This window comes from Erithacus rubecula (genome assembly GCF_903797595.1).
Source record: "Erithacus rubecula genome assembly, chromosome: 22".
Lineage (NCBI taxonomy): Eukaryota > Metazoa > Chordata > Aves > Passeriformes > Muscicapidae > Erithacus > Erithacus rubecula.
Window position 1 is genome coordinate 7,283,008 of NC_136674.1, and position 267,129 is coordinate 7,550,136.

Below are 267,129 nucleotides of genomic sequence, written 5' to 3' on the forward strand. Positions count from 1 at the left end.
TTTACCAGAATGGTATCTGGGTAAATTCTTTGTGGTGTTATTAAAAAGCCATATATCCCTGGGGACTACTGCACAAAGACAAAGCTCCCAGATAATGGGCTGGAGAGCAAATGCTCATCAATGTGAGGTCAGATAGCCCTGGATATAATATCTCATAGATGTTCCTCATCAAAATATGCCTGAATCAACAAGGGATGATAGGATTTCAAATATGATTCTTCCAAGTGTTAATGATATGATAAAGAGGTTGCTGAAGAACATGCTAGCTGAGGTGATCATAGATTGATTCTATTTAAATTAACTGTAAGGATAAACAAAAGTAGGTTTGCGATTCAGATTTTCTGTTTCAAAGGAAGAACTGATTAGGGAAACCAATATGAATATGGATAAAGGTTTAGAATTTCTTTGTCAGCTGTTGTACAATTATACCAGGACCTTACCCAAGCATAGGGCTTTTCATTCCAGAATTTTGAAAGAACTGGAATACAGCAGCAAAAAAGGGTTTGAACAGACTTGTCCTCTGAGAATAGAACCATAGATGTGAAGGAGACATACCAGGCAGCATGGAAAGGAGATGAGGGTAGAGAGTAATGTTCCTAACAATACATGTGATATTATTTAATATTTTTATTGGTTTACTTTCATGGAGAATTTAAAAATGTAATGGAATTGAAATTGATACAATCCAGCAAGACAAAACATGTGACTATGAGTCCACAGATCAAGAGAGATTTCTGCTGGACATGGCATGAAAGTGTAATCAGATGGGGAGAAGAATGGGAGAGCCAAAGTCTGGATCTGACCTGCCAGCTGGAAAAATGCAATTGCAGTCCTGGTAATCAGGGGAGGATGAGGGGTTATTAATGCATTGTACAAAGCAGGAATGAAGTTGTAACCAGCTTTGCAGGTACTTAGCTCTGAAACAAGTGCAGAAAAAGGTTATTAATGTCCCAGTAGCCCTAGAAACCCCCTTGATGAGAGAAGGAAAGAGTCTACCATCTATAAATACACAACAGGAATGAATAACAGGAAGGGAAACATATTTAAACAAAAAAATAGCTTTAGTCAAAGAGCAAAAGGGTATGACTGGGCCAGGCATGAACTTGGTCTTGACACAAGATAAATACCTATAACCCTCAGAACAGGGAGACTTTAAAAGTCTCCAAACAGGTGCTGTGGAGAAAAGAAACATATTCTAGGAAATGGAGATCTGGAAAGCCTTTCCAGCCCCATGTTTAATGGAAAGGATAATGCAGAGACAGCTGAAAGAGTTGACATTAAAAGCACCAGGTGCCATCAGCAGATAATATTTTTGTTCTAGGTGGCAGGAAACTGAACTAATTTTTTTAGAAGTGGCATTAAGGTGGAGTCTGGTTATCTCCACCAATGTTTGCCAAAGGCCATTGACCTCTGGGTTTTGGGACAACAGGGTGAGTTTCAGGCCAATACACATTTTCTGCAATGCTTTCAGACCTGCCTGAACCAATGCTGAACATATGTATTCTTAAAGAATATGTGCCTACATCATCATCCCCTTGGAGTCAAGAATAGGTTTCCTGATGCTACAACCTGGCTCTAATTAGTTAAAAGAACTGCTGATGGCAGTTTGTGCAGTTTATGAGTGGTAGGAAAACATGAGCTACAGTTGTATTGAACCAGATCCTCCACTGCAAGACATGGACCTTGCTTGCAAAGGTTTTATTTTGAATGTTTTTTACAACTATACTGAGGAATGTGTGGAATTTGTAAAATAAGCCATAGGATACATCTGTGTGAATATTGCTGCTTGAGTCACTTTAGGAAATGATGCAGGTTGGAAACTTTACAATATTCTTCCTGCTGAAGTGGGTGATTCCCAACATACAGCCCAGCCCTCTTTCCAGTGAAGTTGTCAGCCCAGCAGTGAACTGCAGTGGGCAAGATCTGCTCTGTCAGAACTCTGCATTACCTTAACTGTGTCTGGGATCTGGTGCTTTGAAGGGAAGGAGGGCTCTTGCAGGTTTTCAGGCAGATGTCCCTGAACAGCAGTGACAGTTCCCAGTGCTACACGTGCAGTTATGATTTACCTTGATCCTTTTACCTGGCCTGCATGGCTGTGTGACTGGTCTTGCTGCAGGTTACATCCCAGCATGAGGTTTGAGCTGCTCCAGCAGCTCAAATGAGCAGTAGCTTACACTGATATACATCTTAGAAGAATTAGCTGCTAAAAAGAGCTAGTTGGAAACAGCAACCCTGAGAAGTTTGTTCTATTCTTGAGAATTAAGCACTTAAGCAATGCCCTCTAGCTTTGCTCTGACTTTGCAATTCTCTGTAATTTAGCAAAGTTTACAAACCTCACCCTCTTGCCTTATGTCAATTGTGGTTCATTAGGCTTTGCAGCAATGAGCATAGAAATAGACCAGTGATAAGAAGAGTTGGCATTTCTGCTCTTCAGCAGCACCACTTGCCACTGCAGTTAAAACCATTTTTTCCATCTTTGCACTTGCTCAGAAAGAAAAAAGCATTTGAACAAACAGAAACACTTGCCCTAAGATTTATTTTATACATATATGTGTGTATGGACATATATATCCATATGCATATATATATTTGAATTTGACTTTAAAAACAGATTATTGGAGCAGATGAGACCATTTCTGCCTATTTAATCTAAAAACCTCTATGTTTTAGCTATAGACTTCTGTAAATTTTGTTCCTGTTTGAACTACATAGGTTTCCAGAAAAATATCTAATTTTGACTTGAATAATTTTTGGTAGAATCGCTACAATTGCTGGTGAATTGCTCCAGCTAATTATCCTCATTACTAATAAACATGTGCCTTGTTTGCTGTTTGTATCCAGCTGGTCAGGGCCTTTTTACAGTTTTGTCACATAGATAACTGTTGAAATTCAGAATGTAAAAATTTCTCAAAACATAGGGTTTGCCTGGAAAAATAACATGGGATTTGAAATGAGGTCTTGAGAAAAGCTTCCAAGTTTAGGTGTTAGAAGTAAGAATGTAGATTTTAAGCTTAAAGTAGAGATATGTTAAGTAGAAAAAAGTTTAACTGTAAAGTTTAAGATACAAAAAGAATAAAGTAGGTATAGAGGTGACTGGATAGCTTTAGAATAAATCTACGTGTTAGCACAGGATTGGCTGAGAAAGATTACACTGTAATTAAATGAAAAATCTTTGTATTGGATTAGAAACATAAATATCTTTACTGGTAGTATTTTATTGGTTGATAAACCCTTTAAAGACATTGTAACCATAAGTCTTGTGACTTCTGAGCCATGCTGTGAACATCTGCAAGACGAACTTACCCTTTCTGCCTGCGTAGAAGATAAGAAAGATAAACTGCACTTTGTAAAAGAACTCAGAAGTCCCACCTCTCTGCTTCTGGGAAAGGGAAAGAATCCCCACAAGAAGATGTAACATGGGAGCAATAAACTCCCAGATAACTGTAACAATGGAATCAATCTCCCACTTTACACACACAAAACTGTGCAAATCAGCCATTGGCCTAAAAATTCAAACCCATGTGTGCTTCTTGAATCTGTTGTTATCAAACATCATTTCCAGCCCCTTCATCTGCCTTGCAGCTGTTTCCTGAGTGCTCTTCTGTTTATCAACAGCCTTCCTGAGTGGCAGTCAACAAAGCTGCACTTGCTGTGTCTGGGCTGGATGTGACACTGCAATTGAACAGTGACAGCACTCGCTGCCTGTTCAGTGCGGAGAGCCCCTTCCCTACAGCTCTGTGCTGGGAACTCCCCAACTTTGGGCTTCTTGTTGTCAGCCTAGTCACCTTTCCAAAGGAACTGCTTTCCAAAGCAGGATCCTTTGGCTGCAAGACTCAGATATATGTTGTTAAACACTAAAACATTCCAACCTGATGTGGGCCAAGCAGTCCACATCATTCCAGCAGTGAGCTCTGCTCCCTTCATTTACTAAAAGCTACATCATTAGGATGTGGTTGTTGATTGTGTCCTCCCTTGTTGCTAACTATGTATTAAAGAAAACAGAGCTGAAATTCCTGAGGAACTCCTTCAGAATTATATTTAGTAAAATATCCCCACTTCTATTGTGTGACTTGTTGTATAGCCAGGTTTAATTCATTTAATGTGTCATGGTCTCAGCTGCCACAGTTCCCTGATCAGCATGTCACAAAATATCAAGTGAAGTGTGCAAGAGTCCAGCCCAGTGACACGGATACTTTTCAGCAGGCAAGGAAATTTTTGATCTCTTTAAAATAAAAATCAAATTCATTTGGCAAGTTGTACCTTCTGATAAACTCTTGTTTGTTGGTATTAATGATATGATTCCCCTGTTCTTCTATTAATCAAGTCAACCATTATGCTATTTCACTCAGGACTGATGTCTGGCTGGCAGGCCAGCATTTCTGTCTAAAATGCAGGCACAACATGAGCATCCTTCCAGGCTCCTGGAAGTTCTCTCTGTGAACAGTTTTCAGCAAGTCTCGTGTCAGCAGATCAGAGCACCCTCACCCAGCTGTTTTTACAACCTGTGAAGTTCTGTCTAGGCCTCTGTAGCCTCAGCCTGCAGCCTGGTGTACTGCTGACAGCTCTACCCCATGAGCTAATGAGGAGGCAGTGTGCTGTCAGCACTGCTCTTGTGTAAAAACAGACTGGAAAACACAAATGTTGCTTACAGAATATCTGTGTCCTTTTGCTTTGTTATCAACTTGTTTTTATTTTTATATTACAAGTTATCAAAATGTGTCCTTTCTATGGAAATAGTATGTTCTTTGTAGCTTCTTTCTCAGTAGGTGGCTTTTTAGACTGTTACCATTCTCTAACCTTCTCTTGACTAACTGGGCTCATGCTTGTTTCAGCTTTGAGAAGCAGTCCCTGTTAGAACACCAAGCACTCAGTGGCTATATTCTGTTTGCATACAAGAAAGGTGACCCAAGTAAAAGCACAGCTACACTAATTACAACATTTAGGTATGTGGTCAGTTCCCACTGGTATCAAAAATGAAGCCTAATTTAGAGCTTCTCTTATGAGGATATAGGATTATTTGCACTAAGAAATAATAATAATAATGTCTAGAGTTCAGGTAACTTTGTAATTGGCAGCACACATCCCTTTACTTATCACGTATCTAATGATTTTTCTGTCTCTTATCTCTCCATTCTATAAGATTTAAGTTCAAGTGCAGCTACCCCTTACCCTATACTACTTTGGCTAGGCAGTAGATTGAGAACTTCATTCTTTCTCTTTCCTTTTAAGGCATGAATAATCTGAGAATAATTTGGATGTTCTTTCTCAAACTGCTCTTAAATTCCCTGGTCCTGACTACATTCAAACCGTGATCCCTTCAAAGCAGCTCACTAGTACCTGCAACCACTGCTACCTTGAGTAGAAACCTAGCTCAGCTTTCTAAATTTGGAGTAGCACTTTGGCTTTGAAGAAGGACTGCCTTTCTTTTCCTTTCATTTTTTATTTTAATGCTCATGGTATAGAATTTGCTGTGATACACAAAGAGCTCTTTGACAGATGTTCTTGGTGTCTTTACAAGCTGGGCAGGGCAACCCACCAGTGAAGTAAGCCCTGTGTGTTCTGTTCTGTTTGATCAAGTTAATCAGTCACCAGTGTGGACTTCAGAGTTTGAGTAAGTGTTGAAGCACTAGGAACAGCTGCTGGTTCCTTCCATCCTATCTACCTGATTGTCAAATCCTGTCCCACAGAATTGTAGGCAGCCATTCAGTCTCAGGATGGAATTGCTGGTAGTCTAGAAGGCTGCATTCCCAATATCCTATTGTAAACCAAATGTAAATGCTGAAAAGGCATGAAAATTACTAAGTGTGAAATGAAATAATCCACTCTTCAGAAAGCCCAGATGGACCCTTTGGGTGATAAGGTTATAGATGTATTTAATTCAACTGAAAATGCTTCAGACTGGTTAAAGCCTATAAATTCAGGTGACCCTGATGATGTACTACCATAAAGCACATTATGTTATGAGACTGGGCTTGCAATTTTTGTGACATTGTCTGGGGCAATGAATGCTCAGTCCTAATTAGAGCTGCTAGTATTAATTCAGAATTTTCAAAGTTGCTTGAGGAAATTTGGTCTTGAAATGAGTTAAGTCAACTTGATTGAGTAAACTACACAGTTAGAGCTGTACAGTTCCAGCCTGTTCCATTCTGTGTCACTGCATCTTTTACCTGTCCTCATGTGGGCAAAGCAAAGCAGTAGAACCATTTCTGTTAATGTTTTTGTAAGAATCCCCTTCTCCTGGCTTGAGCCCTTTTGTAAGATTCCAGGAAGCTGTTTATGAATTGGTAACTGCTGGGTTTGTCCTTATTGTTTTAGGATTCCTCTGCTACCACATGGATCTGGCAGTCTTTTCCTAAAATGCTGGGGTAGAGCAAGAATGCTATTTCTGTAGCTATCCATTCCACACTGGGTTCCTAAATGCTAGTTAATCAGACCTCAAGTATTTGGCTGTTCTGAGAAGTGGGACTAAAGGCAAAGATGCATCTTATCATCTGCAGAATCCAACTCCTCCAGTGGGCAGAGGCAGAAGTTCAGAGTCTACATCCTTCATTCAAATGGAAGAAAACTTGCCAAAAATGTGGCATACTAGTAATTGTAGTCCCTGCTGGGACTTGAGATGACACCACAAACTCCATTTATTTGGAGCATAAAGATTCCTCTGAGTATAATGAAGGCCAGGACTTCTAGAGATGGATCATGGCCTTCAACAAACCTGAACATCAAAGGCCACTTGTCAAGAAATCATAAAGGACAGTGGCAGTGTTCACCTTCTGTACCCACTGCCTCCGGGAGTGGAGAGAACAGGGTTGTTTGGAATGCTTGGGTTTTTCTTGGTGTAGGGCTTTTTTGGTTTTTTTCCCTTTAATTTGGTTTTGGTTAGCATGAGCTATTCTATGAAAAGCAGCCTGGAACACTACACAAATGTTGCAACTGAAAAATTCACAAACAAGTATTTCAGCATTTATGTAGAATTGTAGTGGAGGGTGAGAGCAGCTGCTTCTATTGTTGCAAAAGCTAAATGTTTTCATGGAAACACAGCTTCTTCTGCATCCAATTTATCTTTTCAAGCACAGCAGTGTGAGGATCAGAACTGGGCCTGGGGATACCAGCTTCTGTTCATAGATTTTTCTTTCAATTCACTGTCTTTGCCTCCACCATGTTTCTGTTGAATTCAAGGAATTAAAATACTGCTACACTTTCAATATTAAGTCTAATTTGACTTCTGAGAGATTTTATAACTTCTTTGTATATTGGGGCACTGTTTGTATCTTCTTTGCTTAATGAAAATGTTCTGGAGGTGCCATGGTCAGTGTCCAGAGCTCTCCTCAGTGAGACACGTCACATGTGAATGTGGAGGGAAATGGATGATGACCAGAAGGTTGTTCACATCAGTGAGCACTGAATGCATTAAACAGCAAGATCCAGAGGTAGTTTAGAGTAGAGAGCCTGTCTGGGAGAGTGACTGCTGGAAAACATGGAGATATGTACTAATGTATATCCCCTTCCCTGCTTTGGGAGAGCTGTTTGATCCTTGTCATGGCTCCCTGGTACAGAATCTCTCATAAGAAATCTCTGAGCTGGATGAGCTTGTAAATGCTACTGTGTAGTATCAAGTGTCAGTAACAAAGATTAATTCAGCTGAGAAATTAGTGAAGAAAAAGAAGTCATGAGATAACCATGATCACAATGGGACTGTAGGTGTGTAATTGCAGGTTGTGATTCTCGTTCTGCAGAACTGCAATCTGTTTAAAGCCCAAGAATGCACAGTGCTAGAGATAGTTATGCCATTGTCCTGTGTTTTGCCCTCACAGCCTTGATGACCTCATGATATGACTTTTCATGGAATTTGGTCAGTTTAAGGCTTGTATCTGTATAACCCAAAATCTGGGGTTTGTGATCCTGTAGTGTGGTATTCTGTGTAGCTCTGTTTTTCTTAAGTGAGAAGCTGTGTCTGTCTCTGTGTGTCGATGTTTGAGTCTTTATTTTGAATCAGATAAAGCAAAACACAGGAAAGGCACAATAATAGCATTGAGTCATAATTATTTACAGTTGAACATATTAGACTCTCATATGCAGTTACTGCTCCTGATAATGGCAGTGGCTACACTGGTGTACATTTTAGCAAAGCATTACTTCAGGGAGACTCCAGCTCTTTGACAGTTCTGGTTTAGAGATTATTGTGACTTTCTGAAGATAGAAAATATTTTTCCCCCCAAGATTTTTATTATCTGAAGAAGAAAACTGGACTTGAAACAAGTTCGGCTAATTTCCAATATTTCCAAAAGGGCAATGTGATGTTGTCTTGATGGTCCAGTTCCTCAGTCTGTAGTAACTGTTTAAACTACATAAGGTCCAGCCTGCTTATCAACAGAGATCACATCTGGGTTTTGCCTTCCAGAGGTGGTCTCCAAGTCCCCATTCTTCTCTGCAAACAGCCATGTTCCCTTGGGAGAGAAGGTGAGAGTCTGGTCATAAGCTTCCTGCAACAGCCCCTGGATCAGCTACTGGACTATGTCACTGAAGTTAATATTGCTGCACTGGCAAACGGGGTTTATGTCCTCAAAGATAAGTTCTGTTGTCCAACAAGCACTTCTGCTCATACTGACCCTCTCTAGAACTCTGGAGATGAGGAAAAATCAATAAGTGCTGACTAGGATAAACTAAAATAAACATTTTCAAGCTTTTAGGATACTAACAAAATACTGAAAGGAAGAAAATAATCCCTGAAAGTACACACTCTGTTGATGGTCCTGAGAGAGAGCAGGCTACTAACAAGAGAGTTTGTTCTTTCCTCAGCTGGAAATGCCATATGCCTGCACATTCCCTCAGCACAGGACTAGTGCCTGGTTTGTTTTGGTCTCACCCACACAGCATTGTGTTTGTGGTCACTGGGACCAGGCAGTGATGGGGTATGGGCTGAGGGGCTTTCAGAGACCAGGAAGGCTGCTAATTCTCTCAGCCCCACTAATAACTGGTACCTAGATTCTGCAGGAACTGGCCAGGGCTCATTCTGGAGCAGAGATGATGTGCATCATGTGGAAGAAGCAGGAAGATGAGCTAGCTGAGTTCAGCCTTGCTTTTCAATGTATCCACATAGCTCTGGGTAGTGATTGCAGTCTGAAGGAGATTCCTAGCTTTTAGACAAAACACAGTATCCCCAGTACCTAGGAGGATGCTGGCCATCCTTATCACCTGGGCTATGTGGGCACTCCTGTTTTGCAATCACCATTTCAAGACTAGGTTGTTGTTGTGTGCTTTCCTAGGGGCTGGCCTCAGATCAATCCAATGACCAGGGCAGGTGCAGAAAATGCATGCTTGGTAAGCAGAGTAAGAACTGCTATCTTCAGGGCTAGGACTTGAACCCACCTAGCCTGACCTCCTGTATCATCAAATTACAGCCCATTCTCTCTGCAGGGAGTGCAACAGCTCATGTTGAATTCAAGAGTGCACTTTCTAGAAAGGTAATCAAGCCTGGATCAGAGGACATAAAGGAGAAGGAGAATACACTCCTTCTTTAGTATTTTATTCCAGAGGATAATCACTCCGTAACAAATGTGAAGCAGATGATTCATTAGAATTTTTCTAACTCCAGCTCTCAGCATTGTTCTGGTTCTTGCTATGCCTTCCCCCTTGATTAGAGCTTTTAAAACTGGCATTTTTCTCCCCATGTTAGAACTTGCAGAGTGTAATCAACCTGCCTCTCAACACCCTGGAACAGTCAAGCCCAGCAATGTCTCTGAGCTGAGCTAGAGCCTATGCTGTTCCTCTTAAAAGCAGTTCAGTTATATGATTCATCCTGCCAGTAAAGATCATTCTATTACACTTTTTCCAGTTCCCTGTGCTTTCCCTTCACATAAATCTCGTGATATGGATGCACTGGCATCTATCTTCTGTGTTTGCCTGTGAGTTTTCCATGTACAGTTGAAGGTGTCAGGGTTAGCTGCAAGACCCTATGTATCCACATAATTCACTGCCCAACTTTGTGCTGCATCTGTGGTTGTCTCTGAGCTGAAACTTCTCTCTGCATCAGAAATAAAGGATGCTCTTGCATGCTCCTTCAGCTTGGTGCTGCATTGCTCCATGTTCAATGGCTATCTGAAGTCTGCCTGAACTTTGGAACATCTATGTTGTGCTTTAATAGTAAACTGGTATTTGGGATTAATTTTTCTTTTCTTGGAGATTTGCTGGATTGAGCAGATATGGAGAAGTCACTCCCTAGTCTTCTTAGGCAGTTATTCCAATGTGCATTAAACCATCACGCCTCCAGTGTTAGCTGTGTTTGTATGATTGATACTGGTTAAATGGAAAGAAAAAATGAAATTAAACACCCATTCCTTAAGAAAACTCTGCTTTCTTAGCTTTTTTCAGGAGAACCATCTGACTCAAAATACTAAAGTCTTTAATTTTACCCTACCTTTTACTCTCATTGACATCTTCTGAACATTGTTTTCTGTGTGCAGAGCCTGGGGTAGACCAAGCAGTGAAAAAACAGGCTGTGAGAGTTTAATAGCAGAGAGTAGAATAGACTGTGCAGCAGCCCATTTGTATCTGAGGGCTCCTGGACACTTTGGCTGCTCTCTGTGGAGCTCCTTGAACCTGCAGTGCAGCTGTGTTTTGTGCCTGATATGTCTGATAGGTCAAAAAACCCATGAGATTTGCCTCCACTGATGGGCAAGCCAAATGGTCATTGTGAAGGCATTTCACTTTTCTCCCACTTTTTCTTATTTTCTTCCTTTTCTTTTTTCTTTCCTTTTCTTCTTTTCAGTTCTGCCATTTTCTGTTGGTTTTATTTGGTGTCTTGGTTTGATTTGGGTTTGCCAATTTTAATATATTCAATTTATTTTAGAGATAGGATTTAGGAGCAAAGACAAGGCAGACCTAAAACTTAAAAAGGTATATAGAAGAAGTTTATTAATAACACAGAAAAAATAAGAAATTCAGAATAAGATTCCCAGATCATTCCCTCCTTCCCCCCACCTTCCATATTTCTTAATAACAACATACAGAGAACACTTCAGTTTTCCACTAAAATAATCATTTCAGCTCACTCTAGAGAGAAAAGTTCCTTTTTTGGTTTAGGCATAGGGGTGTCTTCACTTTCACAATTTGCATCCGCCTGGGGAGAAATTTGCAAATTGTGGAACTTCCTCTCATTTTCACAGTCCTACCAGAGCTGTGTTATGGGTTATGCTACACACATGGGGTATTACTTTTAAGAGCAAGCTGTTCAAAGACAAAAATTATCTTCATCTCTTTTTCCATCAAATGTCTCTGTCCATCTTCCTAGTCTTCAGATCTCAAGAAAAGAGAGCCCCATTTCCTCAGGTCAAAAGATCTATTTTTTTCTTAAGCACTTCAACCCACCCTCCCAAGTAGTTTTCCATAATTTAAAGGAAATTTTAGTGTAGTTCAGTCCCCCCACAGCCTAAAAAAAAGGCTTTTCAGCTAACTTATCCATGGCATCTCTTCAATCTCTTCCATCTGGATACTTAGCTCCTACTTCACTGACTGCAGTATACTCCCTGCTTTATTCTTCTCATTCAGAGGAGCTCAGGAGATCTGCAGTCTTATCCGAACATTAGAAAGGTTCAAGTTGCTCCCAGAAGGTGAAGGGAGCCGGGCCATGCCATCCTGGAAACTGTGCCAGGGCTTTTGGGCTGCACCGCCTGTGTGGAAGAGGCTGGATGAAACTGCAAAGTCCAGGAGGGGGCTCGGCTGGAGCAGAGCCCAGCTGCACTTCCCCCAGCTGAGTGGGCAGCTGGGGGCTTCTCCTCCCCTGGCTGCTTCTAAGATGGCAGCAGGGCCCTGTCTGAGCTGTGGCCACGCTGGAGGAAACCAGGATGTTAGCAAAGGTTTCCCTTTCCCCTGGCCATCAGGGCCCCGGCTGAAAGCAGGGGAGGCCTCGCTGGCTCCCTCACCCCTGTCCCACCAGGCTGCATGGGGAGGGCCAGGCCAGCCGTCACCTGCTTCCTTGACAGAAGTAAAAAGAGGCAGATTAACTTTACCAGTGTAATTTATGAAAGCAAAATAACGTTAATTGGTTACCTGGGCTATCAACCACCACATCAGCCCTCCGATTTGTCCCTGTAGCACAGAGAGGAAGCTCCCACAGAGGAAACAGCCCTCCTGTGTTTCTGTGCCCCGTGCTCCTCCTCTCAGGCGACCCCCCCCCCCACCATGCACGCCAGCACATTTGGTTTAGTTTTTTGTTCGGTTGGTTTGTTGTTTTTTTTTCCTTTTGGGCTATATAACATGTGAGCACTGTCACTTAACCAAATTAAGTATACCACTAGTATTCTGAAAATACTGGGAACATGAACAAGGACTTTTGTCAATATAACTGTTCCCATAAAGTCACATCTGAGCTGCAGATGCTGCTATGGAGCAAAAAAATATCCCCTAGACTTCAAAAAGTCAACCTGAACATTATCATTAAACCTTTTATGCGGTTTCTGTTACTGAAATGAGCTCTGGAACACCTGTGCAGACCCATTCCCAATGTTAAAATGTCACCTCTCACTATGTGGGAGTGCCACCTATCACCGGAAAGGGTGTTTGCTCCTTTCCTCAGCAGTGTTGCACAAGCAGCTGAATTGCAGCTGACTCACCTAAAAGTGCCCTTTTCTCTGGTAGCATCCTGAGGGTTACGTTGGTGGTATCTCACCAGGTTTCTGGCATAGTCTGAATCCGGTGTCATTGGTGGGCAGGGTGTGACACAGCCAGGTATGCTGAGCACAAACACACGTGCTGTGCTGCAAGCAGCTCTGCCTTCCTCAGAGAAAGGCAGTGAGGGTTTGTTTAATAGCTGAGAGACAAAGGCTTTAATCACAACACATTTTCTTAGGTAAGATCAACAAACTGAGAGAAATCTGAAATTGTAACATGCTGTTCTTGGACATGTATTGGCTCTCCAGCAGTCTTTTTATTTCTCTGGTTTTAGTTACCTTTTGTAGTTTTATGACAGGTATGACAGGCTGGAACCACTCTGGTTGTGAACACTTTTATCTCTTTGAAGATTCTCCTTTTGAAATGAAATGTTTCTTGGCCGTTCTTAGCTCAAAGGTGGAACTTTATAGGGAGAGGGATGGAACTGTTTGCAGTGGGGGGAACTCCAGAGCAATTTTACTTCCTTTGAAGATGTGTGTTGTTCCTGAAGCAACTTCTGTGCAGTAGGAAAATCATCTGGGGCCAAGCAGGAAGTTGTGAGGTCGGTGGCACATCCCAGCGAGCCCTCGCCCTGCATCCCACTGTCCCTTCCCGTGTGCCTGGAGACAGCTCTGGGCACTCAGTACAGGCAAAGAGAACTTTTCTATGGATTTATTCTTAAAACCCACATCTGAGGGTGGGCCTGCACAGCCCACATGGCATTCATTGTTGGGTAGAAGCTGGTATTGCTGGAGCCATTGGTTTTGTTTGGTGGGTTTTTTTCCAGCTACCTCCACACTTCCACCCACCTGTGTGTTTGAAATTCATTTAGCAGTGCTGAAGAGTAACAAAGGTAGATAAAGGAAATGCATTACATGACCCATTCTGCTGGTGATGCTGGGTAGGTAAGACCTGGCCTCTCCCAGGCTGAGGGCTCGGCTGAGGTGAGCTGAGGGGAATCCTTCTCATGACGGGGCTGAAATGAGGGGGAACCTTCTCATGGCGGGACTGAGGTGAGCTGAAGGGGAACCTTCTCATGGCTGGGCTGAGCTAAGGGGGAACCTTCTCATGGCTGAGCTGAGCTGAGCTGAGCTGAGGGGGAACCTTCTCGTGGCTGGGATGAGGTGAGCCGAGGGGGAACTTTCTCACGGAGGGGCTGAGGTGAGGGGGAAATCCCTCATAGCCGGGCTGAGGTGAGCTGAGGGGGAATCTCCTCACAGCCGGGCTGAGGGGACCACCCGAGGGCCAAGCTGAGGCGGGCTGAGGGAAAAACTCCTGATACCCGGGCTGGGCTGGGTTGCGGGGGGATCCTCTCAGGGCCGAGCTGAGCTTTCTGAGGAATCGCCTATCATGGCCGGGCTGAGGTGGGCTGAGGGATTCCGTCAGGGCACCTGGGGGGTGCTGAAGGGACACCCTCAGGACAACACTGAAAACAGATGAGGTACCGATCTGAAGCGGCTGATGGGATCTCGGGGCCGGTCTGAGGAGGGGTGAGGAGGCGCCTTGAGGCAGGCTGAGGGGACACCCCCACGGGCTGATCCGCGGACGGCGGGAGGGCCGGTGTAGAGCACGGCTGAGGGGACACCCGTAAGGGCCGGTCCGAGGGCGGCGGAGGGGCCGCCCCGCTGAGCCGCCCCGGGCCGGGCTCACGGACCCCTCGGGGCCGGCGGGGCGGGGCGGGGCGCGCACGGCCGGCGGGGCGGGGCGGGGCGCGGGCAGGGGCGGAGCCTCCCCCGGGCCCCGCCCCGGCGGCCCCGCCTCGCCCGGCTGTCAGAGCGGTCCGGGGCAGGCTCGGGGGGACCGCAGGATGCGGCGCTGAGCGCGCTCCGCTCGCTTTCTCCGTCCGTCCCTCTGTCCGTCCGTCCGTCCGTCCACCCGCCTGTCTCCCCGCCCGGGCTCCCGCACGCCGAGATTCCCTCCCGCAGCCCATGATGTGCCTGGAAAGCGACGGCTCCTCCGGCAGCAGCCCGGGCTGCGGCGGGCGGCTCCGAGCTGGCGACGAGGAGGAGGAGGAGGACGGCGAGCGGGGCTGCTGCGGGCGGGGTGCCGAGGGCGAGGTGCAGACCCTGTCGGGCAGGATGAACCCCCCGGCGGCCGGCAAGCACCCCGACCGCCCCGCCGCCCTCCGCAAGGCGCCGACCCTCGGCCGGGCCCGGGTAGCGGCCGCCGGCATCCTCAGTGTGGGCAACGTGCTCAACTACCTGGACCGGTACACGGTGGCAGGTGAGCGCACCCCGCGGCTGTGAGGCATCCCCCGCTGCCGGGCTCAGCCCTTCCCGGGCACGGTGCACCGCCGCCGTCCCCAGGGCTGTCCCGGGCTGGGTCAGTGGGGCTCGCCCGCCGTGCCGGGGCTGGAGAGCAGGGATGGCGTGAGGGATGCGGCGCGGCCGGTGCCCATTGTGCGGCCGCTCCGGTATTGTTCTCTAGTTTGTCTGAATTTTGTCGAAAATAAGAGGAGCGCCCTTTGTTTGTCTGGATGGCGGAATGGGTGCTCGGTGGGTTCGGGAGGGAGCGGTGGCCGCAGCGCGGTCGGAGCGGAGCGGAGGGCGCCCGGCGAGGTTCGGGGTGATGGCAGACCGATGGCGATATCGATCCCGCACAGGGGAAACGCTGCGGGCGACAGGTGCAGCTGCGGCCCGAGAGACACAGAGCTGCCGAGCGGGGGGAGACAGGCATCGAGCGCGGTCTGTCCTTGGGTGAAAATCGCAGCGAAGCAAATCCCCTTTGCTTTGTTTCTGCGGAGAGCGTCCAGCCTGGAACGCCCGGCTGCCCTTCAGCCCTGTGCCAAGGAGGGTCCCTTCCCTGCAGAACTCCCGAGCAGGCGACAGCAGAGCTGGCAGGAGCGGGCGCAGGAGGAGCAGCTAGGCAGCTGCAGTGCACTTTGCAAAGCTCGGTTTGCTTGAGGTAAACACTTAAAATCGTGCACTCACTGGTGGATGTGTGACCAGCCGTATTGTGTGAACCACTATGTTCCTCAGTACTTACTACTACCGTGAAGCTCAGCTCCAAAGCAAATGTCTGTTTGGATGTTTACTGTGCCATCCCTAGAGAGAACTCCTTGTTTATTCTTGTCAGGCAATAACAGCAGGGAAGAAGATCATCACTGAACTTTTTCTAATTAGAAATGAAGTAGGCTTGTTGGTAATCAACTGTCTCATGTCATTAGAATATAATACATATTCTCTGTTTGGCAATACTGATAATTTTATCTTCAGAGCTTACAAAGGGGTTTGTGCATGTATAAATTTTTCTCTATGCATATATATGTTTTAATCACTAGGACTCAATGTGGTGTTAAGCAAATCTGATATTTGTTTATATTATATTAAAATAATATATGTTTGTAGGGCAGTGATAGAGAGCAAGGGACATAAATCTAAGTCAGTGTTGTCAGAATAAGTTGGCCAGGCTGTATTTATTTTGTCTGGAGTATGAAGATGGGGAGGATTAAAAGGAAAATTTAGTTGGCACCACTGTGGTTTCTTTACTTTTCTTTTTAGATGTGGCTTGTTCCTTCAGGAAATATGAAGGCCAGTATTGGGAGATATTGAGTACTCGACTGGTAGTTAGTCTGTTACAGAAGGAAGCTTGAAGATACAAGTTAAGCTGTTATTATTGAAGTAAATTGTAGTGTGCTCCCTTGCCCTCAAATAGGGACCTCTCTAAGTAAAGTTTTACTACAAAGCATCTTTAATGTATGGAAAGCTGCCTTTTTAGGAAGCTATTCCCCGTCATGCATTCTTAAAAAAAAATAAATAAAATAAAAAAAAGAAGTCACATCTAATTCACCTATTTGCTCTAGCACTTCCACTGAGACCTTTGCCATTTGATTTTTCTGCCTGCCAGAACTGAAAGCATCTTCTTTTCTGGAAAGGCTGGAAGGTGCCTGACCAAGCAGAAGACAAAAATGCCTGCCATATTGTAATGTGGCATTGCCAAAGCCAGTGCTGTGACTGCTGGCATTTCCAGGACAAGCTCTGACATTACTTTGCTCAATAACTGCCCTGTGGAACTTATCTATTAACATTCAGCTTGATATCAAAGGTTTAAGATCTCAGACATCAGACTTGCCTTTGGGGACAGAATCAAACTTTGCATGGGCTTTTTGTCTTCTGTCAATTGGTATTTACTTTTCAAACTGGTGTTATATAAAGTGCTAATCTAAAACATGAAATAATTTAAATCCAGTGTAATGGAAGAGTTGTGGTAATAAAAATTATATGTTTTGAGCTCAAAACTGACTTGATTATAAAGTCTTCTCTAAAAGTAATCTTTACTTTTGTATTTTGAGTCTTAGTGCATACCACATGCTTATGTGATGTGCACTTGCAGATGAATCAAGCTAGCACTTTGAATATTCAGCTCATGTCTCAAGACAGGTAATAATTAGTAAATACAACTCTCCAGACCTTCAAAGTGCATTTCAAATACGAATTGTTGCAACAACATAATAAGGGATTTTAACACTAGCCACGTTTATGGCAGGGGAAGTAGCATCAGAAATTATGATTTACCTAAGGCCAATGGACTGTTGTGAGAACTGGAATTAATTTCTGGTTCCAGCTCTATTTGAAACGAGTGTTAGAAGAGCAGCAGTACCAATGAAAACTGGCTCCTGAGGATTTGTCTCTAGGGTGATCCCTGCTGTGGATTCTCTGATGTCAAATAATAGTTGACCTTTGTCATTAGCCTTTCTCTTCTTGTCTTATGAGAGTCTTGCATCTACCCAACCCATTTTTTTAAAATGAAAGTGTTGGAAGCTTTGGGATTTCTTCCTGCTGTCAAATTTAGTCAAAGGCAGGTCAGTGGCCTCAAAAGCAATTAGCAGGCAGCAGACAGACAGACATAAGCAAACAGAGTGTCCAGCTGTATGGGCACAATACTCCAAGTACATCTTCTGTCCTACTTGAGAGCTTGGTTGCAATCATTTTGATCTTCCAAAAAGTGTAAGAAAAACCCAAAATATATATAAAACAAGTATATACAAGTATGCATTTTTTTTACTGGGGAGAAAAAATCATATAGAGTTATTTCCAGCTGTAATTTCCTGAGTATCTTCCACTATTTTCTAACATATCCTCACAGAAGCTGTAAGTTTGTATCCAGTCAATGCAAGAATATCTTATGTAATAGAAAGAACTAGGCTGACCTGTCCTATGGCACATCTTGCCCATAAAAGTAAAAGCTTTTACATTGCTACAAAGCAAACAGCAAATGTGTTTCTTCTTGGTGTTTACACTCTGGACACATAAACATTATGTATAATAACTTGGTTTTGGGTAATCTCTTTTTCAAGTGCACAAGGAAGTAGCTGCCTGTTTTCCTGGTTTTGGTTTAATGATTTCCCAGTATGGACTAAATGAGTTTATGATAGGATATGCCTTTTTGGTATCTGGGACAGAGCTTGAGTGCAGTTTCCAAGATACAGGGCATACACAGCTTCACATCTGACACAAAATTTGCAGCTTTTTGGGAATACATGGTGAAAATGAGCCTCCATGGAGGACTGGCCTGTTTCTTAAGGTTTAAGAACAACTTTCTTCCAATACTTAAAGAGTCTGCACACCAGTGGTGGGTATTTCAATAAGGTCCTTATGTTTACAAAGAGATGGAAATATCCAGTGTGTGTGGAGTTTGTTGGAATATACTGATATTTGGGAGAAGCTGTCCCAGACAAAAAGTGTGAATGCCTCTACTATGGCTCTTGTAAAGAAAAGATTGGAAACTCAATCAGTACTGAGCATTACCAGCTTGAAGGGAAATGATCCTCTGCAATTTTCTTAATGGGTTTTTGATCATGCTGAAAACAGTTGCCTGTGGAAAAAGCATTCTTTCAAAAGCTGTGATATTTCACTGCTATTAGGATAGCAAACAAGTAAGGGAAAAACAAAAGTAATGAAACCATTGTAGATTTCCTGTGAAACTGCAGAATTTCAGCCATCCCATGATGCTGGGATATATCTTCTTCCTTAATGTAGTTTTGGGAAAAGTCACCTTGCCTTCAGAAGCTTGGAATGTGGTTTCACAATTATACCATGGGTGACCTTCTACTGTGTTGCTGTTGACGATGAAAATAGTCTTGCTTCATTAGGGTGTCACCTCCACCTTCTAATTCAGATGCTACTTCCTGGCATTTCTCTAGTGCTTTAATTTAAAGGTAACGATTTAATTAAGCTGCAGAACTACCCAGCAAAGTAAATGAGCCTCAGTATCCCACTAGAGAAGGGGAAACCAAGTTGCAGTGTTGGAGATTTGCCTGTGGTAATGGAGTTAGTGGCAGAGCCTTGGCTGGTATCAGCTCATCCTTGAGGTTCTCTGTCCATCACACAGCATGTCACAGACTTGGGTCTGTCCTTTAAATGTCTGCAACTTGCTAATAACTGCATTTGTGTTAATTAGCCTCTCATTAGAACACATAGTTGCAAATCAAATGCCATTCTTTGAAGATACATACATGCAAATGATCACTGAAAGTTGAAAGTCAAGTCTACAACTACGTAACACAGACTCCAGCTGAAGGGTTAGGAAAGGTTCAGCACTAACTCTCAAGTGCAAAGACATTCAAGAGGTTGTGAGCCAAAACTGCTTCTTTTTACTTGTGAGCTCACATTTCTGATAGTAACATAGTGCCCCATTGAGTGTTTCTTAGTGAATGGAGTCAGAGAATTCACATGGAATGGGATAAAAAGGACCCCTTCTCCCCTTCTAACAAGGCTATGCTCAGTGCTTATAGCTTCAGGGAGGGAAGTATTGAGAGGCAGTGCAAGCACCCAGGACACAGCTCTGGAAGGACTGTAATGCTGGGAAATATTAGAAAATAACACTGACAGAGTGCACTTGAGCCAGCACTGCAGCCAGCTCACACATGTGAGAGTTTGTGAAAGGATGACAGTGTTTTACTTTACAGCAGGGATCTGACTCAAAATTCAACAAGTTCTGCTTTGGGAGCAGAAGTTAGACTTGAACGTCCTACACTTCAAAAACAGGAGACAGAAAATGCTCTGCAGCACAATGACAGGGACTGTGCCATAGCATCTTGTTCTCTGGTGTTCTGTCTTCCCTGTGTGATGGGCTTTATTGCAAAGGCTGCTGCTTCCTGTTTGCTGATTCTTATGCAAGTTGGCAGGATTTGTTCCAGAGTATTTTACATTTCAAGTGAAGTCTTATTATGTTTAATCATAGTTTTTTTTTTCTTCCTTGTGCTGTAGATTTGCCAGATACTAACTATCTTTGTTATTATGTACAGATTTTCCTGTTTTACTCTGAGATCCTCTTTCATGCATGTTGATTAATTTTATCCCCAAAGCATCCAAGTCATCACAGCCAGAGAATGTGGCCTTTATTACATGGAGTTAATATACTCATAAATATTGAGTGTGTTCTAAAGAATAATGTAATGATCTTATTAGTTCCCTTATCTCTGTGACTGTCAATACCAGAAGCTTTATGATAAAGCTTCTCAGGTCAAAAGTGTGGGAAATCTGTAATCATTCCTTCAGACTTTTCAAATACCATACCAAGCTGCAATAAGGCTAAATTCTATCACACAACTTGTATAATAAATGGGAATAACTGAGAACATTTACTCTTCTTTTTTTTTTTTTCTGGCACGCTGTGCATGAAAAGCAAATAAGCTGCTGATGACGTGGCATGGTGGGTTATAAATTTTAACAGATATTGTTAAAAACTGGTGACTTTTCCTGTAATACAAAATCCCATAGCTCTTGCTTGGTATTTCAATTGCTGAGGAACTTGTGCTTGAGAGGTGTTATAATGTATCACCTATGTCAAATAAGGTTGTAAAGGCCTTGAGGTTCCTTATCAGCAGGAAAAGCTCCTGGTACTTCTTCAGGAGATTCCATGGGAAACCATGATTTTATTTGACAGATAAAAAGTAGGAACTCCAGAGATCAGAACTCTTCTGAGTTGCTTGTTTGCATCATCACTGCTTGATGTATATTATAGACCAGGACATTGTTGTGTATCCTCTATGAAATAAGGTGGTGCACCCAAAGTACTTAAAATCCCCATCTATCTCCATATCTCCAAGATACATCAGAGCTGTAGCTAAGGATGGACAGTCAGAGGGACACAGGAGACAGCACTGCTCAGTGGGAGGGACCCAGGAAGATGAGCAGATGTGGCTTTTTGGTGGGCAGTATAGCCAAGGGGGGAGGAGGGATTTGAGGGAAGAAAAGGGCAGCTTTCAACAAGAGTTTACAAACAGCATCCTCCAAACACGATGAGCATCACAAGAAAAAGATGAAGATGTCTGTTGGAAATGGATAAAGGAGGATGATGCCCTTCTGGCTGAGGGAGTTTTGTGGAAATTAGCACTATGGATGTAGGGTGATGAGTGTTCTAGAAAAAATAATGTGTGTGCAAAATGAGTTCTACAAGGAGCCTGTGAGGTGCCTAAGGGGCCACGGAAGTTAATGGGAGCTGAGCAAAATGGGCTTGGGCTCAGAGCCCAGAGAGGTGTAAGTGAGGTGAACAGCACCTCGTGGTTTCCAGAGAAGTCTGAGTACAGATCTTGGCATGGAGCTCTCCTGTAAATTGCATTTTTGGTGAACTGGTCAGAAATTCTTCGTCTGAAAATCAAGAGGCAAATCTGAGATAAGTAGGGGCAAAAATAGAGAAACCCCCAAACAACCCAAACCAAACAACAATCCCCCAGTCATTACTACTGATTTTTTAACTCCTAGATGCCCCCTTTGACTTTGGTGCTGTAAACTTCTCATCCTGCAATTCATTGACTGGACCTGACTAATGCCCTACCTAGAACTGCTGAACTGCTGAGCACAGCAGGCATCTCATGCATGATTTTTCTTTTCTTGAGACATCTGTTTTCATTGTTATTTTGTGTGTGCTTTTGTCTGATGTAACCCAGCTATTTCTGTAGGGTTGCAGGGAAAGGAAGTGAAAGGGATGGAGCATAAATATCCGTGCTCCTGGTTTTACAACACCACAAAACATCAGGAGGATGGGATTGTCAGGGATCCTGGCTGACTGAAGGGATGTAGAACCCTTCCTGCTTGTGCTCATGACTTTGGACCTGTCAGGAGTGGCTGAAGTTTCTTCTGGAAGGCTCTTGAAGGAGCTGTTCAGGATGCTCTGCTGGCTCTTTCCACTCTTCATGGTGCTGTGTGTTCCATGGAAACCTCTGCATAAACCATGGCTGGAACCACCACATTATCTCTCAGTATTCTAAAATGACAGAGTAAGGAACAGGATTCTTCTGTCAGGCTGAACCTTCTGGACAGCAATGGAGCATGTGGTGAGAGCAACGTAGCTGCTCCCTCCTCTTCTGCACTTCAGGTTTTGAGGGGATAACAATCAATCCTCCTGCTCCAGAACTGGTCTCCTGCCACAACTGAAATCACAGAGCAATTTTAGCTTTAGAGAAGGGGGAGAAATACAGAAGAAAAACTAGGCTTTATGCCTTGCCTGTCCTAAGTTCAGGCTTGAGCAATATGAAATACCAGGATTACGTTGTTGGTGAGCAATATTATTTCTGTAGAGATTTCTTGTTTCTTTGTTTTGAGGTTTTTTTGAAATACATTTCTTATGCTTCTGCTGGTGGCCAGCAACTGCAGTAGCTGAACAGAAGAGCAGGGGGAAAAGATCAGTGTTTATCTGGAGAATAGCTGCAGTAACAGCTTGGAGCTTGGCTGGCAGAGTGAGAGAACCCCATGCTGGAATGAAAATCCTTTCAGCCTTGGCATGTGATGATTTTTTTTTTTGTTTAATGTCTTTATTTTAAGGCTGCATTGAATCAAAACTGCAGTAATCCATCTTACTCCTTGTTCAGGCTTCTGCCAATAATTATGTAAATAACAGATTACAGTTAATTATTTGTTTCATACCTTCCTATTTTCTCTATTTGTATTAGTAACATGTCATTATTGTCTTAGAATACAGCTCTGTGTTCTTGTCAACATGGAAAACAACAAAAATGGGTGAACTGACAGTGGCAGCAGGACTCGTGTCTGTGTGAAGTCTGCAGGGCCTGAATTAAACCTGCCTGAAGGTTGACTCTGATTCCCATGGCTGTCCTGGGATTTGCTGATCTGTGCTCTCTGCATATTCTCATTTCAGAGAAGTGATCCTTCAGGAGGGTTTGCCAACAGAGCAGTAGGGATCAGAAAGGGGAGGGGAGTGGGGGTCTTGCCCTGTTGTTGATTTGCAATTTCACTTCTCTCTGCCTGTCACGTTTGCATTTCATGATTTGTGCCAGTGTGGTGGTGATGACCTTGGAAGTTTTGCTTTTAATCCTGGCTTAGGCAGCTGCTTTAGTACAGCTTTCCTACCAGGTGGGCACTTCATAAATCACTGTGTGCTCTTGCTCTCTTCCTCTTCAGTGGGACTTTTCATTTGAAAATGGGAGACTATGACAGGATTTCTTTTCTAATAATTTTGCATAAGATGCTGTATTCTCATTTTCACCTTGCCTTCAGTGTTGGGTGTTTTTTTCCAACAGACTGGTGCTTGTAAACTTTGCCCCAACCAGACCCACTGGGGCTTGGCTGTCCCAAGCTGTAGGATGTAGATAATTTGATGTGACATCAGCTGACCAAGTGCCACTGCTGTCCAGGCTTTAGTCCCTGAGCAGGTTGGTGGATGAAATGTTGCTTATGGGATGCTGAATCAGAGCTGCTTAAGCACTTTGGGCCAGGCACTAATTTTGTCCAGTTTCAGGCGTGTTCTCAGTGCTAAATAATAATTAATACAGAATTGCAACACCATTAATAAATACCAACTGTGCAAACTATGCAATAAGGAGAAATTATTTCTATTGCACCAGTGTGGCTCATAAAGAGGGGTCATTGCCTGTGTTGGTGTGCTGAGCCATTAGAACTCAAATTCTGCTGCAGTTATACCAGTGTTAAAACATTTCTAATAGTCTTGTTATTTCCGTCCAGCAGCCAGAAATGCTGACTAACTTTCAGGATAACAATCTTTTATATATTCAGGAAACAAAATACCCAAGGGCCACTGGTGACTGACAGCTACAGTACTCTGATTAAAACTGACAGTTCCTGATCAGCTCCATCTTGGATGTGTTAGTTCCTTTTCTCATGGGGAAGAGAAGACAGAGGACAAAAATTATTTAATGTAATAGTATTACGATATTTAACTTTTTTTTTTCTTTGCAATTTTTTAGTAATTTGTAACTCAGAAATACCAAACAAAGTACCTGAGTAATAGTGCTTGGAAGGGCAAACATTAATCTCTCCACGATGACATTCCTATAACAAGGTACAGAAAATGCCAAGTGTTGGCTTCTAGTCATTGATTTTTGACTATAAGGACAATGTGCTGAGGTTCCTGAGCTTCTGATGATCAGTTAGTATGTAGTGTTTGCCTGTTTTATTCCTAACTGATATTAAGAAAAGGAAGATTTTTGTTTTCTCTAAATGAGAGGAATCATGGTGCTTTTGCTCATCTGCACTTACATACAGACTGCACAAGCAATTATTCAATCCCTAATGAAAAACCTTGAGTCACTGGCCAGAACATGAGGTTGTTGGGAGCCACTGGGCCAGCCACTGGTGCCCCACACAGTGAGTGTATCTCCTGCTCTTCTCCTTGCCCTCCTCTCCAACAGCATTTTCTTAGTCATTGAACAAATACCCAGCTTTATTTCCTTTACCTCTCTGGTTATTTCATCTCCTTTTTACATGTATAAAGATGCTGGATGCCCAGAGCAGTTAGCAACCCCTCCCCAGCATGTGCTGCTGTGTGCTTTTCTGCTCTGAGCTCTACCTTGAACTGTACAGAAGCACTGCAAAAGCAATCAAATTAATGAGTTCTCTTGCCTACTTTATTAGAGCAGGGTCCTGGTGGGTCTGCTAAAGTTTAGGGTCACTTGCTATTTCCTTCATGAGGTGCATATTTTTACATAGTCAAAATTTTCACCTCTTACATGCTGGCAATTGCAGCTGGGCATAAATGAATGCTGCTGAGTTACTTTGTAAGCTGGGACCAGTTTTGGAAGGTTGTTCACTGTTTTATATGTGCTTTAACACCCATGAATGCAGACCTGCCATGATTTAAGTTTTGGGTAGTGCTCTTAAGCTGCTGGAGTTGGGGGCATCAGAAAAGTGACACTCCTAGAAGATAAAACACTTGTTCAAGTCAAGTGAAAATGATGCTTGTTCTTAAAGGTGTATTCAGATGCATGTGGTATTAAGGCACATTTTTATCAGCTATTGAAGGTGAAGTGGGAGTACTTTAGTTACTGCAAAGCTACCAAAATTTTCAAGTTTTTGAACTGTGAATCAAGAGAGTTGCAACAGTTTCTGGAGAAGAGAGAGGTAAATCACTTTTGGTCTGCATTTCATTGTGCTTTTTAAACTTCTGTCTGGAAGTAGCCAAAATTAGTAATGCTTCTGTAGTCATATTGTGTTCAAAAATATGTAATGGTTTAAATGTCAAACTGCACCTTATTGCAAGCTTACATTTGCCTCTCAAGTGTGCATTTAAATCACTTGCATTGCTGAAAGCCACTTAACAAGAATAAATTGGAAGTGGAGCTGATGTTTGAATAAAACCAGAAGTTATGTGAGTGGCTGGAGAAAGGTCTCTGTAAGCACATGCAATAAAATCTGAATCAGGATTTAACATTTTTTCTTTAAATATTTAGTCAAGCTCTATTATACCACCCCATCTCATTTTCTAAGTGAATGGAAAATACATTCATCACCATTTAGAAATTACTGGGCTTTGTATCCTGATGATGTTTGGCTTTATTCACTCAGACCTGTGCAATTGAAGCACAAACCACTTCAGTCCTGAGTGGGAGAGATTTCCTGGGCCATTGCTACCTGCAGAAGAGCTTTGTGTGTACAGCATGAGCCCAGCAGTGGGAGAGCTGGGATTGTCCAGAGATGTTCTGCCTGTGGTCTCTGTCCAGAGGCTGCCAGAAAACAACAGGCAGGCTCAGCCATGGTGTGGACAGCACCAGTTAGTAGATTTGTATCACTGATCTGATAATTAAGATGTTTGTAAATTCTATTAATCACCCATTTGGCTGGCAAGATCTCTATTTTTCAATGCTTCAGTTCTCTTTGTAGATTAAAACAAATGCATAAAAGTTTATGCTTTAATGAAGGAAGCTGCTAAGAAGAAAATTTATTATTAATAATAATTTGTTTTTATTTTATTTTATTTCTCCACTGTTTTCAGGTGTTTCTTTTATTTTGCAGGAACAAAGTTTTGGTGGTTTTTTTTTGATCAATGCCTTTGACATAACATTGAAGATCCCTGTTTGCAGCTTCCATTCAAACATGTGGACTCTAGTTGCCTCTGCTAGTATTGAGTCATCAAGACAGGAGAACTAAAATACAGATCTTACAGTCATGCAGGAAGTTTCTATTTTAAAAAAAAGGTTTATAAGTATGGTGTTTCTAAAATATATTGGCTCCTTTGTAATTACACACTTTAGATATTAATACATATAATTATGAAAGTATAATTAGACTCTGGTAGGTAATGTCATAACAATTTTAAGGTAGATTTTAAAATATCTTGTATCTAAAATATCCCAACAAGAACAATTTTTCTTCTTTAGTGATATTCTTGGGCTTAGTCTGGAGGACCTGATCCTAAATTCTGGGTTTTTTTGCTTTGGGTTTTTTTTCCTTTTAGCCCAGAATTCAGTAGAGACTGAATTGTTTTGTATTTTAAAGGAACAGACCCAGGGTTCTTCTGTAAGATTTCAGAGCTAGAGGGAAGCAAGAGCACACTTTGGATAATTTTAGGTTAGGATTATTTTACAAAAGAGCCTCTTGGCAGTTCTTAAAAAGCCAGCTAGTGAAAGACTTCGTTGGTGGAAGGCTGGAAGAATGGAGCACATGCAAGTGTTAGGGGCCAAGTGTCACAGTGAGTGAGGGATGCTCACACAGCAACTCCAGACCCTCCTGCTCTGTGACCTGTGTCTTTGAACAGATTCATTTCCCTTTAAATCCAGAATAGCATCTTTCCAGTGCAAATTGCTGTGCAGCATGTGGTTTGCTGAGGGGAAAGCAAGGCATTTTTTGTCTCCCAGAGGCTCGTGCCGTGTCAGCTGCCTGATGCCCCTGTAATTTCACAGGGATCCTGCTCAGAGCCCTGTGTGAGACACAGCTGCAGCACCCAGGACCTTCCCCATGGTGCCCAGAGGGTGCTGGCTCCTGCCTCTGCTTCCCTCCCTCCCCCAGCTCTCACTTTGGGGAATCAAATTAAGCAGCAGCAGCAGCAGCCACAGCAGAGAAGAGCAGCTCTGTTTGAAGCTGTCCCTCTAGAATGTGCACACAGATTTCATTGCCTGCACCTGCCATGCCTGGCTGCTGCTGTGACCTCCTGTGCCAGCAGCCTGTGCTGATGAGCATTCCCTGTTCCTTCCATCCCAATTAATAGTTTTAAGGACACTTAATTCCTTGCCAGCCTTCTAAAGCTTGTCTTTGTCCATAAACACTGCATTATCTTTGTAAGGGTCCAGTAGAAGAGTGCTTTCAGATCATATAAAGAAAGCTAGAGCAGGCAGTGTTAGGAGGTTTGTGTTAAACATAAAGGGCAGTGATAACTCTGAGGATGCTGTGTCATTTGAGCTGGAGCAGTCACTCATGCAACACTGCAGATTTCTCTTTGAAACCCTCTGTAGGTCGGTAAAGCCTTTCTTGCTGTTTCAATTGAGCTCCTTGGGCATTGTGCCTTCCCAGGAGAACAAGACTGCTGCCCTGTCCCTGTGCAGGACCCTGTGCCAGCCACAGCAGCTGCTGTCTGGCAGGGTGGAGATGCAGCAGCACATGAGTGTGGAGCAGCAGCAGGCTGTGAGACTTGCCAGGCTGCACAAGTCCTTCCTCTGTGCTCCTCACTGCCTGATGAACTCTGTGGAGTCAAACCAGTCCAAAACCACTGCCTCCATTACTACCTACAGGGTATTTCCTTATGGCACAAAGCCATCTCATTGAAATATTTTATGTTTCAGAGTACTGACTTGTTTCAGTCCAGAATGCTTCTGTTCCATAGAGATGTGTATCCACTCCCTTTCTACCACTGAAGACTAGTGAGGCAGGATGAGCACAGGGGATGTTTGTAAGAGCCCTGCTTAGGCTGAGCACTAAATGGTGATGTTTGGCTCCCTTTAGAGTTCATTGCTGCAGCTCCCCCCCTAAGGATAACTTTTCATGTGATGGATAATTTTCATTTGTGCAGCACATCCCATCAGTGAGTGTTACAGGTACCAGTACCCATAGGAGGTACTGGTACCCACCCATAGGAGGGTGACTCTCTGCTGGAATTGGGGAACAGGAGTGGAACTGAACAGGGTGCAGCCTGCCTCTGCTGTTGCATTGTTAAAAACATGATAATCTTTTTTAGCTGCTCAGTCTCTCCCATTGGTAATTGCTAAATGTAGTTGCTTATGTACAAGCAAGCTCAAACAATGGAAAATATATGAAATATGAACCCTTTCTTTGTGCTGGGGTGGGAACATTTATCTTGCTGCTGTGAGGAATGTTCACCTCACATTTCCGAACATTGTGTTCAGCAGATGAGCTGTTTCCTCCTTCTCCTTCAGGTTTTGGTCTCTCCATTGGGGACAGGGCTGAGGCCATGCTTAGATGGGCTGTTAGAGTAATTATCCAAGTGAACAGCCATGGCTTTAAAGATGCTGGTGTGTGATTTTATTGTTATTGAGTGGAATGGGTGGAAATTGGCTTGGTTCTTGTTTTGTTTTTCTATAGTTCAGTCTATTGACATGTAGATGAGTGAGAGTCACATTGGGAAGGAGCTGCCTTTTGACTCTGCTAGTGTCCCCAGTTGGGAGAAGACTGAAGAATGCAAAGGAACCTAAAAAAAAAAAAAAATAATTAAAAATTCCAGCCAGCCTCCAGTCAAGCAGCATGTTTGCAAAGATGATGGAAATTTTCATGTGGCTACTGAATTTTATCTTTGCTGGGTGACTCTGTCCCTGTTAAATGACTGAGAGAAACCTTGTACAGGCATGGGCATAATTTTACACATGCTAAGATGAAGAGAGTAAATGATGGAGAAACATTGTTCTTAAACAGCCTCAGCCCAATTTCATGGAAACTCTAACAACAAAATAAATACAAACTCTCTTTTTATTTTTTTTAAAAAAAGCTCTTAAAATAGAGATGAGGTTAAAAGGAGACTGTGTCTAATTTTGTTAGCGTTGTGGTCCTAATTTGTTGCTTCTGGTGACTTGAATTCCTCACAAATTGCTGGTTTGTCTGCAGATCTGTAATTCCCACATGCTGTAATTTTGCCTTTGGAAATGTTGGCCATGGGCAGCTCTCTCTTTCTGAGCTGGAATTTTGAACACTTTAAACTCTTCAGCATGGTTTCTCTGTGTTTGGTGGAAGTGGAGGCTCCTGCCTTGCAGGGAGGATGAGCAGCTCTGGGTTTGCTGGGACAAAGGCCCTGGGAAGGCAGTGAAGATGAGCAGGGGGCAGGAGGTGCCTGCTGTGACTGTGGAGGCAGCAGCTGGGTTGTGTGTTAGCTGCAAATTTGTACCCTTTGGAAAGCAGTGCAACCATCCAGCAGAAGGGTGTGCTGGAGAAACAGGCTGTCCTCTTCTGCAATACTTCAATATGTCAGATCAAGATATTGTGGGAACAGTTCTGAGGCATTTGTTATGGAAAATCCAAGAATTTTCCAAATAATGTGCCCTGCTCTTTAATTCCTGTCAGCTGCTAGAAGGATCAGCTATTGCTCTGAGCCTTTGGCTGGTTTGAAATCATTAGCTACATGATTTGAGGTTCAGCTAGCACCCATTCTCTATTTTATGCCATATGTTTAACTGTTATGTCATAAACTGAAAGAATGAAATGAATCATTTTTTATCAAATCTCAGAACTTGAAATGCTGAGATGAAAGGAGAGATGGATATGAGTTACACTTTGATCTGGTTTTCATCATTTCAGTTGGGTTTCATCTTGGTTTTGTTGTTTTTTTTTTTTTTGTTGCGGTTTTTTTAGGAGTCCAAAGAAATTTAACCTTACTCTTTGTAGTTTGATTTTTGCATCAGTTTTATCCTCTTGATATCTCCTGTTGTAATGACTATAACCTTAGTATGGATCTCTGGAGTAAGAGGGGATGACAAGTAAATGCAATTAACCAACTAGTTAGAACATCAGGGGTTTATGAGGTAACTGAAACTGTGGATAGAGCTCAGTCTCAAAGTACAAAGACACTTTCAGCTCTTGGTATTTTTACTTTTCTGCTCAGCTCTACAATTTACTGAAGTCTTGATGCTTACTAAAGCAATCATGGTTGTGTCTCGAATCTGAAATGCCTGGGGAAGGTTTTGTTTTACAGTAATTGTGTCCTGTGTCCATCCACACTCAGGAGCTGCAGTTGAGGGCACGGTGCTGGTTGTGTCAGGGGCTGGAGCTCTGCTTGGCACACAGATCACCTGTGCCATGGCTGTAGGCATGGATTCCTTCACTGGCTTTTCCTTACCTCAGTGATAAGGCTGACCATCTTTATCTACTCCTCCACAAACTAATGGGGTTTTATGTTGATTAATGTGAAGCAGAATATGGGCCTGCAGTGTTCTCTTGTTCCAGGGATAGAGAGAAGGCAAAACCACATGCTGCAATTTCATGAAAGAAGAGTGTGTAATTTAAGCAAAATGCTTTAGTTCATAGGCTGCAAGCATCTATTTTTCAAATGTGCTGTGAAATGTTGGTAGTGGGTTTCTATAAAGACATTTCATTGTGAATGAGGAATGTTTATTTTGGATCAAAAAGTTTCAAAAAGGAAAGGATATGCATATCTTGATCAAAGTTGAGTAATGCCAAGTTTGTAAAGAAAATAGTTGGGGTGTCTTCACATTAGTGTGACTACAGGACAGTTGCAGAATGTTTATATTGTGCAGCTGAGATCTAGATTTTACTACTTTATTTTCTTGTGTTACAATAAATAGACGAAGGGAGCTCAAGCTTGGCTTTGGGCACTGCCATGAAGAGTTGCTGTTTGAATTACCATAGAGCCCACAGGTCAGATCCTATTGCAGAAATCTCTGCTCTCCAGCTGCTGCATGCTGCAGTGGTGCTGGCAGCAGGACAGCAAGGATGAAAAGGGCAGAGGGAGGCTCAGTCAGCTCAGGCAGGCACACATGGAATACACAGGTGACTCTTCTTCCAGGGAGACTATTCTTCACACCTGCCCTATGCCCTGGGTAACTAAGCACAGCCTCTCTAGCACAGCAAGGCTCTCTGGCACATAAAAACTCCTCCCAAATAATCAGCATTCACAGTGGCCCTGTAAGTTAGCTGTTTTTCATATATACTGTAGTGTTGGTGATGATGCCCATGTCTGCCTTGTGCCTGGAAACTGGGAACAGCAACCAGGAGGAGTGAATCCTGAAATGACTTCTCAGAGAAATGGAGGTATCTGTCATCTACCTGCTCCAGTTGTTTCCAGGCTAGAAAAGCACTGCTGCTCACCTCCTGTTATTTGGCAGGGCCTTCCAGTGCTCCTGCAAATGAATAGGCACTTAATTTGTGAATGAGCTGACTTGCATGCCTAATTTCCTTTCACACCTCTTGTTTGCAGCTGATGGAAGTGTGCATTAAAACAGGAAGCTTTCCCTGCTTATTCTGAGAATGTGTGTGTGTATGTGAAAGGGAGAAAGAGGGCAAAGGCTGTAAATAAAAATATGTCAATGGAGGGCTTTTAAATACCTGTACTGTGACAGAAATTGATCTGTTTCAGAACATATCAGTTGCTATAAAGGCCTTGAAGAGGAAACTGATACAACTCAGAGCACTTTAGGAGGCTGTGGAACCAGCCTGTACCTAGCTGGAGCAATGGAGGTGAGGATTAGGACATGCTTCAGCTGGAATAATGTGTTTGGTCATTTCTGAAGGTTTTCTGGACTGCAATATAAGGCAAACCAGTAATTGTTTTCTTCAGGGAGGGGAAAGTAATGCAATAACATCCATCCTCCTTTCTCTTCCCTTTCCCTTCCAGGTGATTTTGCTCCCTCTCTGCTCTGGGCATGGCCACACAAGTAGTTGCTTTGGCAGGTGACTTGGGGAGCAGCAATAAGAGGATCAGGGCAGGGCAGGTTTCTGGGAATAAGCAGCTGATAAGCAAAGTACTGGGACATTGTGCTGATTGGATAAGAAAGATTAGGCAATTAAATTTTTGTGGGGGCAAAACCCCAGACAACATCCTTAAGGCATGGTAGGATTTTGTTAACAAAGCAAAGGCAGAGGATTTTATTTACTTGTAGCTCTTTGGATGCAATTAGTTTTGCAGCAGTTTTATTATTAAAAACAGCCTTGAGTTGATCAGCATAGAATCACAGATTCCTTTAGGTTGGGAAAAATCTCCAAGATTGAGTCCAACCATTCCCCCAGCACTGCCAAGGCCACCACTGCCCCATGTCCCCAAGTGCTACATCCTCACATCTGTTAAACCCCTCCAGGGATGGTGACTCCAGCACCATCCTGTGCCAGGGCTGGACAGCACTTCCAGTGAAGGCATTTCTTGATATCCAACCTAAACCTCTGGATACCTGTCAGAGGGACAGAAATTATGCATTGTTTTCTTGCATTCTCCTTTCATTTGCGTCTCTATTAATCTGTGGCCTTGTTTTATGTCTGAGCAAGATTTTTGTGGCAGGAATCATCATTTTTATGTTTGCAAAAAAAGAAAAGATATGGTGCTGATGTCTGATGGAAATTTACACCTACAGATAATAATTGCCACAACTGTGGCCACTGTAATGAGTAGACCTTTCAATTTTGCTATAAAACTTAGAGATAAGTAGCTTTTGGATGTGACAGAGTTGTATTCTGGATTTGGAGCCTGTTTTTTTCCTGTTTGGGGGATTTTTTGTACAACCATGTGGGTTTGTAGAGCTCAGTCTTAAGCATTCACTAACAGCTGTTTTAAAGAGAATGCCAAATCTCACAGGAGATGGCATTTCTTAAATCCTACTTCTCTAAAAACTGGGGCTGGTTCTGTAAGTGTTTCCTTGGAAAGCCATGGCATGAGGCAGAGCGTGTGCTGCTGTCAGATGGAAACTAAAGCACAACAAATGTTTGCTGGTGACTCAGGAAAGATTTGCCTTAGGTGGAACTAATGTGAAGCTTCTGCTTTCCTTACTCAAGTAGGGAGGTTTCTCAGTGAATTCTAGAACTGTTCAGATTGGAAAAGACCTTTAAGATCAAGTCTAACAGTATTCCCAGCACTGCCAAGGTCACCATGTCCCCAAGTCCCATGTCTGCACATTACTCCATCTACCTTTATTAACCTCCTCCCTCCAGTTCTACTCTCAAACTCATCTTACATGAGTTGGCTCATTTTCCTAACATTTGCTGTAAAAATAAGTACTTAAAAATTATGTAAGCATTAAGTTTACCAGAAAATATGTAGCAGGGAATCAAGAAATCCTTTGCATATGTTTAAATAGTGCTTGCAGTTTGACTGCCGTTAGGCTTAGACTATTTTGTTGATGCTGTTGCTCCACCACAGCAGAAATCTCATTCCAGCTGTGTATGTGAAGGGTGTAAATATCAGAACTAGCAATTTTCTTCAAGCATTTTCTTTGCATTTGAATGGAGCACAGAAAAAAAAAAAAAAAAAAGCATCCGATCTGACAAGCAAACCTGATGATAGCTCCAGGAAAGCAGTTTTTTGTTTTTGTTTTCAAAGCAATTTCTGTAGTTTTTCTCCACTTCTCTATTGCACCATTTAGCTGAATGGTGATATATTCTGCCTCCAGCACACAGCAGGAACCTTATGTCTATAGATGTTTTATGCAGTCTTTTCTTTTTGCAGTATCCTAGGGTGGTGTGCTTGAAGTGAATAATTTTTCCTTCCCTCTCGCCAAAAATGGCATTAATAACAATATAAAAAGGTGGAGATTATACAAAAAGGAAGGTAAGAGTAGGATGGAGTGTGGCTGCATTTGATAAATGACTTTGTCATTTCTAACACTTAAATTTTTAATATCTAATGTCTGTTGTCCCTCAATATCTACAGTCCTCCCCTGGGCCCTTAGCATATCAGAAGAGAGGGAAGAGCAGTTTGTGATCCCATGTGAAGAGATAAATTTATGGTGTTCTCTGAAATTATAGGCCATTTAAAAGGCATTAATTACAAGAGATTTCTCAGTCTCTGCCATGGAGGATATCAAGCTCTATTTTCCTACCTGTAGCAGACACTGATAAGGACAGAGCTAAGTCAAGAAAGAAACTGAAAGTTCTGAGTTGGAACAGATTGTGAGTGTGTTTTTAAATAATGGCCATATAAAAGTCAAACTGTTGGTCATGTTTCTGAACACAGAAGTAAAACCTGCTCTATTTGGTTTCAGTTTCAGTGTGCAAGGAGCAGCTCTGATTCCTCAGTGTCAGTTCCATCACAAAGTGGGAGCAAAATGAGCAGGAGACAAAACAAGAATGAAATCCATTGCATGGGAGTTTGAGTTGACATGAAAGTCAGGTTTCTTCATTTTGGGAGGAGCAGCCCAGATTCCTAGTAGCAGAGAAAGAAAAAAAAAAAGTTAAACTAATTTAGGGTATAATTTTTCTGAATGTATAATATATATCCCACAGTCCTAGTAAATATAGGATTTTAGGATTTTTGATTATACATACATGTAAAAATTTTTCTTGGTTAAAACAGTGTCTGGAAGAAAGATGAACTCTTTCCCAACCTAACTTCTGTACTGAATAAATGGGTGACTGTGATCCTTCTGGCTACCAGCAGTTATATATATTAGGGGGCTGATAATTTTCCATGTGTTTGGTACATCTTGGATTTCATGCAACAAGTGCAGCACTGTGATAAGTATTTAAAAGCAGTAGATGCATGCTGGCACTTCTCCAACCATTTTTGTTCTCTGTCCAACTTTTCCAGATCAACCAGCTATATGACAGGTCCTCAAAACTGCATCAATTTCTTTGAGGATCAGCAGGTGCCCTCCAAGCATGCCATGGGTATTTCAAGTGAGGTGTTAATAAGACTCATTTCCTAGGCAGATTGCTGTTCCATGTTTATATATGAATTAGCACAAATTATTTTCCCCTTGGTAACTTATAGTTTTCTATACATTTTTTTTGATCCTTATTAAATTTAAGCCTGTGGTTGAGGATTGCAGGAGTCTGAAGAAGTATGAACAAGACTTTCAAGGTGATCCACTTGGGAGTTTGTGTTCCTTATTACCATTGCTGTAACAAATGAACAGGTGCCTCGTAGAATGAGAAGTAGCACAAAGAGCAGTTTTTCATTTTTCTACGATTGCATGGCAGATAAAGAAAGCCTATTGGTTTGTTTCCTTTCCCAAACCACTTGCATTTGGTCCTTCCTCACTTCCACTTTCTCTGCCCTGCCAAACCAGGTGGAGCACAGGGAATGTGCAGCTTCTCAGTCATGCACAAAGCACTTCCAGGCTTGCCAGAGAGGAAGAAATTGGATGACATAGATGGAATTCTCTTTTGTTTGATTTCCTTCCTCTCATTGCTGCTGTCATGAACATGTGAAAATTACCTCTAGCAAAACACTTAAGCTGAGATATAATCTGCCAAGGGAATTTGGGCATACAGTATCTGCTTAAAATAACAATAAATTAGACTGTTGGATGCCTTACTCTCAGTGCAGCTTTGAAAGTCTCTGGCTTTAAGTATAATTACAAATAAGATTTAAACAATGTCATTATTTATACAAACTCGCTATGAGTCATGAATTACATCTTTCTAAATTAATAGAAAGATTAATTTTCTCTTGTTTTCATTTCCATCATCCCCAGTACCTTGCAGGGGAGAGCTTACAGAGCAAGCTGCTGCTGGGGCCCTGGCTGAGCAAACCATGGCAGTGCGGAGGCTGCTGAGGAATGCTGCACTCCCTTGGTAGAGTGCATCCTTCCTGGGGGCACCTGGCTGCCTGTTCAGACCTGCACACCTATCTGCTGGCTCTGCCTTGGACTGACTTGAAAGCACCCTCACTAGCTTGGCTTTGGCCTGTTTGAAAACAGCTTTTTGTGCTGGGGCAGCTCACCTGTCTATCTTGTCAGGTCCCCGTGGATTTTCCTGCCGCCCATATGTGCTGCAACATGTTCAGTGGGACCTGTAGCTGCACCATGTGTGTTCTGCTCTCCTCTCCAGAGCACACTCCTCACTCACCACAGAGGCACAGATGTGAGCAGTGCTCAGCAGGTGCTCTACAGCCCAGCAAACTTGGAGCCAGCTGTGATTCCAGTCTGTGGGACATGCCACATACTTAGGCAAGATCTTAAGCCTGCTCTGCACCTCCAACATGCATGCCCCACAGCAGAATGCTTGGCACAGAGCTTCTTATATCCAACAATCACTTTATCTGATGGTATCAATCTCAGTGCTCAGAGTTTGCAATACTTCCTGAATCCTCATTTACTGTAACTTTACTGACCACACAAGCATTTTGTAATAGTGTGCATTGCCTTGAATACCAAACAGTACTGAGGCTGGTTTTCCCTTTCAGAATGGCACTGTTTTTATTTCCTCCCCCTAGAGGGGGAATTCTAATGGGCATATCACTCAGGTGCTTTATTTTCTGCTTAATGTCTAACTCAAGAATAAATGAACAAAAGGATTGATGTCTTTCCTGAATGAAGTGCCTTTGATACCAGTGACTAAGTGCAGGACCTGTGTGTGGATTACTGACTGTCCAGATTTAGGACTGAGTTACCTTTTACTTTTGAAATGGATTTTTTCTTTTTCTTCTCTCAGTGAGAAAGGACACCAACATGCTTCTTCATCAAAGCTCTGCCTTTTGTGTTCCATTTGGTGGCTAAGCATATTCCTCCTGACCCCATCTCTTCAGCTGTTTAGGTATTCCTGCAAAAGAAGGGTGTGGGTAGGCAGGGAAAAATTCTGTTTGCTTTATTTCAGTGTTAGTCCCTTGTGTGCAGCACCTCTGACTGATCTTGATTATCTCTGAAGATTTAACAGCTTTCTACTTCTTACATAACATCCTGAGATAAGGAATGGGCGTTAGGGACTACCCCAAAAACAACTGCCACCAAAGTTCTGTGGTGTTTCATCTTACTAAATGACTGACAGTGTTGATTAACAGAAGAGAGAGTTGTCAGGGACAAGGGATAATGCACACATTTCCAAGTTTACAGATGCAGTGGGATAATACTGCTTCTGTATGGAGAGGAGGAGCTGCTATGGCTGACTCTGGACCTGTAAAGCAGATGGCTGTTCTGAAACAGAAAAGTCACTGTGGGAGAGAATGTGGAACAGAAAATAAAAGAACTTCATCAATTCCAATAAATGGAGACATGAATTGCAATGGAAGCCGTTTCTTTTAAACAGAGAGTATTTTTTAAGTTGGTCTTTCTCTGGATTGCTCATTATTCTCCTCACCCCTAAGTGTTTTAATCCATTGGCCATCTTGACCACACTTGAAGGAACACAATACTGCTGGAGGTTTCATGGACATTTGGAGCCAGGGAAAGGAGGGAATCCCTGTAACATGAGCTAAATGTTTGAGATGTGAGAGAAACTACAAAGGCAAAAGATTTTGAATATCCACCACCTCTGAAAAAGCTTGGAGGTTGCTGTCTCAAACATAAAGCCACAGAAAACCAGGGATCATTAGCTCCACTTTTAGGAAATAACCATTTGCTATAAACTTGCTGTGAACTGGCTTGTGGGATCTTGCCAAGGCTTTCTTTGAAAAAGATGTGGGCTTCTCTGAGCCCTGTGCTGTGGTTAACTCCTGATCTAGTGATTAGCTGTCCTGACTCCAAGGTGCACCTGTCATTAAGGAATTAATGCACATTTCATGAGCAGAAGCTGAACAAATTAGAGCCTTTTGCTGTTTATAGTTAAGGGGTGAAACTCCTTTAGCTGTATTGCAGTGTCTCCTGAAACAAGTGGAGGCTGTCCTTTATTTCTTCTACTGCATTGTTAATTATCACAAATTAAGGTGTAGGTGACTTGCTGACAGCAATTTTCAATAATCTGTCTCTTGAGAAATGAAGGGTTCAATACCACCCTATTTTTTTTTAAAGCATGAAAACTTTCTATGCAAGGTGAAAGCAAGGAGTTTGTGTGTCCTGGAAAAAACGTGCAATTATGAATTAATTTTTTCCAAGGTTCCTGTACTCATCTATTTTTTAAGCAATTCATTACTGAATACCCCAAGGGATATTTAATGAAATTTGGTATCACAATGAAGTTAGAGTTGGAACGGTATTTGTCACTGGGTGATGGTGAATTTAAGTTTGCCATTCATTGAGGGGCTGCAGCATGTCCAGAGAAGAACAACGGAGCTGGGGAAGGGTCTGGAGAGTGAATCATGTGAGGAATGGCTGAGAGAGCTGGGAAAGGGGCTCAGCCTGGAGAAAAGGAGGCTCGGGGGGACCTTACTCTGCACAGCTCCCTGACAGGAGGGGCAGCCAGGGGAAGGTGGGGCTCTTCTCCCAGGGAACAGAAACAGGGTAAGAGGAAACAGCTTCAAATTGCACCAGGGGAGACTCAGGCTGGACATCAGGAGGAAATTCCCCATGGAAAGGGTGCTCAGGTGTTGGAAGGAGCTGCCCAGGGAGACTCAGGCTGGACATGAGGAGAAAATTCCCCATGGAAAGGGTGCTCAGGTGTTGGAAGGAGCTGCCCAGGGAAACTCAGGCTGGACATGAGGAGAAAATTCCCCATGGAAAGGGTGCTCAGGTGTTGGAAGGAGCTGCCCAGGGAGGTGATGGAGTCCCCATCCCTGAAGGTGTCCAAGCTGGCACTCAGTGCTCTGGGCTGGGTGACAAGGTGGGAATCAGGCACAGGTTGGATTCCATGTTCTGGGACACCTTTTCCATCCTCAGTGAGTCTGGGGTCTCTGGGATGCCCTCAGCATGCTGCAGGAGGAACAAGGTTTGATCTGTGGCAGAGGAGGAAGGCAGCTCCAGGGCACAGCAGCCCAGGCTGAGGCTTGGGGAAATGTTTGGGTCTCCTTCTGGGCTGTGCTGCTCTGATTATCCCTGTGCCTTTCCCTGTGCCCCTTTCCCCATGCTGAACCAGGCAAAGATACTATCCTAAATGAGAAATACTTGGCACTTCCTGAGACAAAATCACTGTAGAAAAGATGTTTCCATTTGCACAAATTTTTGTTAAATACCCAAGTGCTTGCTAGTATAATTTTGATGTAATGTTTCCCACTATGACTATGCTCACTATGGTGTGTTTAGCCACAGGAAATGTTTCCTTTTCTTCAATCCTGGTCTTTCCTTCAGAGGGGCAGTAAACTTTTGATTCCTTGTTTTGTTTCACAACAGTAAAAACATAGGCAGGGCTGTCATATCACAGACAATGGTTACTGTGAAATCAGACCTTCAATCAAAAAAAGCCTTTATGTCTGCAGTATCAGAAGCTCAGCAGCCTTTATCACCCACCCACCATCTACAAACAAAATGTGAACTTGGAAAGTGGTTTAAATGGGTCTGCTTTACCAACAGAGAAATAAAACCTGGCCTAAATCAGACAGACTCTTCACTAATAACAACAACATCAATGTTCCTGTCTGGTTTTTATTTGGGATGTACATCTTATAATTAATCTTCCTTCTCCTAATTTCCCTTTCATCTGGGGCTCTTCCAAGCACTTCATGAGAACATAATAACCAAGCCCAACTGTATCTGTGACACACATGATTATTGTTATTATCTTCATTAGGCTAATGCAGACTCTGAAATTCTGCATGATCAAGTAACATAGCCAAGGTTAAATAGTGATGTAGTGTCAGGATTGAGAACAGAGCAGCCCTGTCTCCTAATTCGGGTCTGAATTCAGGTTTTGCTCTGTCATCTAGGAGTGTGCATCACTGTCCTGTTGCCACTGCACTTCTCATGAAGGTCCTGTGGCACTGCAGCATGGCAAAATCAAAAACCCTGCTGTGAAGGGTGTTTTAGCTCCAGAAACTGCTGCAACTTGCACTGAATAAAGCACTCTAAAAAAAAAAACCAAACAAAAAAACCAAAAAAAAACAGGACAAGCCCTTTTTGTGCTTTGAGGATTTCCTGGTCTCACTGTAGCAACATGCCCACACCTCTGACTCCTTGCAGTTCTGGAGAAGCTCTTACTGTCATGCTTAATTTAGTGTCCCCTATTCTCATCTGAGTACACACTCTCATGCAGGTATAAGGTTTCATCCAGATTTTTGCTAAATCAGCTGAGGACCTATTGCAGAACATAGTAAATTCTTTACTAGATCATTTTAAGAAGACTGATGCATTTCAGTATCTCCTGTGATAACTCCAAAGCTGGTTTCTTTTCTCTAATAGTGCTGTGGGTAAGCTGTGGGTTCCTTAAAAAGCTTTTGTGCCCTACACAGATCTTTGAATACCTGTGTGCTCTTACTAATTACCTGTACAAAGCCACATGCTTTGTCAGTGAGATGAATTTAAAGACACCTTGCTTAGAATAACTAATGGACAGTTGGCACCTTACTCAGTAGTGACCTGGCACAGTTTGACCAGGACCCAGAATGAAATAAAAACACTCAGTGTGTTTCTGTGGGAGATAAATGCATGTGAGGAGTGTCACATTGCTTTGTGCTCAGGGAAAGGTGTTTTAATCTGTGGGAGATGTTGGAGGGGCAGTGACAGGAGGACATTTCCACTTATACATAAATTAAAAATGCCATGGTTAGAGCTCTGAGTGGCTGCTGTAAATGCTTGTGGCAGAAAGCTCAGGGTGGTTCCAGGAGCCAACATGGGCAGTGTGTAGGACTGTAACCCCATTCAGCCTCATCTGTGGGATAAACATCTCCCTCAGAGCATGTGAGGATAAAACAGGACCTTCAGATTTATTTACATCATGCAGGTAGTAGGATTCTTGCAGATCAGTGCACTTGTAAAGGGTGAGTTCCTCAAATAAGTACCAGGATGGAGAGAAGGAATAGGAAGAAGGGAATGTGTGTTGGATATGAGAAGCTGCTGTAGGGATCACAGTGCCCTCCAGATCAGGGTGGTGAGGGGACCCCAAGAGTCCTAATGGTGGTGCTCTGGAGAGAGCAGGGAAAAGAGGTGGGTGAAAGGAAGCATTGTGTAATGGTGGCCTTGGAGCAGCTTTATCCTCTCTTCTTATCCTCCCTCTTGTGAACACAGGCTGAGAGAGTTGGGCTTGTTCAGCCTGGAGAAGGCTCAGAGGAGACCTTAGAGCCCCTTCCTGTGCCTAAAGGGGCTCCAGGAGAGCTAAAGAGAGACTTTGGAAAGGGCCTGGAGTGGCAGAGGATGGGGTTAGATGGGATATTGGGAAGGAATTCCTGGCTGTGAGGGTGGGGAGACTCTGGCACAGGGTGCCCAGAGCAGCTGTGGCTGCCCCATCCAGGCAGTGTCCCAGGCCAGGCTGGACAGGGCTTGGAGCCCCCTGGGATAGTGGAAGGTGTCCCTGCCCATGGCAGGGGCTGGAACAAGGTGAGCTTTAACATCCATTCAACCTGAACCATTCCATGATTCTTTATGCAGGATGACTGATTCATGAACCTACCTGCATGTTCAGCAGCAGTCTCAGGGGTGTTTAAAGCATCTGTCTAAGAGTAAAGGCTATTCTGGGATTACTAAAGTTAGGGTAAGTATTTTTAGCTGAGTCCAAAAGCTTCTTCATCTGGAGTTTTAAACAAGGTTTTGGTAGCTACTTGAAATAGTGGGGCTTTGGATTCTTTTACAGATTTTCTGTTGTCTTAAAAGTGAATGGCAGCACCAAGTTTGTATGACAGTTTTATCCAGGTTTTAGTCTGTGGAGGAGATGCTATAGACAACTCCAGCTTTTCCTGCTTGTGCACTTAAAGCCTCATGAGCCTGTCCAGATCTAGGTCACAGAGGGAGATTTGTGTAGTGGACTTTAACATTGCACAGCCACTTGTGAAAATCAGTGTACAGGAGCACTGAAGATGTGTTCTTACACCCCTGTACTGTTATGAAGCTGATGGCAAGAGCTCTTTGTTAGCCCAGGACCATGACAGTGGATGTTTTGTTCTTTGGTTGAGAAATCTGAGTCGTGCACTGCAGAAACCTGCCTGGAATTTGCCTGACATTCCCTGATGGGGAATGCAGGCAGGGGAATGCTGCTCTGCTCCTGCCTGCAATTGCTCTGCACAAGGTGCCCCTGCATCTGCACCTCCCTTGCATTTGGTAAAATATTCTTTGTGGGAAAAAAGAATAGGAAACTCCTTACAATTACATATAATATACCAGTGTGCCCTGGACAGCTTGTGATGTTCCAAAATAGCTCTGAGGCATTGCCAGGCAGAAGCAAAATGCAAATGAGAGATGAGATGCAGTCACTTGGAAGTATGTCCAATCTGAGTGCATGTTTCTACAGATTTGATAGAAATCTTTTTAACTGGAGAAATTAGCTGTCATCTGGTGTAAATCATCAGTCACTAATTACCCCCCAGTTGTTCATTCAGTCTCTTGTGTCACAGAAATGTGCATGGCTGTAGGAGAAAAGGAAGTGGGTAAAAAACCCCTCACTTGCTAGAGTGAGAAACTAGAAAACATTAACTGGAAAACATTTCACCTTCACAACCTTGAAATTTGCTGCTTTTTTTTTTTTTTTTTTTTTTTTTTTTTTTGTCTCTCTGATTGTTTTTTTACTTTAACAGTTGAAATTTTATTTTATTATTGTGAGATAATATCAAAGATCTCCAGAGACACAGCTGCTTGTACATGAAAATGCATATAAAAGCCCAGGCATTTTGGTAGGGTCTGTGTTCCCAACCTGCCTGAAAACCTCAAATCCAACAGGTGGTGTGTCAGAAGTGTAACAGAGCAGGTTCTCATGGTCTGTCTGAGTGAGGTGACAGCAAAGTGCTTGTGCTTGCATGGACTTGGGTTTGGAACTGTTACCCTCATGCCATGCACACAATTAGTTCTCAGTTTAGTGCTGTTAAAATATTTGCATGTGCTTTGACTGAGTCCAAGTGATTAATACTCACCTTAATAAAGTAGCATCAAGCATTCAGTAGAATAGGATAATATGCTTCAAATGTATTTGGTTAAAATATACACTTTTATTAAAGTAAAGGCAGCAAGCTGATTCTGAGAATAAGAGCCCAGTCATTCTGTATTATCTCTAGAACTCAAAAATGCCTCTTTCCTTTCTTGATTCTATCTAGTCAGAAAACCATGAGGTTAGAACTGTGAGGTCCACAACCACATCCACACAAAGCCAGCAAAAATCTCCAAAATCTCTCCCAAAAGAGATTTTGTAGATACTTATTTTAATTTCCTTGCAATTTGTGGCTCATGCCAGTTCCCTGACTCACCGTCACCCCGGTATGGTGATAAGCCAAGTTTTCCAATAAGGAAAACAAGGGAGCAGTGAGTCACTGACTGAATTCATATGCACTTGATTTGCTCTATCATTATCCATACTGCTTTTATTTATTTTAATTAGTTCATATACAAAGTCTCTGAGATATTTCACTGCATGAATTAGCTCAACTTGTTAGTCTTGTCTAAGGATTAGAAAGGCAGAAGACAAGTAGAGCTTTTGGTGGCAGGCCCAATTTTTTTTCTGCTACAGAGTCCAGAAGGAGAATGTGAATTGGGGGAGTATCTGAATTTTCTGAGATTTGAATAATTGAAATAATAACATTATTTTTGAGTCTCTCCTCTTTGATGTGAAAATCTGGTGAGGCTGCTGCTTAGATCTAAAATGTCCCAAGAGTAGTTTTTTCCTCTGGTAAAGATTGTGTTTCACTCTGTGTTTGCATGAGATAAAAAACCCCAGAAATTTGGTTTAAACTGAGTCCTGAGCTAGAGATGCTGGGTGTGAGAGAAAGCTCTGGCCAGCACTGTCTGAAAGCTGTTAATGATTCCTATCCTTTCAGGTGACTAATACAAACCTCAGATGCTCCTTCAGTTTCTGTTGGTTTTGCAGATTTGTAAGAGCTTCTGATTTTTCCCATTCCACATAAAGGAACTATTCCAAGTGTCAATGAATAAGTTTGGTTTTAAGTTCAGGTCTAGGTGCCAATTCATTTTAGTCTGTCCTTTGAGCCAAATCCTGTCACTTATCTCTAATTGAAGTCTTCCCTTGGCTTGCAGGAGCTGCCAGGCTGATTAAGATAGGCTAAGCAGGAGTCTGCAAGTGAGATGAGGCAGGGCTGAAATTAGGGATCTCCTTGTAGGGAGCTGTGTCCCAGGTGGAGAGGAGGGTGAAGTGACACTGAGCTTCTTCTCAGATTTGGCCCATGTCATTTTTAAGTCTTATTGCTGAGAGCTGTTGTTGCAAGGGGTCATAAATGGAAAATCATCCATGTTTTGGAATTTATTTCAGCTCTTGGTTTCGTGCTGGCCAAATATCCCCTGCTCCCTATTTGACAGGGACATCCTTCCCAGCCATAGTCCTGGGAACAGACCTACACTGTAATTAAGGAGATGAAGGATTTGATTAGGGTGTGGGTTTACCAATGAGGCACCCAGCATTTGGCAGCCATGGTTGCACTCAAACTCCTATTTGTTTTGTTTTGGTTTGTTTTTTTAATCCCAGCAGGACTGGCTGTCCTGTGCTGCCTTCCCTAGACACCCTGACCTTGTGTTAATGATGCCTTGTGCTAATCAATTCTACACCTGATGAACTTTTTTTATCTCCTCCCAGTCTTGCAGGCAATTCTGTGCTCAGACTTTGCATACCACATTACAGTGGAGTTTGAGCTGTGTGAGAGAAACCAGCATTTATTACTGCCACAGTAAGAAGTTGCTTTTTTAATATACTACTTCTCCATGTTCTTGATTAATCACATTCCTTTTTTTTTTTTTTTTTCCTGATGCTTAATTACTTGTTACATGCTATGCAAGAAAGCCAGTAGTAGCCTTTGGGAATGAATGAATAAATGAATAGCTCAGATACTTCCCTGCTGATACTATAATAGTGACAAAAACATTGAATGGAAAAAGTGGGTGTGGCAGGTGGTGTGAGTCTCTGAGGATAACATTGGTTTTGGTTCAGAATAAGGCATGTCACCTCAGACAGGCATTTGATTTCATTTCCCAAGCAGTAGTGTGTGCTTTGCAGAGCTCACAGCACCTTCCACTGCAAATGCTGCTTGGAGTGAACAATTCCTCTGCTGTGTCCTGGCAGTCCAACACCATCCTCTGAGACAAGGCTCCTCCTCATCACCTTCTGCAGGAGCGGGAGGCTCTCAGTGCCTGTGAAGGCTTTGAACTCTCACACTTCTCTGGGGTTTTGCCAGGAAATGGCTGGAGCTTTGTCAGGGGAGGTTTACACTGGATATCAAGAGAACCTTCTTCCCCCAGAGGGTGCTGGGCACTGCCCAGGCTCCCCAGGGAATGGTCAAGACTGCCCAGTATTGGGCAATACTCTCAGGCACAGGGTGGGATTGTTGGGGTGTCTCTGCAGGGCCAGGAGCTGGACTCAATGGTCCCTCTGGGTTCCTTGCAGCTCAGGATATTCTCTGATTCTGTTCTGTGATTTTTAAGCACCTGTTTCATGTCCTGTGAATGACATCAGGACCCTGGCTCACTCTGAGCAGCTCAAGCTGCTGGGATTGTCTCTTCCCAACACTCCATTACTCAGGGAAACCCTTCCTAAGCCTGCTGTGGGTGTTGGCAGTTGCTTTTCAGTGCTTTCTAGGTCACGAGTTTCATGCATTCCAGTGTGAGCAGATCTTAGGAAACCCTTGTTTTGATTTGTCTAATTGCTGGGTTTGTTTTGTTTGTTTCTTTTTAATCCTTCAGCATTATTTCGAAACCAAAGACTGTTTTGCCGGTGTGTATTGTCATGTCATGCAACAGTAGAAACTAGTTTTGCAGAAAGAAATTCAGTGTTTATGTCCTAAGGAAGCTCCTGTCAATGTTTTCAAGCCAGATGTCACCAGGCATTTATCAGTACTTGAAGAGCAGGCAGGGAATGCTTTCATGGCAATCCAAAGAAGGTAGTACTGCATTTATATTCTAGACTTGCTAGTTCTGGCAGCAGTGGGAATTTATCTTGAGGTACAAATATCAGTAGGGCTACCACGGTGGTTTTCTGCAGCTGAATATTGAAATAGGGCTCGAATTGTGATGCTGGTGTTTAATAGCTGGTGGGTGGCTGAGCTGAAGCAGCTTGTTTGAAGCTCAGGGATCAGTGTGTGAACTGCTGCTACATCTTGGGGTTGCAGTGAAGATATAATCACAGAGACTTCAGAATAAACTTCTCTCCACCTAATCTTTTCACATGTCTCTGAAGAGACAGGTGTGTTGCACCACTCCTCTGCCTCCTTGATGCTTTATTTGAAGGAGGTTGAATATGGCTGCAGGCATGAGGAAGAGCCTGATGGGAGGAAGGTGGTTTGTGTCTTTAATGGATAGAAGGCCAGGCTTGGCTATCCCTTCTTAGCTACCTCCTCCTGAGGAAGCTGCTCCTGGAAGAACCAGGGACCACAGCCTGGGAAAAAGTGCCTTTATAAGGAAGAGGTAGCAAGAGGTAACTGAACAAACAGTACTGTCAGTACAGAGCCTGTGCTGGCTCTCAGGGAGCTGAGAGTGTCAATCTGGGGTCCCTAAAGAGAGGTCCAGACCTGCAGTGGGGCAGGAGGGAGGGTGCTGGGGCACACATCCTGTGTGCTGTGGAAAACCATCATTTTTCCCCATTAAAAAATGCCTTTTAAAATGAACATGCTTTCTTAAGTAAGTAGTTATGTTGGCCAGTGGTGTTGCAGCACACACACAGTATGTAAAGAATGTGAGCTGCAAACCTGTGCCTTTACTTTTGTGGCTCTGCACTCTGTGCACAGGCCAACTCTGCATTTTGCACCTGCTTTGGAAGCAGTTTGAAAGCAAATAATGATGTTTTGTTTTGGTAACTGGAAAATGGGGCTGTCCCAGGGAAGCTCTAATGTCTCTTTGCTTTGATATTGTCATTTCACTGTGGTTTAGCTTATGGACTGTTTCTTATTGTGGCAGTGTTTACAGGCAGCAGTATTTGATGAAGAATCCTCCAGCTTTTGTTTTGTTGTAACTCAGATTAGGGACACAAAACCTTTCTAGGTAAGCAGCTTGCCTCATACCTCATCTCTACCACTTACCTCCCTGTATGAAGTGTGAACCACATGCTTCCAGGAAAATTTGGCTTTCCCAAAGGATTTCCCCTAAAACAGAGATAACCTGGATAACATTAAATGTGGATTTGCATTCCAAAAGCCTCAGAATCAGGTCTTTTACAATCACTGTTTGTGAAATGATCATTAAAAATATCAGCAGTGCCCTAGAAACCCTCTGACCTGTGAGTGGATGAGGTCAGGCATGGCCCTCTCTATCTGCAGCACTCCATGACCTTTTGTGCTCCAAATTGCTCCTAAAATTCTTCATGCCCAATGCCCACAAAACTGCCTTGTGATAACTGCCTTGCTGTCTGTCAGGTGCTTGGACTTTACACCTGGTAAAAGTCCCCTCAGATGGCTGCAGTAGCAGTCTTTGCTCTTCTGTCTGGCTTCCCCAGTAACCCAGTTTCCTGGGTGTCCCTGTGCCCATCTTGATAAGCACTCCTGGCTGGCTGCTGCCTGTGTTTCATCTCATTGAGTTCCAAATCTACATCAGCATTAACAGCATCTGGTTCTGCACTGAGATTCTTTGGGAGATTGGCAGCATGTTTTCTGTGTGTTTGCTCCATCCTGAAAATACAGAATGTGCTTAAGAAATTATATGTGGGAGCACACAAGGTGCCATGTAATCATACAGACATCCCAAATGGCCAGCAGCCCTCCAGAGAGCTGCTCAGGAAGGCTGGTGCCTGCTGGCTGCTCTTGGCTATTTTGAGATCCTCCTGGGTCAGAGCTATGAACTTTCATGCAAGAAAGACCTTGCCAGCCACGTGTGGTGGCTTCACCTCTTGGATTGCATCAGGTGCTGTGAGACACAGCACTGCAAGCAACATGGTCATTGTCTGGAGCCTGGCTCCAGCTCTCTCCCTTCCCAGCATCTACAAGCAGAAGGGAAAGTCAAAAGCTCTATCATTTTCCTGTATTTTCCCCTGGTCTATCATTGCTTAATTGTATCCCTAAATCTTATTAAATTCTGGGGTGAGTCACTGCCACAGGGAGGTGAAAACAGAGCTGAGTGAATTTAAGAGAGGAGAAGTGTCTTCCCAGTGGCTGAGCAGGAAAACTCCCACAGCAGAGAACTACTATCACTTCATAGCTGTGTTGCATCATCTGCTGTTGCCTCTAATTTAATGCTCTAAACCCAAATCAAAACACCTGTAGTCCAAAGAGAATATAAAATAACTTGGAGTAGGAAATCCATGCCAATTAGACATGCAGATGTCTCTTAATCATCTGAGACCTTCTTCCCAGGTCACACAGGGCTTATAATTGTGGTTCTACATTGTCCTGTTGGATTGACTCTCCACAGAACCTACTTTCCTCTCCACCACCAGGATGAAATTGTAGGATTAATCCAAGTGTCTGCACGTCTGTGTCTGAAATGTATTTCATTTGTGGCTATAGGAGTTCAAGCTTGTAAAACTCATTATGGTCTGTAGGACTGTGAAACCACTGTCACTGGACAAATTACTTGTCACACACTGGAAACTCTCCTCTGCTTTTCTGTGTAGGCACTATTATATTCCCCTCTGCTTTCTGTTCTAGTTTCTGATGCAAATCCATAAAAGACTGTTTTCCATCAGATCCCAGGCTTCTGCTTCTCATAACTTTTAGAAGTTTAATGTGCCTCTTTGGCATTCTGTCATGGCTGGGAATATGTTGCTGATGGCTGGAGAGCCACCTTTCAGGGTGCTGGATGGAGCTCTTGACATCTCTATGTATTCCCTCAACATCTGTGTGTATTCCCTCATGGAATATATTCCATCTAGTCCAACCCCCTGCTCAGCTGCAAGCAATGAGAAGGATATTTCACTTCTGTGCAGCACGACTGAGTGATGATAGGAGAGCATGAGAAAATACTGTAATCTGTATTTCCTCCCTTCTTCCACATAGTTCTCGAGGGTTTTGATGAGTTTATTGTCCCTAAAATTGGGATTATAGTGCCCAGGAGTTGTTTTGACCTGTTGAGCTTTGCTTGAGGTGGGCAGTTTGGGATCCAGCAGTACTAGAGCACAAAGAGCTCAGAGCTGGTTAAGCTCAGTGAGGTTTCTGAGTTGGGTTGAATGAGAAACAATTTTGTGGAAGGGTGGAATACCAAGGGGAGCAGGTAAATCAGCTACACCACAGAGGGGTTTGCTAGGCAAATGCAAATTTATTTTTGTTCATCAGTTGCTGCCTGGACAATGGTATCTCAATTGCTGATGGAGCAAACCAGGGAAGCACGGTCAAAAAATCCCAGAGCACTTTGTAAATGGAGTTAAATCTGCCATCCAAGAGAAAGCAAAGAAATTCCTCTTGAAATTGTAGTAAACAACAATGTTCCAAAGGAAATAGAAGGCCAGGGGAATACTGTGTCAGGATGGATGTAATCAGGCACTTAATACTTCAGAAAATTCTAGAATCACAGAATAATTGAGATCAAAAGTGACCTCTGGAGATATCTAATCCAAGCCCCTTGCTGAAATCAGTCATCTAGAGAAGGTTGCACAGGACTGTGTCCTGTTGGGTTTTGAATATCTCCAGGGATGGGGAACCCACAACCTCTCTGAACATCCAAGCTTGACCTTCCTCAGAGTAAAAATTAATTTTCTCATGTTTAAATGGAATTTCCCAGATTTCAGTTGTTGCCCTTTGCCTCTTTAACTGGGCAGCAGTGTGAAGAGCCTGGCTCTGCATCTACCCTCTTTTATCAGTAATGACAGACATGATCACACCCTTCCCCACCCCAGCCTTCCTGTTTGAGGCTGAACAGTCTGATGAGAGAGTGGGGAAGGGGAGTTATTGCAGGAGGCTGAACTAATGTTTCTGGGCAGATATTGGGGCCTAAAGCCCACCTAAATGCTGTCCTGAATAAAGGGTGATGTACAAGTAGTACAGAATAGCTCAAATGAGCTTTCTTGCTTTTTTCCCCCCTTTTCTCCATCTCCTTCTTTCCCTTTAGTATCTTTAATTTATGACTGTTCCCTTGGCATCGTCCCACATGTCTTCTGGGAATAGTTATCTCTGGGTCTTTTATCTCTCTGTGTTTGTCACTTAGTGTGATCTTGGCAGTCCAAGAGCTAGGACATTTATGGTGAGTGATTCAGGTTGGTGCTCAGGTGATTTCTGTAACCTGAAAAATGACTTTGGATAAAGCCTTGGATCAGAATTTGAGCTGGAGGTGAACTTCTCTGGATGTTCAGTGTAGTTAGAGAATGGTTTTCTTGTTTTTGAAAAAGGAACTTGCATAGGTTTGGGGAAGACAGTGTCTAAATAAGGAAGTCCCAGATTTAAAGAGTGCACCAGCCTCTGTTCCAGACCCAGGAAGTCAGGTGCTGGTTATTTAGACCACTGACAAATATTCAGGCCTGTGGATCTGCATCTGAGACCACTGGACCATGTAAAGCTTGGCAAACCTGTGTCCCCCCAAGTGAGTTATTACAGCTCTGCTGTGGGTTTTCCTATTGGTCTGTTGGTTACAAAAACATGCCTGTCCCATATATCTAATGTTGCATGTGTCAAAATGTTTGGTACCAAAAATGTTAAATCTAGTTGAATGAGTAAATACTTTAAAACCTGTTAATTTTTCTTGTATCAATTAATATATTGAGGTTCAAGTAAGACAGAAGATTATGTTTGGTTCTGCTTGTAGTTGCTTTAAATCTGAGTGTCTGGTCACTTACCCACCTTTACTAAGGTACATTAAATATATTTGTTATATTTGCTTTGAAAGTAAAAACTCCCCAGAACTAGTTAAATATGAAACCTTTCATCATTGCTATCAATCTGTCATATCTCCTCCCAGCAGAGATTTGTTAAAACTTGTCTTGGATTCAATCTGTCTTGTCAAACCATTTGAAGCACCTTAGGTGCAGAATCAGTTTCCCTGTATTTCTGGGAAATAATTGAAGTAAGAGGTTTGGATTATGAAAAAAAAAAAAAAAAAACCAAACAAAAAAAGAACAAATCACACACACAAAAAGAAAAGCCTGATCTTATTCAAGCAGAAAGGAAAGACCAGTTTCCATTCATCAGGATTTCATTCCCAGGCTCATTGCTTGATGTTGCATCTCTGCTTTCATTGTAGTAGCTCAAAATTACTGAGTGTGCATGTACAGGGAAAAAAATGCAACCTTTAGAAGTAATGTGTTTAAAGTGGAATTTGAAGCTTTGCTGATGCATCACAAAAGGTTTGAGTTGAATGCTTTTCAAAGGCTGAGGGCACTGAGCAGGTTCTCTGTTTTCCTTGTAGGTGTGTTACTGGACATCCAGCAGCACTTTGGAGTTAAAGACAGCGGGGCTGGCTTGTTACAGACAGGTAAGAAAAGTTTCTTCTCTCACTGGGCTTTGTAACATTCCACTTGTCCCATGGGTGCCTACAGATTTCTTCATTATGATGCATGGGAATACTGGTTGTGAAATCTCCTCTTAAAAAGGTGAATAAATCCACTCCTACTGGAAAGCTAAATGAACATGAGGGATTCTTTGCCCTTGATTTGTGTTGAGCAGGAGATTGGATGTCAGAATGACTTGAGGGTAGAATGGACCAAAAGCAAATGAACCTAATAATTTTATTTACAAGACCTAAATTCAAGCAGGAGATGGTTATTTCCCCTAGATTAGAAAACTCATGATAAACCAACAGCAGGATCCTGTTCTCTTCTTTAGGTTGGTAATAAGTGTGATGTATTTTGCCCTTCAAGTGCTTGAAGAATCTGCTGAGTGGACAGTCCCTGGGAGCATTGTGTGGCATGAAAATGTAAAACTCACTGGGGCAAGAACCTGAGGATGAAAGCTGTAGGCAAAGCTAACAACCATTGCACCCATGAGAACTCATGGATTTACAACAGCCCTAGAATTTTGGTGCTGTTAGCTTCCAACATCTCGTTGTGCAAGGAAGGATTATTGCAATTCTGATGTCCTTTTAATGGAGCAGGAATTTTCCTGTCTCAGATATCTTTAGGCAGAGCTGAACAACCCCAGGAGAACCCCAGCTTCTCTGGCTCTAGTCCTGGGGTGGCTTAGAGGAGAGTTTGTATCACTGGGCTGCAGAGGATGACATTGAGCAGCAGTCTCATGTACACACCAGAGATGTTTGGTCCTCATGGAGAGTTGAAAGGAGTAGCAGTATTTTAAAGAAATGCACTATTTAAAGAAAACAGTCTGGTTTGAAAACCTCCTACAGAACTATTAATTAGAGTCACAAATTTGTGGTGCTCTGGCTGTCTTGTCACTGTCATCTGTCTGAGGGAGCCACACTGGGACAATTGCATGTCTGAAAAAGTGAGAATTTAGGTTTTGCAATAGTGTGCCAGCAAGACACGTTTTCCCACAGTATCACAGTGGATGTCAAACACCTGACAGGAGCTTGTCTGTGAAATTGTGGCCAACACTGAATTGTATAAAATCATTCATTCTTTATGGTCACACTAAAGGTAAGACTATTCTGGAGTTCTGTCTATTGATCTTTGATTTCAAACTATGTGAACCACTGCAATATCCCCTCCTTTTTTATTCCCTGTGCCCATGGCACAGCAGGATCCTCATCTGTAGTTGCAGCTTCTTGGTAATGTTGTAATACAAACAATTAATAACAATTTGTATTAAATCTTTTAAAAATGCTGTCCTTGTGGGACAGCATAGCTCAGCTCAGCTGATGTGAGCAGCATGTGTCCAGAACAGAAGGTTTCAGCTCTAGAAGTGCCACTGATTATAAGTAGCATCAATCAGTTATGCCCAAAATGGCACTGGTTGTCTGTGAGATCCTTTCCTACAGCAATTATTTGTATTTATTTATTGTACTCAGAGGAACAGGTCCTCAATGTATCATTAGACATAAAGTGCTTTTAAGAAAATATTCTGGTGGAAAAGGACACTTGCCAAAGCATGTATTTAATCTTCATTCCCCTTCCATCCATTCAGTGGATGAAATGCTTCAGAAGATTATTCAAGGACAGCAAGTAAAAGCTAACTTTAACAGGATATTCATTTGTTAATTGCAAGATATGTTATTTATTTCTCTGGCAAGCACACAGGGCATTTCTGAAAACAGCATCACTGAGATACTGCAGAACTGCTCTTGAGTGTGTCAAATTTTCTAACAGGTAATTCTTGCTTTAAGAAAAGCAGTGTTTTCTCTTGGGTTTCTCTGCTGATCTGAAAACTGAGGGCTTGAGTTTGTTCCTGAAATATAGATAATAATATACTAATCACAGTGAAAAGAGTGCTCAGAAAATAAAACACCATCTCATGTAAATAAGGATGGAGGCACATAACTGAAAGCTTATTAAATCTATTACTCCAGCTTACCAAGTTTCTGTGCTGGCAGGTGGCCCATGGCCCAAATATCCTTAATGCTGGTTAAATATGAGATGATGCTCTAAACCACCACAAACATTGCTTCTAATCTTTTGTCTTTTCTCTAAATCTGACTTCTCAATGTTAAAATTAGGGGAAATGGTGCAGAGTGTAAAAGCACTTGCCCAGGGTTACAGAAGCCTGGAGCAAAGCTGGGGCCAGCCAGCTGTCTCCCACTCTTCTGCCTTAACCCTGAACAGTTCCTTTGCCAGCACAGACACAAAAATTGTGTGCTTTCCATGAGGTGATCCTGCTAACTCATCAAGTGATGTGAGACAAAGGACTGTTCATCCTGATTATATCCTCTGAATAAAGAGTGGATTAGTCCTCAGGTTGTTAATCCTACATCTAAATCAGTCCTAAATTAATTTACAGCATTAATGAGAGGGAGTGAAATTTAGTATTTGCTGGCAGTTCATATAATTCATCAAAAAGGCAATAAAATAAAATTTAAAAAAAAAAAAAAAACATTTTAAAAGCCTTGTAACTGAGAAACAAGGTTGCACAAATTTTTAGGGGGAAATTATTCTGAAAATCCAAATAGGAAGTGGGGAAGAGAAATTCACCAAGGATAATGTTTGACCCTGTCTTCATCCCACTCCCCATTCTTTGCAGGCACAGCTGCTCTGGTATCTCTGTCCCTCTCATCCCTGGCCAGCCAATCCATACTCTCAGCTTCTGATGCTGTCTGCAAAGCAAAGGTTACTGGTTCCTTAGGAACTGCAGACACAAATAGAATTTTTGTCTTCTTTCATATTAATCCTGACATGCAAGCTGCTCTTTAACCAAGAGACAATGTGAACTGGTTAGAGGGAGACTGTAACTCCCTGTACAGAAAAATCCCAGGACAATCCAGGCTCACCCATAATGGAGAGAAGCAGAGCATGGTGGTCTCTGCAGCAGGACCTGTGACAGCAGAGGACACGGTGACAGATGGAGCACAACTGCTGCTTGCTCAGTAGCATTCTAGAGTAACACACATAAAACTGATTTGAGCTTCACTTACCTCCAGATGATGCTGTAATTGTGCTGATCTTCCTTGTTAAGGCACTGCATATGCAGTTGTGTAAATATTGGTTTAGTTGGCCCTCCCATAGTCTGCATCCATGTGTTCTTGTGCTTTTCAGTTTTTGCTGGCTGCTTTTCCCAGCCAGAGAAAGGATAAACCTGGCTCAGCTCAGAGGGTGGTGAGCATCTCTGTGCCTACTTGAGCTGTACAGCTGTAGTCAGTCAATGCTTTTATAAACCAAACCATACAAAAATCTTAATTATGTGTGCAGTTAGGTAGGAGCAGCTACAGAACTACAGGCCACTAGGAACACAAAGACTAAGAAGGTACAATTCTAAGAAGGATTTGTAAAACTCTTCAAAAGAGTGTTATCCTTCCGTAGACTATACCATGGGAGTAATGCCCCACTGCTGTACTGTGGTTTTAAATGGATTATTTTCCTTTCTCTCTACATTTTTTGTGCTTTGTTGCTCTGTCTGCTCTCTGCAGCCTTGAATTTATTTTGCTTTTGTTTCTCTGTAGCACACAAGAGCTGTAATAATAGCAGTGACTGGCTCATGATACAGTTTGTTGTTCAAAGATTTCAGGATATTTTATATCAGGAGGGCTTATAAGGCTGGATGGGGAAACCAAGAAAGCCAGATGGGAAAAATTACCTGCCCAAAATGACACAACAGGTGTGAGGCAGAGCCAGGATGAGAACTACAGTCCAGTTCCTGAACACACAGCATTAGTCTTATGAATTAATTAATTACTGAGGTTAATGCTTAGACCCAGAGGTTTGGTCCTTGAATCCTCCAACCCAGACAGCTCCAGCTCAGGGAGTTCTGCAGGTGGAAACTGAGAGGTATCAGATGGAGGTTAATGCAAGGAGTCCAAGGAAATGCAGAGGGGCAAAGTGTCTGTCTTCAGGGAGAGCACAGAGATGTCATTAGAGGACAACCCAGGCAAAAGTGTAGTGTAAGGTCACAAGCCAGGAAATGTGAGGAGGTGAGAGAGGTGCAAGGACTCATTAGAGGTGAATAATCACAGATAACTGGGGCTCTGAAGGAACTTGTCTTTCCTCATGTGCAGAGAGATGGGCATTCCCCCAGATGCCTTTCAGCCCCTGGTTTCCCAGAAAGCCAAGCCATGCCAGGTACTTTTTCACAAATCTTGTGAGCTCACTTTTCCTGTAAGGGTCAATTCCAACTACAATCTCTGTTCATTTGAAAAGGGGAACTTTTATCTACCTGTGTTGCCCTACCTCTTGAGCTGACATGGTGTATAACCTTGCACTAGGTTGCAACCTTGCAAATACTCAGCTCTGCTGGGCTGTGGTTGTTCCCACCAAGCTATAAAAATGTGCACTGGGAAGGGGTCTCCATGTAGTGGATGCAGCACAGGGGTGGGATAAATCAGACTTGATGAATTCAGTTCCCTTTGACTCCTTCTTGTCAGTGGCTTGTGGTGGCAGCTGTACCTCTCTAACATTTTTATTTATTCCATGCAGAGACCACATTCTCCAGGTGCTACCCTGAATATGTGTATATTACATGAGCTGCAGGTGCTGCTTGTTTCTTTTCTACCATCTGCTTCTCCCCAAATGGACATTGCCTTTCTCCTCAGCTGTGCTCTGCAGAACTGAGCTGCATCTTCACATTTTGCTTCCTACTGCACCTGCTTAACTGTTATTCTTGCTAGAACAGAGAAAATCATAATCTAAACACTTTGTGTTTTCTATTTCAAGTCCATGAGCTTTCCTTTTGGGTGAATGGCTTTCTGCACCTGAGCACTTCCCAAGGAGGTGGTTCCTCAGGTGTCCAAGCCAGGAGGTGAGACAGAATGCATATAGAATGCTTGCAAATGGTTTGATCCACCATGTCCCACTGCCTTCTCTGCTTCCAACAACACTAAGCATTCTTAAATTCAGCTTACTTGTCTGGCAGTCTGATGCTTAAAATGGCAGGACAAGGTGGATCTCTCTTTCTGCCAGGAGATCCTCTAAGTCCTTTCAACAATGAGCAAAACCTTTCTCCCCATTTGTCCCTCTATACCTGACTTTGTGTTCTTTTCTCTGACATTTTTACACCTTCTGTAGGATGCTGCTGATGTAGGGATTAAGCAAGGTCAGCTTAAGCAGTGAAGAAGAGAAAGCAGGGCTCTCAATATGCCTTGATTAATGTTGTGACAAGGGTTGGTCTTATTTTGCTGGAATGAGTTGACAGAGTCCAGGGCTTGATTATTTCCCACCTAGTCCTTTACAAGTTCAGACAGTCCTTTTTTCCTGTATGCTAAATGCTGTCTGATATCCTGAGAAGTCATGGCAGTCTGAGGGTCTGATTCATGAAAGCAGTTAAACCTATTTGGAAATGCCTCTGCAATCAAGAATGAAAGTATTGTCTTGAATCAGTGAGCAGGTCAGAGGAAAACATGTTTGTGACCTGGCCCAGTCCCCATGCACCAAGGACTGAGCTATAAAAATGTCATTTACATCCTGTGTTCTCACTGGACAGCCCTGGATTGCAGAGTAAATATTCTTTGGAGGGGATAAAATGGTCGAGATAGGAAGGGAAGGTGTCCTTGCTTCCTGCTTCCGCTGGTGTTGTATTTTGTCTTTCTGTTGTTTGTGTCAGCAAGTGAGTGCAGGCTGCTAGAACAGGGAAACTCTGCAGACTGCCTTATCTTCCTTAATATCTTCACTTTATGATACTGCATGGCCAGTAGCACAAGGTTACAATTCATTTCCCCATCCTGTCTTTCTGCTTTGCACAAGGAAAGTCTGTCCTCACTATTGGCCTTTCAGGTACTTGGGCTGGCTGTTGTGAAGGGAGCTTGCACTTGTGCTGCTTGTGGCACATCTGTTCTATCAGTAGAAATTGGCCTATTTTCCCTCAGGCTGCAGTTCAGGCACCTCTTGCCAAGGTTGTCTTCACTTCTGTAATTTATTATAATAACGAGGGGAAAGATTTCCCACAAATTTTAGAGAAGTAGTTATTATTCCATCCAAAGTCCCCATATCTTTTAACACAGCCTGTCCATCCCCCACATATGTTCTTCAGACCTCAGAATTGGATTCAAGCACTGTAGAGTGGAAGACAGGATTTTTGTTGCTATTGTGTAATACTTGCAAACAACATTTTCCTCTTAGTACCAGCAGTGCAGTCTCATGTAACTGGTTTCTGCACTGTTTTGTGCATAAATAGTTCAGAAGGGCTGGTCTGGCTCCCTTGACATTTTTCATTACCATTGTAGCTGTAGTTGTGAAAGAGAGAGATGAACATTTACATTATCAGTTATTATATATTTAATGGCTACCAGTTGCTGGAAGAGAAGTGTGGTCTTATATTCAAAACCTTATAAGTAGGTTACTTTTCTCCTCCGCTTCTTCAGTGGCATTAAAAGCTTTGGTAGTAAGTGGAAAACCTGCTAATCTTTAATTCTTGCTTTCACTGTGCCTATAAGTTTAATTTTGAAGTGTGGTGGCCAGGAGAGTAGTTGTGTGTGGTCTCAGTATGGTGTCAGATGCTGTTGGTACATCTTGGGCCCCATGTAAAGGTGTTAGATCAGAAGGGGAAGGGGTTATTTTACCTTGACCTTAAGTGAAGTTGGATCTTCTATGAACACTTCTATCTTAAATAAAGAGGATCTTCTATGAACTGAGGGTGAGAAAATAGACCTAGTTTTTATAGTACATTTTATATATTTATAGTACATTTTATATATTTAACATGCTTCATCCCAGGGGAGCCTCCAGTGCTCTCTCTGAAAAGATTTATTTTAAGGTTGTTTTGGTTTTGTCCTGTCTCCCACACCTGGAGAACTCAGGGTTTTTTTAGAGCACAGACCTGCAGCTCTGCAGGGTGTAGTGAGAATGTGACCAGCAGGGTGAGATCAGGTGATAAAGGGGTCAGGCTGTGTCCCCTGGGAGATGATGAGGTGATGCAGTGCTGTTGGAAGCATTGCTGTGGGAGGTGGTGTGGATTTGAGAGAGAGATCACTGGGATAACCCAAACAGTCTGGATAGAGTGTGAAGGACTGGAGCACTGAAGGGGCTGTTTGGGAATGAAGAGCACTGAGGCTGGATGCTGTAACACAGCAGGCACCCAGGAGACTCTGGAAGTGCAGGGGTGTGTTTGCAGCAGTGGCAATGTTGGGGTCCTGGACCAGTCCATGCAATTGTTTTCTTCTCTAATGTCCTATCTGGAGTTGCAGGTGACTTTTCTCCAAACCAGTGCTTCTTAAACATTTTGGGCTCTGTACCAGAACGCTCTGCATCCTTACAGTCAAGTTTGTATAGTGATTTATCACCTCTATAAAAGCAGCATTGCTACATGTCTGGCTGGGAAGAACATGCTGTTGTGTTGTGGCCACATTTTGGGAGCTGTAGCCATGGCAGAAGCAAGAGCAGGTCAGCAGGGCTGCACTGATTCCCACATACAGACCCACATGAGGAGGAATGACTCATCCACAGACACTTGTACCTGGCTTTGCAAATGAATTCCAGGGCATCATTTAGGTAAAAAGTGAACATTCTTCATGCTATTGGGTAGTGTCAGCAGCCTGCAGAACTGGATTCCAATTAACACAAGTAAGCCTGGCTTGCATGAATGGTGTATTGTTGTATCAGTCTCCCAATGCTCTCCCCTTGCCCCCATGCACATATTTGGGGATGTTTCCTGTATGCTGATGTAAGATTATAGAGCAAAGACCCATTTTCTGCTTAAATTATGTGGGGAACCCAGTTTTGGAGAGAAAATATTACTCATCATAATCCATTACTTTCCCTATTTCACTGTACATTTACAGTTATGTAAATGTATATAAACATTTTTTGCTAAAACTCTCTCCAGTTGTTTTCAAGGTAGTCAAATGACTGTGGAAGGCTCAGGTTTTTAAATCACAGGTGAAAAACCAACAGTTCTTTGATAGGATGACTAAGAGGAGGGGTTCACACACATTCTTGTGGTCATTGCTGCTGCAAACAGGGAACTGCTTTGGTTTCAGGGAAAGTTCAGTTCTGACATCTTTTATTCCCTCAGTCAGTTATACATTAGGTTATTAATAATTAAACATTTGAACAATTTTAACCATTTGCTCATTCCAAACTTTTTATCCACTAATGAATGCAGAAGACTTACTTCACATATTCTCCTACTGCATCATTCTCCTTGTTCTTTGTAGGTGAGCTGAACTGGGGATGAGGCACTTCTAACTTATTTCCTTGAGGGACAGTGGTGTTGAAGTGAGAACATTAACAGTTTCCTGCCAAAAGTTGCCCTAAAGAACTAAGGAGTTAGAATAGCTTTCTTATTTGGAGCTGCACAAACTTTAAATGGATGTTTACAATAAATTACTACTGGGGTAGACTTGGAAGTGAATGAGGGAGGCAGTACAGGTAAAACAGCTGGAGCTTTGATTTCTCTATTGTAAATTCTATGAGTTCATTGAATCACAGGGAATTCTGAGCTGGCAGGGACCCAAAGGATCATGAAGTCCAACTCCTGGCCCTGCCCAGGACACCCCAACCATCAGTGGTGGCCAAGGTGCTCCCACCTCTGTGTCATTTGCCTGTTCCCTTCATTGTCTGGATCATCAGTTTGTGGAGGCAGGATGATCCCGTCAGCCTGTTAAAACCAACCTTGCTAAGAGTTACACAGTGACATTTTCAGCAGAGGATCTGTCTGTCTGGGGTTGGATTGGATTTGTTTTGTTTTCCTTGGAGGATGTGTGAAATACTCTCTGCATTCTTTGGTTTTAATTCTGCCTTATTCACAGTTACTGCATTTTTCCTTGGCTCTGCCTCACCCTGGGATGTAAGTGGTCCTGATCATCTCAGCAATTGTCAGCACTGTGTTTGTGTCTTTAGCATCCTGTGGTTTTGTCCAGCCTACCTGGCAGCCTAAGTAACAATAAAATTGTCTTAGTGCCCTTGGCCACACCTCTTGAGCACTAGAAATCATTGACAAAATCTGACAAAGAAAGGGACTGTTTCATGAGAGCCTTTGTGATAGAACGAGTCACATTAAGAAAGAAGGGTGAGTTAAAGAATAACTTTACCACCAATTAAAAAAACAGAGAAAAAGGAAAAGAAAAAGAAAAAGACTTTACTGAATTCCATTAAATTTGTGCATATGGGATTTTTTGAAAAGCAGCCTTCCATCTTACAGGTGTAGGTTAGGGTATATAAATGCTAAACTTACTAATTGTGCCCACAAATCCAAGTGAAGTGGCACTAATTCCATCATAAAAATTGCTCCCAGGGTAAATTAAAAGCTCAAAATTAGTGATTGAGCTAAGAATCTTTTAAAGGCCTGATACTAAAAATAGGTATTAGTTCATAAGGGCTGATGTAAACAGTTCTTCAGGTGAGATCTGTGCAATATTCCACTAGATAAATCCCTCTCCTTTATCTTCTTGAAAGTAAAATTACAGAACAGGAGCATGCAAGTGTCTCAGAATTTTTGCTGCTTTATTTTTAAATGGGCATTTCCCACCATCCCAGTGCTGCCCAGGATGTCCCTGGGCAGGGGCTCACAGGAGCAGCACTGAGGTGCCCCTGCTGTTCCAGCTCTGGGAGCTGAGACTGCCTCAGCTCTGTGGCTGAGTCCTGGAAAGAGGGGCTGCATTTCTTAGAAAATTCTCATATTCTTATAAAAGTACAGATGGATTCATTCCTGCTTTACCCACCCAGAGCCTTCAGTTACTTCCACCTTTTGGCTGATGGAGCAGTCATGCTGCCTGACAACTGCTTTGAAATCCATGGATGTGATGCTGGGGAAAATTATTAGTGAGTGTGACAAAGATGTCATATTGAGGGGGAAGGTGGAAAAACAAAGAGAGAATATTAAAAGAAAATATCTCTAGGAAAAAAAAAAGTGTGAAGAGAACAAACATTTTACTGAAATGCAAATTGTTCAAAGTTGTCTTTTTTCTCATAGAGGAGGTTTTATGGCAGGAGAGGTATAATATAGGATATTATACAATGGATATTGAATTTTCACTAAAAGCTCCCCAGTGAGATATTCCTACCAGCTGCTAATGTTACACCTCCCAGACACTTGGACAGTTTATGACACACTGAGCAGAGAAAACATTTGCATTGTATATAAAAGATGTGTTAATTTTCCTTCTTTGTACTTACTGAACTTATTCTTTCTGGATTTATAATCTAGAAACTGGTTTCTTGTCTAGTCACTAGGCAAATAAACTTCTGGCAGCAGCGTGCCAAGCCCAAGGTTCAGTTCCAGCTGAATAGGACCCTGATAGCAGAGCTCAGCTGGCACCTCAGGCCATTTCTGGTCTCCTGGGAGGGGAGTGGAACAGGCACTGAGCACAAACCAACACCAGATGGGCCACTGGTCACTCATCAAGCTACCTTCTACATTTTTAGACCTAATTGAAATGGGCTTCTTTAATACCTTGACAGTCCCTGGATTTACCAATATTGCCTTTCCTTTTTTCCATTAATGTAATTGATGATGCATGAAGGAATTGCATTTGCAAACCTTGCAAATTGCAGTATTTGTTTCAGGATGTTCTTTTTTTTCCAGTGGAACTTGTTCTCCCAAAAAGATGCTGGTCCAAAGAAATCTAAACTGAGGGATTATTTAAAACAGGGTCCAGTCACACTCCATGGATATTGAAAGTGTGATTAACCCTGGAGTCTTCTACAGATGTCATGTTCATTTATCCATAGGAGCAAGCTCAGTTACAAAGTTGCTCCTGGAACTGCAGCTCAGCTTGGCATTAAAGTATTTTCCAAGGCAGGAATGACACATGGGTGATAATCTTTGAAATAACAACTGTAAAACAGAGATTCTGTAAGACACACACAGATTCATTCTCCAGTGTAGCTGTAATCCCTTTCCAGACTGTGGCAAGTTAAACACTGGGATATGCCTGTATTTCAACAATTTCCTTAAACTAATTTGTCCCTCTTTGAAGGCCCCCCAGCCACTGTGCAACACTTGTTCTTTGTCTAAATGGCCATTTAGAACAGCAAGGGGTAGGAGCTTCTCTAAATACTGCAAGCAACATTGAACTGGCAAATAATTCTGTCAAACAGCACTTACAATGGTGAGAGGCTCCTCTACATCCTGTGGTGTCTCTTCACTGTGGGACTGACAGAGAAATTGAGAATTGCTTCAGGATGAAGGCTGCTCATCACTGTAGGTGTTTATTTGTGGCCTGCTGGTTGTTCAGCTCCTGTCCTAGTCCTCAATAAACAGTTCCAAATCACAGTTGATTATGTTTCTTTCCATTTACTTCATGATGCAAAAGCCTTTTGAAATGTTACTGGCATCTGGAAAAACAGATGGGTCAGCCCATGGCTCTGTCCCCTGGCAGGGAGTTATTCAAGTGCTGATGGGCATTGTGTGCCATTGGATGGGAATTAGAACATATTTATGGTCCCTGAGCTGTTCTCAGACCACTGGTGCTTGAATGATGGTGAGACTCTCTAAAGCTTGCTGGACATACAGAGCTGTGGGAGATGAGGCTATTCTGGATGTCCTAAGGTCATCTTCAAAATGCTTCTGGCTCATTTGCAGGTCTTGTTACTGGGGTTTGCTGGTTGTCTGGGAAGCCTGTTGAATTTTAAAATAAATATATGTCTTTATTTATATATCTCTATCTAGGTAGATAAATCAGTAGCTAGTTTTTTACATCTATCTCTGTGATGTGGTTTAGGTGCCAGACTCTCAGAGGAGAATAGGCTGAGTTACCTGGTGTGCTGTAACACAGGAGAAAGCAGCTTTACAGCTGCTGAGGCCTGAAGTCTTGTTTTCTGCCAAAGGTAGATCTTGCTGTCTGCTGGCTCAGACTCCTCCCTGACCCTCACAGTGCTGTTAATCAGACTAGGAAGTGGTTCAGCATTTTATTCCCTGTCTCTTGCAGCTGGTGGTGATTGTGTCCGAGCATTGTGTCCGTGGCTGTGTGGGTTTAATGATGGGTAATAAATGAGAATCAGCTCAGGGTTCAGGGTGAGTGAGAGCAAATGGTTCCTTCCTTGCCTGCTAGAGGAGTTGTGATTCATAATGAAACCAGACAGAGAGTGCATTTACACACAAAACCACACTTTGGGCCAGCATGTCTGGCCCAGACCAGCTAGCCCCAGCCCCTGCTGCACTCACATCATCTCACATGCACCCTCCACTTCCTTCTCACAGGAGAAGCTTCAAAAATTATCAGTGTTCATTTGCTTGTCCTCAAAAATAAAAGGTGGTAATGTAAAATCACTTAACATAATGAATGTACTGAAAGGGATGTGGGGTGGTGTTTTTCTGATTTTTTTCCCCTCACAATGCAGAAACAATCAGTAGGGGTCAGTTTGCTGGAAAGCATTCCAAAAACTTATCAGGGAAGAGTGGAAATCTTGTGGAAATGAATGTCACGAGGAATATTGTTAAAACCTGAGCTTAAAAGATCAGATCTTTAATTGGATACCACATTGTAATTGTTGGGAGGGCTGAAGCAGCCTCTGAGTAATTCAGCTGCTGTGGAGGAATTCTGTGTACTTTCCTCAGAAAGAGCTGATTGCTGTCCCTGTCACAGACAGGATGCAGGACTACATGGTTTTCTGATCTGTTGTCATTGTTCTTGTGTTCTTGTGAAGTGGTCTCCTGAGGTTACATGAAAGATATTTTACTGGGGGACTTATTTATTCACTGGCAACGCCTCAGGCAGAAAGATGGACATGGCTGTTAGGGAGAAACTGTGAGATTCCACTGAGAGTTTTTTTTTGTTTTTTTTTTTTTCTATTTCTGTGTTGGTGATGAGAATTGAAACACAGTCAGCACTACAGAAATCTCCCCTGTAAAGTTAGTGGGGTTTTGGGCAAGTGTCTGATGGGTGGTAGCTTATATAGAGAGCTGTCATTGCACAAGACACTGCATTTTACAACTCTAAAAAAAGTAGGTAATTGAGCAGGAGAAAATACTGAAATTCCCTCTGTGACCAGCAAACGGCTCTTTAGAAGTAAGGATTGGCTGGGCAGTGTTATGAAATGTGTGTATTTCCTCTGCAAATAAAGGTGAAGCTATCAATAGCACTTAGGGCCCTGGGAGGAGAGAAATCTTTGAGGAAAATAAGACAATTCTGAGTTGTTGGATTAGCACCAAACCAAAGCAATTACCCACAATGGCTTTTATATCCATATCTTCTGTGAATTTTAGCATATTCCCATTCCACAGTGATTTCTATTCCTAAAAAAGTGAATTAGCATAAGGCTGCAGATGGCAGGATTTTGAGAGCAGTACCCCTTGCCGGCACTGCCTGCATCTTAGAGCAAATGAATAAAAATCAGATATTTTAGATGTCCTCCTGAAGTTTTCATGATGAGAAATAATATATTTTCATCCCTTAGAATTCAGTTTAATTTGACAAACATTTGCCTTCCTCCAGATATCTAGAGGCAGGCAGTGTGAGGGCAGGGTGGTCAGTGCATTTAGAAATTCAGAAAGATGCAAACTGGCCCCTGTGAAGGAAGTCAGCTGTAATGCAGAGATGAATCTGAATTTTTTCCCTTCAGATTGATAATTTCATTATTAAGTTATTGAGTTGTATTGATTTTAAAAGATGACATTTTGCTGATCTGCTAAAAGCACTCTTGAAGATGTATGGCTTGAGTTGGAACAGTTTTGCAAAAAATGGTGTGGAAGGAGTTTGCTACCAAACTCTGACACCCTTTTATCTGCACATGCACAAACACACACTGTGAATGTGATTCCTTGTCTTTCCCTGTCTGGACATCAGTGCCTTGGTGATAACACCCAAACAAGATCTGGGGTGCCCTGGAAGTCTCTCATGCACCCCAGAGTGTTTCCTGCCCATTTGCCTGTGCTTACCTGCTTTCCTGAGCAATTTCTGGAGTGCATAATCAGCAGAAATGTCTTCAGTTTTACCTCTAAGTAGGACAACTTTGGTGGGTGCCAATGATAGACATTAAAACTGAGAGCAAAGTCTCATTTCATCCCTGTGTCCTGCCGGATGTGATGCTGTCTCGAGGCTGTTGGTGTTGACAGCCAATTCCATCATAAAAATGAGATTGTGGCCATTTTCCCTTCCCAAGAGGGAGCGTGTGTTTTGCCAAGCCCTCTATAGATGGTACAACAGCCCCCTAAAGAACTGTAAAAAAGAATTAAAAAGCAATCAATGAGTCCCACTGCCAGCCTGGGGAGAATGTCAGCGAAGAGCTGTGTCCCCACTCCCAAAGCAGAGCTGTGTGGATTTCAAGGCTTGGCTGGAGCTTTTCCTCACTCCTCTCAGCATTCACTTGGCTCCCAGCAGTAGCTCCAAAATCCCCCTGGGCTTCTGGGAAGGCAATGGCTGAGGGTTTCTTTTTGGCAAAACCAGCATCCCTGCTCCAGCCTCCCCCAAATCCCTCACTCTGGGATGGACCAGTGTGTGATCCTGTGTCCCAGCTGCCGGTGCCATGTCTGGGAAGTGAAAGTTTGGCTATTGCAGAGTTTCTAACTCTTTGTGAATGCAACCAGCAGATATTGAGAGCTGTGTATAAAGGTCAGCAAGGCATTCCCACTGCAGAATAGTAATTTATTTAGGATTTTAATTTCAAAAACAAACCCAAACAAACCTTAAGTGTGAAAGCTCTGGGATGAGAATATATCAGATGATCTCCCTCAGTAAATTGTGACAAATACATGAGGAGTTCTTCATTCTGCCCTAAAGAGAAGGGGAAGCACTTCCTATTGCTTTGTTTTTCTTGTCTTTTTTCTTAGGAAACTGCTGTTGTTGATAAATAACATGTAGCAAGGAATTTATTAGTAATACCCAGTGTAAGTGTCTTATCTCTATCCTGTTCTCTGTTGCTGCAGGAAATAGATTTGGAGATTGAGACAGAATAATTCCTATTGCATCCTAGTTAATTATGTGAAATTAAAATGTTATTTGAGGAAGGATGCAGGATTAGTAGTGCTGTTGTAAAGAAGGATGGCAAAGCTCATTTTAGGATGAAAACAGTCATCTCTCTATATCTCAAATTAAGAACCAGGAACATTATTTCTCTTTATATCAGATACAAATGAAGCATCATTGTATTATGAGTGTAACAGATTTAAAGTATTTTATTGCTAGTTAAATCTAATTCATGGTACTCAATGCAGATTTCAAGGATCAAGAGATTTAGATTATCCTGCATTATCAGCTTTAGGCTGTCATTTCTTGGTGTGTTTAAGTGTCTGCTATGCTTGAAGAAGCTTTGAGGACAAAGTTGCACATCCCCGTCCCTGCCCCAAGGGACTCGGTGTAGTTCTAGGCAGCTCATGCTGCCTCTCTTGGATCAGGGAACTTGCCAGAAAAGACACAAGATTAGTTTTCAGCCCTCAGCAGGTTCCAGATTTTGCTCTCCAGATGGTCACACAAGCTTTGTCCTGGCACAAGGGACAGTCTGACCTGTTCCTTGAGGAGATCTCACCTTTGCTTCCGAAGGCTGCTGCAGATGTGGCTCTGTGTGTGCCTGGACTCATAACTGCAGTGGGAAAAGAAAAAGCTCTTCAAGGAGAGGAAGAGAACAGAACAAAATAAAGCTCTTTTGGGGTTTGTGGGTATTTAAATGTTTTTTAAAGGCACCCTTCTCTGGCTGTGAGCCCTGGGTATAGGTGTTTCATCCTCCTGGCAAATAGGAGCAGCCTCTCCCCAGCTGGAGGGTTATTTGTGGCTGCAGCTCTCAGAGGTATGGCAAGTGGGCAGAACATCCTGGAAAACTGCATGGAAAGGGAAAAGCAAAATGCTGTTTGTTCAAATTCAGACTTTCATGAGTGCCAGGAGTGATTGCTGCCTGTGTCTGTAACAGCAGCCAAGCCTGGTTTAGGTGCATTTCAGTCGTGTCACTCACAGTGCTGCAGTGCTGCACAGCTATTGACCAGTCTCTGCACCTCTGGGATCTCATGGCTAATTCAGGATTGACCAGAAGGGATACAAATCCATCCTAATTGGCTAACTAAGTTAATGAACTTTCCCTGCAACTGATTGCACAACAGGAGACCGACCCTGTCACGCACTGTGAGAGCAGCACAGCCAGGCAGGGCTGACACGTCCTGCTGCACTGGGGAGCCAGAAAGTTCTCAAACTCTTAGAGCTGGGTCAGTCAAATGGAGGAGAAACTGCAAGAGAACGAAGCTCTGACTGAGAACTGCATTTTAGAAATAATTTAGGAGCAGGTCAGGGATGTGTTAGTAAGTTATTACCTGATCAAGCTGGTGGAAATGATGCAGATGCAGTTTTGTATTCTTTTTTTTTTTTTTTTTTTTTTTCTTTTTTTTTTTTTTTTTAATACTGCGGGAATAGTTGTAATTTCCAGACCCCATGTCTTTTCAGTGTATTAGCCAGTCCTTGTTTGTGATCACATATATAGGGAAGAAACAGAAGAAGAACAGGATAAGATTATGGTGGTAGCTCCTGGTATACCAAATCTGGCTGGCTGAGAACATCCTGAACAAGAGGAGCTACCTTTAGCAGCCTTTCAATTAGTACTCCTACAGGGTTTTTTGTCCAATCCTGTTTTGTACAAACATAAACCCTTAGCTCCTGGGGCATCCTGTGATAAAATTCCAGTGTTTAGTTAAGTTCTGTGAATGAAAGGTCTGCTTTGATTTGCACTTTTCAGCTGCCAGTCTTATTTGATGCTACCTAGCTGGTCAGTCTTCCAAGACAGGAGGTGATTCAGTTTTCCCCTTTTTATTGCTACTCATGGTGTTAGATCTCCTCCATATCCCACAATGGTTATTCCTTTTCCAGATATTTAATGTTTTACTGTAAAAGGACTTGTTTTGTCCTTTTGGCAATTATTTTTTGATGCCTGCTGTGCCTTTCCCACTAATAACCTTTAATATTACAGGCATGCAGTAAACTTACTAGTACAGAAGTGTTTTTATTGGCAAAGAGGTTCGGATCACTGCTGCCATTAGAAGTCATAAACAGTTCTATCTCAACAAAATTCTCAGCTGTCATGCCCACTGAATCAAAGAGTCCTTCCATCAGCTTTGGTCAGGAGCCTAAATGAAACCACACTGAAAGCATTTTGCAGGAAAACAACTCAAAGTGGAAGTGGCTGTAAAGCAGAATTTGCCTTGGCTTATTTAATCCATCACTTCTGAACAGTAAGAAATGCAAAAGCAGAGTTTAAACACTGTCAGAAAAGTGAGTTTTCTGGGCTCTGCTAACAAGTGCCAGCAATCTAATGCTGTCTTAGGCAATAATCTGCATGGCTTTGTATGGCACTGCCATGGAAACCCAGCTGTGCCATAGCCTCCTCTTCCCTCTTTGTGGAATGAACCAGATTGTGGAGCTGACCCTGATGTGAATATTATTTTTTTAATTGATGAGGAGAGGTGGTGCCTGCTCCTTCTCAAGTGCTCTCACAGCCACAGGAGACATTCTGCCATTATTTCATTGGAAAAGCTGCTCCTCAGGGCTGGATGGCTGCTGCTCTCCCAGAGCCACTCACTGAAGGATCAGGCAAGCACCAGCCCAGGCACAAGGAAAGTCATGGCCTGGGAGCTGGACACTGGAACTGTTCCTTAGGGGTGCTGTGTTGTCTTACAGAGCACATCTTTAGGAACATGGCAAGGGTTTTATTGATGTTCAGGTTGCCCAAATCCCTTTAAAGCAGTGCTAATGTGATCACTGTAAATCCCACAATGAAAAGCAGAAGTAGGGGGCTTCCTCTTTTCTATTTAAATGATGCTTTCTGTTCAAAATATAGTCTTGTAGCAAGTTAGCTCCTGCTCCAAGTAAATTTGCTGCACATCTAGAGACATAAAAGAGTAGAGTAGAATTCTGGCTTTTGCACTGTACACTTAGGTAGAAATTACAAGTATAGCAGGATGGAATTCAACCTCAGATGTATAAAAGGATTGTGAATTGATAACTGTGAGTAACTATCTCCTTATGACTTCAGCAATAAGGAAGATATGAGTGCCTGAATCCTTAAATGCAGCTTCAGTGGACATAATATAGGAAATTAATAAAAAAACAGTTTAAAAATTGAGCACTGGGTTACTGGATATTCTTATTTCATTTTCTGTTTCCAAGGAGTGGATTTCCCAGCAATTCCCACTGAAGCAATTATTGTTATTAGCTAAGGTGAACAAAGCAAGCTTCAGGATATCCTTTGCTGGGAATCTAGGCACTAACCCTTGGAAGAACCTGGTTTCTGCAGTGAGGAAAAGGGAAGGAGTTATCAGTACTGAACTCTTCCTAGCACTGCATCTTGTGTATTATTGTGTGAGTTGTGGACTTGCCAGGCAAGCTGTGTTCAGGCCATGTCTGGCTTCATAAGGGGTGATTTTGTACCAGGTTCTGACCCTGTCTCAGCAAATGGAGCTGAGTGGTGCTGTACAACAGCCTCCCTCTCTGTGTAAATGTGTGTGCCAGCTGTGTGTGCACACATACTCATCCCAAACATGTTGTTTACATTTTGTATCAGTTTGTGCTAAGGCATAAACCTCATGGTGCAATGTGCTCCCTATGGAGAAGACAAGATTGGAGCTTGAATACTGATTAGTGGTGTCTGCAGTGAGGGAAACAATCTGGAGTGTCCTGTGAAACAGAAACACACACTGGAAAACACAGACTGTGTCAGTAGTTAGGGCCACACCTTTAAAACACTTATGCTCCTCTCTTTCCAACTTCTGACCCATTCCCACCTTGTCACCAGCCCAGAGTACTGAGTGCCACATCCAGTTGATCCTTGAACATCTCCAGGGATAGGGACTCCTCCACCTCCCTGAGAAGCCCCTTCCAATGCCTGACCACCCTTTCAGTGAAGAAATTCCTCCTGAAGTCCAGCCTGAGTGTTCCCTGGCACAGCTTGGTGCTGTTTATTCATGTCCTGTCCCTGTTCCCTGGGAGCAGAGTCCAACCACCACTGGCTGCCCCTTCTGTCAGGGAGTTGAGGAGAACCAGAAGATCCCCATTGAACCTCCTTTTCTCCAGGCTGAACTCTTCCCAGCTCCCTCAGCTGCTTCTTACCATGCCTGTGCTCCAGACCCTTCCCCAGCTCTGCTGCCCTTCTCTGGACATGCTCCAGCCCCTCAATGTTGTTCTTGCAGTGAGGTCCCAGAACTGGCTGCAGCACTCGAGGTGTGGCCTCACCCATGCCCAGGACAGGAGGACAATGTCCCTGCTGGCCACACTTTTCCTGACAGGATGCCATTGGCTTCTTGGCTACCTGAGCACACCTGGGCTCGTGTTCAGTCTCTGTTGACCAGCACACCCAGATCCTTTCCCACTGGGCAGCTTTGTAGCCACTCTGTCTCCAGCCTGTGGCACTGCCTTGGGCTGTGACTGAAGTGCAAGGCTTTTCACTTTTCCTTACTGAACCTCAGCTTGCTGAGGACACAAGCACAAGGACACAATGAGGCATTTTTAAATTCTCCATTTTGTCCTGTGGTCTATTCTGGGGAAATGTTGCAGACCACATCCAACCCAAACCATTGTATACCTTGCTCCAATTTATATGGTGCATGCTCAAGCAATTTTTTTTCCAATGCTCCTGTGTTCAACATTGTCAGTGTGTGACAGCTTTGCATGACATATGGAACTGATGGTGTTTCAAAGCTCCTTACACTTGTCAGAAGTTTCTTGTCTGCATGAGTCTGGAGCCCAGTGATCCTGTGTCTGCACCCAGCACAGTGCAGTAACACAATCCATCTGTTGGCTGTTGAATTAGCAATGAAGTGCAACAAAGCCCATGTGCAGAGAGATGGAACAGAACACCTATAGCAGAGATTGTGACAGGGATGGTTTTCAGGGTGATATTCTTTAAAATCAATTGTATTAATTCATCCTCCTTCAAAGGATTAATGTCTTAAATCACATTGCTGAGTTTCCTTGGACTGCCCCACCACTGGGTATCAATTTTACCTTGGTCATGTCATACAATCAGTAAGGTTGAAGACCTCTAAGATCATCAAATCTATCCATTAATCCAGAACTGCCAACTCCACCACTAATCCACACCCCTCAGTGCCACAACTTGACAGTTTTTGAACACTTCCAGGGATGGTGATTCCACTGCTGCCCTGGGCAACTTGTGCCAATGCTTGACCATCACCACACTGTGCCTGAACTGTGGCACAGTTCAGTTCAATGGTTAAGTAGCATGAAAGGATCTTTGTTCTTTCTTGGCTTGAATGGTACTGTAAGAAAAAAAATCAAATTATGGTTGTAGACCTTCAGAAATCCCTCCAGTATAGAGATGATCCTACAAACGGGACACTGCTGAAGCTGGAAGACCTATGTGGGTTCCAGATATCTGTAGTTCATCATGGGCAGGTCACTGTCACTCTCCTGTGTCTTAATTTCCTTAGGCCTAAAGTAGAAATTAATGTTTCACTTTCTTTCTAAATTGTCCCATGCCTCACTGTGATTAAATGTGCTGTGTTGTATCTGCTGAGAAGTATTATTATAGCATAAAACTATAGAGAAACTTAAAATTCCAAGAGGGAAGTATTGCAAAAACTTGTCTTTGGAACAGAGAAGCTGGTTGGAGAGTCTTTATTCACCATTTCAGGTGGATGGTAACTGGTGAGAAACACGTGCACTCATGACTGAAAGTCCCTGGGGTAGAAGTGGCCCGACCCAATCCCAGGGTTGTACCTGTACACACCCATAAAGTATCCCATCCCAGGGCAAGCTGCCTGTTTAGGTGTTCTCATTGTTTGGAAATTTGTTGTTGGGAAGATGTTATCAACATCTCAGCACACAGTTCTCAGCAGTTTCTCAGTGGATTCCAGTCCCTTGAGGCAGAGGCTGTCTGGGTTTGCCTTCCACAGAGCCAAGCTCACTGTCAGCACTCAATTAGATGTGCACACATGATTTGTGCTGACTCAAAGCTCAAAGATACCCACTAGGGTTGTTTTTTGTTTTTTTTTTTTTTTGTTGAGTATCTTTGTGTAGAGAAAGCTATTTTCACCTGACCCTGAACTTTTCTAACATTTTTTCCTGATAGGAAAAAAATAAGCCTTGTGTGCTCTAAGTCAAAACCAAAAGAAGAGACCTTTTTTCAGAGGTGCCTGTGATCCACTCAACCTTGCAGGAACTGAGCAGCAGCAGCCTCTGTGTGTGCCTCTGTCACTGCCTCTTCCTTCTTGATTCCTCTCTGTGGATGACCTGGGGCAGGAAAAGCCCCTCTCTGAGGTTATCTCTGGGATGATAAGCCCACTAAACAAAAATCCACTAAAGAAAAGAGCAAGTGAGATGGAGGCAAGTTTCTTTGGAATCACAGAGTGGAGAGCTGTCAGGTCAGAGCCTTTCCAGGGAACAGCTGCAGAGTCAAGCTGCTAAATTTTTGTTTGGAGAGAAAGATGAGAAAAATAAGAGTGATGGCATCTAGTTCCAGGAGGCAGGAACTTTTTGTGACTGTTAAAGTCTACAGTTCCTTTCTCTTATCTCCTTTGCTTCCACTGTTGGGGGATTTACTTTTCCCCTGGGTACACAGGCAGCTCTTGAGAGGGGAGAGTGTGGTCTGAAAGCAGCTCTCTGGCCATAATCCTGAAAGAGGGCAGAAGCTGCAGGACTGCAGCAGCAATAGAGGTTGGGAGGGTGATTTCCTTGTCTGGTGGGTGTTTGGGTGGGACGTGTAAGATTTTTTTATGCTGCACATTGTTGTAATTCCAGCCATGCACAGGAAAAGCTGGGCAGTGCTGGCTGAGAAAGTGCTTGTGCACCTGTACAGGGTGGGACAGGCATCCAGAGGCAGAAATAGACACCAAGCCAGCCAGTTTGGGCAATTACACTCTTCCTGCCTTCTCACCACAGTCGGCATTTCAGTGGCTAAGCCACAAAGGGAGGAATAAAGACAAATGGCTTCTCCTTTTGAAAATACCTGTACTTAAAAGAACCTCCCTCCTTGAAGGTATTCACTGTGTGTCTTTTTATTCATCCTTTGCTCACATAATTTACTCCTGCAGAAATGTATCTCAGCTCCACCCTGTGCTGGGACTGAGCCACCTTTGCTGGCACTGCTGGAGGTCATTTACCAGGAGAAATGAGCTGTACACATCTATAATGGGACTGCCAGAGCTATACCTGCCCACAGCTGCTCCCAGTGCCCTCACTGCCTCCACAGTAACTCCTCTTAAATCCCAGTGGGTTTCTAACTCTGCCCTGACTTGCACTCTACATCTCTTCAAGAGCTGGTAATATTCTGAGATGTCTGGAAGTGACAATGGGAAGAGGAGCTGTTGATTGGGAAGAGAAAGTGCAATGCCAGCCTCTGTCCCACTGCTGCCCTAATAGAAAAGATTTGTGGCTGTGGTTGAGCTGAAGCAGCAGCTGCTGTGGTGTCACTTCAATTTTATTAATTTGGGAGTAGGTGAGTGCAAGGAACAGAAAATGCTGTGGAAGAAGGGAGAGAAGCCAGAGAGGAAGAGTCTGGCACAATTTACTGGTGTGCAACCCTGTGCCTTATGCTCAGTCCTCTTGCCTGCAAATCAAACATGTTTCTGCTGCCCCTCTCTCCAGCTGAACACGCTGCAGTTTTGTGTCTTCTGCATGAGATCTCTCCTTCGTGGTTGTCACAGAACCTCAGCTCCTGTTCTAGAGTAACTCAGGTTTCCATCCCACCTGGGAATGTGCCCTGATTTTGTTCACCTCTGTTCTGCCAGCCCAGGCTGGGGTTCAGGAGTCTTGGCTGTCACTGGCAGGAGTAATTGCAAAAATTGATTCATGGGAAATGTCTCTAACAGGCAAATCCTTTTGACAGACCACACAGCCATCATACTCTGCATTTATTTGAGTCAATCAATGCTCTGATGCATATTTGGGTCATAAATGCTCTGATATAAATTGCATTTATTCTTGTGACAGCTGTGTTCCATTACCTGTTATTTATTTGGCTCTGTTGTCCTTTCCTTTTACACCTTGTGGAGCTGTCAACTCAGCTGCTTACCCCTGGCAAAGCTCACAGCTCAGACTCTTCCAAAAATAAATCCTCCAAAGGGATTTCAGCAGCAGAAGGATGCATGTTATTGGAAAGTCATTGGACAATCTCTTTTTTTTGGTTTGTTTTATTTGAAAGAGGAGCTTTGTGCATTTTGCCCAAATTCCAGAATTAGACTTTTCCTTTATGATCCAGAGGTCATTGAAGCTAATAATCCCACTGATTAGTGTGAGTTTTGGATCACACCCTGCATGTCTCAAAGCTTGACATTTTATTAACCATGTTATTTGATATTTGAAATGGTAGGATGCTAACTTGGATATTTCTAATTTTCCCTTGGAAGCTTTTTCAGTTTTGTGTCTTTTTACGTCATAAAAATGGCAGAATATGGGATTCTGAGATGAATGAATTGCAGTGTCCTTCCAAGAAAAAGATCAAATTGCAGTGGTCACACTGGTCTGGACAAGTCACAGTCATTTTTCTGCTTCTCATTCCCAATGAACAGCCACATATCCTTGGTGCCAGGTTGTTGCACCAGCTCTGCAAGGTGCCAAGCCCTTGGTGTTAATTCAGGAAAGCACTTAATCATGGAATTGATGACTCTAAAGTGCCTAATATAAGCATGTGCTTAAGTGCCTTGTTGGAGTGGGGCCAGTGCAGATGTGCCCTTGCTGAGCAGAGATTTGTGAGCCACTTCTGGTCTAGTTTATCTGTAAAATAGAAATGAAAACACTGCTCATGGTTTTATTTGTAGGTTTTGTTTGCACAAGGATTTTGGGATAGATGCAGGGACTGAGTTCTGTCAGTAGGGTTTATGTGTGAGCTAAACAGCAAAACTGTTCATAGCATTACTATTGAAGTATGTGAGATATGTTGCATGTACTGCATTTCAGGCCTTAACATTTTTCTATTATCTCAATTTATTTTAGTCTAAATGTAAAAAGAGTAATCCAGTAATTTAGTTCAAATATGACAGTGCAAAATACATACACAATCACATGGGTCACAAAACAAAGATGCAAATGAATATGTGTTATTTATAAAGCAGCTTTGACATCCTAATATACTAAAAAAAAAAAAAAAAAAGATATTTAGTCATAGTTCAGCATTCTGCACATTTTTGAACTGTCACATATCATCATCCATGAAAAATTCATTATTTGGGTCTTAAACATTTTAATTTTATGTGCACACTGTACCCAAAAGGGAGTGTCATACAACACACCAATACAATCCATGTCATTGCCTTTATGCAGTTCTCTAATGGGGACAGACAAGAATCAGGTATAAATCAGCTTAAAACATTGCAATTTTTGCCAAAATCCAAATTAATCAGGAGCATGGTGTGAATGCCCCATTTCAGGTATTCTCAGGACATTCACAGGCCAGATTGTTTTGAGATGGGCAGAGGAGTGAACTCTGAATTGAGGTGGTTTTGCAGAAGTTGCTCTGTCAAGAGCCTCATTCCCACAAGACAGAAGATCTTGGGGGTTTTGGAGGGTACAAAGGGTGAGCTTGAAATCTTTCAGTTGAGGACAATCCTGGCCTGCTTGGACTTTGTAGGTTAAAACTCTTTGTTCTAGTGAAGCTGTTGCTCAGTGATGGGTTTAAATACAAATTTAATGATGGTGAAAGGATCTAGTGAGGAAACAGGGCTGGTGTCAGTAGGATGATAGTGGTGTTTACTGATTTTCCTCATTGTTTCATAATTTCTATAAAACATGAAGGATGAAAGAACCTGAGTCTCTGTGTACCATTTCTCTCAGGTCTCTGCTGCAAGAGCCAACAAGGAGCCCTGGGCTTGTTTTCTGTTTGTTTGAAACTCCTTCCAAGCTCCACTCCAACTTCTCAGTAACATTTAAGCAGAAGCTGTTAATTCATTCAGTCCTGGTTTTGCCCATCTCCAGATCTGAGCTCAGCTGACTGTGAGGGTCTGGTGCTTTCAAGTATTATGAGTTCAGTGGTCTGAAGTTTCTCTGGGAATGAAAAATCTGTTTGATTAAGGAGACACTGACTCCAGAAAGCCTATTGGCCTGCACAACTCTGCAGGGCTGCACTGCAGAATGTCTAATTATTTTGGGACTGTTCTCTAGAGGATTTGGCTTGCAGAAAATTTGGTCTGATGTTTCTTAAAGGTTTCTTTCCTTTTTGTCTTTTGCAGTTTTTATCTGTAGTTTCATGGTTGCGGCGCCGATCTTTGGTTATCTCGGTGACCGGTTCAACAGAAAGATCATCCTCAGCTGTGGCATTTTCTTCTGGTCAGCTGTCACTTTTTCAAGCTCCTTCATCACTGAGCAGGTAAGATCTTTGCACAGACACTTTGCAAGGTGTCCTGAAAAGATGGACTGTGTATTCCTAAATAACTCTCCGTGCCAGTGTGCTCAAGGGGAGCATATTCCTCTCGTGTGCATTTAACATTTAGCATCTTGTATTATCTGACCTCTGTGGAACTGGGTTTGCTTAACTGTGAAAGCTGTCACCCTTTGATGGTGCATATTCATAAAAAGTAACAGATGAAACATATCTAAGCAAGAGTTTTTGTTGACATAAGGGCTTTGTTTTGAGGGAGATCCTAAAGAAGCTTTAAAAGGCTTTAGAAAAGCCTTGGGAAAATGAATCCATGGCTACACAGTGGTTCTCTTGTCTTCTGATATGTAACTGAAACCATTGGATTTTGTTGAGAAGTCTGCTTGTGGTATGTGGAATAACAAAAAGCATCTAGCAGTGGTTTTACAGATGCACTTTTCTGTCCACCAAGGCAGAGGAAGTGGATGATAACATGGAGATCAGACACAGTTTCAGCTCCTTTAACACTTGTTGATGGATTTGTCTGGGGGAACTGGTGATGGAGCTGTCAGGCTCACTTAATTTTGTCAAGCTCTGCATCCCTGTCCTGCTCCCAGGACAGCTGCAGTGCCCCATTCTAAGGACTCCTCACTGCATTAATTTTCTGTCAGAGGCATTTGGAGGAAACAATGATCTGGCAGTTTCTGCAGGGAAATATCCTCTTGTTTAAATCACATTACAGCAGAGATTTAATTGCTGCAGGGGACAACATTACTGTAGAGAGAAATTCCAGCTCCTGGCATCATCAGACTGATTTCCCCAAGGGAGGCAGGGGCATTCCTCATCCTTTCTGTCCAGCTGCCTTCCAGAGATTGCAGCATTGTGCTCACACCTAAAGAATGACAACCAGGGACTAAACCTTTCCACCCTTCTCCATCCTGCCCACCCACATGCTCTTCAGTTTTTAAAAAAAGAGAGTTTCCACTTAAAGCAGGCAGTGGCACTCATGTCAGTCTGGCTTTCATCAGGATTGGTTGTTGCTGCATTTCTAAAGCAAAATGCATATGGCCAAATGTGGAAGCCTTTAATTCAGTAAATTGTTCTGGGTTACCCTTGGCCAGGAAGCACCTTTTCCAGAAAAAGAATGTCTCTCATCTAAAATAAAGAAGGATATTTTTTTTGTTGTTGTTGTTTTCTCTTTATTTTTTTTTCTTTCTAAAAGTTTCTCATAACATTCTGCAAAAGCAGCTTTGATCAGAGCCCAAAGAGAGAAGCATTTTGGAGAGAACCAATGACCTTCTTATAAACATTTCTTGTGTTACAAACATATATTTATGCTTAAGTTCTCACTGATCTCCCTGCAGGCAACTGGGTCCCACAGCTGGAAGCAGGGGAATACTGGAACTGGGCTGATGTTTTCAGAGTTGAATTTCAGTTTAAGGATTTGGGGCTTATTAGCTGAAGTAGTTCAGGAATTAACATGTATGGTTATTTGTACACAGGGCCCCAGAGTGACAGTAGCATGTGTTTGGAATCCAAAACTCAATGTTTTGGAAGTCATAAGAGAGACAAGATCAAAATAGCCAGATCTGTGTTATGCATCAGTAGTAACTCTGGACCCCAAAACCACCCTAATACTTAGAAAAACCCTCTGTCCTGATTTTCCTGCAATCCTCAACTCCACCAGAAGACTTAGTCATTAATCCAGAGTTCTCATGCCCACCTCCTGTTACTGGCTCCAGGAGATAATGGAAAATGTTGCAGCTGCTGTAAGGATGTTCTCTACCCAGTGGCTGCAGCTCCTAAGAATAATCCATCTTCCCATCTTCCCATGTTATCCCTCCCATGTTGGGGACCTGATCTCTATTTGGGAAGACATGCCAAACTGAAGAAGGTGAATTCCTGACATGCTAAAAGGGTCAGAGAAGAGCTGTCTTTGCCTTTTTTTTTTTTTTTTTTTTTCCTTTTTATTTTTCCTGATCTTTGTTGTCTAGTATTCATTTGAAGGTTAAAATGTTGCCTTTTCTCTCAACATTTTTTTTCCTTTTAAGACAGTACATGTATTTATTGGGAAGGTGGGCAGGGAGCTGAAATATCAAAAACTCTTTGCTGGCACAAATAAAAGCAGTAGAAGAACTACTGTGAGTAGAGAAGTTCTCACATCCAAGCTGACATGAGAACCCAGGGCTGAAAGGAGCAAATTGACACAGGCTGAGCCCATTAGAAATCTCCTTTATGTGGAAGCACCAAAAATCCTGAATTAGGTAAGAAACAGCAGCCATTCAGGAGGAATAGCAGACTGTCTTCAGGGATTGCCTTTCTTTAAATTTTGACAGTGTTTAGTGTCTCATGCATCCTGTCACTGTGTAATTAAATAGAATGCACAGCTGAAATTTGGAGTGCAGATGGAAAGAGACAGCTTAACAAAGGCCAAAAGCAGCTCCAGAGTGGTGAACTCTGAAGGCACCCATCTTGTAAAGCTCTTTGGTAATGTGTCAGTTCCTGGCTAAAATTTGAACATCTAAAGGAAGCCATGAAAAATGCTGTTGTTTGAATCAATGATTAGATTATTGTGCAAAGAAATTTACAGAAAGAGAAATGTTCATTCTTATCTGTCCTACTGGCTTCCCACAAGTGCATGTGCTGAGCAGGATGCCCTGTGCTCTGGGGCATCCCTGGGTCAGCTGAAATCAGCTGTGTCTCATTCCTTGTGTCCCCAGCCCTTCACTGGGGGTGAGGAGCAGGAAAAACCTTGACTCTGTACAAGCACTTGCTCAGCAGTAACAAAAACATCCCTGTGTTATCAACTCTGTTCTCAACACAAATCAAAAATGTGTTCCCATCCAGCTACTGGGAAGAAAATTAACTGTGTCCCAAAAGGATTGGAGTACAGTGAACAGTTTATCTAAGGTACTGTCTAAATGCTATTTTGTTCAGCTTGGGTTAAAAAAAGTGACTGAAATCAGCAGATAAATTAGGAGTTGGACACATGTGCCATGCAGACAGTTGCTAGAGAGCTCTGTCTTTTTAAAATATCATTAGTTATTTATTATCAAGTATCTCTGGGTTCCTAACATGGAATAATGACAGTCAAATAAATGAAGAATTAATCTCTTATCTGCTGGTGGCTACTAAATAGGTAGATTATAGGCTCTCACAATGAAAAAGAAAATCAAGCCAAAATCTGGGGGTGGTTCCAGTGCATATAGGTGGTGATAGAAAACAGCAATGCATGAATTCCACACGTAGCAAAACAGAAACAGGACAACTCATGCTTAAAAGTTTAGTTACTGTTCATGAGATCTTAAATTAATTTTGAAACAAATCATCGAAAGAAACCAAATAAATACTGTATCACAGAGTGATTTCATAAATACACCAGCTTCCATGGATAAAAATAGCTAATGATAAATTTAACTGAAGAAAATAATTAGAAGTAGTAAGACTGAGATAATATTGATAAGCTCACTTTTTAATGTGGTTTAATAATTTATGTTAGTACCGAATTTCTCTATAGAAAGATAAGACATGAGGCCTCCTCTGCTTTGGTACTTGCACATTTCTGCTCTGTAACACTGTTTAGCACTTCCTACAATAAAAGTTCTATTAAGAAATCATTAACAAACTTGTTCAATAATCTAAAATTAGGTAAAGTGGGTACATATTTAGACATATCTTTAGATTAACTCAATTTATAGAAGATTCAATAAATAATGTCTTTCTCTTAATTTTCATTTTCTAAGTACAAACACCTGCTTGGAGTTTTTCACCCTTTAAACCTGATTTTAAATCAGGTCTGCACCTACCAACACACCTTTTGGCACTTTCACTTGCAAAACCATTTCTTGTCTTGTTTTTGCTCTTTGCCAAGCATTTGGGGAAAACACTTGCTGGTTATTGGTTCATGAACTGTAATAAATTAACAAAAAAATCAATAGGCTTCTGTGTGGTGTGGAGTCATATCCCAAAGTAATGAACCAAGTGCCCAATCTTCATGGAGTTTCTTTACCCACATGTGTTTGCAACCACACAAAAGCTAAATACACGTTTGTCTTCCTCCATTTCAATATAAACTCTGATCTAATAAGTAACCAGTTTTTTTCTGGTTTATTTATTTATTTAGGTAGCATTTTCATGAGCACAATGCCTGATTGCATGTGGTGGCCTTGAGCTGCTTTACATTCCAAGATGTCCTTGGAAAGGGTCTGGAATCCCAATTGCCCCATTTCTCTCTTTCTCAATGTGAAGCAAGCTGGTTATCAGGAGTGACCATGGCACGTGCTGAGAGTTTGTTTCTGTTTTATCTGTTGGATATCCATGTTTATTAGTCATGGTGAATGTTCTCAGCTGAGGTGTTGGAGCACAGGTTGTCTTAGATGAACTCTGGGTTTGGTGCTGCAGTTCCTGCCCCTCTCAGCACAACCCCCTGGGACATCATCTCCCTTGTGGGCAGACACTGCTATATTAAAGCAAGAAGGAACTTGTAAATATCCATGTAAATATCTTGAATAAAGTATATTTCAGTGTAAAAGGTGTGCTGGCTTACAAATGAGCAAAGGCTCTGCTCCACCAGGCTGGGAGACCAAGAGTACCCAATAAAGAGCCAGAGCAGGCTGTGGTAATGTGGCATGGCTGGGAGACACCAGAGCTGCACATGCTGGAAAGCTGGGAAATGCAAAAGCAAAGAATTAACAAGGTAAACAAGGAATATGCTTTTGAATTCTCCAGTTCCTGGTAAATATTTCTGTTCATATTTTGATATAGCTAACATGATAAAACCTTTTTGCTCCCACTGTAATTTACCTCTGGATAGGTATTCTTCTTAGTGTTGTTTTCCTTTTATTTTGATTTATCTCTGGAAGAGGAAGCAAATCATGGTGTAGTTCCATGCAGTGCTTGCTCAAGTCCTGTCTTTCAGACTTGCCAAATGTATTTTTATTCCAAAGCTTGTCTTTAAAGGAGTTTCTAAAAGAGAAGCAATAAACTGTGTGCAGTATGGAACAAATGGTTAGTTGGGTTAATTTTGAAAAACATAAACATAATCCAACCACCCCCTACATATGATGATTCACTATAGGAAAATAATAAAAAAAAAAAAAGCCTTTAGTCTTAAGTGCTCCAGCAGAAGTTGTAATATAAAACATACAGCTCCTGTGCCTGTGGTTCCACTGTGCAAGGTAAATACACAGCTTGAAAAACATAAACAAACAAAACTAAAATCCCCAAGCCATTATTTTACATGTAAGAAGGAGACTGAGTGTTGTCTTTGAAGTCACCATGAATTACTGGAATGTTTATCTCCTACTGTTCCAGCCTATTATTTTTGAGCAGAACTCTCTCGTAGAAAACAGGCAAAAGGGATTCTCCCAGCAACTTTGGGCAGTCAGCTGCATGTGCATGCAGTCCCTGCCTCAGGCAGTTCCCTGGGCTGTCACAGACTGTCACAGAGCTGGTGCTGGAGATATCTGCAGAGCTCATGGCCAAAGCTCTTGGTTGGCTCTGCTGTGTTCTGCCAGCTTTGGTGTGGCACAGGAGATGAGCAAATACTGTTGGCATTTGGATTTCTGCACATTAGGCCTTTTCTAGACTGCTCAGGAAAAATATTACTGACTGTGGGCTCTTACCAGAAGGAGGTCAGGTGAGTGCTGGTGCTGTCTGTGTGGGTGGTGTCAGCTCCCAAATCACTCTGAGCTGCAGTTCTGGCCCTTTGTGCTGCCCTGGTGCCCCCTGCACCACAGGACACCTGCAGCCTGCTGCCCTGCCTCTGCTCTCTAAAGCCAGATGTGGCAATCTGTGCATCTCCTTCCAGCTGTCAGAGCTCCCTCCTCCCCACAGTGGGGCTGCTGTGCCAGAGCTCTGGGGTCAGGGGCTGCCAGGTGAAGGGTGGCTCAGAGTCCCAGTAAGAGAGGGCAGAGTGGAATTCTGTATGGACTGATTCTGCCCCACTGTCCCTCTTTGTATGTCTGAAAGGAGGTGATTTAAAGAGAGAGTTCCTACAGCCCCTTTTAGAATTTTAGAATTGTTAAGGCTGGAAAAGACTTCTGAGATCGAGTCCAGCCATTAACTCAGCATCACCACCATGTGGAAATGGAAAAGCCCCATTTGTTTGGCCATTTGCCAGTAAGAAGGCACTTGCTGTTCCTTCCAAATGCTGTTCCTAGTGCTCTTGTAAGTTTTACTATCTCACATCTTTTCATATTGATTATATGAGGTGTCCTGTAGGAAAAAATACACTATTGCTTATTCCTTTAATAATGGAACACTGACTGAGCTGGTCTTGAGGTATTCTGGGTATCTGTCAAGTCTGCTATCATCTTCAGCACAGCTGATTCCAGATACTATGTGGAAAACTGTTTTTCTGTAAGAAAATCTTCTTTTGCACAGACAAGTGCAATGATTTGAACTCTTGAATCTTGGGTCCTCACTGTTCCCTCAGATTTAATGAAGGACAGAAGCATTGGGAAAAGATTTATATAAATGAAATAGTTGTAGAGTGCAGAATTACTGTCAAGTGTTTGTCTCCTGGTCGTTTTATGTTCCTACCTTGTTCCTTTGTACCTGTCACTCTTCCAAGGGAAACTATAAATGAAAACCAGATAAAGGTGTTCTTAGAGCATCAGACCCAAAAAAAGCCAATCTATGAGAATAGGCAGCTTTTCAAAGGTGTTATCAGAAATTGAAGTGTATTTTCTGCTCAATGTTGGGTTTTTTCCATCCAGTATCTGTGTCCATGCATCTGTGAAGTATTTGGGAAGAGTTATAGAAAACACAGCTGGTGATGGCTGCCAGGAGACAGACACAGCACAGTTCCAAAGCTTACTTGGAAAGCTTGTTCCTGTGATGAGAGAAATGAACTTCAATAACTATCATAAGGAATATCTGTACCACACATTACATTTCCCATCTGCATGGTGTCTGGGACAGGAATGGGTTTGCTCTCCCTCCTGGGACCTGAGAGCCCTCAAGATGCACCCCCCACATCCCACCTTCCCCAGGTGGGGTCAGTCTGGCACCATGTCCTATTCAGACTTCTCAAATCACCCCAGCTGTGTGTCTATAAATGTGCCTCTTGCACCCTGCCACTTCCTTTTAGGCCATTAATTGGTCTGAAATCACACAGAATCTGAATCAGATGCTGTGGGTGCTGAGAGAGGAGATGTTTCCATTCCATCAGGACTCACCTGCATTGCCATGTGCTGCTGCAGGGGCTGTGATTCCAGTTCAGTGGGATGAGGTCAGTTACTTGCACTGAAATGTCAGACCTGCCCCTCCAAGCTCAGGCATTTTCTGGAGCAGGTGGGCAGAGGTTTGTGCTGGGGGAGCAGCCAGGCTCCAGCTCAGTGCTCATTGCACAGGGTCTCAGCAATTGCTGTAATTGCCTGTCCTGTTTCAGAGCACTGTTTGCTATCTGGGTTACTGGAAGATGTTGAAACTGTTATCACAGGGTCTGTGATTGTGGTTCTGATTCAGCTCCTTCTCTGGAAGTCTGTGGGAACCTTTTGTGTGTCTGTGGCAATTGAGTCAGACCTTACATCAACACACATTTGGTGCTATTTCATTGGATGTGGAAATGCTTAGAGACAGCAGCATGGTGCATGAAAGATTTTTGCAGCCCAAAGATTTTTATAGGTTTGTCCCATTTTTTTTCAGAAAGCTAAATTTGGTTGTAGGTTGAAGTTTAGGTCTGTAGGTTGAAGGGTAGGAAAGTTAATCTGCTGTGTAAGTTAATGGATGCTGTAGAAGCCTGTAACATTCCACCTGTCCTGCTTTTGTTGTGCCTGAGCAGGAAATCTCATCTGGGCCAGTGATTTGCTGAGGAGGCAGAGGGAAGAAGGCATGGTTGTTTTATTTCCAGGCTGTGTGTGTCTTGGAAACATTCCTTCTTCTTGTGTTGTCTGTTAAAATGTATATTCTGCTTGTCATGCTGCAGCAGAGGCCTAACCCCAGGGCATGCTGATGGAACACAAATAATGACTTATTTCTTAACTCTGTATAAGTGGAAGTCTCTATAATGCTTTAGCATTATGTTTTATAAATAATTATGACAGTATCTTAAGCTCAGCCTTGTTCAAAATATTGAAGGAATGGAATAAAGGAAAAATGCTCCTTAAATAGACTGGGGCTTAATCAGTTGGTGTGAAAAAAAACAAAGAAAAAAGAATAGTGCTGCATCTAAGTTTCCAAGCAAATGTTAAAATAGAAAGGAACTGTAAAATTTCCTCTCAGCCTAACAGGATCCTTGCAGTGGTGCTATGGCCTGAGGGACACAAGTCATTCCTGATGTGGGGTCCCTGGGCGAGTGCTGGGGGATGTCTGGCTTGGTCAAACGAGTTCAGAAGGCAAAGCAAGTCACTGCTGCAGTGCCTGGGTGGTCTTGTGATTTTGGGAATTAACTTCCCAACTAGCTGTGTATTGAGGGCACAGAGAGGATGCCAAGTTGGTGTGTAGGACATGTGTCTTCAAGGTCCACTGGGATGGCCAGATATGGGTCTGGAGAAATGTTCCCATTTTTGGAGGCTGTAAACTGATGTGTGTTCAGCCTGGATGGACGTGAGGCAGGTGTTCTTGAAGCCTGGGAGGAAGCACAGTGCTTTAGCAGAGTTTGGTTAATGATGCCTCACAAAGAAAACAATCCATTCATCCCAGGTTTAGGCTCATTAGGAGGCCTGGAAACAAATCTATTAGCAGAGTGGTTCTTGAAGGTTATGCATATTGTCCTGAAAAACAGGATGCAGGAGAGAGAGAATGTGTTATTCAGGCTCTGGCTTCTGTTCAGATGCAAAAGTATGGATTGGAGCTTTCTTTGGTTGGGCTCCTGGTTGCCTGCTGATCCAAATGCATCAGTCACTCCTTGGGAAGTGTAAGTGCTTCTGCAGCCTTTGGCCTCCTGGGTTGTGCATAAAGGCTGGGAAAAGGACCATTATGTTCTAAGTCATGTGCAAATAGTGAGAAGAAGGGAAATGTCTTACAGTACCAGGTGCTAAATTAGTCTTTTGAAGTGTTGACATTTCTTTTAAATGTATAAAGTTCCCAGGCTACACAAAACACTGCATTTGCAATTCAGATAAGCCAAATTAGAGTACTAATCTCAACCCTCCTTAATAGATTTTGAGCTGGAAATCCCTGGGAGTGGTGCTGATCATTGAGTCTGAAAACATGAGTGATGGAGCCTCATGAGAAGATAGTCACAAAACATCCAAATGTGTTTAGTGTGGTTTAATAGGTTGTCATTTTGTCAGATAGGCTGGATTTAAAAAATGAAATTTAGCTACAGCACGACAAAACCTTGTCAATTAATAACACTTCAGAAAGGAACATGACAACTGTTCAAGGAACATCATGAATAAGAAGCAGCTCCTAAGTAGAAGGAATTGGTAGATGCACCACTTTCTCTCTGGAAATCTGATGCTAAAAGTGAGACATCTCTCAGATATGGGCCAGACATTCTGCAAGATCAGCCTTCACACGGTTCTTGGAGATCTCTGGATCTTGATTGAGTCAGCAAGCCAGGGAAGCGTGAAAACACAAAGCAGCAACAAAAATCAGAGTTTGGAATGATTTAAATGGCTCTTCAGCAAAGTTGCCTGCAAGAGCTGACCTGTGGGTGTGCTTGACTTTTTAGCATATGCAAAGCAAAATATTCCAAGAATCAGCAAAACAACAGTATGGGAAAGTTGCAGGGACTGTAACCTTGAGAGATTCCTTTAAAATGTGTCCTTCATGCACTCTCAGAACTTGTCCTACACTTGGAAATGCATCTAGTGAGGGCTGAGAGTTCACACCTGGGTGTCTCAGTCAGTTGGTTGAAGCTTTTTTCAAAGGGTGTGCTGAGAAATCAGTTTCTTCAGTGGTTTCAGGGATAGGGACATGGGGTGGTGCTCTCCAAGAATCTCCAATCCAACCTGTCTGATGGATTGGACTCAATTTTTGCTTAAGAATTCGTCCAAACCAAAGAGTTTGAGCCAAGACAGCCCACCATGTTAAAGAGGCTGGACCTCACACAGTTCTGTAGACATCACTGGAGGTGGAGATGCTGTTAGTGCCAGGTATTAATGCCTGTAAATGTTTATTCTGAAAAATCTGGCATCTCTTCATTGCTTGGATTTAGGTTTTGCTCGTGGCTCATCTGTGGCTGGGACACAGCAGCCCATTATTACCTGTGAATATCCTTTGGTTCACTGAATGCCACCCCATATTCCAGCTGCATTTGGGAACCTGTGTGTGTCAAGAACCTTGCAGTGTTTCCACACTTGCAAAAATACACTGTATTTCTTCCAATCCCTATTTTAGTGATTATGGCTGTGTTTGCAGTCTCAGGAAGGAAGCTGTGATAATGCCTAATGCCAGAGATATTTGAGGCAAGTGCTGGTAAGTGTGTCCCACCTGACAGATCTGGAACAAAAAGCAACATTTGCTTCCGACCCAGAACTATCAGTGTTCTTAGGGGAACAGTTTTGGAAGATACATTCTGGTGTAATGGCTTTGTAACAGGGATAAATGACCACTATTTCAGCCATGTGAAGGGCCATGGACTCCTCTGGGCCTTACACCAGAGCCAAGGATGAAAAGAAGGGTTTTAACTCTGTCTTCTATCAGGCACTGGGAACATGGGGCTCTTTATGATTCCTGTGATTTATTTGAACATCAGCCTTTTTCTTTAAGGTCTGTTTTACAGCAGTGATGCATCTTCTGGATGGGGTTTGGTGAGTGAGCAGCCTGGTACCTTCCTCCCAATTGCATCCCAGAGCCCTGTCATTAGACCAATATTAATGACCAAGAAACTAAACTGAGGAGAATGTAAGTCCCACCATTTGCATGTCATAGTATTTTTTTACCATGAGCAGGTCAATCAAATGAAAAGCCCTTCAATTAGAAGCTGAAATGCTGCTTTGTCTTAGCTCAGTTTATTAGGACCTGGTGGTGCTGCTTCATCACCCAGTGTCTTGTAATTAAATTACCTAATGGGATGGAGAATGGGAATTGAGCTGGCCCTTTTGTGCTGCCCAAAAATTACTGAAAAGCAACAGAAGATTCTCTCAGGACTGCCACAGCTTTGGGGGGAGGAGAGTGATGGGAACCTGGATTTTAGACACTTCGATTTTCGTGTTGAAAGGGAATTTCACATTCAGCATTTGCAAATAGCTCAGATAACCTTGCCACGGATTTTTGACCCTGTGAAGCACAAAGCAGCTCTGTGGAAGAAGTGCTGTGGGAGTCTTGCTATTTCCAGGGTGGTTTGGGTTTGTTTTTATCTCCAGAGCACTTAATTAGGTGTTTCACTTTAGAGCCTCCCTGTAGGTATGCAGTTGTTAAACACTTTAGCTGCTGATTGAAGAGTGTGATGAGTGAAAAAGGAGTATCTTAGAGTCTTTATTGGTTTTTTTAATACACTAAATAATAATATAAATCTCATCAAATAAGGATGTTTTAATCAACCAGAATCTTAAGTGCATTCCCAAATAAAACTTCCCACATTCAATTAAGTGTGCTTGAACAGGCTACCTGGGAGAACTAAAGCCATTAACAAATACTAGAGACAATCAAAGGAAAGGTGAGTGGACTTTGCCTCATCTCCCTTGCTCATTTTTATATTTAAATATGTATTTTGGTCTCTTTCTGCTTGCTGTAGTCTCTTTTCTCCTTGTAGGGCTCTGAGTAGCAGCTGAATTTTCCCAAAAGGGAATTGTTCAAAGGTGAGGTGTTTAGAGCTGAGAATCAGTGAGACACTTACTGCATCCAAACGAGCTGAAGTTTGGAAGTGTTTGACAAAGTGTAAATGGATGCTGCAGAGGAATGAGACCTCCTTTAGAAGCTGTTGTATAAGTCCACCCTGAATGCAAAAGGATTCAGTATTGACCCTTGAGCAAGTGATTAATAAAGTGCACTAAGGTTTCAGTAACTCAGTAGCTGTTAAATCTTGGTGTGGTACAGCAGTATCATCTGTAACATGGTTATAACCTCCAGCCAGCATATGTAGAACAAGTACATGTGAATAAAAATAATGTGAATGTGTGAATAAAACCTGTGAACACTTGAAGGAAGAAGGCCTGGGGCATTTGCACTTCAATTTTAGTGACCTGCTTGTCAGAGTTGAAGGGAGGATCTTTGCGTAAGAGAAGCATCCTGTGCCAGACATAAATATTTAAACTATTATTCTTTCTATGCCAAGCAGGCTTAAGGGAAAAGGAGTGAAGAAAAACCTGGTTGGTGTGAATGAGGCAGAGACACAGCAAATGTGAGATGGTGTCTGCCATATGGATTAAACTGAATTTAAATACTCTACCTTTGCCAAAGTGACATCTTCACTCTAGAACTGCTTCAGTCCCATAGAGCCCATAGTGCTGCTTTGGTGTATATTGATATTGATAGAGGTGTAAAGATGGAGCCAGACTGTTCTCAAACCTCCCCTGTGAAAAGATGAGGCAAGGGGCACAAATTAAAATACTGGAAATTTCACTTAAACATAAGAAGACACTATTTTACTTTGAGGATGGTCAAACACTGTAACAGTTGTCCAGCATGGCTGGTTCCTCCATCTTTGGAGATACTCAAAATTCAATTGGAGATTATCCTGATCAGCCTGGTGTAGATGATCCTGCTGTAACCAGAGAACATGGACTAGACTATCTCCAAAACTCCTTCCAGTCTCAGGTATTCTCTTATTCTGTGAGTGCTTGCAAAGGCGAACAGTTTAAAAATGGTGATGGAAGACAGACTTAGCATCAAGAGTTCAGTGTGAAGGGGGGAAACTGTAGAACTTAAACAGAATCCAGTGGTGATAGAAGTTCTGGGAAATGTTGTGTGTAGTAGTGACTTACAAATAGTTGTGATGATAGAGAGGGGGAGTGAGAAGTAGATATGGGTGAGTGACAACACACACAATGAGGGAAGGAAAGTGGAATCCAAATCACTTGCCTGCAGTGGGACAAATGTCAGAAGCAGCAGCAGCTGCTGCAGTGCATCTGCCCTGGGCTGCCCTGCCTGCAGGACTCAGGGCTGATAAGGGGAGAACTCGTGGTGGAGGTGAGAAGGGTGGTTCACAATTATATTTATCTGACAGGTAACTCTAGCATGAACTTCTAAGTGCTCTTGCATCTCTACAGCCAACAGATAAACACTGATAACTCTCAGCATTGTCTCAGAGCTGATAACCCATCAGTCTGTCTCCAGCTAGTCTCCACCTGGACACGTGCCCTGCTGGTCCCTTTGTACATAACCCACTGCCTTTGGGTGTAGGAAATCCTGAAACCAGTGCTTAGCCAGCCTCTGAACAGGGGAGAAAAGGGCTCATCAACAAAACATCTCAGTGCACAGTTTTGCCCACATTCAGGTTTGTATTTTGGTCTCTTGGCTGGCAATTCCCATGAGGGATTAGGTAAAATTAGTTGTCAATAAAGATAAAAACATTCATCTTCCTTTGTTCCTGCTCAAAGATCTCCCAGATGGTAAGACATCAAATGGCCAGAATTTGGAATTAATATTCAGTTACTTAAAAATCTGGGCTGGACTTGACAGGAAGACACGTTCTTCAGAGTTGACATGGAAGAATTCATCAGTACTATGTAGCCCCTCTCTGGTTCTTTACAATATTTATTCTGCTTTTATTAGAGAAGAGTTAGAACCATTGATGTTAGAGAAAGTGAGGCATGTAACTTTGGGTTTCATATCTAGATTTGACATAGCATTCCCATCAAGTATTTGGGCCCAGGACTTGTATCCACCAGTGGAAGCCAGGTGCCTTGGTTATATATATGCAAAATTCATAAAGCTTTAGGGGTGCACAGTGCTGGAAGATGTATTTAGACTTGTCTGTTCTGCTGTGGCCTTTGTCATGCACCCAGGCACAGAATGGAATCTGAAACATCAACCTCAATGTTTAATGGCAGCTTGTCTCTCTGCTATGTCAGTGTCCTTGTTTGACTTAGAAACTTTCAGATTCTTCAAGGTGAGCCCTCATTCCTGGGAGGGCTGAGAGAATTGGAGCATTTAGTGTTTAAACAAATATGTAATGTCATTCCAGTGCTCAGCTCTTCAGTGGCTCTCAGCTAATGAGCTGGAATTGGAGCTGTGACTGTGCAGGAGTCAATGCTCTGAGTCACCACCCCGATACTCAGGGCAGGTTCCTGGTGAAGCTTACCTCATATTAATGGTGCATCCTTTGGCAAAAGGTGTAGTGTGACATCATTAACCATTTCAATCCTGCAAAGTGCTGGGAAAGCTTCCTGCAGCAGAGGAGGGAGTAGTGTTTGCCTGGCCAGAAAATGCAGCAGGGTGTGCTCAAGGAGGGCACATTGCTGCCTGTGAGTGCAGCTGTCAGAGGAAACCACGGTTGTGCAGCCCTGAATTGATATTTGAGCCTGTGGAGTTTACTTTGTTCAGCTGGCTCCTGCAGGATCTCGGATTTATCCAGCTGATCACTTGTGACTGCTGTTCTCCCCTGGCTGCCTAGTGCAAAGCTCAGCCAGCTGGAGAAATACAGTAGTGTAGTTCAGGGAAATTAGGTCAATCCCAATGTTTTCTCCTTAGTGTATTGTCATTTCACCACATTTTAGGCTCTGTGTGGCAATCCCAGCTGCTCATGGTAGGAATGACTTAATGCACATCTCATTTCAGAGGATGCAAACCCTGATTCTATATTCTTGATTTTTGCATAATGTTTATATAATACAAAAAAGGAAAATATGACAAAACTGAGCTCAAAGAGGAATTTAATGATAGTAAGTCCTCTTTTGCATCAGCTAAATGCATTATCCACAGGAGTTTAACTCAACACCCTCACACAGGGAAGGGTACAGGTGCAGGTGCTGTAGCAGTATAAAAGATCTTTCTTTTAGACCAGCAACAGCAGTTTTAAACATGGTTTGTATTGGTGCTGTGCACACACAGGAATTCATTACTCTGGATCTCCTCAGTCCATGTGTCCCTCATCTGAAAGCAGCATGTGTTCAGCTTCTTTTGAGACCCTTACAAGCTATTCCACATTCAAATGCAAATACTTAATAACTAAAGCTTAGGGATCATATGATTCTTTAGACAGTAAATCTGGTGGTTCAGAGTTGTACACATATTTGGCAGATAATAGGTTTACCACTGGCAGATAATCTTTTAAAGAACTGTGGCTTTACTCCTTTTGTTAACTAATTAAAAAAGGAGAAAAATTTCAAGCTGTAATTAGACCTCTTAAAACACATATTACTCCCTGAATGGTCTATACAAATAGGATAAATGTATAATTAGGTGGTTTCACCAAACATGATTAAAGCCAGTCATGTGTCCTATTCCATCAAACATTTATGTGTGCAGGAGATTGAGAGTAAAGTCAGTATGAAGGTGTGAACAGAAACCACATCATACATTTTATATGTGGGATCTGATGTTCTTAGAGGTCTTTCCTAACTTAAACAATTCATTGGTTCTGTATTATAAATACTTAACTCCAACCATGGAAGCTTCTTTTCAGATGTAAATTCTGAAAGGATTGTCACATCCATAGCTCCTAGTGTTTGGTGACACTGGTGACAGTAATGAGACCAGGTCCCTTGGACCCCATGATCTGTCACTCTTGTTCTCTATGGCTTCTGATAGTTTAAGAAATGTAGAAGTTGGTAGGTAGAGTTTTCTATTCCTTATTGGTGCATCCCCAAGGCATAAGGATTTGTACCCTTTCTGTAGCACTTTTAATTTGAGGAATTTGGTTGTCTTTGCTTTATGGCTAGAGGGTGTTTGTCCTTCTATATATTTATGGGATGGGAAGAGGAGAGCACATCCATTGACCCTTTGTACCTCCCATTCATAGGTGTCAGTGCTTCCTCCATGCATTAACTTCTGGTGATGTCATCTCTTGAAGGGAAATTCCCAGGGAGGCTGTGGCAGTTCTGGGTCTCTGCAGCCACCATTCTTTCCATATGCTGGTTTATTGTGTACTGGAATCTTCCCTGGCTTGTGTCCCACCAGCCACACAGGTTGGAGAAAGGGACTGGAAGCCCCTTTTGCATCTTGAATTGCCCCTGGAACTCGTAGAAGTCACTCTGTGTGGCTCAGGTGTCCCTTCCCAGTGGCACATCCTCATGGAGGTGCAGTCTCTGATATAACTGCTTTCCAAAATTGAAGATAAATTAATTGTTTGCCCTAATAGCATCTTGTTTCAAAAAAACTTCAGTTTCAAGCATTTCATTTTAGGAAAACACTATTGATAAGTGTTGAAGTTGCTGGGCTTAACCTGTGGGGAAGGAATTAGTTCAGGTCCTGAAAGCTGACTCGGATATTTTCAATTTTCCTGCCAGAAACCCACTTGCACAGATGAAGAAATTACAGCAGAGTTACCAAGTCATATAGAAAGGAATGAGCTTCTTCAATATATATCAATTTCTGCTTGGGGAACAGTGAAATTCAGTTAAAGTCTGAGCTGCCTGTTCTGCTTCTGAGCACTGACAGAATTGAGCTGGTGTCAGCCCTTTTTCTCTCATTAAACTCCTGAGAACCTTGAGGCAGGACACAAATGGAAAAGCAGTGGGGGGGAAAATCCAGTGCAGAGGAAATGGCAGAGGTGTCCTGCTACTGCTGTGGAGGAGAACAGAATTTTCCTCAGCATGTGGAACATCTGACTTTGCCATGTGTTTGTGCAGGTTGTCATGTCCACATACACTTGGAGAGGAAAAGGGATGTTCCTATGGGTATGTGTGTCTAAATATACACAAAAAGTTGTCTGTATATTGCATACAGAGTGGTTTCAGGACCAGTTTCTGTGTGGTTCATGGAATGCCTGTGGTCCAAATGAGCAGCAGCATAAGAATTTTAGAGTTGTGCTGTTATTTGTATTTTTTTTCTTCTTATATGAAAAACAAAAAGATGAGGCCTGTCATGGATGGGACCACTTTTTGCCTTGGGGAGCTCCCCAGCTGTGCCTCTTCAGAGACAACTAAAATACAGGTTTTGAGTGACTGATTAGAGATGGAAGATGGGATGTCCCAGCTCATTTTAACAAATTAATTTTATCCTATGACTTCCAACAGGGTGTATGCTAGCCAGAGATCCCAAAGAGCTGGTAAGAACAGGAATTAGCTTTTTAATCCTAGATATAGAGCTGCAAAACCAGGCACAGTATAGAACCAACTAGAAATAATTCCCAGAACTGTTTTAGATTTTTGTATGTTTAATCTAGTTGTCACAACTTAATGGCTGCATGATCCATAGTCTTGAATATCTGATCTCAGAAGGGCAATACTATTCAGGTCTTTATGTGGATTATGTTTTTTAAGACTGCTTTTATTCCCAGATGAACTCAAAATCTCCTTACTTAAGTTTGAATACCACTGCTTCAAAGAACATAGTTTAAATTTAAACAGATATTTGGAATGTGTCAGCATGGGATAAGCCAGGGAGGAGGATTTGAGGAGGAACTGAGAGAGAAGAGTGAATGTCTTACTTGTTGCAGATAATTTCATTGTATTGGGAATCTGATTCTGTGGTATTGATGAAACTGAGTCACTCTACCACAAAAATACTTGGTATTGTTTTCCTGCTTTGCACAAGGATTGTAAGAGGAACCTTCTAACAACATTGTTTGGAGGAAATTCCTGCCCAGTGCCTTCACTGGGAGTGATACCACTTGGTGAGCACAAAATTGTGTCATTTTTCTGAAGGTATTTCAAATTTGAGGACATCCAGTGCATTTACAAACTTGTCATTCTTCAGGTGTAAGTAACATTGTCCATGCTCATCCCAGGCAGGTGAGCACTTTGCCTGTCACCCTCTCTGTGATCCAGATCTAAACTTCCTCAGAAACCACAGGCAGCCTCCAGCTCCCTGCTTTCTAATTCTGCATGACTAAGCCTTTCAGCACGTTATGAATACTGTTGCTCATTCAAAATACATTGGTTACCTGTGCAGCAGTGACTGCCAGCATATTTCTGCAGTGGAGTGATTGAGCATTGGGAAATTGCCATCAATTAAATCACTTGAGTCACAGTGCTGCCCTTTCTGCTCACACCCACGTGTGTGAGTTATGTGCACGCAGCTTTTGGGAGATGTGTGAATGTGAGCAGCACTGCACACACCCTGCCAGCAAACAAGGAACTTGAATTCCTGCAGAAAAGGGATATTGCTCCAGAATTCACACCAAAATATGAGGAAGTGAAGAGTACACAAAAGTATTTGTTTTGTGGCTATTGGAATACTCAAAATACTCTTTTCAACCAGGGATTACAGTGAGGAAAACAATGCAAACACGTCAGTGGTAGATTTTTGTCTGCTGATGGATATATTTATTTATGACTGATGCACATGGCTTGGAGACTGCATGGCATTTTCCATGTTTGTGAATGAGACTTGTACTCTGGCTTGGCTTTGCTGTAGGGCTCAAAATCAGTCATTTCCCTTGACTTTTTCCTATCTGAAGAAGGAGAATTGGTAATTGCTCATTTTTCCCGAAGTGCTTTCATGGTTAAGGACATATCATAAGCATGGAATCACAGAGTGGTTTGGGTGGGGAAGGAACTTAAAATCCACCCAGTTCTACCCCCTGCCATGGGCAGGGACACCTTCCACTGTCCCAGGTTTCTCCAAGCCCCATCCAACCTGCCCTTGAACACTTCCAGAGATCCAGGGGCAGCCACAGCTGCTCTGAGAAACCTGTGCCAGGGAAGAATTTCTTCCTAATACATAATTTGAACCTCCCTTCCTTCAGTTTAAATCCCTGCTGTTTTTCTCACAAATGATCTATAGAATAATGACAGTAAATTGAGGATTTGTAGAGGTTACACTTGTAGAAATAGATTTTTCTGTGCTTACAACTTTCTGCATTGACTGCAATTATTTCTGCAATTATTTCTGGGTGTAGCTCAAGCTGATTAGATGGCTGAGAGTTTGCTTGTGCTCATCTATCAGGTATTCAGGCATCAAAGCATTGTGTCTTAGCAGCACCCAGAAAACTGCAGGGACAGTGAAAGAGCTTAGGTTGAAAATCAGGTCCTTGCAGTTCACAAAAGCATGGCTTGAAATGGGCCATTAGGAAAATTCTATTAGGTAAACAATTCCTTTTTGACTATTTTAGGTGGTTTTGTGCTGCATGTGAGGTATGTACTCATTTTGGGATTACCTTTGCCTAGAAAGGTGTTTCCCTAGGCAGCTGAATGCCTCTCCATGCCCCTGCCCTGTGTGGTCCCAAGCCATCCCCTGCAGGTCCTGCTTGCAGAGTACATGGATGTTCCTGGGCTTCCTAGGAAAGCTTGGGTCTCCTCTGAGAGTTTTGGGAACTGTCTGCTGCTGTTCAAGGCAAGAGGAGTGGGATGGGTGCTTTGCACCTTTAAAATATTCTGTTATTCCATAGCTTTTAATGAAGGAAGATTTAGTTTGGGGGATTGCAGGTTCAGCTCTCTCCTAGCTTTGAAGAGCCTTTAGGATTTCACAGTCAGAACCTGTCCTTGGCATGCTGGGGAGGATGAGTTGTGCTTGGCAGGAGTTGCTGTTTCTGGATCCCAGAGCAGGGTTTGTTACACTCACCCACCTCCCCAGACCTTCCCAGCTCAGCAAGAGTGAGCTGGGATCTGGGAACAAACTGGGTGTCTTCTGCCTCTTCTAGAATATATTCTTGAATGTCACTGAGTAAATGTTTTATTATTACTTTTCTTCCATGCCTATCAATCCTCACAAAAATATAGTCCCTTTCTTCTGGGCAAAAGACAAATGAAACAACTCTGAAATTCTAAAAATACATACAGGAGGATCATTTTCCAGTCACATGAATTTGTATCTCCCTGAGTGTTGTCCATCCTGAATGAAAAAAGCCAAGGGGGCACCTGCTAATGTTTCTATTTCTTTTGTCAGTATTTCTGGCTCCTTGTGCTCTCCCGGGGTCTGGTTGGCATTGGTGAAGCCAGTTATTCCACTATTGCCCCAACCATCATTGGAGACCTGTTCACCAAAAACACCAGGACCCTTATGCTGTCTGTGTTCTACTTTGCAATTCCTCTGGGCAGGTAAGTGACACAAAGGTTCTTCAGTCTGCTTTTGGCTTTTCTCTTGTATAAACTCACACAGATGTGAAATTGCTACTGATGATAGTTCTGGGATGGTTTGGACAGGAAAATATTGTGAGCAGTGACTAATTAGTTGCAGGAATTAGATTCTTTTTTTGGCCCTGTTACTGGTTCATGTGTGACTTTTGGGAACTAATGGGAAGTTTGTTGTTGGTTTATTTAGTTTTTTTTCCTACTTTTTTACAGCAGTGGGGTGGAAATGGAATCAAAATACTTTTGCTTTTTCTTTCAGTGGAGTTTCTTTATCAGCCCAACACAGTATCTGATTGTTGGGACTGGAGGGAATCTGTCATTATTTTTATTTTTATTTTTATTTTTTCAAATAATGGTTTGCCCTCTATTGTGAGATTGTCAGCAAGCTGGCTTTGCATAGTTTGCATACCAATTCCCAGAGCCAGACAACATCCTGGGCAAAAGGCATTATGGGCACATTTCCAGCAGGGAATACATGGACAGTATGTTCCAAACTCAGAGGAAAAGCTTCTGGTAGTGCATTTTACAAGCTGGAACACTTACCTGAGGCATAAAAATGCACAAACATCCTTTTGCTCTTGAGGAAAAAGAGAGAAACAGATCCTTAATGGGTGAAAAGAATATTTTGCCAAGAGGACCAAGGATTCCAAGTATTCACATAGAAAATTCAATGAACTAGAAAGAAATTACAAATATTCATCCTGTTGAGCCTAATTCTGGGACTTCATTATCTCAATATCCAGCAGCAGCATGGATTACAAGGCCATGGAGGATAGAGCAAGGGCTGGAAACTGAAAGAGGTTGTGATTGGATAACAAGAAGAATTCTTCCCTGTGAGGGTGGTGAGGCCCTGGCACAGATTCCCAGAGCAGCTGTGGCTGCTCCATCCCTGGAAGTGCCCAAGGCCAGGCTGGACAGGGCTGGGAGCACCCTGGGACAGTGGGAGGTGTCTCTGCCCACTGCAAGGGGTACAACTGGATGGATTTTGAGGTCTCTTACAACCCACACCAGTCTGTGATGATTCATGGTTTGATTTTGAGGCCTGGCTAGGTAAAATGTCCAGTTTTAGGGGGATTATAGCTGACAACCCCAAAGCTTAGCAGGCTCTTCCATAAAGTGGGGTAGGTCCAGGGAGGGGGGCTCACAGTTGCCCCATTGCAATCCTGGCAATTTATAGCCAAGGCAATCTCAGCAACAAATGCAGCAGTTTTGAAAAAGGGTGGCTATATTCACCTTTAGTCTCTTGTGACTTTTTGTCTTACATGTGACTGAAGGTCTCCCATGAAACTTCTTGCATGTTCTTCTTCCAAGCGAATAGAAAATAGTCTCTTCCTGCATAATTAGAACTAAGTACTATTTAGTGGCAAGAAAAAAAATCTTGGAATATGCTCTGTCCTTGAAGGGCAGACTGAAAGCTTGAACATAAAATTGTTTAATATTTATATTAGCACAAAGGCCTGATATAGAAATGAAATTGGGAAGTAAATGATTTTTAAGTCTTTCTTTCTTAAATTGAAAGGTCAGCTATAAACTTCCAAATCAGATCTGAACATTTTTAGATCAGCAGTGCTGGGCACAGTCACATATTAGCCACCATCTGCTTCAATCCCCATATTTCTTCCTGTAGGACAAGAGCTGAGGACACACAGTTGGCTGTGCCTCTCTTTGCCTTTGTCTAAGAACAGCTGTGACTGTGGCACACTTAAAGCCCTGACCAACTCTCCTCTTGGCCTTTCTTGCAGTGGCCTGGGATACATCACTGGGTCGAGTGTGAAGCAGGTTGCTGGAGACTGGCACTGGGCACTGCGGGTAAGTCCCTCCTAATGACACATCTTAATGAGGGCTGGCTGGCTGATTAGTGTTAGGAAGGGTTCCATCACACCTGTTATTATATCTGAGAGGTGAGGTGTGGGAAATTACATCTGTGGATTTTAAATGCACGGCAGATGCACTCTCTAAGCAAAGATATGTGGGCTTGGCTTGTGGGACTTGGTGTTTTCCCTGCTTGGGGCCAAGAATTTTCCAATCACTTTGTTATCAATCAATCAATCAATTCTGACTTCTTGATGGGGACAGGAAGACGAGGCATTGGCCTTAAATCAACTCCACAGTCTTTCAGTCTCCTGCTGTCAAGAAACTCTGAGAATGGCTTCCGGCTTTGAGGAAAAAACACTTTGTTCCAGTTTCCGCTTGTTTTTCTGCCCTGAGACAGTCAGCTTCCTTCTATTTTAACCTCTTGGGACCCTGATAAATGGGCTTGAAAAGATAATCCACTCCAATCACATACTCACAAACAGCTTGTGCACACAAAGATGTCTTGAAAGAGCTGAGAGGAAGTGGCCCAGCAGAACTGGTTTCTGACCTTTGGCACTGTGGGTGGCATGTGAGGTGCATTCCCTGGCTCTGGCACTTCATGGAGACCAGGAATCTCATGAAGCTCAGGCCAACACTGTTTGTAACAGTAGGTGATGAAATGCAGGGGCTCCCATCTGAAGCAAATATGCCCTCTGGGACACAGGCCATGCCCAGGGTAGGTAAGGCCAGGAACATCACCATGAACAGTTCATCTGTAGCTGGCAGAGTGGAGGGCAGCTTCCAGCTCTGCACCTGCAGTGGAAAGCAGAGAAGCCTAAAGCTTCCCACCAAGAGCATGCTGCCTTATTAGCAGAAATATTTAAGAGTAAAATGAATTTTTGAGCAGAGGCCAACACAAGGAGTGAAAACCCCAAAGCCCATCCTCTGGTCAGTGGGCTTTAACTGGAGCACTCTTGGAAAACCCAAATCTGTCTGTAAAACCCAAATGGTTAATCTGTGGAAACAGATAATCACTAGGACTTTTCAGATGGTGTATTCACAGTTATCCTGGGAAATCCAGGCTATCTGCAAGTCTGTACTCCTTACAGGTCATGATTTCCACTATAAATGACACATTGGTGCAGGATTCCCTGGCTGTACAAAATCTGGGGAATCTGATGAGCTGCACACATCTGTGGTGGTTGCTTTGGACACCATTGCTTTGTAGTCACACAGCACAGATAGAAAGCATCCAGACATCAGAGTAAAGCAGCCTCCATCCCTACGGCAATTATTGCACTCCTGCAAGGTGGGAGTGATTCCCCAAGATGATGCTTCCCTGTGTGGGAAGCATCTTCCAAATACAGAGAGGTCAGGAATAATCCACTTCAGGGGCTGAAAAAGACAGAAGGGCACGTGGACAAGTGGCAGCTTTGTCAGTAAAGTGAGTGTTTCACTGCACCATTACTGAGTGTTCTGGCTATTGTCCTGGTGGGTACTTAAGCTTTTATATAAAAATCAAAGAGGCTTGCAACAAGAGACTTCTACTTCTGGCTGTAGAAAAAACAGAATTTCCAATATGTTTTACCAGTGCTGTGTATTCTCTTCAGCTGTCAGAAGGATGCTTCATAAGGATTCAGTGTATTCCTGGATGAGCGATTTTCCTGACTTTTAACTTCTGAAATACTTTTGTCTTTCCTTCCCTAGAAGGATTGTGAGTTTGTCATCTTTGGACATAAAACACTGCTCAATGTGTAAAAGCTTTTCTCAGGTTAATACTGGAAGCTGTTTGTTTGGGGTTTTTTTAACATGAATTTATTTTTTTAACTAGCATGTCTAGATGAGATGACACTTCAGTGAAATCCATGTTCCTATTTTCCTGATGGAGCTATTTTCCATTCTGACAATAATGGAATTTCAGTGTCAAACAAGAATAGTTTTTATAGCTTGCAAAATGCTGTGGAATCTTTGTATTATTGCATAGTGCTTGAGAAATTATTGGATACTGGGAAACCAAGCCCTTGAATGTGTTGTTTTCCATTTTTCCAGCCTGAATTTTCAATGTTTCTTGATCTGTTGTACTGAGGTAACCTGAGGAAGATGCCTGAGAACAGGAATCCATTGTGGGTTAGCTGGAAGAGGGATGTATGTCAAGCAAAGGTTTTCAAAGCCAGCATGTTCCCTACATCCAGAAATCTTTCAGCTGGTCTAATTGCCTTTAAAAGGCTTCTGCACTCACCCAGAAACCAGCTGGTGTCTCAGCCCAGCTGGGAGTAGGTTTCCAGAGAGTTAAACATCACTGAAGAATCATGTTTAGATGAATCTTGGTACTTATTAACACAATGGGCTGCCTTTCTCAGAGTACTTTCAAGCTGCATGTTTCCAGGGTGAGATAAGAGAGTCCAGGGAATGACATGGAGGAAGGAAAGGAGCAGATGCCTCGATGTCACAGGTTCACTGGCTGTGAGGAGCAGTCACTGAAACCCAACAGATGGATTCTGCTTCTTCCTGACCAGGCAAAGCAAACCCTCCTGCCTCCTCTGCTAATCCCCTGCTCCTTTCTTGCAGGTATCTCCACTCCTAGGAATGATAACAGGGACACTCATCTTGATATTTGTGCCTGCTGCCAAAAGAGGAAATGCTGAACAACTTGGGGGGCAGCTGAAGGCTCGGACTTCATGGCTGAGAGACATGAAAGCATTGATTAGAAAGTAAGAGCACGAGTAAAAAACGTTTTGTCTCTAATTCTTAGTCAGAGCATCCAATGGCCTGGGTTTAGCATGGTGAGACTGGAAAGTGATGACATGCAGGGAGTTGCAGGAAGTTTAGTCTGTGGACCTGGGAAAGAAAATCCCAGTTACATGAGGCATCAACTGCTGTGACAATGCTGGATTCCAAGTTTTGCTCTAACCTTTCCTAGACTGACATCTAAGAAAAAGTCTGCTTTTTTTGGCTCACACTTCACACAAATCAGGGCTTTTGAAGTGTAGAAATTGCTGTGTTCCTGTATTAATTGTTGTGCCACTGTTGTTCAGACACTTAGATCCTTTTTCTTCTTTAAAAGAGCTATTCTGCTGAGGGAGAAAGGAGAGTTTTAGCAATTTAAGATTAAAAAACACACAGAAGCTTGCACTATGGCAAGTTTAAATATATGTGAACAACCACATGAGACTGAATCCAAGAGAACTGAATGTGCTTGGGTGCTTGTTTGTGTGCATAAAGGTTCACATGCTCACGAGTGCTTAAGCAGCTGCACTTCCAAAAAGCTGTCCTGTGAATGTACAAATACTTTCACTTGTGATTCCAGGGTTACCTTGTAATTCTGATGGGAAATTTGTGATGCCCTTCATTTTTAGAGCTTCTGGCTAGAATATCTCCCTGGTACTGTCCTCCAGTGCCAAAGGACTATGAAAGCAATGTTAGATAATTTATAATTATTTTTAAGTCACTGCTTTTGTTAGTTTATGTAAGTAGTAACCATATGGTGGCATGGATGGGGAGGGAGAAGTGAAACTGCTCATCCAAGTCCACAGGTGACATTTGGGGTGAAAGCCTGTAATTCACATATCATGTCTTAGTGACTAAGTACTGGCTGTCCTCTCAAACAGTCCCGTGGAACTGTCCTGTGAAGCATCCCTGATGGGTTCAGTATATTATTATCAGTGAGCACCACGTGTGAATATTCCATGCTTTTTATTCTCCTTTCCTTTGTACCTTGTGTCCCCTCTTCCCCTTGGCAAGTGTGTGGGAACACTGGGCTCTGTCCCTGCAGCTCTGGCTCCTGTTGAGGGTCCTGCTTTTCACTTTCCCCACTAATCCTCCTCTTGGCTTTGTCCCCCCAGCCGCAGTTATGTGTTCTCATCCTTGGCCACCTCAGCTGTCTCCTTTGCCACGGGGGCACTGGGGATGTGGATCCCTCTGTACCTTCACAGAGCACAGGTTGTGCAGAAGACAGCAGAGACCTGCAGCTCCCAGCCCTGTGGCACCAAAGATAGGTGAGAGCTGCTGTACAGGGGGGGAGAGGGGGTGAGGGCTTATTTACCAGAGGAAACAGGCAAGTCCCACAGGGACAAGGTACTAGAATGTCTGCAATTTCCTCTAGGGCCTTGCAACAATGATAGGAAATGCTGGGATTGTAAACTAGCCTTTAGTTCTCTTCTTCATTGCATGAAGTCAAACCAAGGGAGAAGCAATGACCTCAGCTCTGTCTTAGTTCCCAGGCTGTGATGCAGAGTAGAAAAGAGAAAAGAGACAAGAGAAATTCTCTAAGGAGGATGTTTGGAGAGTTGAGAATTTGGGTTCTTATGACCCATCTGTGATAGCAGCAGAATAAACTGGCAGTTTAGGAATCCCCAGTGGTGCCTGTAATTCAGATTGGAATGACTCCCCTAAAGCTGCAGGGACTAATCCTGTAGGTTTTTGTTTCTGTGTGAAGCAGGACTTCCCTGTTTTACTGTTCTGTAAACTGCTGTGTGTGCTGAGTTTTGCTGAAGAATGTCCCAGAGATCTGGGACACTTTGGGCTGGAGTGTTTGATGTTATACAGTGGTTTGGGTTTTCAGTCCTGGTTATGGAATATCACTTGCAACACATAAGCTGTGAAAAATAAATTTTCATTTTGTGATTTACAATGGTGGCACAAACCAGGAAATGCTATAAAAGTATTCCTCCAGGTAAATAAAAGATACTAGATAAACCTTTGGTCAGATCTTTTGCTTTGTAGCTCATGAGGGGAAATAATATTAGGAAAACCTTCTTGCCTAGCAGACATAATCACATCTCAATTAAAGCAGTTAGTGGTGTGGAGTCCCATCAGCCAGAGTGTCCAGCAAGCAATCTCAGGCTGTTCCACAAAAATGCAGTGAGTGAAACAGCAGCTCCAGCCTGACTGCCCATCTGCTGTTCACAAAGAAAAGTTCCCTCTCCCTGATGACACCTCACTTTTGAACTGTCCTCAAGCTTCTCTAATGTGGTTGCCCAAGACTCTGTAATCAAGTCCATATATCATATAGAGAATCCTCCTGGCCCTTTAAATTGAAATTAGCACATTTGAAATGTGTAACCTAACAGCAAAAAGATGCTTTGCAGTGGCCTGAAAGGAGTTATAAAGTCAAAGTATGTTGGAAATCATTGTTATTTAACAGTCTTGTTAGGTTTCCTTGCCCTAAAGCTTCCTGGTCCATGATTTCCCCTTACATGATCAATGTACAGCTTATTAATTAGTTTTATGTATACATAATTAGCTGTTCAGGGCACTTTGTAGGAATCCCAGTTCCACCCAGGGAAGCAGTGTGAGCCTTTTGCACCCCTTTGCCCATGAATCAAATCCTGTGTACAATGATAAATTTCATATGCTGTATTTTTTTTAACTGCAGGAGAAGAGGGCTAAAATCACGAGCATTTGTTTTATTTAAAATTTGCAAATAGTGCAAATTTCCATTAGTCAGTTTATACTAATAATGTGTCCAAAGATGCTCTGGGGGAAAGCTTAAAAAAAATTAATAAATAAATAAATTATATCATATTCTGTCTTTCTTTCTTTCTTTCCATGTTTTTAACAGTTTGATCTTTGGAGCCATCACCTGTTTCACTGGATTCCTGGGTGTGATCACAGGGGCAGGAGCCACCAAGTGGTGCCGCTCCAAGACGCAGCGCGCCGATCCCCTGGTGTGTGCTGTTGGGATGCTGGGCTCAGCCATCTTCATCTGCCTCATCTTCGTGGCTGCCAAGAGCAGCATCGTGGGAGCCTATGTGAGTGGAATCCTTTCCCTGTGCCAGCCCCTGCCAGCTCCTCATGGCACTGTGTGCACTGTCCCCTGCACAAAGCCTGGGATGTTTTCTTGCCTTTGCCCTTCTGAATGTCCTTTTTGCCTCTTGCCATTCTGGCACTAAGTGTGCCTGAAATCTCAGCTGTTTATCCCTGCTGCAATCAAAATTCAGAGCTCCATGGAAACCAACAGCCTTTGGGCTGTTCTATCTGCACCTCAAGCCACACCTTTATTGCTCCTGCCTAATGTTTTGGTACAGGAAAATGGAGTACTTCCCTTGCAGTGAGGGTATTGTAGCTACAGTGGTACCAGATGACAATTACAGTGTAATTTGTCTGTGGGCAAGATTTTGTCTCCCTTTCAATACTATTTATTGTCATAACTAGGTGGATTGCACCAGGCCAGTATTAATTACCCGGTAATTTCAATTTGTTATCTGTGTAACCATAGCCCAGGAACCTACAGCTGCACAAATGCAGATTAAAATATAGCCTCTCCCTGTGTGCTTCTAATTGAATTATATAAAAAGATATCAAATAGATAAATAGAATGGTTTGGGTTGGAAGGGACTTTTGAAGGTCATGTAATCCAATCCTCCTGCAGGAGCACCTTCCACTAGACTTTGCTGCTTGAATGTTTCCAGGAATGAGGCATCAACCATCTCCTGGCCACCCTGTACCAATGCTTTAGCATCTTTGTAAAAAAACTCCTTCCTTAGATCTCATCTAAACCAACCTTCTTTTAGTTAGACTGAAGGGAAAAGGAAAAGCTCAACTGTAATAATCCAGCCTCAGGCTAGAGTCTTGCTTTCAGTAGGGAGTAAAACTCCAGTCTCTGAACAAGTCTCTGGTTCCTTTTTAATGTCAGAATGAGAGAAGCCTGAGACCTGGGAGAAGTTTATGAAGGGCAAGTATGAGATGTTTGCAGTAGTGGGATCCCTTCTGAAAGCCCACCCTTCACTTCCACACAGCAGCACATGCTCACCCAGCAAGGAGAATTCATTTACAAGTGACCAGCCAACTGCTCTTCCTCATTTCTCTGTATTTTGAGCTCTGGCCTGGCCATGTTTATTTGCTGAGTCTCTCAGCAGCTGCCACAGTTATGGGGAAGCACAACCAGAAAGAATGGAAGCTCAAAATCATTAAGACAGAGCCAAGAACAACTCCTCTGGCTATTTAACATTCAGGTCTCTGGTTTGTGATCATGAACTAACATTTGAACTGGCAGAAAAATGATCACCTCAGACAACCTGTGAGAGGGTGTTACTGGTTAGTGAATCATTAACCTTCCTTTCATTGAGCTATCACACCCCTCACCTGCTCCTCCACCTCTGTACAGACAGAACTGTGATTTTCTCCTTTCTCAGACCTAGTGACGGACATGTTCATTTGTGGTGTTCAGTCTCTGTATAAAGAAACCTCTCCATTTCTAGGCTGGAAATACAAGAAAAATGTTTTCAAAAATTGTGCAGCAGGAGGTGGCTATTAGTCTCATTTTAATATCTTTTTCTGTTTTTTGTAAGACCCATATAACTATTCTGCATTGTTTAAGTTATAAATATAGATGGTATCATTTAAACAATCCTAGAAACAATTTATTTTATTATGGATGAGCAGTAAATCTAATAAAGAATCAATGACTTGCAAAGGAAGTTAGAGCTGCATATGGAGGGGGTATAAAGAATATGAGCCTGTTTGTGATGATCACTGCCTCTCCATAGCCCTAAATGCTGCTGGAAACCTGATGCTACAGAGAGAGGGCAGGTCTGGGTTCATGTAAAGCTGGTAACTGCACCACTTAGTGTCTTGTCTTCATTTTCTTCTGTCTTCACTTAGAGTCAGGATTAAAAACATGAAGGAGACGAATTTCTCTTGTTTGGGCTTGGTTGTTAATTAAATCTTATCTAAAGTACAGAGAGTTCTGCACCACTTCCAGTTACCAGCTAAAAAGCAGCAAAATGGAGCTGAATCCAGCTAGTTACAAGGATTTTTTAAAGATAAACAGTTCAATAAAGAGCTAACACCTGTATTATTTATACTTCCGACCCAAATAACCAAATTCCTGTGATCCTCAGTGCAGCACTGACTGTCCAACCAAAAAACTACTGCCTGAAACCATGAAGAAGAAGGAAGAAGAAAACAGAAAGGAGACACCCAAAATCCTCCATCTTGTCCCACACCTATTACTATATCCTAAAACCTTCAAATTCCAAACCCTTCAGCATGTGAAATCACACACTTCTATTTAACTACACACCTCTGATTTTAACTCCATCACTCAAATTTGGAAGCTTCTCAAGGTCTCAAGTCAAAAGCAGTATTCTCCTGGGGGTCAGTGTCAGAAAACACAGAAAGCTGAAAAAACCCAGGTTTCTGGGATCCAACAGGTCTGAGCTACCAGTGTCTCATAGCACAGGGTATTACTGTGGCAGTGCCATACTGAATTGGCTTTCCAAGGCAAGTTTCTGACACAAACTCATGTTTTTCCATGTCATTCAAAGAGCTGTTGCAATCTTGCAGACTTCCAGAGTGTTTAATTCCCTTGTATTTCAAGAACAGGAGTAGGAGAGCTGCATCTCCAGGTTGCATGGTGTAGCATTTTCTCATTGCTCTTTGTTTTAAATCTCATTGCTTCATAATGAAGGGGAGAGTGTTCTGTGGCTGTGCACAGAATGATGGGCTGGGTTACCTTCCTTATCTCAAAACCCATGGTAAAACCTCCTTCTGGAAACAACACAGCAAAATTTATGGGGTGATTTTCTTGTCTCTGATGTCTTCCTTGACAGCTTGTCCTGGCTCACATCCTTGAGTTCTGTGTCTGTGAAAGGCAAGGCAATGTCTGTCCCACAGCATGGTGGCATTTGCCAACCTTCTGTACTGTGACTGTCCTTAGGCTTCTGTCATGGATCACACCGTGCAAAAATTGACAGTGAATGTTTCTGGAACCGTCATTGGCTCAGAGTCTTAAAATTCTCACTTCCAAGCAATTAGGTGGGTCCCCAAGAGATGATGTTCTCTGTCACTGTGAGAGAGAGCTGTGGTCATCAGCTCACCATCTCCTTCCCTGCTTTAGTTAACACCTGAGAGCTTTAATGCTAAAATGAAGTGTTCAGCACTCCAGCAAGAACCTGAAGAGCCCTTGCTTTTTAATTTCTTGTTTTTACAGGTTTTATTTTTTTTTTTTAAAGACCTGCTCTTCCATTAACATGACCACCCTGCCCCTTACATGTCTGCTCTCTTCCTCCCCTGAACACATGGACTGTTTCTTTCCTGCTCAGTCCTGTCTTGCAAGTGATTTTGGTCCCTGGGGTCAGTTGCTATTCCCATTCTGCAGCAGCCACTCCCATCTGAGGCAGGTAGACAGATTACTTTTTTCCAGCCAGTCTTTTCATACTGATGCAGTAAATTATTGGCAGTGGTAAAGTGGCTGGCAAGGTGAAGTAAAACAACAATTCTGTATCATTTAGCTGCCCAGACACCTATAATTCTCTCTTTTACTATCTTGCTTGGCTGTATAGTCCAATCCCTTCTTACTCAGTTTTCCTTGCAGCATGTGGATTTATGTGTTGTAATCCAACTCCTTAAAACACCAATTTGCATATCTGTAAGTCCCACTTTTTCTGAAATACAAACTCGTTGAAACTTGGTTTTCAAACCTGTCTCTGGAAACCCATTACATGTGTGGCATCATCATCTCTCACTGCTCAGACATTTCAACTGCAGATTTTACACTTGTTTAAATCTTCAAGTGACTGGAGAGAGATGCTCTGCTTTGCCTTCCTTTGACACTGCTCCAAATTCCTCAATTTCAACATCTATTTGAATTCCTCAAAGACATTTTATGATCTTGCAGAAACATCAAATCCCAGAGTAAAACCTTGCCAGAGAGCTTTTACAGCATCTTAGTCTCAACCCCAGGGACTTTCTGTTGTCATGTTGGTGACCTGCCTATTTCTGAGGCATCAGTATTGCCCAGAAGTGAGCTGGAGTTAGAATTGCTCCAGATTCAGGAGTACATGAGGGTGTCCTACCCACCATTTCAGAGAGAAATACAAATAATGAAGATATTGACAGATACACCCTTTGCAAACAGTCATGGAAAGTGTTTGTAACCTGCTTGGAATTTGCTGTGAGAGCTGCTGCTGTGTCCACTCTGAAACCTACTTTATTTATCATTTTTGGGAGCCAGAACTGGCTAAACTGATCACTTAAACAGAAAAGCACAGATGAACAATCAGACACCAAATGGCCATGGTGAGATGTTACACAGCAAAGCTGGAGTCAGAAATATGTATATGCAGAGGTGAAATCTCAGTGTAAAATGAGGCTTCAGAGAGTGTGTGAGGAGTGACACCTGTGAGCATTTCAGGAGCAATTACCTGCTCTGGGGCTGCCCTATTTGCTGAGAGCTTCCCCAGAGTCTCCCTTCTGCAGAACTGCCACCTATCCTCACATGCCCTTTGCCGTGGGTGAACTCATTTCTAAAAGCCCCCAGCAGCAGCTGAAGGACAGACATTTTTTAATGTCAGTATCTTCTATCCTACTTTTTGATCTTCCTCTTGTTCCTCTTTTCCTTTTGCCAGTACCCACCTATTAATCTCATGTTTCATGGATTGGTTGAAATACACATTCATCAGCTCAGAGCTGGTGTGCTCTAAAATTTGTGGCATTTCAGTGATTTATTTGAAGGACTTATGCTGAATTCCTGCACAAGGCACAAGTTCTTGCTGCCTGTAGCAATTTAAATATGTGCAATTCATATCAGCTCAAGGCTGTTGCCTGTTTGCAGTGCTGGGAGCAGGCAGGGCAAGTTGGTGCTGCATTCAGAACTGTGATTCCATCATTCCCAAGCTCAGTTTTGTCCCTCCAGCCACAGAACCCCAGCAATAGCAGCTGCAAAGCTGCAGCAGGATTTCAGAGCAGGTCTGAGTGTGTATCCAGTACCCATGGAACACATGGCTTCAACTCCTGGCAGCACCTTGGTTTATTGGATGTGTTCTCTCCTTGGCAGTTGTCATTTCCAGTGAGAGCCAATCTCCAGGCAGACCAGTGGGCAATGGGAAAATGGAAATAGAGATTTCCTAACTGGCCAGCTGGGCTGTAGTGACTGGCTGTGACACCATCACAGAGGAAGCAGATCCAGCCACAGAAAAAGGGAAAAGGGAGGAAAAATATCTGGGAAACAATGACAATTTTAGAAACAAATAGAGGAAACTTCTGTAGATCAGTGCATAAGACTTTCTAAATGAAGCAAATTATTCTTGGCAGTGACAGGGTGGTCTGAGGGGTTTAGGCAACCTCAGCTGGTATCTGGGAAAGACAGTGGCAGTGGTCACATCACATCACAGCTCCACTCTTGCAGTTCTGTGGCTTTTAATGTCTCTTGCTGACCATCTCCACGGAGTTAAGGATTGTATTTCACCACAAGACACTGCTGTTGAAAACCCATCCTTAATTCCAGTCTTGACTGGACAGATATTACCCGTGTCATGTCATGGGGAGGGAAGGGATCCTCCACAGGTCTCTACAGAGACCCTCAGCTATTTTGCTACAGAGCTGAACACATAACTTGGTTCCCAGGAATGGAAAAAGCTGTGCTTTGGGGAGTTGTGGCTTTCCTGCCTTTTCTTAACTGGGTTTTTAGAAAAGAATAGTGCAAGTTTGACTTGATGATCCTTAAAGGGCTTTTCCAACCTCAACAAATGTGTGATTCTAAGTATGCAAGCCTGGGGCTGTCTCTTCATGCTGGTTTTTCATGTTCTTCTAAAATCAAAAGTGTCAGCCTTTAATTTAGCTGCTCTGTAGATCATAAACTTAGTTTACCATAACAACATTCCAGGCCAGCCCTCTAGAGCTCTGATATAAGTCTATGGTTTGTTTATAGTCAGGATAAACCACAACAGCAACAAGGAGTGTAGGTATGAGAAAAATAAGCAACAAAAGAAGTTTGTGACAGGTTGTTTTTCTCTGAATGTCAAGTGAATAAATCTTCTCCTTTTTGTGTGTTTTGTTACAACAGATTTGCATTTTTATCGGAGAAACTCTTCTGTTTTCAAACTGGGCTATCACAGCAGACATACTAATGGTGAGTGCACTTTGGAACAGCATCTCTCTGTGTTCTGAGAAGTTTGTCTACTTACAAGAACAACCTGAAGTTCTCAATTTATTGCAGGTCCTAGTCCCTATTTCAGCCTATTCTGGTTTTTATTATTATTATTTTTCCTTACTGAAGAGTGTCACAGGGAAAAAGAGAGAAAAAAGATCCTTTTTGTCCTTTTTCTGAGCACCAGGGAGAGATAAGACAACATTTCTGAATTCAAATAATTTCCCAAAATTTTGAGTGCTTGTGCAAAACCCCACATGCACAGAATACAGGCAGCATTTCCCAACAGTCAGCACGTTTGTGTGCTTTGTTATCAATAACTCAGCTTTGTTCTGTAATAGGAAATCCTTCCCTCCCTCCCTCCCTCCCTCCTCTGACCACAGAGGCAGCCCATCTACCTACCATTCATCACATACACAATAGAAACCCACCTCTGGGAGAGCAGAGAGGAAAAGAAAGTATAAAGAATTTTTGGACTATGTCCACCTTGTCCAAGAGGAAAGTGTCAAGGACTTTTCACCTCATGTGCTTCATTTTCCATTCTTTCTCTCACAGCTATGTAAGTCTTTCAGATCAGCAGGCTGACCTCAGCAGCCCCATTTTCACATGAAATAGTCTGGACATTTGTTCAAGAGCTCTGCATATTCTGTAGAGGTTTCCATCAGAGCCCATCAAACGCAATATTGAAACCCTGTTGTGAAGGAGGCGTTGTAAATTATATGAAAAGAAAGGCACTAAGGCACAGAACCATTACAGGACTTTCCTGAGGTCTTTTGTCAGCTTGTTGACAGAACTAAAAATATAATCAGTCTGGCATCAATAGAAAACTCCCTTGACTTGCATGTGTTGGTTATGCAAACATCAGTGAGGAAACAATCAGGCTCAGTATTCTGAGATGCAGAGATAATGGTGTTGATATATTGATTCAGCAAAGGACTTCAAGCCTCTGCTTAGGTTCTGTTTATGTTTAAGTTCAAGGTTGTGTTTATATTTTGAAGTAGCTCTGCAGTTGCCATCCCTGCATTGTCTGATGAGCATTCCATCTTTCACTCATTTGTGCAGGGAGCACTTTGAGAGCTGGGTGGTTAAATCCACTCCTCAGAGTGAGTGAAACAGAAACAAAGGCTGTCAGTGTGCTCTGGTAGCCTTGGATGGCTCCTAATTCCTCCTGCCAGGTCAGCTGTGGTGGGACAGAGCTCTGGGGCTTCCCTGGCACTTCCATGGCCTTTTGCAGCTTGTGCTGAGTCCAAGGCTGCTGTGGCCATCCATAATGTGGAATCTCAACACTTGCACAGATGTGCAGCCTGGAGACAGCTGTGCTGAGGAAGAAATTACAGTACAATATGTAATTCCTGCCTCCTGCCAGAGCTCCCTGTTGCATCCTGCCTCTGGCTGTGGTGTTCCTAGGAGCAATCCCAGTTCTCTCCACTCAGAATTAGTGGAGAGGATTAAATAGCAGCTGTTTTATACCCTTCTGAACACTGGCTGGCACAGGTGAGGACTCAGCTGAGGTGGTCCCAGCTGTCAGGAGAGAGGATCCTTCAGACGTGTTCAGGGTCCTCCAGAAAAATCTGTGCCAGAGACAGACCTAATATTTGACCTGTGCTGTCTCAAGGTAACTCCAGAAGATATTTTCAACCAACTGCTCTGTTATATCAAGGATATTAGGGCTGTCATCATTGTCCCATTTATTACAGAGGTTTTTTTGTGTTGATTTCAATGTGACTTCAATATCCTGTAGCTTTTTAACAGCTTTTATAGGATTTGCCATCTGTCTTGCCAGCATCCTATAGTCAGTTGCATTTTGTAGGGATGCATTTAGAGTTATTTATGTTGCTTTAGTGCAGAAGAGTTCTGTAAGAAATTATTGAAAATAATAGTTCAATTTTCCAAAACATGTGAAAGAAACTAAAACCATATTGAAAAATGGATTTTGGTAATTGCTGCCAACTTTCCAGATCACTCTTCTCTGGTCTGTTAAGGAAAATGAACTGAGTGTAGTCTATAATGCCCAGCTTGATGCATTTACAGCAGGAGTGGATGTGTGAAATTTTAAAGGAATAAATGTAAACATCACTTAATGAGGACAGGGCTGGTAGCAGACAGATCACACAGGGGGTGAGAGGGGCTTAGGCTGTCAATAGCTGGGAGCCAAGGCTACAGCCACGTTTGACAGACAGCTGGGTGGGAAGTCATTGCCTGAGAAAGATGTGGAAATGCTTTAGCAGATGCACTTTATATGTTTGGCAAATTAAATTTACTGATTACTATTTATTTGGTGTAATCAGAAGTGTGTCTGTTCTTGCCTGGGGCTGGGAAGGAGTTTAAAAGCATTATTAGCTTAACAACACTTTCATCCTATACATAAATATTACCCTGTTTTCGTGGATAAAAGCTCTCAATGCTGCCTGAACACTGTTCTTGCCAATTTCATTATGCCAGGAGTGAGGCTTTTTGGAAATTACATCCCAGGTGATTTCTCACAGCTTTCCCAAGATTTACAGATCCCACGACTGCTTAAGTTGTTAAGGACCTCCAGAGGTTTTGCAAGTTTAATTTCTGTAGCAAAACAAGGATGTTTGTTTATTATCTTCCAATTAATAGTGGCTCTTCCTAGTTCTGTGCTTGCATTGCATCCAGTGCTCCTCCTGCAGAAGGGTCAGAGCCCAGCTCCTCAGCTTTTCTGCAGTGCAAGGTGCCAAGTGCTGGCTCTGGGAAACTGCTAGTGCTGCAGTTCTGCACTGCCTGAGATTCTGAAAGGCTGAGATTTGTTCTGAATGCAAATTTGTACAAAACAGGTCTTACTCTCCTGAGCACAGCTCTCCATATCTCCTCCCAGGCACATGCTCAGATGGTGCTTGGGGAAAGGAGGGAGGCTTTGTGTGGAGCTTGCTAATTATGAAACAGATTTCATCAGCCATCTTTGCAAATTGGCCTTAAAATTACCAGAACCCCAAAGTAGCATTAAAATTGCCTTGTAACAGCAATAATGGATGAGCTTCAGTGCAGCAGGCAGGTGGGTAACACTGAGACATGTGCAGTGTGTGGGGCTTTGAGGGAATCTTTGGGGCTTTCCTCCATACCATATCTCAAAAACAGAGATGATGCACAGGGGCTTGGAATTTAAGAGCCATGAAGCAATTTAAAGTGCCTCTATTTCAATCACAGCCTCTTTAGCTCTTTGCTGAGAAAAGCCATCCTCCAGTTTATGCATAGTCCTGACATTCATGCAAAAAAATTGCTCTGCATATTTCTGCTTTCTTTTAAAACATTAGTTCTTTCTAAATGGTCATGACCTGCCATGAAGGAGCTGCTTTGATGTTTTGTTGTGCAGTCAAAGTCTTCCTTTAGGCTTGAAACTGGTGCTCAGCTGTGCCATAGGCATGTAGGAATGTGGCTTTTATTCTGATTACCTTCCCTAAAAATAAAACCCAGTTATTTATTTAGTACAAAATGCTGCCCTATTTTCATAGCCAAAGATAAATTGCATTTCCAGAGGTTCTTGTTGCTTCTCTGAGTGCCTCCACACAATACTCCAAGTGCTGCAGGTCAGATTTGAAGGCAGGATGAGGAATGGCTGAGAATGAGGGAACACAGCCCACTCCAAACCATCCAGGATCAGCTGGTCCAAGGGCTGCAGGAGATGTTCTGCTCCATGGTGTGCTGGGAACCACAGCAGCCTCCTCTTTCTTCATTTAGGAGTGTTTTTTATAGACAGTGTCTGCCAGGCTTTTGTGGAGGGTCTCTCTGGATCCTTTCCCTTTTCTGAGCAGCAGGGACAGCTGGGCTATTTCCAGCTTCTGTCAGTGCCTGGAACAGTTTTAGTGCATGTTTTCTTTGTCTTTGGTTCTTCTGTCCTGACCCAGAAAGGGCAGCAGAATGCACATGGCCTTTTCCTGGGAGAAGGGTGAGCTCTCCTTGGCTTTCCCCATTAACTTTTTCAGACCAGCTCCTGCTGGTTTCCTCACAGGAAGGAGATGTCAGCAGTAATTCCTGGCCTTTCTGAACCTCTCTTTAAAGAGCAGGGGTTTCCAGAGCTGCTTGCTCAGCCCATCTGGACCTGGGATCAGGGATGAGCCAGGACAATCCCACAGGTTTCCTCCCTGGCTGCTGTGGCTCTGCCACCTCCAGTTTCTGTGGGCTGTCCAAACCAGGCCATGTATGGTTTGAATTTAGGTCTATTTTAGTATTGAAGTGCCCATTCAGAGTTGTAATTTACTTCTGTCTTCCAAGAACAGTAGATGTTTGCTTCCAGCTGCTTCCTGTCCATCAGGACAAAATGTTTTTTAAGTTGGGGTAGGGTGGAGTTTTTTTTGTTGTTTTTTTGGAGGTGCTGGTTTAAGCTTTTTTTTTTTCTTTCCAATATGTTTTTCAAGGAGGTGATGTTCATTTGTTTGCTACATGTTGGGTTTTTGCTTTGAGGGGGCTGTTTGTCTCTTGAATTCCAGACCAAATATGCCAAGTTTTAGCACTTCATGGTGTTTCAACCATCCATAGCTTCTTCAGTTAAGCTGAAAACTGTACTCCTGCTTGTAAAACTATGTTTGCATAATATAGCTACACATGCAAAATTATGTCTAATATATGTGTGTATTCATGTGTATAAATATTTATATATGCATGTACACATATGATACAGGTATCATTAAGATTTCTTCCTCTAATTAGCATCAATGCACTGCCACTCCCTGAAAGTGGTACATTTTAATAAATGTGCAATTTCTTTTGTCCTTTTGCTGCAAAAATTGATAGAACACAGAAGCAGGCAGGTTTGTTTCTTCAGACTGGTTAACATAAACTTTACAGAAAGAAAAATTATGTTAGGTTTCAAATTTCATGTTTCACATTTATTCACAATATTTGAATTAGGTAGAATTTCACTTTATCTACTCAGATGCCCTTTCCCAAAGAGTTCTTGCAGAATGCCTCTCCACTGCCCCTGTGTGAACTGAGCCAGGTGAATAGAACAAAAATAACTCACTCTTAATTTTTCTTTTCTTCTGTCTGGTCTATCCAGGTTGCATTCATTATCTGCCTCTTTAGGGAGTGGGAATGAATTGTGGGGCTCCCCTACTGCTCATATTCTGACCTTCAGCACATTTCTGTGTCTCTAATGAAGTTTAGAGCTAATTTTCCTCTTGGGATTTCTTTCTTCAAGTTGTGTTCTGAGTTCCTGGATGCAAAAGGAGGGCAGGGCCTGACACCCACAGCTGGGCATTGCTCTGGATCTGAACACATCTTCTCTTGTGTTGTACAACAGAAGCTGAACAGGGTATCTGCTTAATACATGGCATGAAAGTGCATTAGCAGTGTGCATTTGCAGCTTTGTCAAAGCAGGGATGAAAGAACTGGCAGGTCATCTGAACACACATGGTAAACCCTGAGAAAAAGCATTTAATCTAATTTTACCCATAATTCAGAATTGTCTGTGCTTGGAATGAGATGATAATTTTAAATAAGCATCAGTTCTCTTTTAGTGTGGATTTTCTCAATGCTCTTTCTTTTGTTTCTGGTTTTTATGGTAATTCTTTCCACTGCACTGCACACAGGGCAACTCCCCTTCCCTGTGAGGAGTAGTTCCAGCACTAATGTACTTTAGTCCTGTGCCCTGAGTGAGTCCTCCCTGCCAGTCAGTTCAGGTAAAGGAGCTCTGTGTGTCTCTGGCTGGGATGGGCCAGTCCTGAAATGCCACATTTAATTAATAAATCACCTTGGGAAAGGATTGCTGGCAAGGCAGGGCTTCTAAAGAAAGGCTGAAGGCAGCCCAGCAGAGAGAAAGTGGATAAATAAAATGGATCATGGTCTCCAAAGAGCTGAACAAGTCATTCCTGTCAGAGCCACAGGAAAAGGCACAGTGAGATGCAGTGCTTACAGGCAGAAACAGTGTTCACTTGGATTTAGAGACCTATTGAACTCTTCATTACTTCCAGCCTTTAAATCAAGACAGGATCAATTCATAAATTGGGATATGTGGACTTGGTGCAGATGTCCTTAGCCAGTGTCTTTAACAATTTATGCAACGGACAATTACTTCCTTCTGCCTCTAAAAAGTGTGTTATAAAATTAAGGTCATTCCACAGGACAAGGGGTTGCTAGGTTTTTTTTATTTTTTTAATTTTTCATCCCCTTCTGTGGTTAGGGCTCTGTTATCTGTGAGCTCCAGTCCCTTCATGGGGAAGTAATTTGTGTTTTCCACTGTTCCTGTGTAATCTGACTGATTCTGCATGACCTGGCTAAGGGTGTCATGTCCTATTAGAGGAGTGGAGACCAAAATACAGTATCTTGGCTATGGAAAATTTTCCTAACGTGACTTTGTCACTTTTCACAAATGGAATCACACATTTTTGAGAAAAATGTAAACTGGCTAGAGGTGGACTGGGAAGGGGGGATGGGTGACAGTGACCTTTCATGCAGATGTGAATTGCTGGTGATTTAGGAAACAAAATAACTTTTATTATGGAATAAACTAAATATCCCATGTTACAGCACAATCCTTGATTGGAAGGCTGATGGTGTTGAGCAACTTTAAATTTCATTCTCCTCACCAGCAAAGCAAAATACAGTCTGAGGAGCAACAGCAAAGTGTCTTGTGGGCAAAGCTGATATTCCAAGCACTGCTGAGAATGGAGCAGGGTGGGCAGAGCTTCCCTCCCTCTGCACCTGCCAACAGGAAAACCCCAGGGCAGGAAGGGCTCTGAGCCATGGGCTGGCCAGTGGCTCTGTCTGGGGGGGCTGCTTTGCTTTGTGCTGCCCTGGGCATAAACTGAGCAGCACAGGACAGATGGGCAGGCTCTTATTCCAGCTGATTTTCCATTGTTGTTTCTTTGCCCTCCTTTGCAGTACGTGGTGATTCCAACCCGCCGTGCGACCGCCGTGGCCTTGCAGAGTTTCACTTCACACCTCCTGGGAGATGCTGGCAGTCCTTATCTCATTGGATTTGTAAGTGTTCACTGCAGGCTCTGGCAGGGTTGGCTTTGGTTCCTGAGCTGCTCATCTGAAATGCCAAGTTAGACCCTGCTGGGAAGGAAGGCCTGTGCTTGTCAGCAGAATGGGAAGTGCTGCAGAGCAGTGCAGCTTCTTTTACTGGTGGGATTGGGTTGTGGTGAGCTGCACTTCAAACCAGGGGGGCTGCTTGGGTCTGGTAAAGAAGATTCCACATCCTTTTATCCTGAGGTGTTTATAAAACCCACAGTCAGCTCTGAAAAGAGAGAGTGTTCTTGCTGTGGTGTGGACATGGGGCTGATAGAAATTAGGTTGGAAGAGAGTCATGTGTGTGTTTAGCTGTTCACTGACCTCAGAAACCAAATACCTGTTTGTGGGCAGCAGCACACAGCTGTACCTGGTTTGTGTGATAGCAAATCACAGAGCCACAGATTATTCTGGGCTGGAAGGGACTGACAAGGATCATCCAGTGCAGGTCGTGGCCCTGCACAGACACACCAACAATCTCACCCTGTGCCTGAAAACATTGTCCAAATGCTCCTGGAGCTCTGGCAGCCTTGGGGCTGTGACATTCCCTGGCAGCCTGGGCAGAGCCCAACCAGGGGTTTTTATGAGTATTTTTATTAGTACTCCTTCCTGGGGTGTTCATTTTGGGTTCCTTTCTGTGACTGCTTTAGTGGCTGGCCTTGGTCTGACAGGGAATTTCCCTTCCTATGCCACCATTATCCTACTGCAGAACAGAACAAGAGACCCAGCTCCAAAATCTGGCAGCCAGAGAACATTCACAGTTGAAAATAAAAGGCCTGGGAAATGTAATGAGGAAAAGAAATCTAGATATATTGGGGAAATTACTTTTTCCTTCAGTGGAGTTTGATGCATGGAGTTTCAGAGATCACAGATCATAATTTATAAAATATAATAGCTTCCACAGAAATCCCTAAGTGACCCTGCTCCTGAAGTGTTGAAAGTGCTGCTACCCAGGGGTGTAACTGGTATCTTCACTGGTCCCATCACATGAGAGACAGGACTTTGATGTGCTCCTCCAGCTCAGACACAGCTGCTGGGTGCTGTGGGGCTTTTTTATTTTTTACAACCATCATTGCTCATCTGTTCGTCCTGTAGACACCAGTGTGTGTCGCTATATATATTTATTTATATATATTTGACTTTGTGAGTATATCTGTTTAATTATACATAAATGTTTGCTTTTGAGTGGCAATGCTATGGCTGCTCTGTAGCCCTCTGGAGCAGACAGGAAAAGGCAGATAGAGATAAGACTGAGAAGACCAAAGAAATGAGAAATCTCTCAAGAGAATAAAAATGCACAATTTAGCTTAACTCTTTGTTTACTTCAATGTTCTGGGTACCTGGGGAGAAACAATCTTATTTTAGAAGTTATTTGAAGGTGGCAGAAACAAAGGAATTGCAGGAGAGGCTGCTCCAAGCAGGGCAGGTGGGGAATGTGGGAGAGGAGAAGGGAACAGGCAGGACAGGGGCAGACCAGGCTGCCTCAGTGACTCTGCTGCATGTTCATCCTTTTCCTTACAGGAGAGGGATGCCCAGGAGGAATAGCTAGGACCCTGAATGATTGCAATTATTCTTGAAAGTTGCCTGGGGCTCTTCAATGTCATATATTAAAAATAAAAGGTCTTTGGTTGTAGAATTAATGTGTCTTGCCCTCCTGGTATTCAGAGATCATGCAGGTTGTGAGTTACTTAAGGATTCTTGGCTGAAATATGTATAGCCCCAATTTAATAGCTGCATTAGGCTTTGTTTAAATGGGGGAAATAGTCCTTATTATTTTGAATTCTCCTTTTCTAATGCTGCAGTTGTTGGGCAGTTGTGATTTGGGAGGAGGTGATGCAGGTCCATGGCTCTGAGCAGAAGAGGAGGAGTGAAGCACTCATGCCATGAAAGGAGGCAGCATCCTTTTGTGCAGCCTCTTTTCTGGCTGGGCTGATTCATCCTTCCTCTGCTACCAGGACTGAAAGGTCAACTGCAGCTCCACATAACACAGGCAAACAAATACTATTAAAGTGAAAGGACAGCAGCTTCTGCACCAGAGCTAAGGCAAGCACTGAGCCTGGGTATTAAAAACACAGGAATTGTCCAGCAGCAGGGCAGGAGGGAGACCTCCATGCAGCATTGAAACCCCACCTGAGCAGGTTGCAGAAGGGGCTCAGATTCCAACCAGGATTTTCCAGGCAGTCTGTGAGGGCTGAGTAACCTACTCCTGCTGGATTTAAGGGAAATTTGGGAACCTGATTGCCACAGTCCTTCTGGGAATCCCCACCCTGAGGACATCAGCTCCCATTGCTGTGAGTCCAGACTCTTCACCAGGCAGACCAAGAGCAGGGGATGGGTTTTGAAGGAGAGCAGCAGAAAGCACTGTGGAGGTGTCCAAGGAACCACTGGATGTGGCACTTGGTGCTCTGGTCTGGTTTACAAGGTGATATTCAGTCACAGGTTGGACTTGATGTTCTCAGAGGTCTTTTCCAACCTTAATGATTCTGTGAGCTGCAGTAACAGGCAGGCTCAGGTAAAACTCAGCCTCCTGATCACTTGGGTCCACCTGGGATCCTGGAATTCTGCTGTGTCTTCCAGCTGCTTACAGAATTCCCTGAAATCCCCTCACTAAATGATCAGTGCTTTGATCAGTCATGGCTGGAATCCTGCATGGTTTTGGTGAGTTTATAGTGAGATTCCCTCTAGCAATGCTCCTAATAAAGAACTGGTGACCTTGTCCTTGTAGGACTGAGCTGTGGCAGGCAGTTGTCTCTGCTGGATACCAATAAATGTTGTATTGATCTTAAAATGCCCATGTGGAACACAGAAGGTGTGATCAGCCTCAGGTGTGCAGTTGCTGCTGTGCTCTGTGTCCTGAGAGCTCAAGGTCACACTCAGACTTTCTGTAACTTCACACAATTCCAAATCTTGAACCACCCAAAGCAGCAAATACACATTAGTGCTTAAAAGCTAAGTGGCAGGGAGCACATATGTGTGGCTGTTTTTCATGTCCCTTTAAATATTGATAACTTCTATTATGGTAAAAAGGCTCAAGATTGACTTACAAAGGAGTTATGCAAATGCAGCTTTAGGGTGGCAGCTGTAATTTGCATAAAGCTTTACTACATGGCAAGCTCTGAGATCAATTACTGTAAATCAGCACAGCCTGTTCATTGCCAAATAAGAATAAGCATTGCTGCAGTAATTCAGTATATGAGAGCTTTTATTCCTAGAGAGCTGAAACTTTTTTCAAGATCTTTATGATAACCAACCTGTAGAGTTTAAATAATTCCTTTTTAACAACTCCAGTGTCATTCATGCTTTATTCTTGAGGCATTTGGTGAGAAATCTCACCTGCTGAGTGCTTTACACCCAAATGTGTGTAGTACTTTTCTGTCTTTGACCACTCCCACTATGCAGACACGATTGCTGGAGCACAGAAGTGTTAAGAGAAGTGCCCCAAATCCCCTCATTAATGCTGAGTATCAGATAAAGGTCTTCAACTGCTGCCCTAGACAGCATTTCAGACTCAGAAGAGCAAGTGGATGGAGGTGGCAGCAGCATGTGAAATAGTTAACTCTTCTCAGGCTGCATCACAGCTCCAGCTCTTTGTATCACTAATTCTGGTTTGATCTTTAAAATAACACAGCTTCAAGTCTATGCTCCTGTGTCCATCTGTGCACAGGCATGGACCTGTTTTCCCTGCTCAGGATTTATATCATCCTTCTTGTTGTGTCCCCCTCCACTTCCTGACTGCTCTTCTGCTCCTGGAAATCTGAATACAGGCAAAAGGGGGTTTTTATTTCAAGGCTGTGGCTTGGGACTGTTTTTTTTCTTTCCTTCCTCCAAGTTTGTAATTTTCCTCTACCTCAGCACTTTCCCTGTGCTTGCCAGCAGGACCTGCAGCAGGCAGTGCTGTCCCTCCTGTGCTGCTGTGGGCACACACTGTCCTCACTGAGCTGGTGCTGCCTGCTCTCCTCTCTGCTTAAACTCTCTCTCATCTTCTCTGTGCAGCTGTTCATAAGGTCTGAGGATGAAAACCAGTCTGTATCTCCTCATCACACCTGTGAGCAGGGTGTTCTAAACTAGAGTTAGCTCTCCTCCACGAGCACCTTTTGATGGGTCAGACCTTCTCCCTGGGCTCCTCTGATGGTCCCATCCTCCCTGCCCTCCTGGGCTGTTCCAGTTTTACTGGAGGGACACCCCCTCCAGCCACTCCATGCCAGCTGGGCTGTGGAAGCCTTGGCACCCTTCACTCTTCTCCCTTCCCCAGCTTTCCCTGGGCAGGTTGATAAATCTAATGAGCTATTTAAGCAGCAAGAATACTAATGACCTTCCTTTAGCAAGTAGTTAACAGAGCAGTGTTAATTATCCCTGGTGCAGAATATCAGGGCAAGCAGATGAGCATTTCATTAGGGGCAAGGCAAGAAAAACTGTAGTAAATGCAGCAATTAAGATACTTTTTAATGAAAGTTATAACTGGAGTTGCAGATTTCACAGCATCTTGGCCCAGTTTGAAACAGCCTTTTTGTTAATTTGGTTGAAGGTGTTTACCCAACCAAGTATATTTGTATTGAAAGTAGCTCTATGTGTAAAGACTTGCCTGCCTGAGAAAGCAGAATTCATGTATTATGGTTTCAAATTCATATTTTATGGTTTAAAATGCTGTGGCTGCTTCAGAGTAGGACATGCTTACTCTGGAGGAACACTTTTTCCAATTTAGTTTGCTAGACTAAAACTCCCATTGGGAGTCAAATCCCCTTCTGTCTGACTTTAAAAAAAAGGTATTGTGATAAAGTGGGTGACTGGGATGTGATGCTGCAGTCTGGGTGTTCTGTCCTGTCTGACCCATGCAGCCATTCCTCAAATGGCCCTTGCTGGTGGGTGCACAGTCCTGCCAAAGCAGGGTAAGAGATGAGCTCAGGGTCTAAAAGGCAGTAATCTCCTCTAATAAAAATGTACAAAATGCTCTCCTGGCATCACTCTGTGTTTCATGGATCACCAGGAGATATTCCACTGCTCTCTGGGGCTGAGGCTGGAGCAGAGGTTTCTGTTTTGTTGCCTTTTGCATCATGTTCTAATACAGTGTACATGAGTCTGGATAAGCAGCATCTCCCATCAGCTGTTGGTAGATGAAATGTGATAGACATTTATGGTTTTTATTGTTCTTTCTTTACCAAGTCCCAGCTGCTTGGCAGGTGTAACCCTGATGGCACCACTCCTCCTGTAGAGATCTCTCCCCACATTCATGCTTGTTTATGACCCACACTGTGGTGGGTAAAATGGAACTTGGCCTTGCTACTCTGAACATCTGCTGTGCTCCTCCTTATTACCTGTTTCTCCAAGCAGCAACTTTAAGTTGAGGATTTCTCTGGCCCTGAGTAATTAAAAATCTTTTTCATAGTGCACTGAAAGGCCAAGTCTTTGACATAGCTGTCAGCTGCAAAATAAGAGGAGAATTAACCACCTGGAGACCAGTCCTGAAGGGATTGATCTCATTGCAATGAGCTAACAAACTTCCCACTTCTGATAACTCAGGAACAGATAAGATTTAAGTCTGCCAATAAAATACCAAATGACTTCCCATCTCTAAAATGCTCTGTGCCAAGAGTTCACAGCCTGCTTTGGTGTTTTTTCAGAGTTCTGTGCATCTGTCATGTTCATGATTTTGTTAGATGTACAGGTTCTCAGTATTTTTGATAAATGTTTAATGTAGGTGAAAGTATCTCATTAGAGAAAGCTCAGAAATCCAAAGCAGGTCATTATTGCACTGGAGTATTTCAAGCTCTGTCTCATCTGCTCTGTCACTCCTCTGTGCACCAAAAACCTCCTGAAATAAATGTTTTCTTCCTCTGAGCTGCCAAGGATCCTGCACACTCCCAACATGGACAGTTTCCATGGTGCTGAGCACTTTTCAGAATGTGTCCAGATTCTCTTAAACACAAGGAATCACTTTGCTTTTGTGGGATATACACCCAGGGAAGGGGCCCATGCTGCCAGGAGAGGTGGGGACAGGGATCCCTGTTCCACATGGGAATGGGTGCCCCCATCCTATGTGCTCATGTACCTGGGCCCTGTCATGGCACTTATTCACATTCCCCTTGGTATGAGGCATCTCTCTCTGGGATCAGAGGAAGTCCAGTCTTAACTTAGAAAATCCCTGGGCAGACCAGAAAGGTAGGTAATGCTTTCAAGAAAAGAAACTTTCAACCCTTTCCAGGGACAATGGGGTAGATATTGCTCTGATGTACCAAGTCCATGTCCTGGCATAGCAAGCAGCATCCCTATGCTATGGACTATCTTAATTTACTGTAGCCTTTTTCAAGGCAGCACCATGCATTTAATGCAGCCTGGTCATCCTGGGAGGGGGAAAATATAATCAAAAAAGCAGGTTTACTTCCTCTTATTATAAAGTGTTCCTCATGTCATTTAGCACAGTATAATTGCTTCTGTTCCTCCCCAGGCCCAGCAAATTCTTTACTTTATAAAATCCCTCATTTTTTCTTTCTCAGCTTCATTTGCATTCATATTCCTTTTTTTTTTTACAAAATTAGAGAAACCTTTCACATTCATACTCACTTCAGAGTGGGTGGGTCCCAAACCATTGTGGAGGAGCAGGGAATAGTGTGTTAAGGAACTATATTGTAGTGATCAGCCAGGGAGAACCTGGCTTGTATCAAACTGGTAATCATGAAAATCAGATCTTTTTGCCAGAAATAGCCTTTTATGTGGCAGGACTTGTGCCCAAGTGGCAATGTCAGAAATTTAGAGAAGCCAATTGCAGAGGAATTGGGATACTGACTCAGCAACGAGAGAGAGGAAATGAAAGGGTGATTTCAGAGATGTTGTTACCATTACACTGTGTAATTAATATATCAGTTAATTTACCTGCTCAGACTGTTCAGGAGAGACAGAACATGGCATCCAGATCCCTTCCTTGGGCTTCAGCACACCTTGGCATCTGCTGTGTCCACAGCCTGTCCCCTGTTCCAAAGCACACACCCTGAACTTCCCAAGAAAACAGTGAAGCTTCCCTTGCTCCTGTGCTGTCTCCTGAGTCAGGTGGAGCTCAGCTGGGATGTGGGGTGGGGATGGTGCCTGCTGCACTGCCCTGTTGGTTGTGTGGAAGGGGCTGTGTCCAGCTGGGCTCCATCCCAGCTCAGCCAGCAGCGAGCACGCGCCGGCCGCGCTCTGCTCCCAAAGCGCCTCCAGCTGAGCTTTGTTCACAAAATCATTGCTCTGGGTCTGCTCTGTGCTCAGTGAGGGAGGAGACCTGAACTTTCACAGTCAGCTTGGTATCAAAGACTTGTGATTAGACTGCAGAGCAGCAACAGGACTTCCTTCTGGATTTTCCACCCCCACACTCTGCATACGCTTTTGGAAGATTTTCACCTCCCAGCTGGAGGAACAAAGGAAGGAATCCCACACACAACTCATGCTGCAGAGCTGGCACCAGCCAGGCACAGCCCCCACAGTTTGTTACTCATGTTAGAGAGAAGACACCAAAAATTGTTCTTGACTGGGTCTTGCCAAATCCCAGTTGGCCAGCTCAGGATGCTGGCATTGCGAGGAGTCTGGAAAGCCCAAAATTGGCAATGCAGAGCAGACCATTTGGCAAATGGTGTGTCATTCTTGGAGCCTAGCTCTGTAATTATGTCCTGTGTCCTCTTGAGAGGAGATGCCAAAGTTCCAGCCTTAGCAGGTGGTTTGTAACCAAATGGAACAAAACAACAGAGAACGGTGACTGTTAGCAGCTAAACATATATGTGATCCTGATAAAGAGATAAACACACTGGGGAGGGAATTATGTGGAACCACCAGCAGGCTTGTGGAAAGAATTATACCTTGAAAGGGAGGAAAGGCATTTTTTCCTAAACTGTACATTTACAGGATGTGTTTGGTTAAAAATGAAAAATACAGCAGATTTAATAATGACATGATTTGTTGCTATAAAAGGTCAACACAATGTGTTAGAAGGGAAGGTGTGGGACAAACTGCATTGGGAGATTTATTTGTTGGAGACTTTACACTTTCAAAGCTGCTTTTTAGCCTAGAATGTCATGTCATCCACAGAGAAAGCAATCAGGAGCACATGCATGGCTTTTCATCCTCTGCTGCTGACTTATCATGTCAATTTGTCAAGTGATTTATAGTCTGGTCCTTTTAGAGAATAATTGTATCCATTCCCAAAAATGAAAAGTGCTTTAGAATGTCTAGATTTCTGTTTCAGAATATCCTCAATTCTGGCTATTGCAGCCTGACAGAGACATTGACTCGATGCCAAATTCTGGTTCATAATGAAGAGTAAGGGAAATGTTTGGAATTAAGGTGTCTGGATACAAAAGGGAATTAATGACCAACTGATGTCCCTGTCTCCTGGGTGCAGAGCACATTCTGCTGCTTTCTTGTGGGTGCATTCTTTTCACATTCAAGTCTTGTTGCTGTTTTTTAATAAATCTCTCAGACTAATGGCCACTTTATTTGCATTCAGTTTCACATGAGAATTGTAACATTGATTTTTCTTCATCTGTGAATAAAGTTATTTTTGAGAGGGCTTGAACACTTCTATATCCCAAACACTGAAATTTTCTTCTCATCCATTCTAGGGCAGGGAACAGAACAGAGAAATCAGGCTAAAACCCTTCAATTCTTTCTGTAATTACACTCTTCCAGTGTTAATTCCCTTGCCCTTATTTGAGAGGGCTCCGTCCTGTAGGACATGTGCATGTCCTACAGTAGTGTCACCTGCAGCACTGGGCTGGCAGCTCCTCCTTTCCATCCCTGCACAGGAGCCAGGCTGAGCTGTGAGAGGGGCACAAACACACTGAGACCCCCAGAGTCCCTGCTAAAACACACCCAGTCCAGGAGCAGCATCCTCCTGGGAGCTCGTGTTGTGCTTGGCTCTGCCAAGGCAACTCCTCACACACATTCACCTTCCAGGTCTCTGCAGAATGTGAATTGATGATTTATCCTGCATGTGACTGTTCTTCTTTTTATTGTTAAGATTTAAGCCTTGAATGTCAGAACTTGCTTGTAGGTTGGGTTTGACTCCAGCTTTCCCATTTCCAGTAATGTGGCAGTTCAGAAGTTGCTGCTCAAGCTTTGACTATTTCTGGAGCTGATTTGCATGTGTGCACAGCAGTAGGATTTTATGTTGCAAATTCCCTGCAGTCTTCTGGTATAAACTAGTGTTTCTCCCCCAATGAAAGGTCATGGATAAAAACAGAGCTGGACATTTAAATACTCAATGCCTTGAGACCCACCCCAACTGCTGCTACCTCTCTGTTAGATTTATGGAGAGTGAAGTTCTTTGCTGGGCAGTAAATATTAAAATGTGTTAGTTTTAGCTACAGACATGCATTACATTTTACTGAGTTCTAGAAAAAGCTTTTCATAACAAAATTAATAGTACTGTGGCATGTTTCTGCTCCTTTGTGTAGGTGTAAATAATTTGTGTTTACTTTCATGTAACGATGCTTTTTGGCTGTCAGAAGGTGCAGATTGCTTTAGTCCATAAATTTGGTGGTCAGTGTGAGCACAGCCCTGTGTCTGAGCCTGGGACAGAGTCTTGCACACAAATACACTTCAGGCTTGGGAGAGGGAATGAGCCCCATACCTCAGACATGGGCATAAACCCCCCACCTTCAAATTTTGTTTCCCCAAATCAGATGGGATCTCTGGTTTTTTTGTTCTTTGGAAAACATATCCCCCCTTCCCACTCAGAACACAGAAATGGAATTTAATACCTCCCTTTGCTGAAGGTAGGTCAGGTGTGGGAGTCAGCAGGACTTGATAGGAATTGCAGAAGATTGATCACTCCCTGACCCACTGAGCAACAGCAGCACAGCCCTGCTGGCTCCCCAGTGTTTGGGCAGCACAGCAAGGTCAGACACCCACACTGCTGCCCCTGACACAGCCTGGGAGAGCATGGAAAGGCTGTGGCAATGATATTAGATCAGGTCAGAAGAGTGACAGCGAGAGCACAGCCCCTGCCAAGGCTCAGAGCATAAATTGCCCAGGCTCCTGTGTGGAGGGTGTGAGGACACTCAGCTTCTGCAGAACATACTGTTCCATTTTAAACCTCACACATGTTTGGTGGGTGGTTTCAGCAATCCTGTTCCCTTCACTACTCTGGTGTCTCTTTTCCATGTGAGTGATGAATTTCTCTGCCCCTCTCTCCTAGATCTCCGACCTGATCCGCCAGAGCACCAAGGAGTCCCCGGTGTGGGAGTTCCTCAGCCTGGGCTATGCTCTGATGCTCTGCCCCTTTGTGGTTGTCCTGGGAGGGATGTTCTTCCTGGCCACTGCCCTCTTCTTCCTAAGTGACCGAGCCAAAGCTGAGCAACAGTGAGTAGCCTGGCTTTGGGAATGGGGAGGCACCACAGCCTGTTTGCTCTCTTGAACATTATGCTTGTCCTCTTCCCCTGGCTTTGGCCCTCCCAGGTAAAGGATGTTGGGTTGTGTGTTGAGAACCTGGGCTCAGCAGAGTGCATGAGGCTGCACGAAGCACAGGGGCTTGGGTCATGCTGGCTGGGCATCCTTTACACGCTTCTGCTCTGGTGGATCTCAGTTGTTGGCCACATGGCTCAGAGGAGAGCCCTCACACCCTTGCCTGAGCATGTCACAGCCCAGGCTGTCCGTGGTGAGGGGCTGCTGTGTGCTGGAGCAGGTGGAGTGCCAGGTGAGGAGCAGGAGGTGCTTCCCAGAGCTTGGTGGTCAAGGCTGCAGCCACCCGCCTCCATCCCTGGAGCCCGCTGACACCTCTGGCAGCCAAGAACACCAGGCAAGGAGGAAGCAAGCTGTGTGTGGGAACATGTGCTCTCAAGGGTTGCTATGATAAAGAGTCTTTCCCAGTCCCTTCTTGCAGCTTGGTGAAAAAAAAGCTACTGTTTTTCAGTAAAGAAACCGATTCGGATCATCTCACGGTTGGCAACTACAGTAATTCAGAAGACGCTTCCACATGACATACAAACTTCTGGGGTTAGTCTCTTTCTCATAATTGTTGAAAAATAAGAGTTACTATGTGTAAAGTCATGCTCAATATGTGGGTAGGTGACTAGTCTGGTGTTGACTAAGTTGCCTTTGCTTTTCCTCCTCTAGAGAATGGCAGCCTTGGTTTACCTTAAGGAGGAGGGCCCTGGGATATCACTCTATATATAGTACATGTAGAAGGAAAATTAGGTGTTTGGAGTTGACATAAGTGTGTGAACAGTTTGAGTGATACTTTTTGGCTCACACTGTCTCATCAGATGGATGAAAGAGATTTGGAAGCAGTGCCACAGATGGTGCTGTGGCCCTGTAAGTGCACTTCCACCTTCCTTTTACTAGCATACATAAATACCAAAGAAATGAGAAGTTCCTCTATAATGAGATGTTTAAACATTGTGGAAAAACAAGACCTCATGTCACAAGGATGGGAAGTCCTTCAGTGTGTCTTTGGGGATGTGATGTGTGTGCCTGGTTTGTTATCTGCTTAGAAGGGTCTTAAATGGCAGGAAGGGAAGTTGGAGATTAGATGCTAGGAAGGACTTCCTAAGAGAAAAAGAGAGGTAAATCTTACAGCAGATTATTTGGGGAAGACGTTAAACTTGTTTCTGATGGCCTCCCCAGCATGGCCTGAGGCAGGAAGATGGGATCTGCTCTCCAGCTTGTTCTCTCTCCAGCCCATGGATCTGCTCTCCAGCCCTGTTTTGTGCTTGTGCTGTGTTTGTGCACATTAGCTGTCCATGCCAGCCCAGGCAGTGACCAGCTGGAGACACAGCAAGATGAACATAAATGTGTGCGTGCTCAGGGTGGTTTTTTAACTGCAAGGAGCCAAAAGTCCTATTTGGTGTCAGTGCAGCAGATAAAACCCCCTCTGCAGCATTTTCCTTTGCTCACCTGATTATAGGAAAGCTTCAGAGCTTGTCTTTGCTGTGTTCAGAGAGGAGAGTGCCTATTCCACTTCTAACTGTGGTGATTTGTGTCCCTTTGCATCATGTGCTGCCAGTGTGGCATGGCAGCACCTCAGGGGGTGAAGGAGGGGCTCAGGATTCAGACAGTGATGAGGTGGTGAAGGAGGTGAAGGTGGTGAAGGAGGGGCTCAGGATTCAGACAGTGGTGAGTTCCAGGGCACTCCCATTTCTCAGCATGTCAAGCCCACCTGGATCTTCATGCTGAGCAGGGCACTGTGGTATCCAGCTGTTCTCAGCTCCAGGGAGATCTCAAGGAGGACAGTTCTGGTTCACTCAGGAGACACCACAGGTCACAGCTGGGTGACTGTTTGGCTGCCAGCACTGGTGTGCCTTACACACTTGTTTTGCCAAAGCCCCAGCTTTTGCAGCAGTGTTAATGTGGGAGGAGATCACATCCACACCTCGAGTTGCTCCTGCACTGAAGGGAATATTCCTTTGTTGCTGTCTACCCTTAGCAGCTCTGGTTGAACTCTATCCACATCCAGAGCAACCAGCCTCCCAAACAGCCACTTCTCCATTCTTAGAAGAAAAATACTGAGGTGTCAAACCTGGTTTTGTTTCTTTCTCTTTTAGCATTCTCTTTCCAGACTCACATTTGTTTGTGAATCTTGTATTAGTCAATCATAGATATTTTGTGCTGCAAACTAGGGAGAACAACTGTTATAAATAATGGTTAACAAAATAATTTCTCTCAAGTGACTCCTAGGAAGAGTACTCTCTCTGGAGTGTGCCCACTCCTATGTTAAAAATACATTGGCATCCTGCAGTGATATTCCTGGAGTGCAGCTTCACTGGAGTTACTGAGGAGTGAGAGTGAAGTAAGAGAGAAGTAAGGCTGGAGACTGTGGAGGGAACCATGTGCAGCAGGGTCTGTGCTGTCCACCAGGTCCTGTCTGCCCCCACTGGCAGCTTCAGTGACTCCTCAGAATGTAAGGGGCAGGATTTATTTGTTGGTACCTCCATGCTTGCCTGTGAGAGGAAAGGTAACAGAGCATTTTGCTATTAGCAGATAAGAACCCCATGCTGGACCCCAGCTCCCACCTGTCAGCCCATCTGCACTTGGCATCACACACCTTTGGCCAGTCCTCCCTTCCATCCCACCTCTTTCTTGCAGGGTACAGAGGAATTTCTATTTGAGGATCCTTGTTTTCCCCCTGCAGTCAGTCCTGCTGCTCAGACACAGGAGTTGGAAACAGGCTTTGCCAAAAGAAATCAATTAAGCTGCGGGGATGACGAGTGTCACCCGTGTCACCTGCCAGAGATTAAAGGCATCCATCAGTGTCAGCCAGGGCTCAGGGCACTGCACCCCCCTCCCACAGAAACACAGGCATGACACTGCCCCACAGCCTGCCCCTGCCTGAGCTCCCACACCTCTCTGAAATGCAGTTCAGGAGTTTACTGCTGCCATTTCTGTGTTTGCTTCTTTGTGTAACCATCTCTGGGCATTTCCTTAGAAATAATTTATTCTTCCAGGCAGGGCAGATACCAGGATAGCAACTCTTTCCTGTAAAGCTTCCTCCAGTTTCCACCACACTTCCTTTCAAAAAGGAATTTCCAGGCTTTCACACTACTTTTATCACTGTCACAATTCCTGGCATATTTTGTACTTTTTTAGCACAGGAATTCCAGTCAACAAGGCTGCTCACAAAACACTGATGAAAAAAATTCTTTCTATAGCAATTTTTTTTAAACACAATTTTTTTTATTACCATTTTCATGCTGCTTCAGAAGTCTGACAGCTTAAAGAGGCTTTTAGAAAATGTAGTTCTAGCAGAGAACAGGATAGAGTACATCTCTCTGTGCTAATAATCCAATCATTTTGGGCACTAGTTCTATAACACAAATTTAATCCCACCATTCCAAAGTGATAAGAGAAAGAAAACAGTAAAGAATGGGTTCTGTAAGAGGTCTTAGGCACTAGTAATGATAAATACTTCAATTGTTCTTTAAACCACTCAACTACAATTCCTTCTGTGATATCACTTGACTGTGTTGCTGTTTCTTTCCTGCTCTGCATGTCTGCAAAGGAGGGTTAAAGCAGTTGTATTTTATTTCCAAACATCAGCACTCTGATCTGTAATTCTCTTACCTGCTTGAGGAATATTGGTGAGACCCAAGCTAGATTTTAGACTGTCTGGAAGACAATATAGTCTTGCCATGGCAGAGCCCTCTGAATTATCAGAAATCTGATAATTTCATTTTATCCTCCAGCCCATCACAGGTACCTGTGCAGCCCTGCCAGAGAGCCCTTTCCCAGGCTGGGAGCAGTCCAGGTTCTTCAGTCCATGGAAGTAAAAGCTCAGCACTGCTGGGAGTTGTGTCTGTGGTTTGTGCTCATCCCCTCCCTCACTCAGTGCAGAGGACTGGGACAAGCAAAGCTTCACCCTGGAGGGCTGCAGAAGAAAAGCCTACATTTGGTACTTGCTGGAAACTCCATCAATAATGGGGAAAAATGTGTTTTATTATGAAAAGGTCAAAAAAGTCCTTTTCCCAAGCTGTGGCAACTTTTGGGTACCTGGGATATAAATCACTGTAATTAGTGTCTATCAGGATCCTGGCCACTCCCAGCTGCTGCTGAGGGAAAACCAAATTCACCAGGATTCTTCCTGAAAAATCAGGTGTGGGACACTCTACCCCTCAAAGGATTTTGTTGTTTTAACTTTTTTTTTTTTGTTTTTTACTTAATCCCTGATTTTACACTTGGAAACATTAGATTTTCTGGTTCTTTTCCAGAGGTATGAAAAGATGTTTGGGATGGGTGTCCAAGTTCTGTAGTGGCTCAGCCCCTCTCTGCATGATAGAGGGTGGATATTTTTGCCAAGGATACAGCAATGCAGATCAGGCAGCAGGATGCAACTGCAGTGTGGATCCCTGGTGCAGCCAGAGCAGGAACAAGCAGCTGAGCTGCACTGATGCTGCTGCCCAGAACAAAAGGATTTCAGTCTTTAGCCAGTGACCACTCAGCACCTCAGAGTCTGCAAGCTTGAATGGTTCTCCCCAATGTTTGCATAGTAAGAATCAGGTTATTTAAACAATTTGAGCAGGTATTTCTTTTCTCCTAAAATGAAAATTAAACATTTAATAAGAAAAAAATTTACTCTTAACACCTTTGATCAGATGTGGAAGCTCTTGCTGAGTAGAAGTGCTGGTGGACATTTCATTTTAAAAGTGGTGTGTACAAACACTAGAAAAAATACTCTTTACAGAGGAGCTATAAAAATCCACAAAAAGAACCATCCCTAGTCCAGACACTTCTGCTGTCTTAAACATGGCACATCTTCAAATTGCATTGCAGGAAAAAATGAGAATAATCCATTTTCAGGCTCTTTCTTCTGCCTCATATCAGGCTTATTTTTAGCCTTTTGCAGAACTGGATATAAAATTATCTCCCAGTTCTCCTATTGCAGCAATTTGAAAGTGTCTGACCTTATTTTTGCTTTGCAGATTCTATTATGTGGGGCAGGAGAAGGACTTACAGAGTTGTCAGCCCTCCCTTTCTCTCATTTTTCTGTGGCAGCAGTTGGAGACAGAAAGGACCCACCAGGTGACCTGATGTTGTTGGCAGCAAAGCCCAGAGCCCCCTCCATTAACCATTTCCCAGGTGTTAAAGTGGCAGCTGATGGATGCTGAGTGTGCTCCATTCTGGTAGTTTGCATGGCCAAAAAGAACATTCCTTCTCTGAAATAGCTGGAGCTGTATCACAGGGGGTTTAAGAGGCTGGACACTTATTTTAGAGAGATGTGTCAGTGCTGCATTGAGGCAGAGTTTGGATTTGAGGATTTCAGGAGCTGCAAGTGGATTTTAATAACTCTCAAAAAAGGGACATTTGAGAACAGTTTATTCACTGCTGATACTCAGCTGCTTATGGGGAGGAATGGCACTGCTTCATTTGTTTTGACTTTACAAAAGAACAATAATTAAACATTTCCTACAGTAGTGGAAACTCACAATGCTTTTTTAGCCCAGATAAGATAGCCTTGGTCTTTGAAACCACACGAATTTGCAGCAAAAAGCCCAGATTAAGGTGCAGAGGATCTGTGGTGATGGAAGGAGAGAGGCAAGGAGTGAGCTTTGAGTATCTGAGAGAGGCATGATAAAAACTCACAGACTGCAGATGGAACAAGATTAGACTATTAGATGGTTTATATGGAATCTGTGTTAAGAATATGAAGGAGAGAGGTGAAAATGTCAGTAGTTCTATTATTGCTTGAAAAAGCTCCTTGTAGAGCTGTTGGTTTTCTCACCTATTTGCTGGCCATGTTTGTAACTCCATAAACAGAGCTAGCAAAACCAAGAGTGTAACAACCTGGGATGTGAATCTGAAATGCTGGTTTGCTGCTGCATGGGGAGCTGCTGGTGCCATGCAGATGGAAAACAGTGTCACTAGAACAATTGCTGGTCTGTTGTGTCACTTTAGTCATCCTGCAGGTTTCCTGCAGGTTGAGTGGGAGGTGTCCAAGGTCAGTGTGGCTGTTCCCAGGCAGTCTGAGCTCAGCTCTGGTCCTTACACCATGTTGGAAATTGGATGTTGGCAGCAGGAGCTTTGCTCTGGCCCAGGCAGAAGCTGCTGCTGGCAGAACTCTGGGTTCTTCAAAACCACCCATTCCCCACCAGGCTGACCCTCCCAAGTTCATCCCCTGTGCCACAGAGAAAGGAAAGCAATATTCCTGCACCATTCCTAGCTACTCAGTGCTCTCCCACAGCAAGAATGGAACTTCTCCATGTGCTTTATGCCATAGGAAAGCCAAAGCTCATTTTCCCAAGAGCTCCAGATCAAGAGTTACTGGGGAGTCCTCCTGCTGTCTTGGCTACTGACTCTCTGCTGTGACCCCCAAGGAGTCAAATGTTGTCCCTAAAATGCTCATCAGCTGTAAAACAGGATTGAAGGCACTTTCCCACAACCTACAAGGGGCACTGAAATCACTGCTACCAATGGACTCAGCATGTCAGCTGGTGTTGGCATTGCAAAGGAGAATTCTTGGCCTGAAGGGACTTTGCCATGCAGGAGGAGATTTTAAATTCTCACTGAGACAGATTCTTTACTAAGGCTGCCCTGGCACAGAGACAAAATCTGATCAGATCCACACAGGTGACTGGGGCACTGAGCAGAAAGCAGCAGCCTTCCAAGCAAGAAACAATTTCTGACACAAGGAAATAGAAGAAATCATGAAAAATTCAGCCCTGCTGTTTCCTGATGTCAGAGATTTTGCAAAGGTTGTTATCAGCAGCAATGACCTCTCCTTGTGCAGTAATCTGCAAGGCAGATACTGTGACTGTAGAGCAATTTACTTGTAGTTGGGTCCTTGACCTGGGCCAGGCTTTAACCCCATCAAGTGCCTCCCAGCCACTTGCTCCCTGCCCCAGCAGCACACTGGGGAGAACTGGAAGGGTAAGAACTGAAAAACCTGTGAGTTGAATACAGTTTAATAGGGAAAGCACAAGCTGCACCACAAACAAAGCAGAACAGCTAAGGGATTCATTCCCCACCTGCCATGGAGGGTGTGTGTTCAGCCATCCCCCAGGACAGCAGGGTTCCTTCACACATAAATCACATGCAAGGACAAACACCTTCCCTCCAAACATGCCCCCTTCCTCGTTCTTCCCCTCCTTAATATACTGAGCACAGCATCATAAGGTGTGGAATATTGGTTTGGGTCTCCTGTCCTGGCTGTATCTCCTCCCAGCTTCCCATGGACACCCAATTCCTCACCAGTGTGGCAGGACAAGGAGTAGAAAAGGCCTTGGCTCTGTGCAAGCCCTGATCAGGAATAACAGAAACATCTCTATATTATCACCTACATTCAGCACTAATCCAAAACACAGCCCCCCTCCAGACAGTGGGAGGAAAATTCAATTCAAACTACCCCAGCCAAACCCAGCACTGCCTGAATGACATCTTTTAGAGAAACAGGGACAAACTGTTGAGGTATTACCTCCAGTGCTCCAGTAAGGAGTGTCTTTAATGCTCTGGCTTGGTCATTCCCAAAATTTCTGCCAGACCTTTACAAGCCACATGGGGATTGCCAGGACTGTCAGAGTGCAGTGAAATGCATGGATGGATGTTTCCTTGAGGCCTCCAGGCCAGGCTGGACAGGGCTTGGAGCAGCCTGGTCTACTGGAATGTGTCCCTGCCCATGGCAGGGGCTTGGAATGAGATGGTCTTCAAGGTCCCTTCCAACCCAACCCCTTCCAGGTTCTGTTATTTCCCACACCTGGTAGCTCAGAGGCTGGTGGAAAGAGCTGTAGCATGAATCAGTTATTTTGGAGGATAAGAAGTATGTTTTTAATCAAGTGCCATCAGGAAGTTCTACAGGATTTTCTATTTTAAGATTTAATTTGTTCTTATCTGCTTTTTATGTCATGTTTTCTCCCTCTTGCTATCCAATCATTCAATCAAAAGTCAGGCACTCCACTGCCTCTTTTCTCCCTTATTTCAGTGGGTGTAAGTGTATGTTTTAACACACATCTGTGGCACTAAAAATCCCTCCACCTCAATCCTGAGCCCATCAGTATCTGGCAGAATTATACTGACAGAGACAGGCACAAAGTTTTGAGACATGCATCTTCACAGACTTCAGGGGTCCATGTCAGAGTACCCCCACAGGCTGGTGAGCTCTGGAGCTCATTTCCACCCAGGTCCTTGGAAGCCTGACTGGTGCTGTTAGCTGCTCATCTTCACATCTGCTCTGCTGCAGCTGCCTGGGAAAATAGCAGGAAAAGTTATTGATTTTTCCTTTATGCCAGTTTTCTCCTCAGTAAAGATGTGTGAAAGAGGAAAAAGTGAAGCTGACCTATGTTTCTGCCTCTGGAGACAAATCAGCACCTGGATTAAATGAACAGATGGAAAACACTCACAATCTGTGCAGCTTTAAGGGGCTGAACCAAATAGAGGGGAAAATACATTTGCTGTGCATGATTATCATATTTTGTTTGCTAAACCCACTGACATGCAGGAAGAAAAGGGGATTTGTGCCAATTCATTTCTCCAGTGCAGCTGGAGAAGCATGTCCCCACTGGAGAGCCTCACTCCACACTGACAGAGCAAAGCAGAGGGGAGAGCAGCTCTGCCCAGGCTGTGCACACCCAGCTCCTGTGTGAGCCTGGAGAACAAGGGCTGTGCAAGGGCTGTGCACACCCAGCTCCTCTCTGAGCCTGGAGAACAAGGGCTGTGCAAGGGCTGTGCACACCCAGCTCCTCTCTGAACCTGGGGAATGGCTGTGCAAGGGCTGTGCACACCCAGCTCCTCTCTGAGCCTGGGGAATGGCTGTGCAAGGGCTGTGCACACCCAGCTCCTGTCTGAGCCTGGGGAACAAGGGCTGTGCAAGGGCTGTGCACACCCAGCTCCTGTGTGAGTCTGGAGAATGGCTGTGCCAGGGCTGTGCACACCCAGCTCCTCTCTGAGCCTGGGGATGGAGAGCTGCAGGTGCACAAAGCCCCAGGTCCCTCCCTGGCTGGGAATCAGAGCACTGTTCCTGCTCCAAAGCAAACTCCTCCTGTGCCAGATTATTGGTTGAATTTTGATAGAGTTCTCTCAGCATCCTTTTCCTTCAGCAAACTGCCCTCAGCTCCATCAACAGCCCGTTCCTGCAGGCTGGATAACCTGTCAGATGCATCAGGAAGCTCAGTGCTTGGACTATTTTTAGCTGTGCCATCCTTGTGCCACTCACTTGGAGCTCTCTAGGCTGATGTATCACTGTTGCTCTCCTTCCCTTTCAGTCACTGTTTCCAGCTGCAGCCTGCTTGGAGTCTGAAGTTCTGCAGGAATTCATGTTATCAATCACGTCTTGTCCCAGAATTACTGACTTCACCATCAAAACAGCTTGAGGTCAGTCAGAGCAGGAGCTGCTCTCTGGGATCAATCCTTGATTCCACTGTTCTTACTGGAGGTAACAGGTTGCAGTGAGAGTGGATGTTCTGCAGCATTTTTTTGGGGAGGAATTGGAGGCTGTGGCAGCTTGTTCAGCATCCCAGGAGAACTGCTGTGAATCAGGGAACCAAAGCCATCTCCTTCCAGCTGCAGGTGAAAATGGGAACTGTGCTTAGCTAGTGCAGGGCAGCAATGGCTAACCCAGTTACCTGATGCACTGTTGATCAGAAACTGTATAATGAAGGGCATAAAAGGTCCACACTTGAACTGGAGCAACCAGCCTGCTGGGTTTGCTCCTCCTGAAGCATCTGGTGAAAAGGTGCAGGACTGGGACCAGTGTTTGCACTCAGGGTATGGCAGAGTTTTGGCTTCTGCAGTGAGCAAAATAGTTAAAGAACAGCTGTGGCTTTGATTTGTTACAGGGGCTGCTCCAGCTCTCCTGCTCCATAACACTTTCATCAGTTATCTGCAGGAATCAGTGATAACAGCAGCATCAATGTAACTCCCTTCCTGTGTTCATGGAGCAGTTGATAAAATTCACTCTTACAGCTGAAGTCATGCAGGTGTGGAGCTATAAATGACCATCCTTAGCCTCTGTTTTCCTTGTCCAGTCTCAGGCAGCAATGTCAGCTTTGAATGCTGCTGTTTCAGCTGGAATTTCAGACTGCTGCATCTGGCTGGGCTGCTCATCATCCCTGAGACACAGGTGGAGGGTGATGTTGCTCTCATGCCTAAAAAACACCCTTTAACTGGCTGTATTTGAAAAGAGATTTGTTTTTCATAGATTAAGGCCATAAAGCCTCATTACCTTGCAAGGATGTCTACCCATGAACTTTTCACCACCTAAAATTTCAGGTTTCAGTGTGTTCACAAGGCCTTTTGGAGATGTTTGTAACCTCCCAATGTCTGAGGAAGTTCAGACAGGAGGAATCTGCTGGGGATGCCATTAGTGACTGGTCCCCTGTGTCCTTTCCTTAAGCCCTGCTTCAAACAGGCGTTTGATGGCACATTGCTGTAGAAACACAGAATTCTCTCTACTGAAATTAAGGAGAAAGATCCTTAATCACTGGCAGGAATTGCTGCTGAGTCCAGTGGTCCAGCTGCCCCTGTAGCCCAGTACTTCTGTCTGTTGAATGAAGTCCAGCTCAAAAACTCAACACTAAAACACTCCTGCTCAATAACTCAAAAACTGAGTTATTTTCAGGCTAGAAGGACCCTACCGAAACATTTTATTGTTGGTTGTAAAAATTAAGTGATGTTAAGTACAGCAGGCTGTAAAAGCCAGGATAATATTTCCTAATATGCTTCTCAGTTACAAAAGCCAGAGTCTGGCTTGTTTAGATAGCAAGAAAACTGGGCTTTGGGAAAGCTGCAGGATACTGGAATACAGGTGGTGTTTAACTTAGGCATGAAACTTGGCATTAACCAGGCTGGCAGCATTCCCAAAGGCTTTCTGTGAGCACAGCCTCTCTTGGAGCCCTGGGCACACTGAGCTGTGTCCTCCTTGCTGCCATCCAGGAGCTCAGGGACAGAGGAGACACATCCCTGGAGCTCAGCAGGACACACATGCCACAGACAGAGCTCCAGGTGAGAAGGGGAATCTGGGTTCTCCCCTTGCTGGCCCAGGGTGGAGCAGAAGTTCTTGCAGGCAGCAGGAATTCTTTCAAATCCCTGGGACTGCCCAGCACAGGCTGCACTACAACCTGTAATCTCCATTAGCTGCTGGCTTGGGGACCAGCAAGGCTGGAAGGGACAGGGTATTTGGAGAATAATCCTGCCCAGTTCCTGAAATAGAGCATGGCTGACCTGTAAAAGATCCTGGCCAGTCATCTGTTATCTTAAATTGGCTGTCTTGTCCTCATGCAGGTCTCTAACCGGCCGAGGTGCAGTGAAATTAGATCCATTTTACATTGCATAAATATTTAACAGCTCTAGAGCATGCAGTTTAATATTAAACAGACAGTCTTATAAATACTTCAGAATTATAGATGCTGTCACAGTACATGGAAATGACTTGATAGGATCTAGGAGAAATATTTAGGTTTGACAGGAGAGGAAGTGATGGAGCTAGAGAGAATCAGCCACATTTTTAACTGCTAGAGGAGTCCCTAAAAAAACCAAAAAGTTGCACAGCTCCTGTTCTTAAAAGGCAATTTGGGTGAGTTTCCTCCTCCTCCAGAAATAACAGACTGGTTCCCACCCTACTCTCTTCAAGGAATGAAAACATTCACAATCTTAAAAAAACACTGCAAAGAAAACAGAATAGTTTTGGAGCCAACGTTCAGTGATCCATTCAGTGTGGGATTATGGTTTTTAGAAAGGCAAGTGGTACTTAATGAGGGATTTAGATGCTCTTGAGCCTTGTTATTTTAAGCCCATGTACTACATTTTGCCACCTAAGAGAGTACAAAATTTATTATTTGTAGGTTTGTTTTAAAAAAAGTAAACAAAATCCCACCTGATCCATCTGCTGAGCCCCACTGCCATTGATTGTGGCAGAGACCACTGTCTGCATGGGGCTTCAGAGGGACTGAGGAGGCACTGTCCCAAATTTGGGCATTATTTCAGTTCTCTCTCGTGCCCACCAGCTTCCTGTGTGATCCCTGAAAGTCATTTCTCTCCCCAACAGGTTCACAAGTCATGTAGTCTAATTCCCCATCAAATCTTTGACAAGCATGTCAGGATTAGCCCCTGCAGGCCTCAGTTCCCATCTGTGTAACAGATAAAGCAGGACTTGAGAGAAATGTGTTCAAATAGAAAGTGCATTTTATCCCATAGGAGGCTGAACTGTTAAGCAGGAAAGTTGTGTCTATTTGCAGTTGTGTCAGCAAAGCACGTGGGTTCTCTATGCTGAAGTCATGGCAAAAGTCACTTTTCTGTGTAGATTCTGTATCCTCCAGGAATGTGGAATGATGTGGTAAGGGGTAGGACTTTCAAACATTGTGGCTCACTCAGACCTCTGGAGTTTCAGTGTTCTGTGGTAGTTTTGTGACATTCCTGCTTTTGAAGTTGGCTGTAACATTCCCAGGTATTTTCTCTGATGTATTCTGCACAATTCCAATGTTCAATACAATGTGATTTCCAGTGCAGTGGGGTTACCAAGAATGGGACTTGTGCAAAGACACTTGGGTCAGTTCTTCCATCAGAAATATTTCAGTTTATAGCCTGGAAATGCAGAAAAAGTACAGAGGCTTCTATGCACCTTGGAGACCTCTGGGGCTGGTGTGAAGTTAAGAGCTGTGGGCTGGACTGGGCCAATTCCTGATGCAGAGATTTCTTGGAAGGTATCCCCTGAATACTGCTGTATCCTGGAACATGTCTGAATCCATTTCAGCAGGGAAAAATTAAAAAAAAAAAAGTGTTCTGTGTCAGGTACAAAGTGTGGTGAGGAGTCACAACTAAGTTTTAATGTGTCCAAAGAAGAGAGATGTTTCCTGAGAATTTGTCACTGACAAGGCCTCAGGCAGTGGCAGTTCTGTGATGTTCCCTGGGCACCTGTCTGAGGATTTCACTGATGCAGAGAGAACCTGCCTTTGACAGCAGAGGCACAAAGCCCTGCTGGGCAGTTTGGTTCTTAGCTGAAGCTTGTCTTGTTTTGAGAGACAGGTGTCTGCTAAGGAAGGGGAGAAACCTCCCTTGGAATGGAAAACATGACCTCCTTCCCTCTGAATTACTATAATTTGAAACCGAGGGGCTTTCAGGCAAAGATATGGGCAAAGGAATAGCAGTTCCTTACTGGTATGTGCAGCAAGGCAAACAGCAGCAGCAGCGGCAGCAGCGGCAGGAACCAGCTCGGCCTGGGCAGCGAGAGCGGCTGACACTCGGCAGCTGCAGCTGAACTGCTGTCCCGGCAGGCAGGGAGTGCGGCTGCAGGGCAGCCATAAACCCGCAGCAGCGGCAGAGGCGCGGCGGGGCTGAGCAGCAGCAGCCCGGATCGGAACAGCCCGGGAGAGGCTCCCTGGGAGGGGAAAGGAGCTCGGGGATCCCGGGGGTTCCCCTGAGGCACCCAGCAGATGGTGAAATCCCTTTTTTAGCGAGGCAGGCTGTTAATGAGGCCCAGTGCAATGGCTGCTCTCACAAGCAGCAGCTCTGGGCTGGGCTCCGGCGGTTCCAGCCAATTCCCTCACCCAAGCAGCTGCTCCACTGTCCTCCAAAACCGAGAACAACAGAGCCAGCAGCTGCCCCAGCCCCTTTTATTTTTCCCCAGCCCAAGTCTCAGGGTATCTCTGCCCTTCCCAGAGAATCCCCCAGGTAAAAAGAGAGCAGCCAGCTGGACCCTTCCCCTGAGCTCTGGACGCTTCTTTTGACTCCCTCAAGTACCTGGTCGTTATTGTCTCCTACCAACACATACAGGAGAAAAATCTTTTAGCGCAAGAAAACAAAAAGAAAAGTCCTAAACCCCAACCCCGGCAGAGCCGACCTGCACTGGCAGGTGGAGACTCTCCCTTTGTGACTCAGATTAGTTTTTCCTGAGAGCCCGTGGGTGAAGGGCTCAGCCAGGCTGGAGCTGTGGTGGGTTTCCCAGTGTTGTAGGAGTCCAGGTGTTCCACTGAGCTCAGCGGGCTAGAGAAGTTCCAAAGGGCTGCAGTGCGAGGGTGGCACCTCTGGCCCTGCTGCGTGTGTCACTGTCAAAGGCGCTCACTGCGGCCCCGGTAACAGCGACAGCGCGGGAGGGATGGAGAGGATGCTGAGGAAGGTGGGATTCCCCAGGGCGTGTGGTGCAGGACAAGCAGCAGGTGCAAGGCGTGGACTTGGTAGGACTGGCTCTGTGCCTGGGTCCCTCAGAGCAGACAGGAGCTGTCCTCATGCTGTCACCCAGGAGCTGTGGGACAGCTCCTGCCTGTGGCACAGCATCCCTGCCAGACGCTGTCCGTCACCCGGGAGCAGGTGCTGCAGCAACAGCAGGCAACAGGGCTGCAAGCTGAAACACTGTTCACTTTCTCTTAATTCAATTTTTATTAGTGATGACTGTTTACATTTGTGCTGTCAGGCTGAAGGACACCAACAGCCACTGTACAATCTTGTACTGGCTTAGGGAAATAGTGGCTGTCTGGATGCCTTTGGGACCTTCCCAAATCCTTGTCAGTTAATGCCAGCAATGTTATTTGGCATGTTCCAGCCATTGTCAGCACTGCTGTCAGGCACCCCTGTGTGACAAGTTTCAGCTTTATACCATTGTGCAGGACAGTTACTAATGTCCCACTTCTTTAGACACTGTTAAGCAACCAAAACCTGGATTTACCAGGCTGGTATGTTCTTAGGAATCCATTTTTTTGCTAAATGCAGCTCTCAACAACACTTTTGTTTTCTTTTCACCAGGGTGAATCAGCTTGTGATGCCACCAGCCTCTGTGAAGGTCTGAGACGGTGAGTACCCAAACCAGCAGTAGGTTTCAAGCTACAGCTCTGCTCCAAACCCCTGTCAGCCCATTTCTTTCCTTATGAATTGCAGAGGAGTTCCCTCAGCCAGCTCTGCTTTGCACCTTTGCCACCCTCAGCCCAAAGCAGAGCAAATCAAGAACAGGGAAAGCAGGGGTAACCTCAAGTATCCTTTGTGTTATTGAGTTGTTTCCAGAACCTGGTGCTCCCTTCTTTGAGCAGAAGAGCCCATGTTACCTGTGTCCCCTGACTGTCCCAGGCCAGAACTATAACCCTTTCAGTGTTCACAAAACCTCCTGCTGTCCTGCTCTGGGTCAGACATGGGCTGCTACCAAACCACCATTTCTGGCACAGTCCATATTTTCTGCAGAAAGTGTTTCCTGGCAGCACCTGACCCTGCATGTTGTTGCTGGACTGTCCCCCTGCAGCCCTCGTTGCAGGGCAGCTCCTCTGAGCCACAGGGACCATCCCCTTCCTGCTGCCCACCCTGTCCCTTGGGTTCCTGCTGTCCTTATCACTCCCCCACAGCCACAAGTGATAAACACTTCCCAGCATTCTACTTGAGCCAAAATTAATTAAAGCAAGTTTTTGAAGAGGAGATTTCTTTCCCATAAATTAAATGCATTGAAAGACTAATCAGAAATTCAGTAAGACACTTCAGAATGGCCTTTTGAGGGAAAAGATTTAATACAATCTCTAGCACAGCAGATGTGTTATTTCCACAGAAAGGAGTGGATTTAGGCATACAGCTGCCTGGAGTTTACAGGCTCTGGGCTGGATGTGTATTCACACAGTATTATTTAACAGTAGCTTTTTTTATAAAGTTGGAGGCTTTTTTTAAAAGGTGCCATCAACAAATCTGTGAGGAAATACTTGGTGCTGTTGCTGAAACTTGCCTTGTAAGCCAGTAACATCCTGGGCACACCAAGGTTTTTCACTGCACTTTCCTTTTTGTTCCAGTTTTATACAGGTTGAAAGTAACCAGGGCAGTGTCACAGGGGAATTTTTCTGGAATGCAGCAGCCACTAATTTTTAAGGTCAGGGGCAATTTCCTGCATAGCATGGAGCACAGACCCTCTCACAGGAAATCCTGCAGTGAGAGAACTGGTTATCCTCACCCCATTATCTAGGGAATCAGTTGGCTGGTAGATGTGGTAGAAAGGTACCTCAGCTGTGAGGAGAGGTGCTCCTTAAAGCCAGCATGGAGCAGCAGCAGTGCCTGCTCTGCCTTGGCAGCAGCATCCTGAGCTGGGCTGACACCTGAGCTGGGCTCCCCAAGGGACAGCATTTCTCTAATGACAATTTCAGGCACAAGGCAGTCTCTCTTCAGCAAAATGAGGGGGGCAAAAACAGTCTACAAAACTGGAATCTCTAATGTGTGAGCTGCTTCAGCCACAGCAGGAGCAGTTGTGGTGTCACACACGGCTGCCCTTAAGCACTGCACAGGAGCTACCCCTGCCTGTCACCTCCTGGAGCAGGCTGGGCCAGGATCTCAGTGCATTTGTTTCCATTCCAAATGGTTCTGCACATACCAAAGTGCTGCCTCCACCGTGGGCAGGCTCTGCCAACCCCCTGCTTGCACAGAGACCAGGGCTCTCTTAGCTGGCCCCAGCACCACAGGAGCTGGGGTGCCCCATCCCCAATCCATAACCACCTTCTGTTCCCTGTTTGCAGCTGCTGAAGGCAATGACAGTGGACTCCTGCTCCCACCATCCAGTGTCTGTCTCAAAGCCCTTCTGTTGTGGATAGCAGTGGATCCTTCAGCTCCACATCCCAGAGGGGTTCTCTGGCACCAAATCCATGGCTCCAGCCTGCAGGGTCAGGCACCAGGAGATGAGCAGGGAATGTGGCAACTTCTGGAACACAAGGACATTCACAGGGTCCCCAAGCATGGAAACCAACTGTCCACTGGACCCAGAAAAAGCTGCCCAAGTGAGCAACTGTAGATTGTGTAAATGGTTTTAGATGTAGCCAATGAAGTCCACACTGTTTGTAGGGCAGCTGGTGTCCTATGGAATGCTGCTGCTCTGCCAGCACTCCCACTCCTACAGACTGCACTAGTTGAGGACCTGTTCTGTACATCACCTTTTCTTTGACACTGAAGGTTTGATTCAGATTATTATTTTTTATTTAAATATGTTATAAGATGCTTTATCTCTGCTGAAGACACTAGATTATATATATATATATATATACTTAGATAAACAGTTTTTATTTAAACATTTGAAATCTGGAGCTGCCTGTGCAACCATAGCAGACATGAATAACGTCCACAGCTCTCCTCCTCTCAGTGCCCTGGTGCCAGGGCCTGCAAGGGCACCACAGGAAAACTTCCAGTGGGTGACTTACCTGTCACTGGGACTGAGCAGTGGGACAGAGGAGAGAGTTTCACTGCACTGGGTATGCTGGTGGTTGTCACAGAAAGGCCCAGAAGAACGTTGGACAGAAATCCCTACAGGCTCTAGAGTTTTCCACATACTCCATTCAGCCTTCCTAGGAGGTTCATAGGCTTTTAAACTACCAAAACCCACCTGGCTGAATGGCTGTCCCTTGGGCCTGGAGTGCAATATTGCTGTGCAGTGACCTCGTGCTTTGTTTACATGATTTCATATCACTCAGACTGTCAATGCTAATTCTCCTGTAATATTCCAAAGCAGCTGGACACTCTGCCTTCAGAGTGCTTGGGTTCCTGCACACCCCACTCTGCCTGTCCCAGAGCACTGCCACTGGGGTGTCACTTGTACCCATACAAAAGGGCATTTGAGAGCTTTCAGACAAGGCCAGTGCCTGACCTGGCTTAGACTCCAGTGCAGAAGCATCTCATGGTGCCATTCCACTGAGTCTTGTTTCCTGTCCTTGGCCTCCACAAGCCAAATGTATGCTGTGTCAGCTGGATGGGGAGGAAGGGGAGCCCAGGTCCTGAGGAGGGCCAGGCTGCCACAGGGAGGGCACTGGCTCAGAGGCTCCATTCCCTCTGTTCTGAGCCCTCTCTCACAGTTCAGCACAACTGGAGCAGGTGGAAGCACCTCATTCTTGTGCTCACAACTCACAAGTGACTGCACGTGGGGTCCAAGGACTAAATCAGCTCAGGAAATGTCAAACCAGGGCTAGATGTGAGTTGAGGCTGGGAGCTGCTGTCCTGGTTGTGCCAGGATTGCTCAGCACAGGAGGGTACTGTCAGTAAAGCTGGGTTTGTGTCCCATTCCTTGCTGGGACCTGGAGCACAGCACTGCAGCAGAGGTGGTTCCAGTTCCAGGTGCTCACCCCTCAGCAGGTCCCTGCCCAGGCTGGGGTTCCTGTAATCCCCTGAGCCTTCCCTTCTCCCCAGACCTGACAGGACTCCTCTGCAGGGATTCTGTCACCTGAAATCCCTTAACAGTAGCTCTAAGACTTGGCTAAAGAACCAGACCAGAAGTGTTCCTCTAGTGCCTGAGCAGGCAGGTGCTAGAAATAACAAAGCAAAGCAAATCCCAACAATGTTTCACTTCCTACCTCGTGCCACTATTTACACTCGGAGGGGAAACAGCCTGTAGTTCTGGGAGCCAAACACTTGGCTTTAAAGGCACATGAATTGCTGATTCCCATTAAGAAATTCCTTTTTAAGCTGTTTAAAAAGAAACAAAAAGCAACCCAACAATCAGTCATTTCATCTCAGAGACCAAAGAAGATTAACCACATTTCCTAAATTGCTTTTCTGATAGGCTCTCTGTTGTAGCATTTACTGTCAACAAAATGGAACATTTCTGCTAAGGTTCAGAGATTAGGAATTCTCCTTAAACTTAATTCTCAGGAGTCAACAGCAAAAAGGGAACTGAAGTGTTCTGTAATGTCACTGGCAGTCCTTGTCTGTGACAGGCTCCAGTCCCTGTCAGAGCTCAGTGCTGGTTTTATCCTTTGTGCACATGAAGGAAATGTGTGGGTTCTGTTTAAACAAGGACAGAGGGAAGAGAGCAAACAAGAGAGTGAGAAATGAGTCCTACCTTCACCAGGGGATCCCTGAATCCCTGCTCCCACATGTTCCAGGCTGAGAGGGAGGCTCGGGCTTCTTGCAGATCCTTGTTGCTTTCAGCAGGGTCTGTGCAAGAGTCCAGAGGCACCAGGAAGGCTCCAGCTGCCCCTCAGTTAATCACAAGGGTTTTCTTCTACTCCACTTCATAAAGGGGATTTTTTTAAAGCATTAAGTACCCCCAGCTGATCCTGGCCTGGCAGTGGGGTGGTTTGCACACAGACAGGGTGGGAAGCTGAGGCAGTGGCAGCTGCCCAAAGGAGAGAGTGGCCCAAAAAGCAGCAAGCTGCAGCCCAATGGCTCCTGCTGCCAGCACTCCCACAGCAGGTCTGGGTGGCCCAGGAGCTTCTCCCCTTACAGTCAGGGTGGCTAAACCCCATAAACATCTGGCTGTGCTCTGGGAAGCAGAATTCTTCCAAGCTCCACCCCAAATGCTTGTTTTCTTCTCCATCTGCTTTACTGTCTGGTAAACCAGCACTTACAATCACTTTTACTATGTGATGTACAGGAGTATTAGTATATTTTCTTGTTATACAAGGGAGGAATATAAAATAGTTTTCTGATTTCTTTCAGAAGCAAATGACTATTTTATTTTTTAAAAGCAATTGATTGTGAATCTCAGAGTATAAAAAAAAGATAAGCCAAATATATACCTTTATGTAAATTAAGAAATAAAAGTATTTAAAATGTATCTCCTGGCTCTTTTTCTCCTGTCTCCTCTTGGCCACTCACTCCTGTGGTTGCTGCCTGCAGGGCTGGTCCCTGGGATAAGGATGCTCCAAGCCCAGCAGCCACAGAGCTGCCAAGAACTTACCTGGACACCAACCTGCCTGGATATTATATTAGAAATCATAGAATCATGGAATGGTTTGGGCTGCAAGGACCATAAAGACCAATCCATTCCACCCTCTGTCATGGCAGGGACACCTTTCACTATCCCAGGCTGCTCCAAGAACTTGTCCAGCCTGGCCTTGGTCACTTGCTGGGACGGGGCAGCCACAGCTGCTCTGGGCCCTGTGCCAGCCCTGCCCACCCTCACAGGACTCCACCTGCCTGGATTTGTCCCATGCTTTGGCCAGTCTCCAGCACTGCATCCCTGCTCAGTGCCCAGGGCCTGTGGTTGTTCCCTTGCATCCACTGAGCTCCCTACCAAAGAGCTCTGAGCCCAGGACAGCAGAGAGGAAAAGGCTTCATTGACATCAAAGCTCAGTCAAAAGCCCAAACAGTCAAGCCACAGACAGGACTGAAATCAAGTCAAATGAAACCTTTGTGATTATTAAAAGGCCCAGATACATGCTGGTGAAACACAATTTGACTTGGATTAGTTGGATTAGTGACTGCATTCTATAAGCAGTGCATCAAAGCCAGCCTACAGTCAGGTAATTTAATTGGCCAGAGTTGTTAGGGCAGCACGACCCCCATGTGCCCTGCAGCTCTCCTGCCCCTCTTCCCCTTGACCACTCTGCAGCTCCTGGAGACCAAACACAGCGATGGACACAGAGCAGAGCTCAGTCAGCCTCTGCAGCCTGACAGCTGGCACTGCCCAGTGGGCATCCTTCTGTCAGAAACAGCAGCTGGCACAGCTTTGGCTTCGTGCTTTGCCCTTCCAAATGACAGTGACAAGCTGATCCACCTGAACTCTTCACTGCAGTGACCCTGGCAGGTATCCCAGAGTGGCTCAGCCAGGCTCTGTGGCCTCCTGTGGGCAAGGGCTTTCCCAGCGTGGTGGCTCTGGGTGCCACAGCTGCTCTCTGCAGGCAGGTGAAGATTCCATCCCCAGACTGCCTGGAGACAACCTTCTCACCTCCTGCTTCCCTCCCACCACACCTGCCTGCTGTTCCTCCTCTGGTTCCACACAGCAGAGGCACAAAATCCCAGGATGTCCTACTTACAGGCACAGAGAGAAAGAAATCATTAGTGAGACACTTCTGATCTGAAGCCCTTGTCCCCTTTGGAGCCCCTCGGGACCATGAAAACAGGACAGCCCTGACCTGCTGGCCTCCCCCGTGCTCATTTGCATAATCCATGAAAAGTCATCACCCGGGACAGCTGGAGGGGCTTAGCTGGGATTGAGGCTTTAACGAGGCAATGAACCAGCTTTCAGCAGGAAATGGCAAAGGCAGGGCAGCATCCCAGTGTCAATAGCCCCATTTAGAACAGAGGCCCCTTTTTCCTGGAGACAGGATTGGCAGTAATTTGCCAACACATTCTGCCTGAGATTTGCAGAGATCTGCAGCTCTTCTCCAGGCTGCAGCAGCAGCTATTCCAGTCAGCAGCCTGCAGCCACCTCCAGATGAATAAGTGCCTTGGGAGAAAAGGTCCAGCAGGGTGAGTCCAGCTCTGAATTGCTCAGACAGGAATGGGAGCACCACAGAGAGCAGGAAGCAGCCGTGTCCTGCAGGTCTGATCTGCAGTGTCCTGGTGACACACCTGCAGCCCAGATCCCCATCCTGCCTGGGAACCTCTGCACACCCTCCAGAGGAAGCCAGCAGTCATCAAGGGTGCCACAACTGCCCTTCACCTCCTGCCCAATCTGTGCCAATATTGAAAGACTCTTGCCTTGGAGAATCCAGAGCCTGCCACCCCCTCCCCATCCAGCCTGCACAAGGGCTGTGTCCTCCAAGGCACCACCACAGAGCCCTCAGCCCCCACTGCCCCGAGTGCCTGAGGAGCTGGGCAGGCAGGAGGTAAAGGCAGGCACAGGGAGGATTCTCTGCTGAACTGTGGGCACAGAAACCCAGCTATCACCTGCTGCTCACCTTGGATGTGCAGCTCAGCTTGTGGGATCACTGCTGGGACAGGCAAAGTGGAAGCTGTGGGTCTGCAATGGGATTGCAGTGTCTGTGCTGCATCCCAGGAGTTTTGTGCCATTTGAGCAGAGAATCATTGCAAAGGCAGATAAAATAGCCACAGGCAAACACAGCCCTTTGCAGCTCTTCTCTCAGCCCTTCCAAAAGCAGGATGACATTTGCAGTGCCTTTCTCTCTGCCTGGTGGTACAGACCCACCTGCAGGATGAGAGCTGAAGGCACAGCAGGCACAGCCCTGCTCCAGCCCTTCCCTCTGCCTGCAACAGCTTCTGCCAGGAGCCAGCACCAAACTCTTCTGCAGCAGGGAGGGGAGCAGTGAGGCCTTCAGAGAATCACAGAATCACTAAGGTTGGAAAAGACCTTCAAGATCATCAGGTCCAAGCATTAACCCAGCACTGCTCCCTCAGATCTGCAGAGGGGTCAGGGCCAGGCATCAACACCCAGGTTCTGGCATCCAGGAGCAGGGTGCTCAGCAGGTGGGGAGGAGCAGGGGAGGCTTTAGTGGCAACTACAGCATGAGCAGCATTTCAAACACTTGGAGCCTCAGCTCTCAGCAAGCACCAGGTACCCAGTGCATGGGAGCACTTGGTCCTGGCACTCTCCAAAGGGATGATGGCATCCAGCCTGGGGATAAATAAGCAGATGAAATTCCAGGCAGTCACCTCCCCAGCCTGTTTGCTGCAGGCCTGCTGTTCCAGGTGCCTTGCATGGCTGCACACAGGCTGCTGGCCTGCCAGAGAGGCCAATCAATCAACCACTTCAATTGTTTCACTGATTTATTGATGTCCCTGCACTACCACAGGGGCCACGACCCCTCCTGCACCCAGCAGCTAAAAGGCAAGAAAAACCAGATCATGGTAGTTAGGGACAGTACCAGAGAGTCAATCTGGAAACAGCTGACCCCAGAGTTTGCCTGTGCAAACCCATTTAACCCCAGGCATTTCAGAAGCTGCATCTCCCACACTGGAAAAGCTGTGAGCACTGCTGGGCCTGGGCAGGACAGGGATGAGCCTTTAGGAGTTACTTCAGGCTTGATCACCAACTCAGCAGTGCCAGCACAGACCAGACTGTCACTTCTGCCTTGGGAAATCATGGAGACAGGACTCTCTGGCACTGCCAGAGCCTGGAGGGTGTGTAACCTCCTGAAGCTCTCTGTGCTCTAGCTGAGCCCTGCACACAAGCCAGACCCGCAGCTTTAGAGCTCAGCATCATGGAAGGTTTATTTAAAAGCCATGGAGAACATAAAAACTATAGATATTAAAGATATTTCAACAGTCTACTGAGCCATGTTAGCCATGCCAAGCCTGGCTGAGTCCACGGAGTTTACTCCTACAGCACTGGAGCTTGTTTCACTTTTTTTTTCTTCTTGGCTTTATCTTGCTTCTGCTGGGTCTCCTGGACAACACTCCCCTTGGTTTTCTTTGCAGCTGGAGCCTGCTCAGCTTCATTACCTGCAGCACCTTTTCTTTTTCTGTTTTTCCTCTTCCTTTTCTTCTTCTTGTCAGCCACAGCATCTCCTTCACTGGCAGTGGGGAGGTTCCCACCTCCTGCCTTTGCCACTCCATTCTCCTTGCCCCCCTTGTTTGGATGCTTTTTGCTGCCAGCAGGCAGGAGGCCTTTCTGGTGCTTGGGGTTCTGTGTTCCCAGGGGCTGTTCCTCTGGGGCTGCTGGCTCTCCCTCCCCCCCTGCTCCCACCCCGTTCTCCTGGACGCCTTTCTTGCGATTCTTGCGTTTCTTGCTCTCTGGCAGGAAACCTTTTCTCTTCTTCTTAAGCAGCTCTGCTCCCTGGGTGGGTTTACTGGCTGCCTTCTCTTTCTTGGGCTTCCTGCAGAGAGAATGCCAACAAACCAAGAGCAGCTTAATACACACCAGGGATCAATGTGGGGCATGTGAAAGGCAGAAGCACCAGACAGGTGCAGCAAGCACAGGGTGAGGATGAGTATTACCCTTGAGGTGGGTAATAACTGCCTGTGGCCCTGGCTGTCTTATCTTCTGGCAGCCCATGATCAGGCATCAGACATGTCAGTGCTGTGTTACAACCCCTTCCCATCAGGGACAAATCCCAAGATGTAAGCACACAGAACAATGAGCCCAGAATTACTCCAAAGAAGCATTAATGAGTGTCTCCACCCCACCCACCAAGGAGCTCCATTAAACTGCACCCTGAACTTGCTGCCCTGCCTCCCTTTCTGTCCCCAGCCCCCTCTCCCTGAGCAGCCCCAGGCAAGGCCCAGTGCAGGTGGCAGCACACGTACGTGTGGTTCAGCCAGCGCATCACGTTCCAGTAGAGAGAGTCCAGCCGTGGGGAATTGCCAATGTCCTCCAGCTCCTGCAGGGACAGCAGCACTTTCTCCACCCCTGTCAGCTTCACATTCAGCTTCTGCAAGAGGCAGGGAGAGGTGTGCAGAGTGAGCTTGGGGGGGCACTCACAGCAGCCATGCTCAGGGCAAGGCTATGGCAGCAATTGCCAGCCCTGCCTGGCTGCTCCAAGCCTTGGTCTGTCTGCACCACTTCAGTTTGGGGCAAGAACTGGTGAGTCACACCACACCAGCAGATACTGGCTTTGCTTGAGAACTTGAGTTTCTGCCATGGGTGGCATGAGTCTAACACAACTGCAGTGGCATTAAAAGAACTGGAGGGTCCCTCAGTCCACTTTCCTTTCCTGTCCTTGGCTGGGAGCAGGGAAAAGAAGACACATGACTGCACCCAGGCAGGAGAAAAGCAGCAGCAGGTGCAGTCTGGTTCCTGAAGATCTGGCACCCTCTTCTGTAACCCACTGCATAATCTCAGTCAAACCAGGCAGAAAGGGGTGTCTCAAAGGCTATTCAGCTCCTCCAAGAGTCTTGGAAATAATCTCTCTTCTCCACCCATTTTCCTATTAGGTCTTCACAAAGAAACAGGCTGTGGCCTGAGCTCTGGGCTTATCAGTAGGAAACTGGGCTTCAGCAATTCTGCTGCTTGTGGTGTTTTCCTCCAGTAAATACAATCAAATTAGGAAGGTTTTTTGTCACCTATAGAAAATCTCTGCATGCTCAAAAAAGTAATTTTTTAGTAGGGAAAACAAAGGCCCAGAACAAAACTTCAATTTTGCTCTTAAAGCTATTAATTCTAGTTTTGGGAATCATAATCTCTGGAGTTCATTGGAGAGGAAAGAGCAATCACCTGGGATCAAACCCACCCTCACTGTACCTCAGGTTGTATTTCTGCTGCTAAGAAAGCAGGTGCCACAAGTGTTTGCTGAACACTGCACAGATCATCCTCTGGAGATCAGCTCATAAAGACTATGGATCACTCCTTCAGACAGGAGGACTCTTCTGCCCTCAGATCCAACCAGACATTCCCTCTAGAGGTACTTTTTTTAGGAAATGAGTTGGGATGCAGCAATCACATGGCAAAATCCAAGTGTGACATTTGAAAGATGCCATTTGTCACATACTGGGTCACACACTCACCTGCCCTTTAACAGTTTTAAGCAGAAAGTTCAACAGCTCCAAGCTCTTGACAATTTTCTCTTTCTCAGCCTTCATGATGGGTTTTCCAAGTGTTTTCAAACACTGCAAATTAAATTAGAAGATGGAGAAGAAACATACATTAGATGGAGAAACAAATCACATTTCACAGGAGAAAGATGAAAACAGGTAATGAATGGCAGGATTCACCTGTCAGCAAAGTAATTCTGGAACACAATCCCCACCAAACTCTGGAAAAGCTCAGGAAGGCACTTGCTGAAAGCTTCTGATACACAGTTTAGCTAAGAAACAACTGGACAAAAGAAGAGCAAGCAGCATTACAGAAGCACAACCTTGCTGCTGTCCATAGTCTCCAAGCTAAAGCACAACTGCAGATGCTTTCCTGGAGAAAAAGAGGTAAAATAATCCCTGAGCCCACCCTGGAAAGGCCAAGAAGCTGCCAGACTACAGACACACCTGATGGGCCACAGCTAATGAGCTTCAGGAGCTGGGATTAACACATAAAGCATTACTGCAAAAATCCATTAATGCTTATGCCCAGCAAATCCCAGGTGCCAGCCTATGACAGGGCTTGTCAAGCTTAAATTCACTGAAGTAACTGAGGGAAAAATCACCCTTTGTTCTCTCTGTGTGCTGCAGGGTTTCCCAGACACTGGAAGGTCTGGCTTAGAGGAAAATCATGCCAAAGATAGGTCAAATAAAAGGCAGTTATTTACAAAAAGAGCAGAAAATAGCCATAGAAAGGCAGCTGGATCAGAGGCAGCCCAGTGGCTCAGGAGCACTGATCCTCTGCCTGCAGCTGCTCCTTCATGGTCCTTTGCCTCCCCACTCTGTTTCTGTGTGGACACAGCACAGTAAACCCCACACAGATCACACTGATATGAAATGGGATTTGCAGGGACAAGTGTGCTGCAGACAGTGGCATGTCCCATCAAAGGCTGTTTCTCTAGAGGAGGCTGCAGTGTGGCCAAGCCCTCCTTCCCTTGGAATTTGGACATTTCAGCACAGCCAAGGGGCAAAGCCCATCCCATGCTCAGCATCCTCAGCTCCTCAGGCTGAGAAGTCCCTGCCCCAGCAGTGGTGTGTGCTTCTCTCACAGATCCTGTATTCCAATCAGATTGGAATGTAAGGACTCAGCAAACTATTCTCCATTTACATCAGCATAAAGTTGGCAAATAAAATAAAAAATCCTTACAGACATTGAGAGGCATAAGAAATCTATTCCCCAAAGGAAGTTCTTTCAGTAGTGACTCTCACAACAGAAAAATAATGATGCCCAGCAAGAGTGTAAGGAACACTTTCAGCATAAAAAGTGGGGAGACAAGCTAACATGTCTGCAAAAACAGCAGCCTCCAAGTGGAATTATTCACTATCTGTACAGGCTCCACACCCTGGGAGTATCTTTTTAAAATAATAAAGATACAGTTATTTCCTGTTCAGGATGGTCCATTCAAGCCCTGTATTAGAAAGCCATTCTGCTGGCTGCAATTCAAGCTGCAACTTCATCTGACTATCAATAACTTGCTAATTACTCTCTCCTGGTATAGACAGATGCACTGCAACTCTATTCCAGAGCTGTCATTAACCCACAAGGTCACACAGCTCCACAGCTCTGAAGTCTCCCAGGTAAAAAGAGAGACAAATATAGGGTGTGTGATTGGAAAAAAAAATAAATCTTCCGATGCAGGATATAACATCCCCACAGGTCAGGCACATTCAGTTTATTAGGCTTACCACTAATAATAAAATAATAATAAACAAAAAAGGCTGATTTACATCAACATTTTCTTTGTGATTTGAAAAACAAAATATCGCTAGGATAATGGTCTTCCTTGTGGTTAAATCACCTTTCAGAGAGATTATTAGATTGAAATCCTTATTTTGCTAAGTTGTGCACAAGTTCACACTAAGAGAAAATAGCATGGATTGTCAGCTCCTTGGGACAAGAAGAATCAGGGCAGTGCTGTGAGAGGGAGCCAAAGAGAAGTCAAGTGTCATTTCATCTTTTCAATATACAAACACTTTAGAATTAAAAAGGTGTTAAAAATAAATTGCATTTTCTCTTCACTGTCCATGAGTGATGTAGACAACTGCATTTAAATCATGCTGGCTTGACTCTGCCTGTTCTTGCTGCCCTGATGCTTTGAAGGGTTTGAAATAAATCCTACTGAAGCCAACAGAAAAGTCCTGTAGCTCTGAAACACCTGAGGGGCTGATTTTCAGCAGTACACAAGTTTTCAGGTGCTGGGGAAACTGGGACAAGCATCTAATGGGGGGTACCCAAATTCATGCAGACCTGTGGAAAGAAAAGAGTGGCTGGCCCAGCTGGAGATGGGAAACATCACCAGTCTAGTGACCAAACATCTAAAATAAAAGCAGTGTTTTGCATGAATCTGGAAACACAGCCACACTTCCACCAGTATAAATAGCCAGAAGCAAACTGGAACAATTTAGAAGCTCTGCAAACAAACAGCTCCCTACTGAAATGGATCAGTTTAAAACAGCTTCAAAGACCATGAGGGAACAAGGAGGGTGAGTGGAGAGGCCAAAGAAGCCACAGAGAAGCAGCAGATAATTCATTCCTACAGACTGAACACTTTTCTCTAGCCCAGAAGCAGAAGGATTGGCTTTAAGGAAGCTGGATTCAGGTAAAGTTTCACTGTTTCTACTGTTTCTCAACATATGCCTCCTCCCTTTCCCTTCTGCTACAAAGGCTGTAAAACAAATTTGCTAATAAAGCACAAAACCACCACACCACCTCTGTATGTGGTAGGTTGAGACAGTCAAGCCTCCCTAAAGACTTGAGCCCAATTGCTGCTCAGCCCAGAGTCAGTTATTATCTTGATCTCACCCCTCAGAGCACCTCCCATCAGCATTCCATGAGATGGAACCTGATTAGGCTTTGCTCCATTCTCCTCCTCCCAACAGCAGGGATTACACAGAATGGAGCCTTTGCCTCCATAGGATTTGTGTTATTGGTGTTGTTTGCTTCAATGGGATTTGTGTTATTTGTGCTAGCATGAGACACCAACACAAACATGCTCATCTGGTTATGTAAAAGAAGCTGACTTTGTTCTGGGACTGCTGGCAAGCCTGAGGAAATGACTCCCATGGAATGAAATCCAAAGCCTCTTCTATGGGCACTGGGTCCACAAGTCAAAAGCAGCTTTCCCAAGAATTTATATAACTTAATCTCAAGTAATTAGAAAACTTCCTGCTACACAGGGTACCAACCACTGTCTGCATGCTGTGTTCTGCTCTCTCACTCAGGTCCCTGAGAGATGAAATCAGCTCTGCCACCCAACTGCAGAGGTCAATCACTTTACAGGCCTAGCCTGATTTCATTTGGGGAATGTATACAATCCAATCACAAAATCAAAGCAAAGGCTATTATGTAATAAATGTCAAACTGCAACACATGGCAAACGTCTTAAAAAGAGAAGCAGTGTTTCAGTCCTCTGCAGCCCTCTTGGGAGAGCCTTGAACAGTGATCTGATCACAAACACTTGCACAATGCTGGTAAAGATGTGTTTTACACAGCAGGACTGAGGCACAAAGCAGGGGTTTGATTCCAGCTATGCTACAGGTCACTGGTGGAGAGTTAAGGGAAAACCCAGAGGAACTTGTCTAACCACCTATTCTGTGATTCTCTGCCATGTGCTGCTCCAGAGGTGCCCAACTCCCTCTCTCCCTGGCCTCTGAAAACATTACCAGCCCATGGGTCACACAACCCAATTACACAATACTAAAAGCAGAGAGACCTCATGATTTATACCCAACAGCTACACAGACATCACTTGCTGATTTATGTTGCTTTTCTGCCATTTTCTGCTTTTCTTACTCTGCTGCTTCAGGAACAGCCAGTCCCATTTCACAGGATCTCTCAGTTACAGTTCCAGCTCAGCAATACCTGTGATGGTTAATCATCTCTGTACATCTGAGCTGCCAGCAGATCTGGGCAGGTCATTTTCCAAAAGGAAAAACTATGGAGGCAATTTTCACAGCTGGAACTCCCATCTCACCTGAAGCCAACACAGCAATCCAGCTCCTGCCTCACCCTGTGTGGATTCAGCTGGCAGAGATGGTTTTGTCTTGTTATGTCAGACATGCTGCTTCCAAAAGCCTCTGGCTGTTTCTGGAGGAGGGCACTCCTGGATCCAAAGTTCTCTGCTTCTCACATTTCCAAAAGAAGAACTGCACACTGGCAGCATCTTAGCAATCAGTGAGTTTTATTACATCACTCATTCCTGTATCACACATGAATGTATCCCAGCTACTGCAGGATCCAGCCTCCATTCCCCGTGTCATTGCACTTCACAGCATTCCCCCATCTTCACAAAGTGTAAAACAAGTTAGAGCACAGGAGGTGAATATCTGCAGTGATTCAGTCACACAGGTCACACAGCTGGCAGGTAGTTATACCCACACAAGTCAGTTCCAAAGACCAAAACTGCCCTGAAACCCATCACACAGCCCAAGTGCTGTATGTGCACCTAGAGCCAAAGGCAGCATCCCAGGCAGTGCCCAGCCTCCCTGCAGGGGAGATGGCAATGTGCTGTCAGATGGAGCCATGCAATGTTTCTGGAAGTCTCCACACCCACAGCTGCCTGCACCTCTGCCCCTGTCACAGGGACCACTGGGGGACAGGCTCAGCCCAGACACAGCAGCATCTCAAGTGCCACAGGGTGCCCTGCCACCAGAGACAAGCCCAGCTCCCAGCTGGAAGTTTAAAAACCATTTCATATTTATACATTCCCAGCATGTCCTTCAGCCTAGCCCACTGTTTGTTCCAAACAGCCTTGCCCTCCATGGGATCAGCCTGGCAGACCCATCACTGAGAGCTGGAGAAGCCCAGCCAACTTGCATTCCTCCTGCTCCTGTGCCCCAGGTGCACAAGCAGAGGCTGCCACACACTGACCTGAGCACACACAGCTGCTGCTGACAGCACCTAAAGGCACAAAAGAGGCCCTGACAGGCCCAACTCCAACCAACTTCTCTCACTAAGTTTCTGAAGACTGAAAGTGTAGATGTTCAAAACTAACTTCCTTGCATCTCTAACACAAACAAGTCATCAAGAAATGCTCCCAAAGGGTGGGAACCACTGAGTTTCTGCTTGCCTCTGACTGAGAAGAGAAGGCAGGGGACTAAGCAGACCCAAATGCTGAAGGGTGTAAATAAAGACATTTTTGGTGATGTTTATTTTGGCAGTTATTAGAGGGAGGAGATAAAAAATCCAGAAGCCATCCTCACAGAAAATGTCAACACTTTCCCAAGTTTAATGATCTTGATTTTTTTCCAAAGTCCATATGAAAATGCAGCAGGGAAAAAACACTCAGGACAGCTGAGGGAACAGAGGAAAAGGAAGTGTCCACAGAGACATGCAGTATTCTGAAAGCACGTCAAAGATATCAGTTCAATCACTATGGCCTCATTTTACAAGCAAAGAGGCTGAGAAAGGGCAATGAATTAAGAATTTATAAAGATGGACAGATAAAGGTTCAGGCAATCTTCAAGGAAAAAAATTGAAGGATGGCTTTTTAGAGATCTGATGAAGTCACTTTAATAATTTATCTCACTACAAATTAAGAGACTGATAATCAAATGTGATGCCCTTCAGAAATTAAGGGCATGTCTACACTGAAGGCCAGTCAGTATATCCCTGTCTCCCCTACACATTCTCAGGAGCTCCAGAGAGTTATTTTAAATCCCTCACTGAACAGCAGCATATTAACAAAACCCTGGAATGCTGTACAACACTGGTCTTCAGGGAGCACATATTAACTTTAACATGCTATGGAAAAGAGGTCTTGGGTTATCTGTGCCATCCATCCCTCCCCAGCCAAGCCTAAGCAGGCACTAAGTGCTTGGAGGCAACAAATGCATCTCACTGGGGTCCTGTGGAGCTGGCTGAAAGCCTCCAGCACTGGTGCCTGGGGGTGCTTGTCTTGCACTGAACATAGGTATTGCATTCTGTCAGGGATTCTGCAGTGCAAGACCAAATGCCTTGATCCCACCTGGGTTTCCAAGAGCCAACTGGAACACTGCTCTGCCCATTCCTTATGACAGACAAAACAAGCAAAGGGAAAATCAGTAGTAAAGTTTCTCTCTTCCTATGATGTACTTATTGCAGAAGAAAGACAAAGGAAACCCTGAGGTAATACTGAGTTCAAGCCAGAGAAAGCAATTTTAACAACAGTTTTCTGAGGGCTGTTTGATTTTGAAGTTCACAGCCATCAAAATATGTATTTTCTGGACTATTTCCACTCCCTTTGACTTTCACATCATAACTGGGAGCTTCAGCATAAGTTGGGAGTTACACAGAACAGCTCACTTCATGAGGGCAAGCTGGTCCCTAGGAAAGGGATGACAAAAAAAGGCAATAAAATTATGTATTCAGAACCTGGAACTTCCTGCCCTGAATCTGCCAGTGAGTAACTGAAAAATTGGTACAGGTTCAAGATCTCTCCAAAGCCAAGACAGCAATTTTGTAGCATACAAAAAGAAAACATAAATATATCTAACAAAGGAAGCAAACACCACAATGTGCCTACAGTGACAACTGAGAGAGCTGAAATATCAAATGAGATACTTGACTGAGAGATGAAATTGAGAGATGCTGGATAGAGTAAAAAGGAGTGTGTGGGCCCTAGTGGACCCAGGGATCCCTCACCAAAACTGGGTGAGAGTTTTTTATGTGGAATGGGGAACTGGGCCTGTGGGGCTCTGCAGTGACTTCACTGTTATTTGGGGCAGCCTCACAACAATCAGCAGAGATGACCATGGGACAGAGATCACTGTCCAACACACAGGGATGTTCTGGAGCAAGGTAAGAGACAGTCAGACTGTCAATGAACAAAAGGGTCTCTAAGATGTCTCAGGAGCCCCAGGTTTGATTCTTGGCTCAGCTCCCAGCCAAGGAGTGTCACCTGTAAAACAGGATGAACAGCTTCAGCAAACCAAATCCATTATGTCTTGGGTTTCTGCAAAATACCTTCCCCATGACATCAACAACTCACTGCTTTGAAGTTCCTTTGTAAAGCACTTTGAGAACAACTGATAAAGAACAAAGCTCTCCAAGAGGAAGATGTTTCTGCCAAATGTTCCAGCATCCCAGGTGAGCTCTGTCACTTACAACATGAAGTAACTCTATTTCCTTATACATGAACACAACTGAGCCATCAGTTGGAACACACTTGAAAAACTACAGCAAGATTCTGCTTTCTGTGAAGTAACTATATAGGATTTGGGAGACCAAAACTGTGCCAGAGGTGTTTTTCTGCTTCCTCACCTTTGCAGTGCAGGGCTGTGGGTGACACTTTCTGCCCAGGTGACCCAGCAGCACAAGCCAAGAGCACCAACAGCAAGCAGGGCTCTCACACAAACAAGTCAACTCCAAAGTACCCCATGGGACACTGAGCCTGCCTCACTGACAGCAAGGAGAGGGCAAACATGGATCCCTCATGGCCATGATCTATGTTTTATAAGCACATTAAACAATTTGGGAACAAATAAGGTCAAGTTAGCTTATATAAGCACAAGGGCCACTGCCTTGCAGCAGCCAGAGCTGCTATTTCAGGAATCTGTCTCTTCATTTAATGTTCCTGGCTGTTGATTCTCCCTCATCTGCCTCTCAGCTTTGCCTGCATAATTCAGTGATATCCAAGACTGCACTTGTCTCACATTGCTTCTTCCCCAGCTCCAGCTCGTATCACTGCCTAACCCATGCCAGATTTCCTGCTGAGGATGCTCCTCACCAAGGGATCTCAGCTGGTATGCAGTGCAGTCCCTGAGGGAGGACAGGAAAAGCAGGTGGACACCAGCAGATAATATCTTGTCCTCCCTGACAGCCTTTAGCCTGCCAGGACAATCCTGCACCTGCCTCCCAGCTGCAAGGTGTGGACAGTGGGGCAAAGCCTTCAGGTGACAGTTTCCTTGGGAGCAACAGCACTGCAATCACTGCTGGAATCACAAGAGAACATCAGTTAAAGAGCTGCAAACCTCTCTCTGATCAAAGAAAGGTACAAAATTCTCAATTTCTATTTTTTTCTCTTTGTCAGGGACAGTGGCAGGAATGGCCAATGACAAATACAGACATTTCAATTAGAGGCAGGGCAATAAATATCATTTTCCACAGCATTCCATGGCTTTCAGTCCAGTTCTCATAGGTAAGCACCCACATCTGCCAGCACCTACTCACATACTCACCTCTAAAATCACAGCTGACCTAAAATGGCCCATGGAAACAAGTCTCAGAAGAAAAGGGATGAGACTGAGCTGCAGGAGAAACTCAGAGTTCTGCAAACATCCTCCCAGTCTCCAGCTAAGCAGGAGTTTGTGAGGACAGCAGCAACACAGAGGGCTGTTGTTTAGTCCAAGCTCTTCCCAAAAAACTCACCCCCCATAACTTCAACATCAGGCCTGGAACTTCTACCCAACCTGTCAGAAGCTGACAGCTTCTCTGTCAGCCAAGCACACAACTTCCACCTGGAGGTTCAGGCCTAATAAACTGTTCAGCAAGCTACTTCAGTGGTGGAATAGTCTCTGACAAATACATACTTTCTACAGATTCTAAATTTGCTCAGTTCCCAGCCTCTGACTTCTACTACAAGAGTTTATTTACCATCTTTAAAAGAGATCAGTGACACTGTGGATACAGTTTTATTACACCATAGAGCCACTACACGTATTTACAGCTCTTACTCAGAGAAGTGAGCATTTCTGCACCACCAAAAAGACACAGAATTCCTTTTGCAGCTTTAGAAAGTCTTTCAGCCTTTGGCTGTGAATCAAAGCCATCAGGTGGAGTATAAAGTCCTTGACCCCTTGTCAGTAGAGCAATATTTAATGTGCAACTGCCCAGCCCCACAGGGCCACACCAGCTGGGTTAAGTACCTGGGAGAAGCAGGAGGAAGGGAGATAAAACTCCCACATGTATGAACAACAACAGCAGTCTGCAAAAATGTTATCTCAGGACTTTTTCAGGCCAAAAAGAGAGAACCAGCAGCTATATGCCACTGCCACTTAACAGCATGGGAGGCCTCCTGCCCACAGGATAAACCTTGGACAACCCAAACAAACTGACAGTATTTCCCAGGAATTTTTCTTTAAACACACATGACCACAGAAATGAGAGGCACTGAGGAAACTTTAATAGCAAAGCTCATTATAATCCTGGATGGGTTGCAAGTTGCTAAACTCTCCCTGACAAGAACAACATAAAGGCATTGTAAATGTTTATGGTTTCCCAGTGAATCACTGAGGTCTGCATGTGTTCAGCTGCTAGAAACATGGAAATGACCAGGTTGGGAGGAGTGGCATGTTTTATGTAGCTGAGAAACAAATTCACACCTAACTCCACCCATAGGATTCCTGATGTAATCTTTAAATAAAAAGTATTTAATGAAACTGAGGATCCAGAATTACAAACAGCATCTTTAAATTCCTTGTTTTGAACCTGCTTAGATTTTGTCCCTCCTTGACAGAAAGAAACAGATCTAATTGTTCTATTTCAATACAGCACATTATAGAATGGCCTAAATTACCATGCAGCCAGCATCTGAGTAAGTAATGAAAGCTACCCTTAGAAAGAGGTCATTATTACAGTTACATAGAAACTGCAAGACTGGAATCTCCCATGTCATCAAGTTTTGTCACCACATCACAGCATTAATTTGGCTGCTTGGTTCCCCCACAACAATCCACAAGAATAAAAATGAATGGCATTTGTTTCTTCAACCTCCTGTCCCACAGACCATCTCCCACGTAACAGCTGCACCCAAACACTGTCCTCAGGTACAATTTGCACTTGCCATTGGACTCAGGAGCCCTGCAATTTCTGCCACTGTTTCTTCTGTACAAATTATTTTCTAATGTATTAAGGTTTCCCTGATGGACAGTATTAGCAAGGGAGTTGGGTCCAGAAGTTCTGCAATGCACCAGGAGTCTAAAGTCCAGTGCACCTCAGCTCTACTTTTGTGTTCATTCCAATACAGAACTTGCATGACATGTTCTGAAATTATTGTTCACAATACCACTCCATTCTTTCTGTTTTTCCCTTTTTTTTTAACCTCAAATTGATCTGTATGAGTGTATTCCCAAAATTTCAGCTCTGTCTCTTGTATCAGCCTCACTGAGCTGCACCAGGGACATCACAGTGGTGTAACAAGAGTTCTGCCAGCCTGGTAGGCACTAGACAAATGAAAGCAGCACCATGAGGTGTCACCTGTACTTCAAACATGTTGAAGTTGTTACCTTTGTCACTTGGCTGATGCTTCTGGTGATCAATTCCTCCCACTCCTCCTCTGCAATGAAGAACTTCAGTTCATGAAGTAGCAGAACTCTGTGGAGCAGCAAACAGGCCATGGCCTGAAAGAGAAAGGGGAGAGAAGAACATGAAACTCTCCAGGGGAGGTGACAGCAGTGTAAACACCCTGCTGAAGCAAACAGCTCCACACACCATCTGGGGAGGCCAGCTCACAAAGGCTGCATATGCTCATCAAACCAGTGTATCACAGACTGATTTGGGTTGGAAGGGACCCTAAAAATCATCTCATTCCAACCCCCTGCCAGGGACAGGGACAACTCCCACTATCCCAGGTTGCTCCAAGCCCCATCCAACCTGGCCTTGAACACTCCCAGAGATGGGGCAGCCACAGCTTCTCTGGGCAGCCTGTGCCAGAGCCTCACCACCCTCACAGGGAAGAATTTCTTCCTAATATCCAACCTAAACCTGCCCTCCTTCAGCAAAAGGCTGTTTGAGATCATTCTCTAGGTTGTTACAGAGTGACCCCCCAGGAGACAGGGTGATGGGTTTTGATTGAATACACATATATGAAAGAGAAGGCCAAAGGAGTGGAGGAATCATTACAGTTCTAGATCCAGGACCAATATCCAAAACAGGCTTTAACAGTAGCTCAAAGGGCATCACTGTGGGTCTCCCCAAGTTTTCAGGCAGCATCTTCAAGTGACTGCACCCTTTACTGTGCCCTGACCAAAGCAATAGGCACAAATAATTTTAAAAAGAAGCTGGCAGGACAGCAAATGCTTCATTTCAAAGGAATACTAGATAGGAACTGCTGTTGAGAGCAGCACTTGGGCTCACCCTGGAGTCAAACTTGCTCATTAAGCCTCTACATTAACACAGCAATGAAAAGAATGGCCACTAGAAAACCAACAGTAATCTGCAATCTTCTTTCACATAATTTTCTATTCCAGAATTTCTATGTTTAGGCCTTCTTAGGTACGAGAGAAAAATGCAGCATTAGTCAAAGGCAAAATAGAGAAATGCACAAAATACAGTAATTAGGATTAGTACAAATAGCTTAGAGGATTTAAGGGGGAATTTTTTGTAGCAGCACGGAGTTAGTGAGCAAATTCTACTCATATAAAGAAAATGTTGCCTCTAGCTGCCATCACACAGACCTGAATGCAGTTACAAATATCAAAAATCAGAAGGCTTTACAAGAGCTAATCTCATCCAAAGAAAGCAATGGCTGCTGTTCTTTAACCACATATCACAGGAAACAAATGAGTAAAGTTTGTAAAGCTCCTTAGGAAAGACATCATGGAGATTAAAAGTCTGAGACCTCAAGGATAAAAGCAACCTGGTGATACCCAACCTGGCTTCCAGGGACCCCTTGGGTCAACAGCAACCTGAAAAACATGGAGCAGGAGGCTAAGAACTTCTCTTGGGTCATTTCTAGGGAGCTATTTACTGAATAATTCAAAGTGAGGAAAGAGAAGAAATCCCTGGCACTCCTGAGAGCAGCAGAAGCAGCCAGAGTTGTAGGCAGTCAAACAGAACACGTCACAAGCTCAAGGAGGTCTGTGTTTCCTGCACAACACATTCCAGGCTTCTGGGAGACATGGGGTGCTGGAACACAGGCTGCTCCCTGGAGAACACCAGCACTTGCATCTCTTTCACAATATATAATGTCACACATCCTTGCAAACTCACCTCCAGTATGGCCAGTGAATTATCCAAACAGAAAGCACTTTCAATACACACAGAAATTCTGGTCTTTACTGGAAGGTGAAAATGCAGCAGGGAAGCAATGAGACCATGTCAGAAGATTTATGCTCATTCAGTGAGAGAGAACACCCAAACAGCATTTTCAAGGCAGGCTTACATATCCCTTATAATTATGGGGAGTCTGTGTCTTACAGAACAAATTATGGCATGTCTGCATGGTTCCACCAAATGCAGTGGAAAGTCACTCCAGTGCAATTACACAGAGAACATGACCCTCAAAGTCTGTAATTCACTCTGAAAGGTCCAGGCAGGGTCACAGACCCCCAGGCACAGCTCTTCTCTGACAATTACAAACACATTTACACTGCACCTGGGTGTGAAGCAGAGAAGGCTCTGTGAAGGTGTCCTGGGGTATCTCAGGTTAACTCCAGAGGCACCAGTGACAAGGAACAGCTCAGGAACTGCTCCAGCCAGCAGTGGGCAGGAGCACTGCAAGTTAATGAGGAAGAGAACTGGAAGGAAAGCAAAGCTGTCCAATGGAATGGGGCTCTGGAGACCTGAGACTTGTACAGTGCACTGAGAACAGCCCCTGAATGGGACCTGCTTCTCAGTGGGCACTAAAATTGGAAAGTATTTTAAAAGAAAGGAGAAAAAAACCAACTAAACCACGGAGCATTTCCTTCTGTGTGACATTAATAAGGTTAGTCAGAGCACCCAATCATCTGAGGATCCTGGCTGGTGCTGGGACTCTTCAGTAATTCTGTCACACTCAGAGCTTTCACACCTCCAGCCTGTGCATTAGATTCCAGTAAAGTGAAAATATGTTTTCAGTTTCACATAATTAAAACATGCTATTGCTCTACTCAACCTTATTCTTCTTCCTGAGTGTTTTTTAAACCAATGATAATTTAATACTAAGCACAAACAACTTTTCTCATTTGAAACAACAAAAATAAAATATTTACTTGTTGGTTGAAATAAAATTTGGCTTAAAAACATCTCAGTCAGAGAGTAAACATGATACTAATAACTACAGGGTCATGAGTACCATGCTATGCTGTAATTTAAGTTTATCATATTCATTCCAGTCAATGACTTCTCTGTTCCTAGAGCTGTTATTAACATAAACCCTTGTATGGCCTGTTCTTTCACAGCAAACTGAACAGCTCAACAGCAAAAGTAAACCACAGAGAGAGGGACTGATATCAGTGGAGTCAGCCAAAAACATCAGGGGCAGAACCAAAACTGAAATCAAGTTCTTCAATCCTGCTCCAAGGGTAAACCCAATAAAAAACAACAATTCTCAATCCTCCTGCTGATGAATCCCACCTCAGCAAATTCAAACCAAACCAGAAGGGGCACCAAATCTTCTTCAGAAGGTGGTGCAACCATCACATCACTCACAGCATCCATAAGCACATGTGGAAGGATCCTGAATGTCATCAGAAGATTGTTTAACAGGCAAATGTACCCAGAGAAAACAACCCAGCAACCAGAAGCACAAAGCTGAATCCCCTTGGAAAGCAACAGTCCTCAGCAATGGCTTTTCAGCCACAATTCCTCTGTCAGGGCTGAGAAACATCAAACCACTGGCTGGAGAGCATGGAATAGCTCCCTATGAGAATAGTCCTTGACAAGATTTGCAAAGAGGATTTTGAAGACTCAAAGAGCAATCACTTTCAGGACCTGCAGGAGCTTCACCAAGCAAAAATAGCTTTGCTTTATCACCTAATATAAGGGGGGCTAAGAGTATGAGGGCTTTGCATGAGTAAGGAGAGACCCAAAGTCAGTCAGATCCTCAGGAGCCACTTCCTTGAGGTGGCAGATGAACAGCTCTGCTGTTGCATTTCATTTTCCTTGTTTTATGTTCTCAAATCCATGGACACAATGCAGCTGGAAGCAGACATTGTCACAAGTGTGACATCCATGAACATGGGAGTGAATGTTCATCCCCCACACCTGCTTTAGAGGGCTCAGATACCACAAGCCACTTTCTTGCCCATCTCAAACATCCCACTTTTTGGGAATGCAAACACTCAAAGTTTTTAATCAAAGTAGCCTAAAAAAGAAAATGAGACTGCTCAGAGGATTTTTGAAGCCATCTCCTGGAAAGAGGATCTTCCCATCCCCAGCCACTTCTGGAAACACTGGGGCACCACCAAATGGCAGCAGCAGTACTAGTAATCCAAAAAGATCTTATCAGAAATGGAGAATAGTCACAAAATTTACTTATGTTCAGATCTGTGATACAGAGGTTTCATCAAGACTTGAAATACAAAACCACACACAGAGCACCTTAGGAGGAGCCAAGCCATCCCAGTTAGTTCAAATCTTTTGCATCAATACTCTCAACCCTTGCCATTTCTCACAGCTCATCATTTACCCTTAATAAATTCATGATGTGTCTTTTACACATGACCAGCTGCATGTTTTACCATCAAATCACAGAGCAGCAGCAATTTGAAGTTTGGAGAGTACTTCCACAAAATCCAGCACAGACCTGGAGTTCAACCAGTTGTGTCTCTCCTTCCTGCCCTCCCCAGTAACACTGGAATTTTGGAATGTCTTACAAGCATTTGGCAATTTTGGAGGCTAGCAGAACAATACTGTCCCCAAGAATATCACAGAAGATTCTCTGCATTTTCTCAGTGCCAAATCAAGGGTGCTGTGTTCCTGACAGCCAAGACAGAGAGAGCCAAGTATTATCAACACTTCACAAATGGACAAAAATATCAGAAGACTCAAGAGTCCCAGATATCAAACTCCAGTCCAGATCAGAAAAGAGAGTTGTCATCCCCCCCATAGCACAGTCTCTGAAATGAGAATGTGTGAGAATAGTTACAGGCAGTTCACAGCCAGATTAGAGCTTTTTCTAAAAGGAGCTGTATGCTGCAGTGTATCCTGTGTACTGGAAGCCTAATAAAAACATTTTCTCCTTAATGCCACTTTTTAAAGAGACCATAAAATAGTAAAAGCAATAAAAAAAAAAAAATAAAATACAAGGGAAGTCTATTCAAGCAGGCAGAGTAGATACACATAGAGACTCCCACATACATCTATCAAGCATAAAACTAAATAAGGCAGAAAGGTTCATTATCAATCCATGTGGGAGCAGAAAACAAATAATAACTAAGGGCAGTGCTGACCCTAAGATTTTCTATGGCTTTGTTAATTTCTCTCTTATCTACAACAATTACACAAAACACCACTCTGTGCAAATGGTTGTGATTTCTTTCTGAAACAGGCAATGTGCTCACTGCAGTAACCAGGATGTGCTGGTAATTCCCAGGTGTGCTCACCCACCTTAGTCAGGCACTAAAAAGGACTGTGAGTGGAGTTTGCTACAACCCAACTTTATTCTGCACACAAAGGACATGACATCTGGCCTGACCATTAAATATGGTAATGGATTAAAGCCCTGCCAATCCAGCCACTGTTTTCCTATTGAAAGCAGGTATCTAGCACAAGTAGGTCAGAAGTTGCTTTCCCCAGGTGAGCTGGATGGAAGGGAACAGATCAAGATGTTTTCAATCACTGCAGTTGTGTAAGAGAAAAAGAACAAAACAAATAAGCCTTTGCAATACTGTAGAGATTCTGTTTGCAATCCTGAAGAGATGAAGGCATGACCTAAATTTAGAGTTGTTTTTCCAAAGAAAAGCACTCTGTTAATAGAAGGACTCTTGTTTCTGATGCAAAAATAAACACTTTTCAGTCCCAGGTGGTTTAGGATACTGGCTGGAGGTGGCTTGGCAAACAAGTTAAAAAAACTGCTACCCAGACAAATTCCAGAGAGAAAAGCCACTGAAAACAGCAGCCACCACTGCCACCATCAGAGGAGCAGGAACCTTAAGATGTGCCTGTACTGTGACACACCAAACCCCAACTCAGTTTTCTCCCAGCTCTTCTGCTGGGTGATCCCAAAGCAGTTTGCAGGTATAGCTGAGTACCCTCTCCAATTCCCTGACAGCCATTTTCAGCTTTCAAGGAAGAGGCAGCAAGTTTGCATGGCTTGCAGTGTGGCAAGAGCATCTTACTCCCTTTATATATATGTATGTATATATATTTCTTCAGATACATACATATATATATATATATATATATATATATATATATATATATATATATATATATATAAAGCATTTTACTTGGAAAATTACAGGTTTATGCAAGTCAAATACATTTTCAGAAGTGAAGAAGCATCAGGAGTTTCAGTAGTATCAATATTCCACTGCTCTTGGATGTGCAGGAGACAAAAATATACAGCTGGTATCACACCAGAGAGGCCACTGGTATTTCAGAGCACTGATGTCTCCCTTCTGGCACAGAGCCTGCCCTGCCAGCACATCTGAATCAGGGCCAGCACACAGCATAAAACAGCAGCTCTCAATGTGTAATCCTCAGCATTAAGACTATTCTACAGCAACAGGGATATGGCAAAAAATAATTGCACTTCTAGAAATTCTTTCTTCCTAAGCCCTTTGAGACTGCAATCTCATGAATCACATGCTGCAGTTGTGACAAATGCTACCACAGGAAAGCTGGGTAAAAGAACAGAGGCCAAGAATATGGGAAATTCTAAAGAAGCTTTCTTTCGATTTTAATAAGTAATTAAATTATGAAATAAATTCGTTGGCTATCTGTAATATATTACATGTTTAAAATAAAACAACCAACCCACTCCAAAATCCAAAAGCTCCACCTTAGAGTGGTATTGGTTACAGGAGAATAACCTGTCATTTATTGCTACAGAGCACCACAGCAAAAGCCTCTTCCAATTACTCCTCTCCTCTCCTCTCCTCTCCTCTCCTCTCCTCTCCTCTCCTCTCCTCTCCTCTCCTCTCCTCTCCTCTCCTCTCCTCTCCTCTCCTCTCCTCTCCTCTCCTCTCCTCTCCTCTCCTCTCCTCTCCTCTCCTCTCCTCATCCTCTCCTCTCCTCTCCTCTCCTCTCCTCTCCTCTCCTCTCCTCTCCTCTCCTCTCCTCTCCTCTCCTCTCCTCTCCTCTCCTCTCCTCAACAGAATTCTTTTCAAATTTAAGGACAAACAGGAAATTATGCTTCAAGATCCTTAACATGTCAGGATGTTCCTTGCTGAACAAGCATCAAACACCAAATATTTACTTAAACCATACAAAACTTATTTGAATGCTTTAGATATAAAAAGTGAAAGCCAGAGGTGCTTAAGAAACATTTGCCAAATCACTTTTCCTCAATCCCCAAGATGTAAGTGCAGTATCTCACACACAGCATGTGCACACAAACATGATTCACACATATTTCAAATCCAACAGGGAGGGAGGATAAGACAAAGCCCTGGCTGTGGTTTAAGAAAACTATTTTTGGTAACAAAAGCTAATTTTCCCTCCTCACCACCACTGAAACAAGGCATACACCAATAGTAGAGCCAAGACTGTCATTTAATAACTAAAAGGTTTCAGTGTGGGTAAGGACTGTTAGACAATGGTGCCTGAAAGCACAGTCAGAGAGAGCTCACACTCCCCACAAAGACCATGCAAACATCTCCTGTATGATCACCTGATCTGAAGCAAATTCAGAAATTCCTGCTACAAGTCATTGTCCTCAGACTAACAAAATGGCTTTTTCAATGCATTCCCACACCTGGCAAGGTGTGATATTGCTGTCTAAGGTCAGCAGAACACAAGCAGGACACAACTGGGGCAGCACAGAAGCTGTCAGACTGTCAGATGACAGCTTCCAGTCTGTCCTTCTGCCTCCAGAAGCAGAGATCATACAAGAATGCAGAAGTAGAAACTCAGCAGAAACCCCCAGCCATCATCCACCATCCCCTGCTCCCACACCTTCACAGTGCTCCAAACATCATGCTCTAGTCTGGCCTTGCCAAGAAGAAAAGAGATTTACAAGCCTAGGAATAAAATTCTCTGTGCTAAAAAGTAATGAAAACAAATGATGTTTTACAGCTTAAATTAAGTTCCTGCAACAAATGGATGAGAAAAATTTTGCAAGGCTGGTTAATTACAACATGTAAAGCATTTAAGTGACACCTAAATCACATTTTACAACCTTGGACAAGAAAGGCAATTTCAGTGCACTCCCACCAAACATCCTATGATATCAAACTCTTGCAATCTTCTTTAGAACAAGCCAACCTGCATTGCAGCCCAACTTCATCTTTACCAGTTCTTCCTTCCCAGTAAAAATGCAGATTTCCACAGATCTGGCAGGAACCTTTAAACCACTCAGCTTACAGCAGCTTACATATAATTAGCACATTGCTAATAATTGCCATACAAGACAAGTTTTGCTCATTTGACCATCACCATCATATAGAAGATCTGTTTAGGCCTTCTTGAGCACAATGAATTCTGTGGGTTTAATTTTTATTCCTAAACCTCTCCTCCTCTCTGGCTGCTTTAAACATGCAGAACAGCAATTTGCAAACAAAAGGGGTCATGTGTCCTCCTGGGACTGTTTGAATAAATATCCATACATATTCCCAGTGCAGGTGAACTTCCCAGTCACTATCTCAACAATGGAAAAAATGGGAAAGCAATCACCTGCTCATCATCTGCTAAAGCAGCAGGTGAACTGGATCCCTCATCTCCATGAGAAAGGTTCAAGACCAAGACTCAGACATGGCAAAAGTGCCTCCAAGTAGAGAAAAACCACAGGATGTGGAGCCAAATCAGACTTTGGATACTCTATTTTTGGGTTTCAGGTTTTGCTACCTTTCTTCTGAAAAAGAACAAAGCTCCCTGGAAGCAAAGAAAAAAGTGGCTGCAGAGGAATCTCCATCATCCCACCCCCTGCTAACTCCCCTCTCCTCTATTTTTATTATCCTTCACAAACCTCTTCACCTATGGCTCAGATGTGCTGCTGTAGGCAGCAGCAAGGAAAAGTTAAGCAACCACTTAAGTTATGATTCCATTCCTATTCCCAGGGCTCTGAAGAGCAGCAGTTGATCAGACCAGCTGCTCACTTCACTCTGCTGTGACTGAGGACTTGCCAGACAACACAAAGTTTATCCCATTAGTTACACTGGCACATCCTCCTCCACAACCTGAAGCATGACAAGCACTTTAACCACTGCTGCTCAATCTGGCTGGAAATGTGGATTGAGCTGCACCTCACACAAACCACCTTTATATAATGCAGTTATGTCAGTTTAGACCCTACAGGTAAAGATACTCATTGATTTCACTGACACAGTCACAAGAGATGAGTGTTAAATGTACTTGAGACAGCAGAAACCCCAGCACCAGCAGTGCTAACAGGTTAAATATACAGCCTGAAGATCATATATAGAACATTCACTCACACACAGGTTTCTTCATGCCCTAAACCATCACTTCTTTGTTTAATCAGGGACTCTACAAACCACATTCTCTTCACTGCTGACAAGGAATGGACTTTTTCAGTCCTTGGTTCTCCTACAAACAGTGCTCTGGAGGATGTTCTTGCCAGAGGAAAAGCCTCAACTTGCACTTGACTAACCACAGGGAGAGAGTCTGCTCACTGCAGCAGGACATCTGTGCCCAGCACAAGTGTGCACAGATACAGCTGCTTCCTTCAGCACTGTTCTGTTGGCAGCTGGGGGAGGCAAAAAAAGTAATTAAAAGAACAATTATAGCTTCCTCCTATGGTCACCACAGTCTAACAAGATGTAGTGGTACAAGTGAGAAGCTGCTATATTTTAAAGAAGTAAGGAGGAGTCAGTGCACTCAGAGAGATCTGACAGTGCAGTTTTTCAGGGGATGCATGCATGTTAAATACCAGGTGCACTGATAGGTTTTCTGCCTCAGATAAAGGGTCTGCAGGACATTTGTCCAGTCAAAGCAATGAACATATAAAATAATACACAAAACTCTGGGCCAGGCCTGGCTGATGGTATTAGATAGCAGCTCTGAATATTTCACTGCCATACAACAAATGGTGAGCATGAAGGGCTGGGGAAAACCTTGTGCTTTTCTTCCACAGAGGCCAACAGGCAGACCCTGGGGACACAGCAATCCATTCTGAGTGCTGCTGCATCCACAATGACTGCTGCTTTGGTCAACACACAGATTCATTTCTCCCTGGGGTAACCCTTACCATATCAGAAAGGCCAATCAGTCTTAACATGTCGCTCCAAAAAAAAAAAAAAAAAATCAATATATTATTAGTCTAAATTCTTGGAAAATGAAAAGATGCCATAATTAAGTGAGCCATGAGGACACAAGATAAATCAGCAGCAGAACAAAGATTAGCATCCATGAGCTCTGATGTTTTTTGCTCTTCCTGTAATGCCCAGTTACAGAAGTGAAATACTGGTGAGGAATACTGGTACCATGGGACATACTGAGACCAGAGGAGAAAAGAACAGGAATGGACTCTGTGCAATGCAACCCAGCCTGCCTTTCCCACATTAAATATAATAATCAGAAAATATGCTCATTTTCCTTCTTCTCTCCCCAGTTAATGATACAGTCACAATTTTTTAAAATAATCGAAAAGAATTTGGTTTCTTAATATGACACTGTTTATTTTGGAGCATTTCTACTTTGCTTTTACAAGTTTCTCACTCTGAACATCAGAGCAAGAAATGTTCTTTTGTCAAGAAATCAAAGCAAAGACACTTGCAGGACATCCCAGTATCTGAGGCTCAAAGAAACATGACCAAGAAACCTCTCAGGAAATCATCTGGGACACTCCTTTTTTTCAACTCTGGCTTTCCTCTTGGAAAAAAAAAACCCAAACCAACCCACCCCCAAAGCTTTAATTTTGTCAATTTCTATTTAACCTTATTTATTATTTATATATTGTAGTATTGAACATCAAGAGGCTCCACTGACACCTCAAGTTACTCATTGATAAGACCAAGACCAAAACTCTCCTCCCAGTTGCCTCCTCACCCTCACTGCTCCTCCCAATATTTTCCAAGCCAGTTGTCTCCTTTAAATCCCTCAATTCAGAAGAGACCTGCAATAGGATTTTCTTGAGGCAATTCAGAAGGCAGCTACAGCATAGTGCAGCCTATTTAAGGAGACTTTGCTGAAGTCTAATTTAATAATTTAGGAGATTTAAGAGCAGCACATGTTTAAAAAAAGCCCATGTTGCCTAGGCACTGTGTGCTTTTAGCTGCTGCCCCTGATACCAAGCTTGATGTTGCAAAAACAAAGTTTTTTATTTTTTGAGAACATTTATCAGCAAATAATGAGAAATTAGAATTCCCATACATCACCCACTGAAGTTTAGCTTGCATGCATTATAAAAAAAAGGTACTTGCATGTCAGTAAAATTGTTAGCTTGGAATACTGAAATAAAAATAAAAAAAAGTTGGAAATTGTACTGGGTTGAACTTTGAAAATTCATTGTTTTGGATGCTGACCAGCAGACATCTTTTCATTTTGCAGAATCCACTGAGAGAGAGAGGGTGACAGGAGAGAGGGCACAGTGCCCTTGGGGAGAGGGACAGGGCTGGAAACTCTGCTCTGTGTGGAGGCTGCTGAGAAATCCTGCAGAGCTGCCTGAACTCCCTTCTTGTGCTTCAGCCTCTGCAGAGTGGCATTTTAATGTGTGCCAAGGGAAAGCAGCAAGAGAAGCAGCCAATCCCCACTACTCCCACTACAATAAAAATGGAGCTGCCACTTGGTGCACAAACACTTGGGGACATCCTTGTCAGTGAGCAGGGCCCAGATTGGCATTTCATTTTGTGCTGTGGAAACCTTAATCTTTTTCTGCTTGCCAACAAAACACCCTTCCAACACACCTCCTAATACTCCCACATCAAGATCCCATAGCTCACTGTAAAGAGAACATAAATCATTCCCCAGAACTTCAACAGGATTCTATCCTAATATTTTTTATATTTTGCAACATTAATATATCTTGAGACCATATGACTGAGAGTTGCTGATTTTATTACACCACAGCCACTTCTTCCCCTCCCTGTGTTTGTTATGCCATTATTAAATATATGGCAGTGACCCTGTCTCTGAGCAAACTTTTCCCATTTTCTCTACACAAACACCTACCCCTCAAACTGTTGGAGGGGCTGTGTTTGGGAGGCTGAGCACAACACACTTGGGTGGTTCAATCTCTTTTTAAAAACTATCAACTCTCCATGTGTCAGATGGCAAGTTTAATTTAGTAGGCTAGGAAATTACTCGTAGTTGGAAAATCACTGCAATATGGTTTAAATCTAACTCAGCAAGTCCATCCTACAGGCAGGGCTGTTACTGCTCTGGAACACTTCCCTCCTTGGACAGCTCTTACCAGCAGCTGTGTCTATAGCAAGAATTAAAGTTTATGTGACCTTTTAATTTTCTTACTTTTTCCCAGCAACAGATTAGAATGTTTCCTCCATTACTGAGGGTTTGTTACATGATCATCAACACAAACAGCTGGACAGCAGTGAGCAGAATAAATACAGCCTGATCTCCAGAATCACAATAAAGAGGCAAACAGAAGCTTTTTCATGTTCTGCTTGTGCTACACAGAGTATAGTGGAATATAAAGATAACAGGGCAGTGTCTCTGTGCCAGTCAATTAATGCCTGCTATCACTATGGATTTGTTTGGGGGAAATGCAGGCAACTGTCTGCTAGACACTTGTGGCAAAAAACAGAGAGGCCATTAGAAGGCACAAAGAAGTACAACAAAACAAAAAAACTGTATGAAGGGAAAATAAACAAACATAAACAGCTCACAACATGCATGATGCTGCCAAGAGACCCTGCAGGTTCAGTGACAGGGTCCCACATTAAACTGAAATACACCACAAGCACACCAAGTTCTCAGTGCAAACACAAGTGAAAACTCGTGCCATGGGATTTTGGGCACTCAGCTTTAAATGCAGTCCTGAAGGAGGACCTGAAACATTTAAACAGACCTTTTTAAATTTTCAACCATCTTACACAAGTAAGAGAGAAACATAGCTTAGAAAGCTGTTCCTCAGGGAGACATGTATTGCTGTGGCATCAGACACCTTTCCAAAGAACATCAGAGACTATTTATAGGTGCTGTCAATGTCCTGCTGCTCACCAAAGGAAAATGTTTTCCTTTGCACAATCCCAGTGCAAGAAACACTCAAAAAATGAAAGGCTGGGATGCAATAATCCACATGAAAACTATCCTTAAGGTCTGTGAACTAAAAATCTCCACACAAAAATGTAGGGCACTCTGGCTGTGACCCAGCAAAGCATTTTAAGCATTCAATTGCTTCCCCCTCAACTTCAGTGGACAGTTTACATATCTAGAGCCAGTTCATGTCACAAGGCTTTGCTGGCTTGTGATGACATAGATCAAAAATGCCCAAGAGCCCACCCATAGCTCAGCTTTACCTTGCAAAACACAAACTCTCCTTGACCATCACCTTACAGAAAACAAAAACAGGAACAGGACACAGACTGGAGCCAAAGCATGTCAGTTTGATGTAGATTTTCCAGCTGCAAACGATTTCTTTTTATTAAGGAAAGGACACATACTGAACCAAAGGAAGATGAAAAGGATGGGTTCCACAGGCAACAGTCTCTGCAGCACTGCATCCCTTGGATCTCAGTGCCTGAGCACAGCTCACCTTCTGAAGGTGTGTCCAGCAGTGACAGCTCTAGAGAGGCACAGGGTGTCTGAGCTGTGCCAAGGCACAGAGGATGCTCTGGAGGAAGGGAGCCTTTCACTCAGAGCTCCCACCAGCTGCCTGCCCACTGCTCATTCCTGATGCAAAGGAGGTAGAGCTGAACTGATGCTGCTTCTTATCTGGGGAGGTTTATTTTGCTTCATTTTTAGTAACAGCTTCTGCAGAATATTCCCTAACAAGTTCTGCTACCTGTTGGAAGCTATCTGTGAGCACACAGGCAGGGCATGGTGCATTAGTGTGGGGATCCATTCATCTCCCCCAGCAGGAAGTGAAATACTCCCAAACACTCACACAGAGGGGTGCTGGCTTCTGAGGCTTTGCAGCACTTTTACTGCTCTTGTTGTATGAAAGTTTAATTAATTTTTAACTTAGATATTTACATAGAACATAAACTGTTCAGAGGGACAACTGTCAACCAGCCAAGACCTCTTTGGCAAGGCTTTGGGATCATATTTTACTCTTCTGGTGATGGCAGCTCTGGCACAGAACTGTTTCAGTTCTGTAAAATTATGTCTATATATGTTTGATCCCTTTGGGGAGACTGCCAAAGCACCAAGATTAATTAGCAACTTACCTAAAATACACTCTCTATTAGATAGATCTTAAAGGGTTCCTTGTTAAAGACAGCTTTATAAAAACACATTTTGAAATACTAATGAATCTGTATGACATAAGATGACATTTTGAACTTTGTCTCAGTGCCCATTCTCATTTCCACACTAAGCAAAATTACTTTTATTACTTTCATGACAGCTCTGCACTTACATCAGCTCTGCAGAGTTCCAGCCAAATCACAGAAAATAAACTCACTTGATGGACAAATACAGCCTCATTATGCTTCCAGCTACTGCAACATCCACAATCAATATAGCTTTGAATGTAAATAAAAAGGCAGGAATGTATTTAAATTGATGTGTGACCACAGTGCAAAAGTAATTGCAGAGGCTCTTAGCAATTGTGTTGATGGGTACACTCCCAGTGCCTTTCCCAAAGGAAAAGAACAAGGAATGGATATGTATCCCTTTGAAAGGCAGGTGTCTACTAGGGAAGGCAGGAGCCCCCATTGGATTGGAGAATGTAAACCCCCTCCCTCCTAATTACTGTAATTTTGAAATTAAGGGGCTCTCAGGTAAAGATCTGAGGATAGGAATGGCAGTTCTTTACTAGTGTGTATAACAAGGCAAACAAAGAGCAGCAGCAATGGAATTGCTAACAAACAGCCCAGGGACCCCGTCCAGCCCAGGGACAGAGGGAGGAGAGAGGCTTTGGCTGGCCCAGCCCTGGCACTCGGTGCCTGCCCTGCAGGACTCTGAGCAGCACCGAGCTGGAAGGGCAGCAACGAGCAGAGAGCCCGGACTGGGGGAGCAGATGGGTCAGAACCTGGGACAGTGCCTGAACTGCGGGTCCTGGCAGGGCAGGGCTGGGGAATGGAACACAGAGAGACAGAGCAGAGAGACATAGAGAGAGCAGAGAGACAGCAGAGAGACACAGAGAGAGCCAGAGCAGAGAGACACAGAGAGAGCCAGAGCAGAGAGACACAGAGAGAGCCAGAGCAGAGAGACACAGAGAGAGCCAGAGCAGAGAGACACAGAGAGAGCCAGAGCAGAGAGACACAGAGAGAGCCAGAGCAGAGAGACATAGAGAGAGACAGGGCAGGGAGACACAGAGAGACAGAGCAGAGAGACAGAGAGAGACCCAGAGCAGAGAGAGCCAGGGCAAGAGAGAGCCAGAGCAGGGAGACACAGAGCAGAGACCCAGAGCAGAGCAGAGGAACGGTGGGGCTGGGGCAGCACGGCCTGAGCAGGGCAGGGATGGGGGCTCAGGGCTCCAGGAACACGAGCACATGGGGACAGGACCCTCTTTTACTCAGGCAGGGGTTAATAAGGTCCTGAGTCAGTGGTTGCTCTCACGAGGAAAGGCTCATCCCACAGAAGAAGACAAAGAAGATGAAGAAGACAGTGATGAAGAAGACAAAGAAGACAAAGAAGAAGAGTGTCCCTGAAACAGCAGGGTGAGAGAGCCAGCAGCTGCCCCAGCCCTCCTTTGCCTACCCAAAATCCCAAGGTATCTCTGTCCCTCGGAGAGAAACGCCCCAGATGAGAGAAAATGCAACCAGACACCCTCCTTCTGAGTTTGTTTCCTTATGTATTCATTAATGCCCAGTAGCCAGTGTTTCTTAGCAACTTATGGGAAAAAAATTCTATAGGTAAGAAGAGCAAAAGGAAAGAAACCTAACCCCCAATATGAAGCCATTTCTGTAAATCCATGGAAAAAGTTTCAGACTAGAAGAGGTTTTGTCTGCCAGGAGACAACACCTTACTCCTGGCAGTAGTAATGTTTCATTTATTAGTGATATTTCCAAACTGGTTCCAATACTGCTGGCCAACAGGCTGTACTTCTCAGGAAAAGTACAGCTGTTCCAGGCCAGGCTTCAGCCTGTTTCCAGTTGGGAGCTGGCAGGTGCCACTGCCTGCAGGAGTCTGCATCAGCAGCACACCTGGGTACTGCAATGCAACGAGCCACACGTTTTCTTTTCCCTCTTCACCTGATCCTCATGCTCACAGAGAGTTTTTAGGGTGGAAACATTAGTTCATTAACTCATCCAGTCCTCATATATGGGAATGGGGGATACTGCAGTTTCACCACAATTATCAGTGCAGCACTGAGGGGTCTGTGCTGCAACAGCATCAGCCCAGGGACAGCCCAGGACTGCACAATTACAGAATTAGATGTTACTGTAGCTGTGCTCATCAGACCAATACAGCTAAAAATAAACCAGGAAGACATTCCTCACATAAGGCTCAGGAGGGTTCTGGTATGTAGCTGAGTCATGCAATAATCATTAAATTAAACACATCTTGATCCCTGGTTTATGCTCCATCAGCACAAACTAAAAAACTAAGCTTTTGTGCGTATTGAAAAAGCACTGAGACACAAGAAAGTAATTTGAAGGTCAAGGTCTCCTGGAAAGTGACTGCAGCAGTAAGAATGAATTGTCCTAAGAAAGGAGGAAGTGAGCTCTAGCTCACACCCGTTTTTCTCCAAACAGAATTTGAGAGAATATGTTTAGTGTTTGTGGAAGACATCAGGCTGACAGGAACATCCTTAGTCCATGAAGCAGCACAAGCCTCCCCCATACTGTCAGCACCACACATATTCTGCTGGCTAACTGCACTGCCAGTGAGATCACCTGTGCCAGACACTTCTCACAATTCACTAGCACCAGGACAACTCAAAGGGATAATGCAAGCTCCACTTGTGATGGCTCCTCATGTCCCCATACTAGTTACCCAGGCCAGACTGCTCCTCTCCAAGCCAGAGCCAGCTGAGCAGCATCTGAATGGCTCCTGCACTTCCTACAGGATCTTCTCTGTTACCACTGCCCAGAAATGGAGTTTGACAAACCTGTAGCAGGCACAATAGCAGGCACAGGAACAACAGCACACACACAGTTCAGGTTTGCTGTCTCTTGACCAGACCCCAGGCAGGCACTTAATGACCAAATTTAACTTTACACTAGAGGCCCCAGCAAGAGCAGAGCTTGTTGAAGTAAGAGGTGGGCATGTAGGCCAGTGGCCACGAGATCTTGCTTAGAGGCTCTAAAAACATAGGGAGCAGTCTGGCTGAGAGGAGACATAGAACAGACTCCCTGCCTGCACTGCTCTCACAAACTTCCCAGGTAATAGGGTGAGGAGGAAGGAATGGCCCACTCCCATACTCTTCATCAATCACTTTTCATTTTGTGCACAACCACCTTAAAGCTCAAGCTGAAGGTGCATCTCCTTCTCCCCCAGGCTGGCTGGGCCAGTGGCCAGCAGCCCTGCTGAACCAGAACCCCAGGGTTCATTATCAGACCAGCACAAGGCACCTGCCCAGAGCTGAGCCTCCACCTTCCTGTGCAGAGCACGGCTCTTCCCACCTGGGGTGGCCCTGGGGACACCCTGCTAAAGCTATCTGCAGAGCCAAGAAGTCAGAATCCCACTGGGATTAGCTGTCCATACAGATGCAGCACCCATATCCAGAACAATCACCACTAACAAGAGGAATGTTAAAACATAAATTAAGCCTCCAGTCCCTAGGACTAAGCTAGTTTAATGATTAGAAGCCAGTATTCAGGGCTTAAAGTGGAAGACCACCCCATTTGCTTCTCAGTCATCAGGGCTGGCCAAATTCAGAGTATCATTAAACCTTTGGTGTTTTCAGGACTCTTGAGTTAGCACAGCCCTTTTGGAAACTGAGTCCTTCCACCTCATTTTCCCAAAGACTGCCAGGGAGAAATTACCCCCCTGCTTTACCCACATCACTTTGCCACATACACCCACCTGGCTTGACTGCTATGCTACCCACTAGGATACCAAAACACATTTGCATTGAGAATCAGTGAGAAAATTTAATTGAAGACCTGACAAACTGGACATTTGATGCTGGGAGGTCAGAATTCCTGAAATAGAAGCACTGTGAAAAAAATGTAAAGCTGCAGCTCCAAGCTCCACAGGCTTTCCAAAGCTCACTCTCCATGTGCCTTTGTTTGAACAGCAGTATATCCATGTTCTGTACCCAGCTCCCACACACTCCACGTGTCCTCCCCTGCTCCTCCCCCCCACAGGCAAACACACTCTGCAAACAAAGCTCCAGCAGCTCTGTGGAAGCCTTGTAGAAGGAGAATGCTATTCCCTGTGGAGAAGCAAAGATACCCACATAAAGGAGCTGTCTGCTTGGGATGCTGTTCTGGTCTCCTGAGGATGGGATCAAGTATGTGCCTTACAATTAATTTGTTATTTGTGTAACACATCCTTATTACCATCTATTACCATCCACTGAAATTATTAAGAGCTCAATTCCCTTTCTTTTTTCTTTTCTTGTCTTCCTTAAATCAAAGCCATTCCTGTTGGGTTAAAACAGTCTGAACTGCAATTTACACTGACAATGTAAGGGAGCCCTACTGCAAACTCACACCTACCCCTTCACATTCCCTGCAATGATCAGAAACAATAAAACAGCTATTTATGAAACAGAGAGATCAATCTAGGATGCATTTCTGCAGGGGGCAGACACAGAGTACAGCTGGGGGCTGGGAAAGTTTGAGACAGTGCTACTGGCCTAGAGGGGTTTTGGTTATTAACTGTGTGAAAGGCCCCCCACTGCAGTGAAAATCCAGACAGGCCTCATTCCCTGCTCCAGCAACACTGAGCTGTTCACTCACCCTGCAATGTTTTATTGATAAGGCTCCACTAATTTTGTGTTAGTCAGGCACAGGCAACCATCAAAAATCAGAGCTGTGGTACAGGTGGTTTTACACTAAACACAGCAGCACACAGACTATAAAATGCAGGACAGCTAGCAAGGCACAGAACAGACTCAAGAACCTGACCTCAAGGGGGCAGGGACTGCAGCATATCCATTAATAGTGAGGAACTTCTTACAAAGAAGGAAATAATCAAGGAATGAACAACTGGAGTCAACCCCTATCACAGTCAGGCCTCAACCCTGAAAGCTGCAGGCAGTTTTTAAAGGAGATGCTACCAAGGACCCCCCATGATTGTGGATATATTCTGTGGCACTTCCACAACTTCACACACCTGAAGCAGCAAGGCAGTATTTGCAAAAGTTCTGCCCCCTCAGGAATCACTTCCAAAACTGGGCAGCCCTAAAAGCATATTATAAACATAATAAAAATCATCTGATCTGCCATGTTTAAGTGACTTCTCTGATTGACTGTTACACAGCTTTGTTTTTTTATTTTCATTCTTACCTGCTGATGTTGCCTGGCTGCTGCTGTGATAAACTCAACAAGAGTATCTACTAATGGCTTACACATGATCTGTAACAAAGAAAGACAGGGTCTCTTATTAGTGGTTTGCTGACAGACAGGTTTTCTTTTTCAAGCAAAACAGTCTATATTTTACACAGCCTCTTGAGTAAGAAGAAAATTACACAAGAAAGAGAAATGCCCAAAAAACAGCAACAGTTTATTTGAAAATTAACAGCTTTGTTCACACCAGCTCCGAGTGAAATCCTGATCACAACAAAAAGCAGCAGCAAAACTCTTCACCCAGAAAAATCAGGCAAGCATTTTCAGCCCCTATGTCCTGCCAAGTGAAAACTAAAGTCTGCATCTGGCCAACACTTTCTTGTAATGTCAATTCACTTTGTGCAGAGCCTCAGTCCCAGGCAAAGAACATGTTTAGCTATAGCCAGGTGGGTTGGTCTCTTCTCCCAGGGAACAAATGACAGGACAAAAGGAAAGGGCCTAAAATTGCACCAGGGGAGGAGGTTTACATTAGGTATAAGGAGAAACCTCTTCACTGAAAGGGTTGTCAGGGACTGGCACAGGCTCTCAGGGAAGGGGTAGAGTCACTACCCCTGGAGGTATTTACAAAGCCATGTGGTAATTCTAAAAGACAATTCTACAAGGAACCGTCATATGGAATTCAAGGGCTTCAGAAATCTGTAGATGGGATCTTAAGTTTGCTGTCCCTGTGGCCAACACACAACCCTGATCTCCGTCCATTTCTCAAACTTACATGCAAGGCATCATGGCCTGGTGTCCTAAGAGATCTGGCAAGCAGAGGAACTCTCTCCTGGATGGAGTCCTCAGAGCCTGAAAGCATTCTGCCCCAGTTACACAAGCCTACATCTCCTCCCACCCTCACATCAGACATCAATTCTAAGAGGTCTTCTGGCAGCTGTCTCTAGCTTGCTCTGACCCAAAAACCCCTGAAGAATTGTATGACGTTCAGGCCCATGGGCTGTTTCTTAAAAACTGGCTGTCCTCATAGAGGAGAATGAGCCCCAGGCATAGGTCAAGCTTGCAGGAAATATCTCAAACATTTCAGACACTTGCACTCTCTGAATATCAGGCTTGGAGATTAGATTCCAATTAGACTTTACACTCCTCAGCCTTCTTGGAAGAAATGTGAGAAACTGAGCATGCAGTCAGAGCAAAGATGGACAGAACTACATTGGTTGTTCAAACAAGGTAACTTGTTTTGTCCTTGTGCAAACCTTGCTCATCCATGTTGTCTTGAATACTGGTAAAAAATTAGAGTTTCTTAGGCTATGTTTTAGAGAGCAGCCTGCTGCTCACCTGCTTTCTGCATGCACTATCCCAGTCCAAACCATAAATGAGATCCTGGCCTCCTGCAGTGCTGCTATAAAAACTGAATCTGAGTTTTAGAGGCTGAGCAGCTGAAAATCCAAGGAAACCTAACAGCAATTTCAAAAGTGTGCAATAAAGCCGAGAAGTTTCCTACTACTTTCCTCCCTACTTTCCCCAGAATTACAATCATATTTTGGACCAGCAGAAGACAGCACAGCACACTGGGAAGGCAGCAGCACTCACTGGGAAGCGTTTGAAGAGATCATGGAACATGGAGAAGGTCAGGGGACTGTTCCGTTTACTGAGGAACTTGGTCAGTGCCTGCTGATAGATAACAGCCACCTTCTCCACATCCAAACAGCCTGGGTTCAAAAGCTGCAGGGAAGAAAACAGAACAAAAGCATTTCCAGTGAAACACAAGAATGAATCACTAACAATGAATAAATTAATTTTCACCAGTTCTAAGAGGTTTTCCAACAACTAGTCATGCTTGAGATACAACACAGAACCATGAATAAACAGCCAAATGGGCCCCAAATTGCTCTCCCAGGCATTGACAGCCATCTGAACTTGTCACTGAAGGGCAGCACAGCTTCCCTTCCTAGTAGGACTACACACAGTCCATGTAGTGTGGGGGCTGTGCTCTAGGCTTGTGGCTGGCATGAGTAGTACACAGAGCACTGCAAGCCCATCCTGCAGTAGCTGGGCTGTGCACATGGAGTTCTCAGCTGAAGAGCCCTTTGTATCTGTAGATTTCAGTGTATGTACATATCTGTATCCACCCTTAGCATTTATGTCCAGGACTCATAGGTAGTCAGCAGACAAGCTCTACCACTGATCAGGGATCCAGCAATCCCAAAATTGTGTCCATGCTCCAATATCCCCCTCTGGTGGGGAACAAGAATCCCAGACATACAGCAACCAGCTGAGATCTGCTCAGGCTACATGGATCTAAACAAACAGGAGTTACTGAAGAGCCAGGTGTGAAGCACTGCATCCCAACATGATGCTTCTCTGGACATCATCCTGGATCCACTGAATCAGCAGCCCCTGTGCCTATGGGCAAGCAGGCACTGAAAGGCAGGAGGCTGAGGGCCAGAAAGGGATGGGGAACTTTTCAGTGTTATGGAAATCATGTAGACAGGTACCTGCAATCAGCAGACCCAGTGACAATGAACAAGGAAGGCCCAATCAGCAAAACCAGATACTGCAGCTTTACTGGCAAAAAAAATTCTCAGCAGCAGCCTGGTGTCTTACCTGCTTTGCTCTGCTGTCACTCTGATTCTCAGGCTCAGGGGGAGGAAGAGTTGATGATGTGTTTCCTTTCAACACTTTGAGCAGGTATAATGAGGCACTATAAAAGAAAAGGGGAGAACACAGCAGTTACCACAGTGAAGCTACCCAGGGGCAGAGGCCAAGCAGCACAGGCAGCTTACTCTGTAGCAAAGATGGTTACAGAATCTGACAGGGTCCTTTCTCTCAGCCTAACCCACTCTGGCCAGACCTAAAGACAAAGAAATCTTGGGAAGCTGAATCACTTCACCGTGTGTCACTACTGTCAAAAATCCCCACTATCAGCCTGGTTTCCTCAAGCTCATGCTGTTGACTGGCACTGCTGGAGGAATTCTGCACCTTGCCCAGGATTTCTGGGCCTGCACAGCTCAGCCAGTGCTGCAGCATGGCCTCAGCCTCAGCTGCCATGTGCTGGAGAACTCAGGTGTATCCATTGGGAGTTATGCAGACTTCTGTGCTTTTGGAAAATGCCGTATTTCCTGGGCACTGCTCCACTGAGGACTGCCACAGCTGGGAAGCTGTCAGGAGCCATGCAGCATACACAGCCAGCCCATGCTGCCAAAGTACCATGGTCCTTGCTCTGCCATGGGGGAAATGTGCTGCAGAGCCAGCCATGTCCAATGGCACTGGGCTGACCATGCAACATGGTACCCACTGCACACACACCTGAGCTGAAAAATCCCAGACTGAGTATGAAAGTCCTCATGAAACTGACTGCATGTCACAAGAGAATCTGCTGGTAAATGGCACTTCTATTTACACCAGAGAACAGCAAGATCACTCATCTTTCTGACAAATACATATCTAGCTTGTCCTAATTTTCCTGTATTCTACAGCAAAGGAGAAAATATTGGTATGTACAGGACTTGATCACTATTGCCCTCATTGCACTACCATGGAGACAGTAAACACCATATTTAATGAACAATCATCACAGGTTGACTGGGAATTACACTCATCTCCCTCTGAATCACACATACTGCATTACTCCAGAATAAGCCTCAGGAAAGCACTTCCTACCAGCAGCTGCAATGTTATACCAGACCATTTGTGTATCACAGAAGCTATAAAAGTAATCATCAAAAAATAGGCATGTTTGAAAATGCTTCAGACTGCCAGGACTGACTAGTCCTTATACAAGACACAGATGCTGGTAGCAAGCCTTCTGCAAGGCTCTTGCTTTCCAGACCTCTTAACACACATCACACCTGCACAGATCTCCCAGCATCAGCAGAGATGCTCCTTGTGAACACTCACCTGAAGTAGTAGAGAGCCACTGCAGAGTCAGTGTGCTTGCAGGCTCTCTTGACAAGCCTCTGCACTAAAGCATGCAGATCTTCCTGCAGGGAGGCCACGCTCTTGCAGTACTGCTTGCTGCGGCACAGCGAGTTCCTGCACAGCATTACAACAGCACAAAGCCATTACCCACAGAGAGCTCTGGGGAGCAGATGGCCAGCACACATCACTTTATCAGGGTGAGTGAGAACAAAACCAGAACACAGTGAGTGATAACAGACAATGCCAGCTGTGGCAGGAAGGGTGAGGACACTTAACACTCTTCACCTTCAAGCACAAGTTTAGGCATCAGAGCCAGCTTTCCTTCAGAGCTCCCACAAAGTGGACTGACTACCTCAAACCCTGTTACTTCTCAACTGCTTCTCAACTGGGCAAGAGTGGAGCACTGAAAATGCTTTAGAGAGTGCTGAGGATGTCAAGAAGCGGTGCACAGAGGACACATGTGACACACCTTGTGTTATATCTGTCTAGCTGGTATCATCTCTCACTTATGGTCCTCAACAGAGAATTTGCACTCTGCCCGTCACAGAAATAACTTGTTGAGAGTTTGTTCCAGCCACAGCAGGAACTCTGTAGGCCTGGGGCATTGTTGTGTGGTCTGACTTAGAGGTCAGAGGCCCATGGAAGTATGACATGGCTCCATACCTGCAATACCTGTATTTGTTCTTGAGGCTTCCACCTGCAAATATGTTTGACATTAAGTTCCTTAGCCTAGAAAATCCAGATCCTAATTCCTTTTTTTGCAAGTTATGACTAAGCACTGTGTATGTGTGTGGTGCTGGTAATCTAACCTACACAATCTCTAAGCATAGCAATTACATTCAACCTTAGAAAAACCAGCTCCTGGTGTTCAACCAATACCACAGCTGTTTATCAAATGCCATTGTCTATTATCTGAAGGTCTAAGGATACTCACTTGAAGATACTGGCTGTTTTCTGGAGAACGTCAACCTCCTGCTTGTCAGAGTCTGAGCTCATGCACTGTTCAATCAACTGAAGCAGGGGCTCAATGATATCAAACACCAAGGGGTTCTCTGCTTGCTTAACCAGGAACACTTCAATCAGATCCAACACCTACGAACACAGTTATCCACGTGAGGAGTATGGCAGGTAGGGAAACAAGATGGATTTACCCAGAGCACCTAGCAGTAGGCTGTGCAGCAGCAGAAAGGGGCTGAAGGAAATTATTTACAGCTGAGATTTGTACACATTCTGGTGTAATTTCTTCTGTTAGGGCATGGGAAACTGAAAATTAAAATTTGAAACTGAAGATTAAGAGTTGTCTGTTGGTTCCAACTCCATTTTGTGCAGTGACATCATTTAGAAAGAACAGTTACAAGAATCAGTGTCATCTGGCCAGTCACTCTAACCTGGCACAGGTCCCTGTTAGCACCACTGACTGACAGCTCTCACCCCTGCAAGCCCCCCTTGAATTATAGACAGGATAAAATTAGCATAAAAATCGTCTTATAGAACAGCATCAGAAGGGAAATGCAGTAGAGGCACTGGCTCACTTTACTATTCAGCCTTGGCTAACATGACCCCTGATGCCAATTTCTGGAAGCAGCTGGAGCTGTCCCTGGATGCTGGAATGTCCCAGAAGGTCCATACTGACACCAGGTGGCCTGAACTCAGCATTACAACCAACCAGAGGGTTTATCAAAATCCCCTCCAATTTGACCAACATAACAAGCCAAAAAAGCTTATGTTGCAAAATGACCAGAGGTATTTTATGCATGTCTCACCAAATTTGTCCAGTTTAAAAAAAAACCTGACATCTTTGGGTAGCTGTGGGAAAGGATCTTATCAATTTAAGCATTTCAGATCAGCAAATGAAAACCACAGTGCACTTTTTGACAGCACAATCCTGGTTTTCAAACAGGCCTGTGAAACCCAAACAGTGCTGTGCCAGGTGCTGTACAGAGCCAGAACAATCCAGTCCCAGCTTCCAGGGACTCATGACATATGTGAATGTCCAAGCTGTTTAGTGCTAGGTAGCTCATGGCATGCACAGGCTTCAATTAACATTCTACTAAGGCAGAGGTCTTCTCATCAAACACTTTTCTCCCACCTTAGCCTTGAAATCCCTCCGCAGGATCTTCTCTTTCCGCATTCTGTCTTTCTCATCTTTCTTTGCCTGGATCCGTTTCTGCTGCTCAGCAAAAAGGGCTGAGATGTTCTTGTCAAGAGCCATCATAGCATCATCATCCAGCTCTTCATCACTCTTATCTCCTTCCTTTTGTTTTTAGAAGAGAAAACCCAATACATAACTCATATACATCAAAAAGTCAGTGAGGAGGGAACCAGAGCCAAGACCAGACTCAAGCAGGGATGTAGCTAACCCAGAATAATACTGTAGGGAAGGAAAACATGCTCAGATCCATAAGAAATCTTACTTATATTTCTCATCAGGTAATCTGTCTGCACAGCACTGACATGTAGAGAGGGTCAGAAGAGGAAAGAGACTGAGGTTTTGACCTCTGTGCTGTTCCTCCTTCAGTAAAGAGGTTCATATGTTGCTATGTCTGTGACCTTTATTGGAATCATTAAACCAGATTCTGTCACTGCTATAGTAAGTCTCCAGAGTGGCCTTCAGGGAACACTCTTCCTCCCAGGCCAGCCAACACATAACAGTATCTCAGTGCTTTAGTTCACATCAATCTCATTTATTACAGGCAGGAGCACAAGCTGTGTCAGGCTAGAATGAACAAGCTGAAGTGCTCAAGACATATGAATAATAAATAAACGGACAAGTGACTTATTCCCACAGCTCACCTAAAACCCTGAGCTGTTTCAAGGGCCATACAAAGATGGCTGCAAGGGCCAAGACTATAGGAGTTCAGGTAGGATGAGGGTTACTATCATCTCTGACCATCCCAACCTCCTGGTATCTGTATCAAGGCAGGCAGTGAAAACACACCTCAGTATTCCCTGCTTGGAGAACTTTCATCAGCTGATTGCGAAAATTATCATCAACTTCTTCAGTTTCCTCATCTTCACTGTCAGTGTTGTCCTCATCCGAGGAGTCCTCACTTCCTTCTTCATCCTAAGGAAGGAAAGTTCATCTCCTGAGCACACCATACCAGCCCAGCTCAATTCTCAGATGTGTCACTGCTCAGAAATAAAACCTCAACCCTCCCCTCCTGCCTTCCTTCTAGCCCTCAGAGCCAACTACAGACAGCTCAGATAATGGGGTACTAGATCTCCACAAGAGCTAAAAGTGGAATATAATGCAGACTTCTCTGTCATATTAAATAAGTATCAAAGAGAACTTCCAAGGAAGAGCTCCCATCTGACCCTCCTCTCTGCTGATGCCTGTAATGCCTTGTGGCCTGAATCTCTACAGTCCTTACAAACACGAGCTCTGGAATCCAGCTGGCTGTGCATCACAGCCACGATTCTGTCTGTGACTGCAAAAAGGAGAGGCCTGTGCTCATTTCAGGATGCAGCTATTTCTTCTCAGAAAGGCATCTGTTCAACCAGTCACACCTACAACATGCCAGGGGACTCTAGCATGCATTTCCAACAAGCCATTTCTGTGTTGAAACTTTAAAATTAATCTTAAGAGTGAGAACTGTTTCCCCTAAATAGAGAAATTATGTTAATCTATTGACACAGTTCAGGAGAAACATTAAACATTGAGGATATGAAGTGTTTGTCACTGGCAATGGCATAGTTACCATGTCCTGTGCAGATTTGGTCTTTTTGTTTGATTCTTCCATCACAACAACTGCACTTTCTTCATTTTCCTCTTGGTTAGGGTCAAAAACCTACAAAAAGAGGAAAATTCCATTTTTTCAGTATTTTGGTTTTAAGCATTTCTTGTGTACAACAGATAGAAATTTCAGCACAGTAAACTAGCTGAAAATAATGGAATTGTAAGCAAGAGCATTAACTTTCTGCTTGTTAGCATGCCAAGTTCTTTCTGTAAGTAACAAAAAAGATGGAGAAACCTGAAGAGGCTGGTGGCATTTGCACATCTTGGTTTGCTACAAATAAAGTATTAGGTTCCTCAGATAGTACCTGATAACCCATCTTTGCTCAGTAGGCATCACCTTTCTTAGTGGTATGACCAATTCAGATTTTTAGTGTCACTAATTTTTAGCAACTCTGTGACAAAAGCACCTTTCTAGAAAAAAGAAATGTTACCATTTATACCCACATATAAAATCTACCAGTTATATAAACTGAACCAGGAATTTCTTCAGCCTAAAACTGCCAAATAATACAGCTTGAAGTTAGCAGATCTCAGGCTCCTGTAAAATAAACAATCAAACTCCTCCCCCAAAAAACAATTAAAAAGCACCAACTCTATCTAAACTACAGTTCAAATTCACTAGCACACATCATCGGAGGTTTTCTAAATCAAGTAGACTGTAAATTAAATCCAAAAGTGACATGCTTGCACATAGATCTGTTAGGGACAGAACAGGCAAACAGTACAAGGCCCTAAAATTGCCTCACTTACATCCAGGATCAGCTGCAGGCCCCTCTTGGTCAGGTTGGGGCATATGGATACAAACACACTCTTGGAAATGCGCCGTAAGAGGAGGCTGGGCTGGGCAAGGAGGGAGAGAAGGATTTCCACCATCACCTCAACCCATCCTGGCTCCGAGTTGTCTGCACAGGAACAAACAAACAATGACAGGAAGAGGCATTGGCATATCAGTAAGAAACTACAGAAAAATTCACCAAGGAATAAAAAATAAAATTGTCCTTCTAGCTGACTCTTAAAAGTATCCACTCAGCAACCCAGACCAGAGGCTGGAGGGAGAAACCACAGGGAGAAACATGCTTGAAATGGTCTTCTGTCCACTGCAAAGGTTTATCAGGTAACAAAAGCTACTATTTATTAAATCATTACTTAGATTAGCAGTTCTGTAAGTCACATGACACCTACTTGGCCACATTAAAGCAATTAGTAGCTGGTCAGCAAAAGTATATGCATTTTATAGTGTTTCAGTGAAATCAGAAGTCACAGCAGCCCATGAAAAGTGATGGCATTTGAAATTTGTCCTTTAGTCCAGAAGTTTGGGTATCCTGCTCTGCAACCAACCAAACCACCAAAGAATTGCAGCTTTTATTTTCACAGTGCCCTCAAACTGATTTACACAGATTTCAGGAGAACAAGACCACAGCTAGAAAGGAAATCAAACAATCAAGCCAAGTTTTTTCCTGGTCAAGTCCCAACCTGGAGGGTCGACAGGCCCTAAACAAGGATCAGCCTCCATCTCCAAACATGCTGTGCATACACAGAGGACACATTTATTTTGCTCAGAACCCAAGCTAAGAAGAAAACATGTTTCATGCCTGCTGGGTGTTCGAGCCCACAGCTTTGCCAGGCACACACCACCAGTCCACCACCAGCCATTGGCCCACACAGAACAATGACTCAAGGAAAAGGAACCCCCTTGGAGTGCTCACCCAAACAAGGGCAGCAATGGAGCTCAGCCCTCCTTTCCAACCCACTGACAGTGCAGACAGAGAGCTGCAGCAGAAGACTTCGAATGGCACAGCAAGAGAATGAAGAAAGGATTCTCCTGGGGGTAAGTGCATCAAGCCAGAACCAGTGCAGAGTGCTTCACTAATGAAGAACTGCCATCTTCTTTGACAAACCACTAACAATCTCACTCCCTTTCTTTGTGTAGGAAGGACTTACCAGTCTTCTTCTTCTTGGCATCTTTGCTGAATGCCCTCTCTGTGCAGTTCAGAAGGTCACTCAGAACATCCACTGTTTCAGTCTGATTCTGTTTGATCACAAGCAGACAGTAAACAGTCTCAGAACTCCCTACTACCAACAACAGAAGGAATGTGCTCCAAATCCAAGGACCACTCTAAACAGCTACATATATTACAATCAACTACTACAACTCTTTTGCAGGAAAAAAACCCCATGAAATTAAGTAAAAATTGCTCCAGTCAGCAGCAAATCAAGGGCAGAACTAATGCTCAGACCAAGCTTTGCCCACTACACATCTATAGGCAGTCAAAGAATCACAGTTTATTAGCTGCCAGCTGTCCATTTTCAGAAACCAGAGGTTCTGAAAGGCTGGATCTCTGAACACAGAGAAACTCCCTCCTCACCTTGGTGTTCAGAAAGCCCAGCTAGCAGCCTATTCTATACTACAGAAATATTCATCAGAGATCTTACCTTGAAAAGATGAATGGCCATTGAAAGCAGAAGTTGCTGGAAAGCACCAACTTTGGCACTGTCTGATTTGTTTCCCTTCTTCTGCAGATTCTTCACAGACTGAAGTGTTCTGAAGAAAGAAACCTCTCTGAGTTTTTCACAATTAAAATAGCAAATCATCTCAAATGACCAGACTAAAAACATGATTAGAAGTATAGCACTGTTTGTGTACTTAGCATTTCATTTATTTGCATTGGATACTCTTTTAGTACACAATCTTAACCCAGTAATGGTATCTCACTGAGTGTGAGTTATAAACAAACTGCACTTGTGCACAGACTACATTCCTAATACCACAGCCAATACCATATTTCTTTTGGGGAATCAAACTCAGGAAAGGGTCATTGAGATGTTCGTACAAGCATTATTAAGAGAAAAGATGAGCAGACTGTTACAATTATGTTTGGGAGAAGCAAAAATAGAAAATTACTATCATAGTTAACACATAGAAGGAAGAAAGGAATGGGGTGGAAAAAAAAAAAACCAGAAAGACACTCTGAAACCCAGCCATGGGTGCAGGATCCTAAATGGGAAGAACAAGAACTGCCAGTGCCTGTGAAATTGCTGTTACAGAAACTAGAACAGCAAGAAGCAAAGAGAAAACAACATCTCTTTTACTGTCCTAAAGAGAAAACAAGACCAGGGCTTTCCCACCTTTCTCACTTCACCAACCCAGCACCCAGTTTCCCAAATGCCTCACCTCTCCCAGATATCCCTCTGTTCCTTGGTAAAAGGTTTCACAGCTTTGACATGCTCACTGGAGAGCAGCTTGTTGGCATACTCAACAAGCAGAAAGATCCACAGCTTCCCATCTGCAGTCACACCATGGACGTGCTTCTCTCTCAAGGCTACAGCCTCTGCTGAATCCCCCAAAACAGGCAGGGTGTTTAATGTCTGAAGTAACCTGCAAAGAAAGACAGCCATCTTACTGTCAGAGGAACCAAATGGCCTGCTCCCAGTTTCCAAAGTAATACCCACCAATAAAGCACTCTCATCCCAAAGCTCTGGTCACTCACTGCAGCCCAGACTGACAGTGCCCAACTTTCACCCCACACGTATAGCCAAGATAGTAGTGTAGAGCTCATTATCTTGGTGGCCCTAAGCCATCTGGTGTTATCCAGGACACTATTAACCTTGGCTGTTTCTCACTCTGTGTCCCACCATGTCCTCTGCTTTCCTTCTACTGAGGTTTGGCAATCATCTAAAAACATCCATTGCCAACTCTATCTTCCTTAGTACAGGGAGGGCTGTGGAGTCACCAGCACCTTGCACAAAGAGTGGACAGAAACCACCAGCACAACCCCAGCACCTCCCTCTTGGGTCCTTCCCTTTCCAGCTTGCAACAGAGGCAATGGAAATATTATGGGATAAAGCAGTATGAGCTCAACTCCACACCTGCCATATCATCTCACATATACTCATCAGTTTTGCCATGGTCAAAACATAGATATTTGAAAAATCAATCTCCTAAAAAAAGTCATTTCCTGGTGCTGGAGTCAAAGAAATGCTCTAATAGCAGCCTACCATTCCAAACTTCTTGCCTTGCTGTTCACAAGCTGATATTATCCTCAGGGAAAAAAAGAGAAATTTCCAAGCTTAAAGCAGGCAATCAAATCCTTACCCAAAGAAGTAGTTTTCTGTCTCTGTGTGATCCCGTTCATTTAGGGGCTCTGATGGAAGAACACTAGCCTCAGCTATCTGGGAATTCTTCTTCTTAGCAACAAAGAAAGCATGGAAGAAGCAAAACCTAGAATAGACAGAAACAGGAACAAAATGAAAACACAGATTGGTCATAACAAAGAAAAATTGTGTGAAAACCAAACAGCTCCACATTGAAGGAAGTCCAAGCACTGAAAAAAGCCACTGTTTATAATTAGACTGTTTTCTTGAGATACACAGGGTAAAGAAGAGAAAAAGAAGCTCAGGATCACAAAAGTGAAGCACCAACACTTAAGGTGACAAAACACAATATTAAGGCCATCAGATGTGGGTCACACTCTTTAAAACACTTTAAGTGACAGATAAACACTTACTAAGACCCAATGTTAAAAATAACATCTTCAAGCAGTTTAGGCAAGCAGGAATGGAAAATTCATTGAAAATAAATGGACTAATGTGATTCTAAGTGCCAACTACTTATGATACAGGTTAGTCCTATTATGGAAAAGGTATTTTGAAAACAAAACCTAGCCTCCTAAATGATTTATTATGGAATATTTCCACTACTAGATTTGCCCAGTGTCATGGGGACAGCTTATCTGGAACAGTGCTGTTGGAGCTACACAGAATTATCCCAAGCACATGTGTCTTTACATCAGTCTCACCTGGCAATGTCCATCACAAGGCTCTCTTCTTTCCTGGTTGCACTTTCAGTGATGTTAACCAGCCGATGCATGATCCATCTTCTCAATCGAGCCATCTTCTGCTGTGCTCTTTGAATAAGAGGTGGGCACAATCAGCAGTTTGAACACTAGCCCACCATGAATACACTCTGCACAAGCCACTGCACCAAGTGGTGGCTTTCAGATGTTTAGAGGCTTCACATTAAAACTGGCAAAGTTATGTAGTAACAAAGCAACAGGTACAAAAGAAGAGTATCTTCTCAAGTTTGCTTTTTCCTAGGCAAAAGGCAATCTATTTACCCCACAGAGTCTGAGGATGAGCAAAAAGCACTTCAAGAACTGCAGCAGTCAGTAGAGTGAGGTTTATAGGTGCCAGGTAACACATAACCTGACCTGAGTACCAATGTGTCTAATACACAGATAAAAGAGAGGCACAATTCCTACAAAGACTGAGTGTAGCTCAGTGCCTGTAGTGAAAGGGGAATCCACCAGACATATTCCCCAAAGCAATTGTCAGGGCTAGAAAACGAAGAGAAAAGGCTCTTTTGGTGATTCAGTCTGCTTTGGGCAGGCTAGTATGCTTGCAGAATTTGCAGAATTGAGTTTTATCCCAGCAAAAGAGTCAGATCTAGGGCTAAACTTTCTGAGACAGAGGAAATAAACAATTATCAACTCATGGCAAAGGACCCAGCAAATGTTGAGAGGAAGGTGCAATACCCATGTACTCACATGTCTGCATTTTCCCGGTTCTGTTTTTGCCGGTTACTTGAGAAGTCTAAACAACAGTCCAAGTCTGGCCTGAGGAACATGTCTTTGAGCCAGCAGATGTATTTTTTCAAGGCCACTGCCTGCAGGTGTCTGACTACCTTGGAAGTACTCAAAAGCACTGGCTTCCCTTGATTGGTAAGGGTAGAGAAGCCCATCATCACAGCCAGCTGCCTCTCTGGGTCATCACAGCCACTCAGAAATGTGTCTATATATCCCTCCATTTCTGCAGCAAACTTAAATCCCTGTGGAGACTGAAAAACAAGGAGCAAGTCAGGAACTTCACACTCAAGTCTGAATGGCTCTGTAAATATAAATCACAGAATCAGAATCATACAATGGCCTGGGTTGGAAGGGACCTCAAAGTTCATATCATTCCCAAGCCCCTGCCATGGGCCTGAAGGTACAACTTCCACTAGATCAGATTGTTCCAAGCCCATCCAACCTGGCCTTGAACACTTTCTGTGTAAACCACATGAAATAATTTAGCAAAGTAAATTAAAGTCATGTGTCTTAATATTTGTCCTAAGGCTTACAGTCAGTCATCAATTTCACCTCATGGACTTCCTTTCACAGCAGCAGCCACTGTAAGCAAGCACACAATCCTGCCATGTACCAACATCAACCCTGTCACTTGCACCTTCCAGAGCAGTGAGGCTTCAGCAGGATGGGCCACATGCTGGCCAGTGCAACTAAGCACCCGGGCTGATCAACTCTTTATTTTGGGTGGAAGTTCCAGGATGTTTCTCACATCATCTGCCTTAGAGTTTCCCTAGATTTGGAAATTCCCTATCATTAATTCCAGTCTCAACTAGCAGCCCTGGAGCCTGCTGACCTGAGGGGCTTAGAATAAATGCCACCTCCTCTCCCTGGTGTCTCAGAAGAACTGAGGCATTCTGAAAGAAGGGGGATTTGATTTGTTTAATCTAAAACTGATATCCTGAGGTGTGGATGTTTAGTGCTAAGTTTTATCTTTGGTCCTGCTGCTGCTCCACAAGGCATACAGCTGGCAGGCTTCTGGTTCTGGACACTGTCCAGCAGCAGAGACACCACCAGGACATGTCCCATTCCACCATGCATCTAATTCCCTTAGGGTTTTTAACAGCCCATAGTGTTCAATCTCCCTCTAGGAAAAAAAAAATAAATGCTTAATTGGAGAAATCTCAAAGAGGTGGTCTCATTCCAAAAGCTCAACATATCTTTTTTTTAGATTAATAAAACAGTTTTTTGGTCTACTGTCACATTCAATAACAGTGACCTGGCAGGAGCAGAAACAGAAGTGAAAGTCTAGGGAACACTGGTCTTTTAAATAAAGGGACTATAAACTTGTAATTAACTACAAATCAATCCAATTATAACATAAACATCCCTGAAAGAAATCTCATAGAAAACACAACTTAGCAAGCTTCCATTATTGGAGAACTCTACTTGTGCATCAATATGAAAACTGGGAGAAAAACTCCAGGAAAGACACTGTAAACAGGCTAATAGCACACAACAGGGAGTTCATCAAGCACCTCTCAAGAAAAGCAAATCAGCTTTATTTGCTCCCTTGTTGATTAAAAAAAAAAAAAAAAAAAGTACAATCAGGAGGATAAGTGCCAGTAAATATCAGACTCCAGCTTTGTCTAGTTCCATCTCCAATAATCATTAGAATCCCATCAGGAAGTAAAAGGTAACAGCATTTACTCCTCCAAACAAACAACCTATGTCAAGAAACAAAACAAAACAAACCCCAAAACCAGACTCAAATTCAAACTAAGATCTTTTCTACTCTCTCATCATCAACAATATTAGGAGCTTCTTCCATTTAGTCTCATTGTCCTCAGGGGATTTGTACATTTCAGACAGGAACCAGATTTAAAAAGTCTTGATGCACATGGAAGAACACAGCTTAATTACTGTGCAACAAGCACTAAAAGTAAGAAATAGGAAAACTACTAATGCAGTGTGGATAAATCCTGGAAAAAGCTGGTCCATTTAGGGAGACACCATGGTATGCAGTATTTGCAGAGTAAACCTATACACCTATGTCTGCTCTGATAACAGAACACAAAGATGACACAGACCTACCTCTCCCAAGAGACAACAACTAGTTTTGGGCACACGTGAGGAGGTTGGGGATTGTGTTACCACAAAGAGCCAAGTAAAGCCATTTTTATCAGTATTCCCCTTTTACTTTTCCTCTGTTTATTGCAGATTTGTGTTGTTTGCTGGCTTCCCAGTAGGGAAAGAGGAAGAGGAGCTCCAATTCCAAATAAATTTTGTGCTTAAACCTCAGATGTGCTTATTGAAACAAGCACTAACAAACAAAAGCACGAGTTGTCCCTTTTTGTCTTTGCCTTCTAATGTTCATGCAACACCCAGCACAATAATAAACAAAAAGGAGCTTCTGGACACACAAAAGCAAAGGGACTGTTAAAGGACAACACATGACACTGTCAATTTGCTGAGGGCTGCCCTTCTTCTGCTTCCCCCATCATCAGAGCTTTCCTGGCAGCAGCAATGAAAGCAGGTGGGACAGTGCTGAACAGTTTCCATGCCCTTAAAATAGGTAATGACAATCACAGGCTATACTCAGTCCAGTGCAGCCAGTGGTCATAAAATAACCTTGCTTTTAGTAGGAGTTCAAGGCCTACAATTACAGGTAGGTGGTTTTTTATACAAGATGATTTTCTAATACAAGATGATATGAAACTAGAAGTAGGGCAGAGACAACTTGTGCTCAAGACATGGCCTTCAGCTTTTTCAAAGACCTACCTGAGTGGCTACCACGTGTTCTCCATAGTGCAGCATCACCTTCCCTTTGAGAACCACCTGCAGCTGCTCCATGGACAGCAAGGGGAGAGCACTGCCCAGCAGTCGGTAGCACATGTAACTGAGTGGGAACAAAGAACATTCCCTCAGGCTAAAGCACAGCAGTAAACCCACACACAGGGGTAAGACAGAGAGGAAGTGCTGGGGCAGGGCACAGGAGCATGGAGGGAGATGGAAGTCAAAACCTCTGTCAAGAAACAGAAGGATAACATGGGAAACAATAGTGTAAGTTAAAACAAACCTCACAGGTCCTGATTTCTCCTTCAATAGCCCATTCTCCACAACTTCATTCCAGAACAGTTCAAAGGCACCTTCCTTCAGTGCAACTTGGAGCAAATCAAATGCTACACTGGGCAATTTCTTGTCTTCCTTCTCAGACTTGGCAGCACTTTTCAGCAGCTCTACAAGCCTGGAAGAAGAAATAAAATAATGTGAGAGATCTGATCTGAAAGGGAATTGCTGAAGGTCAAATTCACCCTGCTGAAAGACAGACCATTTCCCAGGAAGTGCAGGCTGTGCCTCCTGGGAGAAATGACACAACTTTAACTTGGGAATCTGCATAACAATTAACACCTAACCCTTAGTAGCACCTACAATTGCAAATATAAGCAGGAATGAGAACCACAGCCACATTTCTCTCACTGCTAGCCAAGAGGACAATAATGTTCATTTAAACCTCCTCGTTTAAGAACTTACCTAGAAGTATTTTCTTTATTTACAACAGTAGGTGAGCCAAACAGCTTCTTCAGCTTTTTAGGTTTCAGAACACCAGGGAATTTCTGCATGCCCACAAGCAAAAGGTGCAGGTTCTCTGGAGATGTGAAGGCTGAAGACAGGTCACCTTGCAAGACGTCAAACAGGACCTCCTCAAACACAGTTTCAGGTACCTAGACAGGAACAAGGGTGAGAGTATGTAAGAAATATCTGAGAGCATTTTACAAACCTGCACTGAAGAAAGTACATTAAAGTATCTGCATGGGAGGACATTTTACTAAAAGCTTGCAGTGTTCTGGAAACTCTAGAAATAGTCTTCATGGCTGACACAAGGAAAAATAAATAATGGATGTGTCCACAACTGCCAGACAGTCCCAGGTGCTTAACCATGGGGAGTAGGACAATATGCTGTCATCAGACAGCAGTTCTGGTCAACTGACTCCAGTTGCAATTATTCTTTTGCTGTCTGACTGCTTTGCCTGTACAGCCAGGCAACCCAGGGACAAGGAAACTCTCTATTTTTATTTGACACTGCTAGTCTTCATATCTACAAATAATATCCCTTAAAAAACAGGAAATAAACCCTTTTCTTTAACTACATACTCAGAGCTCTTTACTCCTTGTCCCTACATAATTTCATTCCCAAAGCCCAAAAGTGAACCTTAGGCTCAGGCTTGGTGCATAAAAAAAGGTGGTTTGATGTTCAGAGCTTTCAACATACATCTATTAAAAAAAGCAGATGCTCTAACACATAACCCAAGCAAGTGAAATGGGAAACAACAGGCTGTGGGATTGTCCACAATGAAGTCCAACTAAGCTAAACCAGAGCACCCTTCCCAGAACACAAGCATCTGCCCACAGGCAATACAGGAACAGCTCCCAGTTTACACTCACTCTTCCACACTCCCTGCAACTTCCAGCAATGAACAAACTAAAGGAAAATCTGACCCCAAAGCCAAGCCTTCTCTTCCTCCTGCCCCACCAACCCCCAGCCCCACAGCTGTCCTGTACCTCAGAGGTGATGTCAATAAGAGTTTTGCGTGGCAGATCTCTGAGGTGGGTTTGGTAATTTGTCAGCTGCTGCAGAAGCTGAATGCTCTCCAGCAGAGCCTTCCGGTCCTAGAAAGGAAAGATAAGCCAAAGCCAGAGGGCATACATCAAAAATAAGCTGAAGGCTCAAGTAATAACCCACTCCTTAGATTTTTATGCCTACTGGCAATAAAAAACACACAATTGTTTCTTGATAGGCCATTCAGCTTTTTCCAAAATCATGTTTTCCAGCTGGGTATGACAACAGATCCTTCCCAGGAGAGGTAGAAACTGCCTGTACTATTTGACACAGTTTCTACATTCTGCTCAGGAACAGACATTAAAAAGGCACATAGAGTCCATGGATGGCAGAAATGAACTGAACTTGATGCTTCAAGTGCCACTGCATGGATTACACAGTGACCTTTCTGTGTCAATCCTCCCTCCACTTCAGAAGCCCCAGAACCAGAACTGACACACCTGAGAGCAGCATTACCTTCACAAGCCGCCCAGACTGGAACAGAGCCATAACTCCAAAGAAGTTCCCAAAAGCAGCATTTCTCACAAGTTTCTGAAAGGAAAAAAAAAAAAAAAAAAAGAAAAAAAAAGAAAATAGGTAAAAATCTACTTACTGTCCTGAGAGGCTAGATTTCACATGCAGCTACATGATCAGTGGAGCAAGTTGGCAGGAAGATCCAGCCTTGAACACCCCACCATGGGAAGAGAACATACTGAAAAGCAACCCCCTGCACAATGTTTAAGAACTGTTCTAGAGCACCTCTCCATCACACTGACACAACTCACCTAAAACAGGGCCAGATGACAATGTCATCAACTTCTAAGCCTTAGAAATATTTGTTATTTCATTTTAGTCACTTGCTTTAACAAGAACCCCAAATCTACACTATATACCAAGACTTCAAAGAATAGAGAACAATTCATTTAAGGTAGCAGTTGACAAATGTTGCCATGAGCTGACTGACTTACTTTTTTCACTTTTTCCAGATTGTGTTTTTCTTTTATTTGTTCCAAAATGCTGCACAGTGGAATTTCCTCAAAGGCCTGCAAAACCTGAGAAGAGAGATGTTTGCTGTTTGCAGTTCTTCCATTTAATGACATTGTATTGAGTTAAGCTAAAATAGAGCTGAACAGTTGATCAGCACCACAGCAGATATGCTGCTTTATCAGGCCAGAATAAAGACAACCAGAACAGTAAAGAGGCACAGAACAGGAAGGAGGCTGTGAGAGCTGGGACAGTGAAGCCTGAAGAAGGCTCCAGGAAGATTATTTAGAGCTTCTTCCAGTGCCTAAAGAGGCTCCCAGAGAGCTGCAGAAGGACTCAGGAGTCCCAGAGTGCCAGGAAAAGGAGGAATGACTTCACATTGACAAAGGTCAATTAGGTTAGAAAGGTCAATTAGGAAGAAATCATTCCCTGTGAGGGTGGTGAGGTCCTGGCACAGGTTGCCCAGAGAAGCAGCAGCTGTGGCTGCCCCATCCCTGGAAGTGTTCAAGGCCAGGCTGGATGGGACTTGGAACCTGGTCTAGAGAAAGGCATCCCTGCCCTGGGGCTGAAACAAGATGATTTTTAAGGTCCCATCTAATCCAAATCATTATAGGATTCAATGCAAACACAAATATACCAGCTGATATTCTAGGGTTTTTCCCTGTACATGGCAGAATAATAATGAGAACATTTTGCTGAAACTGCCTGACCCTGTAACAGAGGTAATCAAACCTTTCATCATGGGCAATGCCCTGATCAAAGCAAGAAACACACAGGCTTTTCTGTTTTCTCAAATTCTCGAGTGAGATGAGGTCTCACACCAGTGGTGATACCAGGTGCTGGAAGTCTTTGCTATATTACACATTCAACCATTGGGGAGGAAGAAAACTAAAGTACTTGTTAAAGAGTGGATATCCTACATCAATCGACCCAGACCAAGACCAAGACAGTTTTAAGAAGTAGTAATAGTACTAAATACAGAGTAATTGAAAACTTGATCAAAGTTGGTAAATTAAGGATGGTCCTTGAAGCAGGACTGAATTCTGTACTACGAATTGTGATATTGGTATAGTTCATAACTTTATAGAAGTTTCTAAAGCAAAGTAGCATCATTTAAAACCACTAGGGTTAACTGTGAGAGCCTTCCCTCCCACGTGCACAGAGGAGAGGCCAGAAGGGAGCCCTCCAGCCTTGCACAGACCGCAAAAGAGACCCTGACCCGCACCGGGAAACACTGACCTGCGCCAAGGCCAAGCTGAAGCCAGGGCGGGCGGCCTCGCGGGTGGCTCCCAGTCCCTCCACCAGCCGCTTCAGGGTGTACTTGAGCTCATCGTCCTGCAAGAGAGACCGAGCTGGGCGGTGTCCGGGCTGCTCCGGGCGCGGCGCGGCCGCCAGCCCCAGGCGCGGAGCGGAGGGAGGAGGGATGCTCCGTGCGACCCCCGGCCCGCCCGCACCCACCGCCCCGCCAGCTCCTCACCTTCTTGCCTTCCCGCAGGTGCCGCAGGAGGCTCTCCGTGGCCGCCAGCCGCACCTCCTGCTCCGGCTTAGCGATGTCCCAGAAGAAGTCGAGGAAGGCGCGGCCCTGGCGCAGCACCCCGCGGGGGTCGCTCACCGCCGCGCCGCCGCCCCGCTGCTCCATCTGCTCCATCTGCTCCGTCTGCTCCATCTCCCCCATCACCGCCATGCCGCCAGCGCTGCCGCACGTGGGGCCGCCCGCTCGCTCCGCCTCTTCCGGGGCAGCGCGGCCGCCGCGGGTCGGGCTCGGCCGCCGTGTGAGCAGCTGCGCTCAGTCCCCCTGTGCCTCAGTCCCGCTCCCCTCACGGCCGGGCCCCAAGTGCTGCTCGGTGCTTCAGCGCCGCTCCCAACAGCGCCTGCCGGCCCTTCGGCCCCGCTCCCTCAGAGCCTCCGCTCCTCTCGGCCCTTCAGTCCCGCTCCCTCAGCGCCTGCTGCTCCTCTCGGCCCTTCAGTCCCGCTCCCTTAGCGCCTCCCGCTCCTCTCGGTGCTTCAGCCCCGCTCCCCTCAGGGCCTCTCGGCCCTTAACCCCCGCTCCTCTCGGCCCTTCAGCCCCGCTCCCCTCAGCGCCTGCCGACCCTTCAACCCTGCTCAGCCCTTGTCGGCCCTTCGGTCCTGCTGCTCCTCTTGGCCCTTCAGTCCCGCTCCTCATGGCCCCGCTCCCCTCAGCGCCTCTCGACCCTTCAGCCCCACTCCTGTCCCCTCCGCCCCCGCTCCCCTCATGGCCGCTCTCCACACGCCGCTCCCTCAGCCCCTCATCCCACACAATCGGTTCCTTGCCCGGTGTGCCACAAGCCAGCCGTGACACTCCAGGGACACATCGATTGATTATTTCAGAGTTGCGTGAGTCGCGGAGCTCGGTGGTGTTCCACAAATCCAGCACACCCACCGGGCTTCTCACACCATTATTTATACTCAGAAGTTCAGAGTTAGTAACTTTCCAAGTACTTTCCAAGTAACTTTCCAAGTACTGCCCATCTGTGGGGATTGTTTACTAATATACAATTTGCTTAATCTCAGCTAACTTCTACACATGCTGAGAGGAAGGGTCTTCACAGGGTCTGTAGAATTATAAGGAACGTAGATGAGCTATAGGATATGTGGACCTTGAATCTTTTGCTAAATTAGCAAAGTATACACAGGCATACACCAACATCCGAATTCACTACATCCTTAATGCTCATTAGTTCCAGGATATCCTGGATAAGAGATGCTGGCTACTGCCTGCCCCACGGGTTAGGTCTCCCTTCTTGCTGAAAGCATGCAAAGATCTTAATTTAAAGACCATTGCAACTCAAGATAATCTCGACGTGTTCCACATTTGCAGCAGCCCCGCTGCCCTCAGCGCCATTTCCCGCTCTGCCCGAGGGCTCCTGAGCCTCCCTCGCCCGGCTCGCGTCTCTGGGAGGGCTGGGCCCTGTCCCGACAGAGGGGCAAAGCCCCGGGGTGAGCCGGGATCGGCGGAGCAGGGGCCGTGTGGGCATAGTTGGTTATCGTACGAGAATCTGTCATTTGTTTTATTAGAAAACATTAAATTGTGGCCTGCAAATGGAGACAAACCAGCTGGTACAAGTGGTATTTTTTAAGGACGCTGTAAAAGTGTCGGGCACATCCCGTTGTCTTAATTTGCAATAAAATCCAGCACTACCCTCCAGCAGCCCTGTGAACTCTGCGTGTTGCTGCTATCCTGCCCGGCAGCGGTGCCGCCCGCGGGAGTGCAGGGAATGACCCCGGAGCAGGATCCATCCCTGTGATCACTGTGATGACTGTGGCACCCGGAGCAGGATCCTTTTCCATGGTCTCTGTGATCCCTGCCCGCAGCGATAACGGAATGCTTGCGGAATCAGAGCCGCGGGCTGGGCTTGCATCAGCCCTGGAGGCTCCAACGCTCACCGGAGGCGTTACCGCAGCCCAGCCCGGGCAGAGCCCCGGGGGGACCCCCGACACAGCCCGGCACATCCGCGGGCAGATCCCAGGCAGAGCCTCCGGCAGATCCGGAGCAGATCCCCGGGCAGAGCCGCGGGCAAACCCCGCGCAGATCGCAGAGCAGACATCAACAACACCCCCGGGCACATCCCGCCCCGAGCCGACGCAAGCGAGCCGCGCGGTGCGCCTCCCGGCAGGCAGCCGCGCGGACAGCCCCGTCGGGGCGGGGAGCTGGAGGCAGGCACCGCGCGGGGCAGCCCCGGCCCGCGCGCCGCCGTATATAAGCGTTGCGGGGTCCTCGGGCGCGGTCCTGTCACGCTCGCACGGGGACGAGGCCGCGGCGGCGATGGCGGATTTCGATCCCTACGACGACCGGGCCTACAGCAGCTTCGGCGGCGGCCGTGGGTAAGCGGGGCCGGGGGGCAGCACTCGGGGCTCCCCCCGTAGCTGGGACGGGAGCGGGGAGCTGTAGCCCCGGCCGGGCTCGGCGGGGGGGCGCGGCCGCAGGGCCCGGCCTGCCCCGCTCCGCAGGGATGGCGGGCGGGGGTTGCGGGATGGGGGCGCTGCCTCGGGGAGCTGTTCGTGCTCGTTGTGCCCCCCGGGCGCCCTCCCTGGGGCGGGGAGGTGCCATTCCCCGGCCCCGGCGGCCCCGCTTTGTGCGGGGAGCGGGGGCTGCCCTCCCGGGGGTCCCCGCCGTCCCCTCGCCGCTGCCTTCAGGGCCGGGCGGCTCGGCAGCGCCGGGAGGCGGCGGGAGGAAGAGGGTGTCGCTGTTCCCGCCGTCCCGGAGGCGAGCGGAGGGGGATTTAGGGAGGTGCTGGGCCAGAGCCAAGGAAGGCCGAGAGGAGCTTGTGCGGGGCTGGGCGGAGGGAGCGTCCCTGAAGGGCTGGAGCGGGACAGGCGCCCCCGGGAGCGGGCAGCGCTTGGTGCCTGCGGCGGGAGGAAATGGGAAATGGGAGCGAGAGGGAGCGAGCGCTTTGTGGTGTCTCCGCTCGAGGAGCCGCCGGCCTGCCTTATCCGGGGCTCCGGGTGCTGACTGCAAATCCCTGATCCTGCGGAATCGGGCTGCTCTCGGCCTCCCTACTGAGGAGTATTTGTAGGGGAGGGGCTGCAGAGACAATAACCAGTAATAGAAGTTTGTCTTGAATCAGGTTAGGAAGGTGCAATCAAACAATTGGGTTTTTTGGAGATTGCTGCTGTTGCTGGTTTCTGTGTATACCGAAATAAAACAACAGGCATAAATCTGTGGAATAAACTCCCTGGTGAGCAAGTCTTCACAAGTGTGTTACTGTATAATCTATTCTTCCAGGGTATATTTCCTGATCAACAGTGTTTATGCCTCTTTCTGCTCTTAGATTAATAACTTGGTTTCATTTCAGACTCTTTAGACAGCAGGGAGGAGCTGCTGGACTTAGGACAGCAGTAAGTTATTCTTGTCTTTGGAAGTACTCTGACACTTTTAAGCTTTTCAAGCTCATTTTCATGTAGTGATACCCTTTGTGTCTAATTCAGAGATGTCCTGGAGCAAACAGGTGATGTAGCCACTCGCATTTCTGGGTTTGTTTTTTTTTTTTTAATCTGTAACAAAATAACCTTGCCAGCAGTCTAAAGTGGTACTTGACTCATTATAAATTCAGATATTGCTGCACAGTGTATCCTAGTCAGTGTAGGCATATTCTGTGAAGCAGTGAAATACCAAATAAAGTGTTATTTTATATTCAGATTCCAGTAAGAGAACTTTAATTTGCTGTAAGGGAAGATGTGAATCCTTACTAAACTAAAGACATCCTGCAAATTAGTAGATGTCTTTACAGATAACATGTATGTATTCTGATTTACCTGCAGTTCTAAACATCAGATACTACTAGAGTCCAATGTACACTTCTATCTAATTTATTATTATCACTATGAAGTTACTGATAGCTAATTCACAGTTCAGCAGGTCTCTGTGTGTCTGGTATGAAGTCCTGTAATATATGAAGTGTAATGAAAATGAGTGTTCTTGAAGGTTCTGACTAAAGAATCCCATGTTAATTTAAAGTGGCTCCTGCTCATTTTTAGGTGCTCCAGGACTGTAGGAATAGTGTAAACTCAGCTGAGGAGTAGTAATTCCTGTGGAAGTTGCATTTTGCTTAACCTCTGCTGCACACAGTGAGTGAGCACAGGATTTCAGTGTGACAGGTGGGAAATCAGTGCCCAACAGGTTCTAACTAATAAGTTATCTGCCTCTTCTCTTCATCATCAAAATAATGGTGGAAGGGCATTAAGATGACTGGTGTGATGAGATGGGGTTTTGCTACACCTGAGATGTTTAGTGATGCACTGACTAAAAGCTGAATTATAATATTAGGGGATGCAGAAGTCACTTTATTCCTGGTGAAGAATGTGATGCTGACACAAATGACAAAAAGCTTACTATAAGCTTTTTAGAAAATATTTTGGAGCCTGAAATTTGACAGAAAAACCTGTAGTTAAGCATCCTGAGGCCTAGTTGAAACTGAAACTGTAGAGCTTCTCAGAGCTGGAAGAAAGGGAGTGTTTATCACTCCTGATTCACTGCTAGGCTGTTTATTTAGGTGTGGCTTGAAGTGCTGGACACCCCACTGAAGGTTAAGATTCACGTGCTGAAGTGCTGCACAGTTCAGTGACAATGAGGAGTTAGTCCTTATGCTTCTGGCAGCTTGGATCCCATCTAGCATTCAAAGATATCTCCTCATTTTTATGCTTGAGTAAGCATTTTCCTGAAGACATCTGATACTTATTCCAGATGTGTCCTGGGTTGCTTGAACAAATTTGGTTTGAATTTAGTGTTGTGGCCTTGGAGGGTTGACACTGTCATCCTGCTAATCCTTATGCTGCCCCTGAAAAGCTCTAATGTCAGAACCCAGGTAAGCTATTGTCTCTGTGCTGTGCAAAAGGTAAATCTTGAGCTTTGGTCTCTAGTGAAAAGCTATTTAACTCAAATACTGGGTTTCAAAATATCCTTCATTTTGAATTTCTGGCAGCTGTTTTCTGGAGACATAGCTAAACTTTGCAAAAGAGTAGCTTTAAAATGGGAGTTTAGTTGTTTTCTACCCAGTATGGCCAAATTCATTAACTCAGCCCACCAAAGTTTAATTATGGGGGTGTTGCTAGAAGCAAGCTTTCCTCTTCAGCTTTCTGCTTTGGTTTTCTGAGAAGGAAATCAAGTCAGTTCTTTCAGATTCTTACAGTAAGATGACATAATTATTACCTAATTGTGTCTAAGCAAAATAGAGTGGGAAATGCAGATATTAATTCAGAACTCTGGTTTGCCTAGTTCAGATGTGTTTTCAATTATTTTTTTACTTTTGTCCTACTTTGTTGCAAATGAGAGAATCTTCTTCCAATCTCATTGTTTGGTTACTGCAGTCAGCCTTTTTATTTCACTGTTTCAGTGTTGGAAAAAATGTAGGGAAGTACAGAAACAGTTTCTTTTTGTGTTGCTATACCTGAGTTCCATGAGAAACTTGGTTTGGAACTTAATTGCCATTCCTGTTCTTCAAATGGAAACTAAAATACCAAAGGTATAGTTATGTATTTGATAATCCAAGCCTTAATATCAAATTGGAGAAGAATATTTAATTTTCTGACTTTAAAATCAGTCTGGATTGCACAATAGGGCATGGACTTCCACACGTGCAGTCCTGGTGCACTGTGGTAGGAAGGAGGTTTGTCTGTAGCACAAAAAATCCTTTTGGGGATTGAGAGTGTGGTTTTAGAAGTGGCTCAAATGGAGCTGAGTGGAGGTTGCTGATGGAAGTTGTAGTCCCAGCCCTTGTTCTCCTTCTCATTCCTATCTTGACTGAACTCAGCCCCAGGGTGGGTTTTTGGGTGAATCAGCCCCCTGTGAGGTGACTGGCAGCTCAGGGAATGTCCTGAGAATATGTGCAAGGAGAGAATGCTCCTTTGAAACTCAATTCTGATGTTCCTGTAGGACATAAACATTAAGGTTTTCTGTTTTGGATGCAAGTTAAATGTATGGTATGTTAACAGCTGTTCCAATGCTGTAGATGATAAAAAAGGACAAAGACATGGAACTGATTCTGTGTATTGTGGGATTATTTAGAACAGCAACTCAGCTTTCTTGGAGTTCCTCATTAAAACTCAGTCTTGTTGCTAAAGTAATTCACAGCTATTACAGCTTTAGTTCTCCAGTGTGGTTTTGACTTGTTAATGAGACAAAGACAGATGAGAAATATTGTCAAAAATGGTAAAATGCAAACCTGGGTGGACACTAATTAAAGATATGTAGATTGTGATTCAAGTAGATTTAGCAGCATGTTGATAGTGTTGGTGATAAATTATTCTTACATGGAGCTGCTAAATAAGGCACAAATGACAGGCTCACCTAGGAAAAGGTGAGGAATCTTATTCAAGCTTAATGCATTATCTGTTTCATTAGTAGTAAAATATTTATTCTTGAATGAAAAAAAATACTGTCAAGTACCTTACTTGCCCAGTGGGTTCTTTTGACTGCATGCAACCAGACAGAATAAAAGGAAATGATGATAAAATTATTTGACCTTCTGGGTTTTAGGAAGGACTCTGCAGCAATTTAATTGGTCCATGTCACATTGGCAAATCCTGCTTTGGTACAGCTTGTGTTCCACTGTGGTTTTAAATGCACAGGGGGCCTCAGGGAAAGGGGAAAGAGAAGCAAAGCCCAGTAGAAGGAAGGTGATGAAGGGAAGATGGATATACTAGTAAGTAAATATTTCAGGTAAAGGTCAGAGATTGTCCCACAAAAAGCAAATGGTGTTGGAACCAGTGGCACTCTATAGTCTACAGGTGTAGGAGCTGTAACTTCAGGTGGCCTTGTACACACCTTGCTCTCTGTTCAGAAATTCCAATCTTTTGAAGATTGAGCTCTGCAGGAAGTTCACACAGATGTTACATTAGTACAGTAAAGAATTTAGCAGGTACAATTTAGTTCCTCAGCATCCAGTGCCAAGAGTTTAACTGGTACTGAGGGACAAGGCAGGAAAAGACCACCCAGTTTACCTCTGTAATTCACAAGTCAAAAGAAGAGCAGATCCAAGACAGCACATGGTTGTTTTCTGCCTCAGAACCCCTTTTTCAACCAAATTTATTTTGTGTTCAGTTCAAAGCATTCCAGTCCAGATATCCAACAATTATGGCCACAGCTTCAGACTTAGGGAAAGGTGTTTCTTTTAAGCTAGATGTTGCTGAGATAATTTGGATGATTGTGGAGTGAATGTTGGTAATATACTCTTTAGCTAAAGGCATTGGATCCAGCTTAATTTCCAGAGAAGCTGACAAACCTGTGCCATACAAGTATTTCTTCACTGTAAATTATACTTAAAATCTATTCTAAGATGGTTTTTTTAGAAGTAATGTTTTTGAGCAGAGGACAGAGGTAACCTTATGCAGCTTTCCTTAATGAGTTGTGGTTGAGAAGTTCATTCATCACTTCATTAATGAGTTTCCCATTGAAGTGCTGCATCAGGTAATACTGGGAAGGAGTTGGCCAGCAGTTCAGGGGCAGGTACAGGCAGAAGGACAGGATAACTAACCAGAGGTGTGGGAGAATTGATGTGCAGCTGAAGCTGAGCAGTGCTGTGGCTGCACTGGGGGCAGTTCCAGAGGCACTGTGCTTGTCCCAACAGGTCTCGTGGTGGCGGCCTTGGCTCCCGCAGGAATAAAGAGCTGCCCACAGAACCCCCTTTCACAGCATATGTGGGAAATCTGCCCTTCAACACTGTCCAAGGTGACATAGATGCCATTTTCAAGGATCTCAGCATAAGGAGCGTACGACTAGTCAGAGACAAGGAAACAGACAAATTTAAAGGTGAGTGTTCAGAGTTCTTTGGTGGTAGATGAAAAATTAGTACTAGAAAAAGTCACTTTAAAAGGGAACTTCAGTCTAAAGCGCTTGACTTGTGCAGGTTTTCTTATTCACTAATATGTAAGTGTATCATTTGGATGAGAGTCACTGTTTCATCATCATGAGATACAAAGTAACGTGAGTGAGGAGTCGGTATTTACCCTGCCATAAAAACTTGCTCAAACCTTGTCTGGTATGAATTCTACCAGGGCTGACCCATTTAAGTCCTGTGACCTTAAGTGTTGAATCATTCCTTTACTTCAGAAGACTTCCATTGCTTCAGCTCTTTTTTTAGTAGACAGGGAGAAAACAGGCAGTGGTTTTAGAGGATGCAGATTCAATTGCTATGGAAATTGTCTCATGGAAATGGGCTATATTTATAAGTTACTGTAAGGGGTGGAAAAGGCTTACCTTGGATAACAGAGGGCCTTGGAAAAGGAGTAAATCCACCAAATGATATGATGACACAAAATTACATTGCTGACTGTATAAGTATTTAAATTTCTTTTTTAAAAACACTAGAAGTGAAGTGTCAATATTCAGCTGAATAACTGTCTGAAGGCATAGATCAGACCTAATCTATAATGAGAACCCTGTGGAAAAGGGAATTAGGCTCTTGGCATTCACAGAGTGCCCAGAGTTCTGTTTCAGGATTTGCCCTGTCATTAACAGGTGCAGGTAAATGTGTTCACTGTTGATGATGGTTGGTTTCTGAGCCATGTGCACATCACAACTCATGTTTGAAAGAGAAGGAAGCTCCTAGCAGGCATGCAGGAGGAGCAGCCTCTTACAGAGGCCTTTTAAAGTGCTATTAACTTGAGATTTGTTTCTTACAGGATTTTGTTACGTAGAGTTCGATGAGGTGGAGTCACTCAAGGAAGCTCTTACATACGATGGTGCAGTAAGTACACTTGCAATTAATTAGTGAAATCAAAGACAAGCACAGGTCTGAAACTCTTTGGCAGCTCTGATACATCCTAAACAAATTCTCCCCTTGGTTTAACAGCTGTTGGGTGACCGATCACTCCGAGTGGACATAGCAGAAGGCAGGAAACAGGACAAAGGTGGCTTTGGCTTCAGAAAAGGCGGCGGGCCTGATGACAGAGGTGATTCCATTTCCCTGAGTAGCTTCTTAAATATGGTGATCATAGTTATGGCTTCTGGTGCTGACTAATGCTGAGACAAAGCATGCAAGTGAACATGAAGATATTGGAAGGTGAAATTTTGTATGTATATATGTATGTGTTTCTAACCAGCTGCTGCTGCTGCTCCTGAGGTGTCTGAAATGTAGCTGTGCTTTGTGTCCAAAGGCTGGATGTGTTGTCACTTCTAACCCAGGAAGTGAGACCAATACCCCTAATAATGTGTTGTGTCTTGCAGAGGACAATCATAAGCCCAGCAGTCTGATCTGCTACTATTTTATGATGATGTGTGGAAAGTCAGTAAGCACATGTAGATAAGTGCTTATTTTGGAGTGTGTCTCTTGTTGCAGTGTAAAAACATTCCTGCCTGTAGCTGAAGGTTTGTTGAACTGGATTCACCAGAGGTTTCCATTGAATGTGTATTGAAGACATTTTTCTGGCCATTTATTTTTGGTTAACTTAAACTGACTGTTTTTTCCTGTGCAATGGAGCTTGGTAGTACCAAAAGCAAAGGATTTTCCAGCAGCATAATTTGAATATTGAAGGACTGAAACATTGGTTTGGTATTCCCTTGCTCAGTCTTTCCCAGAGCTTCAGACTTGAACACAATTGTGGCTTTTTTCCTAGGAATGGGAGGAGGTTCCAGAGAATCCAGAGGAGGTGGATGGGATTCCAGAGATGACTTCAATTCTGGTATCAGTATTAACACTTATACAGATAGGAAGCCTAAAAGGCACTGAAATGTTCTAATTTTCATTTGTCACCATTACTGGTTTGGTTGAATCTACTGTGTGTGCCAAGTTTGGACATCCTGCAGCTGTGGTGAGATTCCTCATGGGGAATCTCCTGTTGCCTTGAGAGGAAATGACAGAATTCTTGTCCAGGTGTAGCCTACAGGTGACTGTTTTAAGCATTTCTAAGACATACAAGGAAGTAAATTTCTGAACAGTAGCAGAAACAGATCATGTAGGAAGCTTGATACTCTGTCAGAGCAGAGGCTTTCATCTTCTCAAGGAGATGTGATGTCATTATATGTGCCCTGAAGTAACTGACTTTTCTACAGTCAGATTAGTGTTCCAAAGCACTGTAAATGTAGGATGTTTTAGTCTGTTTTGGTAATGCAGCTGCAGCAAGTGAGTGAGATTGCTGAGTGGAAGGTAGTGATGAAGCCACTGGGTTTGCTCTTAACTTCCAGTCAGTTCCAGCTATGAGAATGCAGGGTGGCATTAACACAATTGCTTTTGTCCTCTGAACTCATGGGTTTGGTCCATTTTCTGATGGGGAGATGTTGGCAAGTACAACTTTGCAGTGTCTGGTCTCTGCGTGAGTGGAATGAGCAATGTAGGAGAAGCAGAGTGTGCTCTTGCCCCAGCATGGATTGGAGCATGATGCTGGAGAGAGGAGCTTGCTGCAGTCCTGTGCTTAACCTGCCTTTGGAGCTAAGCCTTCTGTGTCACAGCTTCATACCTTCTTTGGCAGCTTCTCCAAATGTTGGATGCATTTCAGCCTGTTCAATGCTGGATGAGTGATTCGTGAGCCAGAAGTTTAGCATTTCAGTCTTAGCTGCTACAGAAGCTTTTCTTCTCAGGTTGTACAAGTCTTGAAAGGTGGCTTGTTTGGCACTGAAGTAAGGGACAGCTCTGCAACTCTGCCAGATACTGAAGTGAAAAGGAAAATCTCAATTGGGAACCAAACAACTTTCTCTTCCAGGCAGCTTCTGAAAATCTGAGTGTATTCCCTTCCCATATGCTGAGATCCTGAACTGTCCTCTTCCTACTGAAATACAGGCAGTGGGGGCTTGGAGAGATACTCAGGGGTAGTCACTGGTACAGACTGGAACTCTGGTCAGTGGCAGATAGGTTTTTGGGTTTTTTCTTTTGGTTTGGTTTTTTTGGGGGTGGTTTTTTTTTTTTGTTTTTTTGTTTTTTTTTTTTTTTGTTTTTTTGTTGTTTTTTTTTTTTTTTGTGATACATAAACTGAATAAATGCAGTCACTTTAGAGTCTGATTTGATTTTTTTCCCCCAGCCCTTTAATTAGTTTAGTAAATGCCTGGTCAGCTTATAGTACAGCTAAACAGCCCTGGGGTTTTACTGTGCTTTATATATTTATATATTTCACTGCTCCCCAGCTGTTTTCCCATTTGCTGTGTTCCTGCAGATTTCATGCTAAGATTGTAGCCAGTGTGATGATCTGGCTGTGGAAGTAGTCTGATTACTTGTAATGCTGTCTCTCAAGTCAGCTAATGATGGTAACAAACTGAACTTGCAGTCAAGGGTCATCATATATTAAACTCACTTGACCCACTTTCCAACACTCCAATAAGCCTCTAAGTGGATAAAACACTTTCTGAACTTGGCATAGTGTACTTGGTTTCAAATGGAACCTGAACAGCTCCTCCAGAAGGTGCTAGAGCTCTGTGAAACAATCTGTCTGCAGACAAAGGCTCTCAGTGCATCACCTTGGACTGACAGCGGTGACTAGCAAGGTTTTCCAGTCATCCAAATAAGTCTAGATTAAAAACATTGCAAAAGATGCTCTTTAAATTCACTGTCTTCCATCTTCAGGATTCAAAGATGATGACTTCTTGGGAGGTCGGGGCAGAGGAACCCGCCCCGGGGACCGGCGGCCACCAGGCGCCTCCATGGGGAGCGGTGGCACCGGTCGCTTCAGAGATGGGCCTCCCCTTCGTGGGTCCTCCATGGACTTCAGAGAGCCAACAGAAGGTAAGCTCCTCCTGCTGTGTGTCATCTGCCCTGCTCCACAAAGGTTGTGTTGTCAGGTTAAAGTGCTGCCCAGGCAGATCTCACAAGTGGGATGTTTTTCCTTGCAGAGGAAAGAGCACAGCGACCCCGGCTCCAGCTCAAACCTCGAACAGTCGATACTCCCCTCAATCAAGTAGCCAATCCAAACTCTGCCATCTTTGGAGGAGCCAAGCCCCGCGAGGAAGTAGTAAAAGAACACGACTGAGTTTGGGGTTGAGAGGGAATGGGGAGGCGGGAGAAAAAGCAAGACAGTACAGAGTGACTAGCTCTGCTGGAATGTCAACCCTGCAGTTTACCATTCCTGCCATCTGGTATTTGTCCTCTTTGAAACCGAAAACACAGAGCTTGTGAATGCATGTCAGCTGTTAACAAGTGGTTTTTAGTACGTTCTTGGCTTTGCTGTATCTAGTGCCTGCTTTGTGCTGAGTTTCCCTCTTCTGTTTCCTTCCAAGCAGCACAGTTGCCAGTAGATAAGGCAGTGTGGCTGCTTCCACAAGTGTGGAGGTCTCTGGACAAAGGTGCTGCTTCACTTCTTCCTTTCTGGGTTTGTTTTACTTTAGAAGCACAGGTTAGACTTAGTTATTTCCCTGTATTGTTTCCTTTTACTTCCTCAGTGTTCCTCTTCTGACTTGCATGTCTCGTTCTGTATTGCTGTGGCTCTGAAGAGGAAAACTGAAGAGTCCAGATGAGTTGAACAGAAATTTACAGTTCTAACCAAGTAGTGAAATACCATTTATGACAATTGGTGATAGTCACTGTTCACAGCAGAGCCCCTTATTGAACTAAGGGGGACAGCTGCCCTTTCACATGGGTTGCCAGGAAGGATCAGTTTAATGGATGCCTTGCCTGACAAGCCTGGTGAATAGCTGGTGGAATCAGTATGGATAAAGCCTCTGCCAGCAGCCTCTTCCTGCTGGCTCTTGACTTCCAAATGGTATGATGCCACTACAACTCTGAGCTCAAGGTTAGTGCTGCAAAGCCATGCCTGTTTGAGCACAACTGCTCACTGGCTCTTTCTGCTTACTTTTTTGGGTTTTACATGTTTGGTAAATTTTTAAATGAAGTTTCTACAAATAAAATTGACTTTTTTATTTTTGTTGAAGGAGTGTATACTTTGCCATGCAGTATTTGATCGTCACTATCCCCTGTATTTCTTTGCCCAGTGAGGTGCAGTTTTAGCACCTCAGCTTTCAGAATACCTTGAAAATGGGCAGATTAGAAATCTTTCTGCTATAGATTCTCATGTAGAAGTTTGGGTAAAAAGCATCTTTTGTTACTACACCTCTCTTCACTTGAAATGTTTCTTGTCAGTGTTGTGTGGGAGGAGGGAGGGGAGGCTGAAGCAAAAGGAGAAATCATTCATGTTTCAAACTAAAACCTGGTTCTGCCACACTGAAGTTTGGACGTGTCCAGTGTATGGGAAAAGCTTGGGCCCATGTTGCCAGTGCTGAGAGCCTTCAGATAAACCAGCCAGCACCCCAGAGTACTTACAAGAGGAGGTTGGAAGCACGGCTGCCCCACTACCAGCACCACTGCTAGTGAATTTCTTCCCTAAGGTTCCCATTGTAAGTCAGAGTCCCAGCAATTTACAGAACTGCTCTTTCCTTCTTTCTGCCTTTCACTTAATCTGCTTCTGAGATAAGAACCATTTGTCTAACACTAATACTTAATTTAAGACAGACATGCATTTGTGTGGTTGTATTCCAAAACCAATAATTGATCTATTTACATCTTCAATGTGGAAAAGATTTTAAGAACAAATTCCCATATAAAAACTCACTTCTAGTCAAGACAGTTGACTTTTAAATGTAAAAACAAAGGAGAAAAAAAAAAAGAATTCCAAACACTTAGCACATTCTGCTTCATAACAAAATAAATTTATGGATATGGTATTTTGTGAATGATCTTTTAAATAAAAGAAAACATTAAGTAATATTTAACATTGGTCTTTATTTGAGTCTACTCTACCATGTTTTTCCCCCCCTCAGTTTTCAAATATTGTGTTAATTTGTCCTTACAAAATAAGGGGGGGAAGAGGAAAAGATAAAGGGGAGGAATCTAATCTAAAGAGTGCTGGAACAGTGAAGTAAAAATTAAATGTGGGTGGAAATGAGCCCAACTTCTTTGTCCTGTGACTTCAGTGTCACTTGAGTGCATTGCTGAGGCTGCCAGGTGGGGTCTGGAATTCCTGCAGCTGCCCAGGCTGTGCTGCAGGTGGGTGCTGCTGCCCTGTGGCTGGCACAGGGCAGGATGTGTCCTTCCAGTGTGATGCTGAGCAGTTCATGTGGGCTTTGTGCTGGGACAGTAAATGGATCAACTGCTGCTCTTTGTCAGCTTCCTCCAAACTTTTCCCACTGGGCATAATGGTTAAGGAGGCTGCTGCCCTGTGGCTTTGAAGTTTGTGCTTTAATGTACTGCAGGGTAAGTTGAAAGAGGTAGAGCCATGTTTTTATTGAGGAAATGAGCTCTGACCTCCCTGCTGGTTTTACTGCTTTCCATAGCCTGAAAGGATGGGAAGTGATCCTGCTTCCAGCTACTCAGTCCAGCCTCTCTTTAAACCTGCTCCTACCATGGCTTGAGCACAGTCCCAGTCCTGAGCTGGAGCTGTGTGTGGCAGCACCTGCCTGTCCTGCCTGGCAGCCTGAGGAGTGGGGGAGAGCAGGGCTGGTTGAGAATTTGTTCCATGCAGCTCTTGCCATACTTGGCCACAGCTGCTCTGTCAAGCTGGTGCTGCTGGAAGCAGGGATTTCATCACTGCATGGAGAAAAGGAGCCCTGATGAGTGAGACAGGTAGCAAATCTTAGTTCTAGGTGTCTTTCTGTATCTGCTAATACTGGTTTGGTTAAGGGTTTCCCACTAGTGAAAGCAGCCTGACCCCAAAAACATTGTGTCATCTTTTTATTTTTTAGGGGGTTTTTTTGAAGTATTTTTTCATATGCAAACATTCATTCACTACCTGGTTTCTTTGGAGCATTCCACACTGTGCTTCCCATGTGGCTCAGGGTCAGACTCCTCCAGTCCTTTTTCTTTCCCTCCTTCAAAAATTGAGTGGATGAACATTTTCCTATACAGAAGCTTATCAAACCAGCTTTTGTCAAGAGTAATTTACTGTATTTAATATATGGATGTAGCAATTACATTTTGTAGGAGAAAGCAAGATTATTTTCTCCCCATCTACTAGGAAAAGCAGTTGAGGTTTAACCTGTGATGCTTAACTTTATCTGCTGCTTAAAGCTAAGCCTGGCATGGCAAAGCCCAGACTGAGAAGGTACCAGCAGCATAGCAAATGGACCATTCACTTTGTGGCTATTCATGTTTATTATTTCTGGTAGCTGTACAGTGCTTTCTTCCAGCTTAAACTTAGAAAAATAAACAAAACTGAAGGCAGGAAGGCAGCAGGCAGGTTTTAGAACTGAAATTAAGTTTGCTTTGCTACTGTAGGAAGTAGAACTGTTTGCTTTGCCACGTTACTCCAGTTTGGTTGCAAGTGGGGAAGGTGGGAGTCTGGAAGAGCTGTTGGACACTGCAGCAGTGGACAGTAGCATTTTATGTGATGCAAAACTCTGCTGTCAACCACCAAAACCAATCCCCACTGAACTCCTGAGTCCAGGAATGCCCTTGGGAGGGCCCATCCCAGTCCCCAGGGCAGTGCCCAGTGCTGGCAGGGGTGTGTTGCTGCCTCACTGGGCTGTGCAAGCCTGGAGCAGCTTCTGACAGGGCTCCTTGTGCTTGTGGCCATCAGGGCTGTTGTGGTGGCTGAAGAAGGAGATGCAGGAGTGTTCACACACTCACATCATGGGCTGGCCATGCCCTCGAGTGTGGCCTTCCTAAAGCAGCAGCAACTGGTTCACCTGCTGAGATGTGCTGCCAACACTCAGATCTCCAGTGCTGACTGTGAATTCCAGACATTCTATAGGTGTCCCAGGGCTGATTGTGGCCAGTTTTGGATGATAGTGATATTTTTAACTTATGAATACTGTTATAGTTTCAATCCTGACTCTAGTACATAGTCTAGTAGGAGCATTTGCTACCTGTAGAATTGGCTGCTGACTTGTCTTCAGGAAAGATGATAAAATTGTGAGAATTTTAGAGCAAATCCTGTAGTACTGCAACCCTTCTCTTTGTAGGAAAGATTTAATACTAAAACCAGCAAATTTTGGAATGTATGTGCAACCTCTTTAACCAGAGTTGGTGTGTTGCAGCTTGCAGAGCAGCCCTTGTCCTGCTGCCTGCTTTAGACAAATCTGCTTGGAGTGACTTTGCTGGACACCCCCTGTTCCCCTGGGTGTTTTTGGGCACAAGCTCTGTGTGTCAGGTTGGCTCCAAGGAGCAGTCAGGATTTCTGTACCAGCCGCACTCCCTCTCAGTGTGCAGAAGCTGTCTCAGGGTTCTTTGCACTCCCAGCAGGAGCACGGGTGAGGAGCTGTTAACACTGAACATCTTGAAATCTGCTGTTTATGTTTTACAGTCTGATGGTTTCTGTGTTTCACTGCCAGTGGAGTGCAAAGGCTCTAAAGGAAAGGGACTGCTTGTCTATTCCAGCATATTCTAGTGTAGAACCAGTTACCTTTGTACTTCTCTAGGGCTCCCCTGGGATGGATTCTCGGGATACAATTTAGTTGGTGATGCTTGTCTTAAATTTTTAGAAAGGGGAGTTTCTGTGACTGAAAAATAATCTGATTTACAGCTAAGAGTGGAATTTTCTCATCTGATAGTTGATTCCCTCCTCTTAAATGCCACTTAACCCACTGCAGGAATGAAGTGTATTGAAAGTGGCAGAGAGACATCTTTTATTTGGTGCATACATTTTATTTATATAATCTGTAATTTATTCTGTTGTTTGTGATAGCACTTGCTGTAGCAGTATTAAACCAAACTGAATAGAAGCATTTAGGATGGTGTAATCATATTTTTGACCCTGCTTGCTGAAAGGCATTAATCCTTCAGTGCCAGACACTTGACTCTCAAGCCTGATGCACATTAGTAATAGCAATACCTTGATGACATTGTGTGTTCAGCCCCCCTCTGTGCACTAGGGCCTGCAGGGAAGCTCTGCTGTTCTCTGTGCTCACAGGAACCTGAGATGGACACAAGACATGAGCCATGGGGTTCTGTGGCACATGTGTCTCAGTGGACACATGACAGAGATATTAGGTCTGAAATCGTGTTCCTCATCTCACTGTATCTGTTTGAGTGACTCAATCTAAAGCATTTTCTGTTTCCTTTTCCATTGTGGCAGTGACTCTGTTCCATGACATCCCCTGCTCAACAGCAGGTTCAGTGTGACACCAGCTTCCCTCATTTCTGTCCCCTCTGCAGCAAAGCACATCCAAGGGCTTCGAGGACTTCCAGCTCTGTCACAGGAACAGCCCTCTTACCTGTGTGCTCACCAGTTCCTGTGTAAGGCTCTAGACTATCCCAGGGTTGATGTTTTTGGGATGTTATTGCTGGGAATGTTACCACCACCTTTCTGCCCAGTAGGTTTCAGCCAGGTTAGTGTTCCCTGTGGTCAGGATTTGCTTCCTACCACAAGATTGTTTTGTTCATGTCACCGTGCTCCCAAGATCTGCCTCTTTCTTTTAAATAAACCAAAAAGTCACAAAGTACCTCTATAAACCCCTGCAAAATCTGTACTGTAACAAATCTGTATAATTTGTATTGCTGTATAAAAATTCAAATAAAAGCATTCAAACCTTCTAGGTTTTTGTCTTCAAATTTAAGAATCATTGTGTTCACAAGGATGAAGTCAGCAGGATAAGAACAGGAAGCTTTGTACCACAGGGATGTTTGGGATTAGTCTTTGAAAAGTTTACTTGGCCAAAGTTTTGTGAAGCACCCAGGGATCCTGGCTGTGAGAGGACTTTCCACTGGGTGGTAGCAGCATTTATTTTCCTTCAGCAGGAACGGAGCCACTTTCAGTTTCAGCTGAGAGAGAGCCAACGTGCAGCTGGGGAGGGGAGGAGGCAGCACTTCCCCTTTGCCTGGGGGAAGGCTCATTCCACTGCAGCAGAGAGAAACGTTTCTGGCTGTGTACAAAACCATCCAGCATTACTTCAGCATGTCAGAAAATTTCCTCCAGGATGTGGCTTGTGTTAGAGCTGCCATGCAAATGTTGCTAAACAAGTGGAATGCATTGTAATCCCAGTTAGTGGCTGGGATGAGACATGTTCTGTCCCAAAGCAGGAGGGGCTTGATGCTGGTGCACAGCAATGCTTGACTTGCAGAGCTGGTGAGCTTGGAGCCTCTTGGAGCTTGGAAAACATGTTGGAGCTCTCTCAAACCTTCCAGCAGTGGGTGTGTTTGTGCAGAAGAGGGAGTTTAGATGATGCCCTGTTTTCCAGTCCTTGTTTCTCTGCTGATTTTTGATCAGTGTTAGTCACAACACCTGATTCAAGCAAAGTCAGCTGATCTTTGAGCACCCCCCAGCTTTATTTGCAAGAATGTAAATCAGCCCTCAGGCATTTGGCTTCCCAGCACCCAGGTAAGCTGAGCAGGGTAGAAGGTGGGTTCTAATGAGTTCTCTGGACCCAAGAGATCTCTGCAGTTTGTCAGCTTTGTATCTAAAGGTGAAAAAGTGGGTTAGGTCAACTGGTGAACCTGCCTGAAGGAGTAGGAGCTATGCTCTGGGGGTAAACAAGCCCAAGCTGAAATGGGTAAGCTTTGAAAAGAACACCAGTGGTGAAACTGCAACGTGGTGTTTCTGTAACTTACTGCAGATGATAAAAACATGCTGCTCCTGTGGTTTTGGCCTTTTGTCAAATCAGAAATTGTTTCCAGCAGCAGGTCTCGGGGCAGAGGGGTTTCAGGAGGGCAGAGCCCTGTTTCCCAAGCTGGGTTTGGGTCCTTTTGTGTGTGTGGGAGGACAGTTGGTCTGGCCTCATGAAGAGCAGGACTGTGGCTGTGCTGGAAATGCTGAGAGTGAAGACTCATCCTAAAGCTTTACATCCAGCCCTTCTTAGGAGCAATGTGAGGAAGGGAGGCAGGATCCACACAGAGGGTGTGCTGCTGCAGTAATTTCCCTCTAACCAAGGTGGTTGGATTCAAAGGGTTGATGCCTTTGGAGGGCATCACTCTGCCCAGGAGCTGTTCTGTGCCACTGGGGTGGCTCTCCCTGGGCTCAGCAGCAGCTCCTGCCTGCCTTGCAGAGGCTGAGTGGTCCAGCAGGCACACACTGACACGAGGTGCAGCAGGGTCATGTCCTCACCACAGCACTGAGTCACACTCGAAGCTGAGCCCCACCAGAGAACCTGAGAACAAACACATGGCACCTTTCTAGCAGGGGCTGTTCCTGATGAAACTGATGTTGGGTACAAAAGATGAACTGTAAATGTCTCCACCATATTTTGAGTATCAGTTCTGCTATAAAGAACTCTTTTGCAAAACTTCTGTTGTCAGTTTATGTTTGAACATGTGAAAACCCTGCTAGAAAGCTGTTAATGAACTATTGAATCTCTGCTTGAAATGTCAATTTTGTAATAACTCTGTCGGCACTGAAAATATTTCTCATTTTGCAATGTCCTTTACACAGAGACCACCCAGAAACCTTGTGAGCAATTGAAAGTGAGTCTGTCTCTTTTTATCTTTGTTTCAGATCATGCTGATTTCAAGATAGGATTCAGCACCCAGATTTTGTCTGGGGATGGCTCTGGAAGGTGCATTATCTTTTTATCTCAGGTTAGAATATCCACGTGCAGTGGATAATTATCTTATTGAAGTAACGTTTCCTCTGAAAGCTCAATAGCCAAATTTCATCACAGAGCTGCAAAAATTGTAACCTGTTGGCTCCTTAATCATTTTTATGATGAGGAGTCACCTTCTTGCACAGAGAGCTGGGTGTAGGTGGCTGGTTGTGGCAGCTTCAGAGTGCCCTAATTTAAATATAACGAAATTTCCCTTTACTGAACAATTTACATGTAAGAGAGGCTTTGTAGAGCCTTAGTGAGAGCAGCATGAGATGTTTTGTTTTTGGCTGTGGCGTGTGCACCCCGTGGCTCCTGTACACAGTTATGTGTGTGTGTGACTTCCCTAGTCTGGAGCAGGATCCCTCTTTCATGTGACTTTAAGCCAATACATAAATTCCCAAAAGGGAATTCATGAACCCTCCTTATTCCATTCAAGCACCAAAAAAATTTGAGGAATTGCTTTTTTTAAGAGTGCAGTGAAATTGTGCCTGCTGCATGCAAACTGCCAATGCTGAGGCATAAAATCTGGTTTTATTCTTAGAGCACGGGACAGGAGCTCCAGGTTTGGCCATTAGCAAGAGTGACCTCTGGCTATTTGCTGCCTTTGAAACTTGTTACCATCTTTTCCATAAAAACTAAGGGAGTTCTTGCAGTTTGCTGTGCCTGCTTTGAGATTTTCCTGCCCCTTCCAGCACACAGGGTTATTTCCTTTTGCTAAAAGGAAAACTGAAAATCTTTGGGGCACCAACCCCAGCTGAAGCTCAAGGGAAGTGACCTCAGTGCTGTGTGTGGTTCCAGGCTGTCCAAGCCCCTTCCTCTCCCCCAGGAGCCCTGGGTGGGTTGTGAGGTTGAGAGTGAGATATCAGACACAGGGCACCAAATGTTGTTTATGACCTCTGGTGCTCTGGGCACCAACTTTGTTGGGTTATCTTCTAAAATGAGTGAAGCAGCTAATAGCTGCTGAAAGGTTATTTATTGCAGAAGCACATCAGTTTCAAAAGGCACAGTTACAGACATCACAGTCCATGCTAAGGGCTGTTATAAAGTCCCAAACAGGAGTAGAAGCTGCTCTTGTCAAAGGTCCCAGGAAGGTGATGTTGCTGCAGCAGCTCTGATTTTCTTCTTGGGTGCTGACTGATGATGGTGAGCAAAAGCAGAAAGAAAAGCAGAAAAGCACTAACTCTCCTCAATTCATACACTGATATAAAATCTTCTCAACAAGCTAAGACACAAACTCAGACACCACTCCTTAACCTGTTAGAATTCCAGTTCCTTAACACCCCAGGTTACGTACAGACTGCACACACGACCTGTCTTGTTCTAGGTGAAAAATGTCAGCAATATTCTTACTAGAGCTCTATTATATCTAAGCACTGTCTACAGCTATGGTCCTGGATCCTCTGCTGAAAACATCAGCATGTTTTTAACCTTCACTAGAACTCACATTCTACTTTGATATCTGAACATTTCACTTACTAAAAGCATTAAGCGCTCACACTAAAAATTATTGACTTACTTACTTATCCTAAAAATTAAACTTACACCTATGCCTTATGTGTAAGCAGCTTAATATACTTGAACCCATCTGCAGGCTTTACTTCAATCCCTGCAGTCAGATTTCTCTCAGAAGGATGCAGAGACCCCCAGCACAGTGAGAGCCGTGGGAGCCCTGGCCGGGCAGCGGATGTTGGGTTAGTGATTCACAGGGACAGGAAACCAGCAACTGCTCACGAGCCCTGGAGGAACCAGCTCCAAGGCAGCAGCTGGCTCAGGGAGACAGGCTGAGGCTGGGCTAAGGTGGGTGATGGAGGGAGGGAGGAGGGGATGGGGAGAGGGGAGTGCTCGGAGGTGCTTGGGGTCCCCTGGGGACAGGGGGGTGTCCCACTGAGCTCACAGACCCTGCTTTAGACCTTGGCCACCCCTTGAAGAAGTTCAAGGTCATCCCTGTAAAACCTCTCTGGAAGGCAACGTGGTGGATGTTCCCTCCTTGCTGCTGCTCCAAGGTAGGAATTACCAACTCTGTCTTCTCAGCAGCATTTGGACCCCTCTGGTGCTGGGTCCATCCCACCCAGCCTGGATTGTCTGTTTTACTGCTCTGTTCTTCACCTCTCCTCATCCATCTGCTGATGGAAGCGTGGGTCTCATTACATTATTTCTGCATTCACATCTTCTAAAATATTCTGGAAGATTCAGTTTGTGCTGAGCTTCCCTCATCCCTGCATGGTCCTTCTGGCTCCTGCAGCCCACGCTGCTCTCCCTCCAAAGCCCAGCCCTTAAAAATAGCTGATTCAGACAGCACTTCTGGGTTTCCATTGATTTCAGAGCTGACTGGCATCATGGATATAAATACATTTATTTTACTGTATGTAAGTGCTTGAAATAGCTAATTCTAGATAGAAAGAGATTTGGTTTTGCAACCGTTTTCTCTCGTGTGAGCAATGTTCAGTGTAATATTGGCCATGAGGCAGGTCATTTAGCAGAAGAGAATAATTTTGGGATAATCTTACATGAGATTGGCTCATTTGTGGTTCTGGAGTTACACAGGGGTTGCCTGGATTGCTAACATGGCATCCCCTGGGCTCCAGTGGAATTGGATGATGCTCTGAGGCTTCAATACTACCTGGAACAGGGGAGTTGAAAATACAAGATAAGTCTGTGAGTTACATTCTTGTGCTGCCATGCCTGTTGTGATTGGGGTTTTATGCTGTATTTTCCACCCAAGGTTTTTAAAAGCATTTTCCAAAGTCATTCAATGTGAAAGTTGGTTTATCAATTCTAATTTTCCCCTTTTATCATATGTTCTACTGAAATGCATCTGTTGGCATAAAAGCCTGATCTGCCTCAAAAGCTGTAAAAAACAGACTTTATGGCAGCAGCTTTCCTAAGATAAATCTGATAGGAAATGAGATGTGCAGACCTCTGGAAAGGAGATTTTCTGAAGGCTCAATGCTGGTCATTGAAGTAATTCCAGTCACAGGAGCTTGGTCTGAGACTTTAATTTCTGAATTGTTGGGACTTTCTGTGACAATCTGTGCCACACAGGCGAGCAGAAAGTGGAGTTGCTTTTCTTAAACATGTTAGAGACATTAACTCAAGCTGAATATTGCATCTGTTCAACAAGTCAGTGTGCTGAATTTCATATGGTGAGTCTTTAAATACACTCTCCACTTCATATTTCATTCCAGTGACTCATCCTACCAGCCTGAATTAGAATTAATTTACTGCAAACTGGTGCAGACCACAAAACTTTCTGGAGGGCAGAGAAAGTGACTGGTTTATATCTGCCTTGTGGGCATTTTTTGATTGATAGATCAATCAAATACAGAATATAAATACATTATTTTAGTCTTTATCTTGCAATGTGAACTCAGGGGTGGGCTTGACATCTGCAAAAGACTAAAATGTTTTCATCAGAAATTATCTCATGGAAAGCCAGGCATTGCTGAGGCCACTACATCACATTCCTCACTCTCCTGCTCTCTCAGCAAAAAGATAAAATTCACTTTAAGTGCCCTTGCAGGTTTTTTTTAATAAGCTTTGTGCCTTTTCTACTCCTTTTGGGAAGCTCTTCCAGACTTTCCATCCATTAGGAATTTTATTTCTAGCCTGTGCAAATCCAGCTTATACCCACTCGTTTATAAGCCAGAATTACCTTCTTTAAATTTAAAAGTTTTTCTCACTTTCTTGTGCTGCTCTTGGACAGATGGACAGTGAGTGTCCATGTCCTCTTGCTCTCCATTCCAGTGGAATTAAAATCAGAACACTTTTAGTCTTCCTGGGTAAAATCATCTTTCTTTCCTTTGGATCTTCATAGTGAGCCTTGTTAAGGGATTAAGGAATCCTTAAATTAGGAGAAGACCTGGCACAGAGAGCTTTTGCAAGTTCATTAAATTTTCCAATTTTTTTTTTTAGTTAGAAAAATCCTGTCTCCTTGATTGCTAAAAATATCTGAGGACATTTCAGAGAAGGAGCAGCCCCTGCTTGGAAAGAGGAGCTTTCCCCTGTGAAGGAGAGCAGAGCCCAGGAATTGCTGCTCTCCCAGGAATTGCTGCTCTCCCAGGAATTGCTGCTCTCCCAGGAATTGCTGCTCCTGAGGGATTTGTGCTGCTTAGGGTGTGCTTATTCCCTCAGCACAAAAAGGGGAAAAAAGGCAAAAGGAGAAGAGAGAAGTGTGTGAACAGAACAGGGCATTGCAACACCATCTGAGTGTCATCCCTAAACCAGACAGGAGGCAGTTTCCTCCCCAAATTTGGGGTTTTTGTCAGCATCCTAGAGCAGGGCTGGCAGTCACGAGCTGCACAATCCTGTGCAGAGCTCTCCAAGGCTGGAGTCTCTTCTCCTCTCCAGCTCCCCCAGGCAAGTGCAGGGAAGCACATTCAGCCTTCCAAATATTTTATTTATATCCTGCTAGCCGTGAGTAAGTGCTTCCAGCCTTCTGCTTGTCATAAATCTGTTCATCACCTCTTTCTGTCAGCTCCTTACCAGAGCAGGGCTTGTGCCAAAAGAAAGGATTTTCCATGGGTTTGGGTATTTGGGGAGCACAAATGATCTCCATGCTGATGGTGTGGGTGTGACTTGGGGGTTTTCTTGGGGCACAAAGCTGTGATGGGGTGGGACACACCATATCCTGTTCATCAGCCCCACAAAAACCACTTTTTGTGTCCCTGCTGAGTGGGAGCTCAGGGGCAGGTTTTGCTGCCTCACTGCCCGTGACCAAAATAAAACTGGCTCTGGAAGGGAGAAGGAGACCTGCCATGGAATGGGACAAACCAGGGCAGTGCTGTCAGGTGCTTTCAGCTCTGCCTTGCCTTCGCTCTAAAGAAAAATACAGAAGAAAAAAAAAAAGAAAATAAAAGAAAAAAGCCAGGAAACCCACAAACAAAGCAGCAGCATTGCATTTTAGTCACCAGCATTGAGGCACCAACTCCCCTCAGCTGTCTCTTGGAGATGCTTTAGAGGTTTCATTATTTGAGTTATTTTAATTATCAATTGAAATAATATATCTTTCCTTCTCCATTCACCAGTTAAATACAGGGTTAAGCTGTAATAAGAGAGGTTGAAGGAGGAAAGATTCCTGCCAGCCAGAGTGCTGGCCTTTGGCACACTGTAGAGTCTCCATCCCTAGGGGGAAAAGACAGTTTATTAATAACAAAAATAAATTAAAATAATCTGTAACTAAAGAAAATCTGAGCCTGGGGAATAGGAATGGGCTGCATGATCCATCTCAGTGCCTGCAGGCTGCTTTCTGTGATATTTGTAGGATGTTTTATATTTTAAAGGAAGAAGCTGAAGCCAAATCATGCTGACTGTTAAAATGTTAGCTGCTGTTTGAGGAAAAGCCTGTCCTGGAAAGGAGGGGTGGCTGAGGCAGCTCCATGCAGAAAAAGGTGTGGGGAGTTTAACACTGAAAATCACTGAGCTGCAGGAAAGAGCCAGAACACTTTATGCAAGGGTCTTGAGCATTCAGAAATTGCCAAGTGCCTCCCTTTTGCTCTCTCTTCTAGAAAATAAAAAATGTCTCTGTGCTGTTGGTGGCAGCAGGGTGGGATTGGGGATTGGGAATGAGCAATTCAGAATTCAGAGCATTGCTCTGCCCTGCCATACAAACCCAAAGCCCCTCAGCATCCTCAGCACCTCCGTGGGGAGGGAGGGCAAGCAGCACTTGGCTTTTTGGGGAATGACTGGAGTGACTTTATGGTGTTTGTATCCCCAATTGTCTGTTCTGCTGGTGTTGGACATTGAATTCTGCAGCTTTAACTGGTTCAGGAGTGAAGGGGGAGAGAAGAGGAGCAGAGTTGAGGCTGCCCTTGCTCCCCACATCCTTCTCACAGACTGGGCTGTCTCTCCTTTGCTCTTGGTTAGTTTTTCTGGCTGGCTGAGGCAGAGAAGTTCCCTGGACTGTGGGGTTTATTTGTTTGTTTTTTTTTTCCTTTTTCTTGCAATTGTTCAAACCTGTTCTGGACTGAAAACCCAGAAGAGCATGAGGAGCTCACACCTGTGGCTCACCTGGGCTGTGACATTTCCCAGCACTGGAGGGACTGAGAATAGCCTGAATAAACTCAGCTGCAACCCACAAAAGAAACTTTTCTAAATTTGTCATCTCTTCAGAGCAGCAAAAAATTTTATTACTTATTATTGTTAATTTTTGTGCTTAAAAAGTGCTTTGCCTGTTAAACAGGTTTTTTTTCCACTTCTCTCCGGAAAAAAAAAAAAAAAATATTACCCCAAACCAGTTTTTAAAAAAACTGCTTAAATCTATTTTCTAGAAAAACCCCATTCAGAATTTTTCTCCCAAATTCTCTGAATGTAAGGGATGTCCCCCCACCCTGTGTGCCAGAGCTGATGTGGTCCCCTCTGTGTGTTCCAGGCTGCTCTGGGGCCATGGCACAGCTGGAGCTCTGGGCAGCTGCAGCTCTGATGCTGCTGGGGGTGGCTGTCAGCCTCTGCATCAGGTGCCAGCTCTCCCCAGGTGAGTCCCCTTCCCTTCCCTTCCCTTCCCTTCCCTTCCCTTCCCTTCCCTTCCCTTCCCTTCCCTTCCCTTCCCTTCCCTTCCCTTCCCTTCCCTTCCCTTCCCTTCCCTTCCCTTCCCTTCCCTTCCCTTCCCTTCCCTTCCCTTCCCTTCCCTTCCCTTCCCTTCCCTTCCCTTCCCTTCCCTTCCCTTCCCGACAAAAAACACAATTTAAACATAGTTACAAAATTTTTCATCAAACCCTGCAACCTCTGCTCGCTGCCTTTGCCGTCCTAACGTGCTGAAGAAGTTTTGTGAATTTATTTTATTGCCCTTTCTGATCTCTAATTCCCAACTCATCCTCTCTAAGAGCTTTTTGTGCCCTTCTCTTCCAGCTGCCAGACGGGGGACACAGCTGAGTGAGCACAGCAGCCAGTAAGTTGCTTTTCCAATCATGTTTTTCCCCCAAACAACTCACCCAGGGTGAGCCCCAGAGCCAGACCCAAGCTGAAATCTGGGTTTATATAAAAACTAAAATAATGCCAGGATGGGATGCAGGGCAGTGTGGCCCAGCCCAAGGTGCTGCTGAAGGGGCAATGTCTTTACAGAGAATAATCCAAAATGAAACTGAAGCTCTGACTGTGATGAATCATTAACTGATTGGAAAGGTCTGGGGGAGAAGGGCAAGTTCTTACCCTGTTCTGCTGTGCCCTGAGATGAGCTAGAAAGGTTATTTCTTTCACAGAGAAGCCCCTGCCCTTGGCTGGTGTGGTTGGACCAGAGCAACCACTGACCTGCAGCACAAGAAATGAAGGAAATGCAGTGTACTCCCCCTTATTTCCTTCAGCAACAGACAAACCACAGTAAATGATGTTAAAAAAACAGAAAAGTTGGGTTGTAAGCTCTGTTAAAGGAGCAAATGGGGCTCTGCAAAGGCCTCCAGGGGGTTGGGTTTTTGTTTCTGTGGGGAAAGGCTCAGAGTGATCCACTGTAGGCTGAAGGCTCCATCCCCCACAGGCTCCATCCATCACTTGATGAATTGTCCCAAATTCTTGTAATTTATACCTGGTTTGGGTTCAGCTTTGTGGTGTTGTTTGCTCTTTTATAGGTGTGGTTTGGGTGTCTTGCAGGCAAAGTGGTTTGACTCTATATTTGGGTTTTTTGACAGCTCTCCCACCAGCCCATGAGTCCCAGCTGGGTAGGGGGCAACCCCAATGAAAAAGGGGGAGAAGGTTCCCAAAATTGGAATTAATAAGTACCTGTGTAGAAACACCTGCAGTAGAAAATGTGTTGAATTCTCTCATGCTCTGAAAAGCATTTCTATTAACTAAAAAGTACAGAGGTTACTGGGCATAGGTGATCATTGGTAATGATATTTTATCCATGTTGATGCTAAGGGATGGTGGCAGGGGCAGAGGCAGCAGTGGGGTTTGAAGCCATTTCATGCTTGAACATCCATTTTCCTGTGGGTGAAAAGGTTCTTCTGGCCTTTGGTGGCTGAAGCATCAGAATGGGAATGATCCTAAATAATATTTTCTTCCATCCTTGCTGACATTGGCTGTTCTACCCGTGGTCCAAACCCACATCTTTTCTTTAAAGGACCAAGGAAGATGCTCCCAGATGCTCAGCTTGGCATCTCACAGAGCCCAGCAGGGCTCCCTGCCTTCCACCCACCACTCAGATCTCTTGTATCTGTTTTCCATAAACCCCAGCACTCAGCTGAGGTTGTGCTGCTGTTTTTTCCAGGCTCCAAAGCCAGCAGAGGTTTGAGGTGATTCGACCCCACTCCAGTGAGTACAAACATTGCATGTGGCTCCTGCCTTGTGCTGTGAGGGGGGCATGCACACAACAGGGGGAAAATAATGTTCCAAGGGTCACCTTGAAGCCAGGCCATGAAATGATGAGCCCTGAGGTATCCAAGCCACCTTAGATGCTCCTAGGTCTGTGAATTCTTAGGGAAAAAATGCTCTTTGCATTGACAACAATTCACTGAGGTGCTGTTGTTGCCAAGTGACACCTCAGCTGCTGGGGCTCCATGCTGTGACAGTGAAATGGGGGTGTGGGTGACAGGAGTGACTCACTGATCATCCCCTCCCTGCTTCCTGCAGCAGGGTGGGCTCAGCACTGAGCTCTGAGTTGGTGTCACCAGGAGCAGCTGCCAGGTCTCTGCAATGGCTCTGCCTGCCCTGACTCTGGCCCCAGCCCCTGAACCCTCCCAGCCTGGCCAGAGCCTCACCTGCACCTTGGGGAGGGAGGGACTGGCCCCAAATCAAGGGGCTTTGGGGCACAGCAGGTGACAAGGCAGAGCTGGGATTGCAGCTTCCTCCAGCGAGTGTTTGTCATCTGCACCAGCTTTTTTTCTAGTTGTTTCTTGTTTTGGCCATTTTTGAACATTCAAGGAACAATTTTTAAGCTATTTTAGAATGTATTAGCAAAGTGTTTGCCAGTCCCAGGGATCCCTCTCTGGTGGATGTCCTGTGCTCTTTGAAATACCCGCTGCTGCCATAACAATTAACAAAGTAATTTTGTTGTTGTTGCCAGTTGCAACCCGAAGGCTGGAAAGTGTTAAGGAACCTGAAGACTTACCAATAGCAAGGTAGGAAAAAACCCAAATAATATCCAGCTCTAGAGCCAAGGTTGGATGAAGTTCATCCAACACACATGAACATTTGGGGTTGCATTCTGGGCCCTATCAATGTGGCTTGGGATGTATTTAGAACCAAAGAATAGTTTGGGTTGGAAGGGACTTTTCAAGGCCATATAGTCCAAATCCCTGGTGAGGAGCAGGGACATCTCCAGCTTGATCAGGTTGCTTCACTTATTGATGGTCAATAGTATGTTTAGGCTTTTTCTGAATTTACTTCAGTCTGACTGCATTGTTCTGGCAACTGATTCAATCAAACTCAGGAAAGTGAGCTGTGGCAGTACAGAATAGATACATCATGGAAAAGAAATGGCCATTATTCACTTATAAGCAGTTTGGTGTGATAAATCCCCTTCTCCCCAAAACCCCCAGTAACCACACAGCCATGATAACTCTGCTGCAATATTCAAGCATAGTTATTCCCATTTTGGGATTTTACCCCAAATTCTTCATCTCCCCTAGCTCCATGTGTGTGCTTGATAACCTCACAGAGAGCTTTCATGGATGGCCCTTCTGGTGGTGTGTAACTGCTGGGAGGATTTGCTCAGACCCAGGGTTTTGTCTCTTTTCTCTCTTTCAGGAAAGCCACTGAAGAGCTCAGTGCTTCCCATCACACTGGATATGGTGAGCAGCTTCCTGGGACAGATACAGTGAAACACGGAGCAGCTGGAGCTGGAAGGGACTTTAAAGCCCATGGAAAGCAACATGAAAGGAGTTCCAACCCCCTGCCATTCCCAGGGACACCTTCCACTAGCCCAGGTTGCTCCAAGCCTTGTCCAGGCTGGCCTTGGACTCTTTCATTGATCAGCAGCCACAGCTGCTCTGGGCACCCTGTGCCAGGGCCTCACCACCCTCACAGGGAAAAATCTCTTCCCAATGTCCCACCTAACCCTGTCCCCTGTCAGTGGGAAGCTATTCCCCCTTGTCCTGCCACTCCCAGCCCTTGTCCAAAGTCCCTCTCCCCTTTAAAATAGTCTCTGAGGTCTCCCCAAAGCCTTCTCTTTTCCAGGATGAGCAACCCTATTTTTCTCCAGAGCAGTGGGGCTCCAGCCCTTGGAGCATCTTTGTTCCCTCCTCTGGACTTGCTCCAACAGGTCCATGTCCATCTTCATGTGGATCTATCCTGGGTCAGAGTTTAAAGCCCAGTGCTCATCCTGCTGTGGCTGACCAGTCCTGGTTAGACCCACAGGCACAGATTGTTTAAAATATCACCCCTGGCTATCCCAGTTCCTGTACCCTGGACTGTCCAACCTTGCAGCCCTCAGAGCCAAGAGGGGGCAGAGCTGGTGGTGCTGAAATGTTTGGTACCTCCACTGCCAAACTGCTCCCATCACTCAGCTGGAGTCCACGTGTAATGTGCCCCTCTCTTGTCCCCAGGGAGCAGGGATGAATCCAGGTACCAGAATTTCCTGACAGGTAAATGCTGCAGCTGTAAGTCTGGGGGTTTGGAAGGGAGGGAGGTCCCAGGGGATGGGAGCTGGCAGGGAGCACACAGGGCAGCTGGCACTGCAGCTGGCAGAGCTCTGTCTCAGTCAATTTAGAGATTGCTTTGTAAGACACACTGATCTGATTAACGGGCAGGATGCTCCCCAGCCCCTGCTCCCTCCCAGGGCACTGTGAGCTGCTGCTGCCCTAAGAGGATTATTGGTGTGTGGGGCTGTGCTCTCCTCTCCCAAGGCAGGGAGCAAACTCCCCATCTCCCTGGCAGCTGGCAGGATGTGTCCATGGGAAGTGGTGAGCTGGGGCTTTCTCAGGCCCTGGGCTGGATCAGGGCTGTCCCTTGCTCAGGCACCTGGCTCTGCCCTGGACAGGCTGTGGGGATGAGGGCTGTGGGGGTGCTGGGGGGTTTGCCCAGCTGTGCCCAGGGGTGGCTGTTCAGGGGTGCTGACAGCAAACCCTTGTTCTTGCAGGGAGCTGCCTGCAAGAAGAGAATCCCTATGTGTAAGTAGCCTGTGCTGCCACCAGCACAGAGTGGAGCCATACTGGTGCCAGTGCTGTCCTGGTGCTCCCACAGGTCAGCCTGGGGAGCCTGTCTGGGCAGGAGGGGATAACAGTGCTGCTCTTCTCACAGGGAGCCCATCTCTCTGGATCACTACTACAACTGCACCAGGCTCTTCCATCCACCCCGTGGTAGTCCAGGCAAGCAAGGTGAGTTCCTTGGCCTGAAGCAAGTGTGGGTCCAGAAGATATGTTAATTAAAAGAGTAGCAGAGCTGTGGGATTTGAGGGATGTCCAAGCCCCCAACAGTCCATGAACAGGACAGCTCAAACCCATTGGTGTTTGTGCTCCTGTGTGTGACCACCTGATTCCAGTGCACTCAGGTATCCCATCCCTTGGTCACCACAGGCCATAACAAAGACTAAATTTTTTAGCTAATCTACATTTCACTGTGGGAAACAGCTCTCTCCTGCAGGTGCTGAGGGATCTTCCCAGGTCACTTAACACTTCTGTAGGTCCTTTGTCATCCTTTTTCTTCTCTCCATCAGAGAAAGATGAGGATTCCTATTCCTATGAGAACGTCACCATTGGAGCATCTCAGGGCTCTGATCCAGGTGAGTGTGCTGCTGTCACAGTTCATGTGTCACACAAAGTGCAGAGAAGGATGGTGACCTGCTTGCCAAGAGAAACTGCTCAGCTCCTCCTGCCAGCTCTGTGCCATGGAGCTGATGTGCAGGCCTGGAACGTTTCCCCTTTCCACAGCAAAATGCACATGGTGATGCCTCCCTGATGCCACTGACTTGGTGGTTTCTGCAGCAATTCAGGAACTTTGGGGACTGCATCTCTAGATTTTTAATGTTGTTTCAGCCAGGATGGTTATGGGTCTAGCTCCTAGCTCAGGCTTCTCACCAAATCAAGCACAAGAAGGCTGCAGCCAGGAAGCTACTAGAAGATGACACTGACCACAGTGTCCCTTCAGGGCTTTCAGCATCACTCCTGGGATGTTGCAATCAAAATAGGAAGTCAGTTTGGTTTCCTTCTGTGAGCTAGCACATGCTTTCTGCACTGCTAAAGCCTGCCCTGCTCCTGCCTGGCTTTGTGCAGAGTGATTAGAGCAGGCAGGAGCAGCAGGGACCTGTCTGATCCCCATTCCTGCCTGCAGATATCCAGGCACGTGGCCAGGGCTGGAAAAATGATGAGGCAGCATCAGCAGATCTGTGCTGGCTGGAAACTCAGCCACGTGCACCGTGGCAGGAGGGGGTTTCACAAAGGCCCTTTTTAGCCCATTTGCTGTTCAGTATCATCCTGCCCAAACTCTTCCTTGTCACAGATGATGCTGTAGACTATGAGAACAGCATGGCAATACAAGGATGGAAACTCCAGCAAGGACAAGGTATGTTCCCAGCTGTTATCTGCTGTTTGGGGATGGGGCCCATGAGCAGAGTGCCTGGTGCACTACAGACCATGCAAGGGCAACACTGCCATCACCCTTGCCTTGAGTTAATTTTTTCCCCATCTGTCCATGATAAATATGCAAGGCAATGTGCAAATTGTGACACACTCCTGTAACTGAATGCTGCTCTGTTGGGACGTGCTGTTTGTCACACTCAAAGGCCACCATTTGGGTGGCTGTGCCCAAACCCTGACCATGGGGTGCTACAGAAAAATGTTGCTCTTCAAATCTTATATTTGAGGTTGCTCCAGCACAAGCACAGCCATGTAATCCCCTGTGACACAGAAGTTTGTGCACACACCCTGTGGCTCAGCCCTTGACTTTCCTGCTGTAGAAAGGGGGCCTATTTCTCAAGCTGACCCTTTTAACCACAGTTCAATTTAACATGTGGCTTCCTGTGAGGCATGAGGGTAGTTCTGGCCTGGGGGACAGTGGGGAGTGTACACATATGTATTTGTAAGCTTTGTGTCTCTGGTGTGAGATTTGTCTAAGCAAACTGATTCCTGTTTGCACACTCCCTAGATTAAACCTATTTTGGCTCTGAAGAGCTGCTCAGAGTGTGTGCAAATTTTCTGTGATCATTTTGAAGCCTCTTCAAGGAGACCTTGACACTGATCTGAGTCTTCTTAGCCTAGGCACAAAAGCATGTCAGCACCAAAGGCTAAATGTTGGCAGAGTACATGGTGTGTCAGTGGACTGTGTGTTTTTACATCAACCCACTCACTGATAAGTGCTTCTCATCCTCACCTACAGCCCTACAGACAGAAAGCCTGGATGATGAGCCAGACTACATCAACACATGTCCTGTGTCAGGCCCTGCCCTGCTGTCAGAGCAAAGATAGAAACAAGACTAAATGGCTGGTATGTTAATGTAGAGTGGAAGCATTGGGTTTATAGTGTTTATTTAGGGGTGGGAGGATTTGGTTTACAGTGTTTTTTTATTTAGGGGTGGGAGGATTTGGTTTATGCCAAAGGGAGTTCAGCTGGAGCTCTGCCCTTGCTGGCAGCACCAGCACAGCTCCCACATGGGCAGGGGGGAGTGTGAGGAGCCCACCCTGTGCAGTGCCTCATCTCTGATGATGATGCCAAGCTGGCTAACACAGGCCATGGAGGCAGATTGGTCCAAGTCCATGTCCCAGCCCAGCACTGCCCTCCTCCAATAGCACAGGAACTCTGAACTGCTCCAGAGCAGCTTCAGACAGCTCTGCTACATGCAGTGGACAGGGACAGCCTGACCCTGCTCTGAGCAGGGAGTCCCTCAGCTGAGCCCTGCCTGCTAAGACCACAAATCCTTCCCCATTATCAGCACCAAGCTGATACTGCTGATAAAGTATTTCTCAAGGCAGATGAAGTAAGAAAATTGCAGAGAGCTGCAGGAAGGTTGCATGACACTGAGGGATAGTGAATGATGTACTGGTCCAGACTGGACTAGGGCTCCAGCTGGGACCAGTATCACTCTCCTTTTTGGGATTTTACTCTCTTGAGCACCTGCAGAGACCCAATGGGACTGTCCTAATGCCACGTGCCAGCTGCTCTAGTTTTAATAGGGTTTTATATTCCCCAGACTGCAGGCACCAGCACTGGGCAGATCCACAAAATCGGATCTTTCTTAAGATTTGTCCTCACCATGCAAAGCACAGTCACCCTATTCAGCACTCTAGGGCATTTGCTTCTGCCAGATGTAGCTGGACATGGAAAAAACCAGCCTGGGAAACCTGACCCTGCCATATCTTGCTGCCAGGCATCTTTTTGCCATTGTAATGATGCCTCTGCTGGCAGAATAATATTCTGAGATCTCAATGTCCAACCAATAAATGCCAGCAGAAGTTCTCCATCAAGGAAGGCTGAATTGAGAAATGGGTTTCTGATGCCTCTGTGCCTCCTGCTCTAATCAGGGATCACCCTCCAGGGACACAACTGCTTAGACATGGACATTTTGTAGTGTATGTCACTGCTTGTGCCTGGAAAGAAAACGTAGCAGGCAGCAGAGTTAAGTTGAAAGCAGGGATCAAATGTCAGTGGACTCACTGTTTTTTCTCCTCTCATTTCAAGTATTCTGCATAAAGTCTGAAGAAATCTTTTGCTGAGCTGTAAGAGCACACCCAGTGAACATGCACACAGGGAGAGGGGAGATTTCCACCCCCCAGTGAAACCTCTTCTCCAAACTGTGCCTGCAGCAACACAGAAGGGTTGTTACAGAAAGGAAGAAATGCACTGCTTGAAGCCCCACAGAAATCCAACTGCAAACCAGCAACTGGAGAAATCACCCAGCCCCAGCAACCACGGACAAGCCCCACCCCAGTCTCATTTCCCTGCATGTCCACTCCAGGATGGCCAGGCTGGGCAATGTTTTCTCCTACAGCCATGATGTGAATCCTTAACTTGCTGAGCAGCAATGCAACCAGCTACTTAATTTGTCAGGGTGACTCATGCACCGTGGCATGGAGCCATGGGGATTATGTTCTGGTTTAGCTGCTGTGCTCTCCTATAGGAGCAGTTTCCTGCATGAGAGGAACTGGCAAGGCAGAGGTTGTGTTTATAACAGCAGTGGCTGGCTGGAGCTGAATGAGATTCCAACCTGCTCACAAAAGCTAAAGAGGATTAAAGTCTGCCTTATCCATGGCTTGTAATTCACAGTGTTGGTCTGTGGCAGTTTTCCTCATGTTTCAGTATTTAATTTATAATGATTCAAAGAACCAGCAGCAACTGTGAGAGTCAGATCCATGACACCAGCCTCAGAAATATGGCTGCTGGAACATCATCTCAGAAACAGAATTCCTATCTCCTGAACCCTGATGCACAGCTCTGGCACTTCTGGAACAATTATTTATTAAAACTGAAAAGCTTTCAAAGAAAATGGGGTGTTTTGCTATGGTTTGCATTATAGATGTCTGCATGATCAGGTGACACAGAAATGGGAGGACATGAGGTTACATGGAGTGATGTGCAGGATCTTAGGGGGAGAAAATGCATTAAAAGCCTTCTTCCTCAAAATCAGATCAGAAAACTGTGTTTCAGGAAAGAACAGCCCCACTCAAGGTGAGTGAGCAGGGAAGGGGAGCTAAGGGTTAGAGAGCTGTGGAGCGGAAAAAGAGATTTCAGGTGCTTCCTGCTGCCAATGACTTGGCTCTAATTTCAGCAGAATCACCAAGATACACCACAGGTGCCCACCCTTGGTGTAGCTGAAACAGTGGGTGGGCTGGAGTTGGGCTCAGGTTTGCCAGTGGCTCCTACAAACACTGCAAGTTTCCACAGGACTTTTACAACAGAGAAAATCTAGTGCACTTCAGGGATGCACAGACAGGGAGCTACAGCCTGGTTTCTGCTCACCCCAGCCCAGCTTCTCCACACACCCTCAGGTTTCCTCATGGTTAAATTCAGAATCCCTGTGAGCCAGAGCACACAGTGCTGTCTCTGCAAGGCCCCCCAGGCAGGCAAGGGGTGCTGCTGCCACTGGAATTGTGCCTGTGCCTCCCAGGGCTGTGAGACTCTGGGGATCCATCCTCAGCACCTGAAGAAGGTCCCATTTTCCATGAAGTGCTGCAGCCTGTGGATTGCTGACTGCAAGGGTGAGCTGTTCTGAGTGATGTCTGGTGATGTTATCCACTGGTGATTCATCTCCCAACCAAGGGAGCCATTCATGAATAGGAGATTAGCAGCAGTGACAGATCCTTGGCACAGCAACACATCCAGCTGGAGACCTCCCAGAAAGTTCTAGGCATTAGGTCACTGCCTGGTCAGAACATGAAAACACAAGATTTACTGCTCTCCTCACTAAGCAGGGAGGCAGATTACACCACTTAGATTTTCTGGGTACATGGTTCCTCCATTGCCAAAGTCTGAGTTTGAAAGCTGTGGAGCCAAAGCAGGCAGGGCAGAATTGGATGTGGAGAATCTTCAGTTCTTGGGGTCTGAGCAAACCCCCCTCTGCAGCTCTCCAGAGCAGTCAGCTGCAGTGAGGGGTAAATCCTCACCTTTGTAAAGCTTCTGGAGCTCTTCTCAGCCATCATCTCATTACACTGGAAGGTATCCAGGGACTCAGAACTCTCACCAATGTTTGCTATTAGTTTTGCTCTGAATAACCTCAGTTTTTCTTTGCAATGAATGATATGGATGTGTGTGTTCACTGACACTGTCCTTTCAGGACTGGCTTTAGGTGTGCAAGGATTTCTGGTGCTCAACCAGAATTCCTAGACACTGTTTGTTTGAACCTAATGCAAGGAGACTTACATCTCCCCTGGGTTCACCTCTCTCTCTTCACATTAGGTAGGCAGTCAAGTGAGAAATTCACTTCCTTTTTTCAATTTAAGAAGCTTTAGAAAAGTAGTTTTGGCTGGTGCACCTCTGAAAATGGAGCTGGGGAGTCTGTGCTGAGTGCTGGAAAGCAGCAGCTCTGCACTCAGAGGGGGAATAAATGCCTTTGGAGAGCAGCAGGGATCAATACTAGTCCTCTTCTTAGGAAAAGTGAGTGTGATTATGTCCCTGCAGAGCTGGAAGGGATTAGCCCAGAGGAGAGTCTGCTCCAAACTGGAGCTGTGAAATGGAGCTGCTGAATATAGTTGAGAAGAAACCCTCTAAAATCAGGTAGGAACAGGAACCCTCCATGCTCTTCACCCTTCCACTGGCACCATCACTGTGGGCAGGCACATCCCACAGGGTAAGGACTGGCCTTGAGTCATCCAGATAGTGTTTGCTGGTTTATCAAACATCCATAACTGCTCTTCCTTCCCCATTCAGCAATGAACACATTTAATGAGAAAGCAAAGACAGAGTAGATGGCTGTGATGTGCAATCAAAGGAAAATTAACCTTATTTAAAATTTTAGGGACAAAAGCTGTGTTGCTGTGTCTGTAGAGAACTCAGCAGCTCAAGCCCCAGTATTAAACTATTAGTTGTGTATTTAATAGAGTTTGTGCTGATAGTAACTCACTGGCTGGGAACCAAAGTCTAAGTTCAATACATATCTAGTGAACAAGGTATGTACTTGAGCATTACATCCATTATTCCAAGCACTGTTTGCTGCATTCCCTGCACTTTAGCTGCCATTTCCCTTGCTCTCCTGCACAGTGAATCACAAAAGTGTCTGCAGGCTCTGCCAGAGGAGCTGCAGGAAGATTTGAGGGGAAAGTCACAATGCCACCCCCTCTTGCTGCTGAAACTTGTGACCCCTCTGGCTTGTCAGAGAACAGGAGGGTGTGCCCTGCCCCTGCCTCAGTGCAGGACCAGGCACCAGGCTGAAGCCAACTGGTGCTGCCAGGAAACATCCATTTGGCACTGAGACAGCTGCAGTGGGGAACTGAACACTACGGGTGGAAATCATCAACAAAATGGGCACAGTGAAGTGCAAGCACCAGCAACTTGTGCCTCTGCTCTTTTGTGTGACTGCTGTAACCAGACCATGCTTAATTGCAAGGCTTTGGCACTGTCTCCCAGAGCATTCCCTGGAAAAGCTGCATCCCATGGCTTGGACAGGAGCACTCTTTGCTGGGTTAACAACTGGCTGGATGCTGGGCCCAGAGAGTGGTGGGGATGGTGCTGCATGCAGCTGGGGACAGTCACCAGTGGTGTCCCCCAGGGCTCTGTGCTGGGGCCAGGCCTGGTCAATATTTTTATTGATGACATAGATGAAGGTATTGAGTCTTTCATAGGCAGATTTCATTAGCAAAGTTGCAGACAACATTAAGCTGGAGCTTGTGTCCATCTGTTGGAAGGTGGGAGGGCTCTGCAGAGAGACCTAGAATGGTTGGATAGATGAAGTTTAACAAGTCCAAGTGCTGAGTCCTGCACTTTGGGCACACCAACCCCTGCAGTGCTGCAGGCTGGGACACAGTGCCAGGCTGAAAGGGACCTGGGAGTGCTGCTCAGCAGCTGACTGGACACGAGCCAGCAGGGTGGCCTGGTGGCCAGGAAGGCCAGGAACAGTGGCCAGCAGGAGCAGGAGGTCATTCTGCCCCTGCACTCAGCTCTGCTGAGGCCACACCTTGAGAGCTGGGCCCAGTTCTGGCCCCTCAGTTTGGGAAGGACCTTGAGAGCTCGAGCGCGTCCAGAGGAGGCAACGAGGCTGGAGAGGGGCTGGAGCACAAACCCTGTGAGGAAGGGCTGAGGGAGCTGGGGGTGGGTAGCCTGGAGAAAAGGAGACTCAGGGGTGACCTTACCCCTCTCTACAACTCCCTGAAAGGTGATTGTGGTCGGGGGGGGGTTGGTCTCTTCGCCAGGCACCACTGACAGAATGAGAGGACACAGCCTTAAGCTGCACCAGGGGAAGTTTAGGTTGGGTATTAGGAAGTTTCTCAGGGAAAGAGTGATAAAGTACTGGAATGGTCTGCCTGGGGAGCTGGTGGAGTCACCATCCCTGGATGATTTAAAAAAAGACAGGATGTGGCACTTGGTGCCATGGTCTAGTTGAGGTGTTAGGGCATGGGTTGGACTGAATGATCTTAAAGGTCTCTTCCAACCTGGTGATTCTGTTAATTATATTAAGATGTATCTGCTTGGAGACACAAGTCTCACATCTCATATCAAGTGGTCAAATTCAATTTATATTTACTTTCTCTCTGCATTTCACACTTAATTGCCCATCTACACTGACAAGGTGTTTCCAAAACTGGACAGGCAAACATGATTCTGCAGCTTTTTGACATGCTGAAACTATGACATTACCTAACCTAGACAAGCAGGGACAGGAAAGGGAACATAAATGCAGAGCATCTCAGAATTTAGTAAAGTTTTTGAAGCTAGAAAAGAAATAGCCAAAATACAGTGGCACCACTAAGAAACATGTAATATTTTTTCTGTATGTTTGATGAAAATACCTTCCCTATCCATGAGACAAAGTAGCACTTGCTCAATGTATATCAATTTTGACTTCAGTAAATGCTGTATTTTGTGCAAAAAAATTCCCTTCTTGGTCCTGGTAAGATCACTCATGACCAGGCTTCGAGTACAATCCCTAACAATAGGATTCAATTTTTGTTTCTCCTGCTTAGGTCTCAATACCACAGACATAAGCAGTTTTTCTGAGTGCACTGGACAGACCTTAATTGCTCTGGACTGTCACAGTCCTATCCTGGCTATAAAACACATACAATTTCATGGATTAAAGTAAATTTTACAGCTTTATTGGTCTAAATAAAAAAATATGAAACATTTTTGCCATAAAACCTGGTTTCCTCCCAGCAGACTTGAGGAGGTGCCTAACTGGCTGCAGGGGCTGCAGTCTTCTGGCACAGCCGGGCCAGCAGCCCAGCCATTTGTAAAAGGGAGTTCACACCTTCTGCAATCTTCATGTGAGTGTACCCAATCTCCTGGTGACAGAGACATTGTCAAGGCTGCTGTTTACTCCCCCAGTTTGTGTATATTTTACTAATGACTAAACAGAACACATCCCTTACTGCTTAAAGACCAGCTTTGAGTCACTCGTACTTCAGGGAATGTATCCACTCCTATAAACCAACTAAAATGCCTTTTGCTTTTAAAATCAAAGCCTATATTCCCCCACCTCCTTTATAAGAAGCAAGGTGCTGCATATGAGGACAGCTTTCAAATATGAGGAGTGATTCCATATCACCAGCTTACTGTTTGTCAACTCACTGTGAATTTCATTTAATATTTTACTATCTATTGGACTAGAATCAAGCATGCACTTGAAAAACATTTTCAAGGAGTTGAGGCTTTGATATAAGTAATAAATTCAGCACTACATTTGCTATTAATTTTAGCTCATCACTTAAGTGACTACTGGCACTTCTGTGGGTGTTCAGATGCTGAACTTCAAGTGACTCCTCAGTGACAAACTGATGATGCAGTGGGAAAGAAAGCAGCAATGAGTCAAGAATCACTTTCTTCGTGCTAATATACAACAAATTTTAAATGGAAACCCCTGAAGCTGCCCTCTTCTTAAAAAGGCCCAGGAAGTCCCATCAGGAGCTGAGTTAGTACTAACCTTGATAAATTCCAGTTTCAGGTACTCTGGCATTTGAAAGGTCTTACAGACACGGAAGATATTGCCAATGACATCTTCTGGAGAGTACCCAAGGCGCCACAGGTGGGCAAGAATCTGTGCAGGCAAGAATAATCCCCCATTCACACACAAAATGAGTCAAAGATACTCACTTTTGGAACAGCTGTATATAATTACTAAAACTGCATTTATCAGCTGATTATCATCAAGCATCTAGGAATTAATTTCACTACAGCTTCCTTTTTTGCTCATCAACCATTTATCTGAACAAACTCCTGCCCAAAAGGAATTTAGTTTATCAACTCATCTGGTATTGTCTCAATCTTAAAAAACAACACACGTTGTGAATTCCTCAAAGCAAACAAAAATTTTTGCAGAGAAATAATGCCTGAGTCTACTGACACAAGACATGAAAACCAACCTTGTATGCTTCATCAATATTTGCATTTACACAGTGTTGGATCATTTCCTTCACAAGCAGAGGGTGAGGCTCATCACATACCTGTATCCAAGAGAAATATCACACTTAAAATGTCAGAAGACTTTGAATTAAACTCCTGGTATTGTCACCAAGCTTCTGTGGAGTGGAATCAGAAATATTCCATGATACAGACTAAATTTTAAGTAATCTGACTTTTCAGAGCAGCATGAAAATGAGAACACACAAGTAATAGATTCCCCACTGAAATTTCTCAGCAGTTATTGGATTTGTGTGCTTTGAGAGAGCTGCAAAACTCTCAGATGTGCCATTAGGGATGTCCTTTCATGAGGCACATGGGCTACTTAAAGTCTGATGCTGTAACTGCTACATACACAGGGCTGTCTACAAACAAGCAAAAGAGGTGATGTGCCCAATGGAGTCTCACACAGCCAGAGGGCTAAACTTCTGGCAAAACTGTTTGCAGCTGTTACTGACCTTAAAGACATTTTCACTGTTTATAAAGCCAAATCCAGAGTATGTGGACTGCAAGTTGTTTAATGCCTGTGAAAGAATAAATAATACTTTAATTATTTTCTGAAGTGCTCTAGTTCTCACTCCCCTCCTCAGGATGAAATGCACTTCAGGAAATGATGCCAAATAAGCAGTTTGCCATTCAACAACAGGAAAAAAAATCACAGATTTATGCTGACTTTATTTCCTCCCACAGATTAGGTATCTACTTTCCACCAACTCACTTTTAAGGAGCATTTTAAACCCTCACAAAACCAAATAGTTTAATTACTCTTGGGCTACAAGTCACATCCTCCTTTGCTTTACCTTTCCAGAGAGAAATCCTTGAGAGCTGCAATTCAAAAGTTTTTTCCTTTAAATAGAAGCCTTTGTTTTATTGTCTTTCTCCTTTTACCTGTCTCATATCACCTTGGGCTGTGAAGATAATGGCTTCTAGTCCATCATCTGTATATGGCACATCCTCTTTCTCCACAATTTTCAGTAGCCTGGCAAGTATTTGTGCATCTGTCAGCTTGGTGTAACGCAGCACTGCACACCGAGACTGAATAGGTTCTGGGGACAGAGATGTGCAATTAGCTTCTCTCTCTTCTTCTCAAAAAACCTCACAACCAAATATATGTCTTCATTTCAGTTCCCAACAGTTCTTATGTCTTCTAAAGAAAAAGGACATGTAAGCTCCAAGCAGAGCACAGCCTCTCCTTAAACACATACAGCTGTTATAGTCCTTCCCTTGAGCCCAATGTGCTACTAGAATTTTCCCAGTTATATGAAAATATATACAAATCTAAGCTTCCTCTGTTCTGGATTTCTGAATATAAATGTTTATCACATTATTTTTTTTACAAGAAGTCTAAAGGTCTGCAGTGTGTTCACCTACAGGCAAACTTAAGGTTACGATTCAGAAAGGACAGAAAGGGCTCAATACCCAGTAAACAGTACAAAAACCATCCTAAACTGCAGCAGAGTTGGATGCAGATTAAGGCCAAAGCAGAGAAATTTGCTTCTGCAGTCACATATGTCACTATCCATCAAAAGTGGTTGCTCAGAGGGTTCCTTGGCTACACAAATAAACTTTTATCAGCTGAAGCACAGGTGGCTTGATTTCTCACAAATACCACACTTTCATGCAACAAGCTGGATCAAGGTGTTTCTGGCAGCTGCCTTGGAAGTAGCCAACAGCATGGAGAACACGTGACATGGGCACCCAGGAAGCAGCAGCACTCACCTATGATTTTGTCAGAGGCATTGCAGGCCAGTGCGAAGCGCGTTGTTTTGGAATAAATCTCCATCGTTCTCCTCAGTGCTTGCTGTGCTCCATCTGTCATGCTGAGGGGAGACAAGGAGTGAGGACAGATTTTGCCCTTCACTCACTACTAGGTGCAGCCTAAGAACTATTTTCATACAAGCTTCAGAGATTACTGATACTAAGCTGTGCTTTGTAATATTCTGGGTTGATAAACTAAGCAGCTTTTCCTAGTCGTGTACACACCACCCTGCAACGCAGGCAGTCACTGGGACCTCTATAACATGCAAAATTACATCCAAGACATGCAAAATTAAATCACTAATGCTCTGAAGAACACTGCTAACAATATGGAGCAGGAGAATGAGCCATTTTCATCCAGTGAAATTCTCTACATGAGCCAAACTCTTTCCAAAGAGAAGGAATCACAGAATCACAAAATGGTTTGAGTTGGAAAGGACCTTAAAGCTCATCCAGTTCCACTCCCCTGCCATGGACAGGGACACTTTCCACTAGATCAGGCTGCTCCAAGCCCTGTCCAGCCTGGCCTTGAACAGTCCCAGGCATGGGACATCTTTCCAGTAAAATGCTGTTTCATATCCAGAGCATTCCACATCAATATTTAACATCTCTTTTGAAGCAATGATCTCTCCTTGCTGTGAGTACTCCCATAAGATCACTGTTCAATCCATATTCATTTCCTAGCAAATTATTTTGAACACTTTGATAGAAACACTCAATACTGGAGCTCTACAGACAGCAGAGATGCAGCACATTTCACACAGTAGCTGAGGTCAAAAAAACACAACCTACCTGTCTGCTTCATCAAGGATGATTATTTTATGCCGACCTTTTGGAAGTGTGACCTTTTGCTGGGCAAACATTTTGATTTTGTTTCTTACAACATCAATGCCTCTGGAACAATAAATCAATTGATTCATGATAAGTTGGGTGAAAAATACAGAATAGATCTTTTTCAGCAGCCACAGCAGCTGAAGTGCTCCTGGTTCTACTTGTTTGCTGCTGTCCATTCAGCTGTTTCAGCACAACTGCTGTGGAACCATGCTTTAAGCCACACTGTCCAATTGATTCAGATTCAAACACCAACAATCTGTGGTTTTGGGGGTCTTGAAGAAAATAATTTAACAGTAGCAATATAAATATACACAAAGCCAGTGATCTTACTTGCAGTATCACCACAAAATGACTTATGTTTGGCACAAGTGAAGGGTAATTAAATAAACAAAGGCAGAAGCATTTAAGATTGCTTTGCCAGTTCTTCCCACAGCTCCATCCACAGCCTCAGCTGTAGCTCAGAAGAGTTTAAGGAAAACAGCTGGATAGACTGAATCATATCAACACAACCCAGACACTTTCCTAGAGAGAGTTCATTCAAAGACCTACTTTTAGTAAGATTTTACTTTTTTATTCTGTTTAGAAAAAGTATGCTGTGACTCTGTAGTTCTTCTATAACTGATACTAACAGAGTAGATAAAGTGTATTGTGCTCAGACAACCCACCAGGAAATGTGAGAATACTTCAGGATGGGTCTAAACAGGGAAATATCATCAGCCCTTAGTGCCTGATCCTTGGAGTACAGTCAGTGTCCTCTAGACACTGAACCCCCTGATCCTACATTTTAATCCTCAACTGCACTTACAGCCCTAATTTCTCTCACTCCAAGCACTGAAAAGTTTGAGTATAAACAACCTGTTCACTTTCCATTCTTAGGATCCTCATGAATGCAGTGGGAAGCTTAACTCCTTCAAATAAATTAGAGAAAAAAGTACCATTATGGATTCTGCTCTCTATCTGTTTATATTTTCACATATGAAGGTGTCTATAAAGTTTATAAAACATCAAGAAATAATAACTGTGTTGATGGATGAACACCAGAGACTGCCTAACTTGCAGTTGGAAAGACTGCACTGAAGTCTTAGAGGCCTTACTACATCAAACTGGCCTGGCTTTAATGGAAACGATTTTTCATTAAAAGTTTGGTAAGTTTTATTCATTCTCACCTGTCATTTGAGGCATTCAGCTCCAGAACAGCATCCTTTAATGCAGGGCCAAGCAGAGCACGAGCCAAACACAGGATACTGGTGGTTTTACCTGTTCCTGGAGGGCCCTAAAAAAGTGACAATGCAACAACTGCTGGTAAGTTTAATGTAAGTTTCTAAGCTGTGTTCTCTACAGATCTCCTCAGTCATGAAAAAAGGCTGCAGCAGAGGAACTGCAGAGAAAGCATCAGCCTGAGCTCAAGATCCTGCTACTAACAGAGGAGATATGCTGCAGGGAGAAGCACAGGATGTGTTTCAGCAGGCACCTGAGGCAGATTTAAACTTGCTTCCCCATGTATTCTGCCAAGAACATTGCTCCAAGACCACACAACCAACATCTCCCTCACCAGGACACTCAGGCACAAAGCCAGTCTGTACTGGGAGGCCATCCTGGCTGGATTTCAAATCCAGTACAGCACAACACAGCAATACTCACAGCAATTATAATATTTGGTACATTCCCCTCTTTTGCAAAGACCTAAGAAAGAATGATAAAAAGAAATTATGTAAGAAAATAACATGAACAAATAGTTTCAATTCTATTTTAAACATCAGAAAAAAGCTTCTTTTTTTACCCCTCCTATTTTCATTTTTTGAACCTTGCTGCTTTCATATGTTTGTTTTTTTAATTGAACTGTCAGAAATCAGCCCCTAGAATAAGATGGAAATATTTAAAAACACTTCATGCCACAGGTCTTTAGTACTCTTGCCTTTCTTTTGCATCTGTTTTAATTACACACTTGCTATTATAATATTTCTGTTAACAAATAATGTGTTCACTGATTAATTTGTCATAGAATTACAGAATCCTGAAATAGTTAGAATTGGAAAGGACCTTAAAGCTCATCTCATTCCAACCCCCTGCACTAGACCAGGTTGCCCCAAACCCCACCCAACATCACCTTGGACACTTTCAGGAAACAATTGATATGGCAAACATTACTTCAAAAAAAAAAAAAAATTATATTTCTTTCTGTTGTTATACAAATTATATTTATTAATTGAAACAGTATTATAACAGCTACAAATTCTCTGAACTGTATCAAATGGTCAACTTAAACATCCCAACTGATGAAGGCATATTTCCCTACACACTACTCAAATACCATGTAAAAATTGTAATTTCTAAAGTAAATCAGGAAGCTTTCTTCCACACACTCAAGCACAGATGTAAAACACAACAGTGTTTTCACTAGCCTGTTCATCTATGCAGAAATGTGAGGGTTTTTTAGATAACTTGTAAAAAGATACAGGGACAGCTACCCACCTCCAACCTGCTCACAGTGTCTTCATTTCCAACTATTTCAGACAATTTCATGGGTCTGTATTTTTCCACCCTGTAAAATAAAAAGGTAAAGTATTTAATCTAGGAATACTTTAATAGTGCTTTAGAGTGATGTACAAGGAGGAATATGTTAAGAGAGCAGAGGACAATGATGGCTGGACATGTCTCCAGTGCAAGTGCTGCAGGGTCTGCACCACTGCTAAGCACAGCATTCCACAACTCCAGTCACTGGCTCAGAGAACCCCAGAAAGGTCTTGAAACAGGGGAATCCTGTTTCAGTCTGGCTTGGAAAGGAGCTCACAGCCCATCTCCTGCTGCCATGGGCAGGGACACTTTCCACTGGAATCTGTGTCCAATCTGGCCTGGAACACTTCCAAGGATGGGGCAGCCACAGCTTCTCTGGGCAACCTGTGCCAGGGCCCTACCGCCCTGAAACGTTTTATTTCCATTGGTATAAAAAAGCAAAAGGAGGGAAAAAAAAATGCTCAACTCAAGCAGGAGCTCGGTGCCTCAGCCTGAGGGGAGAGGCCACCCTGTGTGTTGCCTCATGGTCAACATAATACAGGGTTGACTTTCTCTGTGTTACAAAGGAAAACAATGGGATTTTATTCACTATTGACTTCTGGAAGTGTTCAAGGACAGGTTGGACAGGGCTTGGAGCAACTTGGGAGAGTGGAAGGTGTTCATGGCATGGCAGGAGGCTGGAACGAGATGACCTTTAAGGTCCCTTCCAACCCAAACCATTCTGTGATTCTGTGACTGCTGCCTTCCCAGCCCCGGCAACAGACGGAGCAGGTCACAGGGCGCAGGCAGTCCTCGATTCCGAGACAGACTGAGCTCCTGCACTGCGGCGGGCACCCGGGGCCAGCCTTGAACAGGCCGTGGCTGTGTCCGGCCGCCATGGTCCCCTCAGCCGCCATGGTCCCCTCGGCCGCCACAACCCCGCCTTCCCGCCAACAGCGCCCCGCCCTCACCTCATTGGCTCAGCCGCACACAGTCCCGCCCCCTCCCCGCTCTGCACCAATCACCGCGCGTTCCGCCCGCCCCTCCCACCCGCTCCCTCTGCTGGGCGCTCATGGCGGCTCGGGGCGGCCGCGCTGCCTCGTCCGCTCTCCCTGCTCACCAGGGCAGCTCGTAGTGGCCGCTGCCGCCGCCGGGCGCGGCCCCCGCGGGGTCGACGGGTCCCCGCTTCTCGCCAGCCGACGGCCCGGCCTTCTCGTCCTCCGCCACATCCACCTCCATGGCGGCGCAGCTGCTGCTCCTGACCCGTTTCGCCGCCGCCGCCGTGAGGGGAGGGAGGGCCGCGCTGCCGACCCGCCTCCGGGGCGGGCGGGCCGGGGAGGCAGCCGGTGTGCGCTCTGCAGCCGGGTGTGCTCTTTCCAGCCGGCTACCGGGTTTTGTGGCTCCTTGGATGGCAGCTCGGCTGGTCGGGCTCGTACTCGTCTGTTTTGGCTCGTACTCCTCTCTTCGGGCTCGCTGGGTTCCCTACGCTACTGCGTGCTGGGATAACAATAAAATGTTTGCATTTCAGGGGTCTAAAACGTTGTTTCTTCTATCTACCTCATTCCTCCCCCCTCCATAAAATGAAAACAATAGAAGATGTATTGCAAAATACTGTAAGGAGTTATGTTATAGTCGAGGGGATGATTCTGGCTGTGTTTATTGAACACATGATGTACAGAGGTTGCCCAGGGATGCTCTGGCTGCTGTTCCTGGGAGTGTTCAAGGGCAGGCGGGATGGGTGAGGAGCAATCTTTGCTGCAGGGTGTGCCCACGGCAGAGGGTGGAATGAAATCAGCTGTAAGATCCTTTCCTACCCAAACCATTCTGAGATTCTATGATTCAAAATGTTCTTTTCCAGTTTAATTAAAGGTGGCTCATCCACTTAAAACTCTTTTTTTTTTTCCTTAATTGATAATTTTGATGAAATGTTATGGTACCAATGGTGCCCCTATATGCCACCAGCTCCTGAAAGAGAGCTGGGCTGTTGTATCCATAGCATTAGAATCTGGAAATCAGTACTCATTTTCAACTTCAGTAGTTGCTGGGGCCTTGGTACATCTGTCAGCTCTGTTTATGCTCCACATAATTAATGACATTGTTGTTAGCTCAGTGCACAGAGCATCTGTCCTTCAGTCTGGGCCCTGATTCCTTGGGAAGTGTTTCTAAATTAAGATTTGTGTGAGGCAGGAACTCAGAACTGACCATCTTTGCAGCTCAGTGTGAGCAGTGATGCTCCTCTGAGGGAGTAACTTCTTACTCATGACAACATTTGTATTCCAGTGTCACTGTCAGTGCCTGTTATTGGTATTTTGAGATTGACATATGAGCATTTGCCTTCAGCCTGTAAAACTGGTTCTGCCTATGGCCTGACAGTGATGGAGCTCAATGAGTTTCTCCTAAGACTCTAAAACTCTTGAGGGTGAAGTTTCTATTTTGCCAAGTGCAGTCTCATAGCTGAGTTTTTATGGTAAGTGCTTTAATCTTGTTTTGCATATTGTTTTTATTTAGAGCTGTAGTGGTTCCTAGTGGCTGTAGGATAACTGTTATGTAAGGATAAACTTGGAAGTGTTCTGCACCCTTCATGTGCCTGGCTGAGTTAACATCAACAGTGGATTAACTGCCTCCATTGGAGGTAAAGAAGATAACTAAATAACACCACAATTATATGGCATATGAAGGTGAGAGTTGGCATTTTTTTGGTATTCAGACTGTTCATTCCTATAATACTCAAACTCTGTTACACATATCTTTAGATTTAATTTTCTGCAGTGATCATCAGAACCCAACATGAGACTGAAATTCTGTTGGTCATAGCAGCCTTCAGTGCAGCACCCTGGATATGCTTTGATTTCTTGCCAAATTAAACAGTAGCTCTGCTCTTAGGAAGTACCAGCTTCTAGATAAGATAGCATTTTCCTGGCTAGCATTAATTCTACCACTCCATGTGTAGAATTGTTGCTGATAAGCACTCAAAGCACAATAAGAAAGGCTAGTGATAAGAATAGTTGCAGAGAGCCTGATGACAGATTTTGTGATATGTTTCTGCTATCAGTTGAAATAAATGTGGTTTTAAGCATGGTCTCCTAAAGAGGTGCAGCCCCAGCATAAGCAGGAGCTTCTCACAGTGGTTTATCAAACACAGAAAATGTATTTATTGAAGGCACTGCCATATTGAGAGGGCAGGTGGACAGGCAAATGTGAACTGAAAGTATTAAAAACCATCATGTCCCAAAAATCTGAATTGTTCTTATTGTAGTCCAACAGTTGAGATCACAGGATACATCAGAGTTAAATGAAGTCTAAGTTCAGTGCTGAAATAGCAGAACTTTTGATGTGTCATCAGCAATGCCTAAATACATGTGTATGCAGATGTACTGTGTTATCCTGAAAGGAGAAAACTCCTGAATTTAAAATTATTCTTTCAGACTTTTCTCCCTTACACCCCAAAAGATGTATAGAAAAGCTTGCAGAGTACTTGTAATCAGTGTAGAGTACAGAGAAAGGCTTTTTGCTAATTTATTCAGCAATGGGAGTGATCCTCTTTAGTATATTCAAACCAGCAGTGGAGATCCCCATCAGAGAAATAAATCATGACCTTGTTGTTGGCCCAGCAGCAGGGGAATCCCAGCTGCAGATTCTTGAGGTGCAGGGAACAGATCTCTAAAAATCATATGGAAGCTCTTCTCAGACCAGCTCTAGTCAAGGGGTTCAAGCTCTAGTCCCTGTGGGGAAACTGAAGCCCAGCATGACATGTTTTGTCAGAGAATTGGGTGAATGCAGAAGTTGTGGTGAAAGATTGCTGCTTTGCATGCTTGGTTGGTGAAAGTGAGGGTGGCTTGTTTGGAGTTTGAACAACAAGTTGAAATTAGTGAAGACACTAAAAGGGAGACAGTACTTGAAGACAGTGAAAAGCAAGAGCAAGGGTGATGTGAGGGGTAAAACCCAGAAAGCAATAGAAATAAAGCATGAGAGGAAACTAACTTCAGGCAATTGTTAGCAAAAAGTATGCATCTGAATATTCAGTAAGAAAAAATTCCTTAGATGCAGTGGTTTGGGAGGGGAGAACAGTTTTTTATTTGTTGTTTTGGGGTTAAATCTGTGAGTTCAGCTTACTGTTACTGCTAGGGCTAACCCTCATACATGTTCTCCTGCAGGTCTAGAGGGCCAGGGGCTGAGACCTTAAACTGCAGCATTAAGAGAAGTGCAGAGTTCCTTGGGCTGGCCTCAGTGGCACAGTTGAAGCTCCAGCTGCAGCCTGCTGCTGTTTCACAGCCACAGGTAGGGCACAGAGCACACACATGTGGAGTCTGCAGTCCCCCTGCAGCCTGCTCCCTCTCTGTGCTCTCTCCCTTTCACACAGCTGGGCTAGAGGGAGAAGAATGAATTCTCCTGCTACCATTTTATGTTGTCACTGAGGATGAAAGCAGAGAGCAGAGCTAGAACAAATAGTGGGAGTGAAAGTAATGGTGGGGCTGTTAGAAGGGAGGCTGGGCTGGTGCTTCATGAAAGAGGGCATCACTGTATTGGGAGGTTTCCTGGGCCTGACATGTCTGCACCCAAGACTGACAGGGGCCCTGACTCCTGCAGAGCTGGTGTGCTTGAGCTCTAGAGCAAAAAGGGATGATGCTGTCAGCATATGCAGGAATTAACTTGTCCTTGGAGCATCACCAGCCCTGTCCATTCTTCACTTGTTTATCCATATAGTAACCCTGGGGGTGCAGCTGTGCTGAGCTGATTTTATGGGTACCCTTTAAAATTTCCTGCTGAGTGGTGTGGCTGAGGTCCCACATTTTCTCTTCACCAGCCCATGACCATCTCCCTGTTTATTTCCTCATTCACTGCCTCATCCTTACTCTGGTGCATCTCCAAGAGCTGCAGAGCAACAGCAGCTCACCAGCACAATCTGGGTAAATACAACATGACACCTGCTCACTGTTACCTGAGCACTTTTATTTGCAGCATCTCATTGCTTTTTACATTTTCATTAAGTGCCTTTAAATCTTCTTTTTAATGCTGCCACACAAAATTTTAAGCAGTGTGCCACCAACATCTGCAGTTAGGAAATGCATAGTGCTGGAAGTGAGGCAAGGCACAGGTCATGGTGACAGAGCAGCTGGAAAGATCAAGTTCAGCTTATTGCTACTGGGAGACTCTAAAGTTGCACATATTTACTATTCTTTCTCTATAAACCTCTGAAAATATTTAAAAGAATGGGTTTTAAGTGTTGTTTTAAGCCAGGGAAGTTTATTATGATTTTTCTGCATGTGTTGAGGCATTTGTCCAGAGCTTTACACTAGGTTAAAAGAAAAGGATGCAGCAGCAGTGACTACCTAGTCCTACTCTCCTGCCCTTTGAATTTTAAGACTGAAAATGTGACTGAAATTTCCTTTATTTTTCTTTAATCACATAATAGAGAACAACTAGTGTCCAGCCCAAGTCCAGCCACGTGGTTACAGCTTTAGTCAGTAGAGGGAGTATGGACACCTGGGTTAAAGCCACACAGTAAAACCCATGACATCCAGAGAATTAATTTTGTCCTGGAAGTCCTCTTTTGTCTGCAAAACCAGGTAAATTCTCTACATGTACATTTTTCCTAGATGCCAAAATGTAGCTGTTGATGAAACTGAAAGTGTAGAAGAGGGGAATGATCTTTTGTGCTTGCCGTGCTTTTTTGCTTGTGCAGCCTCCCTGGGTTGTCTGTTTGCAGCTGGGGCTGGTGTGGAGCATCACCTTTTCTCCTCTGTGTCAGGATCTTATGTCCCCATTAGTGACTGTAGCAGGGTTCTGTTTGCCTGCAGGGAGGACACAGCCTTCCCCTTTTCACTGAGGAAGCTGAGAAAGTGACTGTGCATGACTTACAGCCAAACATAGATGTTACAAACAGCATCCTGCAGAGCTGGGGCTCCCTTGTGTAAGGAAGGATCTTAATGAAGAAGAAGGAACCTAATGGCTCTGTAAGCTTTCTACTTGAAGAGTCACCAAGCTGGTGCAGAACCAGAGGAGTAATTTGGAGGCTCTGATGAATGGTTTGAGAGTTTGAAATGCAGGTAGACAATCTGTTTCATCCATTCCTTTTACCACTCTCTTTGTGTTTTCAGATGTAATGCTTGGTCTCTGTTTACCATAAAAATGGGAATGTGGACTGGCTTGATTTATGTTTATCAGAAACTTCAAAAAAATTTTGCAACAAATTTGATACAAAGTGGATACTTTTCAATGTTACATTATTGCTTCACTTTTGATCTGACACCATGTAGCCATGGCACAATACTGCCAGAGTGAATCCAGCATTTGTACTTTCTTGTGCTCATTCCTTGCATTAGCAGTCTGGGAACATTCTGCACTGACTGCCCCTAGCTGGTACTGCATGACATTATGCAACCCACTTCAGCTGTATCTAGTCTCAAATGCTGGGCAAAACTTGATCAGAGACCTTGTTTGGCTGAATGCAACAGAATAAATCTTAACATTTATCTGCTTTCATTCTGTACATGTCACAGATGGAAATGCAATAGTGTTGTTGTTTATCAACAGTTCAGGATTTAACAGGCTGTGGAACTCTGGATTCATTCAAGTCTGCAGAGCATGGATTTAGAAGTATCAGAAGGAAGAGCTGCTCTATTCCAAATCATCCAGTTCCTAAAGCATAAAGGATGAATTTAGCAAAAGGTTAAGGTAAGGGTCGAGTCTGGTTTGATTTAAAGTGCTCATGATAGAAAATGTGAGAAAAATCTAACAAAAATAAAAAAGGAATTATTATCTTTAGATCTCTGTGTGCACAGGTGAGTTTTTTACTCCAAATGTTTGGTGTGGTTTTGCCTAGATGAGGAATCAAAAACAGAACTTGTACTCTTAGGTTTGTTTTAGGGGCTGCATATTAATTTGGGATTGAAATGATGACTTGGGGCTAGGAAGTCTGGAACCAAATACCAAAACATGCAGTTCATTGTCTGATGAGAAAATGGTTTGTGAACATTTCCTTAATCTGGGAGGATATGGAAAGACACAATCCTGTGTTACTGGGTAAAGGTGTATTCTGGTTTATGGGGTTAAAGTCCAGCAAAACCCAGCTGCTGCACAGGTGGAGTGGGAGGAGCTCCTTTCAGAGGAGCTGTGACAGGACATTCCTGTGTAGGTTAAGCCTTTGTTAGCCTTGCAATCAAGTCTCTCCTTCACCTGGACTAACTCCCTAAATTTAAGGCTGCTTCCATAAATTAAACCTTAATTAAATTCACTATATCCTTTGATTTAAGACATTTGTTGTTTATTATTTCCAGTTGTCACAGTAGTCTGAGAAATGGGGGAGAGGAGGAAAAGTTTTCTTTCTTGCATTAGTCACTTGGGCTGTGCCACTTCCAAGTGAAAAAATCCTGTGAGAGCATGCCTGGCAGAGTAAGTGGGACTCATCTGCAGGTTTGAGCACACATTGCATAACCTCCTGGTGTTTAGTCACTTCCCTGAAAATGCCTGATTTCCCTGCAGCCTGGTTGTTCTTTCTGCTGACCTACTGTAAGGTGGTGGTTTCCTCTAAAACATAAACACAGCAAGAAAGGGCACTGAATTTTAATATTGGGAGAGCTCCATTGAAGCAGCAGGAGGGGAAATCCTTGTATGAGTCTCCTTTGCTCCTTGCACACAGAGCACCTCAAGAGTGTTTGGGTTGGTGGAAGATGCACTGATGCAGAATCCTTGGTTGTTTGCAGAGCTTTGATGCTGCAAGTCACAGGGTAAAAAAAGATTCTGTTGGTTTCTGACTTCTCCAAGCCAATTTCATTTTGCACATATGGATTGTTGATTTAATTTAAAGATGTTTTTTAAAGGGTTTTTGTTGGTTTTAAAATTTCTATCTGCAACAATAAGCTTAGGTGATGCTTGCACTGATAATTATTTCTTCTTCCTCTTACCCCTATACTATAAAGAGCACTTTCAATATAAATTTACTTTTTATCTAATCAAACCATGTGTCATTATTAATCCATATATTTTACTGCTACCTAAGAAAGCTTTGCATATAAAATGATGACATTATTAAAAGAATTTTGACTGCTGCACCCCAGGTGCATTTTTCTGCCTCTCCTCATGTGTGTGGGGTTTTTTTGTGTTGGTTTTTCCCCTTCCTTTCATTCTGAGTGCTCTGCTAGGACTTGTTCCTCATTTGCTCAGCCCTACAGGGGAAGTATTCTGAGGGCTAAAATTGATTAGGTAGTAATTAAAGCAATGAAAGAGGCATGTTAATGTAAAATACTGCATTTCTTCTGTAGTTTTCAAGAGAACTCTTCTGCATGTGTTGTCTTTTAGAAAGTCTGTCAGAAAGTAACAGGTAGCATCTTTCTTTTCCTTAAGATTCCAGAATTCACAAGAAGCTCAGGCTTCTCAGAAAGTTCTTGTTAGTGTCCTGTGCAAAATAATTCGAGTTCAGAACCAATCTGTTGACAGAAAATCTCCTGAGGGGAGGCACAGCCAGTGCTGGGTGTTGGGTTAGAGCTGTGAGGGACTGATGGTTGTTCCTCTGCACACACCTAGAGATGACAAATAACATCTGCACCTTCACATCATCTTCTCAGGAAAGCAGAGGATTGCAGAGGATTGTTTCCTCTACTGATGATAAGGGTGGTCTGTTATTGGGGGCACAAGGAAATGGAAGAGGGCTGTCTGTCTATGTGGGAAGAGATCTCTTTTCCCATTAAGGTGTTTATTCTGAGCTCAGGTATGGTCCTATTCTGAAGGCACTTGCAAAACCATCTTTTGAATGACTTAATTTTGGGACATGAGTGGAGTGTGCCAAAGTGGGGAATTACCCAGAGGACTCCAAGCAAGAGCTTGTGCAAGTGGCTGGGGCATGTACTGAGTGCTCCCAGCTAAACCTTGCAGGGATCCCATCCTCTACTGCATCTGTGCTGACTGCACATCTTGCATCCCCCTCTAAGGCAGTGACTCCCTGCAGGACAGCAGCAGAGTTTGTTCCCTCCTGGGTCACCACAGGGACATGCTGGGTGCACTTTGCCCTTTGTGATCCTCCTTCCTACCATGGCAGGAAGGCTGGAAGGAAAGCAGCTTTCATACTTCCATTCTGCACCCCTGCCCCTCCTTCCTGATGTCCTGGACTCTTGCCAGCCTGTGACCAACTGTCCCCAAGAAATATTTGCTTCCTGTTTTTTTTTTTTTTTTTTGCTTAGTCCTCTAGAGGCCTTGTTTTTCATGAATAAAATATGAGCTGTTCTCCTGGAGCCATGGAGGGAGGAAATCACTGCCAGTGCTTTTCATTGCTGTGGTTGCTGTTGCCTCTGGCCTCACTGACAAGAGCAGGAGGGAGGAAAGGGCTGCAGGGTTTAGTCCAGTGGCTGCTTGCAGTGTGAGCTGTGTGTCTGGAGCCAGTACTGAGGAACAGCTGAGTCTGTAGTACCTTATTTCAAGCATTTCAGATTTAATAGACAGGATATGCAAACAATAATTTAGATAATAACATTTACCCTGTTGGTTATTGTGCTCCTACTTTGAAGACTTAATGGATGAAGTGAAGGGATGTCAAATGCTACTTTCTTACGCTTATGAGTAAATATCAAAAGTATTTACTATGGGGTTTTTTTTTTATGGGTTTAGGAACTATTAACCCCTAAACATAATTTATTTTGCCCTGGAGATTCCAGGCTCCAAGCAAAGCTTTTCATGCAGGGATTTCTTCTGACTGCTATACTGGTACCAGAGCTGAGATCTGAGACTGATTCCCACACCATTTCTGGATCCTCTTTAACAATTTTCCTAAGACAGTCCCTAAATTCAGTACTCATATCAGCTAAGAACAGGTCAGTTTGATAGATATATTTTCATAATTATTTCCAAGTCTGTTCTGGGATTTAACTTTCCAGTTCTGCATGTATGTTTGTCAGTGACATTCTGATAGAAACTTTACCTGAATGGTTAAAAACCTCTTTCATCCAGGTGACACATTCACTGGAAGAAAGATGCTGCAAATATACATGTGGCAAAAAAACTAAACCAGGAAAGTTTGAAATGCCTTGCCCAAGAATAGAGAGGTTTGGCCCTAGAATGTAATTTTTATTCACTATACTGACTTTAATGACTAACACAATTACATTTGTGCAGGGTTTGTGCATATTAATAAACATGTCTATATGCATGTATTCACATTTGTACATGCAGGATATTTGTGTATGACACTGTATAATTTTGATTAAATACAAGCTGACCAATAGCTCAGAAAAAGGTCTTCAATTTTCAAGAATATGGCTTTTAATCCCTAAATATGAAATGCAGATTCCTCTACCTCTAACAATGGATACTTGGTGATTATTTGGTTAACTTCTCTATTAAATTAAAGTTGTTCAAGACATTTGCTCAGTATTTCAGTTGTTATTAATGTAAAATATGGTTTATTGCTGCACTGGAGGAGGATTCTTAGTCAGGCAAGGTGCTTCCCAAGCAATAGGGCTGTATAAACTGTGTGCTCTATCCTCTGTGACTATACCATTCTTCAGAGACATCCCTTTATGTCTGATCAATGAATTCCTATTTTAAAACCTCCTGAAATGCCATGGCATAAGGTGATAAAGATGCTGAAAGGTCACAAAATATTACATATTGTCATTTGGGTGAATATGAGCTGGGTTTGAGCTGTTGCTTTCTCTACCTTCCAGGGGTTCATCTGGAGCACAGATGTCACCTGCACTGAGTTCCTTCACTGTAGGAGACTTGTTGGAGTGGAAAAGAGAAATGCAGAGCTGCAAACACAATATTTGTTGTAAAATGCATCTACAGCAGCTGTAAAAATGGGATTGATTGTGCAGATTATCAGCTTCACTGGGCTTAACTGTGAGTGGGTGGTTTGACCTAATACAACCAGAATGCAGTAAAATGCCCCTTACGAACTCCCCTTGTTTCAGTGCATTGTAATAATCCCAGCTGTGCTTAGTAAATCTCATCTCAGGATGGAAATATTACTTATAGAAAATAACCTCAGAATACAGTGCTACAGCATGTTGTGTGCACACATGCACATCAAGTGAAAGGTGTACAGAGGAACCTGATACACCTCACCTGGTCTAGACTGTAAGTTATAAATCAGTTTATTAGAACTGGAATTTTGTGGAAGTGAATGATTGAAAAGATAGCTGCCAACAGTAGACTTTATTTCCCCAACACATCAGTCAGTGTAAGCAAGGTATTTGACTTCTTTATGCAGCTGGAAAATGGAGAAGAGTATAATTAGACAATCCTATGCTGCAGCAAAGGGGGTCTTTCTTGAAGAAATGAAGGATTTAGAAACTAAAAGCTTATGCTGTCCCTTAATGATGTGCCACTGCACCTCAAAAAATGTAACACTGGGAAAGGCTTGATGCTGATGAGGGAACTGTGTACCTGCAAGCCACAGCACAGCAGTGCCCACTTGCTGTGGAGCTGACTTTCATGGTGTGATTAATCTAATTGATTTCCCAGAGATAGCTCCTGTGGGTGGAGTTAAATTTATTACTTTTTCTAAATTTGGGCTGTGATTCCTCATTGAACTCAGCAGGCTGGGAGCACAGTGTGCCTCCTAGCACCCAGTGCTTGGATGAGTTCCATGGCAGTGGGTGACAAAACCTTCTCTCTTCCAGAGCCACAGCCAGCTGTGGATGCAGCTTGTGGAGCTGGGAAGTGATTGCAACCTGCTGCTGCAGAGATCAGGGACTTCAGGAGAGCTGAAGCACATCCATGCTGAGGCCTTGGCTTTGGCACTCTCCAGGCACATTTCCTGTGAAAACAAATGGGCAGAATTGCTGTGGGGCAGGTCTTGTTTTGTGTTGGGAATGATACCAAACCTCCTGCAAACCCACACTGGTACAGAAGTATTTCACTTTTTTAGCTGCTTCTGGGATATAGGCCTACAAGATTTTTCCTACACCTCTCAAACCAGCACAGTCCCAAGGCAGCAATGATGGAGTGAATCCAACAAGGTTCTACTTTCTTTTCATCTGCAGCCCAGATTGACCTGCTTATGTACTTCTAGATCTCTCAGGGACACAAACTGGTCTTCAAATATAGCAATATGGGTTTTTTGCAATGTGGGGATAGGGAGAGTGAAACTGCTCAGCAAGTTTGAAGTGCTGTTTACAGGGGTTATCTCTAATATCCTCTTTATGTTCCATGGAAACAACTTCAGGGCTGCAGTCACATCAGCCCTGTGAAGAAGGATCTGCATGAGCTGGGTATTCTAAGTGGGGAAATTGTTAGACTTCAACTCCTTGATTATTGGGACCTGAAAGTCACAGCAGTATGTCATTTGCAAGGCAATTTTCTCTGGAAGAGCAATTTGGCTTTGTTTCATGACCTTGATGTCAGAAGTATTAATAATCTCTTAAATCTACCTTACTTGCAAATAAAAAAAAACCCAACAAGGGGTTTCAATCATTTGTTTGAATTTTGGGTTGGTATTTACAGTCTGCTTAAAAATTGCAGCTTTTGATGTGATACATAGGTGTGAATGCAGTGAGTTTCTCTGCCAAACTTGCCTGGATACAACAAATAAATGAATTTCAGTCTGTTGGGAGGACAGCTATTTCCATGACACTTTAAGCCCAGTTTGTCAGCATCTCCATCTCTTTTCTTAGCCTGCTAAATGGGCATTACATGGCTTAATTCATATTTGTGTTTTGCATACAAAAAGAAATGATTCTTATTTCCCTTCTTCAATAAACATCTCAGCTAGTAACCTGCTATTTCTGTTCTGTTAGCACAAACATTCTTAGAAGTATTGCAAAGGATGTGAAATGAAAGGTACAGGTGAATTACTGACTGGAACAGAGCAGATGCCTGTTCAGGCAAACACCCCCTTTGAGAAGCTCACTGTTACCACAGGCTCAAAGAAAAGAGAAACAAACATTAAATGTGATATACAACATACAATCTGTTCAGAGAAGTTTACTTTTCTTCAAGAGTTGAGTCATCTCATACTTTAAAATTCTAATTAGAATGAACATTGTTACTGCTGCACTATAACTATGTTAATTACCTTTAATATATTCTGGCATTGAATTCCACAGGATAATTTACTTTAATTGCATTTTCCCACTTGTTAGCTTTATATTTGGGGGTTTTTCACTTATTAACTTTGTATTTCTTGTACATTATATGGAGCTCATCTGTCAGTACTTAGGACTAGAACAGAGAAGGCAGGATTAGCTATTTTAATGTGTGCCTTTCATATTCATTCTGATGAGTTCAAAGCACTTTACAGATCAGGTCAGTATAATTGTTTCCCTTTTGGTGTTGTGAAAGCAGTTTTTGAGATGGAGAGAGTTTCCATTTTACAGCAGCAGTAAAACCAAGAAATGGATTAGGATCTAATTCTCATGTGTCACTGTACAGTGCTCTATAGAATGGCACACATCTGCATTTCCACAGTGATTCTTACAGGAACATATGTAGTTTATGTAGTGCAATTAATCCAATTAAATTGACAGGAAACTGAAGTGTGTGCAAGCTCCTGGATCTGGATTACACCATGGTATTTGACAGCCAAAATCCATGTTATAAAACATTTTCTGTAACAAACATTCTAAGATGAAAATGAACACCTGGCAAAGGATCAAGCTTTTTCAACCTTCCTACATCTGTTTTAGTAAAGTTGGGATTTTTGGGAGTCGAGGCTGCCCTTTGCTCCTGGCAGCCACTGCAGCAATATCCAGTTGGTGAGTCAGGTCATCTGGGGCATCTTGCTACTCTGCTGTCACAGGACATCATATTTCTGCATAAAGAAATAATCTCCTTTTAATAAACCTTTTCTTTAAGCCTTTTACCATCTCACTGAGAGTTGACAGCAGGGATCAGTGGATGGTTCTCCAGCACTCCTGGTGATAGGATAACAGCCTATTCCACCAGCACTGAAACATGATGTGCTGAGGGTTTGGGCTGTGTGTTTATGCTCTGCCCATTACTGTGGTATTTAAATTAGGTCAGGCATGGTCTTTGATTGAAACCTCTCCTTAATTAAAATCATGCCTTTTTTGGCTGGAAGCAGAGGACAGTTAGTTGTACTGTTAATAGCCTTCTACCTTTTCCAGACTCCTTCTGCCTTACACAGGAAAATTGCTGCTATTCCATGCCTCACACACAGCTCTGGCAAAGCTCATTATTGTGAGGTTTACATCACACCCACTACACAAACCTGTTTGGGACCAGCTGACTGCTTTAGTGACTGGAAATCACTGGACTGTAGGTGATCCTGTGTGGGACTAAGCCCTTATACTCCAGGTTTTCTCATCTGCAAGTTGTTACAAAGATTGTTTCTTGTGTGCCTTGGGAGCTTCTGGAAAAGCATTTCCTAAGTTGAATTACAGTATCAGAGCCTTTTTAAGGATAATTTTGCTCTTCTAGAGAATTAAAGGCTGAGAAACTGAACTGGATGTTTCAGTGGTCAGTGCCCACAGCCACAGCAGCAATCCAAACCATGTCCAGGCACTGCCTGCTGAAGACATTTTAAAAGCCTGGCTTTTCTCTTAAATGTCAAAATTGAAGCCTCATTTCCTTCCCCTTCCCCATTAAACACAGCTTTGGTTGAGATACTGAAATCTTTTTAAGTCTTGGACAGAGATAGGAAACCTTTTCATCCTGGCTCCTGTCCCTCAGCTTTGATCTTCTAACATGCTCCAGCTCATGAAAATGAAACAGGATTCTCCCTCTCACAGGATTCTGTCTCTCACAGTACATTCTGTAGCTCTGCTAGAAAACATCTGATGCTTCTTTTGGGTCTAAAACTGTCTTTGTGGCAAGGCCCAAACAACATGGAAATAAAATGTTTGGGTTTTTTTCCCCTCACAAAGTATATGCTGGCTCCAGCTTGTTACAGAACTTGTTTGATGACAGAGAACACAATAAATCTTGACACCACTGGTGACAACAAGAAGAGGTAGATGGAGGGGAATAATTTTTTTACATCCAATGTAAGATACTGATCCAGAAGGAATTTTGATTTGCAGTGCACAGACTGAGTTTTGAGTGTTTGCAGGCATGCCCATGATGCTTTGACAACTGGAAAAATGTAGAGTTGCCTCATTGTGGCCATTGTGTGCCCCATCTTTGTCTCCTTGCTTTTTAGAGGGCACATGGAACTATACAGAGAATTACCAGAGGTTTATAAAACAGGTTATGCTTCACCTAATCAATAGGACACCACACTGGGAGCTCTAAGGCTGGCTTTCTTCTCTGCATTGAATGTGTATAAAGAGAAGTGCATGAACTGAATGAAGAACATGATAATCCCCAGGATCTGGTTACCTGGATTCTGTGTGCTAGAGGGGCCTTTGGACAATAAACTTATCTCTCTCAAATTTGATTCCAGTCTAAAAATAAGGTGTTTTTTGCTCACCTTTGAGGTCAGGAGCCTTACAAATCTCTTTTCTGTCTCTGTGCCAGCCTGGGTAAGTGCAACTGGCAGTTGCCCTGATCTTTGAAAATTAACTAAGTAAGGGACAGTCTGCTCTTTGGTCTTGATTTACACAAGCAACAAAGTTTAGGGCAATAACAGGGAAAATAAATATGTGGTACTGTGCTGGAATGGTTTGTTTACTACTTAACCTCTGTTTTTTTGCTGTGTTGTTCCCTGCCAGCCATGAATAAGATATGCTTATTACTGCCAAATCTCCCTTCAGTCATGCTCTGATCCTCCTGTATTACTTTTTTCAGCCAGGCTTACTTGTAGATGTTTGACTCTGAAATGCAGATGTCGACCAACATATTTCTGTTTCAGCTGAATGAACAGATATGTTCACAGAGATTTCTTCCCTCTATGACTCATTTACTTCATCTGTAAAGAGGAACTTCATCTTCAGACAAAAGACTGACAATAATCTACTGATTTAATAAAAGAACTTTTCCAAGGTCTCACACTGGCAGTGTGAGCTTGCACAGTGCATTTGGGCAAACATGGCATCAGAGGACAGAATTTCACAAGGCTTCCTGGATACTGAATTTCTCTGAACATCCACTTGCCTTTGGGCTCTTGGGCAGGAAACAGCCTTTGTGATGAAAATGGCACTATTTCTTCAATTGTGCAGAGTGATCCATCTTACTGTTTTGTATTTGTGTGGAGTGCTGTCCCACATTCCTTGGAATCATTGGTACTGAAGCAAGGTAGTTTATTTTTAAAATGTAGAACAACAGGAACTAGACTGTGCTAATGATTAAATTATACTGATGGTTGGAGTTTAGGTAACAGCTAATGCACTGATTTCAGTATAGGAAATACACTGAAAAAGCAGTAAGAGCTCTTCTTGATCTTCATAATTAATGCAAACTGCCATGATCCTTCAACATATTTCTACCCACACTTCCTTTTATGTAAAGAAATATAGAGGAATATTTCACAGAAGTCAGCTGGTAGAAAGCCTTTCACAAAGCACTTTCCAGGACACTGCACAAGCCACATGTGCTCCCCTAAAGGGTCCTGGAGCCAAATCTTGCCCATGTTGAATCCTGGCCAACAGTCTCATTTCTTCCAGTGAAACAGAACAAAGTGAGGCCTTCAGACAAGAGTGCACCCAGCACACACATCTGAGCTGTGTGTACCCAAATAAGCACCATCAGCTGTGCTGAGTGTTTCTGGAAGGGAGATGAGTGGGATTCTCATCACTTCCCTTTAAACATCTCATTTGGCTGGTTCTCAGATATCTCTTTAATTAATGGATGGAAGGGAGCATCGTTAGAGAGCAATTCATCCATTTCAGGTGTCTGCAGTATGATGAGGGCAGTTCTACCCAGTGCCTGTTCCTCTGCACTTATATTATATAGAAAGCCTAGACAGTTGGCTTGCAAATAAATGTCTGAAGATGAGAGGTTTTCTCACCTATCTAGATACAACAGAATCTGCTGGGTATTAGAGGCTTTGTGGTGGCTCTGGGTCAGATAACAAATGCCTGAAAATGTTGCCACTTGGCTGAGTCATTGCAACCATGCAAGACCTTAATTTTAATTTAAAGACTGTTTATAAGGAGTTTCTGAACTTTAGTCTTGGCCTAGAATGAGTAAGGCCTAAAGCAGCCACTGATCCTCAAGATAACAAGGTCTTTCAGCAGCTGTGTAATCAAAGGAAAAAACCAGCTTTTTTTTAGATCACTGCTTTAATCTTGTTCCTCCCACCAATGCTGGAATTTCGTGTTCTGCCCCCAGATGCAGCAGGCTCTTTATAGTGCAGCCTGAATGAGCAGCAGGAGCTTATGCTGTCATTGTGACTGCACCTTTGAGGCATTGGAAATCACATAACTGAAAGTTGACAGTAATGAAGTTGTGCAATATTTTCAAATACAGTTTCTGCCACCACTCAGTTCCCACAGTACATAGGCAGGGATTTCTAGGCCTGTGGTAGGGAAAAGAATGAAGGGATTTAACTCTGAAGCCCTTGTTGGTACTTGGGGTCTTGATGTCACCCCTTCAGGTGGCCTTTATATGAACTGTCATGTTTTAAAAGTTGCTGCCTTGGGGGAACAAGTGGATTGGGGCATTAGGGTAGGTAACTTACTGGGATGTGACAAGTTGAGTGTCTCATCAGCTCTTTGCAGAGAGGTTCTTTATCTCCTGATGCTGGTGAATAAGATGGAAAGGTACTTGAACATTTTGGCTGTGTTTATTTAAACAATATAGATAATAGCAAAACATAAAATGTTTGCTTCTTTTGTTTCCCTAGATGCAGGCATGAGTATTTTTACATTATATTGTCTGTGCAATGCTTCTGTTTGTCAGAATAATTTAAAAGAAAACAGCAGTGAAGTTTTTTAGAGATCCCAACAGCTAATAAAAATACTTGTCAAATCACAGTAATGGATTAGTCAAGTGGAGACAATTTTGCCTAGTGAGAAGCCACTTTTCAAAACATGATATATATCATATAATAGAAAACAAGAGGGTAGTAGAGAGTATTATCAGGCAAATGTGATAGCCCAGAGATGTCAGAGATAAGCTACCAGCTGTCTAAACATAATGGTTTAATTAAAGTCATTATTCTGCTCACCTGTCTAACATTAACAAGTCCTCACATCTTCATAGGCTGAAACTTCAGTGTTTCCTCTGCCCTCCCATGTCTGGGACATTAGTGCAGGGTTCTCTGCCTGCACACAAGCCCCTGTGAATAAACAAATGGTTCTTGGGAAATAGTAGTGTCTGTGGGATGATGGCATTTCAACATTTATAGTCATCCTGAAGCTTTGTGACAAGCAGGTACAACAAAAGCTGAGCAACAGCTTTGTGGGAGAGCACTTGATAGAAGACACAAATCCAAGTCTATAGGCACTTCAGCCACATCACTGCCAGAGCTCTGTCCCTGGATGATCCTTCTTGCTCTCCCTGGAAATTCCCCTGAGAAAGTTAATCAGAGAGGCAGATTTGTCAAAATGATTCAAGGAAATGACTATAAGAGCTGTGAACTTTTTTCTAGTTTCATCATATTGAAGCCAGTGGGCTTGATTCTCCTCCCAGACCTGCTGACCTTCTTTGTCATCATGTAGACATGGGGCTGTAATTTAAATTTTTTGTGGAAGTTATTTGTGCTAAGAACAAATTAGTGTATATAAGGTTAAGCATAAAATTGTACATTTGATCAAAAAATGAGGTTTAACTTCTAAGCAATTCCTGATTTGAAATCCTACCCTGAAGCACCTGAAAATATTAAAGAGGATTTTTTTTTCCAGAACTGCTTTAAATTTACACTCCTCCTTACCAAATGTGTGTCTGCATGTAATGCTTTTTACTAGTCTCACAAAGGGAGCCCACCATCATTGCTCTACCACCACTTGGATAAGGAAAGAGTCTTGGATGTAAGGATAGGGACTGACTGAGCTGGCAAATCAGGCATGGAGGTGGATGGAGAAGCAAGAAGTCCTGTTGGAGTCCAAGCCTGATTCAATAGCCACCTTCTCATCTTGCTCTTCTCCTGGCACCATACTGTCTCCCTAGGCAACTATAGATTGGAGAGGAGACAAAAAATCTTGTATACAGAACCTCAAAGCAATGACTTGAGCTTGGATATAGGGAAATGTCAGGGAAACACAGCGAACTAGCAGTTGAAGCAGAGGCGTTGAAGTCAGGTGCTTCAGGTTCTATTTTTGGCTTGGATCAGCCATTTCACTTCTTACTTTGGCTTCCCCTCTGCAAGATGAAAAATGAGGATGCTTACAGCTGCCTCCTGGGACTGGATCATCTTGCTAAAGCCAGGACTGTCAAATCTCATATTCTGGATGATGCTCATTTGATCTCAGCTCTGTTCTCCTCTGCTTTGGTGCCTGCACCTCCTTCATTTCTATCTCTCCTCTGCTTTTTTGGGTTCCCACAGGCAAAACAGAGCAGCATCACAGCAACAAATCTCAGGATTGCTGGTGGGTGGGAGCCCACTCTGTTTCTGTATACCCTGGGGCCTTCCACCAGCATCTGATGTGCAAAATATCCTGGGCTGCCCCTTGGGTGATGTGGGGTGTCTGTAGAGGTGGTGAAGTATACTGAGTAGAGTTACAGCCCTTGTGCAAAGCACCTCCACTCCTGTCTAAATTAGGGATGCAGTTTCAGGGCACAGGCACTAGGAAGGTGCTGGGACATGCACAGAGAAAGGCAGCAGAGCTGGAAAGTGGCTGGTGCACAGGTCTGATGAGGAGTGGCTGAGGGAGCTGGGGGTGCTTCTTTTCCTGGAGAAAAAGAGGTTCAGGGGGGACCTTCTCACTCCCCACAGCTCTCTGACAGGAGGGTGCAGCCAGGTGCAGGTTAGGCTCTGTTCCTAGGGAACAGGGACAGGACAAGAGAAAAAGGCCTCTAGTGGCACCAGGGGAGGTTTGGATTGGATATTGTGGAAAATTTCCTCT

The 267,129-nt window shown here is 44.2% G+C and overlaps 5 protein-coding genes and 1 long non-coding RNA gene across 10 annotated transcripts; 3 read left to right on the forward strand and 3 right to left on the reverse strand.

Moving 5' to 3' along the window:
* Positions 1-14,404: 14,404 nt before the first annotated feature.
* LOC306811449 (sphingosine-1-phosphate transporter SPNS2-like) lies at positions 14,405-142,263 on the forward strand. 3 transcript variants are annotated; one of them, XM_079325154.1, is made up of 13 exons: positions 14,405-14,868; positions 50,927-50,992; positions 76,084-76,220; positions 96,033-96,184; positions 97,960-98,026; positions 100,580-100,722; positions 101,854-102,006; positions 103,572-103,761; positions 109,797-109,862; positions 116,721-116,819; positions 127,012-127,175; positions 136,499-136,607; positions 141,969-142,036. In XM_079325154.1, the coding sequence occupies exons 1-13, from the start codon at positions 14,574-14,576 to the stop codon at positions 142,017-142,019; spliced, it is 1,692 nt and encodes a 563-aa protein (XP_079181280.1). In that variant the 5' UTR covers positions 14,405-14,573; the 3' UTR covers positions 142,020-142,036. The 3 variants fall into 3 exon arrangements, with proteins under 3 accessions (XP_079181280.1, XP_079181281.1, XP_079181282.1); XM_079325155.1 differs by lacking the exon at positions 136,499-136,607 and adding an exon at positions 127,726-127,808 and having other exon boundaries at positions 141,969-142,018; XM_079325156.1 differs by lacking the exon at positions 136,499-136,607 and having other exon boundaries at positions 141,969-142,263.
* LOC306811415 lies at positions 59,136-60,734 on the reverse strand. Its single transcript, XR_013776670.1, has 3 exons — positions 60,710-60,734; positions 59,914-59,991; positions 59,136-59,242 (listed from the first exon to the last, which is right to left on the reverse strand). It is a non-coding gene; the product is annotated as an uncharacterized lncRNA (long non-coding RNA).
* A 7,773-nt stretch (positions 142,264-150,036) lies between the features above and the next one.
* MYBBP1A (MYB binding protein 1a) lies at positions 150,037-202,147 on the reverse strand. 2 transcript variants are annotated; one of them, XM_079324896.1, is made up of 27 exons: positions 201,899-202,147; positions 201,661-201,756; positions 200,406-200,489; positions 199,915-199,989; positions 199,401-199,508; positions 198,372-198,562; positions 197,917-198,084; positions 197,619-197,736; positions 194,823-195,112; positions 194,076-194,183; positions 193,373-193,498; positions 192,452-192,655; positions 191,713-191,821; positions 191,221-191,308; positions 190,030-190,181; positions 189,242-189,331; positions 188,482-188,607; positions 187,633-187,797; positions 186,478-186,635; positions 185,523-185,657; positions 184,230-184,326; positions 183,216-183,347; positions 181,626-181,694; positions 162,564-162,677; positions 152,295-152,396; positions 151,098-151,222; positions 150,037-150,667 (listed from the first exon to the last, which is right to left on the reverse strand). In XM_079324896.1, exons 1-27 carry the CDS (start codon positions 202,103-202,105, stop codon positions 150,172-150,174), a joined length of 3,933 nt encoding a protein of 1,310 aa, XP_079181022.1. In that variant the 5' UTR covers positions 202,106-202,147; the 3' UTR covers positions 150,037-150,171. The 2 variants fall into 2 exon arrangements, with proteins under 2 accessions (XP_079181022.1, XP_079181021.1); XM_079324895.1 differs by having other exon boundaries at positions 184,218-184,326.
* Positions 202,148-204,072: 1,925 nt separating this feature from the next.
* Positions 204,073-214,728, forward strand: EIF4H (eukaryotic translation initiation factor 4H). Of its 2 annotated transcripts, XM_079325061.1 has the most exons (7): positions 204,108-204,264; positions 209,505-209,686; positions 210,559-210,623; positions 210,729-210,828; positions 211,492-211,557; positions 213,429-213,587; positions 213,695-214,728. In XM_079325061.1, the coding sequence occupies exons 1-7, from the start codon at positions 204,206-204,208 to the stop codon at positions 213,829-213,831; spliced, it is 768 nt and encodes a 255-aa protein (XP_079181187.1). In that variant the 5' UTR covers positions 204,108-204,205; the 3' UTR covers positions 213,832-214,728. The 2 variants fall into 2 exon arrangements, with proteins under 2 accessions (XP_079181188.1, XP_079181187.1); XM_079325062.1 differs by lacking the exon at positions 211,492-211,557 and having other exon boundaries at positions 204,073-204,264.
* Positions 214,729-227,725: 12,997 nt separating this feature from the next.
* Positions 227,726-236,624, forward strand: LAT2 (linker for activation of T cells family member 2; the record flags this gene model as incomplete). The annotated part of the gene is made up of 12 exons (XM_079324680.1): positions 227,726-227,777; positions 228,152-228,191; positions 229,503-229,546; positions 230,298-230,352; positions 230,981-231,024; positions 231,778-231,816; positions 232,311-232,341; positions 232,472-232,548; positions 232,887-232,952; positions 233,669-233,731; positions 234,545-234,652; positions 235,844-236,624. The coding sequence occupies 11 exons, from the start codon at positions 227,726-227,728 to the stop codon at positions 234,631-234,633; spliced, it is 600 nt and encodes a 199-aa protein (XP_079180806.1). The 3' UTR covers positions 234,634-234,652; positions 235,844-236,624.
* A 4,263-nt stretch (positions 236,625-240,887) lies between these two features.
* Positions 240,888-248,597, reverse strand: RFC2 (replication factor C subunit 2). Its single transcript, XM_079325115.1, has 11 exons — positions 248,415-248,597; positions 247,274-247,343; positions 246,443-246,484; positions 245,968-246,074; positions 244,760-244,861; positions 243,929-244,029; positions 243,098-243,255; positions 242,668-242,733; positions 242,173-242,253; positions 241,734-241,847; positions 240,888-241,095 (listed from the first exon to the last, which is right to left on the reverse strand). Exons 1-11 carry the CDS (start codon positions 248,531-248,533, stop codon positions 240,985-240,987), a joined length of 1,071 nt encoding a protein of 356 aa, XP_079181241.1. The 5' UTR covers positions 248,534-248,597; the 3' UTR covers positions 240,888-240,984.
* Between the last annotated feature and the right edge of the window lie 18,532 nt (positions 248,598-267,129).

Excerpts from the sequence above, each read along its gene's own strand:
- RFC2 (XM_079325115.1), bottom strand. The coding sequence starts at position 248,533 with ATGGAGGTGGATGTGGCGGAGGACGAGAAGGCCGGGCCGTCGGCTGGC. Across the intron at positions 246,075-246,442 it reads TACCAAATATTATAATTGCT|GGCCCTCCAGGAACAGGTAA; the intron begins GTGAGTATTGCT and ends TCACTTTTTTAG. Across the intron at positions 243,256-243,928 it reads TGCCTCTGACAAAATCATAG|AACCTATTCAGTCTCGGTGT; the intron begins GTGAGTGCTGCT and ends CTCTGTCCCCAG.
- MYBBP1A (XM_079324895.1), bottom strand. The coding sequence starts at position 202,105 with ATGGCGGTGATGGGGGAGATGGAGCAGACGGAGCAGATGGAGCAGATG. Across the intron at positions 181,695-183,215 it reads ATCTCTTCAAACGCTTCCCA|ATCATGTGTAAGCCATTAGT; the intron begins GTGAGTGCTGCT and ends TCTTTGTTACAG. Across the intron at positions 162,678-181,625 it reads CAGCCAGGCAACATCAGCAG|GCCATGGCCTGTTTGCTGCT; the intron begins GTAAGAATGAAA and ends TTTCTCTTTCAG.
- EIF4H (XM_079325061.1), top strand. The coding sequence starts at position 204,206 with ATGGCGGATTTCGATCCCTACGACGACCGGGCCTACAGCAGCTTCGGC. Across the intron at positions 204,265-209,504 it reads AGCTTCGGCGGCGGCCGTGG|GTCTCGTGGTGGCGGCCTTG; the intron begins GTAAGCGGGGCC and ends TTGTCCCAACAG. Across the intron at positions 210,829-211,491 it reads CGGCGGGCCTGATGACAGAG|GAATGGGAGGAGGTTCCAGA; the intron begins GTGATTCCATTT and ends CTTTTTTCCTAG.
- LOC306811449 (XM_079325154.1), top strand. The coding sequence starts at position 14,574 with ATGATGTGCCTGGAAAGCGACGGCTCCTCCGGCAGCAGCCCGGGCTGC. Across the intron at positions 116,820-127,011 it reads GTCCTTATCTCATTGGATTT|ATCTCCGACCTGATCCGCCA; the intron begins GTAAGTGTTCAC and ends CCTCTCTCCTAG. Across the intron at positions 127,176-136,498 it reads CGAGCCAAAGCTGAGCAACA|TCACTGTTTCCAGCTGCAGC; the intron begins GTGAGTAGCCTG and ends CTTCCCTTTCAG.